The 288,358-nt window shown below is 37.6% G+C and overlaps 1 protein-coding gene, 1 long non-coding RNA gene and 1 other non-coding gene across 4 annotated transcripts; all 3 read left to right on the top strand.

The window, feature by feature from the left end:
• The first annotated feature begins 29,478 nt into the window (after positions 1–29,478).
• On the top strand, positions 29,479–29,581 carry LOC122445629. The gene has a single exon (XR_006270596.1). It is a non-coding gene; the product is annotated as a U6 spliceosomal RNA (small nuclear RNA).
• Positions 29,582–41,806: 12,225 nt separating this feature from the next.
• On the top strand, positions 41,807–164,177 carry PLOD2 (procollagen-lysine,2-oxoglutarate 5-dioxygenase 2). 2 transcript variants are annotated; one of them, XM_043474172.1, is made up of 20 exons: positions 41,807–42,263; positions 95,231–95,322; positions 98,446–98,582; positions 111,216–111,379; positions 115,293–115,405; positions 126,449–126,512; positions 127,741–127,838; positions 140,907–141,008; positions 144,292–144,417; positions 146,526–146,647; positions 149,844–149,948; positions 152,194–152,319; positions 154,719–154,860; positions 156,005–156,067; positions 157,068–157,181; positions 159,825–159,890; positions 160,913–161,017; positions 162,194–162,340; positions 162,450–162,575; positions 162,747–164,177. In XM_043474172.1, exons 1-20 carry the CDS (start codon positions 42,149–42,151, stop codon positions 162,900–162,902), a joined length of 2,283 nt encoding a protein of 760 aa, XP_043330107.1. In that variant the 5' UTR covers positions 41,807–42,148; the 3' UTR covers positions 162,903–164,177. The 2 variants fall into 2 exon arrangements, with proteins under 2 accessions (XP_043330107.1, XP_043330108.1); XM_043474173.1 differs by lacking the exon at positions 156,005–156,067 and having other exon boundaries at positions 42,008–42,263.
• A 15,544-nt stretch (positions 164,178–179,721) lies between these two features.
• Positions 179,722–212,845, top strand: LOC122445225. Its single transcript, XR_006270483.1, has 3 exons — positions 179,722–180,700; positions 192,757–192,877; positions 207,144–212,845. It is a non-coding gene; the product is annotated as an uncharacterized LOC122445225 (long non-coding RNA).
• The last annotated feature ends 75,513 nt before the right edge of the window (positions 212,846–288,358 follow it).

Raw genomic sequence — 288,358 nt, forward strand, 5'->3', positions numbered from 1 at the left:
GCAAGTGATAAAACAGAATACCAAGCTGAAACAATTTCTAAGCAAAATGTTGAACTGCAACTTGGCTCTTCCTGACTGCTGACAGTAAAATTCAAACTGAGAGACTGGACTTAAAGATGAGATTGTTAAGCCACAAGGAAGCAGAATTTAAGATTAGGAAAATCCTCAGCCTATCCATCTTGCAAAAAATGAGACCACTGAGGGTGTGGCCAAGTGACTGAGAAGGAGGTTAGTATGGATCTGATTGGAAACCAGGTACTACTCTCCAAGACAATGAAGAATGATCCCCAAAAGGAATTCAGAGAGAACCAAGCTGCCACTCCCATCACAGTCCCTGAGTGCAAGGGCCTGGGGAGCAGAGTGGTTCAAAGAAGGGCCCACCAGCACCTTTGGGACCTTGGTGCCAGCTATTGGGTGCCACCTCACAGGTAGAGCTCTGGTCTCTGTAGTCTGGTGCCACACCCCGACACCGAAGACACGCTCTGGTGTTGGGTTGGCCAAAAAATTCGTTTGAGTTTTCTTATACCATGGAAAATCAATGAACTTTTTGGCCAGCTCACTAGCCCACAGTGCAGCACAAGTCTCAGGGGGTGCCCTTCCAGAGAGCACAGACTGCAAACTTTGGTGATGACCATCTGACCTGTCTCCACTGGCACAAGCCTGGCAGAGGGGGAGGGAGAGGCATGGCTGCCTCCACCTAGATTTCAGAGGATGGGGCCATCTGGAAGAGTCATGGACCAAGGACCCCAGACCCAGAGAACCATGGAGCCCAGGCAGGGAGTGGCTACAGGCCTTCCTGTGGAGCGCAGGGGTGATACTGCCATCCCAATGGGTCTAGAAGACAGAGCATTGAGTCAAAGGAGATTATTCTTGAACCTTAAGGTTTAATGTTGTTTGTGCTCTTCTATCTTGGATGTACTTGGGACCTGTCCTCCTTTATTATTCTCTGTTCTACCCTTTGGGATTGGAAATGTTTATCCTATGCCTGCCCTACCATTGTATTTTGGAAGCACATGTTGTTTGATTTCACAGGTTAACAGCTGGAGAGCAATTTGCCTCAGGTTGGATCATACCTTGCGTCTCATCCATATTTGAGTTGAATAATACTCAGATAAGACTTCAGACTTCATAGGAATAACTAGCTTTCTAGATATAACCAAGCTATTTATGAGTACTTATTTCAATTCTGCTTATTTAAGACACATTTAAATTTTAAGTATGATTTCAATGCCAGTATATCATGTAGAAAATCTGCTAGAAATTGTAACTGTCATTTAAGACATTTTTTCCTTAATGACAGATTTCCCAGAAATGTTACCAAAAATATGGCTACTGGACTAATTTACTAGTTGAATTTTCCAACCAACTAGATGCTAAATTAAGCTCAAGTATAGAGTAAGCAGTGATTCCAGGGAATGGCCTCCTGCCTGTGATGGGACTGCTGGCTACTTTTCAGTCCTTTCTCCTCCCAGTATTCAAGATTTAATGTAATTTATATTGAAAGATGAAAGTTTGGGAAAGCTATAGGCCTGGATTTAATAAACGAATACCAAGTTCAGATTTTTGGCTAGAAATATCTGCTATTTAAAATGGATCTATTACCTTAAGTTGGTTGACCATCACAGTGCATTTCTCATTAGCCTCAAGGTCTCCTAAATTGTAAAACAAACCCAGAAGAGAGAAAAACAAAATAACACATTCCAAATGTAGTCAGAGTGAGGCAACATAGTGTGCTACATGATTACACGTAATAGCACCTGGTAGGAATCCATTCAGTAGACGTTCACCTCTGCCTATTGAATGACAATAAAGTCAGTGGATATATTTTTGCAATTGTTATGGTGGTGTTCTTTAGTCACTAAGTCGTGTCCAAGTCTTTTCTCCATGGGGCCTGCCAGACCCCTCTGTGCATGGGATTTCCCAAGCAAGAATACTAGAGAGGGTTGCCATTTTCCTTCTCTAGGGGATCTTCCTGACCCAGGGATTGAACCAACATCTTCTGTGTTGGCAGGCAGATTCTTTACCACTGAACCACCAGGGAAGTCCAGTATTTGTTATCAGTTCAGTTCAGTCACTGTTGTGTCTGACTCTTTGGGACCCCATGAACCACAGCATGCCAGGCCTCCCTGTCCATCACCAACTCCCGGAGTCCACCCAAACCCATGTCCATTGAGTCGGTGATGCCATCCAGCCATCTCATCCTCTGTCCTCCCCTTCTCCTCCTGCCCTCAATCTTCCCCAGCATCAGGGTCTTTTCCAATGAGTCAGCTCTTCACATCAGGTGGTCAAAGTATTGGAGTTTCAGCTTCAAAATCAGTCCTACCAATGAACACCCAGGACTGATCTCCTTTAGAATGGACTGGTTGGATCTCCTTGCAGTCCAAGGGACTCTGAAGAGTCTTCTCCAACACTACAGTTCAAAAGCATCAATTCTTCAATGCTCAGCTTTCTTTATAGTCCAACTCTCACATCCATGCATGACTACTGGAAAAACCATAGCCTTGACTAGCTGGACCTTTGTTGACAAAGTAATGTCTCTGCTTTTTAATATGCTGTCTAGGTTGGTCATAAGTTTCCTTCCAAGGAGTAAGTGTCTTTCAATTTCATGGCTGCAATCACCATCTGCAGTGATTTTGAAGCCCAGAAAAATAAAATCAGCCACTGTTTCCACTGTTTCCCCATCTATCTGCCATGAAGTGATGGGACTGGATGCCATGATCTTAGTTTTCTGAATGTCGAGCTTTAAGCCAACTTTTTCACTCTCCTCCTTCACCTTCATCAAGAGTAGCCAGTAAAAAGTTTTAACATGCTCTCTACTATTTCACTCTATCAATCATTACTTTATTAAACATCTACTCCATTCAGACACTGGGATACTTGTGAGTCAGAAGGAAGCACAAATGTGAAAAGGACACAATTATTAGCTCACAAGCTAGTGTGTGAGACAGATTTTTAAGCAGGACCAGTGTGGACATGTGTTCAATGGGATGTTGGAACATTCAATAGAGACCATGTCACTAGCATGATCTCAAGTGTTGGGTGACATATTTCTGTCTCATTTCCTCAGATAGTTCAGGCTGGCTGGTTGTGTCATATGCTCAGGTAAACTTCTTGTCACTGCTAGAGATGAATAAGATGAGTTTTACAGCGTGTTGGCAAACTGAATACATGGTAAATATAACTGAAATGATCAATTTGACAAATTTTTATCAAACAAAGTAGGAGTTGATGGTTTATTACAGTAAATATAGAGCCTAGGACAGTGATGCATTTAAGATGCTCAACAAACATTTTGTTATCTTAAAAGCACTTATTTATGTATAATTGACACATAATATTATAGTGGTGTCAGATATGTAGCATAATTATTCATTAATTGTAAACACTACAATATGATCACCACACTGAGTCTACAGGCATGCCTGGCAGATACTGCAGGTTCAGTTCCAAACCAACACAATAAAGCAAACATTGCAATTAAGTGATTCACACAATTGTTTTGTTTGTTTCTCAGTGCACATAAAAGTTATGTGAATACTATACTGTAGTCTGTTAAGAGTGAAATAACATTTGTGTCTAAAAAATAAATAGTTTTAAAATAGTTTAGTGCTAAAAAATGCTGTCATTTGAGTCTTTAGCAAGTTGTAGTAACATTAGACATCACTGATCACAGATTACTATACAAAATATGACAGTGATGAAAAAGTTTGATGTATTGAAAAGTCACCCTAAAATATGACACAGAGACATGAAGTGAGCACCGATAGACTTGCTCTACACAGTTCAGTTCAGTTCAGCTGCTCAGTCGTGTCCGACTCTTTAGGCCTCCCTGTCCATCACCAGCTCCCAGATTTTACCCAAACTCATGTCCATTGAATCGGTGATGCCATCCATCCATCTCATCTTCTGTTGTCCCCTTCTCCTCCTGTGTTCAATCTTTCCCAGCATCAGGGTCTTTTCCAATGAGTCAGCTCTTCGCATCAGGTGGCCAAAGTGTTGAAGCTTCAGCTTCAACATCAGTCCTTCCAATGAACACTCAGGACTGATCTCCTTTAAGATGGACTGGCTGAATCTCCTTGCAGTCCAAGGGACTCTCAAGAGTCTTCTCCAACACCACAGTTCAAAAGCATCAATTCTTCAGTGCTTAGCTTTCTTTATAGTCCAACTCTCACATCTATACATGACTACTGAAAAAACTATAGCTTTGACTAGATGGACCTTTGTTGGCAAAGTAATGCCTCTGCTTTTTAATATGCTGTCTAGGTTGGTCATAACTTTCCCTCCAAGGAGTAAGCATCTTTTAATTTTATGGCTGCAATCACCATCTGCAGTGATTTTGGAGCCTCAAAAAATAAAGTCTGCCACTGTTTCCACTGTTTCCCCATCTATCCAAGGTTGCCATAAACCTGCAATTAAAAAAAAAAAAAAAGTAGTATCTGCAAAGCATAATGAAGTAAAATGAGGTATGCTTGTAGTTTCTATCTGTCATCATACAGAATTAACTTTTAAGATTTATTCTCTCGGCAACTTTCAGGGATGCCCTGCAGTACAGTGTTACAGACTGTAGTTACCATGCTGCACATTATATGCCCATTACTTATTTATTTCATAAGTGGAAGTTTGTGCATCTTGACACCCCTCACCTATTTTGCCCACTACTTTCCTCTCCCCTCTGGAAACCACAATTCTGTTCTCCGTACCTATGATTTTTGTTTTGTCTTTTGTTTTTCAGTCGTAAGTTGTGTCCGACTCTCTGTGACCCCATGGACTGCAGCACACCGGTCTCCCCTGTCCTTCACTATCTCCCAGAGTTCGCTCAAATTCATGTCCATTGAGTTGGTGATGCTATCTAACCATCACATCCTATGCCACTCCCATCTCCTTTTGCCCTCAATATTTACCAGCATCAGGGTCTTTTCCAGTTAGTCAGCTCTTCGCATCAGGTGGCTGAAGTACTGGAGCTTCAGCTTCAGCATCAGTCCTTCCAATGAATATTCAGGATTGATTTCCTTTAGGACTGACTCGTTTGACCTCCTTGCATTCCAAGGGACTCTCAAGTCTTCTCCAGCACCACAATTCAAAAACATCAGTTCTTCGGTGCTCAGCCTTCTTTATGGTCCAACTCTCACATCCATACATGACCACTGGAAAAACCATAGCTTTGACTAGACAGACTCTTGTCAGCAATGTGATTTGTTTTTTAGATTCCACATATAAAGGAAATCATTCAGTAGTTATCTTTCTCTGTCTGACTAATTTCTGTAGCATAATGACCTAAGGTCCATCCATATTTTCATAAATGGCAAGATTTCATTCTGTTTAAGGCTGAGTAGTATTCCATTGTGTATGTGTGGATATGTAGATAGAGATATATACCTATATGAAGACAGAAATATACCACAATTTCTTTAGCCCTTCATCTTTCAGTAGATGCTTAGGTTGTTTCCATAGGTCTTGACTATTAATTGAAAACAATGCTGCAATGAGCATGGGGGTGCATGTGCCTTTTTTGAATTAATGTTTTTGTTTTTGTTGGGTAAATACCAAGAAGTAGAATTGCTGGGTTGTATGTTAGTTCTATTTTTACTTTTCGGAGGAACTTCCACAATATTTTCCATAGGGACTGCACCAATTTACATTCCCATCAACTGTACACAAGGGATCACTTTCTTCCATGTCCTCTCCAACACTGTTATTTTTTGTCTTTTTATTGATCACCATTCTGACAGGTGTGAGGTGATGTCTCATTGTGGTTCTGATTCACATTTCCTGATGATTAGTGATGCTGAATATTTTTTCATGTGCCTGTTGACCATCTGCATATCTTCTTTGGAAAAATATCTATTCATATTCTCTGTCCATAGTCTGGCTTTTTGCTATTGAGTTTTATGAATTCTTTTTGTATCTTAGATATATGCTTTCCAAAGATTTTCTCGCATTCAGTAGGCTGTCCCTTCATCTTGTTGATGGTTTCCTTTGCTATGCAGAAGCTCTGATGTAGTACCACTTTTTTTTTTATTTTTGTTCAGTTGCTTTACTTTCAGAGTAACATCACACTGCCAGCAAGGCAGTGGAAAAAACACCTTGATTGTGCCTGCTTGCCAGCTTCAGTCATGAAGCAAGAGAGAGGCTTTTGTGTGTGTGACTGCAGGCTTTAGCAAAAGAGTGGGAGAATGATGTGACGACTCACGCTCATGGGTCCCCTGGTCCAAGCCAGGGAGCAGCGGGCGCTTCAGCTTCTCAACCACACCAGCTTTAGTGAGGCAGCAAGAGGGTGTTGCATTCACATATGCCCTGCTGTGCTGTCAGGGTAGAGGGGAGTATGAAATCCACTATCACCTATTTCCCTGGAGAGAGTCCTAACACCCCACTGCCTCTCCAGCAGCACTAAATTTGTTTAGTGTTCCTGATACTTTGGTTAGGTAACAAATGATTCATTTAAAATGGTGCCGGCTCTAATGGAAAAAAAAACCTAAAAAGTATTTATATGGTTAGATAGATTATATATACACATATATTTATATAAATATATGTAACTGAATCACTTTGCTGTACGCCTGAAACTAACACAAATTGTGAGTCAACTATTTCAATGAAAATATTTTAAAAACCAGGTACAATAAAAGTATGATATTTAAATGCAAAAATAATAAAATGGTGCCAGTTCTTCTGTAATTCAGGCTCAGATAAATTTATTTGGGGAGATTTCAAGAACATTTGGAGAAGGCAATGGCACCCCACTCCAGTACTCTTACCTGGAAAATCCCATGGATGGAGGAGCCTGGTGGGCTGCAGTCCATGGAGTTCCTGAGAGTCAGACATGACTGAGCGACTTCACTTTCACTTTTCACTTTTCACTTTCATGCATTGGAGAAGGAATGGCAACCCACTCCAGTGTTCTTGCCTGGAGAATCCCCGGGGCGGGGGAGCCTGGTGGGCTGCCGTCTATGGGGTCGCACAGAGTCAGACACGACTGAAGTGGCTTAGCAGCAGCAGCAGCAAAAACATTCTTTTTTCCTTGAACAGTTTTAAGAAAACATGTTGCTCAAATTGTCTTAGCTAACAAGCATTAAATATGATTTAAGTTTTAATTTTTCTTATAACATAAAACAGAGTTAGAAATTAGTTTACAAAAAAAAAAAAAGAAAGAAAACCTTGGTTTTGCAGCAGTCAACACATAGAGGGTGCCAGAGAAATGCAGTTAGAATAATAAAACGTATTTATCTAGTTTTACAGAACACCTTTTTCTGTCCACTATAGGGGGCAGCACCAGCTCATGGATTTCTTTAGTAAACTCTGCTCATTTTTTTATCCGATAATATATCGGTACTAATCTGTAACTTTTAGAATCTGAGGACTTTAGAGTTAAAAGAGCATTAAGGACTATCTGCCCCCTATTCTAATATAGAAGCAAAGAAATTGAGAAAAGCCATGGTCATGTAGTCAAAGTTACACCAGCAATTTGCATTAATTCTAAAACCAGAAGTAAAAACTATCTCCATTCTTTCCCTGTCTCTCTCACTTTTTTGCTGTACCATGAGGCTTGTGAGATCTTAGTTTCCCAACTAGGGATTGATCCCAGGGCCACAGCAATGAAAACACTGGATCCTAATCACTGGACCCCTAGGGAGTTCCCGGATCTCCATTCTTTACTCCAATTTCCTTCTACCACACCAAAAATTTAGCAGTGATTGAAAACATTTTAATGTAACATTTTTCATAGCACTGTACTTTTAAGCAATAAAAAAACCAAAACCCAGTTTAAAAATTTTCTAATGTTCTAAATCATTTTTAAGCACAGGCTTACTGAGTCTACAGCACTTCATTGCACCATACCAATTTCATACAGGTCATCTAACTATAAAGGAGAAACTAAATTACAATGTTATAAAACCAACAACTTTTAAAAACATTTAAAATGTTTATGTCATGAGTAACATAGAGGTTTACTTATTTATTCATTTATCCACTGATACTATGATATCTTCTATAGTCACCACTCAGATCTGAGTTTAATTTCCTTATTAAAATATGTCTCTTTTTTTTTGGTAAAAGTCTATTCATTATTTGAAAAGTTTTCTTGCTTTAATGAAATACAATTTTGGGTTCAAAGTGGACCATCAGTTAGGCAAAGACGATCTCACCCTTATCCTGAGTAGGGTAAAGGAAATGCAGACATATGGGCAATTGAAGACAACTCTTGCCCAGATGTGTCCTGATCCGTCTGCTGGCCCAGCAGATGGCATGGAACAGATGACGTGGCTGGGGATGTCAGAATATTTCATTCAGGGATCTGGTGGTTGTAGTGACAGCAAAGAGGATTATTCCTGGCAATGCTCAGCCACTATTTCACCCCCTTAGGTTGTCATTACTTTTTTTTTTTTCCTAGTTAGACCATTTTTTATTTTTCTATGTGTTTTCTGTGTTTGTATATCTCTCTCCATATGGCTTTGTATATTCCTGTTTACAACATGTTCATGGCACTTGTTTGAGACACTGCCACAAGACTTGCCTGGACATGGAAATCAGGGAGAGCTCATGCTATTGTCTTCACTGATAGCTCTATAACTTTCAAAGAGAAACTGTATTTATATTGCTGATGTTTTGAAACATTTATCTCGTGAATGAAATTCACGGTGAGGTAGACAAAGGAGGGAAGCAGAAGTTCTTTTTATCCTGATAAGGCTGTTTTAAGGATATGTGGGGTTCTCTGGTGTAGAATCAGTTGGGGCTTCCCAGGTGGTTCAGTGGTAAAGAATTCGCCTGCCAATGCAGGAGATGCAGGTTTGATTCCTGGGTCAGGAAAATCCCCTGGAGAAGGAAATGGCAACCCACTCCAACATTCTTGCCTGAGAAATCCCATGGACAGAGGAGCCTGCCAGGCTATAGACCATGTGATCACAAACAGCCGGACATGACTGAATATGTATGCACTAAGTCAGTTCGGCTCACTGCCTCAGGCAGAGCTGGTAAACAGGAGGGTCCCTGGCGGAAGCTTGACCTACAAAACTTACCTCGTAGAAGAGGTAAAAATGTGTGCTCCCTACAGACATGCTGCCTCCCCAAAGAGAGGCAAAAACAAGCAACTGCTTATGTCCAGTTCCTTCTTTCAAACTCACTAGCTGGTAAATCATTCCGCTCCGTGAGGCGAGTGAATGAGGGGACAGAGCATGGCCAGGGGCTTTCTTCAGTGCCAGCGCCATCACGTGGGACATCAGGAGTGGAGGGTGATTGGAGGAGAGGGTGTTCTGTCCTTCAAATCTCTTCTCACCTTCTTCCCTTCTGATTTCACTGATTCACAGGGAAGGCTTGAATAACCTTAATATTTTCTTAACATGGTGATGTGACAAAGTTCTGGTCCATTACATGTGAAGTCTGGCCACTTCTTTAGGAGATGAAAGACACATATCACTTGCCTCTAGTTGCTTCCTCCTTCCTTGCGGCTGGGAAAACAGATCAAAGTTTTAATAGTTGATACCTCTGGAAATTAGAATTGGGAAAGTTCATCTTTATTTTTACTATTATTATTACTTTTAGTTTATTTGTCTGTGCCAGGTCTTAACTGTGGCATATGGAATTTAGTTCCCTGACCAGGGATTGAACCTGGGCTCCCTGTATTGGGACCACCAGAGAAGCCCCTCATATTTATTTTAGATGCTCTTTTATTGCTTGGATTTATTATAATAAATCATTATTATAATTTTAAAAATGAAAGATAAACTTAAACAGTTTCCTAGAGCTGGCTGTCTCTAGGATGCCATATTTTTGGCTCCCTAATTCTGAAGGAGCATTGAAATTTACTGGGAGCTTTTCCTTAACTGCAGTAGGCTAAGAGGCTGTCCCCTTAGACAGTGATTTAATTGCTCCGGGGTAGGATCTGGGCATGAATGTTTTCAACAAATCCCTTAGATTTCTGTGTTGTACAGTACAGGATGAGACTCACTGGACATCAGTTATTAGTTCCTTGTTGTTCCAGTGTCACCTGGAATGCTTTAAAAAAAAAATCCCGTGCCCGCTGAATCTCAGAACAACTGCACCAGAATCTGGAGTTCCTTGGGTGATTCTTATGTGTGCAGCCAAGCTTGGCAACAGCTGTTACTGCCTCCAAGCCTCCAGGAAACTCCCCTCCAATTTGCTTGTTTAACTGTTTCCGTGTCCTAGCTAAATGAATAGGGTTGCTAGATAAAATACAAGATACTCCTTAGTTAAATTCGAATTGCAAATATCAATTTTTAGTAAAAGATTATTCCATGCAATATTTGAGACTCACACACACAATATTATTCAGTGTTTATAGGACACTTGCATTTAACTGGGATTTTTGTATTTTCACTTGTGAAATCTGGCAAGCCTACAAACAAAGCAAATGCTATTCCAAAGCTCACAGAACAGTAATGTAAACCTTTGTATGTAAAGGAGCTTTAAGAAGGTAGAATTCTTGAGGAGGAAGCAAAGAGAGATCACATTACTAATGTCCAGTAAAACAACCGAAAAGTCTTCTTCATTCATCCCTCTAACCCAAAAGTCCTAGGTTTTATAACAACTGGCTCAGTTTCTATGCTGGATTCTCCACCCAATTCAATAAATAAGCCTGTTACTCCCCAAACTCTGCTCCTGTCACTCCCACTCCACCCTCAATCTATCCTCCTTCCAGCCAACTAAATCAACCTACTTTGAGATGTTGCTCATTTTTTGCTGAACCATACAGAATAGGTACTAAACCAAGAAAAATCACTGATGGGTTGGCCTGTGTGTGTGTGTGTGTGCATGTGTGCATGTGTGTGTGCAGAACCATTAGAAGTCTTTCTGTAGGTATTATCCTGCTTTTAAAATTCATGTGGAAATGTCAGCTTCAGGAGACACAGCCTATCAGTGTTCAACTAGGAATTTGGGTAAATTTACCTCCTAACTGCTTCTTCCAGCATCAGTTTCAAATGAAGGTCACAGACTCACCTTCAGTCAATGGTCTATTGAAGAGAAAAACATGCTATTGTCTCTGCCAGCTTGTCAATTTCATCATCTAGAATTTTTCATTAACCACACAAATCACCTGTATAGATAAAAAAATACACAATAAGAAAACAGGAATGCTTAAATTGCATACAGCATCTAATATTCAATTAGGAGTGGGGAAGCTTGCATAAGGTACGTATTGGGTGTTTTCTGTAGAGACATGTGCTGTATCAGAAGAATATACTAGATTTTGGGGGATCCAGATTTCACTCTGGATACCTTGCTAACCTATTAATAAGTGACCCTCAGCTAGAAATAAAAGTCCTGTACTCTTCCATTTCCACATCTGTAAAATTAAAAGCACAATTCCTGACTTGTTTTGATAGCTTTGTTAATATGAGAATTTCAATAAGATGATTTACGTGCAGAAGACTGAACTATTTCAAGCATCAGCATTTTTACTAAGTACAAGATAAGAGGAAACAGTAATATGGCTTGCTTTGTTGTATGTATACAAGGAATCTTAGCCACTTTCTTTTGTAGTCTATTTTCAGATAACAAAGCAAACTGGTCCAGAAATATGCTCAAGGGATGAAAGAAATGCTAGTTAGTAGGCCAATTGTAAGCACTGATTTTTTTTAAAGAAAAAAGGAACGATAACAAGTGCCAAGCCACAAGATTCATTTCTTTAGAGGCTCCTGGCATCCTAACTGGGGATCGTGGATTTGTTAAATGATCATATTCCCTTCCCTTGGTTAGATGGAAGCATTAAGTCATCTGAACCAAGGATGAGTCACAAACTTACGGGAAGATCCCCGAAGTCTGAGTGGTAAAGTCTATGAAATGGAAAAAAATGCATATGGATGCCCTGTTGCTCTATGTTTATAGATTGGCTAGTTTAAGTCTCCCTAATGAACCAGAATCACTTCTGTTTTTAGAGTTCAAGGAAACTGCATTACATTTGGCACCTTTAAATTGGAATATGTGATCATTTGGATAAGCTCTGGAGGCAAGTATACTATAATAGTTGTCATGAAGACTAAAAAAATAAAATTGAAGGGCATGTTTATTGTTGTTTAGTCTCTCAGTTGTGTCTGACTTTGCGACCCAATGGACTATAGCCAGCTAGGCTCCTCTGTTCTTGGGGATTTCCAGGCAAGAACACTGGAATGAGTTGCCATTTCCTTCTCCAGGGTATATTCCCCACCCAGGGATTGAACCTGTGTCTCCTGCCTTGGTAAGTCAGCAAGTGGATTCTTGACCACTGAGCCACCAGGGAAGCCTAGGGCATTTTCAAACCCTTCCCAAAAGAAAAGAAAAGCAATGAAAGGAACCATATTACCTAGTTACATACAATGTATATGTTCAATTCCTTACACTAAATTCTTTACAAGCATGTCTGCCCACATTAAATATTATATATTTATATATCTCTTTAACAGGGGTGTACATCTACTTCCACTGTATTTATACAATGTATCTCACAGAGAGTGAGGCTGGTGTGGAGAAACTTCTGTGGTCTTGGTCGCTAACACAGTTTTGAAAATCATCTTTTAAAAATGACTTCCCAAACCACAAAACTCAGTTTGTACCATAAACTCTATGATTCCACTGAATCACTCATGACATTTACTCACTTATCTCAAATCTACTCATGACATTCACTCACTTATCTCAAATCTTCTCTTAAAGATTATCCAAATTAAGAAACTGCCTTCTGAAAACCTTGCAGTAACTTTCCATTTATCCATAAGTTAAAACAAACTGTGTTTCCTCTCTGGGCCATTCTTCCAAGATCTTAAGTTTATTTTCCCTTTCTCTTCACAGTTTACTTCCTCAGAAAGACACCCTCTAAACCCCCTATCTAAAATATTCCCAAATCACCCTCTCATTGTCAGTACCTAGAACCATCAAAAATATTTGTTTGTTTATAATTACTGAGCAGGCAGGGATTTTGTTTGTCATGTTTATCACTATAACCTTACTGCCTACAACGGTGACCAACAAGAAGCAGAGACTAATGAATGTTGAATAAATGCCAATGAACAGAGACAAAATAATACACTAGCCTCTGTGAGGATCATTTCAAAAGAGGAATGTAAAAGGATATGAATTAGCACAGCATCATTAGGATAATTGTACAGCCGTGCTGGCTCCTTTGAATGAGACACACTACTCATTTGGAAATATTCATAAGCCATATAAATTTTTTTTGTTAAAAAATACATTATACAGTTGATAAGTGCAGAATGTTGAGACACCAACCCTGCACAGAGTGGAAAATCCAAGTATAACTTTACAGTGGACCCTCCTTAGCCTGAGTCCCACATCTTTTGGATTCAACCAACCAGACAGTGTAGTACTGTAGCACATTATTTAGTGGAAAAAAAAGAGAAAAAACTCATGTAGAGTGGCTTCCCTGGTGGCTCAGACAGTAAAGAATCTGCCTAAAATGCAGGAGACCTGGGTTCAATCCCCGGGTTGGGAAGATCGCCTGGAGGAGGGCACGGCAACACACCTCAGTATTCTTGCCTGGAGAATCCATGGACAGAGGAGCCTGGAGGGCTACAGTCCTCAAGGTTGCAAAGAGTCAGACATGACTGAGCGACTAAGCACAGCAGAGTACATACCGCACAGACTGGATCCATGCAGTTCACATCTGTGTTGCTCAAGACTCAGCTATACATATTCCACTAGACTCTGCTCTTACGTTCTTTTAAACCTTTTGGCAAGAGATACAGTAAGTCCTCTATATATGAATCTTCAAGTTGTGAACTCTCAAGGATGTGAACATGTGTCTCTTTCCAGCAAGGAACCAGAACCTGTGTCATCAACATCAGGCATGAGTGAAATTGGAGCTTGCCCTCCACTCCTATTGCTGACGATGCTTCAGCTCTACCATTTTCCATCTCCTCTCCCTCCTCCAATCAATAACTCTTCTTGCCTGTTCACTCGATGTCAGCCCCTGTATGCCAGCTGTTACAAGGTATTACTGTACTTTTCACGGCACTATACTATAGAATTAAAAATGTTTTCTTTATTGTTCATGTTTGTTTTTTATTTATTATAAGACTATTGCAGTATACTATGACTATATAGCCAATTGTGTTAGAGTACCTAGGCTAACTTCTTTGAACTTAAAAACAAATTGGACTTACGAACATACTCTCGGAACAAAACTCATTCATACAGAGGGCGCTTACTGTATTTAACTTCTGACTATAGCTTTTCTCCTGTGATACAAGTCTCAGGATAATTTTCTCCTTAACCAATTTGCTCTGCAGAAATCCTTTCTGCCTAGGCTCTCTCTGATGACTGGGATTAGGAATTGAACAGATGTCTCAGAAGTAGGCACAAGAGCTTAGGAGATGTTCGTTGGACTCTTTTTCATCTCAGAACAATGGGTTGCTGGTAGATGAAGCTACTGATTGAGGAGATAGGAGTTTACTATATTGTTTTGGACATTTGTTACAAGGGGGAAATAAGGAGACTTTTTAGGGGGTGAAATAGTGAACCTGGGGCAATGTCAATAGTTTCTGGAAGGGAGGAGTGATGTTTGCAACTTTTTCTTGTCTTCTTTGTGGTTGTATCAGGAATGGCACATCAATTACAGATGGCAGAGTCTGGTAAAGTGTTTGTATTTGAGCCTGAAGTTCATGGAAAGGCATAATTAGTGATTTTGTTCATGTCTATGTTGGGAAGACTTATTCAAATTGGTAAATACTTAACAACTAATGGGCTTCCCTTGTAGCTCAGTTGGTAAAGAATCCTCCTATAATGCAGGAGACCTGGGTTCAATTCCTGGGTTGGGAAGATCCCCTGGAGAAAGAAATGGCAACCCACTCCAGTATTCTTGCCTGGAGAATCCCATGGACTGTAGCCCGCCAGGCTCCTCTGTCCATGGGGCTGCAAGAGTCAGTCACGACTTAGTGACTAAACCACCTAACAACAATAATAACTTAGCAGGCTATTGACTCTGGGCACAGAAACAGAAACTTGGGCACAAGAGAACTCTATCAAGATTAACTTAGCTAATTTAGCAGAAGTAAACAAAGCTAAAATATAAATTTGTTCAGAGAGAGATGCCAGTGAGAAGTAAACCGACTCTTGGGTTAAAGACAAGACACAAAACTGATATGATATGATCACCAGGTTGGCTGACATGCATGCCCCCACACACATAGGTATGAGCGCACATACAAACTCGCATAGCTCATAAACATTCTCACTCACATACATGCAGACACAGCGCTAAAACAAACACATCAGAATGTAAACTCTGGTCACTTATGAGTGATTGAATTATGAGGGATTTTATTTTGTTTCTACTTTATTTTTCCATTTTCCTTGCCAAACTTTCTCGTTCGATCTCTTCAAACCCAGCTCGGCTACCAGAGAACCCTAATCCTTCTACAGCCCGGTCCAGCCAGGTCCCCAGCTGTCCAACCCTCCATCTTACTCCCTGGGCCCTGAAGCCTTTTGTTGCATCTTTTGTTTATTCTTCATCCCCGGGTCCAAGTTCACAGGGTTCGACTGTTGTTTACCTTACACTCCAGAGAATAATTTCCATTGTCTGGAACTCAGGCAGTTTTAAAACATTGTCACAAAGTTCTTTGACACTAAACCTGATGAGTGGTAGGGTCTATGTCCTCTCCACTAGAATACAGGCAGTCTTGTGATGGACTGTTTCAACCAATCCAATGTGGTGGGAGTGATACTGCGTGATTTGTGAAACTGTGCCATGAAAGGCATTGCAACTTCTAACTTGTTTTCTGAAATCTTTGCCCCGAGTCCCTGTGCCAGGCCTGACCACCTTGAGCCTGCCATGTTGTGAGAGCCTCGGACCCATGGAAACACCATGCGTAGGTGCTAAGCCCAGTAATGAAAGTAAATGAGCCCTTAGCTGATTCCAGCTCTGTAGGGTTCCTCCCAGTCTTCAAATCTTTCCAGCTGGGCTCCAGACATGGAGAAGCAGAGTCAAGCTGTTTATACTGTGCCCTGTCTGAATTCTTGACAGGAGAATTTTTGAGTTTAATGAAATGGCTGTTTTAAAGTGCCCTGCCAAATTTGAGGGTGATCTGTTACACAGCAATAGCAGCTATAACAGGAAACTTGAACCCAACTTGAGTCAGATTTCTGACAAAGAGCTGAAATCAGGTTTTTTTGTTTGTTTTTTATGGCTCAGGAGCCAAACACAAGCATTTTCCTCAGGTTGATATAATGCTTTTCCCAAGTGATTCATCAAACCAAGGAGCCTGAATGAGAAACTCTGCTTCCTATTACACAGATGCCCAAGGACACCCTAGGAAAAGCTAGAGATGCCTCAGAATATGTTATATACTTTCCTTAATAAGGAAATACCCTTAATAAGTCATTCCTTTCTCAGTGAAACTTTTGCATCCTTGGAATTTTACGACTTGTTTTCTTCACTTTCCAAGTTCTATAAATCTTCTCATTTCCTAAAAAGCATGCATTCTCTTGCCCCTTGGCCTTCCATTTTTTATTTAGCTAAGGATTTTCATCTTCGAAAATTTTCTCCAGGTTTTACCTAAGGTCACATATACCTGTAATGTCAGAGATCAGAAGAGGAGATGAGGTAAAAGTAAAGACCAAGAATAGAAATTGAAAACGGAGAAGGCCTTCCCTCGTGACACAATTGATAAGAATCCACCTGCCAATGTAGGGGATGCAGGTTTGATCCCTGGTCCAGGAGGATTCCACTCACTGTGGAGCAACTAAACCCATGTGTCCCAACTACTGAAGTCTGCACGCCTAGAGCTCACACTTGGCAACAAGAGAATTTATCACTTTGAGAAGCCCGTACACTTCAACAAATAGTAACCCCTGCTCATCTCAACCAGAGAGAAGCCTGGGCAGCAATGAAGACCCAGCACAGCCAAAAACAAAATAAATAAATACATAAAGTGTAAAGAAGACACAGGAGAAATTTAGAAACTAAAAGAATGTCAAAAGAATGATCATCCTTGGTTATTTACAGTGTCAGTATGCTCCATGTATTATGCTATTTCAACATTAACAGCAGTCTTAGTGATGAAGTTATTTTTATTATTCCCATAATAAATGTATGTACAGATTTTCCCAGGGTGGCAGGGGTGATAGTCATATCCAAGAATCTGATATGATATCCTACCATTTTAACCACAAGACCATACAGATGACAAATAGCCAAAACTATTTCATAATAATACTAAATGCTTCACTCATTATCTAAAGAGTATGCCGTGGGGTTTTCCACTATATATTGGAAACAGCTGCATAACTCAAATGACCAATGCATTTCAAATTTCCAATGTACAATGTTATAGTATCATGTATGGATCAAAGACGCACTCACAGTGAAAATAGACAAGTGGATTTTAATTTAATGGGTGCCAAAAGGCCACAGACATGGTTTCAGATTTCACTTTGCAATTAATTTTTCAGAAACTACTACTTTTCAAATTTTGATGTGGCATCAAAGAGGAATATGAAAAGTCAATTACAATAATCTTGTCTTTTTAGACTATAGATTTGTGTGAGACTAGATATCCTCCATATAATTCAACCAAAAGCAAAAACATTACTACAAGTTGAATGTAGAAAAAGTTATGAGAATCTAGCTGTTTTTTATTAAGTCACATATTAAAAACACTTACCATTCTTCCTACTAAACTTTTTGCTATGGAAAATATAGGTTTTTTTTCATAAAATATGATATTGGTGTTACATATAATGAGTTTTTCACTGGTACTGTAAAATCAACAAATAACTATTATCAAAAAAGTCTGATTTAATTTTGCATGTGGTAAACATCAGTGAATAAATAATCAAAAGGTCTTTGGGAGCTGCCTTAGGCAATTTGGGCTGCTACAACAAAATATCTTGGACTGAGAGGCTTATATAATAAATATTTATTCTTTTAGTTTTGAAGGGTTAGTTCAAGATCAATGTGTCAAGAGAATCCATGTTTGGTAAGCACCTCTGCCCGATTTGAAAATGGTTACCTTTTTCCTCTATCTTCACCTCTTTCCTCTATGGCAGAGGATAAGAGAGGTCTTTTTAAATGGGCATTAATCGGACTTCCCTGGGCTTCTAGGTGGAAGAATCCACCTGCCAATGCAGGAGACACAGGAGACAGGGGTTCAATCCCTGGATTGTGGAAGATCCCCTGGAGGAGGGCATGGCAACCCACTCCAGTATTCTTTTTATTTTTGTAAATGAAATATTTTAATAATATTTAAATATTTTAAAATCTTCCTTTCACTCCAGTATTCTTGCCTGGAGAATCCCATGGACAGAGGAGCCTGAAGGGCTACAGTCTATAGGGTCAAAAAGAGTCAGGCATGACTGAGCATGCAGATACGCAATCAGACTTTCTTGGTGGTCCAGTGGTTGGGAGTCCACCTGCTAATGCAGGGCACATGGGTTCAATCCCTAGTCCAGGAATATCCTACATGCCTCGAGGCAACTAATCTGGATGCCACAACTAATGAATCCCCAAGCTCTAGAGCCTGTGCTCCATGTCAAGAGAAACCACTGCAATGAGAAGCCTGTGCACTGCAACTAGAGAAAGCCCAGGTACAGCAAGGAAAACCCAGTGCAGCCAACAAATAAATTAAAATAAATAAAAAACAAAAGGACACTAATACTATCATGGAGATTCCATCCTCATGACTTCATCTAAATCTAATTACCTACCAAAGACACCATCACCAAATGCTATCACATTGGTGGTTAAGGCTTTGGTATATAGATAAATTAATTTTGGGGAGACAAACTTTCAGTCCTTCCAGATATTTAATAATTTTTAAGGGTGCAAGGTGTTCCTAAAATAAGAAAAATAAAATTGATAATCTCTGGTCCAGACATTGGGTGGATGTTAATATGGTGTCAAAGATGTGGGCCTTTTTATTTTATTATAATGGAATTTGCAGTGTATAAAAGTGCTTTAGGAAAGTGCAAAGAGAGGTTGCAGGTATGGGTTGCAGTATGTGAGCTTAAGTGACTCATCCCAGAACACAGGTGGAGGTTCCTGCCTGGGAGGGTCAGTGACAGCAATGAATGAAGGAACATCTTTGGGGCAATGGGAATAGGGAGAGAGAGAAGGCAGGTGACTTCAAATTGGTGACTTCCTTTAAACTGGTGACTTCCACTTTTCTGTTAAGCAGAAGACAAAGGATTCTTTTGAGGTTCCAATTGCGAGTTGAATCTTGAGGAAAAAATTAGAGAACACTATAAACCTTTATGGGAATGAACACGAAAATTCCCTGGGAGCATGTAGTCTTATGTTGGCAAATGATTAAAGATAAAGTTTTGAATTCCTGAAACTACCTATGGAAAACCTTCATCAATTTTTCTTTTTCCTTTTGGGAAAGTCACTATTCATAGTCTTCTTGCATGTCCTACCATAGATTAAAAGCAATGTGGTTATTTCAAATTTAGTTGGTAGTTTAAAAGGGTAGAGCAAGAGTTATACTATTCATAAGGTTGAAAATTCACACTTGATCAAAAATCTCTTCCTGGAATTAGCATCTAAAGTTCCTTAAAACAGAACTTCATTGATATAATTTTAAAACTATGTGGTGGATTCTACCCTGTTTCTGTCACAACCCAGGATGACATGTCTGTTTTTCAAGCAATTCTCTGAAAGTATTTAAAAATGCTATATCAGCTTATTCATATTTCAGAATGATGAAAAATGTTTTCATGGGGGAAGTTGGTTTGGAGTTAGAGGTTGCAAGGCAGATGGAAGGCTTTGACATAACTCTGGGCCTGCCACGCATCAGTGGACTGGGCAGTGAGAGAAGGTAATTTTTGGGGACAAGTTAGTGGAGAAGCAGAAGATCTCAAGGTACAAAATGTGACCTTGTACATAATTATGGAATCATCCTACATTTTACAATCAGCTACTTCCCTTTAAGAGGGGCTACATGTTTTATTGCTGAACTGCACAAGAGATTAGTGACACTATCAGTGATGTCAAATTGTATCATTCCTTGTGATGATCCAGGGAAATATAAAATCTGTGTCTCATGTTCAATCGCAACACCTTCACTCTGTCAGGGGACAAAACCTTTCTTCAAGTAATGCATCAAAAAGCCACACAGATTGCTTTAAAAAAAAATCTCGCATATAGCTTTCATTTATTTATTTATTTGTTTACTTCACCATGCAGCATGCAGGATCTTGGTTCCCAGAACAGGGATAGAAACTGTATCTCCTGCAGTGGAAGAGCAGCTGGATCACCAGGGAAGTCCCTAGATTTCTCTTATAGACAGACATATGATGGTCTCAGCAACAATTGATGAGAAAAGCACAGTATCAACTTGGATTGTCTTGCTGGTGATCAAGGGTCAAAGTCTAAATCTTCACCTTAACCTTTGAAGCTTTGTGCTGCGTCCTCTGACAGTAAGATCTCCTCTCCCCAATTCCATTTTCCTTCTCTAGTCCATTTCCTCTCACACACTCTTTACTCATTACTGGTCAGCAATTTGTGTTGGCTCTCCTGCTTGTGATCCTCAAATCCTCAGAGTAGACTTTCCTCAGCTCCTTTTTCATCTAGTGAAATTCCACTCACTATTTAGGTCTTTGTTTAAACATTTTCTCATTGAAGTCTTGCCTGGCTACATTAGCTTCCCGTGGTCACTCAATTCCAAGCACTTTGTGCTTCCCTTTTTCATGACCCTCAGCATGGGCTTCCCTGGTGACTCAGATGGTAAAGAATCTGCCTACAGTGCAGGAGACCCAGGTTTGATCCCTTGGTTGGGAGGATACCCTGGAGAAGGGGATGGCTTCCCACTTCAATATTCTTGCCTGAGGATTCCATGGACAGAGGAGCCTAGCAAACTACAATCCATGGTGTTGGACATGACTGAGAGACTAACACTTTCACTTTCATCATGCCTGTAATTTCTTTTTCCACCTCGGTCCTCTCTGATAGATTGGAAGTTCCAGGAGGACCCTGGGAATATTTCTGTTGAGTTCAACACACTCTAGCCCCATCACTCTGGATGTCCACCAAGTTTAAAACTTCACAAATGAATTAAAATATTTGTCAATTAATAAAGCATCAAAATAATTTTCATTAAAGATGTTCTTATCTAGACCCTTTGAACCACATCTACTGATTTAAAATACCATTAGTACACTTTATTTCTTCAAGGGGAAGTATTAATAAAACCAGTGTATTTTAGTTGGAACAGATATGTTTCTATTGACAGAGAAAACAAGCATACGTTATCTTCAAAAACTTCTTTAAAACATTTCTCTCATGATCACCTCATTCCTTTAGATCAAATTTAAGTTGTATTGAAATAGTAATATAATTGCATGCATGCTTAGTCATTTCAGTTGTGTCTGACTCTGTGCAACCCTATGAACTGTAGCCCGCCAGGTTCTTCTGTCCATGGGCTTCTCCAAGAAAGAATATTGGAGTGGGCTGCCATGCCCTTCTTCAAGGAATTGTTCCAATCCAGGAATAAAACCCATATCTCTTATGTCTCCTGCACCGGTAGGAGGTGCTCTTTACCACTAGCACCAACTGAGAAGCCCATTAATATAACTACATATTGTCAAATGCACAAATATTACATGGAATCCAATAAACAATCTATGTAAACAGTTTAAGAAACAGGACATTTCCACCATATGGAAAACTCTCTCATCTTGCTTTTCAGTTGATTCTCCTTTTACCCCTCACTTGGCCAACAAAGTTCCATAAAGTCAAAGCTATGGTTTTTCCAGTAGTCACGTATGGATGTGAAAGCTGAGTGCCAAAGAATTGATGCTTTCAAACTGTGGTGCTGGAGAAAACTCTTGAGAGTCCCTTGGACAGCAGGGATGTCAAACCAGTGAATCCTAAAGGAAATCAAACCTGATTATTTGTTGGAAAAACTGATGCTGAAGCTGAAGCTCCAATATTTTGGCCACCTGATGTGAGGAGCAGACACACGAGGAAAGACCTTGATGCTGGGAAAGACAGTAGGCAGGCGGAGAAGGGGATGACAGAGGATGAGATGGTTAGATGGCATAACTGACTCAATAGACCTGAGTTTGAGCAAACTCAGGGAGATGGTGAAGGACAGGAAGCCTGGTGTCCGTGGGGCTACAGAGAGTTGGACACAGCCGAGCGCCTGAACAGAGACAAGCCTCCGACCCCTGCAACAGTTACTGTTCTGATTTCTACAGCCAGAAACACAAAAAGCAGCAACTAATACAGGCAGCCATATGAACGAATCTCAAAAATACTATGTAGAGTGAAAGAAGCCAGATGCAAAGAACACAGACTGTGATTCCTTTTCTGTGGATAACCAGATTTTAAAATGCTTTCTCCAGCATGACTCTGACTGCCATCATGTACTGATAAGGATCACACAGGAGGCATACAGGAGGTCCTGACCCTCACGCTGTGAAGGCAGGCACATGGGAAACATTTTACAATACGAGAAAGAAAGCTAATTCAAAAATTCCTCCTTCAAATACTTTCTATTCTTTCAAATTTCATCCAACACATTGTACTTCTTTCTTGAAATTTCTAGCCCCATGAATGTAGCAAATTACATTGTATGTATAATGATTGTTAGAGGCACACCAAGACCTACTTACCTATACAATAAAAAAGCAAGCACATGATTAAATAAATTCCCATGTTAGTTACTCAGTCATGTCTGACCCTTTGCGATCCCATGGACCATAGCTAGCCAGGCTCCTCTATCCATGGAATTCTCCAGGCAAGAATATTAGAGTGGGTTGCCATTCCCCTCTCCAGGGGACCTTCCTGACCCTGGGATTGAACCTGTGTCTCCTGCATCGCAGGTGGATTCTTTACCATCTGAGCCACCAGGGAAACCAAAATTTCCATGGCCCCAAATTAAACTTAACACACCTTTTTAAAAACTGGAGTATAATTGCTTTACAATGTTGTGTTATTTTCTGCTATACAACAAGTTGAGTCAGCTATATGTTTACATATACTCCCTCCCTCTTGAAACCTCCCCCTGCCAGTCCCATCACTCTAGGTTGTCACAGAGCAGCAGGTTTACCTCCCGATGCTATAAAGCAGCTTTACACATGATCATGTATATATGTCAATGCTACATATCCAATTCATCCCACTCAGTCTTTCCCCATCTTGTGTCCACAAGTCCTAAACTTTACATATTTAGTCCCTCAAAACATATACAACTTTGTCTGTAAAAAATTCCTTAATTCTATACTGTGGAGAAACAGCAATATTATATGGTAAACAGTTAATATGAAAATGAAGGTCTTCTAAGGAAATCATCATGACATCAGGAAAGTTATTAATAAAACACAGTCAAGATGAACAGATTTTACAAAGCACTGGCATATGTATTACTGACATCAGAAAGAAGTTTTGTGAACCAGGTAGAGTTTTGTAAAGTTGCCCATAATTGTCTCTTGTTTTTCCATTGACTTGGATTACCAAATGGGGGACATACTTCTATAGAAAATATTTTTGTAATTTCCCTGTTGGTTTGGTAGTTAAGACTCTGCCTCCCAATGCAAGAAACATGGGTTCAACTCCTGGTTGGGGAACTAATATCCCTCATGCCACGAACAACCAAGCCTGTTACTCCACAGCCAGAGAAGCCACATGCTAGGGCCACAACTAAGACCCGACATAGCCAAAAACAAATAAAACATTTCCCATTCCATATTGTTTCAATCCTGATAAAATACCACACTTGCTTTGTGTTTTCAATTTTTAAGTGCCAGTTTTGTGATAAATTCTAAGTTTCACAATAAGTCACTGTAAGTAGAAATATAATACTGTAAACTAACATTATTTTTGATATATAATAAAAGTTTAGAAGGTCAGTTTTCATTCCAATCCCAAAGAAAGGCAATGCCAAAGAATGTTCAAATTACTGCACAACTGCACTCATTTCACATGCTAGCAAAATAATGCTCAAAATTCTTCAAGCTGGGTGTCAACAGTATGTGAACCAAGAACTTCCAGATGTTAAACTTGGATTTAGAAAAGGCAGAGGAACCAGAGATCAAACTGACAACATCAGTTGGATCATAGAAAAAGCAAGAGAATTCCAGAAAAGCATCTACTTTTGCTTCATCGACTACACTAAAGCATTTGTCTGTGTGGATCACAACAAACTGTGTAAAATTCTTAAAGAGATAAGAATATCAGACCACCTTACCTGCCTCCTGAGAAACGTGTATGTGGTCAAGAAGCAACTGGAAATGGGACAGCAGACTGGTTCCAAATTGGGAAAGCAGTACTTCAAGGCTGTATATTGTCACCCTGCTTATTTAACTTATATGCAGAGTACATCATGTGAAATGCCAAGCTGGATAAAGCACAAGCTGGAATCAAGATTGCCTAGAGAAATATCAATAACCTCAGATATGCAGATGACACCACCCTAATGGCAGAAAGTGAAGAGGAGCTAAAGAGCCTGTTGATGAAGGTGAAAGAGAGAATTAAAAAGCTGGCTTAAAACTCAACATTCAAAAAGCTAAGATCATGGCATTCAGTCCCATCAATTCATGGCAAACAGATGGGGAAACAATGGAATTAGTGGCAGACTTTACTTTCTTGTGCTCCAAAATCACTGCAGATGGTGACTACAGCCATGAAATTTAAAAACGCTTGCTCCTTGGACAAAAAGCCATGACCAACCTAGACAGCATATTAAAATGCAGAGACATTACTTTCCCAACAGAAGTCCATCTAGTCAAAGCTATGATTTTTCCAGTAGTCATGTATGGATGTGGGAGTTGGACTATAAAGAAGGCTGAGAGCTGAAGAAATGATACTTTTGAACTCTGGTGTTGGAGAAGACTCCTGAGAGTCCCTTGGACAGCTAAGAGATCAAATCAGCAAATCCTAAAGGAAATCAACCCTTGAATATTCACTGAAAGGACTGATGCTGAAGCTGAAGCTCCAATACTTTGGCCACCTGATGTGAAGAGTCAACTCATTAGAAAAGACCCTGATGTTAGGGCAGATTGAAGACAGGAGGAGAAGAGGACAACAGAGGATGAGGTCGTTTGATGGCATCACCGACTCAATGGACTTGAGTTTGAGCAAACTCTGGGAGATGGTGGGCAGAGAAGCCTGTTGAGATGCAGTCCTTGAGGTCACAAAGAGTTGGATACAACTGAGCTACTGAACAACAATGAAAGTTTAGAATTTGACTGGAAAAAAAAGTATGGCTCAACCAAATACCCCTCACAGGACTGAAAAAGTACAAAGACCAATAGTTAATCTTCCCAAAATGATAGATGGTGACAGGCTTGACACCAGTTTCTTAGGGTCTGCACCAAAAATAACTGGAGAAATGGAGATTCATATATAAAGATGCAAAAGAGATCAATTAAAAACACAGAAATTCAATTAAGCTATTCATTACATCTGGGATGGGGAAGGGGTGGGCTTCGCAGGTGGCTCAGAAGCCTTCTAAGGTGGTAAAGCCTGCAATGCAGGAGACCTGGGTTCCATCCCTGGATTAGGAACATTCCCTGGAGAAGGGATGGCAACCCACTCCAGGACGTGGTGGTTAAAATCATGTATGAAAAGTCAATCTCCTATTTTACTAAAGTAAAAATGTATCAATTAGTGAAACCTTGGTTTAAAAATGAATTGGGTTTTTACATGTGACAGAAAGTGGGGGAGAAGTAAAAGTGCTCATTCATTCATCAGATATTTATGGCACGCCAGGAATTTTCAGGGCTTTATGACAGGGTTGTGTGAAATATAAACATGAATCAGGCCTGGCTCTGTGTCAAAGGAGAATATAACCCATGTGTGAAGAAGTATGTGAACTCTGAGATAGCAAAGGTGATGAAGAGATGGAGATGAAATACAATGCAGGGCAGAGAGGGAGGGAGCAGCTGCCGCTGCCAGGATCAGGGAAACCCTTTAGTGATAAGATGATGAACTGCTTCCCTTTTTCAATGGAATGTCCAGACACCACTAAATTCATCCTTTAGTGACTACATTCATCTTGATCATATGCTTTAATAAGAACATACCTTTAATAATATGTTGATCTCTTGGAACTTATACATCCTTTAGAGATAATTTTTTCTATCGGGCAAGATTAGGGTAGTCCCTCAGTTTTTGATAAACCAAAGTCTCAGAATCAGAATTATTAGATACACTTATACATTCATTTTCAAGTCTGCTCTCTGCCCCCTCTCAAATTATTTTATTAAAATCACTAGTTTTTCCTTAGGAAATGATAATAGAAATATAATTATTTATGACCAACACAGATACTTATTTGCTGGGTAAGGCTGAGGGAAATACATTTTCTTATGTGTTATTTATTATATGCAAGTGTGGTATGCATATTTCTTGTATAACCTTATAATAATAAACATTTTCTGCTTTCTATGTGCCAAGAAATGTACTGAAACTTTTCACACTTTGCCCCTTCAATCCATCAAGCACACCATGCGCTAGGTACCACAATATTAATACTCCCATTTTACTGATGGGGAAGTTGAGCCTCAATGTAGTTAAGAAACAGAAATCTGGTTAAACGTAGCAGATTAAATACATGCGTTCATGTCTGCTTTCTCCAGAAATCCCACTGAAATGTAAGTAAAGGAATAAAATCCAAATGGGTAAACCCAAAAGCTGATATAAATAGATAATAAGGATAATACCTGCTAACTGTATTAGCAGGGCGGAAGAAGCTGAAACCTGATTGCCTGCAGAACAGGGATTTCAACAAGAAACAAAACAGTTCTTACTAGCCAAAGGCTCATAATTTGGAACTATCAAACACCTTGGACTATGAGTTTGAGTTGTAGAGCTATAAACAAAAAGATTGGTTTAAAGTCTGTAGAGGAAGGTCTATGTAGATCCCCTATCCTACCTGGCGTGGCCTGAAACCTATCCTTCCTTGATTTCCCTTCCCTACCCTCCCAGAGGATGGAGATTTATTCTCTGCAGAATATAAAATAGAGAGGCACAGACTCAGGGACCCAGATCTAATGAAAATGATAGAAAATACAACACTGAAAACAAGATAGCTAAATTTTAAAAAATGTAAATAATTATTAATTCCAGGAAAAGCAGAAAGCATATAAAAAAGAAAATTAAACCAAAGTAAATTATCTAGCTTAAAAGTAAATGATATTTACATGACCATAATCTTGCAAATCTTAGATATTATTCAAACTAAAATCTTAGGTATTATTCAAACTAAAACTGACATACTTTGGACAGTTTGAAGAAGTGTGTGTGTGTGTGTGTGTGTGTGTGTGTGTGTGTGTGTGATGAGTACTGAATCCTCAACTTCCTTTGTAGTCAGTCAACAAACACATAATGAGATATGTCGGCTGTCAACAATTACACGGAGCCTCAACTTTGTTTAAGTTTCCAAAACAAACTCTCTTCAAGTGACTCAGGAAACCAATCTTTCTTCAAAAAGATCGCCACTAGCTAAACAATCTCTTTCCACCAACATGATTGGTTTAAGGATGACCTTGTGACCTGCTTCTCACCAAAGACACCAGGGGAAGTCTTTCGATACTTTTTGTTATTGTTGGGTGAGGGGAGCAGCTTTTGGACAAAGACGTGAAAAAAAAAGCTGCTTCCTTTCTTTTTCTGGATATCTTCCTGTCAATGTAGTCCCCAGAACTCCTGCATATGTCTTACTACTAGCCCAAGAATCAAACTGGGCATGTCAAGAACATCAGGAAAAAAAAAAAGGGCCAGAGGCCTAACATGCTGTGCCCAGGGATCTCCTTACTTCTGGATACCTTTTTGATATTTGAAAGTAAATTCTCTTTAATTTAGCCAACCCAAGATTAAAAAACCAAGTCAAGTTTTCATAGGTGCTAAGTGGTAGAAGTAGGATTGGAAACCAGGTTTGCTTGAGTCAAAGAGCTGAGATAAACATAATGCCATATCATCAGTATCTTCAAGATATACTTTAAAAATGAAAATTTTGTGACAGAGAAAGCAATTAGGGCATACAAAAGTTAGATGACGTGCCCTCCTAGTCAAAAGAGAAGACAACTTTAAAACCCTAACAATTTTCATTGCTTTATTTTTGCAATAAAAAATGGCATTTTTGGTAACTTTTTCTTTTTTGGTAACTGAATGATCAAAAACCAATGATTTTCTTGGTCTACAGTATACTTTCCAAGAAGACTGATATTGTGAATTGATGTGGTCAAAAGAAACATGAAAACACATAATATTCCGTAATTCTGTTATTCGGCTATCTACCAAAATCAACACACTTTATTCTTCAGTTCAGTTCAGTCACACAGCCATGTCCAACTCTTTGTCACCCCATGAACCACAGCATGCCAGGCCTCCCTGTCCATCACCAACTCCTGGAGTCCACCCAAACTCATGTCCATTGAGTCAGTGATGCCACCCAACCATCTCATCCTCTGTCGTCCCCTTCTCCTCCTGCCCCCAATCCCTTCCAGCATCAGGGTCTTTTCCAATGAGTCAACTCTTTGCATCAGGTGACCAAAGTATTGGAGTTTCAGGTTCAACATCAGTCCTTCCAATGAACACCCAGGACTGATGGCCTTTAGGATGGACTGGTTGGATCTCCTTGCAGTCCAAGGGACTCTCAAGAGTCTTCTCCAACACCACAGTTCAAAAGCATCAATTCTTCAATGCTCAGCTTTCTTTATAGTCCAACTCTCACATCCATACATGACCAATGGAAAAACCATAGCCTTGACTAGACAGACCTTTGTTGACAAAGTAATGTCTCTGCTTTTTAATATGCTATCTAGGTTGGTCATAACTTTCCTTCCAAGGAGTAAGTGTCTTTTAATTTCATGGCTGCAGTCACCATCTGCAGTGATGTTGGAGCCCCCCAAAATAAAATCTAACACTGTTTCCACTGTTTCCCCATCTATTTGCCATGAAGTGATATGACCGGATGCCATGATCTTAGTTTTCTGAATGTTGAGCTTTAAGCCAACTTTTTCACTCTCCTCTTTCACTTTCATCAAGAGGCTCTTGAGTTCTTCATTTTCTGCCTTAAGGGTAGTGTCATCTGCATAGCTGAGGTTATTGATACGTCTACCGGCAATCTTGATTCCAACTTGTGCTTCCTCCAGCTCAGCGTTTCTGATGATGTCCTCTGCATATAAGTTAAATAAGCAGGGTGACAATATATGGCCTTGAGGTACTCCTTTTCCTATTTGGAACCAGTCTGTTGTTCCATGTCCAGTTCTGTTGCTTCCTGACCAGCATATAGGTTTAAAATGACAAAAATATATTATCTCTAGAGAATTTAAAATATTGTTTGATCTGGGAAATTAGGATATACAAAGTAATGTAATATCCAAAAAATCAGAATGTTAATTTTTCCTTTATGAAATTTTAATTTAGACATATTTTAGACTACAGAAACATATAATATGATTTACTTTACTACTTAACACAGTGATTTATGCATGCATGAAGATATTCAAAGTGAGAGAAGTGTCTGATTCATCTTGGAATCCTGAAGACATTGTGTCTGCACGGTAATTATTTGTTGAATGAATAGCTGAACAGTGCTTGCTTCGGCAGCACATATACTAAAATTGGAACGATACAGAGAAGATTAGCATGGCCCCTGCGCAAGGATGACACGCAAATGAATAGCTGAACAACTACGAACCGAATTTAAGGAAATCACGGGTGGAATAAAGAGAAAATAGGATTTTCTCCTTTGTGATGGACTTGGGGCAATTTTTCTGTGTGGATACTAGTGACATTTACTTCTTTTGATGTAGGCAATTATCAAATAACTGAAGAATTAAAATGGAAACAGAGTAATTGATATAATATTTCTCAATTTCAGAGATTTTTAAATTTTTAAAGAAAAAATTCAATTCTTGTTGAAAAATGTGTTCTTTAAATGATTATTTGCCTTTTATAGTCTATACCTACCATGTAGAAATTACCCACAATCCTTTGCACCTAAATAGTGTTTTCACTTTGGGCTAAAATTGGTGTTAGTTATTTCTAAATTGTGATTTTTAAGAGTCATATTAACCACTGAGGAGAAAAAAAAAAAAGTAACACTAGAGCGGCAATTAAGAAAAATACTGTGATTGAAGTCAAAGATAAATTAGAGGGCAGTCACCAAATGGCTACCTGCAAGGAATTCACTGAACATTTCACATAAGATTCAAAGAGGCTCAGAAGAAGTCAGCAAATGGCCTACATGATCATTATGGCTAACTTCAAAAAGTATGAAGAGGCTCTGTGAATTGTGATCTGTGTCTATAGTACAGAAAATTATATCTGATGCAAACCATCCCTTTTGGAAACCTGTAATGGAAAATGTTCAAAGAAGACAATACTTATAATTCTTGGTGCTTCTTTCAGACTGGGCATGGTGTGTTCTTCCCTATTGCTACAACCTTTACAGTAAATTTTCTTTCCTCTTAGTTTTGTTGCAAAAATATTTCCTTAGTGTATGTCAAAAAATTCATTTTTCAGATTTCAGGAATGATAGATTAAAAATAGTACTAGCACTTCATGACCTGCTTCTAAATAATATCCATTTCTCTAAGACAAAAGCTTTATAATTTTCTATTTGCTCTCTGTTTTTTTTTATGACCTCTAATATTAGAGTTACATCTGTTTTATTGTGTGATGAATCTGTTTATTTTCTTAGTTAGGCTCTGCTTCATTTCAAATTAGCATTCTTGGAGATCACACCAAATTACATTATAATTCAGTTATTTAACTCAGTATTCTGTTGAATTAAAACCTTGTAATCAATGTATGCTAGTTACATTCTATCAAAAACAGCTCTTCCACAGCAGAGATGATCACAGCAGACTAGCTGTGGTAGGTCAGGGCACATAAAGAAGTAAACAACAGTGAGTGCTAAGATAATGCCAGGCCTTGAGAAGGTTCAGAGGTTGGGGAAGAAGCTACAGAACTCTGTTCTCTGGAGATATATGAGACTACAAGGAAAAATCTCTTTCTAAGATGAAGAAGGCTATCAGACAGGGAACCAAGATAATGACTAAGATGTTTGAGCTAAGGTGTGTAAGGAAGTGCTCAGTCACAGAGGAATAACATTAACAATGGACTGTAGAATGCCAGACTCCTCTGTCCATGGAATTTTTCAGGCAGGAACATTGGAGCAGGTTGCCATTTCCTTCTCCAGGGGATCTTCCTGACTCAGGAATCGAAACCACATCTCTTGTGTCTCCTGAATTGGCAGGTGGATTCTTTACTACTGTGCCACCTGTTGTTTTTCAGTCACTAAGTCATGGCTGACTCTTTGTGAACCCATGAACGGCAGTATTCCAGGCTTCCCTGTTCTTCACTATCTCCCAGAGTTTGCTCAAACTCATGTCCATTGAGTCAGTGATGCTATCCAAGGATCTCATCTTTTGTCACCTCCTTCTCCTCTTGCCTTCAATCTTTAAACAGCATCAGGGTCTTTTCCAATCAGTCAGTTCTTTGTATCAGGTAGCCAAAGTATTGGAACTTCAGCTTCAGCAGCAGTCCTTCCAGTGAATATTCAGGGTTGATTTTCTTTGGGATTGACAGGGTTGATTTCCTTTAGGATTGACTGGTTTGATCTCCTTTGCTGTCCAGTGGAATCTCAAGAGTCTTCTCCAACACCATAATTCAAAACAGTTCTTCAGCACTCAGCCTTCTTTATGATCCAACTGTCACATCTGTACATGACTAGTGGAAAAAAAAAACCCATAGCTTTGACTATATGGACCTTTGTCAGCAAAGTGATGTCTCTGCTTTTTAATATGCTGTCTAGGTTTGTCATAGATTTTCTTCCAAGGAGCAAACATTTTTAAATTTCTTCGCTGTCCACAGTGATTTTGGAGTCCAGGAAAATAAAGTCTGTCACTGTTTCCATTGTTTCCCCATCTATTTGCCATGAAGTGATGGACCAGATGCCATAACCTTAGTTTTTGAATGTTGAGTTTCACTCTCCTCTTTCACGCTCATGAAGAGGCTCTTTAGTTCTTCGCTTTCTGCCATAAGGGTGGTGTCATCTGCATATACAAGGTTATTGGTATTTCTCCTGGCAATCTTGATTCTAGTGTTTGTTTCATTCACCCTGGCATTTCACGTGATATATTCTGAATGTAAGTTAAATAAGCAAGGGGACAATATATAGCCTTGATGTACTCCTTTTCCAATTTGGAACCAAGCTGTTGTTCCACATCTGGTTTTAACTATTGTTTCTTGACCAGCATACAGGTTTCTCTGGAGACAGGTAGGGTGGTCTGGTATTTCCATTTCTTTAAGAATTTTCCACAGTTTGTGATTCACATAGGCAAAGGATTTCATGTAGTCAATGAAGCAGGAGTAGAATTCCCTTGCTTTCTCTATGATCCAATGAATGTTGGCAATTTGATCTCTGGTTCCTTTGCCTTTTCTAAATCCAGCTGTACATCTGGAAGTTCTCAGTTCATACATTGTTGAAACCTAGCTTGAAAGATTTTGAGCATTATGTTGCTAGCATGTGAAATGAGCACAATTGCCTGGTAGTTTAAACCTTCTTTGCATTGCCTTTCTTTGGGGTTGGAATGAAAACTGACTTTTCCCAGTCCTGTGGCCACTGTTGAGTTTTCCAAATTTGCTGGCAGGTTTGAGTACAGCACTTTAACAGCATCATCTTTTAGTATCTGAAATAGCTCAGTTGGAATTCCATCACCTCAACTAGCTTTGTGCTGCCTGGGAAGCCTCTAAAGTAACAATACCATTATAAGAAACTGAGCAGCGTGTAGGTTCAGAGTTGACTAAGGAAGATCCATTTTGGTGCTGAGCCCAGAAATTGCTGATTTTTGACTAGACTCATTATAGTGTCAATGCTTATGGAAAGGATTGGGGCTACATTCAAAGGATAGGAAAAGGAGTGAGTTAAGGTTTAATGATGCCTAAGGTTTATATCATTTTAGGAATCATTAAAAAAAGACACTAGAGTTACAAGTATAAAATAAGATAAACAAGTAAATACTTATATAGAATAAGAAAAGAAAACCTAACAACCTAACAACTTACTGGATTCTTAGGGATTGAGCCTCCTAAGATCTCCTTGGATAGTTTCTGAGAAATGTTTTCTTAGTAATTATTCCTGATAAACTGGCTTTCTTCCCAACCTCAGACACTGTACAATCCCCAGCCACTCCTAATACTCACAGAGGCCTTTGCAACTGAGGAACATTGACACCTAAACTTTATTGGCTTTAGGGCAAATCTACCTCTGGACAGAGATGATTCCAGAGAAAAGGGTGAAATTGTCCTGAGAAGCAGGAGAATGAGGGAACATGAAAAATCATGAGAAATTGTTGAAGAGAAATTTTTGACACAATGCTGTGGTTAATCATAATTAATGTCATTCTGGAGTTCCCTATGTCATAGCTTAAAACTGGTAAAATATGTTTGGAAGGCTGAATGCAGAAGCCACAGACTTCTGCTCCTGACTTTGGAGGGTGACTCATGGCCGAGAGAGCTCTGTCCCAATCAGTGCGACTAGTCACAAAACATCTGCCAGGATCATCTTTGGAATGCTTGCACTCTCTGGCTTGCTTTACTATCCTGGCCTGCGCTCCCAGCGTTTAATCTGGCTGCATTTAGTTTTACATCTGACATCATTCTGCTAGGTACAAGGATTTCACAAGTCATAGCTGCCAAGAGAAGATTCTATATAATCATGCTCAGATGACTAAAACATATAGTGAAGTTTTTTTTTTTTTTAAATGGTACTTTGTCTAGAAGTGCTGAATGAGAACCAGGATTCATAAATAAAGGGTTTTTGAAGCCAAAGAAATAAAAACCTTCAGAAGATAACCCAGGCACATTTCCCCTGTGATACATAATTGTTTTTGTTGGATGAAGAAATCTATTTTGCTTACCATATGTTAAGCAACTCACTTTCTTTTCTCATACGGGTTTTGTTTGGATTTCCAGCTCTTGAAAAGTCACTTTGGAAATTGTTCCCCACAAGTTGCAGCCTGAAGATTTTGAAAGGAAAATAGCTTGAGTCACAAGCTGGACCCACCATATATAGACAAGACCTTCAGACTGGTGGCAACTTACTCCCTCTACAATTAGAAAGGCAGACTCCTGACATGGGCAGGAAAGCTCTGATTTAGTTGAAGAGTCACAGAATGAAAGAATGAAAGCTTTATTTCACAGGGTCCTCCAAACCCTCATTTCCAGTTTGTATCTTACAGTCTTTCCTGCCCCCATCTAAAGTGTGATATTAAACTCATATTTCCAGTGCTAAAAATCAATGACCTTTTCTCAGGTTTCCTCCTCCCCTTTCCAAGTCTCTTTTATGTAGATGTTTTCCTGTTTGTCTGACTTTTATCAGTTTCCTTTTGCAGACTCCTCTCCTCCTCCACCCCCTAAGGAGTCTGTCTTTCAGTTTCTTGGCTGTCTGGTTGTTTTTCCTCCTCCTCTATTTCATTTAACCCCTCCCTTCCTTTCAACTCCCAAGGCTATTATATGTGTTTCCAAGACTTTACTTTTCATTCACTCAACAAATATTCATTGAATAAATACCTTTGACTTACTTTTTCCCACTCTTACACCCACATTCAAACCACTAAATTTTGTTGACTCTACAATCAAAAATTGATTTTGAAACTAACTTTCTTTTATTGTTACCAACCCAGTTGAAACCAGCATCATCTGCTTGACTATTGCATTCGAATCCAAACTGACCTTCACACTTGGTGACTTATTTTCCCAGCCATCTCCCTTAGTTTAGTCTCACTCAGTGTCTGCAATCCCTTTCAAAACCTACATCCAGTCTTGTCACTGCTCTGCTTGTAGCCATCCAAGTGGCACATGCTCTCTCTCTCTTCCAATTGTGGTAAGAACATGAAACATGAAATCTACCCTCTTAACATATTTTTGAGTATACAACAGAGTAGTGTTATCTACAGAAACAATGCTGTACAGCAGATCTTTAGAATTTGCTTATCTTGCAAAACAGAAATTTCTCCCCTGTTGTCAGTAGTTTTGCCTTCCTGTCTTGACCCAGCCTCTGGCAACCACCATTCTCTTCTTTGCTTCTATGATTTTGACTATTTTAGATACAAGTGGAATCATATAGTATTTATCCTTCTGTGACTGGCTTATTTCACTCATCATAACATTCTCAAGGCCAAAGTTGATACTAGGCTCTACAGAGTCACACTGTCTGATTATCTGTCTGTCCTACTCATTGCTTGTTACCCCTTTCAGGTTTCATCTCTTACTATTCTTACTCACAGTTACTGAACTCCTGCTCAATTCCTCTTGCCCCCTTCCAACACTTCTGATATGTTCTAGCTCCGGGGTCTTTGCAGTTCCTGTTTTTCTTCCCAGACATAGCTCCCTCACACAGCATGACTACCTCTCCCTCACCATTTTCAAATCTTTGCTCAAGCATCATCTTAGCAAGGCCTCCCCAAGACTCATCTCCTCAAAGTTTCCGTCTACCTTCTCCTTCTTGGTTCCTTTTAGTTACCTTTCCTTATTTATTTTCTTTTTACACTCTTCCCTATTATGTGTTTATTATCTCCTTCTTTACATGAGGGTAAAAGCTACATCATTGACAGACATTTATTTGTTTTTTCACTGATATATCTGTCTTACCAGCATGTAGAACAGTGCCCAAACATATTAAGCACACAGTGGGTATGTTTTGAATGAACAGATGAATGAATGAATACATGCTACTATGTGCCAGTACTAAGCACAGTAATGAAGAAAAATTAGATCCTATTCTCAATAAACAAATTGTCTTATGAGACAGACTTGGTTAAAGAGTTAGAAAACATACATCATCAAAATGTCTACAAACAGTCATCAAGATACTATAAAGCTACAGTCATCAAGACAGTATGGCACTGGCAAAAAGACAGAAATACAGATCAGTGGAACAAAATAGAAACCCCAGAGATAAATCCACGCACCTATGGACAACTTATCTTCAACAAAGGAGGCAAGAACATACAATGGAAAAAAGACAATCTCTTTAACCAGTGCTGCTGGGAAAGCTGGTCAACCACCTGTGAAAGAATGAAGCTAGAACACTTTCTAACACCACACACAAAAATAAACTCAAAATGGATTAAAGACCTAAATGTAAGACCCCAAATTATAAACCTCCTAGAGGAAAACATAGGCAAAACACTCTCTGACATAAATCACAGCAGGATCCTCTACGACTCACCTCCGGGAGTAATGAAAATGCAAGCAAAAACAAACAAATGGGACATAATTAAACTTAAAAGCTTTTGCACCGTGAAGGAAACTATAAGCAAGGTGAAAAGACAGCTTTCATAATGGGGGAAAATAATAGCAAATGAAGCAACTGACAAAGAATTAATCTCAAAAATATACAAGCAGCTCATACAGCTCAATACCAGAAAAATAAATGACCCAATCAAAATATGGGCCAAAGAACTAAACAGACATTTCTTCAAAGAAGACATACAGATGGCTAACAAACACATGAAAAGATGCTCAACATCACTCATTATCAGAGAAATGCAGATCAAAACCACAATGAGGTACCATCTCACACCGGTCAGAATGGCTGCTATCCAAAAGTCTACAAACAATAAATGCTGGAAAGGGTGTGGAGAAAAGGGAACTCTCTTACACTGTTGGTGGGAATGCAAACTAGTACAGCCACTATGGAGAACAGTGTGGAGATTCTTTAAAAAACTGGAAATAGAACTGTCATATGACCCAGCAATCCCACTCCTGGGCATACACACTGAGGAAACCAGAATTGAAAGAGACACGTGTACTCCAATGTTCATCACAGCACTATTTACAATAGCCAGGACATGGAAGCAGCCTAGATGTCCCATTTGCAGATGAATGGATAAGAAAACTGTGGTACATATACACAATGGAATATTACTGAGCTATTAAAAAGAATACATGTGAATCAGTTCTAATGAGGTGGATGAAACTGGAGCCCATTATACAGAGTGAATTAAGTCAGAAAGAAAAACACCAATATAGTATATTAACACATATATATGGAATTTAGAAAGATGGTAACAATGACCCTATACGTAAGACAGCAAAAGAGACACAGATATAAAGAGCAGACTTTTGGACTCTATGGGAGATGGTGAAGGTGGGATGATTTGAGAGAATAGTATTGAAACATGTATATTACCATATGTGAAACAGATCACCAGTCCAAGTTCGATGCATGAAACAGGGCACTGAAAGCCAGTGCACTGGGACAACCCTGAGGGATGGGATGGGGAGGGAGGTGGGAGAGGGCTTCAGGATGGAGGAGACATGTACACCCATGGCTGATTCATGTCAATGTATGGCAAAAACCACTACAGTACTGTAAAGTGATTAGCCTCCAATTAAAATAAATTAATTAATTTTAAAAAAGTCTACAAACAATAAATGTTGGAGAGGGTGTGGAGAAAAGGGAACCCTCTTGCACTGTTGGTGGGAATGTAAATTGATACAACCATTATGGAAAACAGTATGGAGATGTTTTTGAAAACTAGGAATAAAACCACCATATGAGCCAGCAATCCCACTACTAGGCATATACCTTGAAGAAATCAAAATGAAAAAAGACGCACATACCCCAATATTCATTGCAGCACTACTTACAATATCTAGAACATTGAAGCAACCTAGGTGTCCCTTGATAGATGAATGGATAAAGAAGCTGTGGTCAATATATATGATGGCATATTACTCAGCCATACAAAAATAATGCATTTGAATCAATTCTAATGAGGTGGATGAACCTAGGGCCTATTATAAAGAGTGAAGTAAGTCAGAAAGAGAAAGATAAATATCATACAGTAACACATATATATGGAATCTAGAAAGATGGTAGTGATGAAATTATTTGCAGGGCAGCAGTGGAGACACAGACATAGAGAGCAGACTTATGGACACAGTGTGAGCGGGAGGAAAGAGAGAGTGAAATGTATGGAGAAAGCAACATGGAAACTTAAAATACCGTATGTTAAATAGATAGCCAGTGAGAATTTGCTATATGACGCAGGGAACTCAAACAGGGGCTCTGTAACAGCCTATCGGGGTGGAATGGGGAGGGAGATGGGAGGGAGTTTCAAGAGGAAGGGGACATATGTTTACCTGATTCATGCTGATGTTTAGCAGAAATCAACAAAATTCTATAAAGCAATTAACCTTCAATTAAAAAAATAAACAAATTGAAAAAAAAAAAAAGAGTGGAGCAGGGATACCTAACCCAGCCTGAGATAGGACAAGGCATTCAAGTTGGGCTTTCCATAGGAGACGTCACCTGAGCCTGACAGAAGTTAGCCCAATGAAAGAAGATAGGAGAGGTGTGGAGAAGAACCTTTTATTCCTCCTGAGAGCACTCTTTTTTTTTCCTAATTAATTTTTATTGGAGTATGGGCTTCCCTGCTGGCCCAGACTGTAAAGATTCTGCCTGCAATGTAGGGGATCTGGGTTTGATCCCTGAGTCAGGAAGATCTCCTGGAGAAGAGAATGGCTACCCACATCAGTATTTTTGCCTGGAGAATTCCATGGACAGAGGAGCCTAGCGGGCTGCAGTCAATAGCGTCATAAAGAGTTGGATACGGCTGGGTGACAAACACTTTTTCGCTTTCGTAGTTGATTTACAATGTTGTGTCAGTTTCTGTGCACTGAATCGTATAACCACTCTTTTTTAGATTTTTTTCCCATATAGGTCATTATAGTTCCCTATGCTCTACAGTAGGCTTTCCTTGTGGCTCAGACAGTAAAGAGTCCGCCTGCAATGCAGGATATCTGAGTTCGATCCCTGGCTTGGGAAGATCCTCTGGAAGAGGGCATAGCAATCCACTCCAGTATTCTTGCCTGGAGAATCCCGTATACCTGTACCAAGGATCCTGGTGGGCTAAGTCCATGGGGTCGCAAAGAGTTGGACACAACTGAAGCGACTAACATATACACATGTTATACAGTAGATCCTTATTAGCCATCTATTTTAGAAGAGTTTTTTAACAGAGGGATAATATGAACAAAGGCATGGTGGCTGAGCAGATGCTGTTGCTATTACTGCTTCTCCATTTCTCCTCAATTCTCCTTACCATTTCTGAGCATGCCAACCTCAATTCTCACGGCCAAGATCTGCACATTCTTGGGGAGTGGCTGTGCCTGTGAGCATAGCAGGCTGGGGATGTCTGAGAATGAATGAGTGCTTCTAGCCCTTAGTCAGCTACTGATGAGTATTAGCATATGTTTATATATATAAACATTTCTCTGCCCCTTGACTAGGATATTTCAGTGGGGTGTACTTTATACTGGTTTCAGTGGGGTGTACTTTATACCGGTTCTGTGGGATTGTGGTGACCTACTGTGGTAGATTTAAAAATGTACCTATTATTGGCTAGTTCTCTTTCCAGTGTCACTTCACTTTCAACTATCCCTTTTCCTTGAAACTTCCAACAAACTGCTGGTCCTTGAAACTTGGCTTAGGGTCTGCCTCTAGAAGAACCAAGAGGAAGACAGTGACTACTTCCCAAACTCTAGAGAATAGAAATGATAGTCTTTGATCTGCCTTGGGAGATAATAAAGCAAACCAGATTGGTTATAGGGAGAGGTGATCAGGTTTGATAGTGAAGGAATTTGAATTCTAGGTTAAGAGACGTGGCTTGCATCCAAATTTCTTCTGAAATCTTTGAGTTTGGGGATAAAATAAGCAAAAGGATGTCAGAGTATGATGAATCTAACTGTTATATCTGGGGCAGGAAGGATCTCGAGGGAGGGCGATCATTTAGGAAACAGTTTAGCACAGTTAGGAGTGCCTTAGTGAAGTGGCAGTAACAATGGAAAGGAACAGAGGAGAGAAAATATGAGGGGAAAAAATGACAGGATTAGGAGTCTAGTTCTGTGTGTTGCGGGGAGGGAGGTGGGGGGAGGAGAGAAGTAGAAAATGTCTGAGGCTTTGTGAGTTAAAAAGCAGCAGTATCATTAACAGAGATGAGGGAGCTATTGAATAGGATTTGGATTTCATGAGTTAAAGACATTCGGAGTTTGTGCCAGTGGAATGTCCAAGTAGAAATGTTCAGCAGACAGCTGGAAATATAAGAAGGCAGGAAGGATTTGGTTTCAGAATTGAGGCTCTCTCAGACAGCGATAAATGTGTCTGGCTATTTTGAAAAGCCCAAAGAAACACTTACTTTATACAAGTCGTATAGTCCTGACCTTGTGATTCTCAGTAGAGGAGGAATGTCATAGTAACCTGCAATTATTGGTGGACTTCACAGTTGAAACAGACAACCCCTTGTGATGTGGAGAGGCTGAAGGTATGCATGGGGGCAAGAAGGGGATTGAGAGGACAGAAAGCTAGGTTCTAACCATTGCATGTTCTTGAAGATAGTAGACAACCAGGGAAGTGAGGAATCAAGTTCAAGGAGTTTGGCAGAATTCAGGCGCAGTAGACAGGTTTGCAATTCTGGAGACTGAGATTTGGCCAAAAGAACAGTCGTTTCCAGCAGAGTCCTTATATTCAGAGGACTGATGCTGTTTGTTTTTGCCTAGTTTTGTGGAGCAGCGTTGGCCAGACACAGAAAGATGTTATTAAGGAATCCCTTCTTTAGCCTTTCTTCTTCAGGCTAAGCAAACCTTATTTCATTCTTCCAGGTCATACTTTCCATTTCTTTAATTATTTGTTACTCTTCTCTGAACTTTCTCTAATTTCCCTCTTAAAATACCGAGACCAAATGTTACAAACACAGTAACAGCTCTTAGATCTGGACACAGGAAATGCGGCTTTTTCTAAGGTGTCACACCCAGGTATCATTTCTTTGCTGGTTTTCCACCTGTTTTTAATGTGAACATCAAGTACTCATCTAGATATCATGCTAATTTCAGACACAACGTGATCATAGTGAAACATTTTTTTCCCCCAGTAATTTTCTGTTTTAACTTCAAAAGCTCGGAGTTGGAAAGGGTATTGGCTCAAGTCAGTCTCCCGAGCCCCCTCGCATCCCTCGCCCTTATTTTAGGAAAATGGAAAACTGCCATACTGCCGGTCTGATTCCTTTCTCCCATAAAGTAGGTAATGTCATGACATATATGAGGTAAATTGTCAGGCTTTTACCTTATTTGTGCGTTTGCCTCTGCTCATCCCAACAGATGAAACACTGGGCTAGCTGAAATGTGATGAGAAGTATTACATTAAACGGAATTCGCTCAGACATGAGTCAAAATTGGAAGCAAGGGAGGACGCGCCAGGGAGCCGCGAGATGGCTCTGACAACATCTCTGGGAGTAATTTTCCATGTGGACCGCAGGAGGATCTTGTAAGGCACAGCCCCAGGTTAAACATGCTGGACTCTGATTCCGCAGAATTTAAAAGCCATTACTGGAGAGAGTCTACGGCTCTCCTGGCGCGGGCAGAGGAAGAAGAAATGTTCAATGGATAATAAAAACTTTCGGTTTACAGAGTAAACTAAAAACAGGGCCTTTCTTTCACAGGGTTTAGAAACTCGCCTCTGCGTTAACGGGGGTGTGGGGTGAGAGTGTGGGTGTGTACATCTCCAGCGCTCAAGGCCTGGCGAGGCCCCACTCAGCCAAGATTACCGAGATTTGTAGTCCCTTCTGACCCGAGGGTAGGATCTAAATCCAGAGGAGAACAGATTCCCACCCTCTGAGGCTACCGGGAAGCTCGGGTCACTGGGGGAACTCAGAGTAGGGAGCGGGGAGCGCCGCCCGCCGGCCAGACTGCGGGCGTCTCCTCCCCGCCGCCTCAGGCCCACTCCCAAACCGAACGACCAGCTTCCTGGTTCCATCCAGAAGCCCTGCGTGAGCCTCCACACGTAGCCGCAGACGGCTCCTTAAATAGGTCGGAGTAGAGCAAACAATCCCAGACGTGGGGCTGGGGCAGGCGAGCCGAAGCGACCAGTGCACGCAGCGGCGCGGCGGGTCAGCCGGCGGCCAATAGCCGGGGTGCAGCCCGCCCCGTCGCCTCCCCCTCGGGGAGGCTATAAGTCGCCCGCGGCGCCCGGGGCGCCCGCCGCCCTGTGCTTCCCAAACCGCCGGGTTTCCCGCGCGGCTCTCCGCCGCGCTCGCGTTGCTGGCCGCCGGTCCCCCGCGCACATTCTGCCCGCCCGCTCCCGCCTGCTGTCCTCGACTCGGGGCGGACCAGGGGTCCACGCTCTCGCGAGAAGTGCGCCGCTGCCGGGCGGCTGGGGTGCCGGAGCCAGCGCGGGCCCTCGAGGGGCCGAAGATGGGGTGGTGCTCTGTGAAGACGCAGCTGCTGCTGCTCCTGGCGGCGCTGGTCCTCCAGCCCTGGAAACCCTGCCTGGGTGCAGACTCCGAGAAGCCCTCCAGCATCCCCACAGGTGAGCGCTCCCGCGGGCCGCCCTGTCCCGCGAGGCTGGGCCGGATGGGCGGTTCATTCATCCGCTGGCCCTTCGCTTGGGGCCCGCCAGGTGAGTAGGTGGAGGGGGACCGGTCCCTCCCAGGTCCGCGGAGGTTGATTTGGAGCGAGTCTGTCCTTCCCCCAGGACCATCGAGGTGGGTGGGGCGGACTGTTCTTTCTTCCCAGCACCGCCCAGGTCTTCCCCAGAACTGAGCTCCGGCGGTGCTGGTCCCGGGAGGAATGTACGAGCATCCGCCCTCATGGGCTGTTGGAATCCTCCGGAACCGGAGAGCGCACGAAGTTTTCTTCAACACAAGTTGGGGGTTTCATTTTGGACTTGGAGGTCCCAGGGTTCCAACACCTTTCCTGCAACTTTACTTTCTCCTCTTTTGCTGGAGTTGGCAGGATTTATCCTTACTGGACGAGGCGGTACTCCGTCTGTGACCTTAACACGGGGCTCAGTGTACTTTCTGATTGATGCTGACACATTCCTTCCAGCGCCCCAGGAAGCTGCCGGTAACACCTACCACCTGCCAAAAACAACGCTCACAAACCTTGGTTGTTTTCAGTAAGATGGCTTGGCTACCCAATACCTCCCTCCGGGAGGCAGCTTTCCTCCTTGGGGATTTGGAGGGAACGCTTCTCTTGCCTTTAGACACACTCTCCCTAAGCCTGATGCTGTTCCTTGTTTTCAGAAGGTCTAACTGCAGTCCATAGTTGAGTCAAGGTCATTTAAGACACAACTTTTTACATTTAGCAAGATTAAAGACGACCTCACCACATGTTCGTGGAAACATACTTTGCATCCACTTACTGCACATGCGATATCCTTGGGCTTTTCCACTTTTGTACACTAACTCAATGCTCTCTGAAATTAGATCTCGCATTTAAATGTCCTTCTGTATTGCTTTTTTTTTTTTTTTTTAATTAAGATCATTTTGTCTTTTGGGAGTAGGTGAGTAAATAGGGCTCTTTCTGTTTGAATTTTACTTAAGCACAAGGACAGAAATTTCTATTTTAGGTCTACATTCCGAAGTTGACATTTGGTGTAAAACCTAATCAGTCTATGTAAGCAATACATTTGTCTTCATCTGTAAGTGTTTCAGAAAACTGCAGTGGAGTACGTTGCCCATCTTTCTACATTCCTGCCAAACAACAAACAGTACATGCTTTGTTAGCTTGAGAAACTTCAGCATTCAGATAGATTTTTGTCAGTTACAGGATACTTTTATTTTTCTCAGGTATATGTGATGGCTTCAAAGTGAGTTTCTCAACCCTTTGTGGTTCCTTTAAATTTGAACTAAAATTTTTTCATTACTTTACAATTATCTTTTAGTGTAACATCTAGATAAGAAAATGCCTTCAGCAAACTTGGAGACAAAGAATAATTCCCAGGAAAATGACTTTCTTTGCTGAAAACCCAAGGAAACTTACTGGGAAATAAAATAACCTCTAAGGGTTTTGCTGCTTTTAGAGGGACCTCTTCAGCCTTTGCATATTTTATTTCACTTCATTCTCAGCACTCCTTACTTTTTGTAGAAGACATCTCTTTGTGGTTGCGTTTAGGTTTACATTCAAAATCATCTTCCTTTCCTAATGTGACTTTTAAATTTCATGGAGGTGGACTGTAAAGTTTGAATGGATTGTGACATCAGAGAAGGAAATTTCAGATATGAATGCTTTTTTTTTTTCAGAAAGTGACCACATAAAACCCACTGCTGAAATCTGAAGACTGGTTGTGGTGAATGGGCATGGGAAATTCAGAATCACATAAATTCAGAAATATATTGACTTATAATAGGTGGAGCTCCTAGTTGCCAGTTTGATCATGAACTGTTGTATAAGTAGATGTGATAAGCTAATATATATATATAGATGGTACAGTGCTTGATAACATAGGGAGAATCATGGATTGTGTTCCATTTTCTTTCTAAAATATTACAACTGAAAATTGCTTAATTGAAAACTTACAGTGCTTGATAACATAGGGAGAATCATGGATTGTGTTCCATTTTCTTTCTAAAATATTACAACTGAAAATTGTTTAATTGAAAACTTTATGTCAGTATCAAGCATACTTCAGAACTCTGTGTTGTCTAGCTTACTCAATAGGAGGTGTTTAAGGAATACTATCATCTCTAACCCCCTATTTTTGCCAATATATCCCAGCTAGCCATGAAGAAATAGATTAGACCAGGGTTTTGTGGCCTTATTTACATTTTGAACCAGATAACTATTACATTTTACAATGTTTAGTAGCATCCTTTGTCTCCACCTATTGGATACCAGGAGCACCCTTCTTCAGGTGTGAATATGATATATGTCTCAAAATGGAAAATAATCATATGTCTTCCAAGGGACACAATTGCCCAGGATTGGGAACCACTGGATTAGACAAATCCACTTGTATTTGAGGCCATGTTGTATTATAGTATTACTAGGATGATGTTAGCCACTCTAAACTTCCCTGATGGTTCAGACGGTAGAGAATCTGCCTGAAGTTCAGGAGGTCCGGGTTCAATCCCTGGGTCAGGAAGATCACCTGGTGAAGGGAATGGCACCCCACTCCAGTATTCTTGCCTGGAGAATCCCATGGACGGAGGAGCCTAGTGGGCTACAGTCCATGGTGTCGCAAAGAGTTGGACATGACTGAGCGACTAACGCTTTCTTTTGGAAACAAATATTTATAGTGATTTTCAGTTTTTTCACTGTAGTAGAGAATGTACTGTTTGAATCACATTAATCAGTTTTTGGACTATAGTTTTTCCTAGCTTTGATGCTGTGTGTTAACTGAAGTTGAAAATACTGCTTTTTGTTCTCTTGACTGAGAGTTCTGCTATGTACTTCATTCATTCCTGTTTGATTGCCACTTTATTCTCAACATGGAAAGACTCTGAAGAGGATTTGGTTAAAAATAATCATTTTCTCCTAGAATCATTTATAGGAATTTTGCCTTAAAATTTTATTTCCATGGGAGCTTTCGAGTCAAAACCCTCCTAATGAGTGTCAGCAAATCAAGTTCATTCCCTAATTTATGTTTCCTGAACTTTTCTGCCTTCTCAGTGAGAGAAGGAAAACAGTGGATGTATTGCTGCCAAGGATTTCTAATCAAGTCTCCAGACATGGATCAACATTTTGTGTGTTTTCTAAGGTACCTTGACCATCCATGGTCTAAATTGGGCAGAAACCACGTCTTAGGGAAAAATGGAGGAAGTGGTTTCAGATGTTTCTGTCAAGACCAGTATTTTTCAAGCATGTTCATTTATAAACTCTTTAATTTACCCTGGCACATTCATGGAGGAAAGGGAAGGTTGTCCCTATCTGCTGATGTAAACTGGCAATTACGGGGTGGAGAGGAAAAGACCGAGGTCCTGGAGAAACCTCCAGAAGAAGAGAGGGAGGCTTGTCCTCTGTGTACTTTCTGTGTCCTGGGTTCCAGCCATATAGACTGACCAGCCTCTGCCTTGCATTCATATAAAAATAGACATATGAAACAATTCAGGAGAATGAGAGGACCGGAGATGAAAATGAAATTAAGATATCCTTTTCTACCCATCACATTGACTAAAGCATCTAAAAAATAAATTCTGATCACACCAACTGTTGTGAGGATGAAGTTTCAAACTGTCAATGGAAGCACAACACTTTTGGAGAAACATTAGTAATATCTGGTGAAATTGAGAATCAACATATCCTACAACCCTAGATGTACGTGTACATGTCTCTCAAATTTGTGTCTGTTCTCCTTGGAATTCTGTTCTTTATTTAAATCTAGCTCCTAAGAAATTCTTCCCCTTACTATCTTTTTTTTTTTTGGCTCTCTTTCTAACTTCTTAATGCTGTTGATTTATACAAACCATATCTGCTTTGTAAGATAGATGTTTATGTTTAATAAATGGTACATTCTTTGGCCTGAGGGTTGAGTCTTTTTCCTTTTTATGCTCCTCATATTACCTTTCCTGTTCTTTTAACACAAAGAAGATTCTCTGTTAACGTTTGATATGTTTCAGGCCACCTTGAAGAATTATGAAAAGTGGCATGCAGTCAATGGGATTGCTAGCTGTTTCTTTCCCTGGGGTTTTAACTAAATTCACTTTCTCTCCCTGGGACCCACACAGCATCATGATCAAGGAACTTACCCATGAAACATCAAGCTAGGTCTTGTTTCTGAACAAGTTTTTGGCAACTCTCCTCCACATGTGGCATTTTCTGCTCTACGTACCTTTCTCAATGTAAAATCACAGCTTCAAAAATAATTTCAGGTGTCTGGATACCATGATTCTCTTATAGACAGTGAAATGGATGTTTGGATGGTGTGTCATTTATAGAAGATCAGATAGCTGAAAGCAAAAGAAGAGGGCTTCTACCCTTTCTTCAGGCCACACTCCATGTCTTTCCTGACCATTGTTCTGTTGGACTTTTGGGACCTATGGGAAAAATATAGAAACTGGGCATCAGAGATCTGAAAGAAGCAAAAGGGCTACTTTGCTAAAGAGCACTAATTTGTAGGTTTGTGTAAGTGGAGGGGAAAGGGACAGAAAGAGCCTAAAGAAAACCCTTTGCTGATACTTGTAGCAAACTACAGCCCATGGGCCAAATCCAGTGAACTACAAACAGCTACTTGCTTTTGTATGGCTAGTGAGCTATTGATGGCTTTCATATTTTTAAAAAGCTGAAAAATATCAAAAGAAAAATAACATATCATGACATGTAAAAGTTATATGAAATCCAGTATTCAGGGTCCATAAAGATTTATTGGCTCATAGCCACATTCATTCATTAACGTATCATCTGTGCCGGGCCTGGTACTACAAGGCAGAGTGGAGTGGTGATTGTCACAGAGGCTGTATGGCCGGCACATTCGAAATTATTTCCTCAGGCCTGTACAGAAACCCTTTGCCCACTTTCAGGAAACGATGTTCCCACTTAAGCCATGTCTCCTGCAGATCTGCTGTTCCCCTTGGAAAGAGTCGGACTGTGGACAGTAGCAGCTGGCTCCGGCATTTAAGAGGGCTGTTTTTCATTTTAGACTTCGCCAGTGATTTCTGTGGCATTTTGAATTCAAACAGAGAGCTTCTCTGTTACATCTTTTTAAACCTGGTGTTCAATACTAACTAGACATGTACTTTGGTGTAAATAGTGTGCTTACGATACAAAATGAATAAAACACTGTTGTCCATTGGAAAGGAGATGCATATTTCTTCTTTAGAGCTTTTGTGTGTTCTAGATATTTGGTCTGGAAACTTGGTTATGAATTTGTGGCTTCATTCCTTGGAGGAAATATTTAGCACATTTACCAATGAGTATTCTTCTTCAACCATTGCTGTAAAACTTAGGCTAAACTGAAATTGCTGCTTTTAAAATGATGGATATATCCTTTTACATTTTACTTCTTTGCATTTGCTGCAGTGTTTGCCTCACTAAACTAAACTTAAATAACAGATCTAATTTTAACAACAATTGAGATTTTAATTAGCCAAGAAATAGTTATGCAGAGGAATAGAATTATAAATAGTGTATTATGATTTGTTGTCATTATGCTGCTTACTGTGTTTTTAAAAACTGAAACATAGTTGATTTGCTACTTACTACCTTACAGTCTATTATGTTGCAACCTGTGTTTGATTATGGTGCTGCTGAGTTTATTACTACCCTCTTAACCGTGTCACAAGAGTGCTCCTTTAAAAAATACTGATTATGATAAAATAAAATTACAGAAACCTTAAATTAGTTTTAATGTTTCCCATTCAGGATAACTTTATTTAAAACAAAATTCCAAGACTGGAGCTATGTTATTTTATACTTGGGGGAAAAATTTCCATTTCATGTTTGCTTCTGTGTGTTGAAAGAGACAAATCAACATCTGTTAATGATTTTGATTTAGTTTTTAAATATAAATCTCTTAAAAAAACTAATTCAGGTGAGTGCGTTTACATATTTAATTACTAGATGGATTGATAAGTATTTTTCAGGCCTTGGTTATGTTAGTAGTATATTGTAGCAGTTTTTTGGAAAATAACAATCATTTTTTATTCTGATTGAAATATGAATATATCTCCTGCCTTAAATTTATTTCTTAAAGATGTGATTATTTGCAAAGATGCTTAATTTGTTAGTGTGGACATATACGTTGTTTACTCTTTATATTCTGCTACAAAAAAATTTGGTTTAAAATTTAGTTTGTATAGGGTTGGAATTACATTTTATTTAGTTAAGGAGAAAATTTTGAATGAATGGTGAATAGATAATCTTTACTTTATAATCAAAATCTTCACTAGAAATAGAAGAAAACACATTGTAATTTCATGCTTATTATTGTTAATACATTCTCTAAAACTTTTAATACAAATAAGAATTTTCACGGACATACAGCTAAAATGAGGGGGCTAAATGGTCAGGAAAAGTGCTTCTTCTAGCAAACATGATCAAATTTATAAAATGGGATACAGTTATAATTAAAACTCATTTGTTATGTTGACTTTAATATTACTTATATTATTTTGAATGCATAGACGTCCTGGTGTTACTACATTAAACGATCATCTACTCATTTACTTTAGGGTTACATACTCAAATTTTTAAAAGGACTTCTGTTTATTTTTCTAGTTACTGCTAATCTATTTCAACATTTCTTCCACGGAGAGAGAGAGAGGATTTTCCTCTGGTAAAAGTGCTGTGGTTCTACTTTTCTAATGATGTGAACATTATCCGGTAAAGATTCTTATGGCAGGAAGGAACTTGCAAGCATACACAGTTTTCATTGCTCTCATCACCAGCCCCGTTCAGACCCAGATATTCAGGGGCACTAAGGGAACACTGAATATGTATCATGCCATGCAGCTTCACTCTGCGGGCACAGCAGCAAGTGGAAGAAATACGTGGAATCCTGGCAGCCTTGAATTCCTGATTCTGGGGCATTGTTCAGAAAAAGCCCCAGAAACTCTGCATCTTAGTTCCAGTGACACAGATCCCCAACATAGAGCCAGTGTCCCATCAGTGAGGCTCTGTCATAGACTAGTCTGCTTTACTGGTTTGAAGTTACAACCTTTACAGAGCCTAAGTTGCTAATTACTTATAGGTGCTACATATGTGGCTAACATATTATTAACCAGAGACTTATTAATACGTCTTTTGTTACCCAAGTGTTATTGACTGTAAACTTTTCAATATTCACTTACATAACAAATTGCTGGCCACAGGCATTGATTCCTGCTTTAATCCCCTGGTCAATAATGTGCCAGGAAGGAAGCCATTTACTTTTAGATTTTTAAAATGCACTCTCAAACTGATTCTTTAAACATTTAATCCTTTCTTCCTGGGTCTAGGAGTATACTAAACACCAGTGGCTATTTTAGCTTGCCAAAGAAAAAAAGCAAATATATTAATAGAATTAATTTCTTTTTTTTTTTAGTTACCTGGCTAACAGTTTGCAGGCAGAAAGATTCAGATGACCTCCCTAATTCAATTCCCTGGGGAAGTCCTACAGTGCTGCTCTGCAGATGGTAAACCAGCCCTCTGATGGGATTTTCCAGTCCTGCCTAAGCCAGCTCTGAGGCCCCTTGTCTTCCAAGGCTCCCCGCTCCCCGTTCTCCTGCACTACCACAACTGTGACCAGAGAGCCTTGCTCGTCTAGAGCCTCTGAAATTCCTGCCGGCCATGTCTAGAGAGGGACAATTCTCCTTTTCTTCTTAGTTTAAACAGGGTTGGAATTTTTTAAACATTGACATTACTAGGTAACCAAGAGCAAAACAAAACAAAACCCCAAACTGGAAAACCACCAAAAGCAAAGCAACGAACATACAAAGTAGAGACTCACAGTTCTTGCCCTATTCTGACTTTAGTTAAAGGCCTGCATACCTGGCACATCCTTAGGGATTTATAGATTATGTGTCTTTGCTCAGCTTTCCTTTCTCCACTCTTCCATCCCAATTCTCAGTTATTCTCACCATTTTATTTTACCCAGACAGATCTTTTTTTTTTCCAGGGTTGGAATCCACAAAGTCCATAATTAGATAAATGTTATTGTTGTTCAGTTGCTAAATTGTATCCAACTCTTTGCGACCCCATGGACTGCAGCGCCCCAGGCTTCCCTGTCCTTCATTATCTCCTGGAGTTTGCTCAAATTCATGTTCATTGAGTTGGTGATGCCATCCAATCATCTCACCCCTGTCACCCTCTTCTCCTCCTGCCCTCAATTTTTCCCAGCATCAGGGTCTTTTCCAATGAGTTGGTTCTTTGCACCAGGTGGCTAAAATATTAGTAGGTTGTAAGATAATAAAAAATATACCTTTAGTTTGGTCTCTACTCCCCAGTTCCTGCTAATATTTGGTCTTTGAGCCTGGTTTCTGACATAAAACTGCTAAAAACCCTTGTAATTTCCTGAGTGATAAGAGTGTCTGACACAGAGTTCCTGTATCTCTTAGAATTTCCTGGGTGATAGGAGCATCTTTTGTTCTAATGAGATAACTCCTCGTAGGCTCATGAATGGGACGGGTCACTAGAAAGACCAGACTATCATTAGACGCTTGAAACTTTCAGCCCTACCCCTCCATATTCTGGAGAGAGAGAGGGTTTTGAAAACCAGTTAATAATTGACCTTGCCTATGGGATGAAGCCTCTATCAGTTCAGTTCAGTGGCTCAGTTGTATTTGACTCTTTGCAACCCCAGGAATCACAGCGTGCCAGGCCTACCAGCCCATCACCAACTCCCAGAGTTTACTCAAACCCGTGTCCATCGAATCAGTGATGCCATCCAGCCATCTCATCCTCTGTCATCCCCTTCTCCTCCTCCCCCAATCCCTCCCAGCATCAGGGTCTTTTCCAATGAGTCAACTCTTTGCATCAGGTGGCCAAAGTACTGGAGTTTCAGCTTCAGCATCAGTCCTTCCAATGAACACCCAGGACTAATGTCCTTTAGGATGGACTGGTTGGATCTCCTTGCCCTCCAAGGAACTCTCAAGAGTCTTCTCTAACACCACAGTTCAAAAGCATCAATTTTTCAGTGCTCAGCTTTCTTCACAGTCCAACTCTCACTACCATACACGATCAAACATCATAGCCTTGACTAGATGGACCTTTGTTGTCAAAGTAATGTCTCTGCTTTTTAATATGCTGTCTAGCTTGGTCATAACTTTCCTTCCAAGGAGTAAGCGTCTTTTAATTTCATGGCTGCAGTCACCATCTGCAGTGATTTTGGAGCCCAGAAAAATAAAGTCAGCCACTGTTTCCACTGTTTCCCCATCTATTTCCCATGAAGTGATGGGACCAGATGCCATGATCTTAGTTTTCTGAATGTGGAGCTTTAAGCCAACTTTTTCACTCTCCTCTTTCACTTTTATCAAGAGGCTTTTTAGTTCCTCTTCACTTTCTGCCAGAAGGGTGGTGTCATCTGCATATCTGAGGTTATTGATATTTCTCCCAGCAATCTTGATTCCAGCTTGTGCTTCTTCCAGCCCAGCGTTTCTCATGATGTACTCTGCATATAAGTTAAATAAGCAGGGTGACAATATACAGCCTTGACGTACTCCTTTTCCTATTTGGAACCAGTCTGTTGTTACATGTCCAGTTCAAACTGTTGCTTCCTGATCTGCATATAGGTTTCTCAAGAGGCAGGTCAGATCGTCTGGTATTCCCATCTCTTTCAGAGTTTTCCTCAGTTTATTGTGAGCCACACAATCTGAGGCTTTGGCATAGTCAAAAAAGCAGAAATAGATGTTTTTCTGGAACTCTCTTGCTTTTTTGATGATCCAGCGGATGTTGGTAATTTGATCTCTGGTTCCTCTGCCTTTTCTAAAACCAGCTTGAACATCTGGAATTTCACGGTTTACATATTGCTGAAGCCTGGCTTGGATAATTTTGAGCATTGCAATTGTGTGGTAGTTTGAACATTCTTTGGGATTGCCTTTCTTTGGAATTGGAATGAAAACTGACCTTTTCGAGTCCTGTGGCCACTGCTGAGTTTTCCAAATTTGCTGACATATTGAGTGCAGCACTTTCACAGCATCATCTTTCAGGATTTGAAATAACTCAACTGGAATTCCATCACCTCCACTAGCTTTGTTCATAGTGATGCTTTCTAAGGCCCACCTGACTTCACATTCCAGGATGTCTGGCTCTGGGTGAGTGATCACACCATCGTGATTATCTGGGTCATGAAGATCTTTTTTTTGTACAGTTCTTCTGTGTATTCTTGCCATCTCTTCTTAATATCTTCTGCTTCTGTTAGGTCCATACCATTTCTGTCCTTTATCAAATCCATTTTTGCATGAAATGTTCCTTTGATATCTTTAATTTTCTTGAAGAGATCTCTAGTCTTTCCCATTGTGTTGTTTTACTCTATTTCTTTTCACTGATCACCGAGGAAGACTTTCTTATCTCTTCTTGCTATTCTTTGGAACTCTGCATTCAAATGGGAGTATCTTTCCTTTTCTCCTTTGCTTTTTGCTTCTCTTCTTTTCACAGCTATTTGTAAGGCCTCCTCAGACAGCCATTTTGCCTTTTTGCACTTCTTTTCTATAGGGATGATCTTGATCCCTATCTCTGTACAATGTCATGAACCTCAGTCCATAGTTCATCAGGCACTCTATCAGATCTAGTCCCTTAAATCTATTTCTCACTTCCACTGTATAGCCATAAGGGATTTGATTTAGGTCATAGCTGAATGGTCTAGTGGTTTTCCCTACTTTCTTCAATTTTAGTCTGAATTTGGCAATAAGGAGTTCATGATCTGAGCCACAGTCAGCTCCCGGTCTTGTTTTTACTGACTGTATAGAGCTTCACCATCTTTGGCTGCAAACAATATAATCAACCTGATTTCGGTGTTGACCATCTGGTGATGTCCATGTGTAGAGTCTTCTCTTGTGTTGTTGGAAGAGGGTGTTTGCTATGACCAGTGCATTCTCTTGGCAAAACTGTATTAGCTTTTGCCCTGCTTCATTCTGTACTCCAAGGCCAAATTTGCCTGTTACTCCAGGTGTTTCTTGACTTCCTACTTTTGCATTCCAGTCCCCTATAATGAAAAGGACATCTTTTTTGGGTGTTAGTTCTAAAAGGCCTTTAGGTCTTCATAGAACCATTCAACTTCAGCTTCTTCAGCGTGACTGGTTGGGGCATAGGCTTGGATTACCGTGATATTGAATGGTTTGCCTTGAATACGAACAGAGATCATTCTGAGACTGCATCCAAGTACTGCATTTTGGACTCTTTTGTTGATCATGATGGCTACTCCATTTCTTCTAAGGAATTCCTGCCCACAGCAGAAGATATAATGGTCATCTGAGTTAAATTCACCCATTCCTGTCCATTTCAGTCTGCTGATTCCTAGGATGTCGACATTCACTCTTGCCATCTCCTGTTTGACCACTTCCAATTTGCCTTGATTCATGGACCTAGCATTCCAAGTTCCTATGCAATATTGCTCTTTAAAGCATCCGACCTTGCTTCTATCACCAGTCACATCCACAACTGTGTATTGTTTTTGCTTTGGCTCCATCCCTTCATTCTTTCTGGAGTTATTTCTCCAGTAGCACATTGGGCACCTACCAACCTGGGGAGTTCTGACCTTGGAAGTGGGGTAGCTCATCTTGGCCACCGCCCCTGACCTTGGACGTGGGGTAGCTCCTCTGGGCCTCTTCTGCGACGTCGCAGACTGGCACTCTCTGTCGCCACCCCTGACCTTGGTAGCACTTCACAGTCATGCTTCTGCGCGGTCCGTTGCAGCCAGTGCGCTTCTGCAGAACGCCTCTATAGAGATCCCCAAAGTACAGCACTTGGAGTGCTTCTGAATCTACAAACCAGGAAGGTGGTATAAAGTTGACTCCATGGCGACAGAAGCTCTCACCCTTGGGACCCTGTAGACCTCTCCCTGTGTATTTCTTCATCTTGCTATTCCTTTGTATCCTGTAACACATATCTTCTGTAATAAATGGGCAGTAGTAAGTCAACTATTTTCCTTGGTTCTCTGAGCCTGCTAGCAAATTACTGAGCCCAAGGAGAGGAGTCTTGGGAACCTCTGATTTGTAGCAAAGTCAGGCAGAAGTTGTGGATAACCTGGGATCCTTCTGCTTGTGATGGTATCTGAAATGGGAATACTTATGGGACTGAGTCCTTAACCTGTTGGGTCTGTGCTAATTCTGGGTAAATCGAATTGAATTCCAGGACACCCGGGTGACATGGGAGAAAGGGTCTGTGTGGGTGACAATTAATATTTGAAAATTTAATTCAATGAGTATTAATTGAATGTCTAGTCTGTGTTCTGATTTGACTTATGTGGAGAAAAAGTAGAAAACCATGAAAAACAAAAGCTCATCAGGCTCAGTGTGGTTCCACATTGAAATTCTAAGCTGCTTACATGGAAAATAATGTGTATTAAAACTGAACAAATTAAAAGGGCACTTATGATGAAGTGGCCTGTTGGGAAGACCATAGACATCTGGGCATCAGGAAACCTACATCTAAGTTCCAACCCTTTCACTCACTAAGAGCCAGTTACCTTTCTTCTCCAGACTTCTTTGTAATGTATGCTCTCTAGTTCTCTTATTTGATGTTTCTGAAATTCTAAATGTCAGGATGTGTAGTGGAGACAAAGTGCCTCAGGAATCAGAAAGAGGCCTCAAGGAAACTATCAATGTTTTTGTTAGGCCAAAGAAAGCATAGATACAAAGTTGTTTGTATTTTCAGATTTTAATTATTCTGTCAGAAGCTGGATTTAGGCTTTGATATTGTTTTTTTCTAAATAACTTTTGAGTTAGAGGTAAGTAAGTAAGGCCAAGAATAACGAGAATTAAATTTACATTTAAAAATATTCCAAGTGTTTCAGTGTGAGAGGAGGAAACAATCTGGTGTTTATATGAAGCTGTTTTCCATCTTCTGAGGAGAATCATATATCCTACAGTACATTTAAATACTGTAAACTGTTTTTAACGGCTTCACAGGTGGCTCAGTGATAAAGAATCCACCTGCCAATGCAGGAGATGCAGGAGATATGAATTTCATTCCTGGGTTGGGAAGATCCCCTGCAGGAGGAAATGGCAACCCACCCCAGTATTCTTGCCTGGGAAATTCCATGGTCCATGGAGTGGCAAAGAGTTGGACATGAGTGAGCACAAACAACTGTTTTAAAAAAATAACTATATTTCTCTGTTTCAGTCTTAAGTCCTGTTGATTTACACAAATGATGCTGGTAACTCCTTTGAAGTTGAATTTTTTTTTAAATTAAATGTGCTGTTTAAGAATTGGAAGTGCTTCTCCAAATTGTTCTAAAACACTTATCAAATCACCTAGATCTACTTTTTTGAGGCATTAAATATCTTGAAAATATGATTGCATGTAGTAAACTAGAAGCAAGGTAAATAAAAAGAAAATCAGCTCATGGGAGAAAAGCTTTTGTAAGCACTGTGTTGTGTATGCATAGTGTTTGCTACTCACAGAAATAGCTGCTTTTTGTTAATAAATATAATTTTATTTCTTGGCTGTGCTGGGTCTTTGTTGTTGTGCAGGGTTTTCTCTAGTTGCAGTGAGCAAGTCCTGCTCTCTAGTTGCAGTATGTGAATTTCTCAAGGTGGTGGCTTCTCTTGTTGCAGAGCATGGGCTCTGGGCCATGAGTTTTAGTAGCTGTAGCTTGTGGGCTCAGTAGTTGTGGCTCATGGGCTTAGTTGCTCTGTGGCATATGGGATCTTCCCAGATCAGGGATTGAACCCTTGCCCCCTGCTTTGGTTGGTGGACTCTTCACCACTGAGCCACCAGGGAAATCCTGAGGTAATTATTAAGCCTTGAGAATGGAGTAGAAATTTGGAATGCCATTTGGTCTGGACTTTTCTTTGATGTATTGTTCAATCAATGTCACAGTAATGTGTTTGCACCCCTGGAATGGATGCAGTCTTGGACCCAGACCTTGGAGGAGGTGGTGGTGTCCTTTGCTTCTTCTCTTTTTCTGGCTATTTTTCCTACAGCTGTAGATGGATTTTATGTAAATTGAAGGAAGCAGTTCAAAGAAAACAATTGGATGGTAAAGAGGGTGGCGTAGTTTTGAAAACATACAGTTGTTACCTTTTCAAATGTAAGATTGTAAAAAAAATCACAGAAACATTTAATCTGGATATGGTTTTTGGAGACTAACTGTTATTTAGCAAATAAACAGGTATGTTTATCTGTTTAGCAGATGTTTCTCCTGTAGAGTAGGTAAGGTTGAAGAAAAGTCTGTTTCATTAAAATAATTAACCTTTGTATTATTATAAAATAGTTGATGTATTCATGTCTCTCAAGTGTGAGCATGAAATTTTTCTGCAGGGTATATAATCCTAAATAGCCCAGTCTTTCTTCTCCATAGCAAGTCCCTGAATGACTCTATTATACCAGTGACAACAGCCCTATGGCGGGTTACAGTTTATGGCTGAGTTGGTAAGTAAGGTTTTTTTTAGGTTGAGGTAAAAGATAAACTAAGAAGCTTATTTTTGCCATGCCCTCCTCCAGGGGATCCTCCCAACCCAGAGATTGACACCTGATCTCTTACATCTCCTACATTGTCAGGTGGGTTCTTTACCACTGAGAAGCCCCAAAAAATAAACTAAGAAGCTTATTTTAAGCCATATAGGTAAACCTAAGAAATGTTCACAATGGACAGTTATATCTCCTTTTCTAAAATTGAATTTAAGTTCTTCATTGATGTAAGGTATGACTTTTTCTTAAGTATCAGAATGGTGCATGTTTGAATGAGTTTAGAGCATATCTGAATTGTAGAAAATCCTTGTGAAAAATGAGTCTTACTGTGTGAAGAGGAGCCTTACTGTGTGACAGGAGGTGGAGATGAAGTGGAGAAGAGAATGTGAAATTGCTTGCGGTTCTGTTAGAAAAGTATACAATATGTGATTCTAATGGGTTCAGGCACTTAATTCAGAAATACCTGAAAGTGTCACTGCTTCAAATGCTGTCAGAGGGGAAATTTGCTTATGTAAAATTGGACATGCCCTAAATGGAAATATAGGTTTGAATAGTTTCGTATGAGGCATTTGTTTACCTGGATTATGCTAAGTGATGGCATAGCATGTTGTATTAACCTTAATAAACTGTACATCCCAGCCATCGTTGCTCTATGTGACTCTGTTCTGCAGTTTTGTGTCCATGGATCCTGGTGGGTTGTGCACACTGACAATGTGCAGTACTGGATTTGCTTTACATTTGATCACAAGGAATTAGCTGGTTGCTGTGGTGATTGGCAGAGGTTCAGAAACCTAGACACTGTGACTCTGTGTTGCCATCCATGGGTGTGTTCCATGGTGGAAAAAATTGCTTCACATTTCTTGAGTTTCTGATAAATTGGGGTGCAAGTCCATTGTGCTTTGAATTATCTGGAAAGCTGTTTTGATCCCACTTTCAACCTGAATATATTATTAAGAGTTTGAGGAAGATACTAGTTTGCTCTTCAAACATTGGGTCAATTGCAAAGGCATTATAGAAGGGAAGTTTGCTTTCTGAATACAGCCAGAGAGGGTTCACCATTCAGGAAGGGGCTAGACACCTCCAAATGGAAGTTGAAGGCAAGCCAGAGCTTACCTGACTTACTGGGAAAATGATTTATTTTAAGGCCAGATATTCATAACTGATTATATGCTAATTATGAAAGATTCTGCATGGAAGACAGTATAGGATAATGCTAAGGAGATGGGTTTTGGTATCAATCTGTATTTAAAGTCCATGTCTGCCACTTATTTGCTGATTGTCCTGGAAAGAAGTTACTTAACCTCTCTAAATCATAGTTTAAAATGGTAACTGCCTTCTGCATTTGACTTGAGGATTAAATATGCTAATACCAGTGAAAGGCTTAGCACAGAGTCTGCAAACAGAAATTGCTCAACAGTGCTACTAGCTAAATGTATTATTTTAAGGAGTGCAATTCCCATTAACATTATTTAAAGTGGAGCATATGATGCATGAAATGAATTCTTGTGTTCTGATTGATAATGGAGAGGAAAGTGTAGGCTGTCAGTGAATAATAGAAAATAAGTTTTAACAAGTTAAGCTATAAAGACAACTTTTTCCAGGGGAACCCAAAGAAAATAAATAAGTTTAGCAGTATAGTTTCTTTGGTGATGTTCTTTGATTATTTACTTGATTTCAGAATTTTGAAGTCACTTTTCCTCATTTCTCTTTTTTCCTTTGATATTCAGATATGTTGAATTTTAACCACTATTTTTTCTCTTTCTGTTTTTGTTTGTTTGTTTCATCTGTAGTGGAAAGCATATATGTATATATTTAAATATCTCAAAGAGATAAGGCTTTTCTTTTTTTAGACATAGTCTTAAGGCTATTATCACACCCAACAGTCATTCCATCATATTGTCTAATACTTATTCAAGTTCACTTTTGCTCCCTGTTCTCCAAACTGGCTTTTAACAGTTGGTTTATTTGGTCAGGATCCATCAATTTCTCCTAAACACCCCTTCAAGCTATCGTCATTTTAGTCTGTAGTCCAGACTGCAGATCTGGACTCTGGCAGCTTGAAGGCCAAATTCAGCCTGCCTACTGTTTTTCAGAAAACTTGAACTAAGTGCTCTGTTTTTAAAATCAGGAAAATTTACTTAAAAGTCTGACACTTATTTCTCTTGGGATGGGTGGGACGGGGAGGAGACTAGGAGATCTTGGATTTGCCCTCCCACAGGGCAGATGATGATAGTTGACTGGTGCTCAACTATCAGAGGGGCTCCCCCTGAAGATAGTGCTTGTGTACTCCTGTTCACCGTAGCTCCCCCAATGCCCCCTTTTCCTGCCCCTCCCACCCGCCCCACCGGCCCCGGCCTCTTCTCTATTTATTGTCTGTCACAACTCCAGGTCTGGGTAACACCACAGAATGAGATAGTTATACTTGCTTCTGAAATTGTTAAATTGTTGTTTAGTTGCTAAGTCATGTCTGACTCTTTGCAACCCCATGGACTGTAACCCACCAGGCTCCTCTGTGCATGGGATTCTCCAGGCATGAATACTGGAGTGGATTGCCATTTCCTTCTCCAGGGGATCTTCCTGATTCAGGAATCGAACCTGGGTCTCCTATGTTGGCAGATTTTTTACTGTTTGAGTCAGCAGTGAAGCTCTTAATTTGCTTCATCTTTCCATACTAATTTTTCTTAAGGCTTGTAGCTTTCAACTGAGGATTTTTTTTTCCCCCTCCATGTAATGTTTGGTAATGTCTAGAGACATTTTTGATTGTGTTGAGGGATGGGTGCTACTGGCATCCTGTGGGTAGAGACCAGGGATGCTGCTAAAACATCTGGCAATGAACAGTAGAAGACAATTGTGTGTGCTTCGGCAGTCATTCATGTTCGACTCTTTGCAACCCCAGGGACTGTAGCCTGCCAGGCTCCTGTTTGTGGGATTCTCCAGGCAGGAATACTGGAGTATTCCCTTTTTCAGGGAATTTAAGAGAATTAGTTCGCCCCCAAATGTCAGTAGAGCCAAGGCTGAGAAACTCTGCTCTAGTCAAATGGCACATTTCCAATTCTACTGCCTTTTTTAGAAACTTCCTGTGCTGTCCCTATTTCCAAATGTGCTTATCATTATTTCTCAATTTTCACTTGATAATGCATACTTAGACTCCTTAATCTAGCCAAGATACCATGATTTTATTTTTTTAAAAGTCATTTCTGTTTTTCCAGTTTCCTCCCACTGTCAAAATCCAAATTATCATTTTTTTTTCAATTTTAAATGTATTTTTTTGCCATACCACAGACATGTGGGATCTTAGTTCCCCAACTGGGGATCAAACCTATGTTTCTGCAGTGGAAGCCTGGATTCTTAGCTACTAGACCACAAGCAAAGTGCCCTCTACATAATATTTTCAAGTCTTTGGTTTTGTCCGTTCATGTTTTTGATGACAGTTTTCCATGTTATTCTCCAAAAATTATCTTGTTAGAACTGGGAACTTTTTAGAAAAATAATTTACTTTAATTGGAAGATAATTGCTTTGCAATATTGTAGTGGTTTTTGCCATACATCAATATGAATCAGCCATAGGTACACATGTGTCCATCCTGATCGCCCCCCCACCAACTTCCCTCCTTACTCCATCCCTCTGAGTTGTCCCAGATCATTGCCTTCGAGTGCCCTGCTTCATGCATCAAACTTGCACTGGTCATCTATTTTATATATGGTAATATACATGTTTCAATGCTATTCTCTCAAATCATCCCACCCTCACCTCCCATATAGTTCAAAAGTCTGTTTCTTACGTGTGTGTCTCTTTTGCTGCCTTGCATATAGGGTCGTTGTTAACCTCTTTATAAATTCCATATATATACATTAATATACTGTATTGGTGTTTCTTTTTTGGATTTACTTCACTCTGTATAATAGGCTTCAGTTTCATCCACCTCATTAGAACTGACTCAAATGCGGTCTTTTTATAACTGAGCAATAAAATGGCAACTCACTCCAGTATTCTCACCTGGAGAATCCCATGGATAGAAGAGCCTGCAGTCCATAGGGTCACGAAGAGTCAGATTCAACTGAAGTGACTTAGCACACAATATTCCATTGTGTGTATGTACCACAACTTCCTTATCCATTCGTCTGCTGATGGACATCTAGGTTGCTTCTGTGTCCTAGCTATTGTAAACAGTGCTGCAATGAACACTGGGGTACCTGTGTCTTCAATTCTGATTTCCTTGGTGTGTATGCCCAGCTGTAGGATTGCTGGGTCGTATGGCGGTTCTATTTCTGGTTCTTTGAGGAATCTCTATATTGTTCTTCATAGTGTCTGTACTAGTTTGCATGTAGAACTGGGAACTTAAAAAAATTTTTTTAATGTATTTATTTTTGGCTGCACTGAGTCTCCATTGCTGCATCTGGGCTTTCTCTAGTTGTGGTGTGAGGTCTTCTCATTGTGGTGGCTTCTGTTGTTGCAGAGCACAGGCTCTGAGTGCCTGGGTTCAGTAGTTGTGGTGCGCGGGCTTAGTTGCCCCAGGGCATGTGGGATCTTCCTGGACCAGGAATCGAACCCATGTCCACTGCATTGGCAGGCAGATTCTTAACCACTGGGCTACCGAGGAAGTCCAGAATGGGGGACTTTCTTAAAAATGATCTATTTTAACACTTTCTCTCATTACTGTTTCTGTTTCTCCAATTCAAGAAGCTGCATCTGGGGGAATTAGATGCTACATACAAGGTGTCTCCTAGTTTCTTGTTCCCCTGTCTGTGCTGGGCTCCTGCAATCAATATTATTTGCTAGCTTATAATCTGTTACTTAATTGGAGATTTAGTATGTTATTCTCAGCCTCTTCATGTGAACTGGCTTCATATTCTCAGCTGGATTTTAAACTGCAGGAGTACAGAGACAGTATCTCTTATTGTTGGTACCACATCTGTGAATTGCTGTGCCTCAGACCTTGAAGCCTATGGAAGCTTCTTTGCCTTTAGACCTTACAGAAGGGTAGTCAGACAACACATGCCGCATCAGTCACAACGGATGAGGCAAGTGGGCACCTCTGTGTGTCAGTGCTCTGTTCAGCAGAGAGAGGCCAATCTAGATGTATTGAGCAGGAGGTGATTTGACAAAAGAAATTACGGGGTTACACAACTGTTGAAAAGGCTGAGCCTCCGGCCTTGACTCCTGGAACAGCAGAGAGCTGATCAAGCTAAGAGGTTAGTATCTCATTTCCAGCTGGGGGGAACCAGAAGGCCTCCATTAGGACTATTGAGACATGAGTATGTGGCTATAAGTGGCATCCTGGGATCAGGAGGCTGCCTCCGCTGACTTGTGCACTGGAAGCTGGTGACTAGACTCTAGAAAGCAGAATTCAACCATTGCCTCTGCTGCATACCTATCTGTGTGTCTCCCTCCTGCTCTTGCTCCACAAAGTGGAAGACTGGAACACTGAGGTAGGGTGACCCCATGTCTTCCTGACTGTGTTTACCAATAGAAATGGCCAGAAATGGTGGGAAGCCCATCTCTCTTCCAAATTTCATAGTAAGGTGTCTGAAAAGAGGGGCATGATTTTCATTTAGAAGCTTAGCTCCAAAGGAGTTGGGGAAGTGTAGCTTTAATAGTTATTTTTTTCCATAACTTACCTCAGTAATTGTTCTCCCTGAAGCTTGAGAAAACATTCAAAAGTTTTAGAAATCTATGTCTTTTTGATAGTAGGAATGCAAGTGTTGGCTCAGCATTATGTGAAACACAGGCTCAGCTTCTTAAGAAGGGCTCTCTTATAAAGATTGAAGATTATTACTTTCCTAAATTTCAATAATTACTGAAGACAGTCATGGAAAAATGAAGTAAAACCATAAAATAAAGGTAAGTAAGTAATGATAATTTACCTCCCCTTGCCCTCCATTTTTAGGCCAGCCCAGTGGTTCCTAGCTTATGCGGGAACAATGCAGTGTAGCTATCTCTAATTACCATTTTACAGTGTTTGTTTCACTTTCAGCTATTTATTTTTGTTTTCTAGTCCTTTCATCTTATACAACACCCTGTTAATTTCAGTAAGTATTTAGCTGGCTAAAGTGTCTTTTATGAGATGAAACAACTGGGACTTACTCAAGGCTTTTGGAATTTGCAAAGGTCAAGAGATAATGGAAAAACTCTAGCTCATTTAGGAAGGAAGGATTTTTTTTGACACCGCTTTTTAAGTATTCATGAAAGCAAAAGTACAAACAAACAAACAAACCCCCAAAACCTTTGTGAATTACCATAACTACGCTTCATAATTATACATTTATTTTTAGTGATTTTTATTGAAAGCTTGGTTTTCATCTAACGCTTTTTTACATTTGTAGTTTCTCTGCTCAGAGCAGAAGCTATAAATAGTCTTGTGGCTGAAAGTTCTGCTGAGCAAATCTACAGAAGATTATCTTACATTAAAATTAGAAGTTGGTTTTCCTCAAAATTTCTTAGAGTTGGGACGTGCATATGTGTTTCATTTTATTCGACTTTTCTAAGTTCTTTCCAACTGCCTATGACACTTATTTATTTTTAAATTATATTTGTTTTGCTTATCACTTGTGACAACTTGCTTGTCATTTGTGACAATAAATGGCATCTATTTTAAAATTACACTTGTTTTGTATCATTGTGACAATCATGTGTCTTTAACTCTTAAGGGTTAAAATGAAGAAACAAACAGAACTAGATTGGAAATGGATGGGTTTGGTTAATAATTACGTATGTAGGTTTAATATGCTACCATGGCAATTTTAGCTTTTTGGTTGGGTGTATGTTTAAATGAAACACTTCAAAACTTTTTGCTTGAATTTTGATGAAGATAAAAATAAACCCATGGTGAAACTGGGTTTATTTTGATGACATGTGCCCAATACTATAATGTATGCACAGTATGCTGTCAGTTTAGCCTTCTCTAATAATGTTTTTATCTATAAATCATTCTGAAAGTTTTAATAAGAAATGACAGAGCTCTTGTAAGAAATGGTGAAGCACCAGGAGGAATCAGTAAGAACTTGGATATAACAAACTTCATGAAAATTGTATAACTTCATTTAAAAATTGCATTTTTGGTTCCAATGAAAATGAAAACATTTAAAAATATTCAATTTGTTCATAATCCCACTATCATTAATAAAGGATGTAAAATATTTTGATAGTACCTTTTCCTGTACATGTATCCTCATATGTTTTCTTTATAAAATGCTTTCAAACTGTGGTGTTGGAGAAGACTCTTCAAGAGTCTCTTGGACTGCAAACCAGTCAATTCTAAAGAAAATCAACCCTAATTATTCATTGGAAGGACTGATGCTGAAGCTCCAGTACTCTGGCTACCTGATGGGAAGAACCAACTCATTGGAAAAGACTCTGATGCTGGGAAAGATTGAAGGCAGGAGGAGAAGTGGGACGACAGAAAATAAGATGGTAGGATGGCATCACTGACTCAATGGACATGAGTTTGAGCAAACTCCAGGAGATGGTGAAGAACAGGGAAACCTGGCATGCTGCAGTCCATGGGATGGCAGGGTCAGACATGCCTAAGTGACTGAACAACAATGACAACAATATCCAATATGTAACAATACTGGATATATAGTTTGCTGTTTTGTACTAACAGAAATAATATCATAGGGATGTTCTCAAAAATGAGTTTTGGTGTCTATTTTTACAGGATAGGCCCAAGAAACAAAGTATTGAAATCAAAGGATATGGGTTCTTATATCTCTTGTTCTGTATCCTTGAATCACTTTCCAGAAGGTTGTATGGATTTTCATCTTCCCTAACAGGGTCCCAGATGATCTGCAGTATGAAATTCTGCAGCTTTACTTTTTAAAGAATCTCTTCTAGTTTATAGGGGAAAATAAAGTGTGCCTCTCTTTATCTTCCTTTTTAAATTTCTTAAATTTATGGTCAGTTATTTCTTTCCTTGCCAAAATAAAATCTTTCATTTTTTTAGGCACTCTTATTTCTTCTGTGAACAGCATATTCATATCAATGAAGTATACATCTTAGTGGAGTGAGAAAGGACAATAAATAGATGTACCCAGTGGATACAGGTACTAAGAAGAAAGTAAAATGAGATTGGTGACAAGAGTGCTGAGATTGGAAATGCTATGTTGGGTGCTTCTTCCAGAGAAGGTTTTTCTTAGTGGTTACATTTGAGCCCAGACCTGAAGGAAGGGGTTTTGTTGCGAGGAGTGAGCATTATCAGCTTCCCAGGTGGCTCGGTGGTGAAGAACCTGCCTGCCAATGCAGGAGACACAGGAGATGCCAGTTCAGTCCCTGGGTTGGGAAGATTCCCTGGAGGAGGAAATGGCAACCCACTCCAGTGTTCTTGCCTGGAGAATCCCATGGACAGAGGAGCCTGGTGGGCTACAGTCTGTAGGGTCACAAATTGTCAGACACGACTTAGTGAGTAAACAGCAGTGAGCGTTACAGGCAGTAGGAATGACTAGAGCAAGTGTCTTGAGTGTAGAATGTGTTTGGCGTGTCCCTGGGACAGCACATTTCCCTGTCCCCGCAGTGGGGCAGGGAGGGCCAGGCCCTCCAAGAGGCGATCAGAATGACAGGACCAGACCACTTGGGGACTATTGAAAGGTTGTTGCTGAAAGATAAGACGCCGGGATTCTTGGCCTGCAGAGGAGACAAATTCAATCTGGGGCCAGAGACGAGGCTGGATCACTCAGAGCTTTTGTGTAATAAAGTTTTATTAAAGCATTAAGGAGATAGAGAAAGCTTCTGACATAGGCATCAGAAGGGGACAGAAAGAGCACCCCCCTGCTAGTCTTCAGCTGGATGTTATACAGTCCCTAGCAGTCTGTTAATGAAAAGAAAGGAATGTCTTAAAACTCAGAATGGCACCAGGCCCCTCATCCATAAGATGCATTTTGGGATAATCTTGGCACCAGATGATTCATCCCAGGCCATAAAACGATTGACTTGAATCTTGTAGAAGGGCAGATTACCATACAAATAGTTTCATTTACATAGATTAGGGGAACAATATCTGAGTATGACATACTGGTCTGTCAAGTAGGTTCTGAGCCATTTGGCGGAACCGACTTCATGACAAAGTCTGGGGTAAAAGTATAGTACATTAACATAGCTTAAGACAAACATTTTCATAAGAAAAATGTATTGGTTAACTCAAGGTTTGAGAATAGTTAGCTTCAGGTGAAACCAGATGTCATGTTAACACAGTATTTTAAGAGAAACCTCCTTTTAAATTTGTACAGAGAAGGGGAAAAAATATCCCTAGTTTGTTTTCTCCTGCTGCTTAAGAGAGAGAAAAATGTCTGACACTTGCAGCCTATTTCCTCCATTTGGAGACCTGGCCTTCCTGCCTGTTACCCTCTCACTATGGTATGGAGCTTGGGTTTGATGGAGAACAAGAAGGAAACTACTGAACAGTTTTGAGACAAAAAGAAACAAGATCTACATGGATTAGAATAAATTGCCACCTGTGAATGGAGAGGGCTGAGTTTCACCCCCATCCATTCTCCCACGGCTTCTCTGCTAGGTGGCTGGATGTAGTACAACTGCTCAACTATATTCAGGGGCCTGCAGGGGACATGTAGACATGTCACTCTGGTGGCCCTGTAGAGAAGATCGAAGTGGGTACAGGTAAATGTGGGGAGATCCCTTAGGAGGCTGAGTGTCCAGGGAGGAGATGATGCTGTCCAGGCAGAGAAGGTGGATTTGTGAGGCTGGATTCTGTCTTGCTGGTAGAACTTGCAGATTGATTGGGGCTGAATGTGAGAGGAACTTAGGAATTAATACTTTACATGTTAAACATTTAAATTTGGGAAATCTCTGGTGGTCCAGGGGTTAGGACTCTATGCTTCCATTGCAGGGGGCACAGGTTCCATTCCTGGTCTGAGAACTAAGATCCCCACAAGCTGTGTCCAAGGCCAAAAAGAAAAAAAAAAGTTTAAAGTTGTCAAGTTCAGTTCAGTTGCTCAGTCGTGTCCAACTCTGTGAACCCATGGACTGCAGCACGCTAGGTCTTCCTGTCCATCACCGACTCCCAGAGTTTACTCAAATTCATGTCCATTGAGTCAGTGATGCCATCCAACCATCTCATCCTCTGTTGTCCCTTTCTCTTCCTGCCTTCAGTCTTTCCTAGCATCAGGATCTTTTCCGATGAGTCAACTTGCCAAAACCTACATTAATTAGGAATAACTGCTGGCCATTCTTTATAATCTCCCTTTTGTTTATGTGGATCGAAACTTCCTAATGAAGGATTTTGGTGACTATTTTACAGTTATTTGAATAATCACCGTTATTAAAACTTATAGTCCTTTTGTGTGTGTGTGTGTGCCTCTAATGTTGGTACTGAGGTGTTTTTTCAGTAGAATGTGAGTGCTGAGAAACAGGCCCCCACAACAGAAGTTGTGCAAGGGAAGTCAGAATGTGAAACTCCAGGAAGAAGGCCAGAGCAGCTGCTGTGATTCACTAAGCTGTGAGTTTGGAAGCCAGCAATCTGCAAAATGGTAGTTAAAGTGCTGAAAAATTACAAAGCAGCTTGAAGCAGATTTTTAAGTTTACAAGACTTGTCATGTAACCAGAGCAAGTAAGATAGGAGGAGATAGGATGGGGGAATACAGGTTCATGACTGTGGGCTCAGTGCTCGTGTACCACCCCTCGTTGGCTGGGGTTTTCACTAGGCATCAGTGCGCTTGACTTGACCCGAGATCAGAATGTGCTGATCACGCCCTTCTCTCATAATTTGATGCAGTCTGTTAATCAGAAGGCTTTATTGTGAATTTTGCATTCTTTATTATTTTTTATGCTTAAGTTGCATTTAAAGACAAGCACTGGGAGATATATGTGACCGGAAACCTTTCCCCTTTCCCCTTGCTTTCCATTTAGTTCAGTGGGAAAGTTAATCTTGTGAAATGAGAGGTTTGGGTTTTGTAGGATTTTCACTGATAATCCTTTATATAAAAACATAGCTACCATGCAGCTGGAGAAATGTCCCTCCTGATTCTGATATGTGCCACTCTTGGCTTTCAGAAGCAGATGGAGGGAGAAACAGTGGAAAAAAGAGACTGAAAATGAATATGCAAAGGGAGGAAAAAAAATAGAAGAGGGAAGCATGAGAAGGATGCTTTGGTACAGCTGGACAGGGACAGTGAATGTGGCACTAAACCTTTCTGCTGATTGAATCAAACTTAAACACTTGTTGGATTACCTGATTGTCTGTTTACTGGGGGGCGGGGGGTGGGGTGGAAACCCAACACTGTACACATACTGGTGTAGGTAACAAAAATCTGTTTTAAAAAGTTTCTTTTAATGAAGAATCCTAAATAACTATAGATGGTAACTTAATTTGTAGTTTATTTAGACTTAGTTTCAAAGGGCTAAATATTTCCTTCCTCTTTTTGAAAAGTAAGGAAGGAATGGTGTTAAATTGTAACTCAGTAATTGCTTTTCTGACAGGAACTGAGTCAATGACTCAGAAAGGGACATTGTTACCAACCCTCTAACTCTCTGGGGGCAGAAGTGAGAATACCCAGAACAAATGACAGAGATGGCGCCTGAGATTTTACTACTGCTGGATCATATTGAATTCACCCCTTTATACAAACAGCACATTTCTTCACCTGAAACCATCTTTCCCTTCAGGTCTCGGTTTTAATGTAGTTCCTCAGAATTCTTCCCTAACCTTCCAGTTTAGAACAACTCCTGTTAAAATCTCTCACCTCCTTCTTGTTTGAATTCATTCTTAACATTTACCACAATTTCCACTTATACTTATTTATGCAATTGGTTGCTTGCTATCTGCCACCCCACCCCACCCACCCTTATATTGTAAGTTCCATGAAGACAGTGATTTTTTTAATTAATTTTTATTGGAGCATAGTTGCTGTACAATGTTGTGTTAGTTTCCACTTACAGCAAAGTGACTCAGCCATATGTATATGTGTACACGTATCCTCTCGTTTTTGGATTTCCTTCCCACTTAGGTCACCACAGAGCTCAGCGCTGAGCTCAGGTCCCTGTGCTATACAGCAGATTCTCATTAGTCATCTCTTTTATACATATAAATATGGCACACACATACACATGCCAATCCGAGTCTCCCAGTTAATCCTCCCCCAGCCCCTCCTTGGTTTCTTTCTATACATTTGATTTCTACATCCGTGTCTATGTTTCTGCTTTAAAAATAAGGTCATCTATACCATTTTTGTGAAGACAGTGATTGATACTTCCAAAACTATTTATTGAAGAGCCTGTTGATGAAAGTGAAAGAAGAGAGTGAAAAAGTTGGCTTAAAACTCAACATTCAGAAAACTAAGATCATGGCAACTGGTCACATCAGTTCATGGCAAATAGATGGAGAAACAATGAAAATGGTGACAGAATTTATTTTTTTGGGTTCCAAAATCATTGCAGATGGTGATTGCAGCCATGAAGTTAAAAGATGCTTGCTCCTTGGAAGAAAAGTTATGACCAAACTAGATAGCCTATTAGAAAGCAGAGATATTACTTTGGCAACAAAGATCCATCTAGTCAAAGCTATGGTTTTTCCAGTAGTCATATATGAATGTGAGAGTTGGACTATAAAGAGAGTTGAGCGCCAAAGAATTGATGCTTTTGAACTGTGGTGTTGGAGAAGACTCTTGAGAGTCACTTGAACTGCAAGGAGACCCAACAAGTCCATCCTAAAGGAAATCAGTCCTGAATATTCATTGGTAGGACTGATGCTGAAGCTGAAACTCCAATACTTTGGCCACCTGATGCCAAGAACTGACTCATTTGAAAAACCCTGATGTTGCAAAAGTTTGAAGGTGGGAGGAGAAGGGGATGACAGAGGATGAGATGGTTGGATGGCATCACCGACTCAATGGACATGAGTTTGAGTAAACTCCGGGAGTTGGTGATGGACAGAGAAACCTGGCGTGCTGCAGTCCATGGGGTCGCAAATAGTCGGACATGACTGAGCGACTGAACTGAACTGAACTGAACTGCTATTGACAACTAGGCGTTGGGTCTACATTGCTCCTGCAATTTACATTATACTCCTGTATTTTTTTTTTTTCCCGTTTTTTAGCCATTGTATCTCTAATGTTTAGCACAGTGCCTATTTCACAGAGAACAGTCAGTGACTAGTTGGTGAGAGAATGAAGATAAAATTCAGTGAGGATTATTTACAGAGCTCAAAGGTGGAGTGGAGTCAAGCCTTAAATCTGAAGTTGAGGAATATAAACTCCTGAGACTAGGGGCTCCTTTTTCCTATCCCAGGCTGAAATTTCCTGATCCCCTTGCTTCTGTGGTGTTCCTTTGATGCACAAGAGTCTTTCTCTGACCACAGTGATCTCCCTCTCTGAAAGGAGAAAAAAGAACTCAGAAATTCTGCCTGATGAATTGGTTTGAGAAGAGTTCTGGACTCTTTATACATGCAGGGTCCAAGATTATATCGTACAAAGGATGAAGAGTATGGAGGTTTTGTCTAGAGTGTTCGCTTCTTGTCAAATACTACTCTTTTTATTTTGGCAGAAGAGTTTGTAGGTAGGTTGTGTGAGTGCATGTATGTGTATTTTCTTGTCCAGAGGAGTTTTAAATTTTTCCCACACCACTTGAATAATTATCGAAGCAATACAGGTTTTATAGTAACCAAGGAAGCCTGAGATATTTTTCAGTGCTTCAGCCTGAGAATGTTTTAGGTCAACATAACTTTCAATACGAAGTAGGACCTCCTTAATGTTAGATTTTATTTTGTAAACTGCATCTGGGTAGCATTTATAGTTCAAATAGGCTACAAGATACATCGCTAAAGACTTCGTGTGGTAGTGATCATTTTATTATTGGTGAACACTTAAAAGTGTAGCAATTTTACTTTTAACACAGGTAATTAACTTCATACTTTTATTTTTTGGCCATGATTAATCTAAACCTCCAGCTGTTTCTTTATGTTACTTATGATTAAAGATAGGAAAATTATTTGCTGGTTTATTTAATACACATTATGTACAAATGAGTTTTCTACCTCAGCATACATAATACAGTATAAAAATCAGAAGGAGGCAGTAACTCGAGAAATGTGCCATGTTACTGATGGAAGCAGACATTCTGATACCTAGATATCAAAATAGAGACTGTAAAATTAAAGGTCAGCAACAAGATGTGAAAAATACTGTCTGGGCCCACTAGGAATGGTGATAAATGGCTGTGTAGAATGTGTTTTGGGGAATTACTGTATCACTGGAATGTACAGTAAGAAATGATCACAAAGCATCAGGAAGAGGTTATATTTGTTTAGCATTCTTTGCTTAATTATAGTATTTTATACAATGATTTCTATTAAAGAGTGTTTAGAGAAAGATCAAAAGATTGCACAACTTAAATAATTGGAATTCTCAATGACCAAAAATGCAGACAGAGAGTAATTTGTGAATTTAATAAATCTTCTCTATTCTCATTTTAAACCATAGTGCTTATTTCTGAAAACATACATATAGTGTTATTTGATGTATATGTGCATATTTAGCAATATACTGTTTAGGGCATTATTGTGAGTTTTCTTCTACTTGGAGAATTTGGAATTAATAGGAAGCGAGGAGTGTTGGAGAGATGCCCCAATGCTAAGAAATACTGCATGCTTTACCCCTGCTTCCAGGTGCCAGTGAAATAAGACTTTACGGGGACCAGCTCTCTGATGAGTCGTGCCAGGACCCCTGCGGCAGTGGGAATGTCTTCTTTGATTCCGGTGTGTAGAGGCTTCTTGAGAGCTCAGATTTTTGAGTCCTTGCAGCAGCTGGCCCCATTTGATACTGGCCAGGTTTTCTAACTAGGGCGTCTGCACAGGGTCCCTGAATGAGTTGCTGACTCAGTAAGATACATTCTGACCCAGTATATAGGAGCAAATCCTCCCCCACTCCCTGGGGATTTCTACTGGTGAGATTAGGTTACATTCAGAAGGTAGCTATTTTATAAATATCTGCTTTAAATATGTATTTTTTTAATGACTACTTCCTTTGTTTTGTTCTTTTTGAGGAACCAGTGGGTGAGGTATTAATTGACCGTGATTGTTCAGGAGATGGGGAAAGAGAGGGCAGGGAGGGTCAGGGTTTTCACAGTGACCTTCCTCTAACAGGGCTCTTTGCCAGCAGCTGATATTTCTTCTCCCCAGTTGCTTTTCTGCGTACATGTTCTAATCCTTGTAACACATTTCTTACTAATGACTTAAAGTGATGGCATTTATACAGGAATGTGCAAGTATGGCTTGCATATTCTACAAAAATAGATTTAAAGAGAGAAAACCTCTGCATGTTGATTTCTCAAACCAGTGAAGATCTAAGTAACTATTATGGATACAGAAAAGTTTTACATTTTAGAATGAGCTCAGCCATCCTCTGGTTTTATGTGTTAAAATAAAACAGTTGATCTACATTTAGGTTATCTGTTGGTTGGAGTCCATAACTCCTTCAGGGACAAACAAGTATCACCAAAAGACAAGTTACAGGGACTTGTCTAAAGAGAAGTTAGAGGGACTTGTCTCCACCTCAGGACAGGAATTGTGGCATTTAGATTTTTTACCACTTTGAAGGTCACAGTAATTGCCTTTGATTTAAACACTTACCATTTTACCCAAGCAGCAGACGAATCATTTAAGGTTAATCTTCTTAAATAATCTAGAGTCCTTCACTACTGTCTTTCAAACCCCACTTTTAATGTCAGTCAATCTTGTTTAATCTGCTCTCAAAACATATCCAGGTAGATCACTTTATATCTTCTTTTAAAGCTACTCCTTGGTGCATGTCACCATGGCCTAGATTATTGTAATCCTGTCCCAGTCAGGCTTCCTAACTTTACTCTTGACTTCTTCCAGTCGTAGCAACCAGAATGAGCCTGTTAAACTTCAGTCTGATTATGGAGCACAGTATGCTATAGCAGTTATGGGCACAGACTCTGGAGCCAGGATGTCTGGGTTCATGTAGCAGTCTTGCCATATATCCTGTGTTTAGTTTGGGGCAACATATTTAAATATAAAATTGAAGTAACAGTATATAGATTAAAAGTGTTAGTAGTATCTACATGATAGACATTGCCAAAGAAAGGCAATGCCAAAGAATGCTCAAACTACCATACAGTTTTACTCATCTCACATGCTAGTAAAGTAATGCTCAAAATTCTCCAAGCCAGGCTTCAACAGTATGTGAACCATGAACTTCCAGATGTTCAAGCTGGATTTAGAAAAGGCAGAGGAACCAGAGATCAAATTGCCAGCATCTGTTGGATCATCAAAAAAGCAAGAGAGTTCCAGAAAAAACATCTATTTCTGCTTTATTGACTATGCCAAAGCCTTTGACTGTGTGGATCACCACAAACTGTGGAAAATTCTGAAAGAGATGGGCATACCAGACCACCTGACCTACCTCTTGAGAAATCTGTATGTAGGTCAGGAAGCAACAGTTAGAACTGGACATGTAACAACAGACTGGTTCCAAATCAGGAAAGGCGTACGTCAAGGCTGTATATTGTCACCCTGCTTATTTAACTTATATGCAGAGGACATCATGAGAAATGCTGGGCTGGATAAAGCACAAGCTGGAATCAAGATTGCCGATAGAAGTATCAATAACCTCAGATATGCAGATGACACTACCCTTATGGCAGAAGGTGAAGAGGAACTAAAAAGCCTCTTGATGAAAGTGAAAGAGGAGAGTGAAAAAGTTGGCTTAAAGCTCGACATTCAGAAAACTAAGATCATGGGATCTGGTCCCATCACTTCAAGGCAAATAGATGGGGAAACAGTGTAAACAGTGGCAGACTTTATTTTGGGGGGCTCCAAAATCACTGCAGATGGTGATTGCAGCCATGAAATTAAAAGACACTTACTCCTTGGAAGGAAAGTCATGACCAACCTAGACAGCATATTAAAAAGCAGAGACATTACTTTGCCAACAAAGGTCCATCTAATCAAGGCTATGGTTTTTCCAGTGGTCATGTATGGATGTGAGAGTTGGACTGTGAAGAAAGCTGAGTGCCAAAGAATTGATGCTTTTGAACTGTGGTGTTGGAGAAGAGTCTTGAGAGTCCCTTGGACTGCAAGGAGATCCAACCAGTCCATCCTGAAGGAGATAAGTCCTGGGTGTTCATTGGAAGGACTGATGCTGAAGCTGAAACTCCAGTACTTTGGCCACCTCCTGCGAAGAGTTGACTCATTGGGAAAGACCCTGATGCTGGGAGGGATTGGCGGCAGGAGGAGAAGGGGATGGCAGAGGATGAGATGGCTGGATGGCATCACGACTCGATGGACATGAGTTTGAGTAAACTCCGGGAGTTTTGTGATGGACAGGGAGGCCTGGAGTGCTGCGATTCATGGGGTTGCAAAGAGTCGGACACGACTGAGTGACTGAACTGAACATGGCAGACACTATTACTAGTAGCAGCAGTTGTAGCTGTAATAGTAATAGTATTGATATTTTAGCAATTGCTGTGTTGTCGTTTTACTCAAAATCCTCTAGTAGCTTCCCATTGCATTTGGCGTAGAAGTCAGAATCTTTGAAATGCCCTTCTGGGCCCTGCACAACCTAACCACTCTGATTTCTATATGCATCTCATTTTCTCCCTTGCTTAATCTCCTCTGTGTTCTGTAGTGTACTCCCTGCCCCCTTCCCCCGAAGGGCATATGAGACCTGAAACTGGCTCATTCAGATTCTTCATATTTGTTCTTTCCTCTTATTGGAAAGCATCCACCGAGATATCTGCAGGGTTAACTGCTCCTTCCACCTCACACCACTTTCTTGATGAAACTTGACTATGCTATTCCCAATGCCAGCAATTTAAGCCTGTCTTTAGCCCTGTAAATTAGAAGAAATTATTCTTTGTTTTGGTTTTTGCTCTTCTGCATTAGAATGTAAACTCCATGATGGCAAAGATTTACTTTTTGTCTCTTGTGTCCACTCTGGAATCTTCAAACCCTGAAGAGTGTCTGTCATATAGTAGGCACACAATAATATTTATTGAAGGAGTGATGAAATTATGGCACTTTAACACTGTTAATTCTCTGTCAGACTCTTCACAGACATTCCTGTCTCTTACAGCTCAGTGCCCCTGGCCATGGCCTCTGTGGTCTGCTACATCTTGGTTGACAGTTGGTCTCTCTCACTGCTAAGTTGTGATTTGCAATTTAACCATTTCCTGTCATTCTGGATTCTGAAAACACTATTATTTCCTCCTCATTTCTGAGTATCTCATCTTATCCCATCTTTGAGGCCCACCTGAAATGTTTTTCTTTAGTGGCACTACCCGCAGCTACTCTTGGCTTCTTTTTTCATTATTTTATTTCATTGTGCTGTTATCTAGAGAGAGCTCAATATGTATGTGTTTACTGGCATACCTAGAATCTAAGTCTTATAATGTGATCCCTGTTCAGCATTATCAGCATCTCCTGGTGCTGATGCCTGGTGCACAGAAATTATTTCCAAATCTCTCTTAAGATATAACAAACCAAAAATTCTGGGGATATGGTACAGAAATTTATATTTTAATAAGGCTTTGTGTATTTCTGATACAAGCTGATGCTTGAGAACAACTGGACAAGAACATCAGCATGATGGACTGGACTTGGAGTGCCTGGATTCTTACTAGTTAAATCTTCAGAGTTTAGCAATCCCCAGAGATGGAAGGAAACTAAAGTAGGTGTAGAAGGCCAGAGGTAGAATGTTCTAAGAATGAGTAAACAAAACCTTTTCTCTGAAACATAGAAACTGGGAAATATGTCTACAGGATAAAGGTGAGCCAGGGAAATGGACATCTGTTAGTGAATGCTTAAGTCCATGATTCAGATTTTCTTCCTGTGGAGTTAATTTTGAACAGTAGAAGGTTAGCAGAGAACTTGGAAGTTGTAGCATTAGCTTTGGGCAAATCTTGAGAAGGGTAATCCACTCTAAGACTGAGGTGGCACATGGCCTTTCCTGGATAGTAAACACTTGGGGTACCAGCTCTGAGCCTGGAATATTTTGACAGGAGCTAAAATTGAGGAAGAAGATACAAAACCAGACTCAAGTCATCTTTTGAAATAATATGTTATGATAGGTATCTGACCACTGGTGGGAAAAGTGGACAGAAAACTCAATAACCAAGGAAAGGAACATGTCTCTGCAGAAGAGCTTGGAATTCAGGAACCTGAGGACAGAGACTAGGTTGGTGTGAACTCTTGGAGCAAGGTTAAATGGCCTCAGGGGTGATGTTTAGAGGCCGGGGGTGGGGGGGTGGGGGGGGTGGGGGGGGTGGGGGGGGTGGGGGGTGCTGATTATCATAGAAACATTAAAGTCAACAAATTGTGTCAACATATAAAATTAAATATTTTGCTTGAAGACAGGTGATATACATTATACACTTTCTGTCTCTTTATTGCCCAAATGATAATAGACTGAAATGAAACACTTAAAAATAACTGCTCTTTGTGTATTCTGTGTGTTAAGCGCTTTGGTAATGTCTAACTCTTTGCAACCCCATGGACTGAAGCCCACCAGGCTCCTCTGTCTATGGGGATTCTTCAGGCAAGAATACTGGAGTGGGTTGCCATGCCCTCCTCCAGGGCATGATCCTGACCCAGGGATTGAACCCAAGTCTCTTACATCTCCTGCATTGGCAGGTGGTTTCTTAACCACTATTGCTACCTGGGAATCCCAACTTACTCTTTATGAGGGCTTATTTTAATCACGTAAGTGTGTTCACTATATGATACCAATCTTTTAATTTTTTTTCCCTTAATTTCCAACTGGAATTAAACTGTACTTCAAGCACCAGGATAATATAAACTCATGTTCAGAAAGACCTTTGGCTTCCTGTTAAAATGGACCTACAAACACGTTATAATGGGCACTAACTCAGAACAGTTAACATGGTCAAGGTTTTATTAATATATTGTTTTGAATAATGTAAAATGGTAAAAGGTCAATTAGGTAGATTTCCTCTGTTGCTGTCCTTCAAACATTCCAAGTCCCATGTTGAGGTGCACACTTATCCACAGAACACCATCCCCACCCCATGGAGTTAACCTAGATCTGAATGTGGTACAGGGGTTTGGATTTGATTTGAGGCTGTTCTGGGAGGTTAGCCATCTCAAGGTCCTGAGGTTAATCACCCACAGACTTGTTCAACAATGACTTGTCAATGAGAATCATCCATGTATGTCTTTTAACATGTGACCTAGTTTAGAATTCAAGGAAGTTACTCTTCAAAATTGAAAGAAGAAATAAGAAGGAGGAAATATCAGACACACAGACAACAGGGAGCTGATTGGGTCAGAGATAATTCCATCTTAGGTGAGTTTTTGTCAGTGTGGCAGATGGAAACACATAGAGAACCTTTTATGTGGGGCTTTATAGCCAATTGTCATAAAGTGAATTTTACTTAGAAAAAACATATTACGGGACAGAATTATGTTCTTGTTACTTTTGGTGTTTCCAGTATTTGTATACTTTGAGGCATTCTTTTTTTTTTTTTTTTTTTAACTATCTTTAAAAAATCACAAATCACCTTGCAATCATAGTTGACATAAAAATATTTTTCTTTAAAGCATTAATGTATTGATTTGACATAGGTTTTAATAATTCAGAATGGAACCCACAGAATTCCTTGTTTAGAATAATATTAGAGAAAACCTCAACAGATTTCATCATGTGGTTAGGTTTAACTTCAACCATATGATGAAAGAAATAAATATGAAAAAGTGATACTATAAAAAGTGGAGGAACATATGAAAAATTATTTTGTAATTATAATATGTGGAAAGACTTTCTAAAATATAATACAAACCTAGGAATGTAAGAGTTAATGGCTGATAAAAACAATGTTGTAGGAGGAGAGATTTTTGCCTGGCAGAAATCAGAGTCAAAACAAAGGTCAAATGATAAATAGTAAATGGGAGGAGTCTTGGGTGTTCATTGGAAGGACTGATGTTGAAGCTGAAACTCCAATACTTTGGCCACCTGATGCAAAGAGCTGACTCATTTAAAAAGACCCTGATTCTGGGAAAGATTGAGGGCAGGAGGAGAAGAGAACGACAGAGTCTGAGTTGGTTGGATGGCATCATCGACTCAATGGACATGGGTTTGGGTGGACTCCAGGAGTTGGTGATGGACAGGGAGGCCTGGCGTGCTGCAGTTCATGGGGTCGCAAAGAGTTGTACACGACTGAGCAACTGAACTGGACTGAAATGGGAGGGAATTTTTGACCCAGAAATTCTTTTTTAAATTTATTCTACAGATACAATCTTACATGTATGAAATTACTTATGTGCATCATTATCAATTGCAGCTTTTATGTACAGTATTAGATTGGAAATAATTTAATATCTGCCATTAGTATGGTGGTAATCAAATTATGGTTCATTCATATGATTGAATACTCTGCTGCTGGATTCCATTTGAAAATATATCAAAGATATGTAAAGGTTTTTAAAATGATGAAAAAAAATTAATTGCAAAAATAACAAGAAAACAACAAAATGGCAGTAAGCACATGTCTATCAATAATTATTTGAATGTAAGTGGATTAAATTCTCCAATCTAAATATGTAAAGTGGCTGAATAGTTTAACCAAAAAGACTAAGAATTATCTGCATGTTGCCTGCAAGAGCCTCCTCTAGATATAAGGAAACACATAAACCACAAGTAAAGGGATAGAAAAATATATTCCATGTAAAAGGAAACCAAAAGAAAAACTGGAGTAGCTGTACTTACATTAGACAATGTAGACTTTAACACAAAGACTGTAATAAGAGACAGAAAAGATTCTACATAATGAAAAAGGGGGTAGTCAACAAGAAGATACATCATTTGTAATTATTTATGCACTCAATATCAGTTCAGTTCAGTTCAGTTCAGTCGCTCAGTCGTGTCTGACTCTTTGCGACCCCATGAATCACAGCATGCCAGGCCTCCCTGTCCATCACAAACTCCCGGAGTTTACTCAAACACATGTCCATTGAGTCGGTGATGCCATCCAGCCATCTTATCCTCTGTTGTCCCCTTCTCCTCCTGCCGCCAATCCCTCCCAGCATCAGGGTCTTTCCCAATGAGTCAACTCTTCGCAGGAGGTGGCCAAAGTACTGGAGTTTCAGCTTCAGCATCAGTCCTTCCAATGAACACCCAGGACTGATCTGCTTTAGGATGGACTGATTGGATCTCCTTGCAGTCCAAGGGATTCTCAAGAGTCTTCTCCAACACCACAGTTCAAAGGCATCAATTCTTTGGCACTCAGCTTTTTTCACAGTCCAACTCTCACATCCATACATGACCACTGGAAAAACCATAGCCTTGATTAGATGGACCTTTGTTGGCAAACTAATGTCTCTGCTTTTTAATATGCTGTCTAGGTTGGTCATGACTTTCCTTCCAAGGAGTAAGCGTCTTTTAATTTCATGGCTGCAATCACCATCTGCAGTGATTTTGGAGCCCCCAAAATAAAGTCTGCCACTGTTTCCACTGTTTCCCCATCTATTTGCCTTGAAGTGATGGGACCAGATGCCATGATCTTAGTTTTCTGAATGTTGAGCTTTAAGCCAACTTTTTCACTCTCCTCTTTCACTTTCATTAAGAGGCTTTTTAGTTCCTCTTCACTTTCTGCCATAAGGGTGGTGTCATCTGCATATCTGAGATTATTGATATTTCTCATAGCAATCTTGATTCCAGCTTGTGCTTTATCCAGCCCAGCATTTCTCATGATGTCCTCTGCATATAAGTTAAATAAGCAGGGTGACAATATACAGCCTTGACGTACTCCTTTTGCTATTTGGAACTAGTCTGTTGTTCCATGTTTAGCTCTAACTGTTGCTTCTTGACCTGCATATAGGTTTCTTAAGAGGCAGGTCAGATCGTCTGGTATGCCCATCTCTTTCAGAATTTTCCACAGTTTGTGGTGATCCACACAGTCAAAGGCTTTGACATAGTCAATAAAGCAGAAATATACATTTTTTCTGGAACTCTCTTGCTTTTTCAATGATCCAGCGAATGTTGGCAATTTGATCTCTGGTTCCTCTGCCTTTTCTAAAACCAGCTTGAACATCTGGAACTTTACGGTTCACGTATTGCTGAAGCCTGGCTTAGAGAATTTTGAGCATTTCTTTACTAGCGTGTGAGATGAGTGCAATTGTGCAGTAGTTTGAGCGTTCTTTGGGATTGCCTTTCTTTGGGATTGGAATGAAAACTGACCTTTTCGAGTCCTGTGGCCACTGCTGAGTTTTCCAAATTTGCTGTCATGTTGTGTGCAGCATTTTCACAGCATCATCCTTTAGGATTTGAAATATCTCAACTGGAATTCCATCACCTCCACTAGCTTTGTTCTTAATGATATACTCAATATAGGAGCACCTAAATATGTGAAGCAAATATTAATGGACACAAAGGGAGAAATAAACAGTAATAATATAAGAACAGGAGACTTTAATACCCTGTTTAATCAATGGTTAGATCACCTAGACTGAAAAATCAATAAGGAAACATCGGCCTTAAATTACATGTTAGATCAGATATTTACAGAAAATTCCATGTAAAGGCAACAGAATGTGCATTCTTATGAAGTACATATGGGACATTTTCCAGGACAGGTCATGTGTTAGGTCACAAGACAAATCTTAATTCATTTGTTGTTGTTCAGTTGCCCAGTCGTGCCTGACTGCAACCACATGGACTGCAGCACGCCAGCCTGTCCTTCCCTCCCACCTCCCGGAGTTTGCCCAAGTTCATGTTTATTGCATCATTGCAGAAGGAGAAGAAGGTGTCAGAGGATGAGATGACTGAATGGCATTACCAATGCAATAATACATTTAAGAGTATTCAAATCATATCAAATATATTTTTCAACCACAATGGTATTAAGGTAGAAATTAATTACATGAAGAAAAATGGAAAATTCACAAGTATGTAAAGATTAAGCAACATGTTACTGAACAAGCAATGAGTCTAAGAAGAAATCAAAAGAGAGAGAAAATATACCTTGAGACAAAAATGGAAATGTACCATTCAAAAGTCTTTCTACTAACTTGGAGCTTCATTTGTTCTCTACTTCTGGTTCTTTGAGTTGTAAAGTTAGGTTATTATTTGAAACTTTGCTTGATTGTTGAGGTTGACATTTATCACTATGAGCTTCCTTAGAACTGCTTCTTCTGTCTAATGGGCCAATTCAGTTTCCTAGTAATCTGTCTTTTAAAGTCAGTTTATTTTTTAAACTCTGATTTTATTATTTATTTATTTTTGGTTGTTCTGGGTCTTCATAGCTTTGTGCAGCCTTTCTCTAGTTGCAGTGAGTGGGAGTTAGTCTTGCAGTGCGTGAGCACCTCACTGTGTGGCTTCTCTTGTGGAGCCTGGGCTCCAGGCCTACAGGCTTCAGTAGTTGCAGCTGGTGGGCTCAGTCATTGTGGCACAGGGCTTAGTTGCTCCGTGGCATGTGGGATCTTCTTGGACCAGGGATTGAGCCTGTGTCCCCTGCTTTGGCTGGTGGATTCTTATCCTCTGTGAACCAGGTTCATCCTCTTAGTAATCTCTTATATGGAAACTTCAACTTGTTAGCCAGTGTGAGGAACTAGCAAGTTGTGGGGTATTATTCTGAACTGCCAAAATATATTCGATGCCATAAAACTCTCAAGGCAGGTGAGGAGGTGCTCCTGTACAGATTGTGTTCATTTTACGCTATGTGGGTACAATGGGAAATGCCCTCTTTAAAAATATGTAATTATAATGTGTTCATGGCAACGTGGAATGAGAGAAGCAAATGTTTCAGTGTACTTGAGGGTGATGAATGAAAATTGGGCCTTTTGTTTCCTTTTTAGCCCTGCCACACTTTATCAGGTCTACTTTTAATTTTGCATCCCAGATTGATTTATTTTCATTCCTTTAGGTTAGGCAAGATTGTTTAAAAAGATTTTTTTTTCCATTATAGGGAAGTAGGGTTCATCTTGGCTTAGCACCTCACCCTTACAACTTTGTCTCAGATGGGCCACAAGTGCATCTCAGGGTGGCCTCTGACCTTGGACAACTGTTTTGTTTTTGTTTTTTTCAATTGTAGGTGAATTAGCAGTAGTGTATTATCTCAGTCCCTGCTGTTTCATTCTGGTAATTAACTTTATTATTGATACCCTTTGGTTATGAGTCTAGGAAATATTTTTAGTGCATATGCAAAACGTGGAATAAAGAGCAATAGATCAGATTGTAAATCAAATGCAATAATCTATTTGAAAAGACTACACAACCTTGAGACCAGATTTCTGGCAGGCAGTTCATAGTCTCTGCTGAAGCATTTGGCCAGCAGATGGGTTACACCATTGCACTCAAAGGAGGTTCATTCTCATTACCAGTGTCTTTCTATTTTAGAGGTTGCTGTAACCTTTAAACCTTTGGAATTCAACAGATTGGAGCTGCTCTGTTTGTGAAAGGGCTGATCCTTTTTCCTTTGACATTAAAATTACATTCAAGGTATGCGTTTCCTAACTTTTGAAGAGATCAATTTAGTCTCCAAGTCGTAAATTCTGGAATATGATTCTGTATTAGTTTTATAAATACTTGTAAAGATAGCAAACTGCTTTTTCAAGACAGTCCATTCATTCTGGACTTTTTTTTAAAACAAACTTTTAAATTTCTATTGGAGTATAGCCTATTAACTGTGTTGTGATAGTTTCAGGTGAAACAGCGAAGGAATTCAGCCATACATATACATGTAACCATTCTCCCACAAACTCCCCTCCCATCCAGGCTACTACATACATTATGGGTACTTTTAATTGTACTTCATATTTAATATGACCTGAATGTTTGTGTCCACCCAAAATTTGTATGTTGAAATCCTAATCCACAAAGGTGGACCTTTGGAAGGTGCTTATGTCATGAGGTTTGAGTCACAATGACTTTGATTAGGGTTTTTATAAAATAGGTTCTGAAGATACCCCAGCCTCTTTCACCATGTTAAATTATGAAGGCACATATAGTATGAGATGTTTGATCCTGTGTGTGAGAAAGATATTCATTAGGTCTACTTAAGCTGATATCCAGAGATCAAAGTTTATTCTTATTTGCCTTATATAACACAGTTCTCATAGATGAACGCATTTCATCAAATAGGCATGTTTACTAGTCAACACATATGTTACTACAGTGGCCTGGACATTTGTGTCCCCCTCAAATTCATATGTTGAAATTCTCACCTTCACTATCCAAGGACTTTGGGAAAGACTTCGGTCATGAGGGTAGAGCCGTCATGAATGGGATTAGTTTTCTTATAAAAGAGACTCCATAGGGACTTCCCTGGTGGTCCAGTGGCTGAGACTCCAGGCTCCCAATGCAGAGGGCTCAGGTTCAATCTTTGGTCAGGAAACTAGATCACACATTCTGCAACTAAGAGTTTGCATGCCATAACTAAGACCTGGGTGAAGCCAAATAAATAAATATTTAAAAAGAGAGAGAGACCCCAGAGGGCCCCTAAGCCCCTCCTCATGTGAGGACATAGAGAAAAGGCACTGGCTATGAGCTGAGAAAAGAGGTACTTCTGAGGAGTGGAGGCTGTCTTAGTGCACTTTGATCTTGTGGTGCCCAGGGCCTCTGGAGGTCTTAATCTGACCCTGTTTCACTCGATATATGGTGTTGACCTTCTGGTTCCAGAAGAGTTTATCCTAACTTAATGTTCTCCTGGACCATTTGCCATCCAGTCTGTTACACAAACTAGCAATACTCACCCTCTGTAGTCCCACTACCCATATTGCTAGGGTGACCAACTCATCCTGGACTTTTCAAGTGTGAAAACTGAAAGCCCTGTATTCTGGGAAACTTTTTAGTCCTGAACATACTGGAATGGTTGGTTACCCTACATGCTTCCTTTCCCCCACTACCCCCCAGCTCATCTCATTTGTTTTATGTCTGTGTGTTGTCCAGAGTAGGGCTTCATATGTGACTCAATGGTAAAGAATCTGCCTGCCAATACGTGAGATGCAGGAGATGCAGGTTCAATCCCTGGGTCGGGAAGTAGGAAATGGAGTGGGAAATGGCTCCAGTATTCTTGCCTGGAATATTCCATGGAAAGAGGAGCCTGGCAGTCTGCAGTCTATGGGGTTGAAAAGAGTTGGGCATGACTTTATGACTGAGAACATTGTCCAGAGTGGGCTGTGGAACTTAGGCATCCATCTAAATACTAACATGTGTGAAGATGTTCCCTATGTAGCATTAATGCTTGGAAGTTATTTTTTTCTTTAAGCCTTTCCTTGCTCCCCTTTTTCCTACAGAAATACTAAGGAATTCTCTGATGTCTCTTTGACATATACTTTTTAGGTTTTTTTCCTCGAAATTGTGGCGTGAATTGCACTTGAGGAATTTTGGTCTCTTGAATTTCTTTCAACAGTTCCACAAAATAAAATGTATTTTCTTGCCACCTAGACTCCATGACTTCAGTGTGTCACAGTGTTTAAGTGACTCAGGGCTTAAAAAAAGCAACAAAATTGTGTAATGAGACCTAGAAAAGCCACTTTTTTTAGTAATTAAGAATCATCAATTCCTGATTACCACCAGTTGCAGGTTCTTGGACAAGTCTGATTTTCTCTTTAGGTCTTGGTTTCCTTCCTTATAAAAAAAAAGTGGATTTTGCTAGACTAAACTCTGGGATCACAGTTTATGTTAAAATGAAATGATTCTCATATGTATACCTATGTTGATATTTGACAGAAAACAACAAATTCTGTAATGCAATTATACTTCAATTAAAAAATAAATTAAAAAAATGAAATGATTCTCAACCAGTAGAGAAGCAGGGTGTGATCATCTTATCTATTAAATATTTCCTTATGGATTCTATTTGGAGTCTTTTCTGTATCTCTCTAGCGTGGCCTCTGAACCCAGAATCTAATAGTCAGGTATCAGATATATAATCAGTTAGGCCCTTAGTGCCTTTTTCAGATGAAGACTTGCTGCCTGTAGCTAGAAGCATAATGGGTAAGCTCTCCCCAAAACAATTCCCAGGCTCCCCAGTTCAGTAGGAGGACTCAGATGATTCAGCATATCGTCATATTGATAGCTATGACTGTTAACATTGAAAGAATACCAAGCAAAGTCAGCAAAGGGAAAAGACACACAGGCAAATTCCAGGGAAACCAGACACAGCTTCCAAGAGTCTTTTCTCAGGGGAGTCACCAGCAACCAGTTGTGATCACACATGTGAAATGTTATTTATCGGAAACACTTGTTAGAGACTTGTTAGAGACTTAGGTTTTTATTCAGGGCTGGTCACAGAGGCAACTTCTGTACCAGAATTCCAAAGTCCTAGAAGGAAAGCTGGTGTTCAGCATAAATACCTTGTTTGTACAATTCAGATACAAGGAGCTGCTCTTATCTGGGAGTGATGGAAATCGTCTCCAAAGTCAGGTTTCCAGATGTCAGTTGGGCATCAATCCTGCAAAGTAAGATTGAAGTCTTAGGCTTGCTATGTTATCTTTTTTGTACATGTAATAAAACAAATTTTGCTTCCAGTCTCTTGACCTCTTACCACCAAGTGAGGCACGTGAAACACTGGAAAGAAATGGACTGTGGGGAATAACTGAAATTCCACTTTCTGCTATGCTGGTAACTTGGGTGACTTTGGCTAAGTTAAATTATTTAACCTTAGTTTTTCCATCTGTGAATTGGATATGATAATGCAAACTATACAGGGATTTTTCCGGGAACAAATTATTTTGTACATCCAAAGAATCTGCCTGCAGTGTGGGAGACCCAGGTTCAATCCCTGGGTCGGGAAGATCCCCCTGGAGAAGGAAATGGCAAACCACTCCAGTATTCTTGCCTAGAGAGTTCCATGGACAGAGGAGCCTGGCAGGCTACACTCCATAGAGTTGAAAACAGTCAGACATGACTGAAGGGACCTACCATGCACACAAGCACAGATAAAACATGACATCCATTGTTCCTGTATCTGCTCATTCAACAAAATGTTTATTAAGAATCGATTGCATGCTAAACGCTATGATAGGCCCTGGAGGTATAGGGCTGAGCAAAAAACATCCTGCCTTTTTGGAATTAACAGTCTAGTTGCGGAAAGAGACTCTAATCTTGAATAATAACTGAGCAAATTAATATATAATTATAGTTTGTCATAAAGTGCTCCAAAAGAGAGGTAGAGAATGCAGTAGGAATGTATAATGGGTATTGACCTGCTTGTGTAGGTCAGAGAAGATTCCCCTGAGAAAATGGCATATATGTGTGTGTGTGTATAAGAATCTCAATGAGTTGAATAGGCAGGGGCTACTTCAAGAGATCAGAGGAGACATTAGATAAAGCCTTTGCATCCGCAATTATCTTCAGGGTGGGAGGAGGGAGCAGGCCATTGTTGGAGAATGGAAAAGAAGGTCTGCAGTTGGAGGAGAGAGAGCAAAATGGAGAATAAGATCAAAGAGGGGAGAGGTAGTCAAGAACAAGTTTGAGGTAATGGAGCTTGGTCACCATTCTAAGAGCAATGGAAAGTAATTTAAGGATGTTTAGCAGTGGAGTGATGTGGTTAGATATCTAAGGCTTCTGAAAGATAAATCTGCATTGTAGAGATATGATTGGAGTGGGTGTAGTGGGGTTTAGGAGTGTATTGTGGAAATGGACTAGTCATAACTTGAGTAAACTTGCTTGGAGATGGAGAGAAATGAAAAGACTTGAGAAGATGTATGTACACTTTCTATATTACTTTAATAAACAGCTTCCACTTGAACTGTTTTTACATAGATTTTTTCCGCCATTTTAGTTGCCATCCACCCCCAGCTCTTACCTGTAAGGGATGCATTCCAAGACCCCTAGTGGATGCCTGAAACTGTGGATATTCCCAAACCCTATATGTACTATTTTTTCCTATACATATTATGTATCTATAATGAAGTTTAATTTATAGGTTAGGCACAGTAAGAGATTAACAACAATCATTAATAGAATAGTTATAACAATATAATATAATAAAGGTTTTGTGAATGTGATCTTTCAAAATATCTTATTTATAAACTTAATGCCTTTTCTATATTAATTAAGGACTTAACCATGCACTATGGCTGTGTCTTTTACAGTTTGAAGTGAGAAAGTTAATCTAGAATGCATTTCTTTTTCTTTCTTCACAATTTCACAGATAGAGGATTTGTTCTTAGTGTAGATCTTAGAAATCTCAGCTCTTTTTCCTTATTAAGTCAGAACTTTCACCTTTTCATTTAAAGGAAGCACTTTATGGCTCTCTTTGGTGTATTTGAATTGCCAACATTACTAGTCTTGTGCTTTGGGGCCATAAGAGTGACTTATGGCCCCAAAGCACAAGTCAAATAAGGGTAACTTGAAGACAAGCACTGTGATGCTGTGACAGTGGATCTGATAGCTGAGACAATTACTAAGTGACTTATTGATGAGCTACACTCGACAGGGCAATGATTCAGGTCACGGGTGAGAGAGAGCAGGATGGCAAGAGATTTTACCAAGCTACTGTGAAGTGAAATATTTTCTGCCATATTGATGAGCAAGAAATGTCACAGCCATCAGCGATTCCAGCCCTCCAAATGTGAATGAGAGCTCCCTGAACGGAATACAATGTCTGTGATCCTGCAGATGCTGCCACACCCCATGATAATTGATGAGAAGCTGGAGGGAGGCGATGCAAGAAGCCGCCATCCACCATATCTGCCACCCCTTAAGGTGAATAAGGAATCAAGGGCATAAACAATCAAGAAACAAGATTTGGCCCCAGATCGCTGAGGTGCATAGGGAAGGAATGAATTCAGTGAGCCCAGAGACTTGCCTCTTTCCATACACAGAGAAATGCTAGATACCTTAGCTTGATATCTGGCTTTCCTTATTTAACAATAATCTTTGATGTTCAGACTGTCTACCTCTTTTGCTGAAAACTTGTATATGGCCTGATTCCCTGTCCTGCCTCCTTGGAGCATACTCTCACGGCTACAGTCTCCCAGGCCCGGAGTCCTTAACATTCCCACCAAATTCTCTGCTTTCAGGTTGTAACTGAGTTTTTAGTCAATTCTACTCAGAATGGTGTACAGTTTAACAACTTATGAATTATTTATTTTGAGAATTTTCCATTTAATATTTTCAAACCATGATGGACCCATGGGTGACAGAAACCATGGATAAAGGGACAGTGCTATACCAGTATTATGAAATCTTGAAAGTTGAAAGACATTTGTAGGGATGTGGATGGACCTAGAGACTGTCATACATAGTGAAATAAGTCAGAAAGAGGAAATCAAATATTGTATATGTGGAATCTAGAAAAATGGTATAGATGAACTTATTTACTAAACAGAAGTAGAGACACAATCATAGGAAACAAACTTATGAACAAGAAGGGGGAAAATAGAGTGGTGGGATGAATTGAGAGATTGGGATTGACATATATACATGATTATGTATAAAAATAGGTAACTAATGATAATCTAGTGGAGGTGAAGGAATTCTAGCTGAGCTATTTCAAATCCTAAAAGATGATGCTGTGAAAGTGCTACACTCAATATGCCAACAAATTTGAAAAGCTCAGCAGTGGCCACAGGACTTGGAAAAGGTCAGTTTCATTCCAGTCCCAATGAAGGACAAGGCCAAAGAATGTTCAAACTGCTGCATAGTTACACTTCATTTCATGTGCTAGCAAGGTAATGCTCAAAATCCTTCAAGATGGGCTTCAACAGTACATGAACTGAGAACTTCCAGATGTACAAACTGGATTTAAAAAAGGCAGAGGAACCAGAGACCAAATTGCCAAGGTCTGTTGGATCATAGAAAATGTAAAAGAATTCCAGGAAAACATCTACTTCTGCTTCACTGACTACGCTAAAGCCTTTGAATATGTGGATCACAACAAACTGTGGGAAATTCTCAAAGAGATGAGAATGCCAGACCACCTTACCTGCTTCCTGAGAAGCCTATATGGAGGTAGAGAAGCAATAGTTAGAACCGGTCATGGAACAGTGTACTGGTTCAAAATTGGAAAAGAAGTATGTCAAGGCTGTATATTGTCAAGCTGTATGTTTAACTTATATGCAGAGTGCATCATGCAAAATGCTGGGCTGGATAAAGCACAACCTGGAATCAAGATTGCAGGGAGAAATATCAATAACCTCAGATATACAGATGATACCACCCTTATGACAGAAGCGAAGAGGAACTAAGCTTCTTGATGAAGGTGCAAAAGGAGAGTGAAAAGCTGGCTTAAAAATCAACATCCCAAAAGCTAAGATCATGGCATCCGGTCCCATCACTTCATGGCAAATAGATGGGGAAACAATGGAAGTAGTGACAAACTATTTCCTTGGGCTCCAAAATCACTGCGAATGGTAACTGCAGCCTTGAAAGTAAAAGACACTTGCTGCCTGGAAGAAAAGTTATGACCAACCTAGACAGTTTATTAAAAAGCAAGCAGAAACATTACTTTGCTGACCTATGTCCATATAGTCAAAGCAATGGTTTTTCCACTAGTCATGTATGGATGTGAGAGTTGGACCATAAAGAAGGCTGGGTGCTTAAGAATTGATGCTTTTGAACTGTGGTATTGGAGAAGACTTTTGAGAGTTCCTTGGACAGCAAGGAGCTCAAACCAGTCAATCCTAAAGGAAATGAACCCTGAACCTTCATTTGAAGGACTGCTGCTGAAGCTGAAGCTCCAATACTTTAGCCACCTGTTATGAAGAGCTGACTCATTAGAAAAGACCCTGATGCAGGAAATGATTGAAGGCAGGAGGAGAAGGGGACAACAGAGGAGAGATGGTTGAATGGCATCACTGACTGAATGATGATGGGCAAGAGTTTGAGCAAGCTCCAGGAGATGATAAAGAAAAGGGAAGCCTGACATGCTACCGTCCATGGGGCTCAAAGAACCTGACAGGCCTGAGCTACTGAACAACAACAGAGAATCTCCTCTACAGCTCAGGGAACTCTACTCAGTGCTCTGTGGTGACTTTAAAGAGAAAGGATATATCTATGCATGTATCTGATTCACTTTGCTGTACTTTAGAAAGTAACACAACATTGTAAGCAACTGTACTCCACTAAAAATTAATGATAAAAAAGAGATTCCATGGTGTATATGTACCACAGCTTCCTTATCCATTCATCTGCTGATGGGCATCTAGGTTGCTTCCATGTCCTGGCTATTATAAACAGTGCTGCGATGAACATTGGGGTGCACGTGTCTCTTTCAGATCTGGTTTCCTCAGTGTGTATGCCCAGAAGTGGGATTGCTGGGTCATATGGCAGTTCTATTTCCAGTTTTTTAAGAAATCTCCACACTGTTTCCATAGTGGCTGTACTAGTTTGCATTCCCACCAACAGTGTAAGAGGGTTCCCTTTTCTCCACACCCTCTCCAGCATTTATTGCTTGTAGACTTTTGGATAGCAGCCATCCTGACTGGCGTGTAATGGTACCTCATTGTGGTTTTGATTTGCATTTCTCTGATAATGAGTGATGTTGAGCATCTTTTCATGTGTTTGTTAGCCATCTGTATGTCTTCTTTGGAGAAATGTCTGTTTAGTTCTTTGGCCCATTTTTTGATTGGGTCATTTATTTTTCTGGAATTGAGCTGCAGGAGTTGCTTGTATATTTTTGAGATTAATCCTTTGTCTGTTTCTTCATTTGCTATTATTTTCTCCCAATCTGAGGGCTGTCTTTTCACCTTACTTATAGTTTCCCTTTGTAGTGCAAAAGCTTTTAAGTTTCATTAGGTCCCATTTGTTTAGTTTTGCTTTTATTTCCAATATTCTGGGAGGTGGGTCATAGAGGATCTTGCTGTGATTTATGTCGGAGAGTGTTTTGCCTACACCATGGAATATTACTCAGCCATTAAAAAGAATTCATTTGAACCAGTCTAATGAGATGGATGAAGCTGGAGCCCATTATACAGAGTGAAGTAAGCCAGAAAGATAAAGAACATTACAGCATACTAACACATATATATGGAATTTAGAAAGGTGATAACGATAACCCTATATGCAAAACAGAAAAAGAGACACAGAAATACAGAACAGACTTTTGAACTTTGTGGGAGAATGTGAGGGTGGGATATTTCAAAAGAACAGCATGTATACTATCTATGGTGAAACAGATCACCAGCCCAGGTGGGATGCATGAGACAAGTGCTCAGGCCTGGTGCACTGGGAAGACCCAGAGGAATCGGGTGGAGAGGGAGGTGGGAGGGGGGATCGGGATTGGGAATACATGTAAATCCATGGCTGATTCATATCAATGTATGACAAAACCCACTGGAAAAAAATAATAATAATAATAAAAAAAAAGAGATTCAGCTCTTGAATAAATAACTGATAGAGGTGGAGATTGAGTTATATAACTTACTGAGATTTGCATTTCCACTACAACCTCCCTTACACATTTATCTTTTGAGGAGAAAAAGTAAGACACTGTCTAACACATATGTAGTATCATACACTTTATATACATTAACTCATTAACCATCACAGCAAGCCTATCAGGTGCTATTATTACATTTATATTATAAGTGAGAAACATGAGACACAGAGTTTAAGTAACTGACCCATTTCAAACAAGTAATAAGTGGTAGGTCTGAGACTGGAACCCATATAGTTTGTTGTCAGATCCATATGGCCAACCACAGTGGCAAACTATAATGTTTAGGCCAAATCCGGCCCATAACTGTTTTTATGCAGCCAGCCAGAAAACCTAGAAAAATTTTTTTTTTAATTTTAGAAATGTTTTAAAGAAGAAAGAAAAAAAGAGAATCGTGACAGGGATTACATATAGACTACAAAGCCTAAAATATTTACTATTTGGACTTTTACAGTGAAAGTTTGCTGGCTGTTATGGTAACCATTCCTAGAAAATGTGTTCCTTGAATAGGAAGTTGAGCACCACTGAGTTTTAAAGATGAAAGATACTTCTTTCATAAAATGAGTTATAGCAGAGTAAGGGCAATGTACTCAGAGCTCCTTCTCGGGTAGAATTTTTTTTTTTTTATTTTTGCAAATTTAAAATTAAGACTGAATGTAGAGCAAGTTTCTTGGCAAGATAGGAGATTTATCCCTCTGAGTAAGATCAAAGGTAGCTGGGCTGGTGCTGAGTTACTGAATGTGCTGCCTGTCATTAAGACAATGAATTTCATCTGGATTTATGGGCTGATCAGAGAATCATTTGGAGACAGGACATATCAGCCAAAAACTTTCTATTTTAAAGCTACGATTTGTTTTTGGAAAGAAAATTTAGGTCAACACTAAAAATTGATAAATTCTGTTATTAAATCAACATCTAGAGAAAAAACATGACTCTAACAATGTGTTTTTCTCTGAGCTGTAAATTTATTAAGAGAGAACATAGTGTGGAGTTTGTTTGTTTGTTTTTGCCTTTCTAAATAAATTGTCTTGATTTTTGGAGAAGTTGTGTTATTCATCTAAATTTTTCTAGAGAGCTAAGTATTAAGGCACTAAAATATTTATTAAACCTTACTATAGTGCTAGGTATTTTGGTGGACTTTGTATATATGATTATAGAAGGATTTTTTTTTTTTTGGCTCTGATATGATTTTCATTTGATAAACGGTTCACATCAACCACACCCTATTGATGCCTTACATGTTTCTTGCTTGTGGTAACTGCGTTAATCCACTTTCTGACAAGAGTCAGGCCGTGGCTTTAGAGGTTATATTTGGCCAGAGTTGGACTTATATTTTCTTTACCACATTCTTAGACTGGTTTTGTTAGTGGTTGATGGGTGCCCATTTTTCAGGCCCATTTTCTCAACATCTCACTTGATCCTTTTGGTTGTTGTGGGTGGATTGGGTGAGGTACTAACTATAGTTGTTTAAATTATAATATTCTTTGTTTAGAAAATTTTTTTCTGTCTATTCCATTTTTCCTTTTCAGACTGTTAAAACAAGTTTTACACTGAATATTTTTCAGATTGGAATATTATGGATTATGCTTTTTAATTGTAGGAATTTCCAAACATACGTAAATGGAATTCAGTTTTAAGCATCATCATATGTGGGCAATCTTGTCTAATTTTTTATCTTCCTCCTCCATTGCCTCCTATCTACCCCTAAGAATTTTAAAACAGGTCACAAACACTATATCCTTTCATTGGATAAATACTTGAATATTTGTCTCTAAATTATCAGGACCCTTTAAAAAATATCAGTACCATTATTAGCATGCTAAAATGAGCAATAGTTTCTTAATATTTACAAATATAAGTTGGTGTTCAAATTTCCCTAATTTTCTCACAGATACCTTATTGGCAGTCGACTTTCCATGTCAGGGCCCTAGTAAAGGCAGTGATGTATGTTTGGTTGCCTGGTCTCTTAATTCTGGTGGGATATGGTATGTTAGTTTCCCTTTCCTCTTTTTCTCTTTTGACATTGATTTTGGAGATCAGTGGTCTTCTGTCCTAATACTTCTGGTAAACTTATGGTATGAATTTTCCTGGAATCTGAATTATGTGTTAAATGTAGCTTAAAGTTTTTAACAATAATACGCGTCATAAGACAATGGGCAAGTTGAACTGTTGAACTACTGGCTGGCAAGAACTTGTGAATGGTACACGTCAGCACTTTCTTCTTTTACTTCCCCTAGTTTAGTAAAATTTATCTTTCTCACAGCTATAATACTAATAGCAGGTAAGAAGAAACAAACATTTGTATGTAATGTTATTGAAGAGACCTTTCTTTGATGAAATTACTTATTAACTTGGTTTTGCTTTTTTGTAATTAGCAGTAACACTGAAACAACAGGAGTCTTTATTTGCATAGGATTACCAGACACAGTCAGGCTAGGTATTTTTAGTTTTGCCTTCTGAGTCATTAGATTAGGTAATATTTCTGTCTGCCTGAGGGTCTGGCCAACATTACTTTCCTATTAAGGATGGTGAAATCCTTGCTGTTAATTTTTTGCTGAAAATTATAAGTATAAAGATCCATCTAGGCAAAATCTGTAAACTTATAGCTAATACTCTATGATTTATGTAGAAAAAGCTAATAAAGCTGTCTTTAAATACAGTCATTTTATGATAGCAAAGAGTACTTAAAAAGTATTTCCTTTACTCTTATGAAATAGAATCTAGTATTCTTTTATTCAGAATTTATTGTGAATGCTAATGTGTCAAGTTTTCTTAATTGATTAAGCCCTGTTTGAAACTTTACAAATGAAATTTTGTTTTTTAAAAAAGAATAATTTATTGGAAAAGTGCTGACAGCTTTATTGAAAATGACTTATTTTTGCTTGAATATCTGTTTCTCATAATGGTGAAAGTTATGTGAGAAATACACATTTCTAGAAAAATATATGAGTGTTAATATTTATCTTCATGGTAATGTTTTCCTTTTTGTTGATTGACTTGCTTGAACTGATTTCAATAAGTGTGTTACACTTATTTATATTTTGTTTATTTTCAAAATTTGATGATTACCTGGGATCATATGAAATAGTTTTTAATTGTTATAATACATTAATGCTATGTATTTCATTTTCAGTGGTTGTCTATTGTTTAGGAGATACTTAACACTGTAAATTTTTTCTTATTGATAACAGTAATTGAGAGTCAAATGACATAACTCAGTGCTTAGAATGTTGAAAAGACATTTTGTTTTCATAGTTAATTTTGCTTTCTTAGTCCACTGGTCCTCCGATACCCTAAGGTTTAAAAAAGAAAATGCTCTAGCACCTTTGGGGTTTTCTGATGTATTTGTTTCTTTTTTGCATTTGTCCAACATATCTTTTCCTTATAAGCATTTTTCCTTAATAGCTTCTATAGGTAATTTGAGATGACTCCTTAAATATATTTTCTTCTATTAAGAAGAGGTGTTTTGTTAGACTGAAAATAATAATCCATTATAAAATGATGACTCAAAGCTGTGTATTTACTAGGGCAGTGTTGATTTCGGTTCCTTTTATTCTTTCTTTATTTATTTTTTTCCTTTTATTCTTTAAAGAAAAAACAAAACACTGAAGGTGATATAAATGTGGATTTTATAGACTTCACATTTACAAACATTCTTTGATAGGAAAAATATTAAGATTCTGTTTCTAAGTATTTTTTCCCAATTTGTCATAATTTATTTGAAAAAGTTAGGATTGATCTCATGATCAGATCTTTTTGTTTTGTATGTGTGCTTTGAGGAATGTAATGTCCTCTGAACCTAATTGATGTGTGTATTCATCAGTGATGATTTATAGGTGGCAATAAAGCTGGTTGATTAGATAATATGTAGGAGAGTTTGTCTTTACAGATAAAACCTTGTGCAATTTTATGGAAGTGTTTCTGTTAGTGCTGAAATCCTCCATTGAGGGCATGCTTTATCGTAAATATTAATATACTTTCCTACCATTAAAATAATTCATTATTTGACAGTCTGTCATTTGGTAGTAATAGAACCAATTTTAATTGCCTAGTTTTTCAACAGCTCTTTGTTTAGGCTCATGTAGACTAACAAACCAGAACATTCCCATGGGTTTAATGGGGTCTCTAATCACTATAGTGATCTCTGTAAAGTGTGAGTAGTTAGACTCTTAGTAAACTGTCTTATGTTATTCCCTCTGTCTTTGCAGATAAATTATTGGTCATAACTGTAGCAACAAAAGAAAGTGATGGATTCCATCGATTTATGCAATCAGCCAAATACTTCAATTATACTGTGAAGGTATGGTATATCTTTTAATTCATGGAGATTTTAGACTGTGTGCCTGAAGTATGTTTTTCATAATGAAAACAATAACAACAGCAACATGATCTATAATCCACAGGAGGGAGATGAAATTTGATTACAAAATTGTTGTTAGTTTACACTTACTTGATTGTTTCAGATAGGTTTCGGCCTTGTAAATACTATGCCACTCAGACAATAATTTCCTAGTATTCACTAATGCTTTGTATAAACATGTTCTATAAAACAACAGAAGGATATTTAGAAGGATATACACACACACACATATATATTTGTTTTGCGGAGTCTTATATGGGTATAATTAAGATTTTATAGTAATTTTTTCAATTTGAATTTTTTTTTTTTTTGTAGTGGGTTTGTCTACCTTGGTATATTTATTCATTTAGGAGAATTGGAAACATTACTGTGAAGCAGATACTTTTTTTGTTCCCTTATTGGGAGGTGCTTTTCTTGTTTTTTGTTTGTTTTAGAGGAATTTAGTAACATTATAAAAGGGCTGTATGACTTATCTCTAGGAGAATATCTTATTGATAAATGGTCAGAAGAAACTTGGGAAATTTGGTAGGACTAGTAAACTGAGCTATGAAAGACCTGCTTTGTTTTTTTTTTTAAAGTTATTTATTTTTTAATAGAAATAAGGCTCTATCAGCTAAGTCTTTTCCACATATAGAGGAGAAGAGGGAGATATCCCAAGGTAGGAAAAGAAACAAATGAATTTAATACATTTACACAACAAAACAATAAAACTTAAAAAAAAAACGAGAGAGAGACTGCTTTTTGCTTAGGGAAAAAGTGAGCTGTTCTAGAATATAATGTGCAAAAAAGATAATATTTGCTACATAACTGCTAGAAGACTAAGTACATATGTTAATGTAGAACAACTGTTAAAAGAATCTAACTTTGCTAAAGAAAGAGATCTAGGTGTTTAATATAGGATAAAGGAGAAATACATTAGAGAAGTTTGTTAGGATACAGAGGAAATACTGTAGTATTTCCTACATGGTAATGGAGAAAAATTATGGTAAGATAATTCTGAAATCCAATGAAGGACATCATAAGGGTTCAGAATGGGGAGAGTGTGGTACATTTCTTATGTGTGAGACACTGTTAGGACCTTTATACATGGCATGCTGTTGATTCATTATATAAACCATGTAAGGTAAGTATTACTTTGCTTATGAGCGAGGAAATTTGCCCCAGGGCATGTAACTTTAGGGGGTCAAATCTTGGACCCCAGCACCCTTTCTCTGACTCTGGAACTTTTGATCCTTCTGCTGTCTTTCCATTATGTGGTCCTGAAGTATGGACCTCAGACCACCAACATCAGCATCAGCTGGGAAACAGGAATGAGGCTTCTTAGGCTTCTCTCCACCTTCTGAATCATAGACCGGGAGTTGGGCCCAGCAATCTGTTTTAACAAAGCCTCTATGTGATTCTGATGCATACTAAAGTCTGTCACACTGATGGAGTGGAAAGAAAATAAGAGACTAGAGCTGAATCAACGCAGCACTACATAAGACCGGGTGCTCAGATATTTAGGCCCAGTATCACTGTAGTATTGGAGAAGTCCAAAAGGTTGTGGAACAGAAGTATAACAAATGTCAGGGCCAGCAGAAGCCACTTTTTAGGTCAAGAACTAATGTTCTAATAGACTAGCTCCAATATAAATCCAAATTCCCACACTAGTGTTTCTTTCTCCCTTCAATATAAGTAGTGAGGAAGTGCTGGTAGGGATCTGAGGCTGGGAGTCCCACAAGCTCTACCAGCCAGGCTTGTATTTGGCTCAATGGTAAGTAAATTTAGAATTAATAATATTTATTTTCTAAATTAATTTTATATTTCTCTTTTGCATTCTTAATTTCATTCCCTCTGAATTCACAAATCTTTTAGTACAGCGGTCCCCAACCCCCAGGCCACAGGCTGGTACCAGTCTATGGCCTGTTAGGAACCTGTCTGCATAGCAGGAGGTGAGCGCGGGTGAGCCAGTGAAACTTCATCTATATTTTCAGCCATTCATTGCTCATGTTATGTTATGACCTGAGCACCACCTCCTGTCATCAGCAGAGGCATTAGATTCTTATAGGAGAGCATGAACTCTGAACTGCACATGTGAAGGATCTCGGTTGCATGCTCTTATGAGAATCTAAAGCCTGATGATCTGAGGTGGAGCTATGAAAATGATGCTAGTGAGGGGAGTGGCTGTAAATACAGACTATACATTGTATTATATATCACAATATAAAAACGATCCCCAACCCAGGTCCATGGGACAATTGTTTTCCATGAAATTGGCCTCAGGTGCCAATATGGTTGGGGACCACTGTGTTAGCAGATCCTTGTTTCAGGAACTTCAGAGTTTGTTTTGATGAAGCAAAGGTCCAAGGTGTGTCTGTGGCAGAGGGGCTCATAGGCTTGTTTCCTGCTTCTCCACAACCTGGGGCGTCAGCAGGCACACAGTTCAGGAGGCAGCTGCTGAGGCTGGGCAAACAGAACCCAGGATGACTCAGGTTTAGCTCTGAGTAATTGTGCTTAGGTGATTTCTTGCACTGATAAATAATTAAACTTTTGAGGGAAACATGAGCTTAAGATTCTTAAGGTAAGGATGATGGCATTTGACCTGATGCCCTCTGTGTTTCCTGGGATAACCAATTTGGTGTCAGCAGGGAAATAGCTCAAGGGCCCCATCCAGGATTCACTGAGCTTCCAGGGCTCCCCCTTGTTGATCAGACAGATTTCTTGCCAGATTGAAAAGTGATCTGGAAAGTTTCTTCATTTTTCTTTCCTTTTCATTTCAGTCTGAATAAAGAGAAATAAGATATGAGAACTACTTTCTGTGGCTTCCCTCATCAATCCCCAACTTCCTTGGATTAGTGTCTACTTTTGAAATGTTAACATTGAGAATGGCATTTTATGGGGTGGATAACATTAAAGAATTATGACCTGACCTAGGCATCAAGTTTTTTTCTGTCTAGCATCATGAGTGTAGCATTTAAAGAGTGGTGCTATGTTATATTGTACAAGCTGCTGGTGACTTCCAGTGTTTATGACACTTCATAACCTGAGTTTTGCCTGGGGACAAAATGTTGATTTCATTTACAGGTCCTTGGTCAAGGAGAAGAGTGGAGAGGTGGTGATGGAATTAATACTATCGGAGGAGGCCAAAAAGTGAGATTGATGAAAGAAGTCATGGAACATTATGCCAATCAAGAGGATCTGGTTGTCTTGTTTACTGAATGGTAAGAGAAACAACTTGTAGCTTTTTTTATTTTTTTTTTCTGTCAGTTGGTGCCATCCTTTTGGAAGATGCCTTTTTTTTTTTTTTTAATTTAAAATTAAAAAAAAAAAATTTGGCTGTGCTAGATCTTCGTTGCGGCACACAGATTCTTCATTGCAGTGCATGGGCTTCTCTTTATTTGCGGTGCATCGGCTTACTTGCCCCGGGGCATGTGGGCTCTTAGTCCTCTGGTGAACAATCTAATCCATGTCCCCTGTGTTGGACAATGGATTCTTAACCATTGGACTGCCAGTGAAGTCCCAAATATGTGGCTTTCTAAGTCTGTATTAAATTATTTTAAAAGAGTTGAAATTCATACTTACAGAATATATATTATTTTATTCACAATGAATCATTGTTTTAAAAAGTATATATTATTCATAATTATAAAACCATGGTCTGACATATTTAAGTAATATGATCAAATTTGATGAGCTATCATAAATACTAATGGGAAGACAAGGCATAGGCTAAAATTTTTGTGAAATTCATGTCTTAACCCTGATTTGAGATAGAATAAAGATCATATTGAACCTTTCTATTGAGAGAGTAGCTCAGTGGATTCTGGTTGTCTAGGAGGAAATAGATAATGTAAGTTATAAGCGAAAAATTTTTTAAAAAAAGCATGTTTAATAAGAAAGAAAAATCTTTCTCATATGTAAATATCTTTTCTTCTACCAAATGTGGAGTGTTTGCTGTGTTTCCTTATCTTCTCTCTTTTTTTAATAATGTCAGGTTGTCATGAAGCAGTATTGGTAGACACCTTTTGTTCTACCATTTTCCCTACATTCTTTTTTATTTTTTAGTCATTGGTTATCATTTTAAATCTCCTTGCATTTTCCTCTTTAAGTTAGGGAAGTTTTTATATCTCTCCCTCAATTTGAAGTCCAAAACCACAAATTATTATGGATGAAAATAAGAACAGTGCTTTATATGTATTTGTTAAATAAAGGCAGAAATTTTGAATTGAAAATAGACATACTGGAGTTCTGGTGCCATCAATACTTACAAATTTTGAAAGGTTCATATATTTGCATCTTTAGAATTTCCCTGTTGTCTCCCAGGGAAAAATAAAGCTCTGCTTATAGTTACTTATTCTTGCAACATGAGATTGATGTTTAGCTTGTGTACCAAGACATTTTCTACAGACTCTATTATATATATATATATAATCTATTTTATATACATATATATATATATGTATATAAAACCCTTAGGAAAATAGAACAGGATGTTCATATTAACTGTTTGTATTAAACATTGAGTATGTTTGGTTTAAAATTACCAGCCATTTTGGTCAGCTTGAACTTGCCACATGTGTCTCTTGATTTTGACTTGGAGGCAAATTCTCCTTGTAAAAGTTACCAAATATGAGCCAGCAGTTGTTTTGGGTTCCTGAATCTCTTTCTGCATTTTAGGAAGAATTACTTTTCCTCACCCTTTGCTCGTTTATCAGACTACGCCTCCCATTTAAGGGAGCCCCCCCATTTAAGATTTAGGTTTGGAAGAAACTGGTTTAGTAAGGGGCCAATTGGTTTCTGATAAGAAAAGGGTCACTGTGAGATATCTGAAGACAACTGGAGGTTGCGTTTATTTATTTAGTTGATACTTTAAGACCCAGTGTGACCAAAAGATAACAATAGAATTTTAATGGAAGGTCTAGTGTGTACCAGGCACTGTGTTTGGGATATATCAGTGAACTGAGAATAAAATTTCTTGACAACTGCCTCTGTGAAAAGAGCCAGCTAACTGAAATCACACAGGCCCATCTCCCCAAGCTCTAGTCTAAGAAGCAGCGGTAACATTTTCTCTTTCATGACTCACCATATCTGTCTTCCTGGAGAAACCTAGGGATGATGAGACAGTAACCAAGATAAGAAGGATGGACAATTGGTACCACTTTAGAGCTCTTTTATTTTATTTTTCCTAAAAGACAATACCCTTTAAAAAATATTGTGGACAAGTGATCAGTACAGTTGAAATTGTGGGTAATCCAAAATCAGGGAAAAATGAATTTGACTCTAAATTATTTGAAATAGGAAAGCCATTTTGCAATAGAATTGTTACTCTCCTAATTAATCTTACCTCCAGTTAAGGCTACAGTTCAGAATATATTCATTTTAGTAAATCAAACCAATTACTATTTGTTATGTGAGATTTTAGGGACAATTTAACTGTACTAATTAGTTTTATGGAAGTGTTCAGTTCAGTCGCTCAGTCATGTCCAACTCTTTGTGACCCCATGAACCGCAGCACTCCAAGCCTCCCTGTCCATCACCAATTCCCGGAGTCCACCCAAACCTATGTCTATTGAGTCGGTGATGCCATCCAACCATCTCATCCTCTGTCATCCCCTTCTCCTCCTGCCCTCAATCTTTCCCAGCATCAGGGTCTTTTCCAATAGTCAACTCTTTGCATGAGGTGGCCAAAGTATTGGAGTTTCAGCTTCAACATCAGTCCTTCCATTGAACACCCAGGACTGATCTGCTTTAGGACGGACTGGTTGGATCTCCTTGCAGTCCAAGGGACTCTCAAGAGTCTTCTCCAATACCATGGTTCAAAAGTATCAATTCTTCAGCACTCAGCTTTCTTTACAGTCCAACTCTCACATCCATACATGACCACTGGAAAAACCATAGCCTTGACTAGATGGACCTTTGTTGGCAAAGTAATGTCTTTGCTTTTTAATATGCTGTCTAGTTTGGTCATAACTTTCCTTCCAAGGAGTAAGCGTCTTTTAATTTCATGGCTGCAATCACCATCTGCAGTGATTTTGGAGCCCAGAAAAATAAAGTCTGCCACTGTTTCCACTGTTTCCCCATCTATTTGCCATGAAGTGATGGAATTTGCTATTTATGGAAGTATAGGTCACTATTATATAAAAAAAAAACCAAGATTTATGTACTTAATTGTTTAAATAGTCCTTAAGAAAATAGCTTTGTTGAGATATGATTTATATACCTTGACATATGCTCACTTTAAGTGAAAAACTCAAAATTTTTATTAAATTTACAGAGTCGTGGAATTGTTGTCACTGCTCAATTCTGGAACATTTCCCATATCTTAAAATGATCCCTAGTGTTCATTGCAACAGACTTTTGTGAATTAATTTGAAAGCAATCTTATAACATCACTTCCATGGGAATACGTATTCTAAACTGACTTTTGGATGAACATTTAAAGTTAGAGACAGTGTTCATAAATATACGAAGTTAAGATTTACCATATTTAATTTAGATAAGTAAATAAATATTTAACAGGGGTTTGGATTATTCTTAAAATGAACACTGAAACTCTTCATATGAGAAAGTGCCACGAACTTTTTTTTCAAGTGACTTCACCTGCCTTGTGTGTGTGTTTTATTGCAGTTAAGATGCTTTGTGAAATTGACAGTCTCCTCTTGATTCGAACAACTACCAGTATACATAATGGATCTGATGACTTTAACAGACTGGACAAAGTATGATGAGCTCTTTTGAAGTAGGCTCATAGAGATTTTGGGGACACATATTGTAACATGTGACTACCATTCTGGTTTTTTAAAAATTCAGTCTACCTTACTCCTACCATTATTTATCAAGAGCTTATAAATTGCAAAGTCAATTCCTTTATCTTACCTCAAAGTCATAAAGTTAACCATCTTTAAGCAAATACTTCTATGAACCAAGGAGTTGCTATATACCAAAATCTTGGGGTAAATATTTTCAGGGAGGAAATAATCATTTTGGTGAGTCCAGTAACCACCACCAAATATGCCTTTCAAGTATTTCATATATTTCAAATATTTCATAAAGGATTCTTTCTGTAAAAAGCACATCTGATTAATGACATTTACATTTAGTGCCACCACAAAATATAAATTTCAGCCCACATCACAATCTGATCAAGAAATGGTTTGTTGTTGTTTTGTGGAATAAGAGAAAGCAACACTTCAGAACATTGATTTTTTTTATTTTTTATTTTTAGTCAGCTTATGAGGCACTCACTTAATTGCTTATTGAGCTTTTCACCTTTACAGTTTGCTTCGAATGCTGAACGACTGTAGAATGGTCTATGCTGAGTTCTTCAGCAACTTCCTGTGTCATTTAAGAGGATCAGCTTCAATGATTCTCTCAATTGATCGTTGTCATCTTCCAATGGCCGGCCACTGAGCTCCTTGTCTTCGAAGCTCTCATCTCCTTTGCAAAACTTCTTGAACCACCACTGCACTGTACACTCATTAGCAGTTCCTGGGCTAAATGCATTGTTTATGTTGTGAATTGTCTCCATGCTTTATGACCCATTTTAAACTCAAATAAGAAAATTGCTTGAATTTGCTTTTCATCTAACATCATTTCCCTAGTCTAAAGTAAATATAAAATAAATAGCAAGTAATAAGTCTTGAAAAAAAACAATTAAAGCTAGAAATGTGCATTCAAATGATGTATAACATAGCCACATTTATTTAGAATGTATTCCACCATCAAACAGCAAATTCAACAATGCAAAAACTGCAGTTACATTTGCACCAACCTGATAGTAGTTTTCTAAATGACTCTGTTATGGGACTCAGTAAACACTCACTGAAAATATAGGGATGAGCTTAGTCACAGAAATCTTTGCTGTTAGCATATATAGCATATATACTATTCTCTCACTTTGATAATACATTACTAACTTCTGTTCACTTATCATATTGAATTGTAATTGTTTTTATGCTTCAGATAGTAAAACTGAGGGTTATACCTGATTTGCATATTGTCAGGATATTTAGCAAGGAATCAATAAATACTAGCTAAGAGAGAATGGCATTAAAAGACGGAGAAGCATTTTTCAAGAGGCAGAAGTATGATGGATGCTTTAAAACTATTTGTAAAGATTTTTTTTTTTCATTCATTTGGAGAAATGAAATGACTTATAAAGGCAGCAAAGCATCCAAACTCTCTAAATCTCAAAGATAGAAATTATTTTAAAAATTGATTGTTGGTTAGAAACTATGTAAATGCTGCTGCTGCTTTTGATCTTTCCTGTGTTGACCAATGTTTGTTTCTTTTAGCTTCTAATTAAATATTAGAAAAAGTGACATCAGTGAGCAGATTTTTCACTTGGTATTCAGAATACATGTCTTGAGCAAAAACTTTGACCCAGGTACTGAACTTAACACTATAGAAAAAGAGATCCACAAAGATCCCACTGTGAAGGAATCTCATATTGTACTAGTTCTGCAGACAAAACTGAACTGACCTAATTTAGACGAAAAATTTATTTTCATGGTCAAACATTGGCGTAATCTCTTCAGAATCATTTACTTTTAGAAAATTGGGGAAGAGTGTTTTATTGGATCATTTTGCTAATCGTTTGTGAACATAGTTTTTATGATTTTGTCATTGTTATAAGAAATATAATTTGTATTTATTAAAATTCTATAGGTGACCAGATCCTATCTTATTTTATTCTATGAAATAACCATGTTGTATCTTTCATAATTTGAGCTACATTCCCAATATGCCTACATTTTATATTGCCTTTGATAGTTTATTGGGAAATAGTTTATTGGGAATAGTTTAGTGGGAAATGACAACCCACTCCAGTATTCTTGCCTGGAGAACCCCATGGACAGAGGAGCCTGGTGGGCTGCTGTCCATGGGGTCGCAAAGAGTTGGACACGACTGAGCAGCTAACTAACACACATAGTTTATACAGAAGACAGAGTAAGATTTTTCTGAAAGCAAAGCTTTTTAAGATTGATGGCTGTAATTTTAACTAATTATGGCAGATTTATTTGATAGACTTCTTGTCAATGAGGTGTGCAGACACAAAGAACCTAGTCATTAGCAATGGACAATATTTCATTATATTAGTATGAAGGAAAGCCAAAACACATCAGAGTTTTCAGTTTCTACATGGCTTTTTAATGTTTTCCCTTGTTTTTGAAGCAAAGGTTAAAACCTTTAGCTGTCACTTAAACATACTGCATTGCCTTCAGGCTCATCCATGATGTGAAGTATGATTAGGAATTACATGGGAAATGAATGACTTTTTAAAAAAATTGTTCAAATGTTCTTATTAGTGTTTACTGACTATATTAGTGGGTATGTTGGAATAAGGAAGAACCAGACTGTATACAAAAGAAGGATTGGTTGTTTATATATTGCTAGATAAATGGTACTAATTTGTCTACTTTTTGTGTGTAGACATAAACCAGATTTTCCCCAAACTAGATTATCTACAAACCAGATTACCTACTCCTTGAATCTTTTTTTTTTTTTTTGAGTAAATATGTATTATTAAGCATCTGTGATTGTGTAAAATATGGTGCTAGCTGCTATGGCTATATTGGTGGTGGGGCAGGGGTTGACTGGGACAGAAATCTTGCCCTCTGGATAGGCTTTTCTATCCACAGCTTTGTATGTGTTTTCTGGCGTAGCTACATAATAATACTAATATTACATAATAATAATGTAACATTACATAATAATATGTATATATTATTGTATATAGTATATTGCATATAATATGTAGTAATATTATAATACTACATAATAATAATATTATTATAGCTACATAATAATAAATGCTGGGGATTGAAAAAAAGCTTCTTGCTTTCTTCACTGATTCAACGAACACTTAGTTGTGTGTGCACGTGTGTGTGTGCTGTCACTTCAGTTGTGTCTGATTCTGTGTGACCCTATGGACTGTAGCCTGCCAGGCTACTCTGTTCATGGGATTCTCCAGGCAAGAATGCTGGAGGAGATTGCCATGCCTTCCTCAAGAGGATCTTCCTGACCTCGGGATCAAACCCGAGTCTCACGTCTCCTGCGTTGGTAGGCAGGTTCTTTACCATACTTACTGGGCACTAAGTATGCATCAGATTGGAAAGTTCTAGTGTTGCAGAGATAAGTTTAACTATCATTTAAAATTAGAGGGAGATTTTCATTTAACCATTTATTTCACAAGTAAAGAGGCTGATGCAGAGGCACCGAGTGATGACGGCCCGTGGTCACACCGATCGCTAGCAGCGTGAACAGCTTGAGGTCTTGCCACGGTGTCTCCTTGGCTGCCCTGCCTGCTGGGAGTTACCGCAGGACTTGGCTACTCTCAGGAAACTGTCTGGAGAAAATGACTCTCCACCTGGGCAGTGTCCTCATTTGACCCCTACCTCAGCCCAGCCTCGGTAGGAGTATTATATTCAGAAAATGAAATTACGGTACCATTAAAAAAAATCCTCCCAGTAGTTGTTTTTAAAATAGTCCCTACTTTGTCCAAGTTTATTCTTTCCCCTTCCTTCGAAATCCCTGCGATAAATTTAATCATTTCTCTTGTGATTATTTTGTAATTTATTCAGCAAGTTCAACTGAGTAGACATTTTCAACTGCTTTATGAAAATGAGGGGGGAGTGGTTCTATAGTATTGTTTTTAGCATCAATTATCTCTGAAAAATATAGATATGTATTTAAGATGAAGACATGATTAAAGAGAGAATTATCAGGTGTATTGCTTCTTGCATGCTTCATTAGACTTTAAGCTTTTAAAAACCAGCTGCTAATAGTTTAGGTAATCATAACTTTTGGCTTAAATTCATATCAGTACTGATGAATAAAGTGTGGGTTGGGGAGGAACAAATAAATAAGATTAGGAAACACTTCTGCTGTTTTCCTCTCTGACTTAGGTGAATAATACACAGATGAATAAAGTCATGTATTTGGCATGTGAAGGAAGACAATGTAGTCTAGTATAAATAGTCACTGCCAGCATGAAGTTCAGTTCAGCTCAGTTCAGTCACTCGGTCGTGTCCAACTCTTTGCGACCCCATGGACTGCATGCAGCATGCCAGTCTTCCCTGTCCATGACAAATAGAAAATGACACATTCTGTGGAAAAAGAGAGGAAAAGAGTTGTGGGGATTAAGAGGATGGAAATGATCTTTTCCATTTATGCTGCTCACGTAGAGGTTTGTAGAGGAGGTGAGATTTGGATGAGGGTGAGTGGTTTGAATCTGATTGGGAAAAGATGTGCTAAGCTGATGAAACATTATGATTAAAGACATGGAAGACAGATTAAATAATTCAGTGTGACTTCGGAACAGATTATTTAATGGAAAGTTAATGTGAGTCTGATTCATTTAGATTTTATTTTACAGGCCAGGGTTTGTTAGGCTGTGATCTGGCCCAGGCTCTTTTCTGTAAATACTTTTGTTGTAGCACAAGTGTGCTCAGTTATTTACATATTGCCTATGGCTGTGTTGTACCACAATGGCAGAGTTGAGTCATCCAGCAGAGACCATATTGCCCTCAAAGCCTAAGGAATTTTCTCTAAAAGGCTAGATAGTAAATATTTGCTAAGTCCCGCTTTAGACCATAGTTCTGATCCAGTCAAGGGACTGATCCAGTCAAGGGACTGGCACAGAAAGGCTTTCAGGAGAGTTTGTCAGATGGTCCTTATTGGAGGGGATGGGTGATGGGGAGGCTTATAAGATTTTTGAATTAGTCTAGTCCAGTGTCTTCTAGTGGCAGTGGAGCGGCTTTAAATTCTAAATAGATTAAGTAGATGGAATCAATGGGTTATGGAGAAAGATTTGATGAGAGAGGCCATGGAAAGGGAAGAGGCAGCGCTGAATAAAGGATTTTCAACTTGAGTGACTGTATGGTTGCTCCTGCCACAGAAATAGGGAATGCAGAAGGACAAATGCTTGTAAAAGTTTCAGTGACCTGTCTGAGATAGAACACTGACGTGCCTGGTAGAGGACTCAGAATGACCACATAAGGTGACAACTTTATGGTTTTTGCAGGACCCAGGAATATTTACCACAGTGAACTGTGGAAAGTTTTATCTTATTCTTCACATTTAAATGTATCAAGTTCCTATGAGCATTATTTTTATGACCGTTTTGGGCATTTTTAAAAAAGTTTGACCTTTTGAGTTGATGTGACCAACGTCATTTTAAGTAGAAAAACTTTCTTGCCCTTTGAAAAGTTTTAAATCCGTTCAAAAAAACTTTTTTGAAGTACTTCAACACAGAAATAGCAGTGCTACTAGAATGAAGTGAGAAAGTTTCAACAACCTTAAATTTTTATTCAAAGTCAAATCCTTACTTGAATCATGTGAAGAGAATTTTTGCTTACATTTTGATCTATAGGAATTGCTTTTTGTTATAAAGGTAATACCTACTTATAAAATTGTGAAATTATCAGAGTACAAGTTGCCCACAACTCCTCCTTTTCAAGCTGTTGACTTTTGCTAATAGTTTGAGATATACTGTGGAGATATTAAGTCCTTCGCTGGTGTTACAAAGACAAAACAATCATTTGCCAACTGTACCTTTATAACTTCGAATACATGTTATTTGTTGTTGTTTAGTTTCTAAGTTGTGTCTGACTCTTTTGCGACTCCATGGACTGTAGCCTGCCAGGCTCCTCCATCCATGGAATTTCCCAGGCAAGAATATTGAAGTGGGTTGCTGTGGCCTCCTCCAGGGGATCTTGCCAACCCAGGGATAAAACCTGTGTTCCCTGCATTGACAGGCAGATTCTTTACCTTTGAGCCACCGGGAAAGTTTGAATACATGATGCTACCTGCAAAATATCTGAATCAGTTTGGTCCAAGTCTCCAATCATATGATTCTCTGACATAAAGAGCTCTTTTTATCCATCTCTCCAGACAGTTTATGGGGTCCTGTACCTCAGAGGGTTTGTTTTATTTGCCTTACCTCTCAGGGCTTAGTTACCCTGGTAACTGGTCTTATAAAGCTAGTTTTATTTCCTAATCTTCAGTATTTAAAAAAGAAAATTATATCAGCAACTAGTAGTCTGGAGGAAAATACCCTGTTAGAAAAGATAGGGTTATACTACAAGGCAGAAATCTAAAGTGGTCATACTTATGAAATCAGTTGTACTTATTTATAAGAAAAAGAGAAATATTTATATAAATATTTTGTGAAGTCAGATTAATTTAGTTTTTCAAATAAACATGGAGGGGAGTTGGCTTGAGGTTTTAGTCAGAACAAATTTATTCTGATTTAAAATTTATCTTAAAATGTGTATTTGGCTGAAAATAAAATTATTTAAAAGTACAGGCTTGTGTAAATTTAAAAGTAAGTTTTTGTCCTACCTCTCATTTCTTCAGGTTCCTTTCCTATAGTAACAAAAATGTTAATTTTGTTAACTTTTTTTAAAGATTATTGTGGTGTTAATTTTTAATTTTTGTAACAATAGCTTGATGAGATATAAGCACTACTTTCCCCATTACTTTATGCTTCAAGCAACAGAAGCATAAAGAGTTTGTTACTAACTTTCCTATGGTTACTCAGATAGCAAGTGATAGAGCTGGAATTAGAATTAGAAACCCATCTGTTAGACTTCAGATTGTGTGAACTGAATCACTTTATGATTATGTTATTAACAGTATTAAAAATTTTCTACCCATTGATTCTAAAAGAAAGAAAAAATTATGTCAAATATGTTTGTGTGTGTGTGTATATATATACACACACACATATGTGTATATATATACACACACATATGTGTATATATATAGATACACACACATATGTGTATACACACACATATGTGTATATATATAGATAGATATGTTTTAATTTTGAAGTTTTTTTGTAACATAAAAAGCAATGATAAAATTTAAATTCTCTAGGACAATTTAGAATGAAAAAAAAATGGTGTAGCTCTCTGAATTCAACTTTACTTGTACTAAGTTTTAAAAATTGCCTAGGCATAATTGCTAAATTTAGTTTCACATTAGCAACATTTCAATCTTCTTTTAAAAAAAAAAAAAGATTCAGAAGTGGACTATCTGGTGGGAGCGAATATGTCAAGTAATTTTTATTTGTAAAGCCTGGTTCACCATGAAAGGGAAAGAGGAACAGAGGGTAGGCAGCTTCCTTTTTAAAGCCCAGGACTTGGAGGTTGTATGAACACACCAGTTCCACTCACATTCCACTGGACAGACTTGGTCATGTGTAATGGTCAGGCTTCAGAGTAGTCTTTAGCCATGTGCCCAATTAACATATGGGGATTCCATTATTAAAATAAACGCACAGGAGTGTAGATGGGAGTCAGCGTCTCTTCCACATATGTGTTCTTGCTAAAGTAATTTTATAAAGTTTCATTGGATTTTTGCTTCTATAGATATGAGAAGCATATCTCATATGAGGTGTTTTATTTTGATGAAATAAATCATGTATAGGCATGTATGCTCAGTCATGTCCAACTCTTTGCCACCTCATGGACTGTAGCCAGCTAGGCTCTTCTGTCCATGGAATTTTCCAGGCAAGAACATGAGTGGATTGCCATTTCCTTCTTCAGGGAATCTTCCTGACCCAGAGATTGAACCCATGTTTCCTGCATCACCTGCATTGGCAGACAGATTCTTTACCAGCTGAGCCATGGGGGGGAAGCCCAAATTCATGTACAGAAAGTTAATAAATGTTGCCTGATACATACTACTATCTTAGCATATTAACAGACTCCTCAAGAGCAAGTCTGGCAAAGTGTGAGGAACAGCCTCCTTACTCCCCAATTCAAATATCATAGCAGGGGCTTCCTTAGTGGTCCAGTGGTTAAGACTGTGCACTTCCACTGCAGTGGGCATGGGTTTGGTCCCTGGTGGGGGAACTAAGATCCTGCATGCAGCATGGTGTAGCCAAAAAAAAAAAAAAAAAAAAACCCAACAACTTCCCCAATCCTTCCTTGCTGGTATCCCCTTCCTGCCTCTGCACCACTTCAGGTATCACAGAAGTGCATTTGAACTACTGGCTATTAGGAAGGCCTGGTGCTGAATTAAAGAGCATTTGTTTACTCTTCTTGCTTGCCACCTGGGATGTCAGGTCATGAAATTATCATCTTTGGTTTTGAGGTACTCTAATGTTAAAAAAGATGCAGAAGAATTTGTGGTTGTAGCAAAAATAGAGAACTTATTGCAGAGAGGAAACAGGTAGTGTGTGTTGCGTTTCATATTATAAGTCATTGTGATTCTATGGATGAACTGTGGGTAATACAGTCTTCAGAAGAATCAATGAAACTATAAATTTAATTTTTAACATTTTAAAATATATTGGGCTTTAAAAAGATACATGTCTGTATGCATTTATTTTAGGACTTCAGGCTAAATAGTTATTCAAATTTAAATTTATACTGATGACACTTGGTAGGTAGAAACATTTTGTCAAAGGTAATGAAATCTGCAAAAATTATTATATAGATGAGTACAAATTAAAAAGAAATATTAGGCAGTTACAATGGCAGCCTCTGTCAGTAATAGCACATCTACTATGTCATACAACAAGTTATTGATTTTAAACTTTTCAACACTTTTGGAATTTTGATTTTGGAGAGTAAATGATTATTGAAAAAATTAAGACTAATACTAAAAAAGCTGTCTTTTATTTGGACTTCATTGCCAATGTAACTTAAACACTAATAATACATTCCATATAATTTCAGTTGAGGGAAACTTGTTTGGTTTACTCTGCAAATAGTTGGAATTAATTTGATGTTGGATTCTAAATTCTCATTTTTATTAGAGAATAATAATCTCTTGGTTTATATCTCTAAATTTCGACAACTGTATTTTAAAATTTCTTTTTTTCCCCTCTCATCGAACAGCTTTAATGTTATATTTGCTGGTGGTCCAGAAGAAGTTCTAAAAAAGTTTCAAAAGTCAAACCACAAAGTGGTCTTTGCAGCTGATGGAATTCTGTGGCCAGATAAAAGACTAGCAGACAAGTATCCCATTGTGCACATTGGGAAACGCTACCTGAATTCAGGAGGTGAGTAAGATACTGGAAGAAAAGTATAATGCGAGTCATAGATTAAAATATTGATGAGACCACCTTTTAAAAAAAATATAACTATAGATATGTTTTAAATAACCATTATCTTCTTATTACTATGGAAAAATTATATCTGTTTAAATTCACAGTGCATTTTATAGTTGACAAAGCATTTTCTCATGTATTATATGATGCTCCTAAAAATACTAGTAATGGGTTATTACTAGTGTAAATGTTATTTATGTGTAAATGTTATTATTTCTACATTATAAGTGAGAAAACCATGTTTCCCTAATTTAAGTGACTTCTCCAATAGGCATTCACTTATTAAAGGAAAAACTACAGGGATTCTGGTCTTCTGACTGTAATTTCATTAAGAATTTTCTGGCTCTAGGTTAACAGGCTTAGTAAATTCCCTTACTTAGGAAAGAGTGCAAGCTACACTTGAGTAGCTTTAACAAATAGGCATTAACTTTATCTATATTTTAAACAAATGGCCTGGTGACTCAGATGGTAGAGAATCTGCCTGCCAATGCAGGAGATCCAGGTTTGATCCCTGGGTCAGGAAGATCCCCTGGAGAAGGGCATGGCAACCCACTCCAGTATTCTTGCCTGGAGAATCCCATGGACAGAAGAGCCTGGTGGGCTATAGTTCATGGGTTGCAAAGAGTCAGACACAACTGAGCGACTAACATTTTGGCTTTCTTTCACTTTTATTTTCTTATTTTAAATATATCAGAGCAAATGATTTGTCTTGAAATCCCTAGTCAAAAAGATTCAACATTGAGTGCCTAGGTGAACTTAAAGTCCTGCCTTAGCTATACCACTATGAATTAAGAAATAAATGATCAAGTTTCCCCCTCCCAATCAAAAAATAAAATGAAGTTTGACTTTAGACATTATTTTATTTCTTTAGACTGAGATTAATATAAAAATATGGCCAGAAAACATGGATATAGGACAGGTAACTTGTCAGAGAAACAATGTTGGGTGGAAATTGCAAGCCACACTGGGAAAACAGATTTAATTGTAAATTACATAAAATAACCGATTGTATTCAGGCCAGTTCAAATAAGTGCTGTTTGAGATAGTAGATCTGGGTTCTAGACTTCACTCAGTTACTTTTGTATATGAAACTTTTGACAAGTAACTTAGTTACAGTTCTACTCACCTGCATTTTCTTTTAGAAACCCATTTCCATGGTGATTCTTTGGAACTCCGTCAGCCCATATAAATTTGCTCTTCTGAAACCTTAAATCTTAGTGTGTACTGCCAAGTTTCAGCTCACTTTTTTTCTCTTCAGTACATTTTTTGTTCAAGGTTTTGGGGATCTCCTAACCATTTTCTTTTTCTCCTAACTTATCTACCATCTTTGGGTTTTACTTCAACATTCAAGTCAGAACCTAGGGTTTCTCATATTGTTCACACTGTCCTCTTAAATTTACAGTACAGATGGCTGCCTGCTTTTGACTTCTCTGTCTGGGCAATTTTAAATGAGAATGAGAGCTCCATTTGCTCCCAACTGTCAGACCCTCAGTGACACATGGCTTATCTTTTACCCTAAGTCCTAGATAGATTAAAAGCCACCTAGCTATGGAATTCTGGGATGAGTTTTACTTTGTATTTATTAGTTTTTCTAAAAATGACATGCTTAGTGAAACATAATATATGTAAAATCTAGATAGTGAAATATTTACTCGAAAATCTAAATTTCAAACAGAGGCTCAGTACTTTGGAAACAGCAAAATTAGCGAGTGCCTTTGAGAGCAAGTTTAATTAAGGAGAATGTGTTTATAAGTGAGAAAGTGATCATGTTCTGCTGCTGCTGCTGCTAAGCCGCTTTGGTCGTGCCAGACTCCGTACGACCTTATAGACGGCAGCCCACCAGGCTCCCCTGTCCGTGGGATTCTCCAGGCAAGGATACCGGAGTGGGTTGCCATTTCCTTCTCCAATGCATGCATGCATGCCAAGTCGCTTCAGTCATGTCCGACTCTGTGTGACCCCCATGGACAGCGGCCCACAGGCCCCTCTGACCATGGGATTCCCCAGGCAAGAATACTGGAGTGTGTTTCCATTACCCGCTCCAGGGGATCTTCCTGACTCAGGGATCCTGCCTTGCAGGCAAATTCTTTACCATCTGAGCTACCAGGGAAGCCCAAAAGTGATCAGACAGGGATATCAGAACATCATCCTTATTCTTTCTGTAGTCAGAATAATTAAAGAAATGCTAGAAAATCTAAGTATGTTCAATAAAGTTTATGTAAATTTATGAATGATATATAGAGTTATTTTAGAGATATGAATTTTGTTTGTGTGTACCTCATTTAGTTAAAAAAATCATCATGGAGAGTAAACATGTTTCCTTATGAGGAAAATGGTGGAATATTAGAAACTTTACTCTTCTGAAATAATATGGCAGTTTAATAGAAAAATGTAAACCATAAACTACATATCACATGCTATGAAAATAAAAGTAGTTCCTTCTCATTTTTAAGGACATTTGTAATTTATAAAAAGGATAAGGAAACATAATTTTTGAAAAACAGTAATATAAACCATTGGAAAATGTCATATGTTGCTGCTTAGACATGTTTTTTTAATCACAGATTTGTTTTAAGAGTTAAAAAATATATATTTTTCAGTGTTTTAGGATTTTTCTAATTTGGAAAAAATGAGCCACGAGTGATTGATTTAGTCATGTTTTCATTTTGTCTTGTTTTCTCTAGTTAATATTCCTGCCTATTTCTTTTAATTCTTTTATTACTATGAGAACATTTTAATTTTGAGGATAATAAGTTAGATTTCTTTTCAGTTCTCAGGAGTGAAATTGCTCCTTGTTAAAAAGTATTGTATATCAGTGAAACATAGCAGCTTGGCTGCATTTCTGAGATTCAGAGGGAGACTCAAACACGGGAAAAATGATCCTGCTGTCTGTGTCTTTTATAGACAACTGTTGTTGGCATATTTAATGCTTGTGCTCTAAGGCCAAGGTAAAAAATCCAATTTTAGACTTCCTTTTTCCAGACCATGACAAAACCTAGCCAGAAAATGGTTTAGCAGACATAGTAATGACTAGCTCAGTGAAGGAAAAATTCCCAAAATGTCCTAGATATAAAATTTCTTTGGGATGTTTGCAGTCAGTGACAAATCCAACATTCTTTTGATTGCGTTAACATCTCTGGCACTGACATCAAAACCACTGTAGTAGAGATTTTTTTTTTTTCCCCAGAAACAGTGAATCTTTTACACAGGATCTAAGAACAGCATTTCAGAAGAAAGAAAATTCTTCTGATTCTGACTTTTTCCTAGTAACTTTTTTTTTCCCTGACATGTGTTTGAAAATATTAGTTCCCTCTCTTGTATCAATTAGTTTGGGGAGATGGGTTGAATGGATGGGTTGTAGTAGCATGGAAACATATACACTGCCGTATGTAAAATAGATAGCTAGTGAGAATTTGCTGTATCACTCAGGGAACTCAAACTGTGGCTCTGTGACAACCTAGAGGGGTTGGATGGAGCGGGAGGTGGGAGGGAAGTTCAAGAGGGAGGGGACATATGTGTACCTATGGCTGATTCATGTTGATGTATGGCAGAAACCAATGCAATATTGTAAAGCAGTTGTCCTTTAATTAAAAATAAATAAATTAAAAAATTAATTTGGGGAATGTGTTTATTCAAAGAGAGTCTTTTATTTGCACTTGGTAGTAAAAGCTTTTTCTGTTTGAATTTATATATGAAACAAAGGACACTCAATAACTCATATTTCTCTCATGGTGAGCTGTGAAATTCTAAACTGTGGATTAGGACTAATAGCTTTACAAATCTATGCAACTGGTCTATGAAATTAACACAGACATGAGTTTTGGTCTTTGAATTCTAAATCCTCTATTCATTCTCTTTTCTATTGCAGGATTTATTGGCTATGCTCCTTATATCAACCGTATAGTTCAACAGTGGAATCTCCAGGATGATGATGATGATCAGTTATTTTACACTAAAATTTACATTGATCCACTGAAGAGGGTAGGTAATAGCTCTCACTTTCAACGTAATATCTGGGTTCAAGTGGCTACTGGCACTCCAGTCGTTGCATCCATATTCTGGGCAATTTTACAGGCAGAATAATTAATAAGGGGCCATCTCAATTGTGTCAATTCTAAGGAGCCTATCAGGAAGTCTCACAAAATACTTTCTTATATTTTTCTTTGATTAGAACATATTTGTTTGGCTACCCATAATATGGAAAGGGTTTCCCTGGTGGTTCAGTCAGTAAAGAATCTGCCTGCAGTGCAGGAAAACTGAGGTTAGATCCCTGAGTCAGGAAGATCCCTGGAGAAAGAAATGGCAACCCACTCCACTATTCTTGCCTGGGAAATCCCATGGACAGAGGAGCCTCGTGGGCTATAGTCCATGGGGTCGCCAGTGTCGGACATGACTTAGCGACTAAACCACACACCACACCATGTCACAAAATGCAGAGGAGTTTTTTTCTTTATTTCAAGCACATGTGTTCTACTAAAAATCTGAATTCTCTTATTAAGGGGAAGAATTTTGGGAACAAGAGCACCTTGCCTTAAACCCTAAGGACAATATTCCTGAGATTGATTTAAATGGAACTTTGGAGAAAAGTAAAAACAAAGTTCTTTAATTTGATACTATTTTCAGTATAATTACCTATAAGTTAATGTTCCATAAGTTTATTTTGTATAATCAATACAGTTCTAAAATTTATTCAATTGTGTGTTTCAGGGTACTGTCATTAGGAAACAAGTTTTGTTTTTTTTTTTTTTAAGTATATATATATTTTTCCATTTATTTTTATTAGTTGGAGGCTAATTACTTTACAGTATTGTAGTGGTTTTTCTCATACATTGACATGAATCAGCCATGGATTTACATGTATTCCCCATCCTGATCCCCCCTCCCACCTCCCTCTCCATCCGATTCCTCTGGGTCTTCCCAGTGCACCAGGCCTGAGCACTTGTCTCATGCATCCAGCCTGGGCTGGTGATCTGTTTCAGCCTAGATAATATACATGGTTTGATGCTGTTCTCTCGAAACATCCCACCCTTACCTTCTCCCAGAGTCCAAAAGTCTGTTCTGTACATCTGTGTCTCTTTTTCTGTTTTGCATATAGAGTTATCATTACCATCTTTCTAAATTCCATATATATGCGTTAGTATGCTGTAATGTTCTTTATCTTTCCGGCTTACTTCACTCTGTATAATGGGCTCCAGTTTCATCCATTTCATTAGAACTGGTTCAAATGCATTTTTTTAATGGCTGAGTAATATTCAATGGTGTATATGTACAACAGCTTCCTTATCCATTCGTCTGCTGATGGGCATCTAGGTTGCTTCCACGTCCTGGCTAGTATAAACAGTGCTGCGATGAACATTGGGGTGCACGTGTCTCTTTTAGATGTGGTTTCCTCAGTGTGTATGCCCAGGAGTGGGATTGTTGGGTCATATGGCAGTTCTAATTCCAGTTTTTTTAAGGAATCTCCACACTGTTCTCCATAGCGGCTGTACTAGTTTGCATTCCCACCAACAGTGTAAGAGGGTTCCCTTTTCTCCACACCCTCTCCAGCATTTATTGCTTGTAGACTTTTGAATAGCAGCCATCCTGACTGGCGTGAAATGGTACCTCATTGTGGTTTTGATTTGCATTTCTCTGATAATGAGTGATGTTGAGCATCTTTTCATGTGTTTGTTAGCCATCTGTATGTCTTCTTTGGAGAAATGTCTGTTTAGTTCTTTGGCCCATCTTTTGATTGGGTCATTTATTTTTCTGGAATTGAGCTTCAGGAGTTGCTTGTATATTTTTGAGATTAATCCTTTGTCTGTTTCTTCATTTGCTATTATTTTCTCCCATTCTGAAGGCTGTCTTTTCACCTTGCTTATAGTTCCCTTTGTTGTGCAAAAGCTTTTAAGTTTCATTAGGTCCCATTTGTTTATTTTTGCTTTTATTTCCAATATTCTGGGAGGTGGGTCATAGAGGATCTTGCTGTGATTTATGTCGGAGAGTGTTTTGCCTATGTTCTCCTCTAGGAGTTTTATAGTTCTGGTCTTACATTTAGATCTTGAATACATTTTGAGTTCATTTTTGTGTATGGTGTTAGAAAGTGTTCTAGTTTCATTCTTTTACAAGTGGTTGACCAGTTTTCCCAGCACCACTTGTTAAAGAGGTGTCTTTTTTCCATTTATATTCTTGCCTCCTTTGTCAAAGATAAGGTGTCCATAGGTTCGTGGATTTATCTCTGGGCTTTCTATTCTGTTCCATTGATCTATATTTCTGTCTTTGTGCCAGTACCATACTATCTTGATGACTGTGGCTTTGTAGTAGAGTCTGAAGTCAGGCAGGTTGATTCCTCCAGTTCCATTCTTCTTTCTCAAGATTGCTTTGGCTATTCGAGGTTTTTTTTTATTTCCATACAAATTGTGAAATTATTTGTTCTAGTTCTGTGAAAAATACCATTGGTACCTTGATACGGATTGCATTGAATCCATAGATTCCTTTGGGTAGTATACTCATTTTTACTATATTGATTCTTCTGATCCATGAACACGGTATATTTCTTGATTCTTCCAATCCATGAACACGGTATATTTCTCCATCTGTTTGTGTCCTCTTTAATTTCATCAGTGTTTTATAGTTTTCTATATATAGGTCTTTCATTTCTTTAGGTAGATATATTCCTAAGTATTTTATTCTTTTTGTTGCAATAGTGGATGGTATTGTTTCCTTAATTTCTCTTTCTGTTTTCTCATTGTTAGTGTATAGGAATGCAAGGGATTTCTGTTTGTTAATTTTATATTCTGCAATTTTACTATATTCATCAATTAGCTCTAGTAGTTTTCTGGTAGTGTCTTTAGGTTTTTCTATGTAGAGGATCATGTCATCTGCAAACAGCAAGAATTTCACTTCTTCTTTTCCTATCTGGATTCCTTTTACTTCTTTTTCTGCTCTGATTGCTGTGGCCAAAAGTTCTAAAACTATGTTGAATAGTAGTGGTGAGAGTGGGCACCCTTGTCTTGTTCCTAATTTCAGGGGAAATGCTTTCAATTTTTCACCATTGAGGGTAATGCTTCCTGTGGGTTTGTCATATATAGCTTTTATTATGCTGAGGTATGTTCCTTCTATTCCTGCTTTCTGGAGAGTTTTAATCGTAAATGGGTGTTGAATTTTGTCAAAGGCTTTTTCTGCATCTATTGAGAAATCATATGGTTTTTATCTTTCAATTTGTTAATGTGATGTATTACATTGATAGATTTGCGGATATTGAAGAATCCTTGCATTCCTGGGATAAAGCCCACTTGGTCATGGTGTATGATTTTTTTAATATGTTGTTGGATTCTGTTTGCTAGAGTTTTGTTAAGGATTTTTGCATCTATGTACATCAGTGATATTGGCCTGTACTTTTCTTTTTTTGTGGCATCTTTGTCTGGTTTTGGAATTAGGGTGATGGTGGCCTCATAGAATGAGTTTGGAAGTTTACCTTCTTCAGCAATTTTCTGGAAGAATTTGAGTAAGATAGGTGTTAGCTCTTCTCTAAATTTTTGGTAGAATTCAGCTATGAAGCCATCTGGTCCTGGACTTTTGTTTCCTGGAAGATTTCTGATTACAGTTTCGATTTCCTTGCTTGTGATGGGTCTGTTAAGATCTTCTATTTCTTTCTGGTTCAGTTTTGGAAAGTTATACGTTTCTAAGAATTTGTCCATTTCTTCCAAGTTGTCCATTTTATTGGTATAGAGCTGCTGGTAGTAGTCTCTTATGATCCTTTGTATTTCAGTGTTGTCTGTTGTGATCTCTCCATTTTCATTTCTAATTTTGTTGATTTGGTTCTTCTCCCATTTGTTTCTTAATGAGTCTTTGCTAATGAGTTTGTCAATTTTTTATATTTTTTCAAAAACCAGCTTTTAGCTTTGTTGATTTTGCTATGGTCGCTTTAGTTTCTTTTGCATTTATTTCTACCCTAATTTCTAAGATTTCTTTCCTTCTACTAACCCTGGGGTTCTTCATTTCTTCCTTCTCTAATTGCTTTAGGTGTAGAGTTAGGTTATTTATTTGGCTTTTTTTCTTGTTTCTTGAGGTAAGCCTGTATTGCTATGAACCTTCCCCTTAGCACTGCTTTTACAGTGTCCCATAGGTTTTGGGTTGTTGTGTTTTCATTTTCATTCATTTCTATGCATATTTTGATTTCTTTTTTGATTTCTTCTATGATTTGTTGGTTATTTAGAAGCGTGTTATTTAGCCTCCATATGTTGGTATTTTTAATATTTTTTTTTCCTGCAATTGAGATCTAATCTTACTGCATTGCAGTCAGAAAAGATGACTGGAATGATTTCAGTTTTTTTGAATCTACCAAGGCTAGATTTATGGCCCAGGATGTGATCTATTCTGGAGAAGGTTCCATGTGCACTTGAGAAAAAGGTGAAGTTGATTGTTTTGGGGTGAAATGTCCTATAGATATCAATTAGGTCTAGCTGGGTCCATTGTGTCATTTAAAGTTTATTGTGTTCCTGTTAATTTTCTGTTTAGTTGATCTATCCATAGTTGTGAGTGGGGTATTAAAGTCTCCCACTATTATTGTGTTACTATCAATTTCCTCTTTCATACTCATTAGCGTTTGCCTTACATATTGTGGTGCTCCTATGTTGGGTGCATATATATTTGTAATTATTATATCTTCTTCTTGGATTGATCCTTTGATCATTATGTAGTGTCCTTCTTTGTCTCTTTTCACGGCCTTTATTTGAAAGTCTATTTTATCTGATATGAGTATTGCGACTCCTGCTTTCTTTTGGTCTCTGCATGAAATATTTTTTTCCAGCCCTTCACTTTTAGTCTGTATGTGTCTCTTGTTTTGAGGTGGGTCTCTTGTAGATAGCATATATAGGAGTCTTGTTTTTGTATCCATTCATCCAGTCTTTGTCTTTTGGTTGGGGCATTCAACCCATTTACATTTAAGGTAATTATTGATAGGTATGGTCCTGTTGCCATTTACTTTGTTGTTTTGGGTTCACGTTTATACAACTTTTCTGTGTTTCCTGTCTAGAGAAGATCCTTTAGCATTTGTTGAAGAGCCGGTTAGGTGGTGCTGAATTCTCTCAGGTTTTGCTTGTCTGTAAAGCTTTTGAATTCTCCTTCATATCTGAATGAGATCCTTGATGGGTACAGTAATCTAGGTTGTACTTTATTCTCTTTCATTACTTGAAGAATGTCTTGCCTTTCCCTTCTGGCCTGAAGGGTTTCTATTGATAGATCAGCTGTTATTCTTATGGGGATCCCTTTGTGTGTTATTTGTTGTTTTTCCCTTGATGCTTTTAATATTTGTTCCTTGTGTTTGATCTTTGTTAATTTGATTAATATGTGTCTTGGGGTGTTTCACCTTGGGTTTATGCTGTTTGGGACTCTCTGGGTTTCTTGGACCTGTGTAACTATTTCCTTCCCCTTTTTAGCGAAGTTTTCAGCTATTATCTCCTCGAGTATTTTCTCATGGACTTTCTTTTTGTCTTCTTCTTCTGGGACTCTATGATTCGAATGTGGGGGCGTTTCATATTGTCCCAGAGGTCCCTGAGGTTGTCCTCATTTCTTTTGATTCTTTTTTCTTTTTTCCTCTCTGCTTCATTTATTTCCACCATTTTATCTTCTACCTCACTTATCCTGTCTTCTGCCTCTGTTGTTCTCCTGTTGGTTCCCTCCAGAGTGTTTTTGATCTCATTTATTGTGTTATTCATTTTTAATTGACTCTTTTTTATTTCTTCTAGGTCCTTATTAAACATTTCTTGCATCTTCTCAATCCTTGTCTCCAGGCTATTTATCTGCAACTCCATTTTGTTTTCAAGATTTGGGATCATTTTTATTATCATTAATCTAAATTCTTTTTCAGGTAGATTCCCTATCTCCTCCTCTTTTGTTTGACTTGGTGGGCATTTTTCATGTTCCTTTACCTGTTGGGTATTTCTCTGCCTTTTCATCTTGTTTAGATTGCTGTGTTTGGGGTGGCCTTTCTGTATTCTGGTAGTGTGTGGTTCCTTTTTAATGTGGAGGTTTCTCCCAGTGGGTGGGGTTGGACGATTGGCTTGTCAAGGTTTCCTGGTTAGGGAAGCTTGCATCGGTGTTCTGGTGCATGGAACTGGATTTCTCTTCTCTGGTGTGCAATGGAGTGCTCAGTAATGAGTTTTGAGATGGGTCTATGTGTTAGGTGTGACTTTGGGCAGCCTGTAGGTTGATGCTCAGGGCTATGTTTTTGTGTTGCTGGAGAATTTGCATGGTATATCTTGTTCTGGAATTTATTGGCTCTTGGGTGGTGGTTGGTTTCCGTGTAGGTATGGAGGCTTTTGGATGGTCTTTTATTACTTAAAGTTCCATGTAGTCAGGAGTTTTCTGGTGTTCTCAGGTTTGGGGCTTAAGTCTCCTGCCTCTGGATTTCAGTTTTATTCTTCCAGTAGTCTCAAGACTTCTCCAACTATACAACACTGATAATAAAACTTCTAGGTTAATGGTGAAAAGATTTTCCACAGTGAGGGACACCCAGAGAGGTTCACAGAGTTACATAAAGAAGAGGAGAGGGAGGAGGGAGATAGAGATGAGCAGGAGGAGAAAAAGGGGGACTCAAGAGGACAGAGACAGATCTACACAGTACTCTGTTCCCTAAGTGTTCTCCATAGCCCAGACACCCACAGAGATTCACAGAATTGGACTGGGAAGAGAAGGGGGAGGGACGAAATAGAGGTGATCTGGGGGGGAAAAAGGCGAGTCAAAAGTGGGAGAGAGTAATCAACACACTCCTGAGTAAAAATGGGTACTGAATATTGGATTCTTAAATGTCCAAAATTGATATCAAATACTGAAAAACAAAGATTAAAAATCTAGGGTAGAGGTTAGACTCTTAAAAATACAATATTAAAAACAAAAACAAAAACACAAAAAATTTTAGAGATATATATAAGAAGTTCGGTTTAAAAATATGGGTTCTCCTTTTTTTTTTTTTTTGCAAGGTTATAGTGAAATGAAAAAAAATTAAGGAGTAATATTGGAGTAATAGAGGACTTTAAAAGAAAATAAGAGAAAAAAAATAAAACTAGAAAAAAAATTTTTTCCTAATTAAAAAAATACTAAATATATATGAAAATGAAAATGAAAGTTAAGGAGTAATGGAGGAGTAATAGGGAATTTTAAAAGAAAATAAAAGAGAAAAAATAATAAAAGAAAAGAATAGAAAAAAAATTTTAATTAAAAAGAAAAAAAGTAAAAATATATCTAGGAATTTCTCTGGAGCTGTTGTGGTCAGTGTGGGTTTGGTTCAGTTTCAGATAGCTCCTCCTTCCAGCTTACGCTTCTTGATATCTGTAGGCCCCTTCCGGTGTAGTCGGTGTTATCTATAGGGATTTTAATCTGTTGCACTGGTCCCTTCTGAAGCAGTTCGCTTTGTTTATTTGGCTTCTGTTTGCCAGTCTCTTCAGTGTCTAATTTCAGCCCCAACACAAGCGGGCGGAGGTGGTCTCTTGTTTAGGTTCGCTTGTTCAGTCGCGCTGCGGGGAGGGAGGGGCGCTGCAGACAGATATCGCTGGCCTGTGTGGGGAGCACTCACAGTGTTCTGGCCACACTGGGTTTGCCCCCGCTCACGGATGTGTGTTCTCCCCGTCTACACTGCTCAGGCTCCTGGCTGCTCTATATGGAGCGGGCCCTGTGTTGCGTGCGGTTCCAGTTTTCGGGTATTCCACAAAAGCGTGGACTCGATTGGGCCTGCGTTTTGTGCCTTCCCCAGCCCTAGCAGCTCAGGCCGCCAGGAGCTTGATGGGCGCACTCTCCCCGGGTGTGGTGCGCCTTCTCCCCTCCGCGGTTCCAGCCTCAGTTTCCGAGCGTGACAGTCAGGTGCGTGCGCCTTGTATCTATTCTTGGGAGCTGGCCTCTAGCCGTGACCCTCCAGGCGGATGTCGACCATCCAGAATCTCAGGAAATCTTTGGTTAGAAACTGGAGGCCTATTTGCAGTTTGGTAGGGGGTGCCATCTGGGGCCGAGTTTGCCCCTTTCCCCTCCTCCCTGCCTCCTGCCTCCGGCAGGGATGGGCCGGTCTGCAGCTGGCTAGCTCTTCTCTGGAATTGTTCAGTCTCTTTGTTCTGTGAACCGCTGGCAGTGTGGTCGGGCCGGTTAATTTTCTTTCTCTCTCTCTTGCTATCCCACAGTTTAAGTTGCTATCTCAAGTTAGCTCCCTCCAATTGCCCTCAGGGCATTCAGGCTCAGTCCTTACCCTAAGCAATGCCTCCTGCTCCTCTCCGTTCCGCCCCCACTTGCTGGTGGCGGATGCGGGCGTCTGGGGTACTTTAATGCTGGGAGTTGCTTTTAGGCATGTAATCTGTGGGTTTTGTTTATTTTTCCTCCCAGTTAGGTTGCCCTCCGAGATTCGAAAACTTCCCCCAGACCCGCCCGTGAGAGGGTTTCCTGGTGTTTGGAAACTTCCTCTATTATGACTCCCTTCCCAGGACGGGTCTCTGTCCCTAGCTCTTTTGTCTCTCCTTTTATCTTTTATATTTTGTCCTACCTCCTTTCGAAGATGATGGGCTGCTTTTCTGGGCGCCTGATGTCTTCTGCTAGCAGTCAGAAGTTGTTTTGTGAAGTTTGCTCAGCGTTCAAATGTTCTTTCGATGAATTTGTAGGGGAGAAAGTGGTCTCCCCATCCTATTCCTCCGCCATCTTGGCTCCTCCCCCTAAAGTATATTTTAGAGTGAGTTTGCACTGTGTCTGCTTTTGTATTTTTGATAAATACTATCTAAATATTTTCATTAGATACTTCTTAAGAAACTTTATTCTTAATTTTTTTTTTTTTTTTTTTAACTGTCTCTTATGTGCCTGACACAACCAGCCTGAGGCCTTGATCTCTCATTCGAGAGGAGAAACCTACTCTTGGCATGCGTGCTAGCCCTTGCAGCTTGATGCCTGTCTTTCTGAGTGTAATTCCACAGTGAAAGTGTTCTGAGTGTTATTTAATTGCTTTTGCTTTAGGATGCTTCCTCTAAAATCTCACTGCTGGGTCTGTAGTATTTTTAGTTGTGTAAATCCTATTTATGTTTTCTCTAGGCATAAGATTTAATGTGGTTAGCATGTGTCTTAGTCTGCTTGGTTTGCCATAACAAAATATCATAGACTGGGTGGCTTAAATAACAGAAAATGTTTTCTCAGAGTTCTGGAGGCTAGAAGTCTGAGATCAGGGTGCCAGAATAGTTGGATTCTGGGGAGAACTCTCTTCTTGGTTTGTAGATGGCAGCCACCTTCTTGCTTCTTTCCACATGGTGGAGAGAGAGGTAAGAGATAGAGAGTGAAGTTTGGGTCTTGAACATATGAATTTTCAGGGAACACAAACATTGCATCTGTAATAGCATACAAAGACAATTTTAAAAATATAATTTCAGAGCAATGTAGCTGAAAAATTGGTCCATTGAGAATAAGGTTGTAAAGTAAATTAATGTTTAATGATTAGTTTGTCTTCCAGGGAACAAGTGTCTTAATTTCATGGATGCAGTCACCATCTGCAGTGATTTTGGAGCCAAAGAAAATAAAATTTGCCACTGTTTCCAATTTTTCCCTATCTGTTTGCCATGAATTGATGGGACCAAATGTCAAGATCTTAGTTTTTTAAATGTTGAGATTTAAGCCAGCCTTTTCTCTTACTTCTTTCACCTTCGTTAAGAAGCTCTTTAGTTCCTCTTCACTTTCTGTCATTATATTGGTATCATCTGCGGGGCTGAGGTTGTTGATATTTCTCCCAGCAATCTTGATTCCAGCTTGTGATTCATCTAGCCTGGCATTTTGCATGATGTGTTCTACATATAAGTTAAATAAGCAGGGTGATAATATACAGCCTTGATGACCTCCTTTCCCAATTTGGAACCAGTTTGTTGTTCCATGTCTGGTTCTAACTGTTGCTTTTTAACCTGCATACAGGTTTCTTTGGAGACAGGTAAGGTGGTCTTGTATTCCATCTCTTTAAGAATATTTCACAGTTTGTTGTGATCCAAACAGTCAAAAGCTTTAGTGTAGTCAATGAAGCAGATGTTTTTCTGAAATCTCCTTGCTTTTTCTTTGATCCAACAGATGTTGGCAATTTGATTTCTGGTTCCTCTGCCTTTTCTAAATCCAGCTTGTACATCTGGAAGTTCTTGGTTCACATAACTGAATCCTAGCTTAAAGGATTTTGATCATTACCTTGCTAGCATGTGAAATAAGCCCAACTGTCCGGTAGTTTGAACATTTTTTGGCATTGACTGTCTTTGGAATTGGAATGAAAACTGACCTTTTCTAGTCCTGTGGTCACTGCTGAGTTTTCCAAATATGCAGACATATTGAGTGCAGCACATTAACAGAATCATCCTTTAGGATTTTAAGTAGCTCAACTGGGATTCTATCACTTCCACTAGCTTTGTTTATAGTAATGCTTCCTAAGGCCTGCTTGATTTCACATTCCAGGATGTCTGGCTCTAGATGAGTGACCACACTATCATTTTTATCCATGTCATTAAGACCTTTTTTGTGTAGTTCTTCTGTGTATTCTTGCTACTTCTTCTTAATATCTTCTGCTTTGGTTAGGTCCTGGACATTTCTATCCTTTATTGTGCCCATCTTTGCATAAACTGTTGCCTTAGTTTCTCCAGTTTTCTTCAAGAGATCTCTAGTCTTTCCTATTGTATTGTTTTCTTATTTCTTTGCATTGTTTACTTAAGAAGGCTTTCTTATCTCTCCTTGCTATTATCTGGAACTCTGCATTCAGTTGGGTATATCTTTCCCTTTCTCCTTTGCCTTTTGCTTCTCTTCTTATAAACCTGTTTTAGCAGTCAGACAGATGATACTGCATAATAATAATTATGAGGTTGGGTTGCATAATAATAATACCCAACCTCAATAGCTTAACATAACACATAACATGGGTCTTTCTGAAGAAGTTTATTGGAATAATTTGTGTTTCAGATCTTTATATTTCCCCAAAGAGCAAACTTTATCAACATGATAGTGTTGTTTGCTGTTTCTTTTGCATTTTAAATATTTTTTTTTCATTCTTATTTTTAGGAAGCTATTAACATCACATTGGATCACAAATGTAAAATTTTCCAGACCTTAAATGGAGCTGTAGGTATGCTTCCTAAATAGTGGGTTACTCATGTGTGCAAATGAACACCAGTGTTTTCAACTGTTTATCATTTTTTATATTCATTTTGGAGCTATGACTAAGGTTGACATGTAGGTATTGCAACTGTTAAGCAAAATATTGGAGTTAAGCTGAGCTTGATATAAATGCATTCAGTTGAAATCATTTCCTAAGAATAGTACAAAAAGATAAACTTCAGCCCTTAGGTAACTTAACTTTATTGATTTATGGGGACTCTAGATATAGTTTTAAATTAATTACACTTTGTTATTACAGTTTTCAGTATCAGCTTTTAATATTGTGAATTACTCAGCAGTATTAAATTATTTTAACCTAGGTTAAAAGTAACTGGTAATGAGACATGTACACTGTGGAGTGTGGTATATGTGTGTGTGCATGCCTGTATATGTTTTCCTGGTAGACATGTATTTAGATAAAAATACATGAATACATTAAATTTAATTAATTGATACATTAAAAAAGTACACTGATACATTAATGCATTAATACCTCACAAATTAAAAATATATTGCAATTTGATATACTTCTTTAAGGCAGTTCATAAATAAAAAGATTCTTAGAGTGGAAGGCATTTAGTTCGGAGTGCTCTGGAAATATGAGGAAAGGAGCTTAAAAACAAAAAAAAAGTTTATGCTCCTACTTTCAGCTCCTTGTGCTGACTTATGTATTCCTGGAATTAGCATTAGGCCTGATTTTCAAGAACTGGAAGTACTATCAATGATGGCCAGTTGTAGAAACCTAGCTTTTGCCTGGCAGTTTTCTACTTGCTAGATATATATTGTTGTTATCTTCATAATAACCTAGAAAAGCAGGCAAGGATCCCATTTTACAGATGAATAAATTGAGACAATAATTTAATTCATTTGGGATTACATCACTTTCAAAAGATAGAGATGGTATTTCGAAGATGCCTTCTTCCAACCAAGACCTCTCAGTGTCTTAGCTGTTTGCCAGCACCAGGTTGGAGAAAGTTAGGTGCTTAGAATCTGCGTCTGTGTCAGTCTTGTCCTTCATTTTGGATATCTGCTGACTTGAAGCAGGCAAAGTTTCTCAAAGTGTGGCATATGGAATAGTATGCATGAGAAATTTTTAACAAACTAAAATGTATAGATAGATGGGTACATGTATATGTGTATATGAACACATACATACACATTTTAAATGACTAAAATCTGTCTTTTTTAAAATCCAGATGAAGTTGTTTTGAAATTTGAAAATGGAAAAGCCAGAGCTAAAAATGTATTTTATGAAACATTACCAGTGATGATTAATGGAAATGGGCCCACCAAGGTGAGTCACAGTGGACACCTTTCTCTGTTTCTTTATTTCTTGAGGATAGATTACAGAGAAGTATATATTGATAGAATGACTTCTTCTCCTCCTTCCCCTTTTCCCCCTTCTCCCCCTCTCCCTCCTTCCCTTCCTTTCCACTCCCTGCCCCATTTCCTTCTCTCCCACCTTTTCCTCCCCCTCTTCCTCCTTTAATATCTTTAAGAGGCTTGATAAATAACAAGGTTCTACTGTATAGACAGGGGTATTCAATACCCTCTGATAAATCATAATGGAAAAATGTCTATTCATGAATTGTTTTGTATATACATATACATATATATACACATACATACACATACATATATATATATGCACACACATATACACACAAACATACACATATATGGTTAGTGATATTGTGCTTAAAACAATGTTCTGGGATACCAAGATGATGCTTGGCTTACCCATAAGTACATAGAAAAGAGATTATTAGATAAATTTGTATTGTGGGAAGAGAGATGGGAGATGAAGTCTGCTATTTCAGAAGAGTGAGAAGCCTGAATTCCAATAAAAGCTATATGCATGGGAAGACAGTCAAGGAAAAGCCCACATTGGCAGCCTTTCCACCATAAAAATGGAGAAAATAGATTACCCTTCTCTAGTTACTTTCCACCTTGCTTTTCATCACATTCCAGCCCTCCTACAGAACCTTGGCTATGGACTCCTTTATCTGTCTGATAACAGTTTTCCCAGCTCTAATCTCTCCTTCTCATCAGCATTTTAAAGACGTTAAGTCTTTCTCATTCTATGAACCTATCCAACACAAACTGTAACATCCTTCTCAATCTACATTGCTTCCCAGCAATGTAGGACATTTTCCTTCCCCTCACAGCCACACTCTTTAGAGACTATTGCTCTTCCCACCCCCCAGGAATGGCTCCTGCCAAAGTGTTGTGTTGTGATATCCTTGTTGAGGAGTAGACACTAAGGAGCTCTCATGTATCTTTCATCCAAAGATAACGTTTGATGATGTTCATCCCATTTGGTTCAGTTTGAAATACTTCCCTTTGCTTCCATCATGCTCTGCTGGTTTGTCTAATAACTTTCTGGCCATTCCTCATTCTTTTTTAGTCTCTCTATTTTTCTTATATATATATATATAATTTATTTTCTTATTTTTGGTTGTGCTGGGTTTTCCTTGCTGTGGGTGCACTTTCTCTAGTTGTGGCTAGTGAGGGCTGCTCTCTAGCTGTGGTGCTAGAGCTTCTCACTGCGGTGGCTTTTCTTGTTGCAGAGCACAGACTCTGGGCACATGGGCTTTAGTAGTTGCAGTGCAGAGGCTCAGTAGTTGTGGCTCTCAGGCTCTAGAGCCCAGGGTCAGTATTTGTGGTGCAGAGGTTTAGTTGCTCAGTGGCATGTGAGATCTTCCCAAACCAGGGATTGAACCTGCGTCCCCTGCATTGGCAGGAAGATTCTTAACCACTGGACCACCAGGGAAAGTCCCTTAATATAAATTTTTAAAACTTAACACTTTGTGTAGTGAAATTCAGGGGTCCGATGGTCCTCTTCCTGTACTGTTTTAGTTATTCTAAAACAGTTTATTTAGTTTTAGTATTCTATAGGTATCTGTCGGAGACATTCTTTTCTCTGCATTCTTAGGTAATCTGCTTCATTCCCCAACCAGCAAATCTCTCAGTGCTGATTATTTTCAAATCCTTGCTGTAGCTTCTATCTTTCCTGAGCTCTGAGTTTGAATGCCCAATTGTTAGATTTATCTGTGTATCAAATAAGACATGGAGCTCAAGACCTTCAGTTCTTTCCCTCTTCCATCCAGTTGATTAGCCACAACCTGGTGTTTGTTTTGGCTGTAGATGCCTCTGTCTTCCAGTCCCCCTGGAGAAGTAAATGGCAACCCACTCCAGTATTCTTGCCTGGGAAATCCCATGGACAGAAGAGCCTGGCGGGCTACAGTCCGTGGGGTCGCAAGAGTTGGACACGACTGAGCGACTAAACTGACCATCCAATCCAAGAGCTATACCTTCTAACTCTGTGCATGGTGGTTTGACTAATTTTCTTAGAGTCAAGAGCAACTTTTTAGTTCAGGCCACCTGCAACCTCTCACCGATAACAGTCATCTGCTAGCAACTTGGACTTAGAGTATTCTGCAGAAGCAAAAACCCAGTCACATTACTCAACCTGTGTGCTGCCCCTTATAGTCTTAGGTATGAAGTTCCACATTCTCAACTTGTTTTGTAAAGCTCTTTTTTTTCCCTTTGAAGTTTGCTTCTGATTTAGGTGTCCCCAGTCTACCATCCCATCTGCTCTCCTACTCTTGATACTATAATATCTATACACCATTTCTCATTCTCATTCTCTCCCTCAACTCCTGCCATACTGAGTTAATTTAAACTTTGCAAACGTTTCATGTTTCCTCTGTCTGCAAGTCTTCTGTACATGCACATCACTGTTCTGGAATCCTCTGACCCTGATTCCTATCTGCTGTACCCATTTATTAAATGCTATTCGTCTTTTGTGTCTGCTTAGTCACTCAGTTGTGTCTGACTCTTTTGTGACCCTTTGGACAGAAACCTGCCGGGCTTCTCTATCCATGGGACTCTCCAGGCAAGAATACTGGAGTGGGTTGCCATGCCTTCTTCCAGGGGATCATCCCGACCCAGGGATGGAACCCATGTCTCCTGTCTCCTGCATTGTAGGTGGATTCTTTACCTGCTGAGCCATTCATCTTTTAGGTGTCAGCTTAGTCTTTATTCCTCAAGTTTCCTACATGCTTTTATAATATCTGGAACTTTGTCTATCACAGAACATAATACCACACACAGGGATACCACACAGGGATAGGATTGACCTGTTTTAAGTTTTTGTCTCTTACTGGGTCTGTAAGCCTAGGTATTATAGAAATCGTATCTATCCTGTTCACTTTTTGTTTTGCCAGGCTTCAACACATGTGCAGCATATATTAGTCTTACAATAAATTGTGGTTGAATGTCAAGGTCTATAAATAGTCCTATGACGTAGCATTATTCTTGGGAATAGTGAAGTGGATTTTTTTCTGGCAGGGCAAAATATTCATGCAATATGTGTGGGTCCCTGTAACTGTCCCTAGACAGATAAATGAACTTCTACAGCCAGACATCTATAACTAAATAGTGTGCTACTTCTCCTTGGTAATGTAATACTTGAATCAAACTTTAAGAGGGCGGTTGGTCCCAAAAATTTAGCTATCTTGAGTGAGGCCTGGTATTCAGTGATTTCATTGTATTCACCAGTTTTTTCCAGATTTCCAGGGTAATGCTGATAGTTTTACAAAGTGATTAAAAGACTTCTCATAAGAACACTAACTCTAGTCCTTAGTCATTTAGAAAGTTCTGTATGTACTAAGAAATTTTAAGTCTTCCAAGCAACATTTTTAGTTTGGGCTCTCTGCTTCTGGCATTTCAAGCAGTATGATGATCCCATTATATTTTCTGTGACATGACCTTATAATTCTATTTGGCAGCAAAAATGAAGTAATTTTTTTATTGTAAAATTATATTTGGTATAATATAAAATTTGAGAAAGGACTATATAAATGAGCATTCAATGAATGCCAACACTTTATTTAGTAATATGTTAAAAAATATCACATTTTACCTAGGATAATGAAGAAAAAAAAAAAGCAGATTACTCTTTTTAGATACACCATTTTTATTTAACCATCATAAAGATGAAAGGATTTTTATATATTTTGTATGTTAGCTTTATTTATTATTTTATTTAGTAAGGAATGATTATAATGTCAGTGGTTTTGAGCCATAACCTCATGAATGTTAATATTTAAGCCATTTTTATTTAAAAATGTGCATAATGTATAGATGATAAATTGTTGATAATGTGTTTATAGACCAAAGTATGTAAAGATGAGTTTATTTCTTAGTTACTTTCTTGAAATTTCATGCTATTAGGAAGAACAACTTTTAAATTATAAATAATTTAAAAAATCACTTATAAGCCCACTACATCTCATTGTGTTTTCATTCATGGTTGCTTTCAGTCTTTATGTCCTTGCAATATGTACCTTTGAGCATTCATGTTTTTCATTTGTTTTCATAATGATGTATAAACCACTTTGTTGCTTTTAAATTAACATTTTATTTGAAATATGTTTTTTATTTATTATACATAATTGTCTTCATACTTGTCCAGGTATAATCTAATATAAATCAGTTTTTAGATAGAAACCATGACTTCTGGTTTGAAGTTTTGCTTTTTATTCTTGAAACTTATTTACTGTTAGTAACACATCGTAAGATGCTTATTTTAATTCCTAACTTTTTTCTTTTAAATATCAGATAATGTACTTCTTAAGGTAAATCATTATGAAATTGGTAGTATTTATACACAAACAGAAGTTAGACATAAGAAAAGCAGATCATCTAATCTGCACATGAAAACAAGTCATTTCAGAAATGAATATGATCTGCAATAAAATAGGGACTCTAATTTTGTGCATATAAACCTCAATGCTTGGGTCACTATGACCTTGAATACCTGGGTGACTTGAAAAAAAATGAAAGAAAAAAGAAAAGATTCAGTTGGAAAAGTTTCTCTGCCAGTGACATGACATCACCCTTGGAAATGTTTCGATATTGTGAAAACAGGATTAAGAAAGCCCTACCACCTAGTAGCTGGGGACTTCCTGGAACAGCCTAACTACATAAACAGCTTTCTGCACTTTCCAAAGCTGCCAGCACAAATGTCTGTGACTTTTGATGAAGAAAACAGATGTAAACAAAGGGTAAGGGTGATGAGTAACCTCTGCCTGTGTGATGAGAGATCCAAAAAGAGAGAGATTTCCAGTCTTAGTGATCTCTGAAAATCCAATAGACGTAAAAAGTAAAAAAGTTATGAAGTTTAAATTCTGAAAACTAAAAGTAATGTCTTTTATGCTCTAAACTTTTAAAAAAGATATTGATTTTCATATTCACCTAGGGGTCCTAACAGATCATCAATAATTCATGAAATAAATATTTAATTTCATATGAGATTTCTGAGATGAGGAAGGTGCCAGTCTATATATAGGTGGGAATTTTAGATATGTCCAACCATGGGGGGACTTTTTTTTTTCTTCTAAAAAAATTATTTCCCAGGATATTTAAAACAAAATTGTGTATTTCTCACCAGCTTTTTAAAAAATTCCTTTTAGAAATAATGCTTAATAGAGAACCCATTTAAACATGAATCTCTATTTTTAATTCAAAATCATAATGTCATATAGGACATGAATAATTAACATTTGCACATATAGTTTGACAATAGTAAAATTTTTGTTTTTATTATAGAAACATATTCAAATCATTGTACTGATTCTTGAAATGTCATTAATGAATATCATAACTACATATTTTCTGCCTCATAATTTGTTTCCTGACTTTTCATGTAGTACAAGAGGGATGTGAATGAGTTACTTTTCCACGTCTTATAATTGTGCTATACAGAATAATGTGACTGTCTATAATATATGTAAAACAGAGGTTTTCTCTTTGTAATTATACTGTACTTGTTTCAATAGCCTTTGCTTCAGTTTTAGCACAATAGAAATATTTGAATGGAATACCAAATATTTGAAAGGAATCAGATAAAATAGTACTGAACTAACTTCTTTATCTATTCTATACCATAAGATCTCTTTTAAGGTCTTCAGTTCAGTTCAGTCACTGAGTCGTGTCCAACTCTTTGTGACCCCATGAACCACAGTACGCCAGGCCTTCCTGTCCATCACCAACTCCCAGAGTCTCCCAAACACATGTCCATTGATTTGGTGATGCCATCCAACCATCTCACCCTCTGTTGTCCCCTTCTCCTCCTGCCCTCAATCCTTCCCAGCATCAGGGTCTTTTCAAATGAGTCAGCTCTTCGCATCAGGCGACCAAAGTGTTGGAGTTCCAGCTTCAACATCAGTCCTTCCAGTGGACACCCAGGACTGATCTCCTTTAGGACGGACTGGTTGGATCTCCTTGCAGTCCAAGGGACTCTCAAGAGTCCTCTCCAACACCACAGTTCAAAAGCACCAATTCTTCGGCGCTCAGCTTTCTTTATAGTCCAACACTCACATCCATACATGACCACTGGAAAAACCATAGCCTTGATAGACGGACCTTTGTTGGCAAAGTAACGTCTCTGCTTTTTAATATGCTGTCTAGGTTGGTCATAACTTTCCTTCCAAGGAGTAAGCGTCTTTTAATTTCATGGCTGCAGTCACCATCTGCAGTGATTTTGGAGCCCAGAAAAATAAAGTCAGCCGCTGTTTCCACTGTCTCCCCATCTATTTCCCCTGAAGTGATGGGACCGGATGCCATGATCTTAGGAAGCTAGAAAAATTCAGTTGGTACTTCTGTGCATTTTTGACTATCATATTTAACATATGAACATTTTTTTCTTTTAGTTCATCTCATCTTTTCAATGAAAAATTAATGATTATGCAAACATAATGAGGATTTTAGGTGCTTCCTTTTATCAGTAATATAAAATTACAGCCAAAGCTAATTTGTTTTAGCTTCACTGTGTTGAGGTGAGATAATTATAGTTTATGACAAGAAATAATAAGGAAAAATTTAAAAACTTTAGCTGTTTCTACCATTCTAGGGGTTAAAACTGAAGGTTAGAATGTTTAGTAATTTCTTTAAGTAAGGTCAGCAGAATTTTTCTTAAAATGTTTATATGCTGGGGACGTTCAAGATAGTTTTTTGAGGGCTCAGAGCATCTTTCAATGTGTTTACCTCTCTCTTCCATCCATCTTCCTCCACCTTCTCCTAAATCCAAAACTTAATGAAGGATTTTATAGATAAATTTTATGGATAAATTATCTATAAAGATTTTATAGATAAAATGAATGCCAACAGATGATTAAGGAGAAGGGGGGATAAGTCACAAAAGAGATGCTCTGAGATATATGAAAGGGGTAGGTGGGGAAACAGTGTCATACTTTTTTTTTTTTTTCCTTCCTGTTTTATAATTGACACATAGCACTGTATAACTTTAGTAAATATCTGTCATCTCATATAAGTACAAAATAAAAGAAAAAAATGTTTCTTGTGATGAGAACTCAGGATTCGTTTCTTAACAACTTTCATGAATAACTTAGAGCAGTGTTAATTGTATTTATCATGTTTATTACATCTGTAGTACTTATAGCTGAAATTTGTACCTTTTGATCACCATCCAAGTTCAGCTCGTCCACCTCTTGCCTCTGGTAACCATATATCTGATTTCTTTTTCTATGAGATTGTTTGCTTGCTTGTTTCTTTTTGAAGTATTATAATTGCCTAAAATACTATGTTAGTTCTTGGTGTACAGCATAGTGATTTGATGTTTCTGTACTTTACAAAATGATCACTATAATAAATCTAATTATCATTATATCACCATAAAAGGTATTACATTATTATTTACTACATTCTTCACACTGTTCATTTCATGCACGTCTCATTTATTTTGTACCTGGAAATTTGTACTTATTTATCTCCCTCATCTAAATTTCTCATCCCACCACTCTCATCCCCTCTGGTAACCACCTGTTTGTTCTTGTGTCTATCATTGCTTATGACTAGTTATGTTTATTCATTTGTTTTTAGATTCCACATATGTGTGAAATCATATGGCATTAACCTTTCATTGTCTGACTTATTTCACTTGGAATAAAATCCTCTTGGTTTATCCATGTTGTTGCAAATGGCAAAATTTCATTCCTTTTATGGCTGAGTAATATTACATTATATATATATGTATATATATTTCACAATTTCTTTATACATTCATATAATGATGGACACTTGGGTTGCTTCCATATCCTAGCTATTGTAAATAATGCTTCACTGAACATAGGTATGTATATATCTTTTTGAATTAGTGTTTTTGTTTTCTTGGAAAAAATATCCAGACATGGAATATGTGCATCATATGTTAGTTCTGTATTTCATTTTTTGAGGGACCTTCATCCTCTTTTCCATAGTGGCTGCATCAATTTGCATTCTCATCAGCATTGCATAAGGGTTCCCACTTTTCTACATCCTTGCCAACACTTGTTACTTGTATTTTTTGATAGTAGCTATTTTAACAGGTATCTCATTGTGGTTTTGGTTGCATTTACCTGATGATTAATTTTGTTGAGCATTTTTTCATCAGTCTGATGGCCATTTGTATGTCTTCTTTGGTGAAATATCTATTTAGATCCCCTGCCTGTATTTTCACTGGGTTGTTGTTTCTTTTTTTTTTTTTTTAATATTAAGTTGTATGAGTTCTTTGTATATTTTGGATATTAACCTCTTTTTTGGACATAGCATTTGCAAATATCTTCTGCCATTCAGTGGGTGGCCTTTTTGTTTTGTTGATGGTATTTTCATGTGCAGAAGTTGTTATATGTGCAAAAACTTTAAGTTTGATTTAGTCCCATTTGTTTATTTTGCTTTTGTTTTCCTTACCTGAGGAGGCATAACCAAAAACCACTGCTAACAACCAATGTTAAAAAGCATACTATCTATGTTTTATTCTATAAGTTTTATGGTTTCAGGTCTTAGATTTAATTCCTTCATCTGTTTTGAGTTTCTTGTTGTATAATATATGGTATGAGAAAGTAGTCCATTTTGGTTCTTTTGAATGTAGCTGTCCAGTTTTCCCAGCACCATTTATTAAAGAGGCTGTCTATTCTCATTGTATATCCTTGCCTTCTATGTCATAGATCATTAACCATATAAGTGTAGGTTTATTTCTGGGCTGTCTATTCTATTCCTTTTATCTATGTGTCTGTTTTCATGTCAATACTATATTGTTTTGATTACTGTCCTTTGTAGTATAGTGTGAAATCGGGGAGCACAATACTTCCAGTTTTGTTCTTCTTTCTCAAGATTGTTTTGGCTATTTGACTTCTTTTGTTGTTTCATATAAATTTTGGGACTATTCTAGTTGTGTGAAAAATGCTGTGGGTATTTTAATAGAAATTACATTGAATCTGGAGGTTGCTCTGAGTAGTATGGACATTTTCACAGTATTAATTCTTTTAGTCTGTGAGCACAGTTTATCTCTTCATTTAATTGTGTCTTCCTCAGTTTCTTTCCCCAATGTTTTATAGTTTCCAGAGTACAAATCTTTCATTTCCTTGATTAAATTTATTCCTAGGAAATTTATTCTTCCCTATGCAATTGTAAATTTCTGGTCAATTATTATTAGTGTATAGAAATGCAATAGATTTCTGTGTCTTGTTTGTATCTTGTAACTTTACTGAATTCATTTGGTAGACCTAATAGTTTTATGTGTGGAGTATTTAAAATTTTCTATATATGGTACATGTCATCTGCAAACAGTGGCAGTTTCGATTTAGATGAATTTTATCTCATTTTCTTGCCTAATTGTTCTGGCAAGGGCTTCCAAACTATGTTGAATAAAAGTGGGAAGAGTGGGATCCTTGTTTTCTTCCTAGTTTAGAGGAAATGCTTTCACCTTTTCACCACTGAATATGACATGAACTGTGGGTTTGTCATATATGGCCTTTAGGTTGAGGTATGTTTCCTTTGTAACCACTTTGTTGAGAGTTTTTGTTGTAAAATGGATATTGAATTTTGTCAAAAGTTTTACTGCATCTGATTATATGATTTTTATCTTTTATTTTGTTAATGTGGTGTTTCACATTGAGTGATTTGAATATATTGAACTATTCTTGTGTCCCTAGAATAAATCCTACTGAATCATGATATATAATCCTTTTAATGTGTTACTGAATTTTGTTTGCTTATCTATATTCTGTTGAAGATTTTTGTATTCATGTTTATCAGGGATAATTATCTATTATTTTCTCTGTTTTCATAGTATCTTTGATTTTGATATCAGGGTAATGCTGGCCATGTAGAATGAGTTTGAAAGCGTTCCTTCCTTCCCCTTTAGTTTTTTGAAATAGTTTGAGATGAATACATATTAAGTCTTCTTTATATGTTTGAGAATACCCTGTTTTATCCCTTCACTTTTTGTGTGATTTTAGATGTCAAGGGAGTACTTTGATGGAAGCATGTATATGGAGCTTGTTTTTCTTTTAATCCATTCAGCCACTCTATTTTCTGGATTTGAACATTTAGTCCATTTACATTTAAAGTAATTATTGACAGACATGTACTTATTACAATGTTGTTAGTTGTTTTCTGGTTATTTTTGGTATTCTTCTCTGTTCCTTTCTTCTCTTAGTCCCTTATGATTTGGTTACTAAGTTATGTTTGTGTTACTTCCTCCTTATCTTTTGTGTATCTATTCTATGTTTTTGATTTATGGTTACCATGAAGTTCTTATATAGTAAATATCAGTATATTTTAAGTTGACCATTGCTCAAATTTGGCTGTATTCTAAAAACACTACATTTTTACTCCCCTCTGCCACATTTTATGTTTTTGGTGTCTTATTTTACATTTTTTTATTTTGTACATTGTTAAATAATTACTGTAGATAATATTTGATTTTACTAGTTTTGTATTTTAACCTTCATACTAGCTGTATAGTTGGCTGATCCATTACCTTTACTATATATTTGGCTTTACTGGTGGTATTTTTCTCTTTTATAATTTTCATATTTCTGGTTATGTTCTTGTCTTTTCTATAAGGAAGACCCTTTAACATTTCTTATAAGGTTGGCTTAGTGGTGATGGACTCATTTACCTTTTGCTGTTCTGGTAAACTCTTTATCTCTTCTTCAATACTGAATGTTAACTTCACCAGATAGAGGTTCTTGGTTGTGTTTTTCCTTTCAGTACTTTGAATGCTACTGCTACTGCTAAGTCACTTCAGTTGTGTCCGACTCTGTGCGACCCCATCCCCGGGATTCTCCAGGCAAGAACACTGGAGTGGGTTGCCATTTCCTTCTCCAATGCATAAAAGTGAAAAGTGAAAGTGAAGTCGCTCAGTCATGTCTGACTCTTCGTGACCCCATGGACTGCAGCCTACCAGGCTGCTCCGTCCATGGGATTTTCCAGGCAAGAGTACTGGAGTACTTTGAATATGTCATGCCATTCCTTTTGGTCTACAAATTTTCTGCTGAAAAATCAGCTGATAATCTCACAGGGTTTATTTTGTATGTGACACATTTGTTTTGTTTTGTTTTGTTTTTTGCTGACCATAATACTCTCTTTATCTTTAACTTCTGACATTGTGATGGTAGTGTATTTGTGTAGGTCCCTTTGGATTGACTTTATTTGGAATTCTCTGGGATTCCTAGACTTGAATGTGTTTCTTTCACCAGTTTAGGGGAATTTGCATCCATTATCTCTTGAAATATCTCTGTCCCTTTCTTTTCCTTCTGGGAACTCTATAATACAAATGTTAGAATGCTTATTGTGCCCCAGAGGCTCCTTAAACTATCCTCATCTTTTAAAATTCTTTTTTCGTTTCGCTGTTTTGATTGGGTGATTTCCTATTAGCCTCTCTTCCATATTGCTGATCCTTTCCTCTGCATCATCTAATCTGCCTGTGATTCCCTCAAGTCTCTAACTTAGCTCCATTTCATTTAATTCTTTTTCTGAGGTTTTGTCTTGTTCTTTTGTTTGGAACATATTTGTCTCCTCATATAAACTAATTTTCTGTTTCTGTGTATTAGGTAGATCACCTATTTTCTCCTGGTCTTTAAAGAGTGCCTTTGTATAGAAGGTGTCCTGTGGGGCCCAGTAGTGTGGCCCCTCCTGGCCAACAGAGACAGGTGCTCCAGGACTGTCCTCTGTGTGGGCTGTGTGCACACTCCTGTTATCACTGAGTTACAATTGCTTTGGGTGCACTAGTATATGGGGCTGGTTCCCAGTACAACCACCTGTAAGGCCTGGCCACAATCTGACCGCTCCTTTATACTCAGAAAGTTTCAACAGATCCGTGCCTCTTAGGCACATGCCCTAAAATTAACAAATGAATTTCCTTCTTGTATGACCCAGGCACTATTCTAACTGCTGCCTCTGCACTGGGATTTGGAAAGAGTGAATCTGTGCCTGCACCCTTTAAGAGCAGTCTCAGTTTCCTACAGGCTTCTGGCTCTGCCACATGTAAGCCCCTCTGGTGTTAAAGCCAGATTTTATGGTGGCTCATCTTCCTGGTGCAGGTCTTCTAAGATGGGGAGCCCAATGTTGGGCTTGGGCCCTTTGGAGAAGACCCCGAGGACTGTGATCCCCCCCTGCTTGTGGATTGCTCCACTGTGGGCATGGGTCCTGACTAAACTGCATCTCTGCTCTTCCTACCTGTCTCATTGTTGCTTTTTCTTTTTATCTCCAGTTATGGAAAATATTTTCTGTTAGTCTTATGGTCGTTCTCAGAGATGGTTCTCTCTATGTAGTTGTAATTTTTGTGTATGTGTGGGGGGAGGTGAGCCCAAGATCTCCCTACTCTGCCATCTTGTTCTACCTCCCCTCCCCACTCTAGTTTATTATTGATAGGGTTTGTGGGGTGGCTCTAATTAGAACTTATTCTAGGTCTTTTTTAATCTACAGGCTTTCTTTTCCTCAAGTCAGTATTCCAGAATCACTGCCCAGAAGCCTGGGTTATAGTGAGTACCATAGTTTCTCAGAAGACTTTAGTGCCTTTTGGTAATAAAAGTATATACAATATTTGTTTTGTGTGGTGATGGTGGTAAGAGGTCACATTGGCACTAACCCATTCCCTGTACATGTCTAGACTGAGCCTTTAAGCATATTTATATTATTACTAAATTACTGTTCACATAACTGCTTTTATTTGTTTTGATTAATAAGTTTCATTAGCTCAATTAAAACTGTGTTAAATTGTTTGACATATTTCTTTAATGGTGTCTCTTCCTATTTTTGATATAATGAAATGTGACTTTTATGATGTATAATGCATTTTTTGGCATTTCTAGACAAAGTTTGCTTTCATTTATATTCACAGTCTGTAGAGAACTTTGTTCATTGTGTATCTCTAGGTGACAGATATTCATAGAATTATTAAGGGGGTGTACCTAATGCAGAAAGCATGCTTTGAAGTTAGAGGTTTGTAGAATGAAAGTACATTGATGGGAAAGTCTTACTTTTGTTAAGTGCAGTTTTCCTTCTTTTCCAGATCCTCCTGAATTATTTTGGAAACTATGTACCTAATGCATGGACACAAGATAATGGCTGCACTCTTTGTGAAGTGGATACAATTGACTTGTCTGCAATAGATGTGAGTGGAATTGACTCTGGATGAAATGTAGTAATAAAAGTATATTTTCATGAAATGCAATGATTTGTAAAATAAAAACAACACATTATTTTATAGTATTGATAATTTGATAGATGATAGATTTATAAATCTAAAGCAGGATGACAGAAAATTGCTGGATATGTATATTTCTAGAAAAACCAGATAATAATTGACCCCAATTGACCCTAGTAAAAGGGGCTTAGTTGTTAATATTTACTAGCCTGCTATGAGTGGGAATTCTTGTTTTTAGCCTTTAACTTGGTCAAATTTGAGGAAAATAATGGTTATAATGTTTCAGTATTTTTATTGACTAATTTTATCTGTGCTTGATTTTCAAATCTGATGATTTAAAAATAATAAATAACTAAGGACTGTTTTAGTATTTTATATATAGTAACTCATATTAATTTTACAAATCCCATAGGTTTGACTGAGGTTTACAGATGAGAAAACTGAGGTACTTCCACATTAAGTAACTTACCTAAGGCATGCAATTTTTTTTTTTTTTTTTTTAATATTGGAAGTGTGATTTGAATTTAGGCAATCTGGTTCTATACCCTGTAATTTTGACCACTGTGCAATTTTGCCTAGATGTCACATATATATTATATGCCAGGCATAGTGCTACTTTATACACAGATTTCATACAGAATTATAGCTATGGTTTGCCATTTATACTTTGAAGATAAACATGCCATTGGAAGTAATTATTATTTATGTATAAAATGTTTTATGCATCCTTCTGTCATCAACCAGAGCAGTTTTAGGATATCCTGTAGTAATATTTTTCTTCCAAAAAATGGCTCTTATAATTTGGAAGTCTATTACGTGTATGAACAATGGGTTCTAAGGATAATTTTGTCATTAAGACTGATTGTTTCCTTTACTTACCATAATTTTGTTGAATATCTACAGCATGCCAGATAAGTGTAGACACAAATAAAATTCCCCTTAATATAGTTCTGGTGACTTCTGGACCCATGCAAATTCAAAATAATCTCACTGTAAAGTACTAAATGTCCTGAATTAAGTAGTTTCTGTTTTTATCACTGTCTGAAAGGGAGGATAAAGAGTAATTTGTTCATATTTGGGTGAGTCTGAATAGAGCCCTCTTTTACCTGAAACTAAGATTTTTTTGGCCAGTCTCTGAAATAACAAGCTGAATATTTCCTATCTGGAAAGAAAGCCAGAAAATTTCTGAATGAAGCTGCATCATGAAGATGTTTAAAAATTCATCCTGATCTTTTTTTCAGAAGAGTGCTGTCTTCTGGAGGGAGAGTTAAAATTTTTTATCTGTTTGGTTTCCTGTTAACATAAACTTTCTAGTGCCAAGACAGAAAAATATTTATATTATAATTTTTTATCTTTTTTTTTTTGCACATAGGAATAACTTGATTCTCAAGCCGTTTTTGTCTTACAGACTGCTAGAAAGGAAAGCCATTTTATTATAAAAATAAATTTCTCATGTATTTTATTTATTTAGTAATTATGCCTATAAATATTAAAATTATATGAGTAGTTAAGGTCTAGGGCTACCATATTCTAAGATGTGGGCCATAGGCAAGTTTCTTTATATGTAAAAATGATAATGGTTGTCTCAGAGGATTGGTAGGAGGCTTAAAGAAATTACACATATATGTTTATGTATGCAGTGATATTTTATATGATAAATTATATATATGAAATGCTAAGCTTTGAATAATACTTAACTGTTATCATCATTGGTGCAGTGTTGTTATCATTAGTGTATAAAATGAGCTTAGATTGATAGTGGAGATGTAGCATGTTGAAGCTTAACTCTTTACCTACTAATTCATGTGTTCTGAGTTGCTCTAAATCTCCTTTTCCTCATGTTGTAAATTTGGGATAATAAATGACTTCTAAGGTTATTATGAAATTTAAATGACAAGCATCACTTCATTTGATAAGGGAGAGTTGTCATCCAGTTTTTACTCATTTCCCCTATTAAATTGAGAACTCCTGGAAGGTAGATTTTTTTTTCTTTAGTGGTTTGTCTTTGTTTATTGACTGAGTAATAAATATTTGGGTAACTGAATGAATACATACAATGAATTGATATATACAACCGTGTTTGAGTTGTACTTCAATCCACACAAATATTAGGTTATCATCCAGATGACAGAGGAATACATGACATATTATGTGTGAAAAGATGGGGGAGAGGTACCTAATTTGGCGCTGAATATATATGGCACTTTAAAAAATCTGTAATCTTTATTTTTAGAAGTTTTTTGTTATTTAAAATTTTTTCTTGGTCAATAGTGTGATGTTCTTATTTGTCTTTTCTTTTTACCTTTTGATCTCCTTCACCCATCTGTATATAATTTGTAATTTAAAAATCTAAAGTTAAAAAAAAAATCTAAAGTTAAGCTTCAAGACATAGATTTAAAAAGGTATTATAAAGAAATCTTTCATATAGTTCCAATAAAAATACCATACTATTGCATGGTTATTTACTTATGTTTCTGCCTTCCTCAACCATTTGTAAGTTTGCAAGCCAGGAACTTTCCCTCCATTTTCTAAATGTTTCTGATCACGAGGATTGACTAATAATAGATATTTCAGAATTTTTCATGAAATGAGTGACAGATAAGCCATCTTCTAACACTTACCCAAACAGAAATTGAGAAAATATACAAAAATCAATACAAGATAAGATATATTAGGATGCAAAATAGCTTTCCTTATATATAACATAATAATGAAGCAAAATAAAGAACTATCAGTAAAATGATATTAATGATTCATACATAAAGTCTCATGATTTTAGTAATGAGACTTAATGAGGTTTCTCATAATAATCTCTATGATTACTTTATTTGAGGCACAGATTAACCATTCAGTTTCCAAGCCATAGAAACAAACAAGGAAGCACAGTTAGCATTTTGATTTCTGAGATGAAGCTGTCAAAATAGATTCATATATAAAGAAAGTTTCTTTTAGGACTACTTTAAAGGGAACATTAAATAGTAGAGGAAGCAATAACTTTAATTATAGTGTCCCTGTAGTAAATATAGTAGTGAGGTTCCTCTTCAACTTGAATCATAATGTCAAGATGTTATTCAGTAAAAATCATTGATGGGGTCCACAAAAATGTATTAGAGAATTGCCACTGGGCAATCAACGTTATGTTGTACTGATATTATAGTATGTTTTGTGCTGTATTGATTAATACTTGAATAGAATTTAAAGTAAACCCATGCTAATGATAATTTGTTTTTATGTTTGACATAAAACAAAGGTCTATCCAAATGTAACAATAGGTGTTTTTATTGAGCAACCAACCCCTTTCCTACCTCGATTTCTGAACACATTGTTGACTCTGGATTACCCAAAAGAAGCACTTAAATTCTTTATTCATAACAAAGTAAGTATTTGATAAATGAATTATTTTATATGAAAACTTTGATCTTAGTTGAAACTATTTGTTATTATTTGTTCATGTCTAAAAAATTTTAAAATTTGGGTTAAATTATGTGGGGGTTTTGAAATCATTACTGCTTTGCCTCTTTAGGGGGCTTCCCTTGTAGCTCAATCAGTAAAGAATCTGCCTGCAGTGCAGGAGACTCGGGTCCAATCCCTGAGTTGGGGAGATCCCCTGGAGAAGGAAATGGTGACCCACTCCAGTCTGCTTGCCTGGAAAATCTCATGGACAGAGGAGCCTGGTGGGCTGCAGTCCATGGGGTCGCTAAGAGTTGGGCAGGACTGAGCGACACTCACTTACTCACTTACTTGCCTCTTTAGCACCTAAGTATTTTCAAATACAGTAACTAGTATCATAGTATTGAGATGAGCCACATGAAGCTGTCAGTTTTTTTGTGGATCAAAAATGGTTGACTATCAGCCATTTTAATAAATTTAACCTAATATATAGTAAAGAGATGTCAAAGAGTCTATAGTCCTTTGCCTTTGGGTTCGTTCTGGTACTTACTTTTATAGAACTGGTCATAAAATCATAGCTAATGATAATATCTGGGTTTCCCTGGTGGCTCAGATGGTGAAGAATCTGCCTGTATTGCAAGAGATGCGGGTTCAGTCCTTGGGTCAGGAAGATCTCCTGGAGAAGGGGATGGCAACCCACTCCAGTATTTTTGTCTAGAGAATCCCATGGATAGAGGAGCCTGGCAGGCTACAGACCAGGGGATCGCAGAGTCGGATGACTGAAGCAACTCAGCATGCACTCAGTGATAATACTTAACATCAGAACTTGAAATGTCTTCCAGATACAGTATTGTTTTGATTAATCACACAATGGCATACTCTTTCCCAAAGGCTTTTGATACTTTCATTTCCTTCAAAAAATATTCAGATCCTCCCAAATACCTCCCACATATAGTCTAAACTTAAAGACATTTTTCCTCAATGTTTTTCCATTTACTTATCTCTTTCATGTTGAAACTGTTGACATTTATTATCATCTGGAGAAACTCAGTAGCCATGAACTATATATTTTTTTTCTCTCTTTTGTCTTAATACGTTTAGTTTGACATTGTTCTTTCTTTCTGGTATACATATCAGCTAGTCATTCGCCTTTTCCAGAGACTATTTTATTTAGTATATCTGCAAAAAACTAGCACAAATAAGTTTTAAAGGGTGAATGCATTGAGCATTTGCTTTTTATAAAATGCATTGTAATATATTACTTATATTAAAGTATTTTCTTTTTATGGAATGTGTCTTAAACTTTTCCTCCTTTCATAGGACCTAAAACCCCTTGATAACAGGAGTTTTTATCTTCTTTTATTTAAAATATTACCTCTCTGCAGCTTTTGTATGATGTCATTTTAACGAGCTGTGAAAAACTTTCAAAAATACTTGTGAGATTTGATAAATAAAAAGCTCTGAAGTTCTCTAATGATGGAGATAATCTTATCTAAATTTTAGCAGTCAAATCACACTAGTTTGATGATTTTTGATGTTGATTATTTTCTCATAATATTTCTTTATCAATAAAATCTTATCAATTTTCCCTTCTTTTTGTAAAAAAATGACTCTTTATATGACCATAAATTTTTCTCTCTGATTAAAATAACATTGTAATATTTATTTTATAAAAAACATAACAGATTAATCAGTTAGGTTTAATAGATATTTTTATGGATATTTTATAACACATATCTAAGATTCTCTACCACAAGCCTTTTTTCCCTCTCAAGTTAGAAATGTTTTATAGCACTTAAGGTTTAAGTATTAATGCAAGGATCTGTCGAGAAGTAAATATTAAAATAATTTTAAAGTATCTTTTAAAAAATTCCTAAATATCTTATTTTAGGTTCTTCCTGTGATATTTAGATGGCATTTAAATATATAATGTGTTTAATACAGTTATCATTTTGTCTGTAATTGAGTGAATATGTGAATTGTGGAGTTCACAATTTTGAATGTGAAGTCATCCTTCCATATGAAAACTTCAGTTGTCTTTTCTCTCACTTCTTTTTTTTGAAACTAATTTTCAATTTTTAAAATATGTTACAGGAAGTTTATCATGAAAAGGACATCAAAGTATTTTTTGATAAAGCTAAACATGAAATCACTACTCTAAAAATAGTAGGACCAGAAGAAAACCTAAGTCAAGCTGAAGCCAGAAACATGGGAATGTATGTTTTAGCAAATATAAATTCAACCAGTATCTACTAAAGAAACTTTTCTTCAAAATTAATATTCTAAACTTGGATGTCTCAACTGTGTGTTCACATGTGTGTGTATGTGTGCATGTGTGTGTGTACATGTGTGTATCCATACATGAACAAGCCTCTGCTTTAGAACTATATCTATGTTTGAGTGTATTTATGTCTAAAGGGCAATGAAAATTATTTACAATTTTCTTTTAATGGCTGAGAGTCAATATATTTAATGAAACTATTAACTTCAGGATTTAAATCCTCAGACAAATGAGTCATGTGACTGATGTAACAGTGATTTAAATATGTATTAGCTGAAGGTTTTGTGGGACAGAAATGTATGTTTCAGATATTTTAGTTACCTCCTGGGCTTCCCCAGTGGCTCAGTGGTAAAGAATCTGCCTACAATGCAGGAGCCACAGGAGATGCGGGTTTGATCCCTGGGTTGGGAAGATCTTCTGGTGGAAGAAATGGCAGCCCACTCCAGTATTCTTGCCTGGAGAATCCCATGGACAGAGAAGCCTGGTGGGCTGTAGTTCATGGGGTTGCAAAGAGTTGGACATGACTGAAGCGACTTAGCATGCATGATCTAAATAGTACTATAACCAAATAAAGTAAATACTTTAGGTCCTTTGCCTAGCCCCTTTAATAACTTCAGACAGATTATTTATAAAATTTTGGTTGCAGTAAAGACAATCATTTATTCAGTGATTGTTGAATATGTCCATCAGTGGTTAGACAGCTACTAATTAAAAGGTAAGAGATGGTCCCTTCTTAGCAGGAGATATTCTTGTATCGTGCTATGGACGCTCTGCTCCGAGTGATCGACAGTGCCTATTGTGGGCGTATAAGGACTGGCAGGAAAACAGACCTTGGAAAAATCAAACTGGTGTTAGTACTAAGGGTTCTGTAACTTAAGCATTGGAGAGTACCGTGGGTCCACATTTAGAACCTGTTTTCTCTTATTTAAAAGCTTCTGTACGTGCTCTGTTGTGTCTGACTTTGCCTCAGCACAGTATTCTCTAATTTGCTTATGTCATTACAATTATCAGCAGTTCATTCCTTTTCATTGCTGACTAGTATTTTTCCATATGAATGTATTACAAGTGCTTTATATTCTCTACAGTTGATAGGCATTGGGTTATGTAGAGTTTTAGGCCATTGTGAATAAGACTGCTAAAGAAGATTCTTTATTAGAAGTGTGAATACAATGCACTGTGTGTGTGTGCATGTGTGTGTGTGTGTGCATGTGTGTACATATATCCTTTAGAATATATTTGGAAAATACCAAGGAATGGACTAACTAGGGCACAGGGTTAGGACAGATTATGTTTAACTTTTTAAGAAACTGCCGAATAGTCCAAAATAGATGGACATTTTACACTTTTAACAGCACGGTGGTATAGCTCCAGCTGCTCCACATGTTTGTCAACATTTATTGCCCATCTTTTTGTTTTAGCCACCCTACTGGGTATGGAAAGATATCTTACTCTGGCTTTTTAAGTATTGCCTTTTAATGAGAAGAAATTTTAATCTTAATAAAATTGTTTCATTTTTTATGCTTTGGTATTTATTTTCTATTTCAGAAATCTTATTCTAATGTCATGAATCCATTGTTTGAAATTTTTCTTTCATAAGCTTTATCATTCTATCATTTATGTCTAAGATGTTTCAATCCGCAATTCATCTTGAATACATTTTTGTGTTTTGAGTGAAGTAGGGGGTCAAATTTCATTCTTTGCAAATGAAATTCCAGTTGTTTCAACACTCCTTTTATTTCTCTTTTTAAAATTATTTATTTTTTAATTGAAGGATAGTTGCTTTACAGAATTTTGTTGTTTTCTGCCAAATATCAACATGAGTCAGCCATAGATATACATAAGTGCCCTCCCTCTGAACCTTCCTCCCATCTCTCTCCCCATCTCACCTCACTAGGTTGTTACAGAGCCCCACTCCTTTTTAATTTAAGGCTTTTCTTTTCCGATTTAATTGAGTTGGCCTTGGTCCTAAATTAGGTGACTGAGTATTTGTGCGTGATTGGGAACTCTCTATTCTATCTTGTTGCTCTAAGATGAATGCCACACTTTATTACCAAGAATTTATATTCATCTTGAAATCATGTAGTATAAATGTTTCAATTTTTATCCAAGATAATCTGGGCTGCTTTTTAAAAAAATTTTTAGTTTATTATTTTATATTGAGGTATAATTCACATATAATATTTGTCTCAGGTGTGCAACATAATGCTTTAATATTTGCATATGTTGTGAAATAATCACCACAATCTCTAGTTATCATCTGTCACCATACATAGAGTATTATAAAACAATTTCCTCTAATTTTTCTTTTTTGCACAATTTGAACTATCTTCCTGTCCTATCCTGTTTGACAGTTGCTTAGAAACAAATGTGTTATGGAGATAAATATTTTCAATAGCAGAAAGTGATAATTTGGATCAGCAGTGATGGAGGAGAGCTCAGAAAGAACCCCAAATGCAGAAACCACAATACTTGGAAGCTTGTCATGTATCACAAGTAGTTCATTCCTTTGTGTTCCTGATGATAATGCTCCAGACTGTACCAGGAAAAGCATATATCATAATCCATGTCCCCATATAAAAAGCAGGACAGTGACTATGTTAGAAAGAATTCCATGTAAATCAAGTTTAAAAAGTACTGATACCTAAAGAGTTATACACCTGTAGCTCCAAGATTTCACTTAAACTAAATTGTAGATGTACAGAATTTTGCTTTGTGGGTGTGTGTGTGTGTGTGTGGGTGTGTGTAGAAAATATTTTGATTTGTGAAAAAATTCTGTTGACAAAAACATTAGTATAAAGTATGTTTCCCTTTTAGAGAGGACTAAATGCTGAATCATAAATTGTGCATTTGACCTGATGCTTTATGGTTTAAAGTATTTCATGACTTGAAAATATATTTCACTTGCCCTAAACTTTTTAGTATTACTCTGTCCATGAACATCTGTGTTGATCAACTGACCATTTTGAAATTTAAAGTAATATTTACCCTTTTGGATATTGTCTTACTATTTTGATTAGAAAAGTACTTTAGAAAAACCTTATTTTACGTGAGATTTATGTTAACATTTTTCAACCAATATTTTCAAATATTTGGTTTACTTAATGCTTATTTTATTTCTTTTTCAACAACAGGGATTTTTGCCGTCAGGATGAAAACTGTGAATATTACTTTAGTGTGGATGCAGATGTTGTTTTGACAAATCTAAGGACTTTGAAAATTTTGATTGAACAAAACAGGTACTGTATATGATTCAATGTCAATTTATTTTAAAATTATAATTATTTTCTGCATTTATGTGGACATGCCATAATTACTTATCTGTGTTTAGCAAATTGAGGAAACTCACAAGAGATTATTTTCTACAGCTTTCAATTCTAAGAGTTTGTATTTTTTAGAGAAGTCAAGTAGGAAATAACCTGATGAAAATTTAGATGTATTCAGTATGTTACAATCACGAATGTAATGTTTATTAATTATATTTGGCCTATTTTTTTAAACTAGATGAAATTGTGATCTATCTGTAACATTTGGAATTGCTCTATTTTCTAAAGATATTTTTAAAGTAGAATTTCATAAAACTCCTGACCTAAAAATTTACTACAAGCAGAGTTGGAAGTTCTTAGAATTTGAAAGAAATTTCAGAGGTGCACATTACTCCACAGACTGATCTGTGATTTTATTTAGTACTGAACTAATTATCGCTAGGCAGTACCTGTTTTTATTTAGCCAAACTGAAGTGAGAAAATGGCGCAGTCTATACCATCTTATAGTGATTTAATCTTTATTTTAGTAATTTACTGCTAACACTAGTATTGAAAGTGAAAAAAAGCGAAGGCGCTAGTTGCTCAGTCATGTCTGATTCTTCACAGCCCCATGGACCATGTATAGCCTGCCAGGCTCCTCTGTCTATGGGATACTCCAACTAAGAATACTGGGGTGGGTAGCTATTCTCTTCTCCAGAGAATCTTACTAGTATTAATATTTCCACTAATAACCTGCCTTTAATGAGTGCTTATTAAGTGCCAGGTATTAATCTATGTATGTTCACAAATATTAACACAATTATTTCTCTTAACAAATAGAATGGTTAGCAATGAAATGTTAAAATTGCTGTTTTGAATTTGATGATTAAAATATGTAAGATGTCTGCTGCCCTCTATTAACCCATCCTATGTATAATTTGTCAATTTGAGAATTCAAAATCTACGGCTGCTCAGTATTAATCTTAGAATTCCATACTCAAAAACATTGAGGCACACAGCAGATGGATTTTCACTTTCATTGTCTCTTTGCCCAGCTCTTTCAGGCAACTAAGATTATAATGAAAAGATTTCTTTCTATTAAGTGTTTGATCTTGTTAGTTGTCTTGAATTATCATTCCTTAAATTAACATAATATGTAGATTCTAATTTATGTTTTTATTTCCGATGCTGTGGGTATTCTAACAAAGCAGATTATAGATGTATCTGGCTAACATTTTATTCTAATAGGAACCAGGAAAAATAAACTACAAACTGTTTTATGAAGTGTATTTGTAGACTATGTGTTACTTTTCCATAGGTAATGGAAAGGCACATGTGGTCTTCACAAGATTGGAGTGTTGTGAAATGGTTTTTTTGTGGAGATAGTTGGTCTATTACCTCCCTCTTGAAGGAGTTGTGTGAGATTTTCTTCAGAATTGTGTCACACTACTATAATTTAGATAATTTTTAAGTTAACTCTAGTGAAATTTCAGAATTTGTTACTTCATTTGAAAAATGTTGATGCATTATAAATTAGATTTCCTTAAGAAGAAATCTGACATGTTTTGAATTTGTAACATGTACTTGTCTCAAAGGGACTCCTTTCCTGGTAAATAGTGAGACAGCACTATTCTATTTTGTTTTCTAAAATAGTCAAAAACCAGAAAAATGTTCAGTGTTGCCAGGGCTAGCACAACCCATTATAAAAGTTAAAAAAAAATTGCAACATACTTTAAAGTAATTCAGGACTTAACTTTAGGAAAACTGGCCTATTTACAGATATCTCAGCCCATCTTCATAAATTTTTTTATTCAACAAATATTTATGAGATACCTTAATGCACTAGGGACTGTGATGTCTACCTAATAACAAGGAAAGTATTTGATTTCATTGGATATAATTTTTGAAATATTTAAAATAAATGATTAAGGTAGTTTCACTTTTATTGGATGCAAGTATGGTCCTTTTAAAAGTTTTTTTTTTATACTTTCATTCACATTTTCAATTACTTTTTCTTTTTTATTAGTCTTTTTACCAAGCATGATTGAAAATCAGCAATGTACTTGTTTAAGGATAAGTGAAGGGAGGAAATTCCTTTCTATTTTATTTAGTTTTTTGGACTAACTGCATATGTATTAAATAAGGTTTATTGTTTTCTGTGTCATGTTAAGCCCCAAACACATAATTTTGTGGCAGTTAAAAAATGGATAATTATCTGAATTTGTGTCTCTCTCCTTAGGAAGATCATTGCTCCTCTTGTAACTCGTCATGGAAAACTGTGGTCCAACTTCTGGGGGGCCTTGAGTCCTGATGGATACTACGCTCGGTCTGAAGATTATGTGGATATTGTTCAAGGGAATAGAGTGTAAGTTACTTGATTTGATCTTTTCATGTGAAATATCTTTATGTAAAGATATGGTCTTGTAATATTATATTGAGTTTTCAAATATTTTTTAATCTCTTTCCTTTATGTTAAATGGAAATTTGAAGACCTTGGAGACCACTTGTGATCCTGCAATACTAGTATAAAACTAATATTTTAAAAATTGTTCTTAATGTCATAAATCTTCAAAGGCACACACTCTCAGTTGTGGTAAATGCTAAAAGGTAGTGTATGATTACCATGGGTAGATATCTTATGGTTGTTAGAAGAGGGATATTTTTTAAAGTTTGGAAAGGGAACTTCATTTAGCTAATTTATTTAGTGGCCAGAATAAATGTTGTTTGATAGCTTATAAACTTTATAAATGAGTCAACAAAAACACCAATAACTAAACCTTCCATCATTTCCTTTTGAAGAATTTTCTGTGTGATATAGCTGGTATTCTGCTTTAAAGAGAAGTTTCTTCACCGTATAATTTCCATTTTCTAGAGTTTGAAAAGAGTATACTTGCTACAAAGTATGTGCCTTATTTATGCTTATTTCAGACACAGAAGTTGAAATTTTTTAAACTAAAGGATGATCACAGTTGAATTAGCTTTTTGCTAAGGTTAAAATAGAGAAGAATGTCATCCTTTTTTTTCAAACAGCTGACTTGAACCAGAGTGACTGAGACATTAAGTGCTTTGCCTAATTTCTCAGATACATCAGCTCAATTAAAGAGGGTTAATGTTTAGAAAAAAAAATCATACAGTGTTTTTGAACAGTTGAGTTGTGAAGATGTTTTTCTTGTGAAAATTATAATAGGCATGTAATAGTTAATTTGAATGATATAAATGTCATAAAGTCTTTTGTTAGCTACAGTTAAGAAGCATGATAACTGAGAAAATATTATTACAATCATATTCTGTTGTTTCAAAATACTTTAATAGTTTCTGGGATGATTTGTATAGACTATACGCCTGATGTCCATGGGTGTGGCACAAATAAGGCTTCACAGAAGTGGAAATAGAGAACTCATATTTCATTTAAGCTGTTTTAGTTCAACTTCCTGTCATTGTTGTCTAAAGGAAAAGAATAAGGTAGAGGCTTTTGATTTAGTTAATAGAAGAATGTACCTTATATATAAGAGATGCATGAAAGAATGACATCTTACAACGTGTGTGTGTGTGTATGAAACAGTGTACTCTTTACCATACCAGGGATTAGTTTCTGAATTAAGTGGGCACACTATATATTTTTGATTGAACATTTCCTTTGAAGCTCATCTAGTAAGACAAAATGATACTATGTATATTGCTTTCCGTCTCTGACTACATTTCCTTGGTCAGGATCTTCCCTTTCTGTTCTGTGAAAGCAAAACATATCCCTTCAAGTGAAACTTCTGTTTTATTGTTTTTAGGAAATGAGTCATGTTCAGAGTAAGCAGACAAGTGTGGGAAAGAAAGAAGGATGAAATAAACAGTGTCTTCCATCACTTGTGTACTTCAAGCTATGTTTATATTCTTCCTTTTTCTACAGACAATTGAGATAGTTTAATGACTTTCGAAAAACTGTATTTTAAGAGAATTTTAGGCTGTGTTCAGTGGTGTGCTGGTAAATGTCTAATAACTGATTCTTGAGGTTCGAAGATGCCCTGGTTTGTAGTTTTGCCCATCTTTGTCTTCTGAATACATCTACTATGGCTGATTTCAAGCTTCCAATGTGGTCACTGAGTGTAGACTTGGAAAGGGAAGCTCAGTGCTCTGGGAAGCCACTGTGAGCTGGATGTGATGTTTTTGCTATCGAAGTGCTTAATCATAAATGCCCATCAGGATATTGTACTCTAACTGGTCAACAAAGTGAGGGATGACAGCTAAAATGCCAAACACATCAACTTTAAAATGAAGTTTATGTAGGGAGATACTAATTTAGCTCATAATATGGATCGGGAAAAATCCTCTGGAGAAGGGATAGGCTACCCACTCCAGTATTCTTGGACTTCCCTTGTGGCTCAGCTGGTAAAGAATCTGCCTATAATGCAGGAGGCCCGGGCTTGATCCCTGGGTTGGGAAGATCCTCTGGAGAAGGGAAAGGCTACCCACTCCAGTATTCTGGCCTGGAGAATTTCATGGACTATACTGTCCATGGGGTCACAAAGAGTTGGACATGACTGAGCAACTTTCACTCACTCACTCATATAGTGTCTACCAAATAATCTAATGTATATGTTTGTGTATATATGCCAGATATCATGAAATGTGTTTGTATCTGTGTGTAACTGGCTCCATAGTTTATATATGCAAAATTTTAAACATACAAGGCATTTGTTTTAAAACCATAACAATAAAACTTTAAATATTTTGTATTTGTGGTATTTTGGAATGTCTTATCTTTACTTTCAGAGGGATATGGAATGTCCCATACATGGCTAATGTGTACTTAATTAAAGGAAAGACCCTCCGATCAGAGATGAATGAAAGGAACTATTTTGTTCGTGATAAACTGGATCCTGATATGGCTCTTTGCCGAAATGCTAGAGAAATGGTAGGGAATATGATGATGGCTTGCTTGAATGTCTCTATAAGATGGCTTGCTTTACCGGTTGATGTGTCATTTGTTTTGATAACCTTTTCTTTCTAATTTGTAAGTACTAGCCAATTTTTTGGTTCTATATTGAAATATCAGGAGCAATTATGGAGAATAACTTGCCTGTGCAACACCTGCAGAAACAATTGGAAAAAAGTTTGGCTTAGGCTAACTCACAGGCAACAATAAGATATTCAATTGTAAGCATAGACTGGTTACAAATCAACTTTGCATTTTTAATAATTTGTCTCTAATTTGAAATTCTATACTGAAAAATCTGACCTAATTAAACTTAATAGATGAAGCATGGGTGAAATAACGATTTACATATTTAAGAAAAACACACTTTTGTCCTAAAGTCAGTATCCAGTATTCCTCTGTCATTATTCATCCCATGCTTTCAAAAAATAGGTCCCTTACCACTAAACTGGGAGAAGAATTAAAATATGTAGTCTGTTTATGTGAAAAATTAATCATACATTGCTAGTCTATAATATATTTTCATTATAAAACTTGAAGTGATTGTAGAAAATTGTTTTCAAAGTGTATAAGTGTGTCTTAAAACATACTTATATGGTTTTATGTTTTAGAAGTGATTGGGTTATTTTATTCAAATTTGTATAAGCAAATGTGTTTATGGAAAAATCAGGAAAGTTGGCAAGTACTTTTTTCTAGTTTAATAAGGCATGTGTTACTTGAAATATGTTTGTTTTTCCTACAAACTTTTGTCCATTGTTACACTGAATGTACTCAGTACTTGTGATTGTAATTTGTGCTCATGTTTGGCTATTTGACTCAACAGCGCACCCTGGAATGGCCTCTCTTACACTTTTTTTTTTTTTTCCTTTTTCTTAATTTTGTATCTAATGAGAACTCTTACTAAGGAATGAGCTTGGATTTATGTTTGACCAACAGAAAAATAAAAAAAGGGCTGGAGTTGTTTCTTTATGTGCACTGTAAGCTTTGCTTGTTCTGCATGCTGTATGTGAAGGACATTTCAGAATGTCAGCTTTTTCTCAAGGGCTGCTATTTTTATTTACCTAAGAATACCTGAGAGAGTGGATGTGCAGGTCAACTTACCCAATCCTTCTCTTCATTTTAGACTTTACAAAGGGAAAAAGACTCCCCTACTCCGGAAACATTCCAAATGCTCAGCCCCCCAAAGGTGTTATTTTATTTACTTTTATTTTTGTTTATTTATTTAAAATACTAGATAATGTATATTGCCTAAAAGTAAAGTTTCTTTAAGAGTCTTCTTTTCATTTAGCTTGGTGTGAACTGTTGGTATTCACTGGTTCTGAATTTGTACATGTGAGCATGTGTTTTGTGTGTTGGGGATAGGCATGTGTATTCAGCTGTTAGTTCTTCAGACTGATTTGCATTTTATGGGTGACAGATGGAAAAGTTAAATACAAATCACTTTCACTAGTTTCTCCAGTTTTTGTTTTTGTTTTTTTTTAAGGCGAGAAGAGGTAGGAGTATGTATAAAGTACATCCTGATTAAAATGAGATTTGATTACTCTTCACTAATATTCTTTTTATTAATAACCAACTCTTTTTACCATTAAAACAGGTACAAAAAGAAACAACCTTACCTTAATGGTGTTTGCCATAGTTATTAGGTTTGGGGCAAGGACAAGAAACTGATTTTCTTTAGTTGCCTCTTCATGCAGGAGTAAATTCTGTGTTCAATCTTTAAACATCAGAATGTAAAAGTATGAAATAGACTGATAAAATATTGACATTTGAATTTTTGTTTAAAAATGTGATATCTTCTTTGAAAGGAAAAGAAGCCAAAAGAGGTACAATTAATTGCACTTTGGCGTCTCAAAAATATTTCTGCTTTCAAACAGGAATTCTTTTCCCTGATGTCTACATCTAGGACCAATGAGAAAGGGACAAAAACAGTCCTTCTTCCTCCTCTTTTTTTCAGTTGAGTGTCAGTGCTATCAATTAGTTTTGTGTGGTGTCTGAATTCATAATTAATCAAATTCTACTTTTATTTTAAATTATGCATGTTTTATATGAAAAATAAAAATGCATGTTCCTGAATAAAAGATAAAAGTTGAAATTAATATCTTTTGTAAAATTTTTCATGTGGTTAAACTTATTTTCTTATATTTTCCTCCAATATTATTAATACTATTTTTTTTTTTGGTATATAGGGTGTTTTTATGTACATTTCTAATAGACATGAATTTGGAAGACTATTATCAACTGCCAATTACAATATTTCCCATTTTAACAATGACCTCTGGCAGATTTTTGAAAATCCTGTGGTATGTATTTCATGCTCAGCTTCATTTATTACTTATTTTTTGTAACTCTAAATGGATATAAATCAATTAGGTTAATAATACAGAAATACAGCAAGAGACTTTAAAGAAGTATTTTTAATTATGTAATCACAGGCCTAATTTATTGTATTTCTTGTCTAAGAACTTTCTTTTTAAAGATATATTAAGTTTGGATAACGGAATTATCAGTTTCTTTGATTTCTCCTAATATTTCTGTCATATGTATTTCAAAACAGCAATAAATTTTCAATCTGAATTTCAGAAGAAAATGTTTATGAATAGCTCATGTATGACAATATTACATTTTGACTTTCAGAAAGAAAATGCAAGAAGTTAGTTTGAGAAAATGCATTTTAAAATAGTTTTTAAATAAAAATTCTGGGAATGTACTCTAAAGATAGCTAGAGAAAACTGCAAAGTGGAATCAGCATATAGAGAAAGTCTTAAGTTGATGAAACTATGTCCAAAATTATTTCTTTTCTATAATTTTTGAATCATGCAGGAATTAATTCATTTTTGTCTTAATCGGTTTTCTTTAGGCAAGATGGCACATTTATTCAAGGGAAAATACTCACTAAAATCTATTTATGGTTTTTTTCCTTGCTATTAGTCAAGTTTTAAATTACGAAGACTCAATCCACCTGTTGAGAATTGTCTTTTACTTTGTAGAAGTGTTGACTTTGGGGAATAGTAGATTTAATGGTCTCTAAAACTCTGTTGTTGGAAAAAGAATATCTTTTGACTTTTTTGTGTGTCTTAAAAGTACTGTTTCACTTTAGCGGCGTATCTCCATCTTTCACAGGAGTAGAATTGAAAACAGGCTCTTTTTTAAAATGATGAGGATGGAATTACCTATTTTACTTTGGCACTAGAACACTTGGTATTTTGAGAGATACAACTATTGATTTCTTGGCTAATACTAGCTTCCTGAAAAAAAAATCCCAAGTTATAGCCTGAAGTGTAGATATTTGTGTGAGATTTAAAATCTTTGGAGAGTATGCAATGAATATATCAGAAATTGGAAATGGTTTTCTTTCCATGGCTTTGTTCTAGTTTTGGTAAATTAGCTTGACTGATATGTCTCATGAAGGATATCCCATAGCAAAGTATTTAATATTACCCCATTATCAGAACTACTAAGAAATTAATAAAGTCAATTTGTTCAATGATATTTGAAACCAGTCTAAAATAAAAAGTTAATATTAATGCTTTAATGTAAAATCTTAGGGTCTTATTTCTTTAACTTCAAAAAATCTACAATGATGCCAAAAACGAATACTTAAAAATCTTTAAAGATTCTGAAATGTTATGTATGATTATTTACTTTTAATTCCCCCCCCCCATATTTTAGAATCAGAGAACCAATAAATATTAAAGGAGATAATGAGTAATTTGATCCTTATACATACTATACATACTTTACACACTATGTATAAATTAATTTTGTTAAAGAATTTGAAGATAGTTTTGGTTCTTCCAGATCTAAAAATATCTGAGCTACATATAAGCAGAGAAATGTAAAACTAAGAATGGCAAATAAATTATCAGGACCTTTTTTAAATGTGGCCTCAAAAGATATATTTCAGACAAATATTTTTTGAAACATATTTTGATTGAAATTATTTTGAGTCCTTACCTCAGTTTTTCCCTACTTGCTTACTATTTGTACTTTGCAAAGAGAACACTAAGAATTTTGTTAGTCTAAATATATTTAAGAAAAGATCATTGTGGATATTGAATCTTATTTTAAGATATACCCTTTAAATATTGGGTTTTTAAGTAAAACACTTAACCCAGGAAAAAGATTCCTTAGTTGATATTGACAAAAATTATTGTATCTTAGTGTGAGGTTGGTGTGTCAGTGATTAGGCTAAGAGAAGATTCAGGTGCATGAGTTAGTATGAAGAAGATCTATTTTTCAACACATGGTCTTAAACCTTAATTTCTGTTAACTGAAAGTTATGATAATGTTAGTAACCCCGTTGAACATTCTTTGATACTAATCTAAAGCTGAAGTGAAAATACACATTTTGAATATATCTTAAAAAATCAAAATTATTTTAGAGTAATTCACTATAAAAGTATATAAGCAAGGCCAAGTTGATTAATTTGCTAATTTTTACTAATGTTTGTTGCTAGAGTTATGTTCCCTATCTTTCACTTTTAAAACACGCATATTTGCCTACAGCTATGTATAACTGTCCTGGAGGAGGGTATGGCAGCCCACTCCGTTATTCTTACCTGGAGAGTCCCCATGGACAGAGGAGCCTGATGGGCTACGGTTGGACATGACTGAGGGACTAAATACACACAACTCATGTATATCCACAGAATATAGCATACAGATGTAGAGACTATAAGATTACTCAGAATTTAAAATAGAGTTATAAAACTGCATAAATAAAGACTTTCACAGAATGTTTTCAACATACAAAAAAATCAGGCAAAGTTTAGAAAGCATAAACTCTGGTTTCTGAAAGTTTCTATTTTGTCTACTACACATAGTCATTTATAAATTGCTTGAGCAGTTTCTAAAGTGCATATACTTTATATTTTCCTTTAAAGTATTCGTGGAAAGGTTTTTGCTTTAATCTGAGCAATTGATTTTTTTTTCCCCCCCTGTAGGACTGGAAGGAAAAGTATATAAACCGAGATTACTCAAAGATTTTCACTGAAAATATAGTTGAACAGGTTTGTATTAGAAATTACTATGATATATAGAGCATTTTTGTTATACTTTCTAGTAGGGAATATTATTAATGTAATACTCTCTAGCAGAGGGTGTTGTGAAAGTAGAGAAACTGTCCTTTAGGTAAAGTTCATGTGACTTAATTACCAATTTTACAGCCTTGAAGGTCAGATAGTTTAACATGTAGAAAAATGAAAATTAACAATAATATTAAGGTCATGCTATTTTTTTTAGCATACTCCCAATGTCATAACCATTTCAGAAATAAATTTTTGACAGATCTCTGGTGTAAGCCTCTTTCAGTGAAAGTTCATCTTTGAAGAAATTGGACTCCAAACATCACTTCTCAAAGAGGTTTCTTTCAAAATGAACTCTGCTTTAGATGAATGTTCCAAATTATTGCTAATACCTTATTTCAGAGAATGTAAAGGGTCTTTCTGAGATGCTGTTATTTTGTTCACTGTGAGAAAGGAAAAAAAAATACTGCCAATTAAACTACGACGCACATTGAAAGAGCTATGTTAGACTTACTGAGGCAAAGGTGTTGTGTGTCATAGGGCACTGTATACATAATAACATTTCATTTCAATGACAAATCATAATGTATCATTTAAAAAGATGTGTCAAAGAGCAGGTCAACAAATGTAGCACCAACTAGATGTATGTATGCATGTGCACACATGCATTTGCACACATGTACACATGTTGAGAACAAAATCAGCATCTGACCAGGTGTACATTCCCTGTATCATCAGCAACTATATCACAGTGGCTGCCTAGCCAACCATGAGTCTAAGAACAGGTCTTGACTTCATAAAGGTTAAAATGCAAAAAAAAAAAAAGTCTTAGAAATTGTTTTTTAAAAATCTATTGTTTGTAACAGTAGTGTCAGTATTGTTGGGCAAACTTCTTAAAAAGACATCTAAGTGAGATAAATACTGAATATTACTTTTGAAATGCCATTTGTTAGTAAAAAGACACAAAATGTTACTCTCTTAATGGTGGTGTCATGTTTTATATGTAGCCTTGTCCAGATGTTTTTTGGTTTCCTATATTTTCTGAAAAAGCCTGTGATGAATTGGTGGAAGAAATGGAGCATTATGGCCAGTGGTCTGGAGGGAAGCATCATGTAAGTTATTATTTTACATTAAGAACTAAAATGTGTATGTAGGGCAAGGAGGAGTATAGGTATTTAGAGAAAGTGAAGGAGGTTTGTACTTTTTGTCTTACATCCCTGAGTCCTAGACCTCAATGAAGGGGCTACCCAAGGCTGTCAAGAGAACTATGATTTTCATCTAATTCTGCCAATCTTTTTTTAACATTTAATCTATCTGGGCCTCAATTTTATCTCCAATTACACTGGGTGATCCTTCGGGGTCTGTGTCCCCTGGCTGGGGATGGTAAGGTCATATAGGCCTATTGTGTGATATTGCTCTTCTCCAAGGCCATTTTTTTTTTTTTTTTAACTCTGTGTTTTCACAGTGAGCTATAGTGAAAATACCAAAACAAAGTCTATCTGGTTGACTGCCAAAGCTATTTTTTTGTGTGTAAACATAGGAAGGAGGAATCTGTTTGAATGCCTTTGGTGTAATACAGTATTGCATTTACATTCAAAGACTTGACAGGAGGCATTACTGTTGGTGGTTCAATGTATTTCTTTTCCTCTGAGAACCCACAGATACTAGGTCCTTTATAGTACCAAGGAATTTTAGTGGAATACTCTGGAGTATTAATGCCTCTGCTCAAATATATACCCACCTAGTCAGCTGATCAGAAAGGCAGAAGTTTGAAGTATGAGGAAGAACTTGAAGTTGGCAGGTTGTAGGAAAATGAAAAGCAATCATGGAAGGAATTTGGGGGCCACAAGATAGAAGTGAGAAGATTGGCAGGAAAAGTTTATTTTCAGTGACAGGTGCAAGGTGCAGTCCAAGGTGCAGACAAACAAAATCTATGCCCATCAAGCAGCTAAGACTTCCTGAAGGGTCAAAAAACTCATTTTTAAAGGGACATGAAAAGGCTTTGGTGATCAATTGTATTTATTTTCTCATTAGACCTCAAATATCTGTTAAATAAATAGGAAAGCAGTCTACTTACTCTATAATACTTTGCTTCATCACTGATACATTTGCAAAGCCATGTTATCTAAGTTATTTTGATAGTTGTGCAATAAAGCAGATGGTACACCATAATTGAACTGTTATTTTTATTGTCTATTATGATCTTGTGGTTGAAAAAAATTCCAAGACAAAGTCAGTGTGAATTGCACATGGACCACACTTTATAATGTCATGAATGCTCTTTCCAGGATAGCCGTATATCTGGTGGCTATGAAAATGTCCCAACCGATGATATCCACATGAAGCAAATTGGTCTGGAAAATGTATGGCTTCATTTTATCCGGGAGTTTATTGCGCCTGTCACACTGAAAGTCTTTGCAGGCTATTATACTAAGGTAGTTATCCTCCCACTACTGCTACCTACTCCTACCAGTTTTTACACAAATGTGCTATTTTATGTTTTTATTGATAAGCGAATCCATTAGCTTACTTTGCTTTTTTTAGGGATTTGCACTCTTGAATTTTGTAGTAAAATACTCCCCTGAAAGACAGCGCTCCCTTCGCCCTCATCATGATGCTTCTACATTTACCATCAACATTGCACTCAATAATGTGGGAGAAGATTTTCAGGTTATTATGGTTTTTCTATTTTATATTTTTTCAAAACAAATATGTCATTATGAAATGGCCTTTGCCTTATCTTTTTTTTTTTTTTAGATTCTGCTTAGCATCATTTGAATTTTATCACTCATTAAAATTGAAATATAATAAGTTGATACATTTATTTCTCTATCCTTTTAGGGAGGTGGATGCAAATTTCTAAGGTACAATTGCTCTATTGAGTCACCAAGGAAAGGCTGGAGTTTCATGCATCCAGGGAGACTCACCCATCTGCATGAAGGACTTCCTGTTAAAAATGGAACAAGATACATCGCTGTGTCCTTTATAGATCCCTAAGTTATTTTCTTTTCATTGAATTGAGTTTTCTTTGGAATGGATGACTGGTATGAACATGCCTTTGCAGTTGTCCTTGAGAAGATGAGAGGAATATTTAAATAACTTCCACAAAACAACTTCACTTTAGGCCAAACATTTGAAAAACTTTTCCTAAAAAAATTGTTTGATATTTCTAAATGTCTGCTCTGAGCCTTAAAACACAGATTGAAGAAGAGAAAGGAAAAAAAATGTAAAAGCAATTATTTATTTCTATGCCTTATTGTCTCTGAGAATAATGACAGTTTTCCGAATTTGTGTTTTAGTTGATTCAGGTACAGATGTACAAGTGACGAATGAGACTAATAATATTTTCTTATTAAAAGAGTGAGAAGAATTTTGTTTATCACCATGTAGACAAAATGGATATAAATGAAAATTTCAAGTTTTGAAATGCAGGAAAACTGGAGTTCTAACTGGATTTGTATGCGACTAATTGCATAAGTACTTTCTTTGACCACCTATTCTGGGATGTTTTTTGGTGGTTATTGAAGGAATATGAGGAAAAATATATAATGCAATGTTTTTCCTCAAGAAACTTAGCAGAAAATACAACTGAGGTACATATCCAGTGGAAAACATTTTTGTTTAGATTGTTAGATTGTTTTTTACATTTGCCTTAGAAATCAAGCCTTATGGTCCTTCAGATAAATTTTCCAAGGTGGATTAGATTAAGTAGATGTTAGATTTAGGAAAGCTTTCAAGTCTTTTGATTTCTTCAAAAGTACATCAAGCATCAACTTAAGATCATCAAGTGCCCTTAAGTCAAGGCAGGGTCATTTTTAATTCTAGAAAATGAGGAAAAGGAAAATTTCATTGAGATTTAGTAATAACACATGAGTTTTTTTTAATAAAACACTAAGTACTTGAATTTTGTATCAGGAAAATAAAGTTGGTGAGCCTTTGTTCTTCCCTTTTACCTTCTGTCTTCCTCCTAATTCTTTCTTTCAGGAGGGTGATTCACTTCTTTGTCTTCACAGCATAGTCTCCATTTTATCCTTCTTACTGTTTTTATTACTTTTCTTTTATCCCACTTTCAAAAAATTTCCCAACACAAACAATTTTGTGACTTGATTTTTTCACCATTATTCTGAGTGAGGTTTAAATATTCTCATTGTAGCTACTGTTTTTAATTTAAAGGTTAAACTTGAAAAAAAAGTTTTAAGTCATGGTGCCAAATTTCATTTTTCTAACACTGTGTGTTAGAAAATTATGAAAAATAAAATAATTTAAAATGTTTCTGTTCTCTTTATTATTGGTCATTTATGTTTAGAAGAGAATGATGGTGGGGGGGACTGAAAGAATATCTAGATAGAATAAGCTGTGATTTTATTTTGCTTGGTATGTTTACTGATATCCAAACTAAATGAACACTATTTATTAAATTTCCAATTAAATTATAGTATCTTCCATTTCAGACTGACTAGGGAGTTCATCTGATTTATTTCACAAGTGAGAAAATAGACAAAACATTTGTTTATTATATATGTATTTATTCAGTGGTGTTTTTCAAGTCCCTACTATGGTCCAGGCACTGGCCCAGTCACTAAAAATGTGGTGAACAAGATGTTATAATTACTGAGAGATGGATTTAGAAGATAAAGAGTTGTAATTCTACCTTGTTTCTGCTCTTTGGTGGCACTTCATATCCAATAATTTCTACTATCCATCAGTTTGGTAGAAGACACTTTATTAACTATTTGTGAATTATACTATTGTACTTCAAGGATGCTCTTCTAAATATGTACTGCTATGTCATGGATACCAACCATTCAGAACAGACTTTGGTTATAAAAAATAGTTCTACTAGTGTAAGCCAGTTTAATGTCCTTTCTGGTACATTTGACATGAAAGACATAAGTAGATCCTAATTCTTTACAGTTGTGGGTGGTGATTTATAGTAACTATTTTAATCTCATGCCATGTTTCCAGAAATTGGATGAAGGCAACCAGTTGAGCATATTTTCTATGTTCCCCCTCATCCCAGACTTCTTGAAATGATATGAAGTGTACTCTTAAAAAGAACAAGTCATGATTAGTGAAAGTGTGACAAATGCCCATAAGTAGATCAAAAATTTGGAAGATGGAAAACAGGCAGGATTAGATGGATAGAGGAAGCTGTAAGCTGACACATGTTCAGCTTTGGCAGCCAATAATCTGTTCTCTGTTTCTGTGAGTTCAGTTTTGTTTTTTTTGTTTAATTCCATATTCAAGTGAGAACACACTTATATGTCTTTGTCTGATTTACTTCACTGACTACAATGCTCTTGAGCCTCATCCATGTGGTCACAAATGGCAATATTTCTTTTTCATGGTTGAATTATATTCCTCCTTTTGCAAATGTGTGCACGTGTGTGTGTATATACACATCATATTTTCCATTTTCTTTAACCATTCATCGATTAATAGACACTTTAGGTTGTTTCTATGTCTTGGCTGTTGTAAGTAATGCTTCAGTGAACGTGGGAGTGCAAACAACTTTTGGGGGTAATGATTTTGTTTCCTTTGGATATATTCTCAGAAGTGGAAGATCATATCATTGCAATTCTTAATTTTTTGAGGAACTAAAATCTTTTACTATGAAAATATATTTGTGTACTAATTTTTAATTTAAAGAAAGATAAAAATAGTAGAAAGAAGCAATCCTATTTGTAATTTAATTTGAGTAAAGGAAGTGTATTAATGACAATAGTAAGAATTGGTGACTGTGGGTACATGTATATGAGTGTGTGTGTGTGTTTGTGTGTATACATATATTACTGAAGGGCTTTAAATGCTAATGTTATCTAATTCTTAATGTGCATGGGAATCAATATGAATATTTTCCCTGAGTATGGATACTTTAGTAATAGTCCAATATGTTAATTTTCTTCCCTTTGCTTTATTTTTGAAAAATACTAGCACTTTACCTTTATTGGTAACTTACCTAACAGATCAAGCACCTTTCTAGAGAATAAACATGGAAAACAATTAACATATAAATTGAGTGATTCGTGCTAATGACAGAATCTCTTTGCATATTCCTTCATTCCTGTTTTCCTGTCTGTCAAATATCTTTCTTAATTCCATTGCTTGCTAAACCCTAAAGCCTATCTTGTATGACATTTTTGGGGCCTGCCATTCATTGGAATAGAGTGTCCATACAACAAATCCCTTCAAGTTGTAGGAAAGTCAAACAAAATTATCAGTTAAGAGTCAGTTTCAGTAAATACCTAGAAACTGGGTGTTTTGGAAAATTGAAGTCTTTAAGACTTCATGAAAGCAGACTTTGTTAAGCAACATTGTTTATCTGTGATGTTTCAGAATAGCAAGCTCCAGATTTCTTTTAGTATGAGTCTTTGTATAAAAAGCCGTTGGAGAGAAACAGCGGGAAATACATAAAGCTCTTCAATGAAAGCAATGAATTTTGGATTACATTTAAGGAGAAATACACTAAGAAATAAGTAATGAAAGAGTAGAAAACAGTACACATAAACATGCTTTAAAAATGCAAAGTACTATATGGCTAAGTTATTCTAGTACAAAGAATCAGAAAATTGGAAAGATGGATGTGTATACTAGAGATATGTGGACTTCATAAATTTTAAATCGTCCTGCAGTTTTCTTTTTAATTTTAAAGATTGTTTTTAATATTTTTGTTTTATTCTTAATAGAATAAAATAAATTAGAAAATATTCATCTGGAAAAGTAAGTTTTTTGCTGGTTTTTGAGGTGGTATTTATTTTTTTGGTAAATCAAGCAACAATGATTATTTTTACCATGCTATTCTATCTTTACTGAAAATGTTTTAAAAATCTGATTAATTAAACTATTTTGAAAATTAGAAAAGAATTTCTATCTATTTAACAATACAAAACAAGTTAACAACTTAAAGAACAGTTTTAACAAAATAAATGGAAAACATGGTGCATGCTATCAGTAATTTAAGGAAAATGTTGTTCCTTTCAAATTATCTTCATCCCAAAGTAAATATTAGATTGCAAAAGAGAATTAAGGGATGTAGAGGAGAAAAAAAAATGTAGATTTTAATAAGTAGTGAACTTCTCTGTGCTTTACAATTGTAAAGTAATTTTATTTATTTATTGAAAGGAGCTCAGCTGGGTGCTCTGTGATAACCTATAGGGATGTGCTGAGGGGGATGGGAGGGAGGCATAATTTTTAAAAATAGCTCTAAAAGACATTTTTCTTAACACTGGTTTAAGTTGAGTAACTTTTCCTTTAGGAACGTAGTCTGCAATGATAGAAAGAGTCCTTAAGGAAATCGCATCATGATATAAAATTCTGCATCTACTCAGGAGAATTTTATATTTGACAGAGCTTCCCTGGAGGCTCAGACAGTAAAGAATCCACCTTCAATGCGGAAGATCTGGGTTCGATCCCTAGGTTGGGGAGATCCCCTGGAGGAGGGCATGGCAACCCACTCCAGTATTCTTGCCTGGAGAATACCATGGACAAAGGAGCCTGGCAAGCTACAGTCCATGGGGTGGCAGAGTTGGACATGACTGAGTGGCTAAGCACACAGCACAACTTCCAGGTGAGAAATGGACAAATTAAAGCATAACTTTCTTCTACTGACCATAAATGATTAGATAATTGAAAATGCATATTTTAAAAATGAGATTATTAAATTTTGTTGTATTATTTTCAGTTGTGTTTATATAGATATGCATTTTACAAATCATGCTAAATTATGACATCAGAGCCCCACCTTGTGGCCAATATAGAAAACTAATAGAGTCTGAGCTTTAAGCCAAAAGCAAAAGCTTTACATTTTTTTTCAAGTTCATGCTTTCATGATGTACTCTGCATATAAGTTAAATAAGCAGGGTGACAATATACAGCCTTGACGTACTGCTTTTCCTATTTGGAACCAGTCTGTTGTTCCATGTCCAGTTTTAACTGTTGCTTCCTGATCTGCATACAGGTTTCTCAAGAGGCAGGTCAGGTGGTCTGGTATTCCCATCTCTTTCAGAATTATTAACTTATATATGGAGTACATCATGAGAAACGCTGGGCTGGAGGAAGCACAAGCTGGAATCAAGATTGCCAGGAGAAATATTAATAACCTCAGATATGCAGATGATACCACTCTTATGGCAGAAAGTGAAGAGGAACTAAAGAGCCTCTTGATGAAAGTGAAAGAGGAGAGTGAAAACGTTGGCTTAAAGCTCAACATTCATAAAAGTAAGATCATGGCATCCGGTCCCATCACTTTATGGCAAATAGATGGGGAAACAGTGGAAACAGTGGCTGACTTTATTTTTCTGGGCTCCAAAATCACTGCAGATTGTGACTGCAGCCATGAAATTAAAAGACGCTTACTCCTTGGAAGGGAAGTTATGACCAACCTAGACAGCGTATTAAAAAACAGCGATATTACTTTGTCAACAAAGTTCCATCTATCAAGGCTGTGGTTTTTCCAGTGGTCATGTATGGATGTGAGAGTTGGAAAGCTGAGCACCGAAGAATTGATGCTTTTGAACTGTGATGTTGTAGAAGGCTCTTGAGAGTCCCTTGGACTGCAGGGAGATCCAACCAGTCCATCCTAAAGGAGATCAGTCCTGGGTGTTCATTGGAAGGACAGATGTTGAAGCTAAAACTCCAATACTTTGGCCACCTCATGCGAAGAGTTGACTCATTGGAAAAGACTCTGATACTGGGAGGGGTTGGGGGCAGGAGGAGAAGGGGATGACAGAGGATGAGATGGTAGGATGGCATCACCGACACAATGGACATGGGTTTGTGTGGACTCCAGGAGCTGGTGATGGACAGAGAAGCCTGGCGTGCTGTGATTCATGGGGTTGCAAAGAGTCAGACATGACTGAGCGGCTGAAATGAACTGAACATGCTTTCAAATTTTTTCATGAAGGCTAATATAAATAAAAATGATACAAATTGTATGATTTCTTTCAGGAATTCCTTTTTTAGTTTGAAGATACAATATTTTAAAAGGAGGAATTGAGACACCTTATTCTGAAATAAGGGATAGCTAGCATATTCCCAGTTAGCACTGATGAAGTGGATTGTTTTCTATATTGTATCTACCTTAGAAACTGTTAATCTGTGTTCACTGGGTAATATGGACCATTGACAACATCCATATAGAAATAATCAGACTCAATTACAACTGAAACAATAATTGGTTTTGAGTAGACAAAATAACTTCCATGACATTAGAAAATTGAGGAGTTTGATTATAAAAACCAAATGCATTTTAAAAGTTCCTTTGTGGCAGGAAAGGATAAGTCACATTTTTTCCCTCTCATACCCAGCACAGGGCTAGTAAAGTACAGCACTGAAGACAGGTTTTCTGTGACACAAAGATTGGGTGATTCAGACAAACTGAAAATCATCTCTGTTTTGGGTTTTGGGGGATTAAGGAAATTTGTTCCTGCTGAAGTTGTTGAAGGGAAGTGTAGTAGAGTAGTTCTAATTTGCTTAAGGTCTCACTTATTCAGATGTTGCCCCCACACCTTTCTTGATCATCCTTCCCTCCTTTGATATGCCTTGCACCCTGGATGCTTGGCTAAAGTCAGGTGCTGCTCATATAACTCGAGAGTGACTTCATTGACTTTCATATTGTCCTAAGAGGGCTTTCCTTTTGGTCTTCTGTGAGCCAAGAGGAGAGGAAATTAAAAAGTATTTTTGAAACCTAAATGATTTAGGTGTCTGTGATATCAAGTCTCCAAAGACGGTCCTCAGTGACTCATCCCAAGATTCAACCTCTGCATGGTTCCTTTTCACCTTGAACCTGGGTGGGCCGTCTGCAACCAATGGAGTGCAGTTGAACTTACTCTGCATAACTTCCAAGCTGAGTCATGCAGGACCCCATGGCTTTGATTTCTTGGAACATTCATTCCTAGGCTCTCCATTTGGAATCCAGGTGCCATTCTGTGGAAAGTCCATGCCACAACAAGCACTCCAACAGTGAAAACTCAATTCCTACATCATTTGGCACTGAGTGAATTATTTGGACCTCAAGCTCAATTGAACCTTCAGATGACTGTTGTCCTCATAGTTGACTTGTGCCTGCAACCACATGTGAGTCCCCAAGCAAGAACCACCCAGCTGAACCCAGTTAACCTTCAGAGCCACAAGAGACAAAGATAACATTGTTCTGAGTCACTAGGTTCTGCGTAGTTTACTACGCAGCAATTGATACTGAACAGGGATAATCGCTTATACTTCCTCTCTAATTGGAACTGCTTTCCTGAGTGCTTAACATAACTGAATTACTTATTTCATTTTACTCAATAAGGCCATAAGCTTTTGGTTTTTTTTATATAATTTTATTTATTTTTGGCTATGCTAGGTCTTCTTTGCTGCATGGGCTTTTCTCTAGTTGCAGCAAGCAGGGGCTGCTCTCTAGTTGCAATGAGTGGGCTTCTCATTTTGGTGGCTTTTCTTTTTGTTAAGTACTGACTGTAGGGCATGCAGGCTTCAGCAGTTTCAGCTCCTGGGCTGTAGAGCACAGGCTCAACAATTGTGGTGCATGGGCTTAGCTGCTCCATGGCATGTGGGATCTTCCTGGACCAGGAATCGAACCTGTGTTTCCTACCTTGACAGGCAGATTCTTTACTACTGAGCCACCAGGAAAGCCCAGTCATAAGCTTCTGACAGAAGGGACTGGCCCTTATCCAGTCTCTTCAGTTTTAGAACTTAGCTTGTAGCCTGGCATACAGTAGGTACTTGTATGTGTGAATGAGTATTGGGAGTTGGTTTTATGCCTGAGATTTTGTATTTGAATCAAAATGATCCCTGAAGGAAATAAGAGTTTTCAGTTTAACAGACCCAAATTAAAAAATAAATCTGTGTGTTCTTTGGATATGATATAGGAGGTAAAGACTTGAGAAAGACTGTACAGTCTGTTCCTGAATAAAAGAATATGTAGGTGGCCCCAAGTTGGATAGAGTAATATACAAAGTACTAAGATGTTGTAAAAAGAAACCCATACCACTGCTATCCTCAACATCCCGGCGAAAGGATGGAGACAGGGAGTGGTCAGTTTATGAGTAACCTGCTTGGTGGTTAGCCATATGTTGTATTAGCCTTTCAGTAAGTATTTTGAATTGAATGAATTTGGTTTTATATATCTTAAAACTGTTTTTAGTAAAATGCAAAAGCATTATATCTATATACTGACTCAAGCTTGTGTTTAATCACTCAGTTGTTTCCAACTCTTTTGCAACCTCCTGGACTATAGCCCACCAGTCTCCTCTGTCCTTGGAATTTTCCAGGCAAAAATGCTCGAGTGGGTTGCCATTTCCTACTCCAGGATATAGTGACTAAAAACTCTCTATTTTATCATTACACTTCAAGAAATTGTTCTAAAGTAGAAATATGTGAAAACAGTGGATTTCCAAAGGAGAGTGTGTCCTGAGGTGTATTTTCACTGAAACTAATGTTGTTTCCATAGTTACAGATGGCACAGCTCACTGTGTGTGGCTTGTTGATTTTAACACCATTTTAACATCTATTCAGTATTGTGCTAGAAATGTGAGCAATAATGGAATTAATTAAAACTTCATAATTTCAAAAGTATGGACCTGCATATATTTATTCAAAAACTGAATTGTTTGGAAGAGCTGTAATGTGGATAATGTCAGAAAGAAAAAAAAAAAACAGAATTTGTAAACTTCTTGACAGCATATCAGTAATAGTTTGAATAAAACAGACTCATGGAAACGTATTTTTATACAAATATGGAGTATATATTTTGAACTGTTTAAAACTGGGGAAGGATCTGGCAGATCTGAGATGTTTAAAGGGCAACAAACAGTGAAATCAAGTGTGTAAACTGATAAAGCTGTGGGAGAGAACAATGAGATCTAGGAGTTATAATGACTAATTATAGTTCAAAAGGAGGATATGAGAAATGGACATTAAGCCCCATTTAATTTTGTTGACTACAAAGGTTATAACTTCTAATTTGGGACATTTGTTTTGGTCTTAAATTTCAGATTATATTTTGGGGGGAAGCAGATTGTATGTACTGTTTTTCAAACAGTTTCATCCTTTAGCAGACTTGCTTGCAAATATTTATTCCAGTGTTTCATTATTTTTTTTAAGGTCTAAAATGAGGACAGAACAAGAAGTGCAGAATGAGAGCTTGTCTGTGTGACATGATTAATTGGAGAGCTCAGATGCTTAGCTCAGAATATGAATCCTCAGTGATGGTTTACATTTGTGATGGTTACTCCTACTTTTCCCTGAATATCCATGTGCTTCCCAGATTTTCCACCCACTCATGGTTAGGTGGGGTCTTATGACTGTTTTTGGCTACTGGCCTACGAGCAGAAGTGATGTGGATCACTTCCAAGGCCCAAATCTTTAAGAGCCCATCATAGCGACTCTTGAAGCATATATACTAAGGTGTCTGGATCCCAAGTCACTATTTGGAAGTGAGTCTCCATTAAGAAGTGTCAGTCAGGTCCACAACAGAGAGGTATGAGAAAGAAATAAGGTTTACATCTCAAACCGCACTGTAAAGCAATTTAAAAAAAAAAATCCTACAATAAACCATAATAGAAAAGAATATTTTTAAAAAATGTGTGTAAATACATTTATGTATAACCAAGTCACTTTGCTGTATAACAGGAATTTAAATCAACTATACTTCAATTAAAAAAAAAAAAAACCCCACTTAGTTTTCAAGGCTTGCAAGATGGCTTATTTTTACCTAATATACCAATCATATGTTTAAGGAAAGCATACATATTTGAAGAAGATAGATTTAGTTATGTATTGATTTTAAAATAATTAAAACCTAGAGTTATTTTAGGGTTTAGGGATTTAATTTGTATCATCTAGCAATAGAATATGATCATGGCCACTCAGAGATGGTGAGGAACAGGGAAGCCTGGTATGCTGCAGTCCCTGGCATTGAAGAGTTGGACATGACTTGGTGTCTATGATGGACTCTTAACAACAAACAATAGAATCTCCAGATTGGAGTGGTCTTAAAAGCTAGGTAGTCCAGTCTCTTTCCTGTTATCACCCTAAGCAAATCCCTTTCAAGTTTCCCTGGTTGATGATCATCCAGAATGTACTTGAAAGCTTCATTTAGTGAATGTTTCTTAGATGTCTCTTATATGCCTGTACCTGATACAATATAATATCATTGTATCTGATATTACAGATTTGATTTAGACTTATAGATATGATTTACCATACTTGCATTGGGATCCACTGATGGCCAAGTTACTGAATCTTGACACAGACACAGCAAAGAATTTTCTTAATGATGCTGAACTGTCTCTTGTAACTTCTCCTTAAAGTGTATATTTTCACATTTGAAAATGATGTGGAAAAAAATGAATGCCTTTTAATATTGGCTTCTCTTTCAAATATTTAATAGCAGTAATCACAACTGTTTTCTCTTACCTTTCCACCGCCTGTTATCTTTTCCACACTTAACATGTTGCATTTTTACCTAATCCTTTGTATTGGAAGACAAAAATTACCAATTTCTCCTGAGGGCATACTAGGTTCAGAGAGTCGACCAATGCTAAGATGGTCAAGTTAGATTTGGTGCAACAATATAAAGAAGAGACATCTCACGAGTATAGACAGCTTTTATTCCAGACAGTAGTCTGAGTTCCCTCAGTCTTTTGTTTCTTCACTTTCAAAAGCACAGTCTCAGTTTGAGAAACTTCAAGAAGCTTCAAGATGTTATCTCAGGTTATTTGTACAATGGGAAATAAAAGGTCACATAGTCTAGCCTCCTTCCCATGTTCAGGATAGATCACTAGACCTCTGCTTGAGGGTTTGCAGATTGCTCGTCCGTGGTTGAAAAGATCTTGTGTAGTTGCTAAGTTGTGTCCGACTCTTTGAGACCCCATGAACTGTACCCTGCCAGGCCCCTCTGTCCATGGGATTTCCCAGGTGGGAATACTAGAGTGGGTTGCTATTTCCTCCTCCAGGAGCTCTTCCCAACTGAGGGATAGAACCTGCATCTCGTGCATTGGCAGGCAGACTCTTTACCACTGAGCCATATGGGAAGCCTAAAGATCTTGTTGGCAAAATGCTTTTCCTTCTATTGTGCTGTCAACTGTGCTCATAACTTCTTCCTATTTACTCTTGTTCTGCTTGCTAAAGGAACACAGACTAAGTTGAATGCTCTTTCTATGTGTTGGCAATGCAAATAGATTGTGCTTTTCCTAAATGCTTTCCACGGTAAGCATGTCAGGCTTTTCGCAGTCGTCTCAGCATCCGTCATCTATGACCCCCTTCCCTTCCCTTTGTCAGCACCACACTTGACGATGTGTCAGTGGAGACCTGATTCTGATCACCCCTTTGGTCTGGTCCCTGTGTTTCTAGATAGAAAGTTAAGATTTTATCATCTTTGATGGGGGTCATACCACAATGATTTAAAAGAAAACGCAAGATTAGTGTTTTTCAACTTAGGCTGCACTTTAAGATCACCTGGGTCAGCATCTAAAAACTGCTGATACTAATATCTTAACTCAGACCAAAGAAACTAGAATCTCTAAGGGTAAGGTCCAAGTAGAGGTATTTTTTTTAAGTGCTTCAGTGATTTTGAAAATATACTAATGAGTTTTAATCTTAAATGAAGATTCTCTCAACCTGTATGTAAATGTAGTTTTTTATTTGGATGCAAAACTTTGGCTCTGTATCAGTCTAATCATCTTTAATATAGGAGTCCTAGAATTTCCAAGTACAATTTTGTGAGGTCAGTCTTCAACAATCTTCCACAAATCTTGAACATTAAAATTATTAAACTGTTCATAAAATGTTTAGAAAAGTTTAAAAAGGAATTTTAAAAAGTATAAAGATTAAATTCAGTTTAATACTTCTTATATTGTTGGGTATATACATAACATCATCATGTATGTGCTGTACAAAATTACATTATGTAGAAACTTCCTACCACCATACTATGAATAAACTTGTATGATCATTCTTGGCAAATGACATAGGCCAGTAATCAAGAGATACAAGAATGTTTTCAAGCATTAATCCTATGCTAGTTAGCTCGGTTTTAAGGCATGTCCAAATTAAACTTCTTTTTAATTCCTTTAACTTTTGATATCTTTCAGCTGTTAAAAGGAATATTTAGAAAGTTTGGCTGTAGAAACCTTTGAGTCTGACACATCTGAAATTAATCAGTGTTGAGTAAGAGTTAAGAGGAACAACTGCAGTTATTTAAATTTGCATCTCTGGGTCATTTGGCAAAGATTTTTTTTTTTTTTTAATCAAAGTTGTTAAGATTGCCCAAGTGTTGCAATGTAGTGAATTACAGTTTTGCAAAATCCATGTTATTGGCCCTTTATTTAAAAGGAGCCATCCCCATTATTCTTGGAATATTGAATATATTGTTGATAGTAATCATGATGTACAGTTTTGAAGGCACTAGTTCTTAAGCTAAGGTATCATGCACTGATGTTCATAATCTCTTTCACACCCACGTAAAATGAATTGAGGATAGTCCAGAGGAATAATGTCAATATCAATAAAATGAAGGTATAAGAGGTGAGGAAACATTTAGAGGAAGTGCTGAGAAGTTGATTGCAATTGCTCATAAAACTTACTATGCAATTTTTATAGCTAAGACAAAAGAAGAAAGAATAGGTTACTGATATCAAGTTCTGTTTATATTGCTACAAAGGCATTTTTCACTCCCCAGGTACTTAAATGCTTTTCTATTTCTGTATGTATTAGATCTTCACGTAGAGAGTCAGTTTTTTCTTTTAATTAATTTATTATAATCAGAGGCTAATTACTTTACAGTATTGTGGTGGTTTTTGCCATACATTGAAATGAATCAGCCACGGGTTTGCTTTCCATGCTATGCCTTCTGTTCAGTCATGTCTGACTCTTTGTGACCCCATGGACTATAACCCTCCAGGCTCCTCTGCACATGGGATTTTTCCCAGGCAAAAATACTGGAATGGGTTGATATTTCCTTCTCAAGGGGATCTTCCCAACCTAGGGATCAAATCTTCCTCTCCTGCCTGGCATACAGGTTAGGATTCAGGTTGGCTGCAGGATATAAAATTAACACAGAAATCCATTGCATTCCTATACACTAACAATGAGAAAACAGAAAGAGAAATTAAGGAAACAATACCATTCACCATTGCAACAAAAAGAATAAATACTTAGGAATATATCTACCTAAAGAAATGAAAGACCTATATATAGAAAACTATAAAACACTGATGAAAGAAATCAAACAGGACACAAAGATGTCACACACAAAAAAGTGGACACAAAAATCAAAGATGGAGAAATATACCGTGTTCATGGATTGGAAGAATCAATATTGTCAAAATGGCTATACTACCCAAGGCAATCTATAGATTCAATGCAATCTCTATCAAGCTACCAACAGTATTTTTCACAGAACTAGAACAAATAATTTCACAATTTGTATGCAAATACAAAAAAACCTCAAATAGCCAAAGCAATCTTGAGAAAGAAGAGTGGAACTGGAGGAATCAACCTGCCTCACTTCAGGCTCTACTACAAAGCCACAGTCATCAAGACAGTATGGTACTGGCACAAAGACAGAAATATAGATCAATGGAACAGAATAGAAAGCCCAGAGATAAATCCACGAACCTACGGACACCTTATCTTCGACAAAGGAGGCAAGAATATACGATGGAAAAAAGACAACCTCTTTAACAAGTGGTGCTGGGAAAACTGGTCAACCACTTGTAAAAGAATGAAACTAGAACACTTTCTAACACCATACACAAAAATAAACTGAAAATGGATTAAAGATCTAAATGTAAGACCAGAAACTATAAAACTCCTAGAGGAGAACATAGGAAAAACACTCTCTGACATAAATCACAGCAGGATCCTCTATGACCCACCTCCCAGAATATTGGAAATAAAAGCAAAAATAAACAAATGGGACCTAATTAAACTTAAAAGCTTTTGCACAACAAAGGAACCTATAAGCAAGGTGAAAAGACAGCCTTCAGAATGGGAGAAAATAATAGCAAATGAAGAAACAGACAAAGGATTAATCTCAAAAATATACAAGCAACTCCTGCAGATCAATTCCAGAAAAATAAATGACCCAATCAAAAAATGGGCCAAAGATATAAACAGACATTTCTCCAAAGAAGACATACAGATGGCTAACAAACACATGAAAAGATGCTCAACATCACTCATTATCAGAGAAATGCAAATCAAAACCACAATGAGGTACCATTACATGCCAGTCAGGATGGCTGCTATCCAAAAGTCTACAAGCAATAAATGCTGGAGAGGGTGTGGAGAAAAGGGAACCCTCTTACACTGTTGGTGGGAATGCAAACTAGTACAGCCACTATGGAAAACAGTGTGGAGATTTCTTAAAAAAACTGGAAATAGAACTGCCATATGACCTAGCAATCCCACTCCTGGGCATACACACTGAGGAAACCAGATCTGAAAGAGACACGTGCACCCCAGTGTTCATTGCAGCACTGTTTATAATTGCCAGGACATAGAAGCAACCTAGATGCCCATCAGCAGATGAATGGATAAGGAAGCTATGGTGCATATACATAATGGAATATTACTCAGCCGTTAAAGAGAATTCATTTGAATCAGTTCTAATGAGATGGATGAAACTGGAGCCCATTATACAGAGTGAAGTAAGCCAGAAAGATAAAGACCAATACAGTATATTAACACATATATATGGAATTTAAAAAGATGGTAACGATACCCCTATATGCAAAACAGAAAAAGAGACACAGATGTATAGAACAGACTTTTGAACTCTGTGGGAGAAGGCGAGGGTGGGATGTTCTGAGAGAATAGCATTGAAACATGTATACTATCAAGGGTGAAACAGACCACCAGCCCAGGTTGGATGCATGAGACAAGTGCTCAGGGCTGGTGCACTGGGAAGACCCAGAGGGATGGGATGGGGAGGTTGGTGGGAGGGGGGATCGGGATGCGGAACACATGTAAATCCATGGCTGATTCATGTCAATAATGGCAAAAACCACTACAATATTGTAAAGTAATTAGACTCCAACTAATAAAAATAAATGAAGGAAAAAAAAAAGTCTTACTAGCATTTTTGACCTCATGAGGCTGGTGCCCCTAATTCCTGCTTTGTTCAAGGGGTCAACTATACATTAATTTTTAAAATTGTGATAATAATTTTTAGTGTTTTAGATAACACTTCATTCCTTTCAACTATCCTTCCTGCTTCTACACTCTCTGCCATATTTCTCTTCCTAAAGGTTCCAAGTATATTTCTTTATCCTTCAGTTTAGGTAAAGCAATATGACTTTCTTTAGCAAAAGAATAATATGGAAGTGGTGAAGTGCCAGTTCCAAGAGTCCTTTTATGTTTCCACTTTCCCTTCCAACTTTGCCACTGGGAAAATATGCTGGGTGAGACTACTAGGCCTCACTGTTTATCATCTATTCTACATCCACAGGTTCAACCAACCACCAATTGAGTTCTACTCTAGTACCTGTTGAAAAAATATCCATGAATAAGTGAACCCATGGAGTTCACACCAGTGTTGTTCAAGTGTCAACTGTATTACCAAATAACTATTGTGACCTATGCAAGTAGTTGTTGTTTCACTTATCAATTCATTTCTTTCAATAAGTATTTGAAGGCCCAGGGCAAACGTACCTAATCTGCCTTTTCTTCTGATTCATCACATAACTGCCACATAATCTCCAGCAAGTCACTTAAGGTTATTTTTAAACTTTCCTTTTTCTTGATGTTCAGTTCTGTAAGATTTAACAATGGTATAAATTCTTGTAACAATCACCATAATCAGGATATGGAATAGAGCATTACATCAAACAATGTTTTTCTTTTACTCGTTTGTATTAGTTGAACTCTTTTGTAATAGTTAAAACCTTTGTAATTTTTCAGTTCAGATCAGTTCAGTCACTCAGTCATGTCCGACTCTTTGTGACCCCATGAACTGCAGAATGCCAGGCTTCCCTGTCCATTACCAACTTCTAGAGCTTGCTCAAACTCATGTCCATTGAGTTGGTAATGCCATCCAACCAGCTCATTCTCTTTATCCCCTACTCCTCCTGCCTTTAATCTTTCCCAGCATCAGGGTCTTTTCCAGCGAGTCAGCTCTTCACATCAGGTGACCAAAATTTTGGAGCCTCAGTTTTAGCATCAGTCCTTCCAATGAATATTCAAGGCTGATTTCCTGTAGGATTGACTGGTTGGATCTCCTTGCAATCCAAGGGCCTCTCAAGAGTCTTCTCCAACACCACAATTCAATTCTTTGACACTCAGCTTTCTTTATGGTCCAACTCTCACATTCATACATGACTACTGGAAAAACCATAGCTTTGATTAGACAAACTTTGTCGGCAAAGTAATGCCTCTGCTTTTTAATATGCTGTCTAGGTTGGTCATAGCTTTTCTTCCAAGGAGTAAGCGTCTTTTAATTTCATGGCTGCAGTCACTATCTTCAGTGATTTAGGAGCTCAAGAAAATAAAGACTGTCACTGTTTCCATTGTTTCCCTATCTATTTGCCATGAATTGATGGGACTGGATGCCATGATCTTAGTTTTCTGAATGTTGAGTTTTAAGCCAGCTTTTGCATTCTCCTCTTTCACTTTCATCAAGTGGTGCTTTAGTTTCTCTTCACTTTCTGCCATAAGGGTGGTGTCATCTCCATCTCTGAGATTATTGATATTTCTCCCAGCAATCTTGATTTTAGCTTGTGCTTCACCCAGGATGGCATTTCTCATGCATATAAGCTAAATAAGCATGGTGACAATATACAGTCTTGACGTACGCCTTTCCCAGTTTGGAACCAGCCCATTGTTCCTTGTCCAGTTTTAACTGTTGATTCTTGACCTGCATACAGGTTTATCAGGAGGCAGGTAAGATGGTCTGATATTCCCATCTGTCTAAGATCATTTTTTCACTGACCCTGTGAGGCGGGTGTTGAGCCCTGAGTGTCTTGCTTATGGAGCAACACACTGTGGGGACAGTGCCAGGTGGGGAATTTGACTGGGGTGGTACACCTGTCAAAGGTAACGCAGGTTTCCTAAGGTGAGCTCAGGGAGGACAGAAACCTCCCGTGGAGCAGAAGGACAAAAGCTCACTTGATCTTGATTTTCAGTATATAATAGTTAAAACCTCCCCTTATTCCGGATTGCTGGCATCAACTAATCTATTCTTCTTCCAAATACATTTGCTTTCTTTTAGGTTTTCATATTTCTGGACTCATATAACACGTAACCTTTGGCCATTGACTTCTTTCACTCAGCATAATGTCTCTGAGATTCATCGGTAATGTCGCATGTTCCTTTTTATTGTATGCAGTAGTATACTAATAGTAGTTAATAATATTTGCAATAGTAACCCATTAATAGAAGAATGGTTACTTTTAAATCCATTGGCTTATTGAAGGACGTTTAAGTTAGTTTTAGTGTTAGATGATTATGAATAAAATGTCTATAAGCATTCATGTACATATTTTGTATAACCATAAGTTTATATCTCTTTAGAATAAATAGCTGAGTGTGATTTCTGAATCATATGATAAATTTATGATCAGAGAACATGATTGTATAATTACCATTCCTTTAAACTAGTTAATGTTTCTACTATGATACATGATGTGGTCTATCAAGGTGAATGTTCTATGTGCACATGAAAAGAATGAGTATTCTGCTGTTGTTGAGTGACCTGTTCCATAAATGTCAATTTGTCCATTTGTCTGATGGGTTGTTCTGTTCTTCTGTATCCTTAGGATTCCTGAGAAAGGAGTGCTGAAATCTAATAAGAATTGGTATGTTTTTCTTGTCATGTCTACCCATTTTTGCTTTAAGTATTTTGAAACTCTGTTGTTAGTTATATATTTAGCATTGTTATGTCTTATTAACATATTGACTCTTTTATCATTAGCAATACCCCTCTATATTTCTGCTAAGTTTCTTGGCTCTGAGGTTTATTTTGTCTGATAATACTATATTCTAGTTTTCGTCTGACTAGTGATTATATTACTACCATCCTTTTCCTTTCTAATCTACCAATATCATTATATTTAAAGTGGAATTCTTATAGACCATATATATTTGTTACCCTCTTCCCAGTCTAACAGATCTGTCTTTTAACTAGTGAGTGTAAATCATTTGTCTTTAAATTAAATATTGATATGTTTAGAGAGGTCTACCATTCTATTTTTTGTTTTCTTTTGTCTCCTCTATTTTTCATTCCACTGCCTGTGCCTTCTTTGGGGTTATTTGAATATTGTAACTATTACCTTTAATTTTATAAATTGATTTAAATATGTCTTTTTGTATATTTTTCTAATGGTTACTCTAAGTAGTAAATACACATACTTAAGTTTTCATAGTCTACTTAGAATGAATATTTTACCATTTCTACTCAACTGTAGAAACCTTACCACTGTATCTTCCTTTATGATTTAGTTGTGATATTTATTAAGTCTATGTTCACTGAATAATTACTTTCAACCATTTAAAAACTTAAAGAACCATTTTAAATAACTTCAAGGAAAAATACTCTGTTTATTTATCAATGTTTACTATTTGTGTTGCTCTTCTTTTATTCCCCAAAGTCCATATTTCTCTCTAGTATCTTTTCCCTTTCACCTGAAAAGTTTTACGATACTTGTAATACTCTTTTACAATGCTTGTATAGCAGGCTTTCTGGTGATAAATTCTCTTAGTTTTTATTCATTTGAGAATATACTTATTTCCTTTTAAATTGTGAATTTAAGTCATTTTTACTGAATTATAGGTTGAAAGTTATTTTCTTATAGTGCAGTAGCACTGTAAGCACTATACTTGTTGTTCCCCTGCCTTCTTTTTGATGATAAATCTAGTCATTTGAATAGTTATTCTCCTATATGTGAAGCTTTATTTTCCTTATCTCTGATTTCATCACTTTGATTGTGATATGTATCAACATAGAATTCTTTGAGTTTATGCATTAGGGATTTGCTGAACTTCTTGAATCTGCAAGTTTATACCTTTAGCAAAGTTGAAAAGTTTTTAGGCATTATTTCTTAAAATATATATGTTTTCTGTGCAATAATTTTTTCTCTTTTCTTTCTGAAACCCCCAAAACACACGTGTTAGGCTTTCTGATATTTTCTTCATGTTCTTCATACTCTGTTCATGTTTTATTTCAATTCCTTTCAATTCTCCAACTATCAAATTAAATAATTTTTACTGATCTACATCCAAGTTCATTAACTCCTTCTCTTGTCTTCATTCTACTTTTGAGCTCAGCTAGTAAATTTTCTTTTATTTGGTGATTGTATTTTTCAGTTTGAAAATTTCCATTTGGCTCTTTTTTATAGCTTCTATTTCTCTGATGAAATTTGTCTTTGCATTTGTTTTAAGAATGTTTATTGTTACTTCTTTGAGCATTTCATAATAGTTTCTCTAAAGTCTTTGCCAGCTAATTCAACACCTTATTCATATTAGGTTAATGTCTGTTGATTTCCTTTCCCTTGGTAATTTGTCAGACATTTCTGATTTTTTTATGTATTGAAAAATTTGGGACTGAATGCTGAATATTTTGATATTAGGCTATAAGCATCTGGGTCTTGATTAGATCCTACAGAGAATGCTTTTTTGTTGTTGTCACTGTTTTGTTTTAGCAAGCAATTAGCTTAGTTAGGTGCTGGCTGCAGTTTCTAATATGCATTATGTGGACCGTGATTCAAATGTCAGTATACGTCTCAAAATCTTGCAATGTTATTCAGTTCTCTATTGCATGTGTGCCTCCTGGGGGCCAATCTGAAGTCTGAGGGTAGTCTACCTCATATTTCCATTCTCAAAGCTACTGGTTTACTGTTTAGGGTCCTATATACTGCTCCGTTCAGGGATAAGTCAAAGGATTCAAATAAAATATTTTGAGGTCCTTTTATTGAGCTCTATCTTCTCTATAGTGATTCCCCAGACAGTCTCCCTCCCAAAATCTCCCCTTTTTGGTCCTCTATTGGTCTTTTTGACCTGCATGTGGGTCCTGAGCTTGCTTCTGCTTCTAGATGCAAGTGGTGGGAGAACAGAGACAATAAATGGAGATTTTCCTTCATGATCTTTGGACCACATGGGTTCTCTGGTTGGAGAGCAGGATTCTCCTTTCTTCAGGTACCCACCTAGCTTCCACTGCCATCACTACCACAGGGTTGAATCTTCAGGAGTGGGGCTTGCTGGAAGCTTCCAGCAAAGCTGAGAGAGAAAGAAGGAAACTTTAGGGAATTTCCCCCACTTTTTCTGTCTTCTAGAGGCTACACTTCCCAACCCTAAAAACAAAAGAAGATTAATTTCTCTTGAAATGCTCTTTCTCCATACCTGGTACACTGGGACTCCTACTGACTCAAATACAAGGAAATACGCAAGAAAAAAAGAATAGAGCAAGGAAACTTTCCACTGATTGCTTGTACTTTGTGTTCTGCTTTTCTTCCCAAGCCACCTGCTACAATTTACTTAGAGTTCTTGTGTGGTCACTCCACACATTCTGCCAAGGGCTTTTTGTAGTGTTCAGCTGGAGAGGCAGAGTGGAACTGCTTATTCATCTTCACAGGAACTTGAACCCTCACTTAAGTTTTGTAAACTTTAGTTGTTTCATCTTCAAAGTGAGTGTTAATAATAATTGCCTTTTCTAGTTCCTAAGATATTTTTTAGGAATAAAGTGAGATGGTGCTTATGAAAGTGCTCTGTAAACTGGAAAGTACTTTATGATTGTAATCATGGTGATATAATGAGCTTTGAACATTGCTACATAGTTTAAAAACAATTTTTAAAGTTTTGAAGTTTAAAAACCCTTCAACTTTATTGTTCCTGGCAATTCCCCCAATATACAGTGCCACATTAATAAGTATTGGTGTTTGAAAATATGAGACTCCCATGTTAAAGCCAAACCAGTTTCCCCATGGCAGGACTTCTTGAAGCCTCTGAGAGGTTAATGTACATTTTGAACTCCCAAGAGATAAAGGAATAGATTTAGGTACTCCTTTGTGAGCTGTTTTCTTTGCTAAGTGAAGTGAAGTGAAGTGAAGTGAAAGTCATTCAGTCATGCCTGACTCTTTGTGACTCCATGGACTGTACAGTCCATGGAATTCTCTAGGCCAGAATACAGAATACCCAGGCATCAAACCCAGGTCTCCCACATTGTAGCTGGATTCTTTACCAGCTGAGCCACCAGGGAAGCCCTTTCTTTGCTAAGGGTCTCTTAAATATAAACAAGTGCAGAACTATATATTGTAAGCGCATTCTAGAAAACTCTTCTCTGGAATCTTTAAAATGAATAAGAGTGTTTTAAACTTTAGCAAAGCCTTTATTACCCCTTTTAATCACCTGTTATGGGCTTCCCTGGTGGTTCAGACTGTAAAGAAATTTTCTGCAATGAGGGAGACCCAGGTTCAATCCCTGAGTCAGAAAGATCCCTTGGAGAAGGGAACGGCAACCCACTCCAGTATTATTGCCTGGGGAGTTCTTGCCTGGATAACAAGAAGAGGTGGCAAGATTACACAGAAGAACGCTACAAAAAAGGTCTTAATGACCTGGATAACCACGGTGGTGTGATCACTCACCTAGAGCTAGAGATATTGGAGTGTGAAGTCACGTGGGCCTTAACGAAGCATTACTGCGAACGAAGGTAGTGAAGGTAATGAAACTCAAGCTGATTATCTAAAATCCTAAAAGATGATGCTGTTGAAGTGCTGCACTCACTATGTCAGCAAATTTGAAAAACTCAGCAGTGGCCGCAGGATGGAAAATAGTCACTTTTCATTTCAGTCCCAAAGAAGGGCAAGGCAAAGAATATTCAAACTACTGTACAATTGCATTGATTTCACATGCTAGCAAGGTAATGCCCAAAATCCTTCAAGCTTGTATACAACAGTATGTGAAGTGAGAACTTCCAGATGTACAAGCTGGATTTACAAAAAACAGGAACCAGAGATCATATTATGAACATTTGTTGGCTCATAGAGAAAGCAAGGGAATTTGAGAAAAACTTCTGCTTCATTGACTACATGGATCATAACAAACTGTGGAAAATTCTTAAAGAGATGGGAATACCAGACCACCTTACCTACCTCCTGAGAAACCTACATGTAGGTCAAAAAGCAACAATAAGAACTGGACATGGAACAACAGACTGATTCCAAATTAGGAAAGGAATATGTCAAGACTATATATTGTCACCCTGCTTGTTTAACTGATATGTAGAGTACATCATGTGAAATGCTACGCTGGACGACTCACAAGCTAGAATCGAGATTACCGGAGGAATATCAGCAACCTCAGCTATGCAGATGATACCACTCTAATGGCAGAAAGCTAGGAGGAACTAAAGAACCTCTTGATGAAAGTGAAAGAGGAGAGTGAAAAAGCTGGCTTAAAATTTAGCATTCAAAAAACTAAGATGATGGCATCTGGTCCCATCACTTCATGGCAAATAGATGGGGGAAAAGTGGAAGCAGTGACAGACTTTATTTTCTTGGGCTCCACAATCACTGCAGATTGTGACTGCAGCCATGTAATTAAAAGACAATTGCACCTTGGAAGAAAAGCTGTGAGAAAACTAGATAGCATATTAAAAAGCAGAGACATCACTGGAAAAAGGTCTGTCTAGTCAAAGCTATGGTTTTTCCAGTAGTTATGTACTGATGTAAGAGTTGGGTCACAAAGAAGGCTGAGATGCTTTTGAATTGTGGTGCTGGAGGAGATTCTTGAGAGTCCTTTGGACAGCAAGGAGATGAAACCAGTCAATTCTAAAGGAAATGAACTCTGAATATTCTTTGGAAGGACTGATGCTGAAACTGAAGCTCCAATACTTTGGCCACCTGATGCGAAGAGCCGACTTATTGGAAAAGACTCTGATGTTGGGAAAGATTTAGTGTGGCAGGAGAAGGGAGCAAAAGAGGATGAGATAGTTTGATGGCATGACTAACTAAGTGGACATGAGTTTGAGCATACTCTGAGAGAGAGTGAAGGACAGGGCAGCCTGGCATTCTGCAGTCCATGGGGTCGCAAAAAGTCCGATTTGACTTAGCGACTGAACAACAATAAATCACTTAACGACTGAACAACAATGAAACACCTGTTAAGCTGAGAGCCTTGTTCACAAATAGACATCTGGTTGAGAGAGATTTTGAGGGGAAAATATGAAGCTTTAAAGAAACACTCAGATGTAAAGCAAAGTATTGTATATTTGGATATTTTTCTGAAATTTCATTCAAGTAATAGTGTTTTATGGCTTCATTTTTCAAACCGTAGCCTATTAGTGTAAGAGTAGTTCGAAAATACTCTTAGAATCTGGTATTAGGATGAAAATCCAGGCTGTGTACTTGTATTATTTCTTATAATTGTGTATTTGTGTACTTGTACTGAGATAAAACCCAGTTCTTTAGAAGAGTGTTACTGAATTACAATGATGTTTTTACATCTCCTGCCTCTCTCAGTTAACAATAATTTTTAGAATTTAGGAATATAATACAATAACAAGCTCTATGTATGTAACCTCATTGTCTTTGTTTGACAAATACTAATTGTTTCCTATCTGTAATGGTCAAAATGGACATAATTCAAAATTTTACATTTTTATATTTTCTATTTTATTTTGCAAAATTTTCTATTTCTGTTTTACATTTTTCTGTAAATAAGTTTATACTAAAAAAGTTCAAGGAGAAGCTATATTCATTTAAAGAGAAAAGAAAGACAATATCACTGTAGACAATGAGGAATTTGACATCTTGAAGGTAACATATGGATGTTAACTTTCCTTTTTTTTTTTTTTGGATGTTGATTTATAAATCAGTTTAGGATCTCAAATTCATTACTAAGAAAAATAATTCTAGAGTGGGTAATTGAATTGTCAATCTACCTGCATATGGACTTTTAAAGTGAAAGTGTTAGTAGCTCAGTTGCATCCAACTCTTTGCGACCCCATAGGTTGTAGCCTGTCCATGGAATTCCCCAGACAAGAATACTCAAGTGGATTGCCATTTCCTAAAAGATCATAAGTAGAGGGATTTACATTCACAGATGTCCTGAACTTTGATCAAGAATCAATTTTTTGAAATAAATCATTATATGTTCTATCACATTATAATACAATTCCAATTAAGGCCGTAGTTCACCACTATTTGTCCACTGGGAACTTATCAGCCCCATGTGCTTATAGTCCGTGCCACGCAGACAGTCCTGGGGACTCCCATTCACGCAGTTTGAGAGCACAGATTACCATTACTTGCAAGCTTAAAGCCTAGGTTAAATAAAGCATAGAAAGCAGTAATTCGAGTTTAGCCACAGAAACAGCAAAGTCATATTTGGGGTCAAGTCTGGATATATCTGGCATCTGACCACCATCTGGCTTGTGTTGTTGAGAGGTCAACTGTACTCTCTAAAGAAAAAACATTTTATGGACACTAACAAAGCACTCCAAGTGTAAACACTGGTTTACTTTTATTTAAGCAATTTACAAAGTTCATCTGCTTTTTTTTTGTTTTTTAAAGCAAGGGTTAAAACTCATGAAAAGCTGCAGTACAAAAGGCTAACACACTCCATATTTGTGCAGAAGAATTTCATTTTTAGATAGTAAGTCTGGGTGCCTTATTTGTTTCATCAAGTCATTTAGAATGTCAATTTATGGGCAGAAGTCAACTTTGACTGCCCAAAAGCTATGAAAATTTCTCGTCTCCATCCACTATATCTCCATTCCACTAGAGAATGGAAATATTCAATTTCTCAAACTTCCCTGGGTGTATCACCACATCACCCCTAGACTACTGGCCACTGGATAAAAATAATTTTTGTTTTGGGGAAAAAAAAAGGAATTTTTAAAGATTATGGAGATTCTTGGATTCCAATAAAGTTATGTCTCCATGCATTATGGGACAAAATATATAGAGTTTTAGACTCTCAGGATTAAAGTACACAAGAAAAGATAGTATTTTCTTTGGATAATCAATATGGCATTTTTCCTACAAAACCTCTTTAAATCTATTTTAACAAATCTCAGTTTTAATTTGGAACTATTTTTCAGAAGCTAATCATCTATGATCAGAGACACAAGCTGTTTTAGAAAGTGCTTGCATCAGAAAGCTAGCCAAATCTGTTGGTACTCTGATCTTGAACTTTGCAGCCTCCAGAACTGTGAGAAATAAATTTTTTGTTGTTTATAAGCCACTCAGTCAATAGTGTTTTGTTATAGCAGCCAAATGGACTAAGACACAGGGGGAGGTTACTTTGTGTGTGTGTGTGTGTGTGTGTGTGTGTGTGTGATTTTTTTGTTTTTTGTTTTTACGTAGAAGGCAATTGAGTGGTCCTAATTATCTTCTGTCAACTTCTGAAGAAAGGAAGAGGAGTATGAGATAAGGTAAAGAATAAAAATACTAATGGGGGCCTCCCTAGTGGCTCAGTGGATAAGAATCTGCCTGCCAATGCAGAAGACATGGGTTTGATCCCTAATCCGGGAAGATCCCACATGCCGGTGTGCAGCTAAGTCTGTGCACCACAACTATTGAGCCTGTGCTCTAGAGCCTGGGAGTCAAAACTGCTTAAGTTTGTGCACCCTAGAACCTGTGCTCTGCAACAATAGAAGCCACCACAATGAGAAAGAGGCTTGTGCACTGCATCTACAGAGTAGCCCCTGCTCTACACAACTAGAGAAAAGCCTGTGCAACAGCAAAGACCCAGCACAGCCATAAATGAATTAAAAAAGATACTAATGGAAGTATCTAATGGAAAAATACTAATGAAAGCAGCATACTAATGGAAACAGTATATTAAAGTATACTTTAATACTAAACTTCTCATATTTAATAATAGCATGTGCTATCACTTTCTCCTTTGGGGACCTCTGTTCCTGAAAGAGGAATTGTGCCATGGTCTTTGTGAAGCCATGTACAGTTGCAATAATCCCTGGACCTGTCAGACTATAGCTAAGATGTACACAGTAAAAGCTCATTAAAACAATATAATAGTTTAATCAAAATTCACCAAGGTTTATTAGTTGAAATAAATTTGTAATTGAGACAGTGATTCTAAGTGAAAAAACTACTGCATTGTTTTCTTCAAACATTTGTCCATGGCCTTGTATCCTTGAGATAGATGGTAGGGACAGTCACATTGGCCATGTAAGCCATGTAGGTTTTGGAGTTTACATAAGAACATGGGGAACTACTGACATGTTTTAGCAACTGAGCATGGTCAGTATTACATGATTTAAAGGTCAATCTGCTTACAAAAATGAATTATTTGTAGGGGAGTTTAAAAAAATGGAGTAGCAGAGCCAAGTAAGAGGATCTGGCAATGATCCTAGAAGCATATCATGGTGTCTTTGAATGTGAGAATGGAGAAAATTTGAGAAACTATATCATGTAGGGATGATGAATAAAACATAAATACATAATTGATAGGATAGAAGGAGAAGAAGAGAGATTGGAGCCCATCCTCGAAACTAGATTTATGTCTTGAGCAATTTAGTGGATAGTTGTTCTCAGTAGTATTATCAAAAAACAAAAGCATGTTTGTATTCAGGGGGAGGCAATGAGCTTATTTGGATATATTGAATTTGAGGTGTCTTTAAAGCAGTTAGATGTATAAGCCTAAGTTTCAGAGAAGGGCTTTCTCTAAAAAAGGTGAATGTGGGAATCTTCAGTATAAAGGTGATGTTACCACCCTGGTAGATGCTGAAGAACACCGAATCCTGGTGTGTTGCAGTCTATGGGGTCACAAAGAGTCGGACGTGACTGAGTGACTAAACAACAACAACCACCCTGGGGGTTAGATGAGACATGCCTCACCACCACCCAACCACCAGGAAAGATTAGAACATACAATAAATCAGTCTCCATGGGTTCAGAGCTAATGACAGAAGCTAATAAATTGCGGCATGGTCAAGAGGCAAATTTTTCAATGATGGACCATTGAAGTTTCATCATTGGAAATTATCTTAATAAACAAATGGGACCTAATGAAACTTAAAAGCTTTTGCACAACAAAGGAAACTATAAGCAAGGTGAAAAGATAGCCCTCAGATTGGGAGAAAATAATAGCAAATGAAGCAACAGACAAAGGATTAATCTCAAAAATAGACAAGCAACTCCTGCAGCTCAATTCCAGAAAAATAAATGACCCAATCAAAAAATTGGCCAAAGAACTAAACAGACATTTCTCCAAAGAAGATATACAGATGGCTAACAAACACATGAAAAGATGCTCCACGTCGTTCATTATCAGAGAAATGCAAATCAAAACCACAATGAGGTACCATTACATGCCAGTCAGGATGGCTGCTATCCAAAAGTCTACAAGCAATAAATGCTGGAAAGGGTGTGGAGACAAGGGAACCCTCTTACACTGTTGGTGGGAATGCAAACTAGTATAGCCACTATGGAGAACAGTGTGGAGATTCCTTAAAAAACTGGAATAGAACTGCCATATGACCCAGCAATCCCACTTCTGGGCATACACACTGAGGAAACCAGATCTGAAAGAGACACGTGCACCCCAATGTTCATCGCAGCACTGTTTATAATAGCCAGGACATGGAAGCAACCTAGATGCCCATCAGCAGACGAATGGATATGGAAGCTGTGGTACATATACACCATGGAATATTACTCAGCCGTTAAAAAGAATTCATTTGAATCAGTTCTAATGAGATGGATGAAACTGGAGCCCATCATACAGAGTGAAGTAAGCCAGAAAGATAAAGAACATTACAGCATACTATCACATATATATGGAATTTAGAAAGATGGTAATGATAACCCTATATGCATAACAGAAAAAGAGACACAGATGTACAGAATAGACTTTTGGACTCTGTGGGAGAAGGCAAGGGTGGGATGTTTCGAGAGAACAGCATCAAAACATGTATATTATCTAGGGTAAAACAGATCACCAGGCCAGGTTGGATGCATGAGACAAGTGCTTGGGCCTGGTGCACTGGGAAGACCCAGAGGAATCGGGTAGAGAGGGAAGTGGGAGGGGGGATCGGGATGGGGAATACATGTAAATCCATGGCTGATTCATGTCAATATATGACAAAACCCACTACAGTGTTGTAGAGTAATTGGCCTCCAACTAATAAAAATAAATGAAAAAAAAAAAAAGGAAATTCCATCCGTTCCACACAGGTTGACCTTGGGACACCTTGATAGGAAAAGAAAGAAAAGAAAAAGACCTTGTTAGAGAAATGTGAAAGCGCAAGTCGTTCAGTTGTGTCCGATTCTTTGTGACCCCATGTCCTGTATAGTCCATGGAATTCTCTAGGCCAGAATACTGGAGTAGGTAACCTTTCCCTTCTCCAGGGGCTCTTCCCAACCCAGTAATTGAACCAGGGTCTCCTGCACTGCAGGCAGATTCTTTACCAACTGAGCTATCAGGGAAGCCGGTATCCTGAAGTCTGAAATAAATTCATTTATTTTCTCTTCTGTAGAAATGACATTTCAAAAATGAATTTGATTATAGGAAACTTGTGTCTGTACTTAAACACTGAAACATATAAGCACAGACTTATTTTTTTATAATTACAGACTTAATTGAAAAATAATTCAAACTCAAATTACTTTGATCTTTATCTTTCTCTCTCCCTCAATTTTGATAGTAAATGCTACACCTATATCTTCCCCAACCCAAAGCATTGATCTTATTGACTAAAGCTGTCAATTACAACAGACAATGCTGAAGATTTGGTTTAAAAAAGTACAAAGCATATGAACCATGTTTAATTAAATTCTGTTGGTTGAAAACACATGAAAGAAATTTTCATTTATGCAAAGCTCTGAATTTGCTCTTTTCAGAATCTCCAGTTTTTGAAGGAGATGGCTAATGACAAAAATCACATCAGCTCCCAAGTGGAAAATAGTGCTCAGGGCTTCCATGGGTCACCAAGTCTCTTCCAGTATTATAAAACAGAGCCCTCCCCAACTCTCTCATGTATTAAAGTAGTTAACAGCTTTATAAAATAAAAGCAGACATAATATAAGTATTTATAATTCATGGTACTCATGATTTTTAAAAATAATCGTGATTGTTTGAAAATCTTTAGAAATCCACCGAGCCAAGTAGGAGCCAATTATAGAGTAAAAATTAGACACATGGCACTGGGTGATTATAGTTTGAAGAGACCACAAATTGTAGACTTTTTCCCACTTATTTTTGTGTAATTACTTTTCAAATACTGCCTTAAAAATTATTTTTTCTGTGTATGATTGAAGTTGTATTGAGGGATCTCTTTCCTTAAAAATAAAAACAACATTTGAACTGTTTATAATTTAATGCAATAGTATCTCTCTTTAATAGTGTTAAATTTTTATTTATACTGGATATATGACTTTTTTCCCTCTCATTTATTTTATCACCCTTCTGCCCCTTAAAAATTTTTTTTAATTTTATTTTTTTAAATTTTTAAATTTTTTTCATTTATTTTTATTAGTTGGAGGCTAATTACTTTACAGTATTGTAGTGGTTTTTGCCATACATTGACATGAATCAGCCATGGATTTACATGTGTTCCCCATCCCGATTAAGTTTTTATATAATTTTCATTTGATTCAGCATCTTTATGCCTCTGATTCCTTAGAATTTTGCTTCTTTCAGAGAATATTTGACTCTAAGTTTCCTGTATTTGTCAGAGTACTTTGAAAAACCTAAGATCTTTGTTAAATCTTATTCCTGGAGCAGCTTTTATAGTCAGCTCAGCACCAACACTTTGGAAATATTAAGAAAGAAAAGACATAGATTCCAAAACATTAGACCCAGCATGAAATGAAAATTTCAGTTGCATTGACTCCGACTCTTGGAACCTCAATAAAGCATCAGTGTTTAACCCTCTTTCCAACTTGCCTCTCAGATTGAGAGAAGATTTACTTGATGGACCAGAGCAATGTTGGCTGTGGAACTGGAGTTTATCTGGAGACTTTTCAACCAAGCTGCTAAGGAGAGCAAAGCACAAAAGCATGAGTGCTGCCAAAGTAAGAATTTCAATGTGATTTACTGAAAATATCTGACTGCACAAGCCAGGCAAGCACTGAGGTGGGAAAAAGGAAGCCTGCATCCTAACATGATCACTGCTCTATCAATAAATTAACTACATGATCTTCACCAGGCTCTTCCCTTTTCCTGGCCAAGTGTCTTATCTGTGACATGTTGAGAAGAATTAGAACTCTGGTAGCCCATAGATGTGGTTTATTTGATTCACAAAGCTCTCACCCTCCTTCTTTCTTTTTCCTCTTCTCCTTCCTATCTTCTCTCTATCCTTACATCTATCCCTCTCTCCCTCTCCTCCTCTCTTCCCCCCTCCCTCCTCCCTTCCCTCCTCCCTTCCCTCCTCCCTTCCCTCCTCCCTTCTCTCCTCCCTCTTTTCCTTCCTTCCTCTTTCCCTCCCTTCCTTCTTTTCTTCCCTCCTTCCTTTCTTTTTCCCTTTCTTGTCTTAATTAAATTATTCCAGAGGTTTAAGCAATATAAACATTTTGATCTTTTAACCAAAGAGCCTTGGACATTTTAAAACTCCTTATAACAACAAGATACCTCTACACAGCCACTAGAATGGCCAAAATCTGGAATACTGACAACCCCAAATGCTCAAGAGGAGCCAGAACAGTAGGGACACTAATTCATTGCTGGTGGGAATGCAAAATGGGACAGCCACTTTGGAAACAGTTTGGTGGTTTCTTACAAACTAAACACACTCTTACCATATAATCCAGCAATCATATTCTATGGTATTTACTCAAATGAATTGAAAGCTTATGTCTATACAAAAACCTGCACATAGATGTTTATAGGAGCATTATTCATAATTGTCAAAACTTGGAAGCAACCAACATGTCTTTTAGTGGGTGAATTGGTAAGTAAACTGTGATCCATCCAGACAAAGGAATGTTATTCAATGGTAAAGAATAAATGAGCTGTCAAACTATGAAAAGACACAGAGGAAACTTAAATGCATATTACTAGTGAAAGAAGTCAATCTGCAAAGGCTATGTACTATATGCTTCTAACTATATTACATTCTGGAAAAGTAAAACTATGTATGGAGATAGTAAAAATATTGGTGATTGCCTCGGGTTGTGGGGAGGGATGGCTGAATAGTTGAAGCACAGAGGACTTTTAGGTAAGTGAAAATACTCGTGTCAAAATAAAAGAAAAGACTCTGTGCTTAAATGGTATGTCATACATCTGTCCCAACACATAGAATGTACAATACTAAGAGTGAACATCAGTGTAAACTCTAGAATAATGATTCGTTGATGTAGGTTTATCAGTGATAACAGGTGTACCACTCCAGTGGGCGACATTGATCAGGAGGAGGCTATGTGTGTGTGTGGAGACAGAATGAAAACAGAGACTCTATTTTCCTCAGTCTCTGCTCAGTTTTACTGTGAATCTAAAATTATCCTAAAAAATCTAAAGTTTATGCATTTAAAAAAAAAATTGTTGAAGGGCATTTGGAATTGAGAAGCCATTTGACACACTAGTTATAAGATGACCTTAGGAATCAGACCTTTGAGTCTATATATGTGTAGGGGCAAGGTTTATGGGACATCTCAGCACCTTCTGTTCAGTTTTTCCATGAACCTGAAATTGCCCTAAAATTTGTCTATTCCATTCAGTTCAGTTCAGTCACTCAGTTGTGTCTGACTCTTTGCGACCCCACGGACTGCAGCACACCAGGCCTCCCTGTACATCACCAACTCCCGGAGTTTACCCAAACTCATGTCCATTTAGTTGGTGATGCCATCCAATCTTCTCATCCTCTGTCGTCCCCTTCTCCTCCTGCCCCCAATCCCTCCCAGCATCAGGGTCTTTTCCAATGAGTCAACTCTACGCATCAGGTGGCCAAAATATTGGAGTTTCAGCTTCAGCATCAGTCCTTCCAATGAACACCCAGGACTGATCTCCTTTAGGATGGACTGGTTGGATCTCCTTGCAGTCCAAGGGACTCTCAAGAGTCTTCTCCAACACCACAGTTCAAAGGCATCAATTCTGCAGTGCTCAGCTTTCTTTATAGTGCAATTCAGATCCATACATGACCACTGGAAAAACCATAGCCTTGACTAGATGGACCTTTGTTGACAAAGTAATGTCTTGCTTTTTAATATGCTGTCTAGTTTGGTCATAACTTTCCTTCCAAGAATTAAGTGTCTTTTAATTTCATGCCTGTAGTCACCATCTGCAGTGATTTTGGAGACCAAAAAAATAAAGTCAGCCACTGTTTCCCCATCTATTTGCCATGAAGTGATGGGACCAGATGCCATGACCTTAGTTTTCTGAATGTTGAGCTTTAAGCCAACTTTTTCACTCTCCTCTTTCACTTTCATCAAAAGGCCCTTTAGTTCTTTGTTTTCTGCCATAAGGGTAGTGTCATCTGCATTTCTGAGGTTATTGATATTTTCCCCAGCAATCTTGATTCCAGATTGTGCATCCTCCAGCCTAGCATTTCTCATGATGTACTCTGCATATAAGTTAAATAAGCAGAGTAACAATATACAGCCTTGACGTACTCCTTTACCTATTTGGAACCAGTCTGTTGTTCCATGTCCAGTTCTAACTGTTGCTTCCTGACCTGCATACAGGTTTCTCAAGAGGCAGGTCAGGTGGTCTGGTAGTCCCATCTCTTTCAGAATTTTCCACAGTTTATTGTGATCCACACAGTAAAAGGCTTTGGCATAGTCAATAAAACAGAAATAGATGTTTTTCTGGAACTCTCTTGCTTTTTTGATGATCCAGCAGATGTTGGCAATTTGATCTCTGTTTCCTCTGCCTTTTCTAAAACCTGCTTGTACATCTGGAAGTTCACGGTTCATGTATTGCTGAAGCCTGGCTTGGAGAATTTTGAGCATTACTTACTAGTGTGTGAGATGAGTGCAATAAATAAATAAAATGACAAAACCAAACCAAACTAGGTTATTTTACATATGGCTCTGTCTTTCCTGTTTCTTAGAAATTAGAACTAGGTTTTTTGTTTTTTTTTTTTTTTTTTTTTTTTTTACATGTAACTCTGTGTTTCCCATTTCTCAGAAATCAGAAGACCTGGCAATGCAGAGGCTAGGTCTGCGCGTGGAAGAAGCAGCCAGAACTAAGTGGTGTCCTGCTGTTTCACAAGAGATACACACATACCTGATGGCCACAGTCCCCACTGGGCTCTCTTTATCCACTCATGTCCCTGACCTCAGCAAGGACTTTGGTTTGTGACCTAAGTCATCTAGGCTTGTGATCTCTGTGATGCTTTCCTTTTATCTCAAGATGTCTATAATTCTCACTGGGCAAACCAATAATTATGTCTTTGTATTGCCATTTCAGCAATCTGGCAAATAAGCTGGAAAACCTTAGTACAAGACCAGACTTATTTAACACAACCACACATGCTTTCTTCTCCAGGTTTTCCTTGTGGGTGGCATACTCTCTGTACCATGCATCTTTCCACATCTTCCTTTGAAGACACTGACTTTCCGTTTAAACATCATATCCTCAAAACCAGATGATGTACTTAAAAGAAAATCAGCCTCTTTCCCTCCTTTACAATGGATTCTTATTTCTGAACTCGAAAGTGTGCAACTTTAAAACTCGCAGCTTGAGTGGTTAACCAACTGCAGCTCAACTCCCAAAATGATCTTATCCTTTAGGGAAATTATTTAAAATGAAAAAGTCAGTATTTTTTTTTTCCTTATTCTTATCTCCATGGCCCATCAATTTTTGAAGGTGGGAAGTTTTTGTTAATGTTTTCCAAATACACCTTTTAGAAGGAATTGCATGGCCATGATGTTTTTGTCTATAGACACAAGATTAGCATTTAGGGCCATGAATATAGCGGGAATGTCTAGTTCAGTAAATGTGTCTGAGGCTCAAATCCTCTAATTGACTTTTTTATTTTTTTTCTTGCTTGCTTCTGAATCATAATTTAGCATTTAATTTATTTATTTTTGGCTGTATTTATTTATTTATTTTTGGTCTTCGTTGCTACACACAGGCTTTGTCTAATTGCAGTGAGTGGGGGCTACTCTCTAGTTGCAGTGTGGTAACTTGTTGTGAAGCAGAGCTCTAGAACATGTGAACTCAGCAGTTATGTAGCACGGGCTTAGTTGCCCCACAACATGTGAAATCTTCCCAGAGCAGGAATTGAAGCATTGTCCCCTGCATTGGTAGGCAATTCTCAACAACTGGACTACCAGTGAAGTCCTGAATAGTAATACTTTGAAGCACTGTAAAAAAAAAAAAAAAAATCCATTTCTCTTTCTGAAATAAGTGACTTCTTTCAGTGTTTCTCTTTATAATATATAGTTCTTAACTTGTGATATCCAGCTGCCAGCAATTCTTCCTCCCATTTAGCATTCAGTCCTTTGCTGATCTTTGAAATAGATGTGTCTTCTTCAGAGCTAACGGGACCTGAATTTTGCTCTTATTTCTAATTTACTGCCTTATTTCCCTCTCTGCCACTGTGCATTCTTCCTAAATAAAATTCTTGATTACTGTTGATAAATCCTCATTATTGTTCTGACATCAATAATTGTCTTAAATAACAACTTTACATTAAAATTTATTAATTTTCTGATAGAGTTTGGAGTTCCTTCATAAAAGGAACTACATATCTTCCAAGGCTTTGCTGTTTTCTAATGCTTACTAATTCTGGGGGTTATCAACTTGATTCTCATTTTATTCTCAATTCTATATGCTATAACTGGGCTTGCATTTTTTTCCTTGTGAAAATTTAGTTCTAAAATTAACTAGTCTTCTGCATGTGTACTAAGTTGCTTCAGTTGTTTCTGACTCTTTGTGAGCCTGTAGACTGTAGCTTGCCAGACTCTTCTATCCATGGGATTTTCCAGGTAAGAATACTGGAGTGCATTGCCATTTCCTCCTCCAGAGGATCTTCCAGACCCAGGGATCTAACTAGTGTCTCTTATGTATCCTGCATTGGTAGGCAGGTCATTTACCACTAGCACCACTTAGGAAACCCATAACTAGTCAGACTTCTGGCACGTCCCATTCTGCTTAAGATCTCTAGTAATTTGTTAGGGAGATTCTCTTTAAGGGGCTGTTCTAGCACTCTTTCCAGACCAATTTTCCAGCAGCTTATGTAAATTGATTTGAACAAATGGACCAGCTAAATAAATTGCTTTTATATCAAGGACTTACTAAAGGAAAAGATTTCCTTTACTTACTTGGACATTATAAACAAAGGAGAACGTGTCATTAACTATGATTTTCTCATTTTCATAAATTTATTGTAGCATAGGTTAATTTTAGAGTGCAAGCATTCTTTGCTTGGGACAAGTATTGATTTCTGTAACTGCTGTTAGGGGTCCCCCCTTCCTGACCATGGCTTAGGGACACAGGGTTACCTTTTCATGTCTCAAAGAGATAGCAGGGTAGATTTGGGTCTCTGAACAGTATCTAATCAGGGATTATGTAATGCCATCCATAGCAAAAGCAACCCTAGTGTGATCACTCATGATCAGTCCTTCCATGTTGCTCTCATCAAAACTCTACTCATCAAAAGAAAAGCAACTTTTCACCAGCTCCTCTCCCCTTGCAGAAGAAGACACAATTTTTCACTGCCTCATTTCTTAATAAGGTACAAGTCTAATTATACAAGCTCATAGCTTTACCTTGTAGAGGGAAAATGAAAATGAAAGTGGCTCAGTCGTGTCGAACTCTTGGCCACCCCGTGGACTATATTGTCCATGGAGTTCTCCAGGTCAGAATACTGGAATGGATAGCCATTCCCTTCTCCAGGGGAAGCCCACCTTGTAGAGGGAGACATGTTTAATAAATCTAGTACAAAAACGTCTTTGATTTGCAGTGTATTTTAGAGAAAAAATATGCACGAAAAGTAATAATACCTTAGAAAGCCAGTATCATGTAGTGGTAAGAGCTTTAATTCTGGAACTAGACACTTTTGATTTGAATATTGGCTTCATCTTTGGCTTCAGTGTGAGTACATTCACTTACTACATGTGTAATCTTGAATAAGGAAACTATCCTTTGTGAGTCTCAGGTTCCAAACTTGTAAAATATGAGTAAACAATGTACTCCTATTTTATAGGCTTGCTACAATGATTAAATGTGTCAATTCATATGAAAGGACTTAGAACAGTGCCTTAGAATTAATTTAAAACAAGGTCATTATTTCAAATTTCTTCATGGTTTGGCTTAGGTCCCTTTCTGTTTTCTTGGGTAGTGTCCTTTTAGGTGGTTAATATTAATACTACCCACTAATATTTTGAATTTATCTGTGGTATGGGGTTGTTATGACAGACGCACAGAATATTAAAGGTGACCCTAGGCTAGTTGAGGGGTTCTTCCTGCAGGGCAATCCCAGTGGCTCATAGATGGAAGGATTTTGTTTTTTAAAATGCAAAAAAAAAAAAAAGTAATTGAAGGATAATCGCTTTACAATGTTGTGTATTTCTGCTGTACAACAACATGGATCAGTTGGAAGCCTTTCTGAAGGAGTCTGGAAAGCAGTAGTATAGTAGGGTCTGATTTGATATTTTCAGAGATCCCTGACTGCTATTATCCCAGCCTGACCCCCGAGTTGTTCAGCACTCCTCAGTATTCTGGGTGGGAGGAGAAAGAAGTGGTTCTCCTAGGCAGCCTCCTACACAGCTAGGAGAGCTGGGCATACACTCTCACTTTGCCCCATGGGACACATCATATTCTGAGGAAATGGCAACCCACTCCAGTATTCTTGCCTGGGAAATCTCATGGACAGAGGAGGCTGACTGGCTGCAGTCCATGGGGTCACAAGGTCAGGTAGGACTGGGACACCATACCACACTGGGCATTAAGTTGTGCTACCTTGGGGGAGGGGATGGTGGGCTTAGCGAAACAGTTCCTCATACCCTCTTCAATGAATTTCATCTATTTTTTGCCCCAGTAGTGTGCTCAAACTTCTCTGCTATACTCCTGGGCTTCTACAAAGGGACTCTCATCTATGATTATCAAAATTGGTGTCCTCTGAGGGGCAAGACAGTAGATGACATCAAAATGGCAAGATAACAGTTATTTCTCATAGCTCTAGGTCTTTCATTTTGAAAAGACCCTCTCATTCTTTTTGAAAAAAAATTATTTATTAATATTTATTTGCTTTTGACTGTGCTGGGTCTCTGTTACAGGCTTCCTCTGCTTGTGGTGAGCAGGGACTACTCTTTAGTTGTTGTTCACAGGCTTCTTATTGCTGTGGCTTCTCTTGTTGCAGGGCATGGGCTATAGGGTGTGCTGGTTTCCGTAGCTGTGGCCCATGGGCTTAGTTGCCCCATGGCAAGTGGGATCTTGCCAGACCAGAGATTGAACCCATGTCTCTTGCAATGGTAGGCAGATTCTTTTTTATTTTAAATTTATTTATTTTTTAATTGAAGGATAATTGCTTTACAGAATTTTGTTGTTTTATCTCAAACATCAACATGAATCAGCCATAGGTGTACATATGTCCCCTCCCTCTTGAAACTCCCTCCCATCTCGCTCCCCATTCTAACCCTCTAGATTGATACAGGGCCCCTGTTTGAGTTCTCTGAGACATATAGCAAATTCTCTTTGGCTATTTTACATACGGTAATGTAAGTTTCCATGTTACTCTCTCCATACAGCTCACCTCTCCTCCACTCTCCCCGTGTCCATAAGTCTGTTTGTCCATCAGTCAATATGTCGCTGCCTTGCAAATAAACTTGTCAGTATCATCTTTCTAGATTCCATATATACACATTAGTATATGATATTTATCTTTCTCTTTCTGACTTCACTCTATATAATAGGCTCTAGGTTCATCCACCTCATTAGCACTGACTCAAATGTGTTCCTTTTTATGGCTGAGTAATATTCCATTGTGCATATGTACCACAACTTCTTTATCCATTCATCTGTTGATGGACAGATGGGCTTCCCTGGGGGCTCAACATGTAAAGAATCTGCCTGCAATGCAAGAGACCTGGGTTTGATCCCTGGGTTGGGAAGATCCCCTGGAGAAGGGAAAGGCTATCCACTTCAGTATTCTGGCCTGGAAAATTCCATGGACTATGTAGTCCATGGGTTTGCAAAGAGACAGACACAACTGAGTGACTTTCACTCTGTATTCTAGCTATTGTAAATAGTGCTGCAATGAACATTGGGGTACATGTATCTTTTTCAATTTTGGTTTCTTCAGTGTATATTCCTAGAAGTGGGATTGCTGGGTCATATATGGTTTTATTCCTAGTTTTTTTTAAGGAATCTCCGTACCGTCTTCCATAGTGGCTGTACCAATTTATATTCCCACCAACAGTGCAAGAAGGTTCCCTTTTCTCCATGCCCTCTCCAGAATTTATTGTTTGTAGACTTTTTGATGATAACCATTCTGACCAGTGTGAGGTGATAGCTCATTGTAGTTTTGCTTTGCATTTCTCTGATAATGACCAACGTTGAGCATCTTTTTATGTGCTTGTTAGCCATCTGTATGTCTTCTTTGGAGAAATGTCTCTTTAGATCTTTTCCCCACTTTTTGATTGGGTTGTTTGTTTTTCTGGTATTGAGTTGTATGAGCTCCTTGTATATTTTATTTTATTTATTTATTTTTCTTGTATATTTTAGAAATTAATCCTTTGTCAGTTGTTTCATTTGTGATTATTTTCTCCCATTCTGAGCACTGTCTTTTCACCTTGTTTATAGTTTCCTTTACTGTGGAAAGGTAAATCAGGTGCCACTTGTTTACTTTTGTTTTTATTTCATTACTCTAGGAGGTGGGTCATAGAGGATCTTGCTTTGATTTACGTCATCAAGTGTTCTGCCTGTGTTTTCATCTGAGTTTAATAGTTTCTGGTCTTATATTTAGGCCTTTAATCCATTTTGAGTTTATCTTTGTGTATGGTGTTAGGAAGAGTTTTAATTTCATTCTTTTACATGTAACCATACAGTTTTCCCAGCACCACTTATTGAGAAGACTATCTTTGCCCCGTTGTATATTCTTGCCTACTTTGTAAAAAATAAGAAACCCATAAGTGTGTGGGTTGATTTCTGGGCTTCTATCTTATTCCATTGGTCTGTATTTCTGTTTTTGTGCCAGCACCATACTCTCTTGATGACTGTAGCTTTGTAGTATATTCTGAAGTCAGGAAGTTTGACTCCTCCAGCCCCATTCTTCTTTCTCAAGACTGCTTTGGATATTCGGGGTCTTTTGTGTTTCCATATGAATTGTGAAATTTTTTGTTCTAGTTCTGTGAAAAATGCCATTGCTAATTTGACAGGGATCACATTGAATCTGTAGATTGCATTTGGTAGTATTGTCATTTTCACAATATTGATCCTTTCTACCCAGGAACATGAAATATCTCTCCATCTGTTTATGTCATCTTTTTGATTTCTTTCATCAGTGTATTTCAATTTTCTGTGTACAGTTCTTTTGCCTCCTTATGTAAGTTTATTCCCAGATATTTTATTATTTTTGTTGCAATTGTGAATGGAATTGATTCTATTATTTCTCTTTCTGATTTTTCATTGTTAGTATATAGAAATGTAAGTGATGCCTGTGTTTTGATTTTGTATCTGTAACTTTGCTAAATTCACTCATTATCTCTAGTAATTTTCTGATAATGTCTTTAGGGTTTTTCATGTATAGTACCTTGTCATCTGCAAAGAGTGAGAACTTTACTTCTTTTCCAATCTGGGTTCCTTTTATTTCATTTTTCCTCTGGTTGCTGTAGCTAGGACTTCCAAAACTATGTTGAATAATAGTGGTGAAATTGGACACCCATGTCTTGTTCCTGATCTTAGGGAAAATGCTTTCAGTTTTACATCATTGAGAATAATGTTTGCTGTGGGCTTATCATATATGGCCTTTACTGTGTTGAGATAGGTTCCATGTATGTCCATTTTTGAAGAGTTTTTCTCATAAATGGCTGCGAACTTTTCTCAAGGGCTATTTTCTGCATCTATTGAGATTATCTTTCAATTTGTTAATATGGTGTATCACACCAATTGATTTGCATATATTTAAGAATCCTTGCATTTCTGGAATAAACCCAACTTGATCATGGTGTATGAGCTTTGCGATGTGTTGCTGAATTCTGTTTGCTAGAATTTTGTTGAGGATCTTTGCATCTATGTTCATCAGTGATATTGGCCTGTAGTTTTCTTTTTATGTGTTGTCTTTGTCTGGTTTTGGTATTGGTAGTGTCCTTCCTTATCTCTTGTAATAGTCTTTATTTTAATGTCTATTTTGTCTGATATGAGTATTGTTACTCAGACTTTCTTTTGCTTTCCATATGCATGGAATATATTTTTCCACCCTCTCACTTTCAGTCTATATGTTTCTTTAGGTCTGAAGTGGGTTTCTTGTAGACAGCATATATATGGATCTTGTTTTTGTCAATCTGTGTCAAAAACATCAGCCAATCTGTGTCTTTTGGTTAGAGTGTTTAATCTATTTACATTTAAGGTAATTATTGATACATATGTTCCCATTGCTATTTTCTTAATTGTTTAAGGTTTGTTTTTGTAGATATTTTTCTTGTATTTCTTGACTATGTAAGTCCCTATAACATTTGTTGTAAAGCTGGTTTGGTGGTACTGAATTCTCTTGACTTTTGCTTGTCTGAAAAGCTTTTTATTTCTCCATCAATTTTGAATGAGATCTTTTCCAGATATAGTAATCTTGGTTATAGATATTTCCATTTCAGTTCTTTAAATATATCCCGCCATTCCCTTCTGGCCTGCAGAGTTTCTACTTAAAGATCAGTTGTTAAACGTATGGGGTTTCCCTTGTATGTTACTTGTTGCTTTTAATATTCTTTGTGTTTAGTCTTTATTAGTTTGATTAGTATGTGTCTTGACATATTTCTCCTTTGGTTTGTATAGGACTCTTTGCACCTCTTGGACTTGGTTGACTATTTCCTCTCCCATTTTGGGGAAATTTTCAACTGTAATCTCTTAAAAATTTTTCTCATATCCTCTCTTTTTCTCCTCTTCTTCTGGGACCCCTATAATTCAAATATTGGTGCATTTAGTATTGTCTCAGAGATCTCAGAGTCTATCCTCAGTTCTTTTCATTCTTTTTATTTTATTCTGCTTTTCAGCAGTTATTTCCACCATTTTATCCTCCAGTTCACTTATCCATTCTTCTGCTTCAGATATTCTGCTATTGATTCCTTCTAGAGTATTTCAATTTCAGTACTTATGCTGTTTGTCTCTGTATGTTTATTCTTTAATTCTTCTAGATCTTTGTTAATTGATTATTACATTTTCTCCATTTTATTTTCAAGGTTTTCAATCATCCTTAATCTCATTATTCCGAATTCTTTTTCAGGTAATGTGCCTATTTCCTCTTCATTTATTTGGACTTGTGTGTTTCTAGTTTGTTCCTTCATTTTGTGGTATTTCCCTGCCATTTCATTTTTTTTTTTTTTTTAACTTACTGTGTTTGAGGTCTCCTTTTCCAAGGCTTCAAGGTTGAATTCTTTCTTTCTTTGATTTCTGCCTTTGTAAGTTTGGTCCAGTGGTTTGTATAAGCTTTGTGTAGTATGTAACTTTTGCTTGCATTCTAGTGGGAGGAGGTGGGTTGTTTTTTTATTTTTCCTTTGATGGACAGGGCTGAGTGAGGCAGTAATCCTGTCTGCTGATGATTTGGTTTGTATTTTTGTCTTATTTGTTGTTTGGATGAGGTGTCCTACACAGGGTGCTACTGGTAGTTGTGTGATGCTGGGTCTTGTATTCAAGTGGTTGCTTTTGTGAGAGTTCTCACTATTTGATACTGCCTAGGGTTAGGAGTTCTCTAGTAGTGTAAGGTCTTGGAGTCAGTGCTCCCACTCCAAAGGCTCAGGGCTTGATCTCTGGCCAGGAACAGAGATTCCACAGGTGGTTTGTTATGGCATTAAATGGGATTAAAACAAATACCCCCAAACAAGAAACCAAAGACTAACCCCAGACAAATGGCAATTACAAAATCAGGCAAATAATAATTAAAATTATGGAATATACACACACATATGTACACCCATAAACAAAATCAAAACTGTCCTACAAAAATAAAGTCCAATAGATTGACCTGGCCAACAAAGAAACCAAAAATGATATCCTCCTGTTAAGAACCAAACTAACCAAAGCACAAACTAAAAAACAAAACTAAAACAAAAATAAAGCAATGAAAACACAACTAACAAGTATGGTGAGAAAATTAAAGAAAAGAAAGAATAGAAATGCAAAGTTAAATAGAGGTAAATAAAGAAGATTTATATATACTAAAGATTAATTGCAAGGGGAGTAGAATAGTAGGAAAAGGAAAACAAAGGAAAAATGTAGAAAAAAATAGTAAGTTTAAAAAATTTAAAAATTTAAATTAAAGAAAGAGAAAAAAAGGAAAACCCTACAGAACTACAAAAGGCCAACATAAACACAGAAGTTTATAACATAAATAAAAAATGTGATTGAAAAAAAACTGAAAAGTTGAAATAGATTTTATCATGCTAATAAAATTGACAACCACAATGGGGGTTGGGGGGGAAGGAAAAAAATTCCAAAAGAAATTTCAGAGCAAGTAAAAATATAAGAATAATAAATGTTTTTCTTGAGTCTCTGCTGTCAGCATCCTTGCCCTTAAAGGGAGGCACAGTCCACCTTGCCTCCCTAGGATGACTTCCAATCCTGTGCTGGTCTCTGGACATGCAGTGAGGGCAGCTGAGACTCTAATCTGTTCCTCCTCTTGTGTTTTCTTGCCTCCAATGTTTACAAATGCCAGAACTATTGTATTTTCTTTTGTGGGAACTCTCGGTGTCCTTTTATCTATCCCATAGACACTGCTGCTGCTGCTGCTAAGTTGCTTCAGTCCTGTCCAACTCTGTGCGACCACATGGGCTACAGCCTACCAGGCTCCTCCGTCCATGGGATTTACCAGGCAAGAGTACTGGAGTGGGGCGCCATTGCCCTCTCCATCCATAGACACGAGTCTGCCTAGTTGATCGCGTGAATTTAATCTGCAGCTTGTACAGCCAGTGGGAAGGTTTTGGGTCCTCTTCCTTAGCCACACTGCCCCTGGGTTTCAACTGTGGCTTTATTTCTACCTCTGCATGTGAGTGGTCCACTGGGGTTTGCTCCTGAGACTGCTCTGGAGGACTTGGGCTTGCCCCTGTGAGGGACAGGTATGGAGGTGGTGCAGCTGCTTGGGTCACAGGGGCCCTAGCAGCACCAGGTACTCAGGGGAGTTGGAGATTAGGGAAGCAGGAAATATAGTGCTCTGAAAGGGTAGGGCAACCTGCTCCAGCATTCATGCCTGGAGAACCCCCCTAACAGAGAAGGCTGGCAGGCCACAGTCCACAGGACTGCAAAGAGTTGGACACAAGTGAAGCGACCCCCTGGTATAGACTCAAGATTTTTTTTATGCCTGTGGAAGCTCTGCCTCAGTGAGGGTTGAACATGAAGATAGTGAAGCTGCTTGAGTTGCAGGGACCCTGGTGGCACCAAGTGTGCAGGGACATGGACTGTCTCAGCTACAGAAATTATGGCCCTATCAGAGTCTTTTTTTTCCAGCCTCTGGCAGGTGGTGATCAGAAGGCCTCTTTGGCTAGTCTTTCTCCATTGCTCCACCTGTTCAGACACTTAGAGGGCTCCTTTCTTAGGTCCTTCTCTGTTGTTTGGTGCATCAGGCACATAAATTGGCCCCCCTGGCTAGGGTCCTACTCTGTTGTTCCACTTGTAAGGCACTTAAAAGGGCGCCCTGGGTAGGGTACTACTCTATTGATACACCTATCAGGTGTTTCACGGGCCAGGCTGTCTCAGCTGCCTGTGCTGACATGTGGGAAGAGAGAGCTATGTTGATGGCTCCACCCCCTAGGCATAACTCAGCAGTATCGCCTTGCTTCCATGACTGCCTGGCTTTCCTCCACAGGAATTTCCCTCCACATTCTCCTCCCTCACATCCCCTTGATCCGTCTCCCAGCAGTCAACAGCAGCCCTCGCCCTGGGATTGCTCCACAGTCCCTACATTCCAGCTCCCAGCTGCTGCGCCATTTAGGGGACCTGCACCCCTGTCCCTGGCTATGGCAAGGACTGTCTGATTCTCATTCCATTTAGGCTGTCACAGATCAGCTGCTTCCTTCAGCCTCAAATGTTTCTCTTCGGACCCAGACAGTTGCCCCAATGTGTGGATCAGACCCCTGCTTCAGTTCCCCCACCCAACAAGGGCAGGCCCAGGCCTACAAATACTCCTGTTTTCCCCCTAGTTCCTTCATCCTACTGAGTTTTGCATGGTTCTATATATTCTTTTCTGGTGGTCAGGTCCTTCTGCCCACTCTCAGCTGATGCTCTGTAAGCGCTTCTGTGTCTGAAGTTGTATTCTTGATGTATCTGTGAAAAGAGATGTACTCCATGTGTACCTACTCCTCTGCCATCTTGTTCCCAGCGGCAGGCATATTCCTAACTACTGGACCACCAGGGAAATCCTACAGCTCCATTTCTTAAGTGAGTGTTGTAGGTAACATTCTCTGTTGCCTCCGAAGACTTGCTTGGCTCCTTTCTGTGACTGAAACATAATTAAAATATTGGAATCTTTACCTTCCCCATCTTTTCTTGCAGGTAATGTTTGACTTACTGAAACAAGCTGGATATTGAAGAGGACAAAATTGGCATACATGCTATCTTTGAGGCCAAGTTGATTGGCACTAGTTAAACCCAAAGAAGGCTATGTACAGGGCTTCCCAGGTGGTGCTAGTGATAAAGAACCTTCCTGCCAGTGCAGGAAATGTAAGAGAAACTGGTTTGGTCCCTGGGTTGGGAGGATCCCCCAGAGGAGGGCGTGGCAACCCACTCCAGTATTCTTGCCGGGAGAATCCCACGGACAGAGGAACTGGGCAGGCTATATAGTCCATAGTGTCGCATAGAGTTGGACGTGACTGAAGCGATTTAGCACACACACATGCACAAGGCTATGTAGAGTGAGGCACACCCAGGTTCTGGGGCACACCCAGAACCCACAGAGAAAAGATAAAATTTTTAGAAAAAACTCTCAAGGACGAAGACTTTGACCTAGAGATGAAGGTCTTGGACTCATTTCTCCAGCTTTTCTTACAAATGACTCCCACCACTTTTTTTTGAAATGCAAGATTTTCTTTATGTTGATTAGAAGGGACTCAAGTCCAGGGCAATTGAAATGTTCAATCATGGCTATGTGTTTTTACAATGAAGACTCAGTGAAATTTTATGCTCCTGTGAGTGTGTCTTGAGATGATGAATTTGTTGCTTGTTCTCATTGAGTTTCTGAAAATTTCTCCAACTAGACTGGTCTTTTTGTTCTCTACTCTAAAAAGCTCTAGGGAAGCCATACCACCGAGCAGTAACTCTAATAATGGTACTGTATTTAATATAATGAAATTTAACAATATGTGTGAAAGGATATGACAGATTCAAAGATCTAAAGTGATAATTATACTTATTATTTATTAATCAGCCACCTTTCATAAAGCTTCCTCTCTGTACCAAAATATTTGTTAAGTAAGGGACTTTAATCACTGTATTTCTTATCTATGTTCTTGAACTTGCAAAATAGGAACAACAGCACTATTTTACAAATGAGAAAATTGAGGCTTATAGAGGTTAAAACAATCTACCCCCAACTTACTCATAATTATTTCACAATGATTAAAGAATATTATTTGCATGCACATTGTATGAAAGTGACTGCTACTGAGCCACTTACTCTTTTTGACCATCATCTGTGTATACACACAGATAATTTTAATATTGTCATTTCAAAAAAGAAGAGTGAAATTCTCCAAAGGCTTTTATTAAAAAAAATAATAATAATAATCTTCCCAACCTCCTCCCATTTTCTTTTTGCCTGATCCAGCTTGATCCCATCCTGTGACTCAACAGTTATTTCTATCCTGCCCAACTGTTTGACTTTTACTTACACAAGCTCAGTCCAGAGTCCAGCTGAATTCCTAGCAGAATCAGGCTTATTTCTATCTGGCAGCTTCAAATGTAAAATACACAAGCACTTTTTATCTTTCTCTTAACTAATGGAAAGTTTCCTTTATTTTTAAGCTCTCCATACCTCCCAGAAACCCACAAAGTTTTGTAAATTTTTACAAAATTTTCCAAAATTTTTTACAAAAGCCTTTTATAAGTATTGGCCAGGCTCAGTAAAATAAGTAACTGACTTTTCACCATGTTGTTCATTTGTCTGGACTTGTTGCCCACCCACAAGACCGAAGAGTGACCTAAATCTAGGAACTGTTTTCAGCACAGCACTGATCCATGTGAGACGTTCCAATAGAATAAGGTCATGTTAGGGAGACTTGTGTGTGCTGCTAGTCAGAATTCTGAGAGTTCACCGCTTATTTTAAAACTTGTCCCATTGGAGTATAACTTTCTTATTTACTTTACACACATTTGAAATACTATATTATGGTTTTTAGTCCATAGGAGGGCAATGTTGAGCTACAGGAAAATCCTTGCAGTTTTTTTTTTTTTTTTTTTTTTTTTACAAAAGAACATATAGAATGTATTAATTTAAAAATTAATGAACTGAAACAAATTAACTGATTTAAACATACTACAAGATGATAGTTATTTAATAACATTCCCACATTGGATACTGACTGTCTTCATGTTTGTCATACTGATATTTAATTTGTAAATTGATGTAAATTATTCTTTTCACTCAAAGCCAAACCATGGCTGTCTCTTTGGAGAAGGTTGTGTTCTCCTTGTGTAGCTTTTATTTATTTTAGTTATTGGAAATGCTTAAATTATTTACAAACAGAATTTTTTTTTTTTAAACTGTTTTTGTTAATGGTCTCCTGATGATAGCTCTGCTTGAAGAGAAAAGAATTCTTATAGATCAAATTTCTAAACTGCTTTAACATCTTTCTTTGGGTCAGAATTTGAGGTTCCATTTAAATGCCACCATAAAGTTCTCAGAGCAAACAATTAACCAAATGTAATGTTTAAAGTGAGTTACAAGGAAAAGGAAATTAAATTTCAGCCAAATTTTAAGCTATAAAATTTGGTCATGTATCAGAATTATTTTCCTAAAAAGAGCCATAAATCAATATCACACACTACCATTTCAACCTGTATAAAAGCAAGTCTATTCTGAATTTTTAAAGCAAGTATTGTATGTAGAATTTAAGTATAATTATGTGTTTGTGTGAAAAGTGAAAGTGAAAGTCACTCAGTCGTGTTAGACTCTTTGAGACCCCATGGGCTATACAGCTCATGGAATTCTCCAGGCCAGAACACTGGAGTGGGTAGCCTTTCCCTTCTCCAGGGGATCTTCCTAACCCAGAGATCAAACTGAGGTTTCCTGCTTTGCAGGCAGATTCTTTACCAGATAAGCCACAAGGGAATTGTTTGTGTGAGAAAATGACAAATTTTGTGGTTTTGAAAGCTTATCATACTCTCCTAGATTGAAAAAGCAACTTGTCTTCTCTAAGTATCTCTATGTCCCATTTACCAGGGCATTGTGATAGAAGTCTTATTGTTGATAACCTACCTCTCCATTTCCGTGCAGAAGCATGGTGCATCTTGTCTGTGGGTTAGTTCTTGAGTCCAAGGAAGTAGCAAACTACTGGATCAGTAACAATAAAAGCCAACATTTTAGAAAAGCTTACTGTGTGCCAAAGGCTGTTATCCAAATACTGTTATTAATTTATTTACCCCTCACAACAATGCTATAAGTTCTATTATTAGCATCACTTACTGGATAAGGAAACTGAGCTATAGATTGAGCACATTATAGGTGTTCAAGGTCACAGGGCTTCCCAAGAGACAGAGCCAGGTACACTTTAGGGGACTTGCTCCTCATCACTACTTCAAGGTAAAAAGCAGCATGGATGGGGTCTGCTCTGATGGCCCCGAGGTAAAGAACCCGCCTTCCAATGCAGGGAATGTGGTTTGATCCCTGGAGGGGGAGCTACGATCTCCCATGCCAACCCCGCATGCCACAAGTAGAGTGCCTGAGTGCCACAGTTAGGGCCACACGCTCTGGAGGCCACATGCCCAGAGGACCAAGACCTGATGCAGCCGAAAATAAATTAACTAATTTAAAAAACCTCAGAGTGGATCAAAGATTACAAGTAGTGATGCATGTGGTGTTTCAGAGTAAAGGGAAAATATATGAATGTTAGGCAATATTTAAAATATTTCCTCAGTATCTTTTGTTTAATATGGTGCCTCTAGGTGGGTGTGGGTGGATGTGGGTAGGTAAGTGCCAAAGAGGAACGTCATTGTAAGACTGACTTTTTCAATCTACCTGCATGTCTTAACATTCATGATGACAAGCTTTTGTTTTTTTTTTTTTTATATTTTAATAATATGATAAATGGATTACAATTCCCCAGAGGGTGGAAATTGTGCCTTGATAATTTTCTGTGTCTTTTGTTACATCTGATCCAATAGCACTGATATGTGAAAATGATGCATTTGGAAAAATAAATAATGGATGACCAAAAAAATAATTACTCAGTGTTAAAAGGCAGGTATGTATACAGTCAAATGCAGAAACCACTGGCACACATCTTTGGTCCATAGTTTAGATCTGAGTAATATCTTTGGGGGATTTATTCTGTCTGTTTACACTGAGGAAGAATAGTTTGGGTCTGAACTACTGTCTGGATAGTTCACTTCAACTTTATCAGTAGGTATATTTTTCTCTCTAGTTATTTACTTTAAGAAAGATCTCTGACTTCCCATTTAAGATAATATAAAAATTTAAACCCCATGCAAGTTTCTAAATGATTTTCATCAGCATATATGCAGAGAGATCTATTTGACTTTTTTAATTTAAAAAAGTTCTTATCTAGTTCTTATCTAGAAGTAAGAAACACCATATACAGTAATTCTTGTGAAATTCTAGTCAAATACCGAATGTTTACCCCAAATAGGGCATACTTTTATCCATTCTATGAAATTTAGAACTCTATATAAAAACTATTATTGAATTTCAAGAAATTGCAAAGAGTAGTTTCTCATGGCAAAGAAACCCTTCAGGGAGGGTCAACATTGGTGCACCCCTAGGGGTGTGTATGTATGTATGCGTTGTGTGTGCACATGCATGCATGATAATGAAAACAAAAATAAATGCAGATTAAAACACAAAGTAAAGGATATAGATTTTACAGGAAGAAAATGAGAAAAGAAAGAAAGAAAAAAGAAAGAAACTAATTAGTGAAGGAAAAAGGAAGGAGAATGGGATGGATTGTAGCAATTTGTTCAGTAATTTCCCCATTTCCTATTCATCCTCAGCCCATTAATAAAGAATTTTAATTGAATATGTGCCACAATAAAGCCTATAGGTCATTTTAATGACTGCAGCTGTGTGAACACATAGGGGAGGTAGTGCTGTCACTTAACTGGTCTTGCATCTCATTAGGCTGAAAGGTTAATTTTCATCTACCATCCCATCCCACCCAGCAGTGGGCACACAGACTTCCTTAAAAAACTCCCATCCTCAGGTATCTTTGTAAGGCATGGAGAAATATGGGGGAAATGGATCAAAATTCAAGAGAAGCAGAGAGAGAGAAAGAAGACAGAAGAAAAATGAAAGATGATGAGAACTTCATTTTAACGTTATTAGGTTGAAATTTGAATTTGGTTACATGAGAACAACTAGAGATGAAGAGATATGTGTAAAATCTTCACTACATAACATAAAATAATTTCCTCTTCTGGCTTCCACACTGCATAGATGTTTAAACAAATCAGTTAATAATGACTTTGAGTGGAATCAGTTCCATCATGTAATTTATTCCCAGAGACATCGACTGAAGCTCATTCCTCTAGAAAGAAATCAATACATTTCTTGTTCAGATGTGATTGAATCCAGAACCACTCAAAGCTGAATGGATCAGCCCTATGGAAGGAGTGAGAGTAATAAAACAATTTTATCTGTTGTAATTTTACTAATTTTAGTCTAATTTCTAATAACTCAGAAATTCAGTGACTTTTCAAGGCTAACTGAAACAGCTACTGATATCATTGTGAACACCAGAAAATTTCACCAGAGTGAAGCTCATATACCTTCTTCATGAGGAAATCTTTGGGTTAATGCAATTGTCCTCTGAGATAGCTAGTCAGGAAAAGTTTCTAGGAGGAAATTTAGAGAACAAAAGACTGAATATTGGCTCAGCTATCTCATAATTAAAAGATAAGGATGTTTTTTAAATGGCTATAATCTACTTTTATATCTAAACTAATGTTTATTTTAAAATAGTTTTTAATTTACTGGGAAGTTTCAAAGATGATGTAGAGAGTTCCAACATACACCATATACAGTTTTCCCTATTGTTAATATATTACTATTGCAGATGAACAAATAATGGTATATTATTAAAAATTAAATTCCATACTTTATTTGGATTTTATTAGTTTTTCTCTAATGTTCTTTGTCCATTCCCAGAAGAGCAAATTACATTTGTCCTTGTGTTTCTTTATGTTCCTCTGGGTTGTGGCAGATTTCTCAGACTTTCTTTGCTTTTTATGACCTTGACAGTTTTGAGGGGTACTGGTCAGGTGTTTTGTAGAATGTCTGATATTTGGGTTTGTCTGATAGTTTTTTCAGGTTAGGTGGGTTATGGTTTTGGGGGAGGAAGACCGCAGAGGTGAAGTGTTACTTTCAACATTCTATATTAAGAGTACATTCTATCCACATGAACTGTCGCCAGTGATGTTGACCTTGATCATCTGAGAAAAAAGCAGGCTTCTCCACTATGAAATAACATGTTGTCCCCACTCTGCTTCCCAAACTGTGCTATTTAGAAACAGATCACTAAGCATTGTGAAAATTAAAGGGTGAGGAATGGAACTTTACCTCCTGGAGGGTTAAATATCTACATAATTAGAAATTTTTCTGTAGGGGAGATTTTATGTATTCAATCATTTATATCATATGGACTCCTGGATATTTGTTAATATTTTATACTTTGAGCTACAATGCAATATTATGTTATTTGTTATTGTTGTTCCATTTGTTCCAATTTTGACCATTTGGTATCTGTGTTCTTTGGATATATTGCCACCATTGTTTTGTCTTTTGTGTACTTTCTTATTTCTGGCACTTCAGGATTCTGTGGACTCACTTTGCTGTGTCTCCAAGAAGAAATTGGAAAATTGTATTAGAAATAAGATATGGGCACAGGGTGTACAATCAGCTTTTTTGTTACATTTTATTTGTATGAGGTCAATTATTTTCTGTTGGACTTGTTGGAGAGATGGCCCTTGATTCTGTCCCCAAGTGAAGGAGCGTGAGACACCTGCATATTGAGTTTCTGTGTCTGTACTTCCTTTCTGTTTTTTTCATGATACTCAATTATAATCAGTGGATATTCTTGAGGATCTTTATTTCCATTTTCCATCTTGAAAAAAGCTAGGGAGTATGTCATTATCCCCTGTGGACATTCAGAATAGCCTCTATAGATTCCAGGTTAATTTTTAATTAAAATTTGTATCAGTACAGGTTGGGCTTCCCTGGTGGCTCAGACAGTAGAGAATCTTCCTGCAATTCAGGAGACTGGGGTTTGACCCCTGGGTCAGGAAGATCCCCTGGAGAAGGCAATGGCAACCCACTCTAGTATTCTTGCCTGGAGAATTCCTTGGACAGAGGAGCTAGCCCAGAGGAGTCTGTGGGGCCACAAAGAATCTGACAGACTGAAGGACTAACACTTTTACAAGTTAAATAGTGTTAATTTTTTTTTTTTTTTTTTGCTGTCGTTAGTAAATGAATGTTTTAGTTTGTCAGAAACCACCTAACACAACATCTTTTTAGAAGCCAAATTTTGTGACTAGTATACAGCTTATCCCCTTGTATTTTCTAATGGTTAGGCAAAGGAAAGTGATAAATAAAAAGTATCAGGACTTCCCTAGCACTTCAGTGGTTGAGAATCTGACTTCCAATGCAGGGAATGTGGGTTAGATCCCTGGTCAGGGAACTATGATCCCATATGCCGAGCAGCAACTAAGCATGTGTGCCACACCTATGAGCCTGGGTACCTCAACCAGAGAGCCTGCATGCTTCAAACTACAGAGCCCACACACTCTGGAGCCTGCAGCCATAACTAGAGAGACGCCTGTGCACCACAAAGAAATAACCCATGTGCTGTAACTAAGACCTGAGGCAGACAAATATACACACACACACACACACACACACACATATATATATGCATATATATATACATATATATGTATATATATATAAAGATATTGTGTAGACAGTACTTGAATAAAATAGAGTAAGTAAAAGTACATTGTAATTTTTAAAATTCATAATTTTAATTTCTCATAACATTGGTGTGCTGTACTGACATTAATCTCATTAGTATATTTCAGTCCAGTCACTCAGTCATGTCCAACTCTTTGCAAACCCATGGACTGCAGCATGCCAGGGCTCCCTGTCCAGCACCAACTATTGGAGCTTCCTCAAACTCATGTCCATTGAGTCCGAGATGCCATCCAACCATCTCCTCCTCTGTCATCACCTTCTCTTTCAATATTTCCCAGCATTAGGGTCTTTTCAAATGAGTCAGCTCTTTGCATCAGGTGGCCAAAATATTGGAGTTTCAGCTTAAACATCAGTCCTTCCAAAGAATATTAAGGACTGATTTCCTTTAGAAAGGACTTGTTGGATCTCCTTGCCATCCAAGGGACCCTCAAGAGTCTTCTCCAACGCCACAGTTCAAAAGCATCAATTCTTTGGCACTCAGCGGTTCTTATACTCCAACTCTCACATCCATACATGACGACTGGAAAAACCATACCCTTGACTAGATGGACCTTTGTTGGCAAAGTGATGTCTCTGCTTTTCAATATGCTGTCTAGGTTGGTCATAGCTTTTCTTCCAAAGAGCAAGCGTCTTTTAATTTAATGGCTGCAATCACCATCTGCAGTGATTTTGGAGCCCAGAAAAATAGTGTCAGCCAATGTTTCCACTGTCTCCCCATCTATTTCCTATGAAGTGATAGGACCAGATGCCATGATCTTAGTTTTCTGAATGTTGAGCTTTAAGCCAACTTTTTCACTCTCCTCCTTCACTTTCATCAAGAGGCTCTTTAGTTCTTCTTTGCTTTCTGCCATAAGGGTGGTGTCATCTGCATATCTGAGGTTATTGATATTTCTCCTGGCAATCTTGATTCCAGCTTGTGCTTCCTCCAGCCCAGCGTTTCTCATGATGTATTCTGCATATAAGTTAAATAAGCAGGGTGACAATATACAGCCTTGACATACTCCTTTTCCTGTTTGGAACCAATCTGTTGTTCCATGTCCGGTTCTAATGGTTACTTCCTGACCTGCATACAGATTTCTCAAGAGGCAGGTCAGGTGGTCTGGTATTCCCATCTCCTTCAGAATTTTCCACAGTTTATTGTGATCCACACAGTAAAAGGCTTTGGCATAGTCAATAAAGCAGAAATAGATGTTTTTCTGAAACTCTTGCTTTTTTGATGATCCAGCAAATGTTGGCAATTTGATCTCTAGTTTCTCTGCCTTTTCTAAATCCAGCTTGAACATCTGAAAATTCATGGTTCACATATTGCTGAAGCCTGGCTTGGAGAATTTTGAGCATTACTTTACTATCGTGTGAGATGAGTGCAATTGTGTGGTAGTTTGAGCATTCTTTAGCATTGCCTTTCTTAGGGACTGGAATGAAAACTGACTTTTTCCAGTCCTGTGGCCACTGCTGAGTTTTCCAAATTTGCTGGCATAGTGAGTGCAGCACGTTCACAGCATCATCTTTTAGGATTTGAAATAACTCAACTGGGATTCCATCACCTCCACTAGCTTTGTTCGTAGTGATGTTTCCTATGTAGTGATGCTTCACTTGACTTCACATTCCAGGATGTCTGGCTCTAAGTGAGTGATCACAACATCATGGTTATCTGGGTCGTGAAGATCATTTTTTGTCCAGTTCTTCTGTGTATTCTTGCTACCTCTTCTTAATATCTTCTGCTTCTGTTAGGTCCCTACGATTTCTGTCCTTTATTGAGCCCATTTTGCATGAAATGTTCCCTCGGTATCTCTCGTTTTCTAGAAGAGATCTCTAGCATGGCACTGGAGTGGCGAGTGTCTGAAAGGAAATACCCCACATCCAAGGTCAGAGAAACCCCAGTAAGACAATAGGCGCTGGAGTGGCTGTGAAGGGATACCCCACATCCAAGGGCAAAGGAGAAGCCCTAGCTAGACGGTGGAAGGGGTGAATTCATGTTTAGAATCAAACCCCATTCCCACCAGAGATGCTCAAAGGGCTCAAGCAAACTTTATGCACACCAGGACCCAGGGACCCCACAGAGATTAAGACAGAACTGTGTTTGAGCATCTCCTGTGGAGGTATGGTTTGGTGGTGGTCTGCCACAGGGACAGGGCTCTGGGTGCAGCAGACTTGGGTATGGCATAAGCCCTCTTGGAGGAGGTCACCATTAACCCCACCGTAGAGCCGCCAGAACTTACACAGGACTGGCAAAACAGACTCTTGGAGGGCACAACAGAACCTTGTGTGCTAGGACCTAGGAGAAAGGAGCAGTAATCACACAAGAGGCTGTCCCAGACTTACCTGTGGGTGTCCGGGGGTCTCCGGCGGATGCTGGGTCGGTGGTGGTCTCCTGCAGGGTTGGGGGCACTGAGTGTAGCAGTGTGTGCATGGGATCTTTTGAGGGAGGTCGCCATTATCTTCATTACCTCCACCAGGTAAATAGCAGGGAAAGAACACAGCTCCATCCATCAACAGAAAACTGGATTAAAAATTTACTTGAGCTTGGCCCTACCTATCAGAACAAAACCCAGTTTCCCCCTCAGTCAGTCTATCCCATCAGGAAGCTTCCATAAGCCTCTTATCCTTCTCTATTAGAGGGATATCATAGTGAAGTCGCTCAGTCGTGTCCAACTCTTTGCGACCCCATGTACTGTAGCCTACCAAGCTTCTCCGTCCATGGGATTTTCCAGGCAAGAATACTGGAGTGGGTTGCCATTTTCTTCTCCAGGAGATATTCCCAACCCAGGGATTGAGCCCAGGTCTCCCACATTGTAGGCAGACGCTTTACCATCTGAGCCACCAGGGAAGTCCTACCAGAGGGCAGACTGCCTGAAAACCACCATCACAGAAAACTAACCAATCTAATGACATGGACCACAGCCTTGTATTACTCAGTGAAAGTATGAGCCACGCCATGTAGGGCCACCCAAGATGGCCCTGGTGGAGAGTTCTGACAAAATGTGGTCCACTGGAGAAGGGAATGGCACACCACTTCAGTATTCTTGCCTTGAGAACCCCATGAACAGTACAGAAAGGCAAAAAGATAGGACACTGAAAGACGAATGCCCCAGGTTGGTAGATGCCAATATGCTACTGGAGATCAGTGGAGAACCAACTCCAGAAAGAATGAAGGGATGGAGCCAAATCAAAAACAACATCCAATTGTGGATGTGACTGGTGGTGGAAGCAAGGTCCGATGCTGTAAAGAGCAGTATTGCATAGGAACCTGGAATGTTAGGTCCATGAATCAAGGCACATTGGAAGTGGTCAAACAGGAGATGGCAAGAGTGAATGTCAACATTTTAGAAATCAGTGAACTGAAATGGACTGAAATGGGTGAATTCAACTCAGATAACCATGATATCTACTACTGTGGGCAGGAATCCCTTAGAAGAAATGGAGTAGCCATCATAGTCAACAAAAGAGTCTGAAATGCAGTACTTGGATGCAGTCTCAGAAACGACAGAATGATCTCTGTTCGTATCCAAGGCAAACCATTCAATATCACAGTAATCCAAGTCTATGCCCCAACCAGTAATGCTGAAGAAGCTGAAGTTGAACGGTTCTATGAAGACCTATAAGACCTTCTAGAACTAACACCTAAGAAAGATGTCCTCTTCATTATAGGGGACTGGAATGCAAAAGTAGGAAGTCAAGAAACACCTGGAATAACAGGTAAATTTGGCCTTGGAGTACAGAATGAAGCAGGGCAAAGGCTCATAGAGTTTTTCCAAGAGAACACACTGGTCATAGCAAAAACCCTCTCCAACAACACAAGTGAAGACTCTACACATGGACATCACCAGATGGTCAACATCAAAACCAGATTGATTACATTCTTTGCAGCCAAAGATGGAAAATCTCTATCCAGCCAGCAAAAACAAGACCAAGAGCTGACTGTGGTTTGGATCATGAACTCCTTATTGCCAAATTCAGAGTTAAATGGAAGAAAGTAGGGAAAACCACTAGACCATTCAGGTATGACCTAAATCAAATCCCTAATGATTATACAGTGGAGGTGAGAAATAGATTTAAGGGACCATAGCTGATAGAGTGCCTGATGAACAATGGATAGAGGTTCATGACACTGTACAGGAGACAGGGAGCAAGCCCATCCCAAGAAAAAAGCAATGCAAAAAAGCAAAACGGCTGTCTGAGGAGACCTTACAAATAGCTGTGGAAAGAAGAGAAGCAAAAAGCAAAGGAGAAAAGGAAAGATATTCCCATTTGAATGCAGAGTTCCAAAGAAGAGCAAGAAGAGATAAGAAAGCCTTCCTCAGTGATCAGTGCAAAGAAATAGAGAAAAACAATTGAATGGGAAAGACTAGAGATCTCTTCAAGAAAATTAGAGATACCAAGGGAATATTAGTATATTTGGATAAGAAATAATATTGGAATTGTTTTCAGTAATTCTGTAGGGGTTCTTTAAATTGTTAGTCAAGCCCAAGTTTCATAGCACTCTTTTCTTTTTCTTTTTTTTTTTTTTTCTTTTCTATTCATAGCACCTACCAGTCAGGGCCAGTGATTTTCAAAAATGTGATCCCCAGAGCAGCAGCATCAGTATCATCTGGGAACTTGTCAGACATGTGGTCTGTGTCTTACCAAAATCTCTAGGTGATTCTGATGTATGCTGCAGACTGGGAAATACTGGACTTCAAGTTATGCTGCAACCCCAAACTTTAATGGCTTAAAGCATAAAAAGTTTGTATCTGACTCAAGCTACATGCCAGCAGTGGGACAGCCAGGAAGACAGAAGATGCCTTACAACATCAACTGTTTCTGTGGTAATGGCAGCTGGAAAGTAAAATACACACTGGTTCTTGAAGCATTTTCTGGGAAGTGATACTTTCTTCTCCTCATAATTCTTCAAATAAAGGAAGCCTCTCTTGGCCACTCAACTTCAAAGGGTGTATGAGGTAGTGCCTTCCTATCAGGCATCACAAAGAATGGAAAGATAGATTTATTTAGCAAACATGGTGAATATCTACTATAGTATTGGGTATCACATTTTTTCCAATAGAAGTATAATGGGATTTACATATGTAATTAAAATTATCTAGTATTCACTTTAGAAAAGTAAGAAAAAGTAAATTAAATTAATATTAATAAAATATTTTATTTAATTCAACATATACAAAGTAGTATCATTTTGACTAGAATCAGTGTAAAATTACTAATGAGATGTTTTGCTTCTTTTTGTTTTTTCATCCAAAGTCTTAGAAGTCTGCTGTGTATTTTGCATGTATAACACAGCCTCAGTTTGAATTAGCCCAGTTTTAAGTGCTCAATAAATATATGTGACTGGATAATTTCAATTTGAACAAATCTTGAGTATGTCAAGACAGTATCTGCCACATAGTAGGCATTCTATAAACCTGTGTAAAATGTTGAATGATTGCAAACCATAAATATTTTTAAAAATAGTTTTCTTTCTTTATCATACTACTGGATTTTGGTCTTGGTTTTCTTTTCAAATTCTGTCCCCTTGTGAATTAATACTACTTTTTAAGGCACATTCTAAATTTCAGGGATGTTTGTGAAAATTAGATTTCAAAACTTTCATTAGAAAAATTATTACAACTATTTATTTTTAAAAATATCTTCTTCTGTTTACTGTGGCTGTCTAGTTTTACATTTTAATCTATGACTTCTTGCTGTCTTTCTTGTGTAATATTTTTGTGTGTTTGTGACAGAATTATGTCAAATTTAAGCTGAGCTTAAAAGTTGAACATATGGCCTCCACCCAAATTGATGTTAAAGTATGAGGATTAAATGCAAAAATAATTTTCAGTTAAGTAGGAAAGGCTGTGAATTAAAGCTCAAAGGCTCAAGTTTATGTTCAATAAAACTGTGTAATATAAAGCTGCTCTTTATTGCCATGACACCCTCCTTTTTAGTTTGCATATTCCAAGATGTAAACTGTCTGCTTAGTCTTTGTTTGAGAAACTTTGACACAACATTAAAAAAAAATACGACATTAAATTCTGAAATACTATTTTTTCCTTACTCCAGAGCATCCCTCCACTCAATCCCCATGGCCTTCACTGCTCCCTACCCCCCCCTCCAACCTATGGACTTCCCACATTCCTCATCACCTTTGTCAGCTTCCTAAGCTACTATTAAGGAATATATTTGCCAAAAAATGTATTCATTTAGTATGTTCAGCATTGTCTTATAATACCATCCATGAGATCCAGTGATTTGATAACTGAAGACTACGTCTGCAATACAAACTCTTCTTCAGAAAGTTCCTAAAGGACACATTTGCAAAAAAAAAATCTTTATATTAAAAAGAGTTTAACTTATGTGGTACTGTCTTTGTTTCTGAGTTGTGTAGAAAAAATAAGGGCCCAGTGGTTTGGTAAATCATGTCTTCTCATGGATACACTCAATAGAGGAGAAGAGTTTTTTTTGTGTGTGTGTGGATATAACTTGTGTTTTAAAGGGGAAAATGATCTAAGTAGTCTACATGAGAATTTAGATCATGCTTCTCTAACCACAGGGAGTGTGGTTGGTGAGTGCCTCCAGCTTCTGGCCTCAGAAACTCATCCTTGCCTTTGTGCTTATCCCACACTTCCCACACTGCTACCCTGGCGGCTCAGCAGTAAAGAATCCACCTGCCAATTCAGGTGACAATAGGAGATGTGGGTTCAATCCCTGGGCTGGGAAGATCCCCTGGAGAAGGAAATGGCAACCCACTCTAGTATTCCTGCCTGGGAAATCCCATGGACAGAGGAGCCTGGCGGGTTGCAGTCTATGGGGTTGCAAAGAGTCAGGCATGACTGAACAACTAAACAACAACACACTTCACATGGGCTCTTTGCACCCAGTGATGGAGCATGGCAGAGAGGGATGCTGAAGCACAAAGACTTCTGGGAGTCACAGAACTGTTCTGACAGTCTGCTCTGGGTGGAGGACCCCTTGATGGATTAGCCAGAATTTCCCTAGACACTTCCATCCAACCATTTTCATCTTTTTCTTTTTATTTGGAGTCAGACTTGTTTATATCTGAGGGCTCCTCCACACTTGTCTGGCTACCTCCCTATTTTCTTTCACAGAGACATTTCCTTGGACAAAATCCTTTGACATTAATCCAGTCTTGGCATCTGCTTCTTGGAGGACCAGGACTAATGTAAGTCCTTTGGATTCCCTTAGATTTGGCTTCTAAAAGAGAGTGTCACCTTATCAGAACATGGTGATGGAGCCTGAGCAGTGGGACGAGGGTACCCTGTGGGTGCTGGTGGCCTTGGTGGAGGCAGGATGTCGGAGTCGGGGCAGAGTGAGAAGAGAATTGGCAGAAGAGGGCAGTGGTTGTTGCGGGGGCTCGGAATGAGACGTTAGAATCTGAGGGAAGGAGAAGAGTCACCGGGGTTGAAGGGCAGTAGTAACACTGGGACATTTGTTGTGTATGAGGGGAATTGAGCCAAAAATAAAGGATAATGAAAACCATGTCAGAAATGGAAGTTACAGATATGGAAAATGAGAACATTGTTTAAGACCTGTGGGTTGGGGAACAAATAGTAGATGTGATGGTTTTCAATGTGGAAGTGAATATTTTTATAAAAGTATGCATATAAACAATACATGCTCCCCAGCTCTATCTGGGGATAACTCTTTGATAATAATGGGCATAACTATCACCCAGATGTTGGTTTCTATCAAACATTATTCATTAAAGAAACTGGAACTCCTTGAGGAAATAAATGGCTGTTTCTGGGACTAGAGAATGGAGAGCACAAGATGAGCCTGGAACATTATTTTGTGCCAGAAAGTAAGGAATTCTCAAAGAATAATGGGATTGCATTAGAAACACACAGGAGTCAACTTCAAAACTTTGCTGCTGACCAAATTTAGGACAATTTGGGGACAAGATTGATAATAATGGGTTATAAGCAATGGAACAAAGTATGAATCCATGCCTTCATACTATATATAAATAAATAAAGAAGGGAAAGTTTTTCCTTCATAGAATGTCAACTAATGGATATAGATACAAATAATAGAAGTAGATGAACTCACAATTAAACAGCAATGCTAAAAATAATTAATTCAACCAAGAACTATCAATGGATACTAAAACTATGGGTGAAAGTTTGATGAGGAACAGAATATTTACATCTCAAAATATTTCCTCACAAAATGTTTATTAGTGACAAAGGGTAAAAGAGCCACCAGCTGGTGAGAACAACAACAAAACACCTGGCAGGATCCCTCTTAAGAAATCAGTTAACAGTTCTAATAATAAAAGCATTCAAAATCATGTACAAGATTAATAGAATCAGAAAAAGAGAGCATTTCTGCTGCCAAATTTCTCCCCAAAATCTAATCTGACTTTCATCATGAGGCAACATCAGAAAAACAAACAAAAATTCAACTCGAACTGAGGTATGTATTGATAAGGTCTCAGTTATAATTTTTTTCAGATCAAAGAACTTGAAAAAAACACTGGAAAAAATAATGTCATGGCAGGTACTTAAGGACTCAATTCCCCATTTGCTCTGGAAAAATGAGAACATGCAATTTGTCAGATTAGATTTGAGGAGTTGAAGTGGCCAAGATTTCCCAATAGTGGTGTGTACAGCTTCCCAGAGATTCTTTACTTGTTCTTCTCCCAGTCAAGTTAATATCTGGAATTCATGCATATTTACAGAAGACTGAAACTCTGACTAAAAATCTTCTAAACTTAAATTTGTAAGTTTAAAAATTATTTTGAATTGATTTATGCAACAGACAGTGTTTTCTTTATTTTCACTTTTGTTATTTTTTAATCCTAAAATGCATTGGGTAACAGATCTGAAGATAACTAGAAAAGACAGATTTAAAATATCCCAAACATAAGCATTTCTCTCATTGTCTCCCTGCTGGTCAGGGGCATATATTACAAAAGGGTCAGGAAAAAGAAGGAGGAAGAAGAAGCAAGAAAATGAGAAGGGAAAGAGAAAGGGAAAAGGAAAAAGAAAAGATTGAGCAAAAGAGAAAAAAGAAAAGGAGGATGAGGAGAATGAAAGCACGTTTGTTAAGGTACTTTAGATGCAAGAATAAAATTGACATTTATTAGGTTGATATCATGTGCCTGGTGTTAATTTAGATGCTTGCTAAACAGCAAGTAAGAAAAAAGCTGAGAGTAATTACGTATCTTCTCAATGGCTAGTTAGATGGTATTTCTGTCTGTCTTCAAAGCTCCAGTGTTATCCTAAGTGATGTTAGTAAATAATTAACTGTCTAACTGGTGAAATAAAGGATGAAAATGCTCCACTAGATGTTAGCATTGAGGTGATTTATTGCTTTTCCTTCAATACAGTTTCCTTATTTAAAAAAAATTGAAAAGACATCCAAAGTAGTCAAAAATGTGTTGAATTTTACTGTCTTGGAATATTATCTGAGTAATGTTTTTACTAATTTTCAGCTCACTAAAGTACCATTTCATCCCTATGTAGATTATACATAGTGAAGTCAGAAAGAGAAAGACAAATATAGTCTATTAATACATATATATGGAATCTAGAAAATGATTCTGATGAACCTATTTTCAAGGAAAGAAAGGAGAGGTGGTTGTAGAGAATGGACTTGTGGCCACAGTGAGGGAGGGGGAGAGTGGGATGAGTGGAGAAAGGAGCGTCAACACTATCAGGTGTAAGACGGACAGCTGATGAGAAGTTGCTGTGTGGCACAGGAAGCTTGGTCTGGCACTTTGTGGTGGCCTGGAGGGATGGGATGGGGAGGAGGGGAGGAAGACTAGAAAGGGACATATGGATGTATAATTATGGCTGCTTTGTGTTGCTGTATGGAAGAAACCAACACAACACAGTACAAATTTTTTAAAAAATAAACTAAAAAAATTTTAAAAATCTGAGTAAAATTGAATGCCCTAAAATAGCTAATGAATAGTATTAGATTTTTCAAATAAAATTTCATTTAAAATTGTCTTACTGGACAGCAAGAGAGACACAGATATATTGAACAGTCTTTTGGACTCTGTGGGAGAGGGCAAGGGTGGGATGATATGGGAGAATGGCATTGAAACATGTAAATTATCATATGTGAAATGAATCACCAGTCCAGGTTGGATGCATGATACAGGATGCTCACGGCTGGTGCACTGGAATGACCCAGAGGGATGGGATGGGGAGGGAGTTGGGACGGGTTCAGGATGGGGAACACATGTACACCCATGGCAGATTCAAGTCAATATATGGCAAAACCAATACAATTTTGTAAAGTCAAATAAATAAATAATTTATATTAAAAAAAAAAAAAAACAACTCCAACAACAAAATAAAAAGAGCTACATAGAGCTACATATGCAACTCCAACAACAAAATAAAAAGAGCTACATAGAGCTACATATTTCACATACACTTAACAACATTGTATATTCTAAACAGTCTATACTACTGTTATGACAAAAGAAGAGAATAAAAAATTATGTTTCCCTCAGCGACAAAGCAAAGTAGGTAAAAAATTTATTCAAATAAACTTTTGACTGATAAAAAAATACATAAACAAAATTGTATGACTGAACTGTCCCCTGAATACTTTTGAATTTTCAAAAAGTCAAGCTATTATAAAGTACTCAAATATTAAGTCAATGGTTCAATTTGTTTTGACAAATGTATACACCTTTACGCAAAACACAGAACATTTCCATCAACCAAAAAAGTTCCTTTGTACTCTTTCCTAGTCAGTTTCTCCCACCCTTGAAGCTGGAAGCATGTAGTGATTTGATTTGTATCAACACTATTATGTTATATAAGTTATAAATTAGCTTTGCTAATTCTAGGATTGTACACACATGGAACCTACAGAAATTTTTTTTTTTTTTCTGAATTTATCCACTCAGCACAATATTCTGATATCCATCCATGTTGCTGGATGTATCAGAGGTTTGTTTCTTTTTATTGTGAGTAGCATTCACTGTATGAATCTAACAGTTTGTTTATCCATTCCCCTGTTGATGGATAGCTGGCTGATTTTGGTTATTATGAATAAATTTGATTGGACATTGTAAAAGCCTGTTTGTGGACATATGCTTTCAATTCTCTTGGATTGGAATTGCAGGGTCAAAAGCTAGGTGTGTACTCAGCTTTTTAATCAATTGCCAAACAACTTTCCAAACTGGTTGTGCCATTTATATGCTCTCACCAGCACAAAGTATGAGAATTCTTGTTGTTTCAAACTCTGTCCAACATTTGGTGGTGTTGTTTGGTCTCTTCCATTTTGGGCATACTTGTGGCTATGTAACGGAATACTTCTGAATACTTTTGCAGGGGTGGAAATGTTTCCTTTACCTCTCATGGTCCATTGGCTAATCTAATAATTAAATTGACATAAAACAGATTAACATGAAAAAGCCAATTTTAATGTTGGATGTATGGGAGCCCCAGAGATCTGAGACTAAAGGGCAATTTGAGCAGTTGAGGCTTCTAGGCCATCCTGAGTTACAGAATGGGCGTGGTCATCAAAGAGTGGGTGGGGAAGTCTAGGACAATGAAACAATGGTGATTAGATGTTTTCCTTGCCATACAGATAGGTCATTCTGATAAAAGTTGTTTCTGATAATATCTCTCTTTCTCTGAGCCAGGTTCCCTCTCTTAATTCTCTTAGGTAATAAGTGTGTGTGTTAGTTGCTCAGTCATATCCAACTCTTTGCAACCCCATGGACTGTAGCCTGCCAGACTCCTCTGTCCATGGATTCTCCAGGCAAGAATACTGGAGAGTTGTCAGGCAATCCTCCAGGGGATATTCCAGACCCAGTAATCCAACCTGGGTCTCCTGCATTGCAGGTGGATTTTTTACCATCTGAGTCACCAGGGAATTCCTGTGGACTGTAGCCCACCAGGGTCTTCTTTCCATGGGATTTTTCAAGCAAGAATACTGGATTGGGTTGCCATTTCCTAATCCAGGGGATCTTCCCAACCCAGGGATGGAACCTGTGTCTCTTGTGTATTCTGCATTGACAGGTGGATTCTTGATCACTGCACCACATGGGAAGACCCTTAGGTAGTAAAGGGAGAGATAAAACGTTTTTCCTGGGCCTTGACTGTCTTCAGCTTAAAATAATCTACATACTTAAGCCATACACTTTGGGAGGCTCATTCTGAGCTCCTTCACTTTCAAGAAAGCTGAAATATAGGCCATGAGGGATCCTGTAGTAGTCTTTAGGGCTGCTGCAGATATTTAAGACCTCCCTTCCTTCTGAACACATGATAAGATTACACTTGTTATCAATATTAGACGTTCACAGTAAACAAAAAGTCCTCTGCAGACCTGTGCTGAACGTGCAATAAGATATAGAAATAATCATTATTTTTAACTTTGGGATTTTTGTGTCATTTGTTACAATAGCATAACCTAACCTAGCCTGAAATGTGATTCTAAATATTTCTTGCCCCATTGAGGTCTATTTTCGCTATCTATGAACTTGGGATAATGTGTAAGAGAGATCAGAAAATATTGGAAGGAAGTAATGTATATTTTGTTAGCCCTATTCATGTGAAAGACAATCTATTAAGTACCTTACACAAGTTATTCTTTTGAAGACTCTGTTCTCTCCTGTGGCTCAGTTGTGTCTAACTCTTTGCGACCCCATGGACTGTAGCCCACCAGCCTCCTCTGTCTATAGAATTTTCCAAGTAAGAATACTGGAGTGGATTGCCATTCTCTCCTCTAGGGGATCTTCCTGACCTAGGGATCAAACCTGCATCTTCTACCTCTCCTGCCTTGGCAGGCAGATTCTTTACCACTGAGCCACCACTGTTACCTCGAAATAGATTTCATCATTTTCTAGTCACTCAAATGAAGAAACTGTGGGTTAGAGTGTTGATTAACTTGTTCAAGCTTGTAAAAACTGGTGAGTGTGGGTGCCCTTTCTCTTTCACTTGTACTATTTTCATTGCTCTGTGCTATTTGAAGTCGGATTATATTGACAGTGACAGAATTAGAAGTTATTGTTATGGCCTTTAATACTGTGTAGACATAAAAACAAAATGTAGAAATAATGTGTAACTTCTAATTCTAAAAGTAGAATAGTTGTTGACAAAATTGGGAAGACAGAACTCCAATGGCCTGAAGACATGTTTTGTGAGCCAATGTATACCGGGAAATAAAGCTATAAATAAAATGGCATTTTGAAATGCAATTGAGGGATCTATGTCCCAAGGCGCTATCAGTGTTTGACTTTGACAAGTTTAGAGATAGTCTGCAGTACTGATGGGTCATATAGGAAGAATTTTCAGTCACTTTCCAAAGGTCAGGTATACTTGTTACATTGCTGAATGGGAATAATCTGCAGTCATCTTTTCAATAATTTGTTGACTGAAAAATAAAAACACAATGTGAGAGTTGTGATTTAAGTTCTGTTTGGGGCAAAATGAGGACTATAGCCTGAAAGATAGCATCTCAGATCTGTCTCTCTGAGGAACTGCTCCAAAGAGTTGGTAGGAAGGTCAGCATACATATACATCATTTTGGAGGAGTACATGCAGTCACGTGCACATTTTTGGCAGAATATTGCTGCTAGTCTCATGAAGGTTACTGCTGGTCATAAAGAACAGATGTTTCCATTAATGATTTTAGTGCTTTTCTAGATATGAGAAAATGTACCAGCTTTTCTCACAGAGGGCCTCATTCCTGATCTCCATCCTGACCTCCTTTCAGGCTGTGCTGAAATTTAGTGATTATGATGGCTGGTGACTTATCCTTATAGGTGCAGATGGCAAGATTTAGCTGGCAAATTCTGATTTGCCCAAGTGACAGGAGCAATATAGTTTACAGAGCCTGTTATAGAATGGCTTTATATATAAAACCACACACACACACACACACACACACACATGTGCGGACTGTAGCCCACCAGGCTCCTCCATCCATGGGATTTTCCAGGCAAGGATACTGGATTGCAGTGCCATTTCCTTCTCCAGGGGATCTTCCCAACCCAGGGATCGAACCCAGATCTCCCACATTGCAGACAGGTGCTTTACCATCTGAGCCACCAGGGAAGCCCATTAATGAACCATAATAAGAAATAAAATACTGATACATGCTACAGCATAAATCAGCCTTGAAAGCATTGCACTAAGCGTAGAAGTCAAGACTCAAAGGTTAGCCAGTCAGTGAGTTCAGTCGCTCAGTCGTGTCTGAATCTTTGCGACCCCATGAATCGCAGCACTCCAGGCCTCCCTTTCCATCACAAACTCCCGGAGTCTACCCAAACTCACGTCCATCGAGTCGGTGATGCCATCCAACCATCTCATCCTCTGTCATCCCCTTCTCCTCCTGCCCTCAATCCCTCTCAGCATCAGGGTCTTTTCCAATGACTCAACTCTTTGCATGAGGTGGCCAAAGTATTGGAGTTTCAGTTTCAGCATCAGTCCTTCCAATGAACACTCAGAACTGATCTTTAGGATGGACTGGTTGGATCTCCTTGCAGTCCAAGGGACTCTCAAGAGTCTTCTCCAATGCCACAGTTCAAAAGCATCAATTCTTCGGCGCTCAGCTTTCTTTACAGTCCAGCTCTCAGTTCCATACATGACCACTGGAAAAACCATGGCCTTTATTAGACAGACCTTTGTTGGCAAAGTAATGTCTCTGCTTTTTGATATGCTGTCTAGGTTGGTCATAACTTACCTTCCAAGGAGTAAGCGTCTTTTAATTTCATGGCTGCAATCACCATCTGCAGTGATTTTGGAGCCCAGAAAAATAAAAGTCTGACACTGTTTCCACTGTTTCCCCTTCTATTTCCTATGAAGTGATGGGACCAGATGCCATGATCTTAGTTTTCTGAATGCTGAGCTTTAAGCCAACTTTTTCACTCTCTTCTTTCACTTTCATCGAGAGGCTGTTTAATTCTTCTTCACTTTCTGCCATAAGGATGGTGTTATCTGCATATCTGAGGATATTGATATTTCTCCTGGCAATTTTGATTCCAGCTTGTGCTTCCTCCAGCCCAGCGTTTCTCATGATGTACTCTGCATATAAGTTAAATAAGCAGGGTGACAGGTATGGGTTTTCTTTTGAAGCTGGCAAAAATGTTCTGTAATGCACTGGTGATGATTGTACAAACTTGTAAACATATTAAAACCCACTGATTTTACATTTTAAAGTGGTGAGTTTGTGGTATGTGAATTGTATCTCAATTGCAAAATAATATATTATGGATGCCTTAATGTTAACAGGTTTGAACATCTAAAAGAAAGATAAATTCTTGAAAAACATAACTTGCATAAGGATATATACAAAATTGAAATAGTTTGTATTAGATAAGCAACTGAATTCACAATTAAAGCTTTCCCAGACACACACAAACACTTCAAGCCTAAGTAGTTTCACCAGTAAATAACAAATATTTTAGAGTAAAATAATCTTCATAATATTTGTCTTATACAAGCTATTACAGAAAGTAGAGAGGGGATGAAAAAAAATTCAATTTGTGTTCTGAGACCAGGATAATCCTGATTTCAAAATCATACAACAATTATGAATTCTTAAGAAAAGAAAAGCAAGACCAAATTCTTTCATGAACACAGCTGCAAAATTTCTAAATAAGATAATAAAAATGAGGCTTATTCCAGGAATGCAAGATTGGTTTAACATAGGGACATAAATCAATATACTTCACCACCCTTATCACATAAAGGAGAAAAAATTTATGATTAACTCCATAAGTGCAGTAAACTCATTTGATAAAATCCAATATCCATTTACTACAAAAACATTCAGGTAACCAGGAATAGGGGCTTCCCTGATGGCTCAGTGGTAAAGAATCAGCCTAACAATGGAGGCAATGTGGGTTCAACCCCTGGTTGGGAAGATCACCTGGAAAAGGAAATGGCAACCCACTCCAGTATTCTTGCCTGAGAGATCCCATAGACAGAGGAGTGTGGTGGGCTAGAGTCCATGGGGTTACAAGAGAGTCAGATGTGACTAAACAACAACCAGGAATAGAAGGGATCTTCCTTAATCATAGAACAATATCAACCTACTTCTATCACCCAACATAATGGTAAAATACCAAACAGTTTCCTCTTGTAATTGGAAACATGAAGTTGCCCACTATTAGCTCTTCTGTTTAATGTTGTATTGAAGTTTTAGCTAGTGCAAAAAGTAAGAAAAATAAAATATAGTCTTTACAGTAAGGAGAAAGCTCTCATCATTTGTAGACATAATAAATAATTGTGAAAAACTCTATAAACTGGTAGAAACATAATGAAGTTTAGTAAGGTCACTGGTTTATACATAAAATACATCATATTTTTATAAACTAATAACATTTGGGGAATTAAAGCACCACCTTTGAATTTACAATAAAATATCATCTGCATTTAATGGAAAATTCATTTTTGTTAAGACGTCATTTCTGCCCACACTCCATGTGATCTTAGTCAAAAGTTTAGCGTTTTTTTTTTTTTTTTTTTGTGGAAGTCAGCAGAGGGACTTCAGAACTTATAAAGAAATATAAAAGACCTGAGATATTCAAAGAATATTTTTAAAGTAACAGCCATCGATATTTTTAAGCTACAATAATTAAGACAATGCTCTAATTGGGCCATGAAAGATAATCAGTGGAAAAAATAGATCTGAGAAACAGATTTACACATATACAGTAAGATGATTAAAGCAAAATTACAAATATAAAATGAAAGATTAGTCTTTTCATTATGTGGTGCTGAGTTACCTGGATATCCACATGGAAAAACACATCTTGACTACTATATAAACAAAAATTGTTTTGAGATTGATTTTAGACTCGAATGTGACAGTGATACAATACAGTTTCTAGAATGAACTGTAGGAGAATGCGTTTAGGGGTAGACAAAGATTTGCTAAGAAATGTTCCAATAAGCACTGAGTAGAGAAGACTGATAAGCTGATAAAGTGAAAAGAAGGTAAAAGTGAAGTTGCTCAGTCATGTCCTACTTTTTGTGACCCCATGGACTGTAGTCTACCAGGCTCCTCCGTCCATGGGGTTTTCCAGGCAAGAGTACTGGAGGGGGTTGCCATTTCCTTCTCCAGGGGATCTTCCCGACCCAGGGATCAAACCTGGGTCTCCTGCATTGCAGGAAGATGCTTTACTGTCTGAGACACCAGGGAAGCCCCAAGCTAATAAACTAGACTTAATAAAAAGCAAGATGTGGATGAGGAGCAACTGAAATCTTCATACACTGCTGGTTGGAATGTAGAGGTACCACCATGTTAGAAAGCTGGCAATATCCACTAGAGCTAAACATACTCATCCCTATGACCCAGCATTGCTACTACTAAGTACATATGAAGCAAATGAGTGCTTATTTATATTAAAACATATTTATAGTGGTATTATTCAAAATCAGAAAAAGTGGGAAACAGTACAAATGTCTATCCACAGTAGAATGTCTACATAAATGGTCATACACTCATTAAGTGGAATTCTACACTGCAATGAAAAATTACTGTTTGCAACCACATAAATATTACATACAAAACCATGAATGAAAAATTTTGAAAGGATAATGAGTAGTATAGGATTCTGTTTATATGAAGTTCAAAGACAAGCAAACTCACTCGAATATTCAAGGACAGAATAATGGTAGCTCTTGGGGGATTATCACCAAAGTGGGAGCACTAGGGAAATCTACAATTCATATCATATTCAGGCACAATTATTTACCCTTGTTACCTCAAATTTGCATCATTAAATGAGGCAGAAACCTTTTTTTATAGTTAATTTGGCTTGGTTTAATTACCCCTGAGAGCTGAGTTAAATAGCATGAATCTGTAAGTAGAAAGAATGCTGACATTCTAATAACTCATTTTGGAGAAAATTCATATTTTAAAAAGTGAAATCTCAGACATTTGGTACATCCTAACTGATGCTATTGACATGTTTTGATGTCTGTGTCTGATACAATAAGAACTCAGAAATACAAGTTGGCTATCTCTGACCCCTGGCATCAATTTATTAAAAGCATATCGCTCAAAATTATAAGATAATATTATTTAATATTTATACACTATTATAGAAACCTGGGCTTTCCTGGTGGCTCAGCTGGTAAAGAATCTGCCTGCAATGCAGAAGACCTGGGTTCATCTTCTGGGTCAGGAAGATCCTCTGGAGAAGGAAATGGCTATCCACTTCAGTATTGTTGCCTGGAGAATCCCATGGACAGTGGAGCCTGACAGACTACAGTCCATGGGGTTGCAGAGTCTGACATAACTGAGGACTGTAGACTTTAAAATAATTACAGCTTTTTAAGATTGTGGATACAAGTTTTAATAGGAGTGAATCTTAGAATATGTGCTAAGTTTTTCAGCTTCCTTCAACAAGTGTAGTAAAAATATCTCAGAAATCAGGTAACAAACATAGCTTATGAAAAAGCAACATTTGAATAGCTCACTCAGATCATACAGGTGATTGACTATGGTCTAATTTTAATCATCATGGAATCTACCAAATGAGCCAGTTATAGTCAGTCGTCAATTTTGCATGGTACCATGTTAATGGAAATGTGTGTTGTGTGAACTCTGTCTTTAATCCACTTGGTTCTGTGGTAACTGAGACTAGTTACGGGGCAAAGCAAGCATGGAGTTCCAATATGCACTAGTTTCATTTAATACAATACAATACCATGCAAAGCAAGCATTTCCTGTAATTAACATCTCTTTTAGTTTGTAAAATTAGAAATTAAAAGAGGTGGACAACATTTTATTGTTTGTACTTGAAAAGCACATTAGACAATAGTTCCATTGTGTTGGCAATGAAAAGATTGTGTGAATAATTTGTATCAATGATTTAGAGACATTCTTAAAAGATGATAATAAGTCACCTTTAAAAAAAAAATATTGTTACTCAATCTGAATAATTCTTTTCCCCAATACACTTGAGTTGAAGCATTTCATTTCTAAAAAAATGATCAATAAAGACCTTTTTGAGGCTATTAATGTCAAATCTCTGAAAATCAGAGATTCCTGTATGAATTGCTTCATTCTTTATCTACTTTTCCTTTTGTCCCTATGCTTTAGGGACAGTTTCTATTGAATTCATGTGAATGTGTCATATTTTCTATTGTCTTGCATGCCTGGAAAATGTTTTTGAAAGGTGAACGTTATCAGTAAAATAATGTTTCAACTCTAGAAAAAAGATTCTCCCCTCCCCGCAGAGTCTGTGGCTGTTACTATTTTTTTAGTGACTCTTCTGAACTAATTCTATAAGGTCTATCATCATCATTTGTGATCACTGAAGTTCACTGATTGGCCCGAGTGTGGTGTGTGCTTATTCGCTTCAGTTGTGTCTGACTCTTTGTGACGCTATGGACTGCAGCCTGCCAGGTTCGGTTCATGGGGATTCTTCCAGGCAAGAGTACTGGAGTGGGTTGCTGTGCCCTTCTCCAAGGGATCTTCCTGATCCTGGGGATGGAACCTCACCTCTCACATCTCCTGCCTTGGCAGGTATGTTCTTTACCACTAGTGCCACCTGGAATTGGCCAGACTATTTGTCAGTTAATAATTGGACAAAGATTTCTTTAAGGCTTGGAACCAACATGTCTTCTAATTTTGCCAAAGAGCTCTGTTTGGTTCTTGGGGAATACCTTCAGCACTCAGCCAGGACATTGACAACTCTGGCTTAGGTTTTGCTAAACTCAAGTCCCATCTGAGGTGAGCCCTAAGGGCCTTCTCGGGTTTTTCCTGAGCCCACCATATAGGCATGAGCTTCTAAATTCTCAAGAATATGTCACAACTTTTCAAAGTCCTCATAAATATCTTATTCTCCAAAATTTTCTTTTAAGCTTTTTGGGTAGCAACTTTTATTTACTGTCTCAGACAGCCACAAAGTTAAACAATGGCCTCTAATTTATTTTTTTTGGGGGGGCAAACTCCCTTGGGGAAAAGACTTTTGCATTTGGCGAGTTCAGAAGCAGGTCAACTAGAGACAGCTCTGCAGATGGAGTCTTTTGTGGAGCTACAGTTCTGTAAGAGTCAGATTTTGAAAGAGTTCCAACCTATTCTGCTCTGTCTGTTGGCTGTGTAACTGGTGGTTTTCACTGAGATTATGAACTGATTTTTCAGGCTACTATAGAACTGGAGAGTAGAGTGTGATGGTGACAAGTTAAATGCCAAAAACTTGCTAATTTTACTGATATTCAACAATATTTCTTGAGTAAATATTCCTCAGATTGTTGCAAGCCTTTGGTTAATTTCCAGAGTTCTGACAAATTTTTGCCAGCTGCTTATCGCTTTAATGGAGGAGAGAATTCTCTGAGTTCTTATACTATCATTTTCACTCGTTTTATCTCTCTAAAAATTTTTTTATGATAATAAACATTTTTAGTCTTTCTGACATAGGAGTCAATATGAAAAAACTAAAAGAGGATGCTGGGACTTTGTATGGTTAAAACCATCCAGATACTAGCCCTAGGAACTACTATCTTAATTGTGGTTTAGAACAACAACAAGAACAACAAAAACCTGTAGATCTTCCGTTCCCCAATATCAACCCAGAATATACTTTGCAGTCTCTTCTTCATCTGCTTATAGTAGGATCCTTGCAGCTTGTGTCAATTTTGGGCTTAGGATGTACACTTGGGCCAGGCATGTGCAGCATCCATAATGGTCCAAAAGGGATGCTGGCCTACAAACGATAGCCATTGAATTTTAACAGCAACCTTATGTGGACTCCTTTCCAAATTTTGGCATCGACAAGCAGGAATTTCTAGTGTAGGAAATGGACCATGTTATATATTGTGAGCTAAAACAGAGCTGTCATTTATCTTCCCCTACTCCAGTGTTATATAATCAGGTTCAAGTAGAGTCGAATGTTGTATATTCATGCTCAGGTCTGATAATGTATTTGAAACAGTAAGGTTTTTTCTAAAATTATGAAATCCCAAAACTTCACATGTATTTATAAAGTTGAAAATGCACTTCATTTCTAGCACTTTGTCTAAGATAGTTGTTTACTTTGACAGTGGAAAGCAAAAACTGAATTTTATTATCCTATGATTTATCTAAACATGTCATGTGCCTAATATGCAAAAATGTTAAGGATTGTTGTTTTCATACCATATGTTCAGGTGTAGTAGTAAAATAATATTCCAAATGATTTGGCTTGAAAAATTACTATGTCACAATATTTAATAAATAATGTTGCTAATTATATTTTAAGGGCAAAATTTCAACTTTCAAAAGCATTCTTTGATTTTAGCAATAATTTTGATGTTTTTCATACAGCTTTAATAAATTAAAATCATCCAATTTAATCTTGATTAATTGTAGCATTAAAAATGTGAAGAATCTGCAACTTTTCTGGAGTCCTTGAAAAGAAACTCTGATATTTCTTATTCACAGTATACTTTAATTTTTACTGCTGATTGGTTAAAGCACCTGTGAACTTCTTTAAGATTAAAGCTGAATTTTTCTAGCAGGTTTTTGTAATGTCTGGATTTATTCTCTGTATTATATCTGGTGCAGTACTGGAAAAATTGAACACGGGTTAAGTCTTAAAAATGCCACTAGAATATTTCCCCATTTGCAACCTTATGTATAACTTCCACTACCAAGACTTCTGTAGTCACCTTGAGGTCAACTCGGGATAGGAATCAAGACAAATAGAAGTCGCAAGATTTTATTGGCCCAGAAAGTGAAAATCTGAGGATAAACATGAAGTTTCTTTCATCACATGCAAGAAAAATACACAGTGCTCACTGAGGCTGCTTTTCCAGACTTTCTCATCTGAACCACAAACTTTTTGGCCTTCTGGTTTATAGTTTAGTACTTCCAGCCAAAGAACAATATATTTATTTTGAAAGGGGAAAATGTGCTTCATTATGTAGAAGAAAGAAGAACAACTAAAATGGACTGAGTTCTATTACCATTTTAGGTATTTTTGTGTTTCTCATTCCAAATTATTCCTGTCTTAGTCCATTCAGACTGCTGTAACTAAATATCACAGACCTGGTAGCTTATAAACAGTAGAATTTATTTCTTCCAATTCTGGAGGCTATAAATCCTAGATCACAGCACTAGAATGACCACATTCTGTACCAGGTTCTCTTCTTGGTTTGTAGCCAGCACCTTCTTACTGAGTCCTCACATGGTGGGGAGCTGGGAACTCTGGGAGGGTCTCTTTTATAAGACCACTAATCCCATACAGGAATGTTCCACCCTTATGGCCCAAGTCTCTCCCAAAACCCCCACCTCCTAATACTATCATCTTTGGAGATTAGAATTTCAACAGATGAATCTTAGGGAGACACAAATATTCAGACCACTGTAGTTACATGCCTGTTAATTAGTGAACATGAATGCTTGGTGAAACACTTTCATCCATGAGCCCTGTGTTGTATTTGGCAAATAAGGATAAACATTGATCTCTGGATATCAACCTAGATAGAACTAACAGATATCTTTCTTATGAAAGGGAGCCAATCTTTCGCATATTAGTGCCTCTATAATTTTAACATAATTGCATAGCACTCCCTATATATTTTTTATTGACATTCATGTCATTTTGACTGCAAACTTCTATTCTTGAAGTGTACTGGTAAACTAGATCTCTGGGAGGAAAATCTAACAACAAATATGAGATGTAGCATTTGTCAATTTGCATGTTTTAAATATTCCTATCATAGCTGATTTCAATGCAGAGTTGGGAAGAAGAATATGGTTGTTATCTGGCGCCAGTGTGAGTGGGCTACAGAACACTATTCTATCCTTACTATTTTTTCTCAGATTCCAATATTATTATAATCTCTCTCTCTCTTCTGTAAATTTCTGAGGAAACTTGGAATTGATCTGAATCTACTACTTTGAAATTAAGTTGGTCTTTTTACCTGTACTTCTATAGAGATCTGAGAACATTCAGATGCACTCTGATTTCCCAATGTAGTCAGCCAGCTACAAGTGACTGTCTTGCAAGAGGAATGAGCACTATGTCTGTCTGTATACACATCTTTTGAGTAAATGTATTTGCATCTTTTTCTTACCTAATAAATCCCCCTTAATGCAAACTAATGAAATTTTAATCAACAAAAATAGTGTATATATATATATATATATCTTCACTTGAAAAGTCAATCTTCTGTGGATTAGGTGACCTAGAGTCATCAAATCATGGTGGCAAATCTCCAACTGTAGCCTACACACCTTGGGGATTATTCATTAGTAGTTTCCTTGAATGTTTTTAGTGTTCTTATCTACATTTTGAATATCTGTTTGTAAATTGCTCACAGATTGCAAAAGTACTAATTGATAATTCTCCTTTTTTCGTTCATTGACTCTTACATTGTCTAGCAGTTGTTGGTATCAGATAAAACGTGAATGTAAAAGGATTGTTTTTAACAAATGTAATTTAAGCATGTTTTCTTAGTCTGGGAGCCTATTTTGAGCTGTTACATCAGTGACTCCTGGTATTGAACCAATCTAGATTCAATTTTACAGCAATTACTGAATTTACATTTTAGAACAACAAACAAATGACTAGATGGGCAGGCAAAAATGGGCTTGTTGAAATTAGAACTAAGAAAATATGTTTCAGAATTTAACACTTCCTCACTGTTTTACATATGCAAGATAGGCATAATTGGGTGTATACCTGGAATGTTAAATAGAATAGTATCTAAGAGTCAGCAGGAGCGCTAGATGTAAAATTAGAAGTCATATTTCATTTTTGAATGTTTCTAAGGAGATTATCTATATCTATATCTGTTATCTTTAATTAAGTGGGTGTAGCTGTGTGTACAACTCTGTGTGTATGTGTTTCTGTGTTAGATTGAGAGGAGTAGGGGTCGAAGCAAAGTGAGTTAAAAAGTCAGAATGGCCTAATGACCTTTATTTTGTAATTCTTCTTTAGTGCATTTAGGTGCTCCTACATTATGGGTTAGTGACTTGTGTGGGTGTTGTCCTTTCTGGGTTTAACCTAGATATAGGCTGGAATGTTCCTGAAATGGAAAAATATCAATATACTAGGAAATAGTATTTATAAGACAGTTATATAAATTCTGAAAAGGAGCAAGATAAGGAAGATTTTGGTAATTTCTTAAAAGTATCTTTATGGAAAAATTAAAAGATCTCTACTTTCAAAGAAATAAGGAACACAAACATTGGAAATTCTCTGAAAGTTACAATGTAGAACAGCTGTAAGAATGTTTTAAGTGATAATTTATTCTTTTGGGTAGCTGATTTTTTTCCTCAAATATTATAGTACAATTCTGACTAACTTTGAACATTTCTTTCAATATGGTTACAATATATAATTTTATGTAGTTGGCCATTTCTAGTTCTATCCAAAATATCACATACACTTGCACATATTCCTTCCTCAGTTGCAACATATGCCAGGCTGATTATTCCTTTTATGTGTCTCTTTTCATCTCTCTTCTCCCTTTAGGTTCACTGATTTTTCATGCCTGATCATACTTTGGTTTGAAAAATGCATAAGTAAGTTTATCTGTGGAGATATTACCCTTTCTTTTCCTTCTCTTTCATTTTTTTTGGTTTCTTTTTCTTTCTCTTTTTAAAACTAGATATCTACCTGTTTATCTTGGTAACAACTCTAGAATGTTATCAAATCAAGCTAATAGCCTTATTTAGAATACTGGATCATAAAATAGGGAAGCATATTAACTTAGTGCCATTAATTAACCTGCTTTTTGCTTCAAAAGCATCTCCTGTAATCATTTTGAGTAGTACAGCATGATCAGCAAAGAGAAAGGCAGAATGTTCTATCTGGAAGAATCTAGCTGGCATCAAAGATCATTCTTAAATGGCAGTAGTCCTCACCCTTGGGATGCTTTTAAAATTCCAATTGACAGACTTCTGGCTTCTGCTTTGGAGAGTGGGGAGCTGGGATGGGTTTCACACACACCCTCACATCAAAAAGAGATGAACAAACTATAAGTACATGGTTTCAATTGAACCCAACTTACTGCTCAAAACCGGTGTGTAGGGATAGACAGAACCTGAACATTTGCTTACTTTGGGGGCCAATGTAGAAAGAATGAAGAATAAGTAAGGAGAACTCCTCTAGAAGAGATGACAAATTGGTGGAGGATGAGTGTGAGCTGGAAAGACATCATGGAGCCAGATATAAGGGACTATCTCACTGCCTTGCATACTCTTCTCCACAAATCCCAATAGGTTCAAAAAGATTGGTGAGAATTCTGATAAAGTATTTCTGATTGTGCAAGTCTGGGGGATAAGGGGCCATGACAGCTTCTGTATTGTGGTACAAAATTATAACTGGATTCTTCTCTCACATCTCTTACAGAAAAGGAGATTTTGTTTTAAGTTACCAGTGAAATCACATTGCAGATAGGGGAGAACAGAAAAAAAGTGCTATCACTGGGAAAAGGGGCAAAAATAGCAGGGAGAGAAACAGGAGCATGAGGAAGTCCACACCCCCAAAGATCCATGAACAGAGTGGCTTTCTGAAGCTGAGTCTAAAATAGAACAAAATTAGGACTTCCTTGGTGGTCCAGTGGTTAACAATCCAAGCTTCCAACATAGGGGGCGCAAGTTCGATCCCTGGCTGGAGAAATCAGATTCCACATGCCACTCGGTGTGGCCAAAAAAGGTTAAAAAGATAAAAATAAAATAAAATGAACTAAAACAAAAGAGAGTACCCCCTTATGGTTTCCCCCATCAGAGTAACAAGGTCAACAGGTTAAAAAGATAAAAATAAAATAAAATGAACTAAAACAAAAGAGAGCACCCCCTTATGGTTTCCCCCATCAGAGTAACAAGGTCAACAGGTTACACTGGAATTCTGCTGGGAGTGTTGCAAGAACATGAAGAAAGAACCACTCTAAGATGTACTGTAAACAGAAGACTTAAAATTGATGGTGGTGAAGATGCTGAAAAACCCTCTGGCATACCAGACGTAGAAATTTAAAGCAACATGGGTCACCAAGGGTAACCAAAGCTACAACAAACATGAAACTCCGACTAACCTCTGACTTGATGAAAGGCAACCTAGTATAAGGGAAGGAGTGCTCATTTCCAAGCATGAAACCTATTTAACCCATATTATCTTTCACAGCTGGCCATTTTTAACAAAATGTTATGATACATAAAAAGGGCCAAAAAAAAAAAAAAAACCACACATATTGCCGAGAAACAAAACTATTAATGTTAAGTTAAAAAACAACTGTTAAGTTTAAGACATAGATATTGAAACTATCTGACAGAGAATCTAAAATAATATTGTGTACTGTATTAAAAGCTGTAATGGAAGAGTTGAACAGCAAACAAGTTCTCACATAAACTTTCAGCAGAGAGATGATAAAGAAACAGCAATGGTAGATAATAGACACTCAGAGATGGAGAATGCCTTTGACTGGCTCACCAGTAGACTTCACAGAGAAGAAGAAAGAATCAATTAATGTGAAGGTAAGCCAACACAAACGACCCTAACTGAAACACGCAAAAATCAGTCCTTGAAGGGGCTGGAGACTGGGGAAAGTTTGACTAGAAAAAGTCAGTAGGAGGAAGTTTTGTGGATTGTGAAACTGTTCTGCATCAATGACTCTGAAGGTGGAAATGTGACTTGATGCATTTGTGAATACCCATAGAAGAGTATACCTCAAGTAGTGAGGCTTTCTCTTTGTAAATTAAAATTGAAAAATTTAAAGAAAAAGATAATAATCTCCACTTCCAGAAAACTGAATCAGCTTCTCTTGGAATGGGATCTTGTCATCGGCCAGATGATTTCAGTATGGATCTAAAATAGAAAATCTTTACTAGAGTTGCCATTTATCTTGGTGAATTTATTACAGTATAAGCATCTGGCTCTGAAACTTTACTATCCATCGGAATTACTCTGTGATCTTTATAAAATACTGACATCTGTCTCTCATCCCCAGGCATTCTGGTTTAATTTGCAAGATATGATGTGGGTATCAGGAATTTGTAAAGTTCTCCTGGCAATTCTAATTGTGGCAAAGTTTGGGAACCACTGATTGAAAAAGCAGTGATTTACCAAGTTTTGCCTGCATCAGAATCATTTGAAAGTCTTGCTAAAACACAGATTGCTGGGTCCCAGTATCAGAGATTTTGATTCAATAGATCTGGCTGGAATGTGAGGATTTGCATTTTTCATAAGTTCCCACTTGCATGCTAAGTCACTTCAGTCATGTCCAACTCTGAGACCCTATGGACTGTAGCCCATGAGGCTCTTCTGCCCATGGGATTCTCCAGGCAAGAATACTGGAAGGGGTTGCCAGGCCCTCCTGCAGGGAATCTTCCTGACCCAGGGATGGGACCTGTATCTCTATGTCTCTTGCTTTGGAAGGTGGGTTCTTGACCAGTAGTGCCACCTGGGAAGCTCAGTAAGTTCCCACATGATGCCAAAGCTGCTAGTCTTTTGACAACTACCAGCTTTATTAATTGCTTCTTGATTATTACTGCACACAAGACCACTCTAGTCAAAGTAAAGATTCTGGTCAGTCAGTGTGAAGCAAAACCTAAGATTCTGCTTTTCTAGCAAGCTCCTACATGATGCTGTTGGACTGAAGACTATACTTTGAATGGCAAGGGTCTCTGGAGTCTAACATGACTTATGGAGGAGAAACAGCAGCAGCAACACCTAGTGATTTATGTGTATACTTTAATAAAGTACTGCTCTAGAGTCCCATGGGTGTTAAGCATTGTATTCTCTGCAACCTGACTTTCTTTTAGTTTTGATCAATCTCTCAGAAGGTAGGCTAGCTTGCCTACTTGCATGACCATTTATTAATTTGCAATGAAAAATACAAAAGAACACAGAGGCAGATTAGGACATCAAGGTAAGCAAATTTCTTTGTAGTTTGGAAAATAAGGGCTTCCCAGGTGATGCTAGCAGTAAAGAATCCACCTGCAACTCAGGAAACACAGGAGGGATGGGTTTGATCCCTGGATTAGGAAATCAGGAAGATTCTCTGGAGGAGGGCATGGCAACTCACTCCAATAGTCTTGCCCAGAAAATCCCATGGACAGAGGAGCCTAGCTGGCTATAGTCCATGGGGCTGCAAGCCTTGCAAAAAGAAAAAAATGATTTCACGTGGAAAATAACAGGAGGCCAACCTATTGGAAGATGGCTCAATGAATGAGAAATGCAGTGAAAGAGATCAAGTGAATTTACTAAGAGCATCTCATTCTGATTGGATGCCTTTTTTCTATCTAGTATTAATACGTTGCATCTCTCTTGGGCACACTTGTGTTCAGTCTCCCCTCCCGCATCCAATCAGTTGTTATCAAAAAGGCGAGTTTACCTATTCAAGAACATATTAGTGGTCTCTTCCAAAGGCTACTGTGTGAATAGTTAACCACCAAAAACCCCTCTTCAGTATAAAAACCCCAGATGAAAATAAATAATATTGTCTTTAAATAGATTGTGATAAGGTCACACTTCTAGCAGAATAAAGCCTAAAGTAAATGAAAGCGCACTTACTCGTAGCATTTAATAAAATTAATTTTAATTCATCATGACAGAGGTAAAGAAAAGAAAATATGACCTGCATATCTCTTTGTATTTGCATGTCCTAATGCATCTTTACTTTCTAAATGAAAGGACAGAGGGAGGGGAACTCCGATATGTAAAACCAACCTTCTTGGACCAACTTAGTGCTTCTATAATTAAGCATTTACAAAGTAGTAAGAACTTTTCCTTCTTTTGACAGGGAAATTGATATGAGCTTTTCCATATTTTAGGTCATGGTGACATGGTTTGAGGGAAACATTGAAGCCACAGGCCAAATTATTTAGAGGAATTCTGGTAGGGCTGGGCTTCCCTGATGGCTCAGTGGTAAAGAATTCACCTGCCAATGCAGGAGATATGGGTTCAATCTCTGGGTCAAGAAGATTCCCTGGAGGAGAGCATGGCAACCCACTTCAGTGTTCTTGCCTGGAGAATCCCATGGACAGGCGAGCCTGGTGGGCTATAGTTCATGAGGTCACAAAAGAGTCAGACACAACTTAGCGACTAAACAGCAAATGGTAGGGCTAATTTAAGAACATTAACAGACATTAATATTAAGTTTAGGGAAATAAGCAGTAAACTTGATGATTGACCTGTAGAATTTACTTATACATGTATATTTGACTTGTACTAGAATCAATATACATTTTAATTTTACCCTATTTTTCTATCAATATAAACATAACCATGAAACTGATGCTTAATTACTGTGTAATAAACATGTAAAATTCAAGGTGTGACTCTGAATACCCTATCAGGGATTTTTGGGGGGACAAAAGAAAAGTGTACTAATCTCATTAAATCATATTGGGCAAAGAAACTAGTAGCCTTCTTGGGTTACAGACTGGCCACAAATATTGGTAAAAATTTTCAGCCTAGCAGCACAGTGTTATTATCAATCTTTCCCTCTACCTCTCACCTCCATTCCCTAACTGATTTGGGTAAAGCCTGGGCATTGCTGTTTTTTTATCCTGAAAATGTTCTTCAAATGAGAAGGAAAAAAGAACAAACTCAGTACATGTTTAAGACAGTTAACTATCTTATGTGTTTTAACACGTAAATGGTATCCTTGACCTCCTAGCCACTGTGATTCAGGAATAACTTAGAACTTAAGTGTGTCCTCATAGTTCCATATTGGTATATTTATACATTTGCAAAGACTCATTCCTAGCAATGCCTAGGGGTTAGCATGATGGAGCACACATATAGTAGCAATGAGGCTTCAATACTTGCACCTGGAAAAGACAATCTGAGGCAACCACAGGAAAGATTAGATAAGAACAGTTATGGCTTTTTCTTTATTGAAGTATAATTGATTTACAATATCATGGTAGTTTCAAGTACATGCGATACTGTAAATCAACTATACTTCAATAAAAACAAATAAACAAACAAAAAGCCAAAAAATAAAAATTTCCAAGCAACAACAAAACGAAGTTCTGCAAGGAGAAAACAAAGTATAATGCTTGAGAAGTTCCTAATCTAGGGGGCAGTTTAAGACAGATAATAAAAAGTAATACAAAGTAATAGAATAATAGTAGTAATCTAAAGTGTTCTTAATGAATGTAAGCTATCTTGGGGAAGGCAGAATATTAATCATCTCCTGGGCATTGTAACATATACTCATGTCAAATGTACAAAGTAAACATATCATTTCCTCTTTACACATAAATAAACTTATGCTTAGGGAGGCTAGGAAAATCAGTTACACTGATCTGTCACATTAGTCTCATTGTAAGTTGAGAGGTTTCCTTTGTTACGAAGAATTAGTAAATTCCGATAATTATGGAAATGTGAGTATTAATATAAGAGAAAACTTAAAATGTTTCTTGACCAGTTCCTTATATTAAGCAGACCCAAAGAAATGATTGGTTTACAGACAATTCTTGGCACTTTGAAGATAACGCATTGTCTAGCTTGTGGCTGTTTGGAGAAACCATAGAGAGCGCTCAGGTCTACAATCAAGAACTGCTCTATAAGGACAAAAGCTTCAGGGCTCGATTCTGCATCATATCATTGCCAACAGGCTAGCATTAAAGAGATGACAGGATAGGAATGATCATTCAAGGAACTTACTTCTGTTTTCTGTGTTATGACACAATTATTCGTTTTTTATTCAGCAGTAAAAACTCTCTGTGAGGCCTGGAGAAGGAGTATATAACCAGCTGAACAGAAGCCAGCAGCTAACCACAAACAATCCTCCAATACCCTTCACTGTAATGGGATTGCCAATGTTACCCTTGAGCACGTTTTGCAGATGCAAGATTGTTTCAGTGGTGTGATCTATAGTATCTGAGTAATAATAACCTGAAGAGAATCATTCTTCACAAAGCGATGGCAGCCTCCATCTGTTTCTCAGTTCCCCAAAGCCTGGTGTAAGCAAGAGAAAAACAGGTGTAGCTTCAATTTAATACATAACAGCTTGTGGACTAAGAATTCCCTTATTTTCCATTGCAAATACAGAGACTGTTTTGTGGTGGGTGTCTTTAATTTTACAGCTCAGAGATTGTGGTGTCAGTGTTAGAAGCAGTGATAGAAATATCTTGGGTAGATGAATATTTTTCCATGGGGTACAAAGAATTCAAAGGAAGGTGATGGAAAACTCAGTGAATTCTCTGTGTATGTATGAGTAGGCTTGTACATGCTGTGGATAATGTAATTCTTGGTCTCAGTGTCAGTACTGCTTTGTGAAAATCCTATCAGGAACAGGAACACACCTGAGGGTTCCATAGTCACTCTGAAAAAAGAAGGCAATCAAGCAGCATCTATTACAGGCTGCCGGTGGCAGGGTGGATAAAAGAATTGCACTGCATTTGACATAAAGCACATATCCAATTGATACATCAAACCAGTGAGTTGCAGGAAAAGAAAACACAAAGCCTGTGACTATGTAAGGGGAGATAGATCTTGATCTGAGGTCTTGAGACAAGAGTTTCCAACAAATAATGCTGTGGCTTCAAATGAAAGCATGGAAAGCTTTCCAGGTACTGAGTATAGAAGGACCCAATGCCACGTGGTAGTTTTTTTTTTTTTTTTGTCCGACTTACATACAGGTATGTAATGTCAATACTAGCCAGGGATGAATCCAGACTTGGGGCATGTGTGCATGTTCAGTTGCTCAGTTGTATCTAACTCTTTGCAACCCCATGTACTGTAGCCCACCAGGTTCCTCTGTCCACGGAATTTCCCAGGCAAGAATACTGGAATGGGTTGTCATTTCCTCCTCCAGGGGATCTTCCTGATTCTGGCATTGAACCCATGCTTCTTGAGTCTCCTACATTGCAGGTGAATTCTTTACCACTTAGTCATCTGGGAAGCCCTCCAGACTTGGGGCAATATGAAAGTTATCTATTTGGGGGCGTCTTCTTTTAAAAAATTACATAAATATATAGAACTTCTGAAAATTAAAATATTTACTTGGTGAACACATTCTTAGGCCCTCTCTCAGCCTTAGGGGACCCTGTGTCACTGAGGGGCTCTGAACTGGAATCTTCACTGACTTGGTGGTGATTCTACTTCTAGTCCTACCACCAGGAAAAATGACTTACTGCCTTACAGAATCTTAAGCCAAGTGAACGCTCTTAAATACGTAGATAAAAATAAGCTTTGAAAGAAATTTTTATTGGGGCATAGTTGATTTACAATGTTGTGCTAGTTTCAGGTGTATAGCAAAATGAATCTGTTATACATATGCATATATTCACTCTTTTATAAGCTTTATTTTAATAAACAATGAACATAAGATTTATTTAAAATTTTAAAGAAAAAGATTTTAGTTCCCAATAGCCTACAATACTTGGGAAAAGATAGGAAGTATGTGGAAGTTTAGGACAAAATACTCAGTAGTGACTTTGAAGTAATAACAAACTTTAGCAATGTTCTTGAAACTGTGTATTTGCAATGAGGACCCTGATGCTGGGAAAGATTGAGGGCAGGAGGAGAAGAGGGTGAGAGAGGATGAGGTGGTTGGAAGGCATCACTGACTCAATGGACATGTGTTTGAGCAAATTCCAAGAGATCGTGAGGGACAGGGAATCCTGGTGTGCTACATTCCATGGGGTCGCAAAGAGTCGGACATGACTGAGTGACCGAACAACAACAAATGATGATCAGTAAAATTTATGTACTGCCATTACATGCAGAATGCTGTCCTAAGTTTTGTGCATGTATATATTACTTCATCTTAACTTTGAGTAAACTATTGGTTTAGCACTTCTAACATCCTGTATTTGCTATGTGAAGAAATAGGGGCGTTGAGTACTTAGTTGCTTTGCCCATGGTCAAATGGCTACTAAAAAGCAGAATATGGATTTGAGCCCAAGTAATCAGCCTCAGGTTCTATGATTTTAACTACCACCTTCTGCTCTGTCTTTCTCTCTGTGTGCTGTTTTGGTTTGATGCAGTGGAAGGGCAGCTTTTACCTGTGTGTTATAATAGTTGGGCCATTTTCCTGAGTGGTCTTCGCTCTCTCCATGTGCAGCAGTGTGTTCTGTTTCCAGCAGGAGACACATACTGGATATCAGGGATTGGCGCAAAAGGTTACCAACCAGTCCAGTTGAAGAAGGCAAACCACCCGATGTATATAGGTCTTTATTTCCTCATTTGTCAAACAAGGGTTTTCGAAGTACTACTTTTACAGTCCTTTTCAGATCTTGAGTTCTAACAAAAAATATATACTCTATTTTTGTTTGTGGTGGTGAATCCCAGCTTGATATAAATGACCATATTCTAAACATACTTTAGGCATTGATGTTCCCTAATAGAGTGGCCTGTGCCACTTGAATGGATATTTTCTTGCTGTCACTTATTAAGTATATACTATTCTCATCTGATATTCTGAGTAGCTAAAACTATTACTTCATTTTATTTTAAAATGATCTCATGAGGTCGGTACTCTTCTTAACCCTATTTGAATAATGAAACCAAGGTGTGTGTGCTCAGCCACTTCAGTCATTTCTGACTCTTTGTGACCCCGTGGACTGTAGCCTTCCGGCCTTCTCTGTCCATGGACTTCCCTAGGCAAGAATATTGGAGTAGGATTGTCATGCCATGACATCCTCCAAGGGATCGTCCCAACCCAGAGACAGAACCTGCGTCTCCAGCATTGTAGGCAGATTCTTTCCTGGGAAGCCCAAATACCTTTCCCTGCAGCAGTCCACTGTAAATAAAAGAGTACCCAGAGTGCTAGTTGCCCATAAATATGGCTTGTTGCCAGATGATCAGGATTCAAACCCAAGACGTCTGGCTGTAGAAGCTGTTTTCCAAACTCTCTGCTATAGTGCCAGAGTGTTCATTCAAATGAGTGATGTGTTGACTGTGAAAAGGAAGTTGAAAATGGTAACTGATTCTGGAAAGGGAGATGTTCCAAACACTGCTGAAAGCTAATGGTGTTTAGTGTTGCTATAAAGTGGAAGATTCATACTGTCAGCTCAATAGAAAACAATCTGCCTTCAATGAGGGAGACATGGGTTCAATCTCTGGGTTGGGAAGATCTCCTGGAGAAGAGCATGACAACCCATTTCAGTATTCTTGCCTGGAGAATCCCATGGATGGAGGAGCCTGGTGGGCTACAGTCCATAGGGTTGCAAAGAGCCTTACATGACTTAGCGACTAAACAACAACAATAAAGAGGAAAGCCACATAGGTGAGTGTGTTGGAAGTGCTGCAGGAAAACAAAGCTTGAAATATTCAGTGAACAATTCCAGAAAAGATGGCTGAAAAGGACTAGAAAAGGAAAGATAATGATAACTAGAATGTTATTATCATTCTTATTATGTTCTTATTATGTTCTTATTATGAACTAGATGATAATAATATCTAATAACTATTTAGAACTTATTATGTACTAAGTAAGGTTTCCCTTGTGGCTCAGCTGGTAAAGAATCCACCTGCAATGTGGGAGACCTGGGTTCCATCCCTGGGTTGAGAAGATAACCTGGAGAAGGGAAAGGCTACCCACTCCAGTATTCTGACCTGGAGAATTCCATATATAGTCCATGGGATCACAAAGAATCAGACATGACTGAGTGATGTTCACTTCTTCACTTCAAGTACTAAGTATGGTTATAAATGTTTTATGTTTATTAATGCAACTTCATCCTCTTCTGTTCAGTATAAGGTAAACATTCTTATATATCCTTATTTTGCCAGTGAGTTAACTGATGTCAAGAGTGATTAAATAATTTGCTCAATTTGTCCAAAGAGAGGAAATAATTTGCCCACTTGGGTAGACTTTTTAGTATTAAAAATATATGTTTACCATATACCAGTTTCTGTGATAGCAGCTGTAGATAAAGAAATAAAAGCAAACACAAAAATTGATAGTCAGAAAAGGTAGACCTATATTTGAATGACACCTAATGCAAACCTTCTTTTTTGATGAGTGAGCCAGATGAAGAGAGGGAAGAATGAGCAGAGGCAGAGAGGCAAGACAGACATTTTAGGAAAGCAGCAAGTGTGATGGGTTAGGTGGGGTGGGCTACCTAGAATTGAAGCTAGAATTGAAACTAACATCTAGCATATGGAAAGGTTTTTGAGCCAATTGTATAAACACAAATGGTTTTTTAAGGCGTTAAGGAGCTGTTTAAAGGTTTTGAGCAGGAAAAAACAATATTCAAGGTGAAAAATTATAATGCTTAAATAAAGGAAGAGTCATATGGAAGAAGATGAGATAGAGAATTAAAAGACATTAATAAGGTAGTATTGAATAGACAAATTAAATGTGGAAATAAAATAAGGGATACAATCCAGGGGGTTGCAAGGAGTCAGACATGACTGACTGAACACCTACACACAAATAAAATAAAGGAAGGTATAAATTGAGTTGAACTGAGTTCCTGATTGAATAGTGATGCTATTGGCAGATAGGAATGGGGTTTGCAAAGCAGAAGAAGAGATGTCTCACATGGATGGGTGGAGAGGTATCTAGGAGACACCTACATGGAAACATTTGATAGTTCTGTCTTGAGATGTGGCAATCAGAACAATTAATTTAAAAGTCATCATTCTGAGGGGAACACAAGAACTACTATAGACTCTGCACAGAGAGAGGAGAGAACAGTGAGGGTCCCAGTGATTAAGAGAGAGCTGGGAGAAAAAGTTAAAGGAAAAAAGGAGTGAGTAATAATCTCAGGGACCAGAGAGACAACTCTGAAACATAGCCACAGATTCAATAACTAATTTTATATGAAGGCTGAAATGTGATTTATATGAATTATAAGGTAGCTGTATAAACTCTATGCAGGTATTTGGAGAAAAATGAGTCAAAATTCTTCATAAGTGAGGCACTAGATTACACCATATGATTTGAGGTGACAGTCCAATATAATAGTTGTTCATAATTCATAACCTATATCATCAAAGAAATGTGAAACAGTTTTGATACACTTAGATTACAAAGATAAGGAAATACATAGCAAACTACAAAATAGGTAAAATAAGTTATTTTGACTCTTAGGCTTACTACATTTAGTTACTAGACAAGCTAACCTTCCTCAAATATTGTGTATGTATGTTTAATAAAAACAATATTTAAGAACAGAAACACTGAAACAGTTCATCTTTGAAATGGAATAATGTCTTTGGTTACTCTGCTTTAAGTGTGAGTAGTTAAATATCTGTGGTTTTGTGGAGATGGTTAAAATCAGATAATCCATCTTGGATATTTTCTGCTGTTTCTGTTTTTAGTGAAGATTTGCCAATTTCTTGAAGAAGTATAAGGATATACATTGGTCTGAATATTTTGTACTCTATAAGAGATATTTTGGTTATGTCTAACTTCAGTGTTTAATGGGAAATGGCAGATTTCAGTATTTTTCCAATCATTACAAAAAACTGACCTATTTAAAAAAATTTCCTGGTAAGGCCTCCTCCACCGCTTCCCTAAATTGGATTGGATTTGTCTGTGGAAGCAATGATATTGTCAGAATTCAGCTCAATAGTCATAAATGATTTTTGTTGAGTTTGGATAGGAAATCTATTAGGTTTAAAACATGCATGAAAATATTCCTAAATTGTTTGAATGAACCTGCACGTTCTCTTTCACATCTTTAAATTCTTATCCTCCTCTCTGTAATGTTTAAACAATCAGGGAGTTAGCCCTGCTTCTAGGAGAAAGTTTATTGAAAAGGGTTTGTTTCAAATTCTGATAAATGGCATAGCATTATAATTCACTATGCATTTATTGTCTGAACAATATCATTAGGAAACAGCCTGGTTTACAGACTTAGCACAGCTGGGCAAGAGACATTAAAATAAATGTAATTATTTTACCCATAATGGAAGCTCCAGAGAGTTCAAGACAAAATGATTTGAAAAGTAGCACAAACAATGTTAGAATGGAAATTCTTCTTCATGCTTTTATTTTGATAGCTATACAAGAAGAAATTCAACATCAAAACAAATACAGAGGTAGACATTGCCTGGTTTTGGCTGCTTCACATTTATTTGGTCTTTTTAATGGCACTCTCCCTTTCCCTCTGAGTTGATCACTTCATGATCACTGTTTGTTGGAACAAACCTATGGCTTCTCTTTCCCTTACCACAGCATGCACAGGTGATATTGGTCAGGTCATTCTTTTGCTTCCTTTCCGAGAAATAGAGACTGAAGTAGTTGAAGATCCATTTCTTCCAAGAGAACTGATTTACTTTTTTCTTTTTTTCTTGCTGCACTGGGTCTTATTTGTGACATGTGGGATTGGGAACAGGGAATCTTAACCATTGGACCACCAGGGAAGTCCCTGATTTACTTTACTTGTAGAAGATATTTCCTGCTTCCTAGTCTTCAAAACCTCCTTGTCTTTCCCCTTGGTTCTTCCGATTCTCATTGATTATCTTAAAACTCAATAAACTCGATAAACACTTCTCTGTGCCTAATGAACCTGGGTTGTTTTCTGCTTCTTGTGTCCAAAGATCCATAACTGATAAAGGGATAATTTTTAATATGGTTAAGAGTCATGTTCCTTCTACTTTAGGTAATCTGTATATTAATACTAGAACAGTATTGATTTCCTAAATTACATTAATCTTTTCCTGGTATATATAAACAAGAAAACATTCCAATTTCTTTCAGGTATAAGTTATTGTCTTCCACTAAATGGAGTAAAGCAACTTTAATACTGTAAAATTTTTTTCATTCCTGTTAGTTCAGCCATGCCCTTGAGCTTGTGGTGGGGTAGAGATAACATCCATTATTCAAATTTTTGGGGACACAGAACTCTCCTCTCTTGAGCCCTGGCATTGACTGGAATCAGCAAGTGGCATACTGTGGGAAATATTCTTCTCATCTAGAAATGAAATATGGATTTTAAGGATTCTGTATAGCCAGCACATCCTGCCCGTAGGCAGGCCATCTTGAGAGTATAGTCCTGAAAAGGCTGCTGTTGACTTGAACATGGACTAAAGCCTTTGTCAAATATCTGTCTACTACTCTATGATGCTGAAAGACATAATGAACAATGTCCATCATTTAGTGTGTGCATGTGTGCACGCTAAATCACTTAAATTGTGTCTGATTTTTTGCAACCCTATAGACGGTAACTCTCCAAGCTCCTCTGTCCATGAGATTCTCTAGGCAAGAATACCAGAGTGGGTTGCCATGTCCTCCTCCAGGGTATCTTCCTGACCCAAGGATGGAACCCAGGTCTCTTGCATCTCCTACATTGGCAGGCAGGTTCTTCACCACTAGCACCTCTTTGGAAGCCTCATCTTCTAGTAACTTTATCTGAATTTTAAACACAATGTCATAAAACTAGAGAAAATTTAGAAACAACACAAGATAATTGATGAATAAATGTCTAAAGGAATATTATACCATTGTAGAGCAGATGAGGTCCCGTTGTACATTTACATATGAACATTTATTACCTGGTTAATGTTGGATATGTCACAAAACTTTAGAACCTTTAGTTTAAACTCAATGCAGTATTCTCACTTATGAATGACACAATTTAGAGGAATAAATTCTGTTGAAGTCCTCTTAAGTTTTTTTTTAAGTTTCAGATTTATGGCATATTGACAATAAAGGAGAAAGTGGTTGTGGTTCATAGTCAAGAGCAGTAGACCTGCTGGCAAGATGGGAATTATTAAAAAGTATCTTATTGAAAATAACAGCTCTGTGATGACCTAGAGGAATGGGATAAGGGGGTGGGAGGGAGACTCAAGAGGGAGGAGCTATGTGTATACAAATAGCTAATTCACCTCATTGTTCAGCAGAAATGAACACAATGCAAAGCAGTTCTCCAATAAATATTGATATAAAAAGATTTAAAAGAGAAAATAACAGCTAATAATTGTCAAGCATTAATACTTATAGTATTGCCCTTACATAATATCTGGAAGAAAAATATACATTGAATAATTATAATCTCAAAAATTTTGCTTTATATTGTTTGATCCCAAGAACAATCCTGGAAAGTAGGCTATAATTATACTCGTTGCATAGATGGAGACTCTAAGGTCCATCAAATTTAAGTGTTTAAAAGGTGATTCAGTTCATAACTTAATAAGTAGTATTAAGATTCATATCTATGCTTTCCTGATCTCAGACTCTGTACTCTTTATTATTGTGCTATGACTTACTTCAAGTATGTGGGACTCAATTAAATATTTGAAGGATGAGTGGAATTAAGGAAAATGAGGAGATGTAACAGAGGTCTAAATCTACATATGATTTTCAATATGTAGATTTAGACCTCTAAAGCCTGGCACTTAGGAAGTACTCTTAAAGTGTGTACTGAACTAAATTAGTGCACAGCTCTACCTCCAAATATGGCATGTAATGGGTTCAACTTAACAGCATCAGATGGAAGACACTCTAAGAATGTGATTTTAAGAGATTTTCTACCAAATGTCCTAGATAATGCTAGAGTTCATAAAGATCTATTCTCCACTTTTCTGGGGCACATATTCCCTTGAAATTTGGTAAAGCCATGGGATTTGCTTTGACAAATTAAATGTTAGAACATTTCTAGGAAGAAGTGTTTAAACTCTGGTATTCATTTCTCCATGCCATCTTTCCCTGTCACCATGATCTTAGAAGTATGAGCTTACAAAAGTTATTGTAAGCTTGAAATAGCTTCTAATAGTGAGTATCTGTTCAGAGGAAAGAGACCCTGGACAGTCTTGAACCTAAGCAGACTTCATGTGAGTGAGAAATAAACCACTGGGGGGATGGTTGGGCAAGTCCATCTCTCCCAGAGGAGAGAGCAGCAGCTACAGGGTGGGTTGTTCCATTGACAATGTGGCCAGATCCTAGCTGTGGGGTGAGCAGGTATGGCCATGACAGCAAGTGCAGACACCTCCATACGCCCTTAGGGTTAGATATATCAGAATGAGTGCCAGCTCCGTGGGATCTCCTACTTATCTACAGAGCTGAGTGTAACTCTTCAGTAAGAAGAACCATCAGGTTCAAAAGCCAAAGCCATGAGGAGAGTGGAGCAGAAGGATGGAAAAGCCTGAGTTCTTGGGGAGAGCATGAAGTTGCTAAACTTCATAAAGAAATGTATACCTTTAGTTTTTCAATGTGTATCATGACTTTATAATTTTGTTGCTTGAACCAGTGAGTTGAGTTTTATGTTATTTGCACCTAGTATCCTATTTTGTAGAACTAGACTCTGAGCTTCTAGTCTCAGAGGAAGACTGGTAAGACATGGAGCCAGTTAACCATACACAACCAACCATTTTAGAAGAATGTCTTTAAACCTGTCACAATTTGTAACTATGTATGTATCATTATTGCCACTTGAACAGAACTCAAGTAACATGGAAAGTTTCTTCCTAACATCTGAGTGTGACAGAAGTCTTAGAAATCATTTGTTTGGGCAGTTAGTCACATTTATCAATGACAATGCATAAGAAACTTTAATTAGGATATTTTGGAAGAATATCGACTGGCACCATAATTTTGTTTTGTTTTTTTCCCCTTTCATTTTGACTTTAGGCACAATTCCTGGAAATTTTATAAAACCTTCCATTTCTTTTACCACCATGGTTTTCTGGAATAAGATGAGGAGGAGGTATTTTAAGTATAGTTTTATTATCTCCATATGAATCAAGGAAGTTATATTGAGAGCTTTAAATGTTATAAAAAGATAAACTTTATGAAGCCTACCACATAAAAATGGATAAAATTTGTGATATCTAAAATGAAATGAACAGAAATCTTTGGCTTTCTCTTCTTTACATTTTCTTGCATATAAACATATAAGAAGTTAAAGCTTAGAATTCACGAGCAACATTCTTCTCCCCAGAATTACATTTCTTCTAAATTTGTGAAAATTATAAGTGTAATACCTCTGGATATTTTCAGGCCTTCCTGTTTTTTACCTTAAGTAATTGTATTTTTGGCTTTGGCCATATTCTTTTTTTTAAATGACTTCTTTTTGTTGTGGACCATTTTTAAAGTCTTAATTGAATTTGTTACAATATTGCTTCTGTTTTATGTTTTGGTTTTTGGCCAGGAGGCATGTGAGACCCCAGCTCTCTGACCAGGCATCAAACTGGCACCCCCTGCTTTGGAAGATAAAGTCTTAACCACTGGATTACTAGGAAAGTCCCTGACTATATTCTTAATATTTCATAATCAGTTGTTGCATGCATTAAAACAGGTCTTAACTGGGGAAAATAATGATTGTTCCTCTGATAACATTTTCTGTATTCCTTGGAATGGAAAATGAGAAGTCTTCCAACTCCAAAGCATAACTTATACAATTCCCATGGCATTTTTCCTTCATCATGATATAACAAATGACCAAAAGGCTATTTGGGTGATTTTTAGATAAAGGTCTACTAGGTTATGTAATGGTAATGGGTTTCTGTAGAATTCTTCTTGAAATAAGGGAATGACAAATGGTAGGTCATAGGCTTTCAAGTTCAAGCTCATTTTAGAGTTAGGTCTGTTTTCTTTAGCTTTAAATGTTAGGAAAACTGAAAGAAACACTGGATAGATTTAGTTACCAAGGCTGTGTGATTGGCCAACAAGTACCAAACAAGATGCATCACATATTCCATCTGGAAATCGCTCCTTCCTTTGTCTTTCCTGATTTGGCTGCTTAGGCAGAGAAAAGAAGACTTCGGTAATAAGAGGAAAATGGAAAGAATGTGAAGGCATTTGTAGGAAATAAATGAGACACTTTCATTAAAATGAGAGGGAGAAAATAAGAAAAATGCAGAACTATTGGCCTGGGGTATACTGAAAGTTACAAGAAACTCATTATAAGTGTCCCTGCCTTGATAAGAACACAAGTAAAAATGTGCACATATAATTAAAAGATAGATTATATATTCAGTCTTTAAATTTCGTTCCAGGCAGGACCAATCTCACCTTGGATGGCAGTATTTCCCAAGTGTCATTTATTTGCACAGACAGCAGCTTTAGGCGCCAGATCTGCAAAAGTTGATTAGTAAGAAAACTAGGAATGAGAGAAAAGGAGAGCATGTGATGGGTCCCAGGCATGTGGCAGGGGGAAGAGTCAATACCTGAGATGAGGGGAGGAGGCTCAGAAAACGGAGGAGCTGCTGTGTTAATATGTACATTCCCTACTAAGTACTGAGCTCTGCATTGGCAGGAACCATCTGCTTTACTCACAGAATATTGCCCGAAGCATTTAGTCATTCAATAAACATTTATTGAAAGAGTAAATGGTTATAAATTCCTGTTAGACTGTTGGATTCTAGGCTATTAAATGTTTTAACTAAGGTTAAATGATGATGATGAGCTTCAGTTATTGGCTTATTTACTTATTAAAATGAAAACTAAAAAAAAAGTTATTATTATTATTTTAGTTTTCATTTCATATGTGTTGCTCTCTGGGTCCTATAGAAATCTTTCCTCAGCCCAAGGCACGTGTCTTTCCCCACCTCTTCTGGTTTGAGAAACTGATTGGGAAGACAGATGTTTCTCTGCATAGTGTTGAAGAAAGAGATGCCTACATTCTAGCCTGGATCCACTGAGGAGGGTTAGGGTGAGTACTGTTGGGTTTGCAGCTGCGTGGAGTCATCATAAGTTTTGGAGGAAAAGTGGGTGGAGTTGGAAGGAGGGCTTGGTCATTTGGGTCTGAGACTCTTGGAGGCTGTTAGCACCTTTCTGGGAACTTCAATTTCACATTCCCTGACATCTCAATGGCTTGTATTTTTATCTTTGTGCTATGGTGATACCAAGGCATATTTTACTGTCTGTAGGAAGCAGGAAGGATTTAAAATTTTAGATGCTGTAGAGAAAGTTGTACTGTCAACTGTTTTTGTAAGCAAAGAAAGATATAAGTCCTTCATGAAAAACTAATGAAGACATTTATTTTCCAAACTGTGAGAAAATGAGCTGCATGTATTCCTTCTCTAAGGAAAGAAAAAAAGATGACTTCATTTACATCCTACCTTGTTCCAGAAAGGATTAAGACAGCTTTATAATGACTTAAAAAGAATCTCTTATTATTAACTGTTGGAAGTCATGTTTTGGCAGTGTGACCAATGTTCCTTTATTGCAGCCAGATGCTGGGTCTGCAGTGATGGGTAAAATAAAGGATTTTCTAAAGATGGAAAACTAAATTCCAAGTAACTGAGGTGAGTGGAGCTAAAATCGAGCTGAGGTCTAAACTGTCATTTCTAACTATGCAATTCACATTTCCTAGTTTACATTATATGGATAATACTATTCAGGCTCTTATACAGTATCTGATAACTTATATCTAAATTAAAGGAACTGAAAGAAATGCCTAGCTGATTTAACAAGTTCTTTGAATTATAGAGTTGAAGTGGGGACACATAAATGAAATAAAATATTAAAAAACATTACATGTGGCTATGACCATCAAAAGTATTTTGTCTGGCATATCTGCCAAAGACTATTTATTCTGATTATCTCTTTTTTTTCTGTGCACAATTAAAGAAACTATCTATGGGATATATGGTAGTGTAGGTTGTTCCATGAAAAAAACACCAGATATTTGTCTTAGTTAAAAAGATAAATTCCACATGTGTACTCTTGAAATTATAGAATGCAGAATATTCAAGATAACTAGGATTCAAATTGTGACGTTTAGTTTGGAAATTTTTTATTTCTTTTCCCCACCAATGAAATACACAAACTAAAAGATCGTTTATTTTTTTCATCTCTTTCAAAAATTCAATATATTTATAAAACACAAGTGATTGCACCATGGGAATTATAATTTTATTCAAAATATTACCATATAATGATAGATATTTGTGCAAATATTTGTCAAATAAAAGAAGTTCCAGAAAAACATCTATTGCTGCTTTATTGACTATGCCAAAGCCTTTTACTGTGTGGATCACACTAAACTGTGGAAAATTCTGAAAGAGATGGAAATACCAGACCACCTGACCTGCCTCTTGAGAAACCTGTATGCAGGTCAGGAAGCAAGAGTTAGAACAGGACATGGAACAACAGACTGGTTCCAAATAGGAAAAGGAGTATGTCAAGGCTGTATATTGTCACCCTGCTTATTTAATTTATATGCAAAGTACATCATGAGAAACGCTGGGCTGGAGGAAGCACAAGCTGGAATCAAGATTGCTGGGAGAAATATCAATAACCTCAGATATGCAGATGACACTACCCTTATGGCAGAAAGTGAAGAAGAACTAAAGAGCCTCTTGATGAAAGTGAAAGAAGAAAGTGAAAAAGTTGGCTTAAAGCTCAACATTCAGAAAACTAAGATCATGGCATCCGGTCCCATCACTTCATGGCAAATAGATGGGGAAACAGTGGAAACAATGGCTGACTTAATTTTTCTGGGCTCCAAAATCACTGTGGATGGTGATTGCAGCCATGAAATTAAAAGATGCTTACTCCTTGGAAGGACAGTTATGACCAACCTAGACAGCATATTAAAGAGCAGAGACATTACTTTGCCAACAAAGGTCCATCTAGTCAAGGCTATGGTTTTTCCAGTGGTCATGTATGGATGTGAGAGTTGGACTATAAAGAAAGCTTAACACCAAAGAATTGATGCTTTTGAACTGTGGTGTTGGAGAAGACTCTTGAGAGTCCCTTGGACTGCAAGGAGATCCAACCAGTCCATCCTAAAGGAGATCAGTCCTGGGTGTTCATTGGAAGGACTGATGCTGAAGCTGAAACTCCAATACTTTGACCACCTGATGCAAAGAGCTGATTCATTGGAAAAGACCCTGATGCTGGGAAAGATTGAAGGCAGGAGGAGAAGGAGAAGACAGAGGATAAGACTGTTGGATGGCATCACCGACTCAATGGACATGGGTTTCGGTGGATGCCAGGAGTTGGTGATGGACAGGGACGCCTGGTGTGCTGTGGTTCATGGGGTCACAAAGAGTTGGACACGACTGAGAGACTGAAGTGAACTGAACTGAAAATGTCTGTAATGAGAAAGTTATGGTTAATAATAGCTGGAAAGCAAAATAAAGTGCCCTGAAGAAAATTAGTACTTTTGTAAACTCTGAAGGATGAGTAAACGTGTAAAATGTGGACAGCAGTTGAGTGACAGGAGAGACTAAGGAAGGAGGGAACACTAGACAAGGACAAGTATCTTTTAGAGGTGAGAAAAGGACATGTTTCAAAGGAAGACTTCAACTAAGGAGGTAAGGGGAGAATTTTGAAAGCATTGTGTCAGGCTTTGTAAATTAGCTATATTTTATAGTTTTAGAAATATAGCATGTGGTGACAAAAGTTGACTTGATTAATATATTAGTTATGGAAGGTGTCTCCAACTGCAGGATTCAGGATAACTGGATCAAGTCAAGAAGAGAGGTTGGGGGAGTAAAGAGGATAGAAGGGCAGTGATGACAGTGAAAGGTAGCAGTGTAACAACAATAGGGGTGACAGAACAATCAGATGGGAGCAAATAAATGAAAGGGATGTTGTGAGTAGTGTCTAAAAAGTGACAACACTTGGTGACAAATGATGTATCTGAAGAAGCATATCCCTCAGAGACTTGATTTTGTATGCTTTACCAACTTGTCTATTGCCTTCAAGGGTTTCTTATAAATAATGTAGAGCACTGAGCATCACCCCTTTGATACCATAATTGATTATTTAGAGCAACAATCTCCAAGTAATCATAACAAAACAACAAATAAAGTTCAGTCTTTATTTAAACACATTTCCTGTCATGAAAGTTTCATCATAGTGTTTATGCATAACAGTAATGGAAAGAGTGATATAGTTTTTTTTTTTTTTCCACATGAGGACAGATACTTCTGGAAGTTTGCTTATAGAAAGGATGGCTACTTGTAAACACATATGTATAATATCCAGAGAATTATAAGTTGTACTTTAGAAAATTAAGGGTGACAGCATCAAAAAACTCAAGATTATTTCCCCAGAAATCAAGCCTCTGACAAAGGATGACTTTTGATTCCCAAAATGAATAACTTCGCAGAATGTTAATTTTGAATTTTAAAAAAGTTACACTTACTTAGAAAAGCAAGGAGAAGAAACAATGCCTTAGCAAACAGATGATTTTTGCAAAGGGCCTGTGTGAATTACAACTTGTTATCTTTTAGTTGATAAGTTGTGTCTGACTCTTCGACCCCATGGACTGTAGCCCTCCAGGTTCCTCTGTCCATGGGATATCCCAGACAAGAATGCTGGAGTGTGTTGCCATTTCCTCCTCCAGGAGATCTTCCTGACCCAGGCATCAAACCTGCATCTCCTGCATTGGCAGATGGATTCTTTTTTTTTTTTTTTCCCTTTTATTATTTATTTATTTATTTTTATTTTTTTTTGTCATACATTGATATGAATCAGCCATAGATTTACACGTATTCCCCATCCCGATCCCCCCTCCCACCTCCCTCTCCACCCGATTCCTCTGGGTCTTCCCAGTGCACCAGGCCTGAGCACTTGTCTCATGCATCCCACCTGGGCTGGTGATCTGTTTCACTATAGATAGTATACATGCTGTTCTTTTGAAATATCCACCCTCACATTCTCCCACAGAGTCCAAAAGTCTGTTCTGTATTTCTGTGTCTCTTTTTCTGTTTTGCATATAGGGTTATCATATAGGGTTGTCGTTACCATATTTCTAAATTCCATATATATGTGTTAGTATGCTGTAATGGTCTTTATCTTTCTGGCTCACTTCACTCTGTATAGGGGGCTCCAGTTTCATCCATCTCATTAGAACTGATTCAATGATGCTTTTTAACGGAACTGAGTAATATTCCATGGTGTATATGTACCACGGCTTCCTTATCCATTCATCGCTGATGGGCATCTAGGTTGCTTCCATGTCCTGGCTATTATAAACAGTGCTGCGATGAACATTGGGGTGCACGTGTCTCTTTCAGATCTGGTTTCCTCAGTGTGTATGCCCAGAAGTGGGATTGCTGGGTCATATGGCAGTTCTATTTCCAGTTTTTTAAGAAATCTCCACACTGTTTTCCATAGCGGCTGTACTAGTTTGCATTCCCACCAACAGTGTAAGAGGGTTCCCTTGTCTCCACACCCTTTCCAGCATTTATTGCTTGTAGACTTTTGGATAGCAGCCATCCTGACTGGCGAGTAATGGTACCTCATTGTGGTTTTGATTTGCATTTCTCTAATAATGAGTGATGTTGAGCATCTTTTCATGTGTTTGTTTACCACTGAGCCACCAGGGAAGCCTGAATTACAACTACATTCCTACAGATTTCAGCTTTATAAGAAAAAGTGAAGGTGATTCTTAATTTTAAACATAACTGGAAATATTTGTACTAATATGTCTGTCTATGCAGTTCAACGCTTTCAGCCCGTTTTTTGAAATGATAAAGTAATTGGAAACAATGCCAAATACCTTTTATTACTCCGTGCCAACAGTAGTTTAAAATGGATGTCACTTAGACAAAAATTGAGAGGAAGGAAATGAAGTCAAGTAATAATGAATTTGAATAAAAAGAACCATAATTATTTTTTCAAAACATGTATTGGCCTCGGAAGTTAAAACTAGCCATTTTATGTATCTTTGTTCTATAATTCTGTTAGCTTCCCATCCTTTCCATTGCCTGGAGCTTGATTTCCACCCCACAGAATTCTAATGCCAGAAGGATAATTTTTTTTTTTTTTTCAAGGTGGCCAAAGTCTGCAAGCACATCAAACCTTGTCTATATACTAGAGAAATAATATGCTTAATACATGTTTGCAAGAGGGTATCACAAACACAGACAAGGTAGGGGTTTCTAAATAATGGATGAATCTAGAGGCCTGAACCTTCACTTTAGGCTTTTCTCTTACCTTCTTTCTTTCTTTATTTCTTCATTTGTTTTTATTAGTTGGAGGCTAATTACTTTACAATATTGTAGTGGTTTTTGTCATACATTGACATGAATCAGCCATGGATTTACATGTACTCCCCATCCCGATCCCCCCTTCCACATCCTTCTCTACCCGATCCCTCTGGGTCTTCCCAGTGCACCAGGCCTGAGCACTTGTCTCATGCATCCAACCTGGGCTGATGATCTGTTTCACCCTAGATAATATACATGTTTCGATGCTGTTCTATCAAAACATCCCACCCTTGCCTTCTCCCACAAAGTCCAAAAGTCTGTTCTGTACATCTGTGTCTCTTTTTCTGTTTTGCATATAGGGTTATCGTTACCATCTTTCTAAATTCCATATATATGCGTTAGTATACTGTATTGGTCTTTATCTTTCTGGCTTACTTCACTCTGTATAATGGGCTCCAGTTTCATCCATCTCATTAGAACTGATTCAAATGAATTCTTTTTAATGGCTGAAAAATATTCCATTGTGTATATGTACCACAGCTTCCATATCCATTCATCTGCTGATGGGCATTGGTTGCTTCCATGTCCTGGCTATTAAACAGTGCTGTGATGAACATTGGGGTGCACGTGTCTCTTTCAGATCTGATTTCCTCGAAGTGTATGCCCAAGAGTGGGATTGCAGTGGGATGGCAGTTCTATTTCCAGTTTTTTAAGGAATCTCCACACTATTCTCCATAGTGGCTGTACTAGTTTGCATTCCCCCCAACAGTGTAAGAGGGTTCCCTTTTCTCCACACCCTCTCCAGCATTTATTGCTTGTAGACTTTTGGATAGCAGCCATCCTGACTGGTGTGAAATGGTACCTCATTGTGGTTTTGATTTGCATTTCTCTGATACTGAGTGATGTTGAGTATCTTTTTATGTGTTTGTTAGACATCTGCATGTCTTCTTTGGAGAAATGTCTGTTTAGTTCTTTGGCCCATTTTTTGATTGGGTCATTTATTTTTCTGGAATTGAGCTGCAGGAATTGAACTTGTATATTTTTGAGATTAATTCTTTGTCTGTTGCTTCGTTTGCTATTATTTTCTCCCAATCTGAGGGCTGTCTTTTCACCTTGCTTATAGTTTCCTTTGTTGTGCAGAAGCTTTTAAGTTTGATTAGGTCCCATTTGTTTATTTTTGCTTTTATTTCCAATATTCTGGGAGGTGGGTCGTAGAGGATCCTGCTGTGATTTATGTCGGAGAGTGTTTTTCCTATGTTCTCCTCTAGGAGTTTTATAGTTTCTGGTCTGACATTTAGATCTTTAATCCATTTTGAGTTTATTTTTGTGTATGGTGTTAGAAAGTGTTCTAGTTTCATTCTTTTACAAGTGGTTGACCAGTTTTCCTAGCACCACTTGTTAAAGAGGTTGTCTTTTTTCCATTGTATATTCTTACCTCCTTTGTCAAAGATAAGGTGTCCATAGGTTCGTGGATTTATCTCTGGGCTTTCTATTCTGTTCCATTGATGTATATTTCTGTCTTTGTGCCAGTACCATACTGTCTTGATGACTGTGGCTTTGTCGTAGAGCCTGAAGTCAGGCAGGTTGATTCCTCCAGTTCCATTCTTCTTTCTCAAGATTGCTTTGGCTATTAGAGGTTTTTTGTATTTCCATACAAATTGTGAAATTATTTGTTCTATTTCTCTGAAAAATACCATTGGTAGCTTGATAGGGATTGCATTGAATCTATAGATTGCTTTGGGTAGTGTAGTCATTTTGACAATATTGATTCTTCCAATCCATGAACATGGTATATTTCTCCATCTGTGTGTGTCCTCTTTGATTTCTTTCATCAGTGTTTTATAGTTTTCTATGTATAGGTCTTTTGTTTCTTTAGGTAGATATACTCCTAAATATTTTGTTCTTTTTGTTGCAATGGTGAATGGTATTGTTTCCTTAATTTCTCTTTCTGTTTTCTCATTGTTAGTGTATAGGAATGCAAGGGATTTCTGTGTGTTACTTTTATATCCTGCAACTTTTCTATATTCATTGATTAGTTCTAGTAATTTTCTGGTAGAGTCTTTAGGGTTTTCTATGTAGAGGATCATGCCATCTGCAAACAGAAAGAGTTTTACTTCTTCTTTTCCTATCTGGATTCCTTTTACTTCTTTTTCTGCTCTGATTGCTGTGGCCAAAAGTTCCAAAACTATGTTGAGTAGTAGTGGTGAGAGTGGGCACCCTTGTCTTGTTCCTGATTTTAGGGGAAATGCTTTCAATTTTTCACCATTGAGGGTAATGCTTGCTGTGGATTTGTCATATATAGCTTTTATTATGTTTAGCTATGTTCCTTCTATTCCTGCTTTCTGGAGAATTTTTATCATAAATGAATGTTGAATTTTGTCAAAGGCTTTTTCTGCATCTTTTGAGATAATCATATGGTTTTTATTTTTCAATTTGTTAATGTGGTGTGTTACATTGATTGATTTACTGATATTGAAGAATACTTGCATCCCTGGGACAAAACCCACTTGGTCATGATGTATGATCTTTTTAATATGTTGTTGGATTCTGTTTCCTAGAATTGTGTTAAGGATTTTTGCATCTATGCTCATCAGTGATATTGACCTGTACTTTTCTTTTTGTGTGGCATCTTTGTCAGGTTTTGGTATTAGGGTGATTGTGGCCTCATAGAATGAGTTTGGAAGTTTACTTTCCTCTGCAATTTTCTGGAAGAGTTTGAATAGGATAAGTGATAAGTGTTAGTTCTTCTCTAAATTGTTGGTAGAATTCAGCTGTGAAGCCGTCTGGTCCTGGGCTTTTGTTTGTTGGAAGATTTCTGATTACAATTTCAATTTCTGTGCTTGTGATGAGTCTGTTAAGATTTTCTATTTCTTCCTGGTTCAATTTGGGAAAGTTGTACTTTTCTAAGAATTTTTCCATTTCTTCCAAGTTGTCTATTTTATTTGCATATAGTTGCTGATAATAGTTTCTTATGATTCTTTATATTTCTGTGTTGTCTGTTGTGATCTCTCCATATTCATTTCTAACTTTGTTGATTTGCTTTTTCTCCCTTTGTTTCTTGATGAGTCTGGCTAATGGTTTGTCACTTTTATTTATCTTCTCAAAGAACCAGCTTTTGGTTTTGTTGATTTTTGCTATGGTCTCTTTTGTTTCTTTTGCATTTATTTCTGACCTAATTTATAAGATTTCTTTCCTTCTACTAACCCTGGGGTTCATAATTTCTTCCTTTTCAAGTTGCTTTAGGTGTAGAATTAGGCTATTTATTTGACTATTTTCTTGTTTCTTGAGGTAAGCCTGCATTGCTATGAACCTTTCCCTTAGCACTGCTTTTATAGTGTCTCATAGGTTTTGGGTTGTTGTGTTTTCATTTTCATTCACTTATATGCATATTTTGATTTCTTTTTTTATTTCTTCTGTGATTTTTTGTTTATTCAGCAGTGTGTTGTTCAACCTCCATATGTTGGAATTTTTAATAGTTTTTCTCCTGTAATTGACATCTAGTCTTACTGCATTGTGGTCATAAAAGATGCTTGTAGTGATTTCAATTTTTTTTTTTAATTTACCAAGGCTAGATTTATGGCCCAGGATGTGATCTATTCTGGAGAAGGTTCCATGTGCACTTGAGAAAAAGGTGAAATTGATTGTTTTGGGGTGAAATGTCCTATAGATATCAATTAAGTCTAACTGGTCTATTGTATCATTTAAAGTCTGAGTTTCCTTGTTAATTTTCTGTTTAGTTGATCTATCCACAGGTGTGAATGGGGTATTAAAGTCTCCCACTATTATTGTGTTATTGTTAATTTCCCCTTTCATATGTGTTAGCATTTGCCTTACATATTGTGGTGCTCCTATGTTGGGTGCATATATAATTATGATTGTTATATCTTCTTCTCGGATTGATCCTCTGATCATTATGTAGTGTCCATCTTTGTCTCTTTCCACAGCCTTTGTTTTAAAGTCAATTTTATCTGATATGAGTATTGCTACTCTTCCTTTCTTTTGGTCTCTGTTTGCATGGAATATCTTTTTCCAGTCCTTCTATTTCAGTCTGTGTGTGTCCCTTGTTTTGAGGTGGGTCTCTTGTAGACAACATATATAGGGGTCTTGTTTTTTTTATCCATCCAGCCAATCTTTGTCTTTTGATTGGAGCATTCAACCCATTTACATTTAAGGTAATTATTGATAAGTATGATCCTGTTGCCATTTACTTTATTGTTTTGGGTTCGAGTTTATACACCCTTTCTGTATTTTCTGCCTAGAGAAGATCCTTTAGCATTTGTTGAAGAGCTGGTTTGGTGGTGCTGAATTCTCTCAGCTTCTGCTTGGCTGTAAAGCTTTTGGTTTCTCCTTCATATTTGAATGAGATCCTTGATGGGTACAGTAATCTGGGCTATAGGTTATTTTCTTTCATCACTTTAAGTATGTCCTGCCATTCCCTTCTGGCCTGAAGAGTTCTATTGAAAAATTAGCTGTTATCCTTATGGGAATCCCCTTGTGTGTTATTTGTTGCTTCTCCCTTGCTGCTTTTAATATTTGTTCTTTGTGTTTGATCTTTGTTAATTTGATCAATATGTGTCTTGGGGTGTTTTGCCTTGGGTTTACCCTGTTTGGAACTCTCTGGGTTTCTTGGACTTGGGTGATTATTTCCTTCCCCATTTTAGGGAAGTTTTCAACTATTATCTCCTCAAGTATTTTCTCATAGTGTTTCTTTTTGTCTTTTTCTTCTGGGACTCCTATGATTCGAATGTTGTGGCGTTTAACATTGTCCCAGAGGTCTCTGAGGTTGTCCTCATTTCTTTTAATTCTTTTTTTTTTCTTTTTTCCTCTCTGTTTCATTTATTTCTACAATTCTACCTTCTACCCCACTTATCCTATCTTCTGCCTCCGTTATTCTACTATTGGATCCCTCCAGAGTGTTTTTGATCTCATTAATTGCATTATTCATTATATATTGACTCTTTTTTATTTCTTCTAGGTCCTTGTTATACCTCTCTTGCATCTTCTCAATCATTGTCTCCAGGCTATTTATCTGTAACTCCAATTTGTTTTCAAGATTTCCGATCATTTTCACTATCATTTTTCTGAATTCTTTATCATGTAGTTTCCCTGTCTCTTCCTCTCTTGTTTGGTTTGGTGGCATTTATCCTGTTCCTTTACCTGATGGGTATTTCTCTGCCTTTTCATCTTGTTTATATTACTGTGTTTGTGGTGGTGGTGGGGGGGGGTTCTGTATTTTGGCAGTTGGTGATTCCTCTTCATTGTGGAGGTTCCTTGCTGTGGGTGGGGTTGGACGGGTGGCTTGACAAGGTTTCCTTGTTAGGGAAGCTTGTGTCAGTGTTCTGGTGGGGGGAGCTGGATTTCTTCTTTCTGGAGTGTAATGAAATGACCAGTAATGAGTTTTGAGATGTCAATGGGTTTGGTGTGACTTTGAGCAGGCTGTATATTGAGGTTCAGGGTTATGTTCCTGTATTGCTGGAGAATTTGCATGGTATGTCTTCATGGATGTTTTCAACATCCATTCATGATTAAAATTCTCCAGAAAGCAGGAATAGAAGGAACATACGTCAACATAATAAAAGCTATATATGACAAACCCACAGCAAGCATTACCCTCAATGGCAAAAAATTACACTGTTGGTGGGAATGCAAGCTAGTACAGCCACTATGGAGAACAGTGTGGAGATTCCTTAAAAAAACTGGAACTAGAACTGCCATATGACCCAGCAATCGCACTCTTGGGCATACACACCGAGGAAACCAGGTCTGAAAGAGACACGTGTACTCCAATGTTCATCTCAGGACTGTTTATAATAGCCAAAACATGGAAGCAACCTAGATGCCCATCAGCAGACGAATGGATAAGAAAGCTGTGGTACATATACACCATGGAATATTACTCAGCCATTAAAAAGAATTCATTTGAATCAATTCTAATGAGGTGGATAAAACTGGAGCCTATTATACAGACTGAAGTAAGCCAGAAAGAAAAACACCAATACAGTATACTAATTCATATATATGGAATTTAGAAAGATGGTAATGATAACCCTGTATGTGAGACAGCAAAGGAGACACAGATGTATTGAACAATCTTTCAGACTCTGTGGGAGAGGGCAAGTGTGGGATGATATGGGAGAATGACATTGAAACATATAAATTATCATATGTGAAATGAATCACCAGTCCAGGTTTGATGCATGACACAGGGTGGTCAGGGCTGGCGCACTGGGATGCCCCAGAGGGATGGGATGGGGAGCGAGGTGGGAGGGCGGTTCAGGATGCAGAACACATGTACACCCATGGTGGATTCAAGTCAATGTATGGAGAACCAATACAATATTGTAAAGTAAAATAAATAAATAAGTAAATTAAAAAAATAAATAAACTGTCTGCATTGCATTTAGCATGCTTGTGATTTGTAGTGGTTATTAAATCTTTGGCTTGATAATGGTATTGCTCCCTCATACCTTAAATTATCTTTATAATTTTTGTTTATAATATTTGAAATAAGAAAATAAAAAAATAAGAAAATAAAAAAACAAAAACAAAACTCTATAAACAAATCAATAGTATATCCAGATAATGGAGTTATCAAATATATTAACATAATTCTATAGACTCATATTAATATTATTTTAATTAGTAATTAATCTGAGTGTGACCTGGCTTTCTCTCACATGAGCCTGTCCACACATCCAGTTCTCATTTTCCTATCTCTGTGACCTGCTGAAAGCTCTTTTCACCTTCTCAACTGTAAGGTCTCAGATTCTCAACCATCTCTGCTAGAATTGCCAGATGCCATTATGGAAGAATTATCCCTAAATCTGGTTACACCATGATAGTTTGCATTTTTCTCTTGATCATAATTCTTTCTGTTGTTAACTCTTTGATACACTCAGATATGTTTCTATATACTTCCCCCCTATTTTCTGCTTATTCTCAGGCATGTTTTGTAAAATTTCTAGCACTTTTTCTGAAAATAGAACAATTTCAGACTCGTTTTCAATTTAGTTAGAACGATTTCTCCAACACAATTTTTAGAGGGAAATATGGGTCCTACGGTCTTCCCTGGTGGTTCAGACAGTAAAAACAATCAGCTTGCAATTCAAGGCACCTGGGTTTGATCCCTGGGTTGGGAGGATCCCCTGGAGAGAGGAATGGCAGCCCACTACAGTATTCTTGCCTGGGAAATCCCAAGGATACAGAGGCCTGGCGGGCTACAGTCCATGTGGTCACAAAGAGTCAGACAGGACTGAGCAACAAGGCACTCATGCACACATGGGTACTATATGTTTCTGGCATATAATCCATTAAAATCTACAGCCTCTTCCTCATTTTGGCCTGGTTTCCAAGGGGTACTTTATTTTTTCTCTATAACTTATTTCTCTGTTCTTAGACCATGTTGGGGCTTCCCTGATGGCTCAGATGGTAAAAAAAAATCCCCCTGCAGTGCAGGAAACATCATCCCTGAGTCAGGAAGAGCCTTTGGAGAAGGAAATGGCATCCCACTCTATTCTTGTCTTGAACTGGCAGCCCATTCCAGTATTCTTGGCTGGGAAATCCCATGGACAGAGGAGTCTGGTGGACTACAGTCTGTGGGATTGCAAAGAGTTGGACATGACTGAGTAAGCACACACAGAGACCATGCTGGTTGCCATTTATTCTTTATAGTCTTGCTGAAATTAAAGTAAAATGTCAGCTCTTATTTATTGCTTAGTAGAAGATGTTTGAATGCTTTTAACCCAAATGCCTCAGATTTTACTAGAAAGCCCATATCAATTATATATAAGATATCCTATATATTTGACATCTGGACTAAAATTAGGAAGGGGAATTTAGAGAGACATAAGGTTATCTCACCATCCTTTGCCCCAGTGACCTAATCCAGCTTGTCATATTCATTAGTTTTATAGTCTATGCAAAATAGTTCTGAAGTTTAAAGGACTCCTGGCTACTGACTCATGTCTATATCTGCACTACTGGCCAGACTTGACAACCCAAGAAAAGTCTTGGACTGACTATTGCCGTTGGGAGAAAGAGAGAATCAAATATGTGGGCTTAAGTTTCTTTTTTAACCCTAGAATGTTCTTTCCTGATTTCATACAAGTTTCTCAAGAAATGATTCATATTTAGTGTCAATTGTTTCACAAGCCCAGTATTTTTGGAAATTCGACTTTAACCATGAAGGTTGAAAATGAAAAGGAAATTCACTTTGAGGATGAACATATTGAAAGACATGAGTAAGGTGCTAAAAACCTCAAGACATATCTGAGTTGGTATTTTATTTTTTGCCTGCATTTTTATTTATGTCTGTGATATAACTAACTTCAGAAGATGTATTGTCTGATGTCTGAGAGAGTGTCAGCATTTTTAATCAAATCGCAACTTTTCCTAAATTTAATACTATCAGGAAAGTAAAATTTCTATCCATGAAAGATACGTTAAGCAAACACAGACTGTGATTTCCAGTTATTAACAATAGATAAGTAACCTGTTTATGCTTATCACTGTATGCTGTTTAGTCTTTCAGTTGTATCCAACACTTTGTGAACCCATGGGCTGCAGCCCTTCAGGCTCCTTTATTCATGGGAATTCTCCAGACAAGAATACTGGAGTGGGTTGCCATGCCGTCCTCCAGAGGATCTTTTGGATCGAACTCAAGTCTCGCACATTGCAGGTGGATTCTTTACCATCTGAGTCACCAGGGAAATCCATATTTATGTATAAGTTATTACTAAAAGAAATTATTGTCTTCCAGTACATTCCAATTGTTTCCCAGTTGTTCAATTCTTTCTGTGAAATGTCTGATTCTATTACTAATTTTCTCTTCCTATGGAAGCTGTGAATATACATCTGTTTGTAATTAGTTTAGTCAGTTCAGTTCAGTCGCTCAGTCATGTCCGACTCTTTGTGACCTCATGAATTGCAGCCCACCAGGCCTCCCTGTCCAGCACCAACTCCCAGAGCCTACCCAAACTCATGTCCATTGAGTCGGTGATGCCATCCAGTCATCTCATCCTCTGTTGTCCCCTTCTCCTCCCACCCTCAATCTGTCCCAGCATCAGGGTCTTTCCCAATGAGTCAGCTCTTCACATCAGGTGGTCAAAGTATTGGAGCTTCAGCTTCAACATTAGTCCTTCCTTCAATGAACTCCCAGGACTGATCTCCTTTAGGATGGACTGATTGGTTCTCCTTGCAGTCCAAGGGACTCTCAAGAGTCTTCTCCAATACCACAGTTGAAAAGCATCAATTCTTTGGCACTCAGCTTTCTTATAGTCCAACTCTCACATCCATACATGACTACTGGAAAAACCATAGCCTTAACCAAAGGCTAATAAAAATTAATTTGAATTTGCTTGGAACTCACTAGCTTTGGAAAACCTCACTAATATCCACATTTTGCTGCTATGCTTTTCCCATCTTCGTTCTTGTAGGATCTATACTTAAAGCCTGGTCCATTATTACTGGGAGTTTCTACCATGAAATGTGATCATATATGATCCTCTTCATGCTTCCAATCTGGCCTTTTTTTCCCCTGCTGTTTAGAAACTATTTTGAAGACTTCCCTGGTGGTTCAATGACTAGGACTTTGTGCTCCCAATGTAGGGTGCCCAGGTTCAATCCTTGGTTGAGGCACTAAATCCCACCTGCCACAATTAAAGATTCCATGTGCCACAAGACCTGGTCTAGCCAAATAAATAAATATATTCAGAAAAGAAAATAGAAACTATTTTGCATGGTAGGTGTGACCCATCCCTGTCCTTGGAACTTCTTTTCCCTCAAGAATGGTCCTCTCTATGTAGGTTTCTGTTGTTTTGATGTTTCTGCACCACAAAAACTTTGAGTCTGCATATAGAAGTGTGTCCTTTTTTATTGTCACTTTGTTAAAGCCATGTTCCTTGCCAAAACTGAAAGAACACTCTACCTGAGTCTGCAACTGACTTCATCCAATATAGGTTTCTCTTGCTCCTCAATCTGTCTCATTGTCTCAATTGGACCAAGCTTTGTCAATTTCTTTTAAAAGACTGGCCTCTATCCTGGTGCTCAAAATTGAATCCATGGGACTGGTCTAGAGAAGGCTCTCTATTCATTATGTTGTTCCTTTTATCTCTGACTCATTGACTCATTTGGCTGGTGCAAAACAAAAACTAAGGCAAATGTTAAAAACAAATGAAAGAAAATACAAAAACCAAACACCCCCCACCTTACCATGGTAACCTTACTCTTGACAAGCCCCATTATTCTATGCATATAAACTCACATAAAGAGACACTTAGAATCAGGAAAGTGAGGCTATAAACCACCAGTTTACCAGACAGATATGGTCAAACTGCAAATGTAGATTCAAACATTTACAGAATCTTGACGACTTCCCTATATACTTACTTTATCTTCACAGAAGAACATCTATGTTTTTATACTTTTATTGATAATCACCATCCATTTGATAGAAACTAAATATCTAGCCTGATACTTGGAGTGTGAAATTTGTCTGTCTATGGAAAATGCATATAGTTGACAGGTACATGCGTACGGCCCAGGTCAATCACCATGTGAGTTGGTCAAATGATGTATTCTCTTCAAACCTCAATTTCTTCCTATGAAAAATATGAGTTTTGGGCTACATAACTTCAAATAAGGAAGAATATTAAAAAATGAATGCTCTTTGTAAGATAGGGACTTGGGAATGAATGAGATAATGTGCATCTAATCTGTGTCATCACTGAGGGATAAAGCTAGGATTTTGTTGAGCTTTAAAGGGAGCTACACTTATTTAAAGAAGTTCCTAGGGACCATGCCTGTTAATGCCTTTATATACTTTTATGAAGTCAGTGAAATCAGGTTCTGTGGAAGGTAATGAGCAACTTCACTTAGCAATTATCTTTCTGCCATGCTTAATGGAAGTATAGTGTCCTGACAGAGACAATGACCCTTCAACCTAGCTCACCCACTTCACTCAGATGTTCCAAGCAAACAGACATGTTTGGTTTTTTAGTTTTTTAAACCAAATACTGTCGTTTTCTCTCTTTCCTCTTCTCCTTCCCTCCCTTCCTCCTTTCCTTCCTTCCTTCCTTCTCTGCCTTCCTGTCTTTGTCCATTTCTCACTTTGTCTCTTTTCTCTCTTCCCTTTTCCTCCCACCTTCCTCCCTCCTTCTCTCCCTTTCTTTCCTGTCTTAATTAAGACAGAGGTTTAAAATATATAAATACTTTTGCTATGATTTTGACAATAGGCCAAATTATCTTGGGACTCAGTGGGATTTATATTCTTATCTTTTCATTACTTTGCTTTTCCTTTATAATTTCTTTCCTTTTAACTCATTAAGATTTTTTCTTTGCCAAACTGGGTTATTCTTAACTACTTTCTTAGTGTTGAAAAAAAACAGCGAGTTTTTAGCAGCACAATGGAAAGTAATTTGTTAAACTATTATATATTAAATTCTTAGATAAAATCTATTTAAGTGGATGGTAGTACTATCCTCCCCACCCCAATTCTCTTGGAAATAATAGTACAAGTCAAATTATTAATTCATTTAAAGTTTCCTCTTAACAGTTGAATTATAGTGACTCCTATATACTCAGTTTATACTAGTTTTACAGCTTTAATCAGTTTCTATGAAGCTGTTTTAACACCTCTCATATTCTGAACTATACATTTCATGCTTCTTTTCACGTGTGCAAAAAACAACATTGCCTCCCAAGTACTTAAATTTTTTCAAGGTATTTATTTGATATTTTAGGCTGTGCTTATATTTGCTACATTCAAAAGCTATATTCTTAACAGTAAACTATATGTTCCTATCATAAATTTATGGCTCAACACTTTCCCTGAACCATGGCTCAGGACCCATCTTTAGTTGCAGTTTTATGAGGTCAGTTATTTTGCTTTCCAATTCTGTCTGTTAAACTAATTCCCTACTCTGTGATTTTCCAACTCCACCCATCATTCTCTCTGAGGAGAGTGCCATACTGGGGATGTGTTTTCCTTTCTCAGTGGTAAATCACTGGAGCAGTGCTTACCTTGTAAACCCAGAGTGTTCCCTTTTCATAGTTACAAATCTTGGGTTTTTTTTTTTTTTTTTGACACAACCCTATATGTTCATTCTATTAGTGAGTTAATAAGACCTCCTTTGGTCTCAAGAACCAGGTAACATTCTGAAAGCCAGCTTAAACCAAAAAGAGAATGTATTAGCTATTATAATTGAATGTCTTGGGGGCATTGAGGCCCCCAAGATGCTAAAAAAAAAAATCAAGATGCTCAAAATAAAATCTGTTAATGTGCAGACTATTTCTTCCCATCTCTTGGTTCTTCTGTCCTCTGTGTCATCTTCATTCCCAAGTTTCCACTGGTGACTTCAAGCATCTCTTGGCTTACATCCTCACAGCCCAGAAAACCTAGCAGAGTGAGACTTTCTCTTTTCAACTGTTCCAGCAAACTTCCCTGAGCTGTCATACCAGGCTTGCCTGTCTTAAGACTTCAGCTCTGGCCAAGGGGTTGTAATACATCAGACCTGGAGCCAATGCCTATGCCTGGAACCTGGAGGATGAGAGGAACTCCACATTTATAGTGGAGCTGTGGATTAGGAGTCTGGGAAAGGTACTGTTCCAAGGAAACTTGGTTTTTAAAATAGAGGCATATGTGTGTGCTAAGTTTCTTTAGTCATGTCCACCTCTGTGCAACCCTGTGGACTGCGTAGCCCACCAGGCTTCACTGTTCATGGGATTCTCCAGGCAAGAATACTGACGTGTAGATGGGATGGATACACAATCTTTAAGAAAGTGTTTCTTGTGGACATTTTCCTACTAAACTCTTTTCAATATATTCATTCTTCAGAATAAAATTTGTCTTCTATAGTTGAGTATCTATTTTACTTCAAACTTTGACCCAGTTACTCTAGTCTTGTAAGTTGCCCCCTTATCAATTAGATGAATGTTTTCATTATGCCACTGCCTTCATGTCTAATATAGTGTTCTCTTTCATAAAATTGTTATGAATCCTCCCATCTATCCCTCAATACCCTACTCAAGTCTTACCATTTCCAAAACACTTTCCTTGGGCATCTGAGTCCAAGATGTTATATCTTGCTTTTGAACTCCAAATAATTTTATCGTTTACCTTGTTTCCACATCTTTATTTATTTATTTTACTGTGCATATCTATAAGGCTCATAACTTGCCACTTGTTGTTAGTTGCATTTTGGATATAATTTGAAAAAGATCACAAAGGTGAAAACTTGTGATGAATTCACTAACAAGCCCAAATGAGATTGAGTATTATGAACTTTAAGAGAATTTGCACATATGCTTGATAAACACTCTGTACATATATGTACAATACTTTATTTTGGTGGGGATTAAAATCTTTTATCTGTAAAAAAGATTAAAATCTATGTGGATTAAAATCTTTCCTTCTGTAGTGCTCCACAGTTAGCATTCCATGGATTAAGGTGAAGTACTCTTTGTTTATGCCAATTTTTTATCTCCTTTGATATAGCTGCTACCAATAATAATAATTATATATTCAAATGTTCATAATCTGGAAACTTGGTTTAGTAATAAATGTGTTTTTATTGTTTTCTTGTTATATTCTGACTCTGTGGTTCTTTTATATAATCAAATATAAATATTGGTTGACTAGTTAGAAATTTCTTTTCTGGTTTGATATCTTTACTCCTAACTGTCTGTTGCTATTCTTAACACATCCTGAATTTATGACTTCCATTTCATCATGGGTAGTATAAATCAATGTTAATATTTTGAAGCTTGCAGCTTGGGAGCAAATAAAATGAGCTTATTGTTAATAAATCTGCTGACAGTTTACTTTGTAAAAGAGGTACTATTATGGATCAAATTGTATCTCCCCAAAACTCATATGTTGAAGCCCTAAACCCCAGTGTGACTGTATTTGAAGATGAGGCCTTTAAGGAGATAATTAAGGGTAAATTAGGTCATAAGGGTAGATTCTTAATTTAGTAGGACTGATGTCCTTATATGAAGAGGAAGAGACACCAGTAATGCCTGTGCATAAAGAAAAGGCTAGGGCTTCCCTGGTGGTTCAGTGGTAAAGAATCTGCCTATCAATGCAGAAGACACGTGTTTGATTCCTGGTCCAGGAAGATCCCACATGCCACAGCACAATGAAGCCTGTGAGCCATAACTACTAAACCCACATGCTGCAACTACTGAAGACAGAATGCTCTAGAGTCCATGCTTAGCAAGATGAGAAGCCCATGTATGACAACTACAGAGTAGCCCCAGCTCGCCACAACTAGAGAAAATGTCATGAAACAATGAAGCCCTAGCATAAGGCCCAAATAAATAAATAAAAGAGAAGACCAGATGAGGACACATTAAGGAGGCAGCCTTTCTCTCCTGGGAAAAACCAAACCTACCAACACCTTGATGTTGAACTTACAGTCTCCACAACAGTGAAGAAATTAATTTTTGTTAGTTCAGCCACCCAATCTATGGTATTTTCTTATGACAGTCCTAGCATATTACTATATGTATAATCAGCTTTGTAGCACTGCATTTATCTGACTTGGTTTTCAAATTTTTATTAGTTTAGAGCTATTTTTAAATTTCGGTAAGATGATCTGAGTTGAACCCAAAGGTATAGAGGATTTCAAGCATGGCTGCACTCTAGTCATTTATCACTGAACCTGAGTCACAAGATAAAAGGTTCATAAGCTCCTCCACCATTTCCCACTTCCAAGCTTTGAAACTTGAAAATGGTGATGAAGTACCAGAAGCTAGTTCTAGCATTCTAAGAATAAGTTTGGAACTGTGTAAGAGTGTTGTAGATCTTGGCTTTATTATAATAATGTACATTATCTTGCTGGGTAGAATTGTGTTGAGGACATCTGCACCATGAATTTGATACACACACAATGAGTTGTGATAAACTGATATTCTTAGGGGCTTGATAGGGTCTGTCTCTCTGCCGTATGATACTAAGTTGGCTAAAGTCCTTTACTGTTCATCAGTGTGCTAATGTGATTACTTTTAGAGCAGACAGATGCTTGGATCTTCTCCTAGGACTTTCAGAAATGCTTATTTGGCATCAAAGGGATTATAAATCTATGTATGTGATTAAAGTAAAGACACCAGCAGACTGATATATAGACTTGTGATTTGGCCATTCACAGCAATGTCTAAGGAGTTGCCTCTAAGCTGCCAAAAGAGCTATTCAATATACTTGTGTAAATTTAAAGATGACAATTTAGTGAAACATATCAGTTATGCTAGTTGTGACATAAAGAACAAGAGAATTTTGGTAAGTTGGATGGTTGTTTTATATTTTATTTTTACATTTTTGTCATATTTTTTGAGCTATTATATACTTTTCATTACCTGATTATGATTTGAGCTTAGATTTGATGGAAATTGTCAAGCAAGACTGCAGCAAAGTTATGGAGACATTAGCATTTTTAAGCAGATTTGTACATTTTGGAATAAATAAAAAGTAGCATAAATAAAAAATAGCACTGTTTTATTAATAATAAGAGCTGAGTGCTATATGCTAAATTCTACATTAACTTCATATACACTTAACACATTTAATCCTTCAAACGACCCTATGAGATAGATGTTATTTTGTAGATGTTTGAGTCACAAAGGGATAAGGAAATCAGTCAAGCTACAGAACTAAGAAGAGCTTTGAAACCAGGCCCTCCAGTTCTAGAGCCTATGTTCTGAACTGCTAACCTCCATGGGGCCTCCATGTGCCAATGTGAGCATGTATTAGGTCATTTATTCAGTAATGGGTTAATAACGTTTGCAGACACTACTAGAGTTTTTGTGAGAATATAACTTTTGCTGGCTTGCCAGGTGGCACTAGTGGTAAAGAACTGCCTGCCGGTGCAGGAGGCATAGAGATACAGGTTCCACCTCTGGTTCAGGAAGATCCCCTGGAGGTGGGCATGGCAACCCATTCCAGTATTCTTGCCTGGAGAATCCCGTGGACAGAGGAGCCTGGCAGGCTATTGTCCACAGGGTCACAAAGAACTGAAGCGACTTAGCACACATGCACATGTAACTTTTGTTAATAGCCTGTAATTTTCTAGATAGTTTATTAAATTGGATTCTAATTTCTCAATGGTTCAAAAAGTCATGAACAGCTGGGGAGAGGGTCTGTTCTTTATCCAAACACTTATTTGTCTTTAATTAAAGAAATATAACAACTGTGTGGTCTTTTGAATTTTTATATAAAGATTTATTTCTTTTTAGTTCATTTTAGCTTTGCTATAATTTTTGGTGGGACATTTGTTAATATTTGTTTTTACTGATTAGGCAAAGAAACCATATTTCAAGTGACATGATTCAGATTATATGGTGAATAAATTGTGGAACTGGGTTTTCCTCCCTTTTTTCATTAAAATTCTTATGTTCTTAAAAAATGATATAAATTCACTAGGAATTTTTAGGGTTTATAAAAGATATTTCCAAAGTGAAGAATCTCATATTTAAATAATTAATAAGCTTAATCAATAACCTGGCTTAATATACATATATACACACATATATACACTTACATGCATTATAAACACACATATATATAGTTTATATATATATGATATATGTTTATATATGTAAATATATGTGGATATAATATTTACATATATGAATATATATTTATGACTGGTTTTGAGGGTGCTATCTTTCCCTACCTCTTTCTGTCTCTCTTTCTCTGTTTGTCTTTCTGTTTCTCTGTACATTCACACACACAGATCTTTCAAAGCAGATTACAGTAGTGCTGGCAATTGAACTTGCAGATATTTTAGGGGTGAGTACATTGGAATCATATTATTTGCTACAGCTGATAAAGAATCTGCCTGCCATATGGGAGACCTGTGATTGATCCCTGGGTTGGGAAGATCCCCTGGAGAAGGGAATAGCTACCCACTCCAGTATTCTTGCCTGGAGAATTCCATGGACAGAGGAGCCTGGCAGGCTCCATGGAGTTGCAAAGAGTAAGACACGACTGAGCGACTTTCACTTTCCTTTAATTACTTTTAGCAATGTTTTTGGGATCCTGATATGGACTATTCACCTTCCCATCTTTCTTGGTTGAACCAAACTGAAAAATTGACCCAAGGAATGAAACAAGGCAAATCACTGTATCAGTTTTATTGCTGGAAAGTTGCATTGTCAAGAGTAGTGACAATACAAACTCAAGGGTGACCTGAGGCCAAAACAGAGCCCCTTCCTCTTTTGAGATGTCAAGCTCACCAAGTGGGCTGCCCCTGCTCTTCATGGAGGTCCAGACAGAGAAGGTGAGAGGAGCTGGCTCCTGGGGGGAGTTGCATGTTTTCTGCCCCACGTGTGGGGACTGAGAGAGCAAGGGTCACTATACTTGGAACCTGTAGGCCATGAGCAAGAGAAGGGCTGAGCCCGGTCAGCATTACTTCTGCAGAACTCACTGCTAACAGCTCCCAGTCATTACTCACTCCCCTTGGGGAGGAGTGAGAAATAGGATGACATTTCTTCCCTAGAATGTGGAATTATTAGCAAAAGTCTCCTCTAAAGGACCACAGTGGGAATGCAGTGCAAAGATCTTGGTCCTCCTCTTTCCCTATAGTTGCATCCTCTTAATGTCACGTAGAACAGCAGTTCCCAATCTTTTTGACACGAGGGACCTGTTTTGTAGAAGACAATTTTTCTACCGACTGGGCTTGGTGGGATGATTTCAGGATAATTCAAGCACATTACATTTATTGTGCACTTTACTTCTATTTTTATTTCATCAGTTCTACCTCAGATTACCAAGCATTAGAGCCCAGAGATTGGGAACCCCTCATGTAGAATCTGAGCCTCAAATTTATTTTAATTTTCACATCAAACTATGCTCAGCTACACAGTTCAAAAGAGCTTACTAGAGACTGTTACAGGCAACTCATGATGCCATAAATACCACAAGTACAGTGCCAGCAACATAAAAATCAATACAAAACCCTTCCCTTTATTAAATTCCTGGGTGTATATTAAAGCTCACAAATAAAGCACACTTAGATTATGGTCAAAAATATTAAATATTCAAATGCTTTATAACATTCCTGCCCTGATTCCTTCTATCACCAGATTATTCTCAACAATACAAGCCTGAGATCTTGAGGCTATTTCTTTTTGTGTGTATTCATGACAGACAAGAGAGTGCAGCTCCAACAGGGGCATCTGCTTCATAAGCATGAATGAAACTTCAAGAAATAGTCAATTATGACAGGCTTGCAAGCCAGAAAGTAGTATTGATCCTTTTAAAGTCTGTTACTCCCTGGGTGGCCAACAGCTTACAACCTGAAGCAAACATCTCTGGAACATTTGTATTTCTCAAAGAAGTCTCTGCTTTCACCCATGCAGGAATGTCTCTAATTCCTCTCTCTTATTTAAGTGAGGAATCAATCCATATTAGAATCATCTAAGCAATTTTAAAATTCTGCATGTCCATGTCTCACTTTAGATGATCAGATGATTTTAAGTCAGACTCTCTGGAAGTGGAGCCAAGGCATCAATATATTTTAAAGCACTCCAAGTTCAAATCCTCTAAGAATATGGAAGATGACCATTCCATAATAGAATCTCTTTTCTTTAACTCAGAAAGGTGGCCTATGTGTCTATTCATTCTTGATTCATTCCAATTTACAGTCCTTCCCCATGAAGCTAAGTAAGAACATTACATTCAGGATCAGAAATCCTGCAGACCCTGACAGTTCCAGGTATACTGCAAATATGGGTTTAGGAATATTCCTCATATTGCAGATCAAGCTTTACACAGTTGATGATCTTACTTTTTAATTTTTTTATTTTCAAAGTTGCATATGTTTTGCATATGCATACATTTGGGTCAAATTGCTATTGAGTTCAAGCTCATTCTGCTCATTGCACAACAGACCAGTAAGTTTGAAATGAGGTGTTGAGCCAAGGGATAACAACTTTATTGGGAAATCTGGCAGACAGAAAATATGGCAGACTAATGTCTCAATATAACCATCTTGTTGGGGTCAGGAAGCCAGGTTCTTTTATAGAACAGAAAGGGGGAGGAGGTGAGGAAGTAAAGTAAAAAGGACATAATTTTAGCAGCAATCTCCTGGTTTGGCCAGCCTTAGGGAGGAAATGTGTAAATTTCTCCTTTTCTGCATCCATTCACAGGTGGGCAGGGTCAGATTATCTCTCTGTGAGCTGAACAAAGCCATTCACCCTGAACAGGATCAGAATGTCTCTCTGTGAGCTGGAGTCATAAAAGTGTTGGACATAATTTGGTGACTAAACAACAACATGGAGGAAAGGCATGACCAACCTAGATAGCATATTAGAAAGCAGAGACATTACTTTGCCAACAAAGGTCCATCTAGTCAAGGCTGTGGTTTTTCCAGGGGTCATATATGGATGTGAGAGTTGGACTATAAAGAAAGCTGAGCGCTGAAAAATTGATGCTTTTGAACTGTGGTGTTGGAGAAGACTCTTGAGAGTCCCTTGGACTTCAAGGAGATCCAACCAGTCCATCCTAAAGGAGATCAGTCCTGGGTGTTCATTGGAAGGACTGGTGCTGAAGCTGACACTCCAACACTTTGGCCACCTCACGTGAAGAGTTGACTCATTGGAAAAGACCCTGATGCTGGGAGGGATTGGGGGCAGGAGGAAAAGGGGACGACAGAGGATGAGATGGCTGGATGGCATCACCGACTCGATGGACATGAGTTTGAGTGGACTCCAGGAGTTGGTGATGGACAGGGAGGCCTGGCATGCTGCGATTCATGGGGTCGCAAAGAGTTGGACATGACCGAACGACTGAACTGAACTGAAACAACAACATATTATACATCAGATACAGTATCTTCAGGAGATCAATGATTTCCCAGGAATAAGAAGCAATGCACATTCTCTAAAACACAATGGTATTTTGTAAACATGACCATAATCATTCACTCTTTTCTGAACTCCCATCTATTTGCACATAATTTTGTAGCATCTTTCATCAAGAGCTGGAGTCTATTTCCCCTCTCCTTGCATGTAGGTGGGCAGTATGATTTGTACTGGGTAGTAAAATTTGGTAGAAATGTATGCCAGGTCTAAGAGCAAGGTTTAAGAAATCTTTACATGCTTCCACTTCCTTCTTGTGACCCTAACCCTGCCTCTGCTCTGTGCACAAGAGCAGGCAAGCATGCTGTAGATGAGAGACTATGGCAGCCAGAGTAATATCAGCCCAGTTTTCCCAGCATAAGGCAAAAACAAGTTGAAGAGCCTAGACAATATCAAAGCCACACTGCCAGATGATAGCTGATGCATGAGAGATGGAGCCCAGCCAAGTCAAGAAGAATTGCCCAGCTAAGCTCAGCCTAAATTGCTGAAGTAGGGAATTCCGGCTAAATAGATGGTTGTTTTAAGCCAAGTTTCAAGTGCTTTGTTAAACAGTGGTAGCTATTGTTGTCTTACTAAGAGGCTATATTTGGGGACTGTTTCTGACTTAGTGTGTGGATCTAGGGTTAGAACCTACGGATATTCATGTCCTGTCTAGCTTACTCCACCGCTGGAATTTTTAAGTAGAAATATCTTCATTCATATCACAGCTCTGCCCACTACAAGGTAAAGGTGATCTTTATCTATCATTGGTAAAGATCACCAATTTTTCCCCAGATTGTAACTTGTTAAAACCTAGCCCTTTATTCTACTACAGGTACAGTTGAGAGGATTAATGTCTTGATATTGTAGCATTTTGATAACAAGAGGTATCAATTTTTCTGGTGGCTCTCTTTCTCTTCATAGGTACAACTTCCTAGATTGCTGTTGTTGTTCAGTCACTCAGTAGTGTCCAACTCTTTTTGACCCTACAGGCCACAGCATGTCTAGCTTCCCTGTCCTTCACTATCTCCCAGAGTTTGCTCAAAGTCATGCTCATTGAGGCGACGATGTCATCCAACCAGATATCAAAAGCGTTTTATACAATGTAATATGTACCGGCGGCTCAACGGTAAAGAATCTGCCTGAAATGCAGGAGATCCAGGTTCAGTCCCTGGTTTGGGAGGCCCCCTGGAGGAAGGCATGGCAACCCACTCTAGTATTCTTGCCTGGAGAATCCCATGGACAGAGGAGCCTGGCAGGCTAGAGTCCATAGTGTCGCAAAGTGTTGGACATGACTGAAGTGACTGAGCACAGCACACACAATATGTACACACACACACAGAATGAGAGAATGACTGAAGTTTTTTAGAAAGCATGGTACTAATAGCATTACTACTATTTCTAGGTAAGTTGTTATGCTGATATCTTTTAGCAAAGGTGATAAGTTGAATAAGAGGAGGAGAAGGAGGAGGGCAGCATCTCTCTTCTTGTGAACAAAACTCTCCCTGGGATGCTAGTTCCCAGGCCCCAGTAGGCTCATCCACTATTGCCCCTCAGATCCCCTTGTATTTAAGGGAGCTAACACTTTCCATCACCAGTTCTCTCAGAGGTATAGGGGAAATTTTGACATTAGGAAGTATGTTTGGCTCTTTCAGTATGGACTTCACATATAACTGTGACCTATATGTCCAACATAGGTGTCCAATGTTCTTGAGAAAGCAAGAAAATATAACCAAATCCTAATTTGTTAATCTGTTTGTAATTTGAAATGGATTTTGGCACATGAGTTTGATAATGGATATAAAGTGTCTAGAATTTTCAAAATATAATCTCACATATTTAAGAGAGTTAGGACGTTTTGAAATATGCACTAGGCCTGTGTTGCCTTGTGATGAATATTTTGAGCAAAATTCAAGGGTAATTAATAATTGTGCCAGTTAGTTGTAGTCCCTAAATATTTCCTGTATCTATGGTGGTAAAAGTGATGAGTAGATTTTCTCAACAGTTTGATAAGGCACACAGTTTATCCACTTGGAAACTTGCATCTTTTTCTTACTAGGACAAAAGATATTTGATTGTCATAGTCTTTTCTTTTATCACAGCCCATCAAAGCTCAGCATTTATTATATTTATTACACAGTAAATCCCCTGCATGGGAACCCTGAAGTTGCAAACTTTCAAAGATGTGAGCATGCATTCGCCTATTGAATCATGTAAGTTTGTTCATTTGTCTAGTATGCATTGATGCATGAGTGCCTCCTCTATTGGGGTTGTGCTTTTGTGTATTTACGGTACAGGGCTGTACAGAGTGCAGTGGTACAGTGTCTTTCCTGGAGATACTGGAGGAGGATGAGAGCGACTACCCAGACATCCTTGCACCATTTTTCAAGAGTAGCTAGAATCGAATCCAACAAGGAACCACAACTTTTGCCATCAATGTCAGGAGTGAGTGATATTGCAGCTTGCCTTCCACCTCCTATTGCTGATGATCCTTCAGCTCTACCATCTCCCACCTCTTCTCCCTCCTCTAGGCTCGTCCAATCAGTAATCTTCTTGCCTGGTCACTCGATGCCAGCCCCCTCATGCTAGTTGTTGTACTGAACTACTGTACTTTGCAAGGTACTGCACCATAAGATTAAAATTGTTTCCTTAGGGATTTCCCTGGTGGTCCAGTGGTTAACATTTTGAGCGTCTACTGCAGGTGGCATGAATTTGATCTCTGGTTGGGGAACTAAGATCCCACAAGCTGTGTGGTGAGACCAAATATATATATCTTTTTTATCTTTTGTGTTTGTTTTTTATGTATTATTTGTGTGAAAAGTATTATAAACCTATTATGGTGCAGTGCTATATAGCTTATTGTGTTAGTTTGGGTACCTTGGCTAACTTTGTTGGGCCTATGAATAAACCGGACTTATGAATGCACTCTCAGAAAGGAATTTGTTCATATGCAGGGGACTTATTGTACAGCATTGCATAGTGTGCATTACACAGTCTTCAGCTCTAGGAAGAAGGCAGAATATGGATACAAGGGATTAAATACTTACCGACACATTCTTATGACAATGACACTACTTAATTACATATCTACTGACAAGTGCATACAAAGAGAAGGTGATTAACTCTATTTGTAGGAAGAGGAAGCGGGGAAATTTCTAAGACTGTCAGATGGAGGGTGTAGCATTTGGAATAAGCTTTGATGGATAAGATTTTGTTAAACAGAGAAGAGGGAAGGGACCTTGTAGACAGAGGTAATTAGATTGAGTAAAAGTTCAAGGAAAAAAAAAAAAGTGTATGACTTGCTCACAGAAATGTAAGTAACCTGTGTATCCATAGAGTAGGGCGTGTGCAGGGGAGTGAGAGGACGTGGATCTGAACAGACAAGCTTGCATTCCCAGTGTAGACAAGTTTGCTAAAGAATTAACAAAATGAAAGACTGAAGCATCTTCCTGATTTATGATTTATAATCTGAGGGGATGGTAAAAAGATGTGTGGGTCAGAGCACAGATTGAAGCAGTCAGTGAAATAGTGAGGGCTCAGACTTAGTTCCTCATCTTAAAACCAATAGGAAAAAATCAAGAGGATAAGTATATGTTATGAATGGAATCGGATATGCTCTAAATTTTTATTTTATTTGCCTGAACCACAAAATATTGATATTTTAGTCAGTCACAGATGGATGGATAGCAATAGCTACTTAAAAATCTTCTCCTAATTCCCATTTTGATTTCATACATTTTTATTCTCTTTCTTTCTTCTGCATATCCCACGTGTGTACTTTAAAATATGTGTATGTCTTCTTGCATAATTGTGTTTCATCACCATAATTGCAATTTGATAATTAATAACTGTAATAAATAGTATAACATCTATCCAATAATAAATTCTATAGTATAATCATAGTCTACAAATCTGAAAATCTGGTTTGAAGTTTCTAGGTAAAGTGAATTAAAACACTGAGTTGATAGTCTGATCATGTTGAACTAGGTTATCACCATATATGTGACTCAGTAATTGAGATGTTTCCTGTAGATTATGCAAGAGAAGTTTTGTGTCCCCAACTTACTTAAATGTTATAGAATTTATTTTTATGTAATGTTCTTTGTATTCATGAGTCCTATGTCTATTTTCAGGTATAGCCTCATTACTAAAAAACTCAGGGGAGAAAAACCCTTGGTGAAACTACAATGAAATGAGTTCATTTTTGGAAATTTTAAAGGGTTACTGAAAATGTAGGACAATTAATCAAAATTGTTTCATGTGGGCACTGAAGATGAAATATGGGGTATTATAATAAATCTCTTGAGGATTTGTGATAGTCCAATTAGATTAGGTTAATCACATATTTGGATGGTAATGTACTACTCATTGATTTTCTTTGTCAGAGGAATGGTTTCTCACCATTCATACCTCCCAAGTCTTGAGAGCTAATTACTATCAATTTGTTCATTTGAACCATATTTTTCTATTCTTTTTAATGAAGCAAACATATTTCAAACAAATGAAGTATTGATTGCTGAAGATAGCCTTTAAGCTTGAATTTGAGAAATCTGGGTTGTTTCTTTGGTGCAGCTTAATGCAATGGCCTGAAGGGTGAATGCAAATCAGAGATAAAGTGAGGTTCTCTGAGCCCTGCCAGAGCTTCATCCATGAAGCATGGAATAACAAACAGGTTGGAAAATGGAAGATGGTTGAGGACGATGCTTTCAGTGAATAAAGTCAATAAGGTTTCAGTCCTCTTAAATGTTAAATTGTTGGCCTGACCAGATAGGGTAGACTTAATGGTCAAGGCCAGGCAGCATTCACACAAATTACAGATACGTTTATTAACTATAGTTAATCTTGGAAAATTTTGTGTCCTGTATCTCTATTTCAGCTGGAGCAGCCTCGATGGATGATGCTTGCCTTCCTCTCTCTTCCTCTGGTAAAAAGGAATAGTTTCTCTACTCTTAGTTTTAATCAGCTGCTGCCCAATCCCTAACTGGGAAGACAAGCATTTTCGATTTACCTGCTGTCTTTAAGATAGATATTCACAAACTATAAAGTGCTGAGGAGAGGTGAACATCAAATCACTTAATGGCAGCTGCCATCCAAATAGAATGAATGAATAAAATTAAAATCAATTAGTGAAAGTCAAATCTTTACTTGTTATTTATTTTTTTCCCTATAACTTGAGTAATCAGTGAAATTTATGAAGAGAAACTGTTTCTGATTGGCAAGTTCTCAAATTTGTCTATTGGAATGGATAAATGGATTTATAAACTGGAATATCTGTAGAAAAGTTTTGAGGGAATCCCTCCCCAAGGAGGAACATAGACAACAATAACCTGATTTTCATAAGGTAAAGCCAGTGACACAGAAGAGAATTGTGCTGCTCACTCAGCTGGGTAGAATTCCAGGCGTAGGTAGCACTTGTAATTCCTCATTTCTGGGTTGGCTATCTGGCACAAAGAGAGCAACACAATGCCAAGAAATGAGTAAATGCGGATCATACATCATGCATCTCTGGAGAGAGACTTCTTAATAATTTAAACCACTGATGAAAAATTGACACTGTTTTATTAGACTTTGTTAATAATTAAAGGCTACTTATCCATTTATCTGGCTATGAAGGAAGAATTTTGGCTGGGCTAATTGATAAACTTAAATAGTGGAATGACAAACACTGAAAGCCAAAGAAGAAAGAAGTATGGATCCAAGGGAACCTGAGGAGTTTCAGAAAGCAGCTGAATTAGAAATGAGAGGAAGTTGTACTAGTCCCAGTTCTCTATCATTAAGTTCCATCCTCAGTAAACTTGG

The sequence above is a fragment of the Cervus canadensis genome, chromosome 7 (genome assembly GCF_019320065.1).
Source record: "Cervus canadensis isolate Bull #8, Minnesota chromosome 7, ASM1932006v1, whole genome shotgun sequence".
Lineage (NCBI taxonomy): Eukaryota > Metazoa > Chordata > Mammalia > Artiodactyla > Cervidae > Cervus > Cervus canadensis.

Bases quoted from the DNA above. Each gene is read 5' to 3' on its own strand.
- PLOD2 (XM_043474172.1), top strand. From the start codon at position 42,149: ATGGGGTGGTGCTCTGTGAAGACGCAGCTGCTGCTGCTCCTGGCGGCG. The intron at 111,380-115,292 runs GTGAGTAAGATA...TTTCTATTGCAG, and splicing joins ACGCTACCTGAATTCAGGAG to GATTTATTGGCTATGCTCCT. The intron at 157,182-159,824 runs GTATGTATTTCA...CCCCCCCTGTAG, and splicing joins AGATTTTTGAAAATCCTGTG to GACTGGAAGGAAAAGTATAT.